Raw genomic sequence first — 288,358 nt, 5'->3', positions numbered from 1 at the left:
GGAGGGAGAGGGAGAGAGGGAGAGAGGGAGAGAAAGAGAGAGAGAGAGAGAGAGAGAGAGAGAGAGAGACAGAGAGACAGAGAGACAGAGAGAGAGAGAGACAGAGAGAGAGAGAGACAGAGAGAGAGAGAGACAGAGAGAGAGTTGTAACTTTCTCTAAACTAAATCATCATTCCTTTTATGGGCTTTGAAGTGGTGAGAGAAAGGGGATGGAGAGCTCTTTGCTGTTTCTCTGGTTTGGGATGGCATTGGCAGTGCTTCCTGCCAGACAGTTTAGCCCCTGAGCTTGTAAGTTCTTCCTAAGAGATCCCATGAGCTTCCACCTTAAGTAACTTCCTTTATGAGGAACCATTGATTTTCCCATCAGACAATAAACTGGTAGTGTACATAAAATGCCTATAAACTACCCACAATACTTTGTACCTGACCAAAGTGATAAGCACCATCTATCTATAAATACCACGAATCTTTCTTGTTCAAGGAGAAAGAGCATTTTTTTTTAATTTTGAAGACTATTTTTTTTAAGTAATGATAATAACATTTGTAGAGAGCTTTAAAGCTGAGTGGTGCTTTATGTAGGTTGTCTCAGCTAATGCTCCCCACAATTCTGTAAAGCAGGAGGTGTTATTACCACTGAGGTTCAGGCTCACACAGCTAGTAGGTGTCCAGGGTGGGATTCCATCTCAGGTCTTCCTGAATCCAAGTTCAGTTCTATCCATTTCACCACCAGCTGCCCATATGCTGCTGCTGATTCCCATGAGGATGATGATGATGACAGCTAACATTCATATAGTGTTTCCTGTATTCCAGGAACTGTGTTGAGTGTTATAACTATTATCTCATTTGATCATCACAAGAACCCTAGGACGAAGGTGCTATTACTATCTCCATTTTAGAGATGAGAAAACAGGCAGAAAGAAGTCAAGTGACTTGCCCAGGGTCACAAAGCTAATACATGTCAAAGGCTGGATTTAAACTCATGTTTTCCTGACACCAGGCCTAGTGCTGTGTCCACGGTACCACATAGCTACTCATATATGAAGGGTATGATCTGGGCAAGCAATCAGTGCAAATTAATGTGTGTTTGAATCCCATCTTCTTATCCACCAATTATGTCATCAAGAAGCATATTTGTTGAGCATCTGCAATGTGCCAGACATGTCTGAAATCTTACATCTGCCCTCCAGCCCAAGTTGTAAGTTCTTACACATAACAATCACTTCCTCCATTTATAGAAAATAAGCCCATTAAGGACAGGGATGCTTGCACTTTTGTCTTTATATCTTCAGAGTGTCACATGGTGCCTACCTCCCAGTAGTAACTTCAGAAATTAATGTATATTCATATATGTATATATTTTAATATATATACACCCATACCTACATATAAATATTTATGATATATATATATATACATATATATATATACATATGCATATGTATGTGGGATATAAGTTCCCTGAGAGTAGAGACAATTTTTCCTTTTGTATCTAGAATGCTGAACAGTTTCTTGCAATAGCAGATACTTAACAAAGGTTTGTTGGATTTACTGAACTTGATTTATCCGAAACTCTTTGCGTCTAAACAGTTGCTAGTTCACATATTGATCAATCAGTAAATAAACATTTATTAAGCACCTACTGTGTTCTAGGCACTATGCCAAGTCCAAGGGATAGAGAAAGAGGTGAAAGACAATCCCTGTCCACAAAGTGCTCACAATCTAGTGGAAGATACAATAAACAAACAAATGTCCACAAACCAATATCGACAAACAAACAAGCTATACACAGGATAAATAGGAGATGACTAACAGGGAGGACACACTAGAACAAGCAGGGGATGAGGAAAGCTTCCTGGACAAGAAGCGATATTCAATGGCATTTCAAGAAGCCAATGAAGGAAGTAGACAGAGATGGGAATGGAGAATGCTCCAGGCAAGGGGGACAGCCAGAATATATGGCCAGATGTGAGCAATGGGTGTTTGGTTTATGGATCAGCTAGGAAGCAGTGTCACTGTATCAAAGAATACATGATGTAGAATAGGGAGTAAGGAGATTGGACTGGTAGGAGAGGAACAGCTTATGAAGGATTTTGAAGGTCAAGCAGAAGAGTTTGTTTTTGACCCTGAAGGTGATAGGGAGCCACCAGAGTTTGTGAGGAAGGCAGGGGTAGGAGGAATAACGTGGGAGGACCTTTGTCCAGGAAAATCATTTTAGTGACTAAGTGGAAGATGGATTAGAGTGGGGAAAAATATGGAGCAGGCTGATCCCCCCAACAACTCTTACAATAGTCCAGGCATGAGATGATGAGCACCTGGTCCAAGGTAGGGACAGCATTAGAGGAGAGAAGGATAAGTATTTGAGAGACACTACAAAGGTAGAGTTGGCAGGAGTTGGCCACACTTTGGATATGAGGGGTGAGAGATAGTAAGGACCCCAGGATGACTCCTAGGTAGTGAGGCACTGACAGGATGGTGTTGCCCTCAACAGTAATAGGGAAGGTGGAAGGTGAGGGAGAACTTGAGGGAAAGATAATGAGCTCCATTTTGGATATAGTTGTTTTAAAATGCCTCCCCGACATCTAGTTTGATGTTTGAAAGGCAGTTGGAAATGTCAGATTGGATATCAGAAGAGACAGTGAGGCAGGATTGACAATTAAATCCATTAGAACTGATGAGATCACCAAGCTGAAGTCTTATAGAGGGAGAAGAGAAGAGAGCTCAGAATAGGACATAATGGTTTCAATGAGGATCCATCAAAGCAGATTGAGAAGGATAAGTCAGATAGGTAAGAAGAGGTCCAAGGAAGAGTGGTGTCCCAAAAACCTAGAGAGAAGAGAGTACCAAGGTATTCATGCATTATTTAAACCAATTTGGAAAAGAAGGCATCCTGTTGGGTAAATAGTAATCATTTATATTCTAGATTCCATACCTGAGTGGCTAGTGATGGAAAGGGTCAAGTGGATTCCAAAGACCCGTTTCACCCATACCCCACTTAACTATAGCTGACAACGAGCCATCTTTAACTCTTTTCCCTATGATGATTCTGTCCCTAAATCCCCATCTTGCCAGAGATGACTCTCGAGGTTAAATATCCAACCATAGTCACTTTCCTGAGCTCCAATCTGTTATTAACAAATCTCTGCTAGACATCTCCACCTAAATACCCTGTATCTATCTCAAATGCAATATTCTCAAAATGGAACTCATGCATTCTCTCCCTAAACCTGCTCTTTCTTCACAGTTTGCTGTTTCTCTTGAGGACCTCACCACCCCTCCCTGCTTCACAACATGGAATTATCCTTGATCTTTCCTCTGTCTCCCTCCCATAGCCAATCAATGGCTAAATCTTGTTAATTCTTCTTCCAAATCATCCACCAATCATTTCTCATATGATCTTATGTGACATGAACTGAGGTCATCATCCACCTATGTGGAATATGAATCAATGGATGAATGAAATAATTTGTTAAATGCTTACTATTTTCCAAATATCATGAGATGTGCTGCAAAAACAAGTAGAGAAGTGAGACAGTCCTTACAATCAAAGAGCTTACATTCTAATAAGGGACAGCATGCACATGAGCACACACACACACTTGTGTGCGCACGTATGCACACACATGCACGGATTCAGGGGCAGGACAGATGGGAAAGACACCCAGGTCTCGAGGGTGCATCAACAGAAAGGACAATTAAACATATTCAGGTCTTGGGAAAAGGACAGATGAGAACAAAGGTGATGGAATGGTCAGGAGATTTGTGGGACACAGTGGCAGAGCTGATGGCAAAACCCAGTGGTTCTTTAGATCATGACAAGTACCTCCTGCTTGTCTTACTTGCTCTTCTCTCTCCTCTTGAATCTAACCTGCACATACTGACAGAATTATGTTCCAAAAGCATCATTTCACCCCTCCTCACTAACTACTCAGTGACTCCCCTCTGGAATCAAGGATAAAAATGGAGATACAAGCCACATTAGCTAAAATTTAAGGTTCTTTCACAATCTAGACCTAACTTAATTTTCTCAATTTCTGTTACTTCTGTAACAAAAGAGCCACACTACTATACTTTGTACCTTTATGCCTTTGTCCAGATTGCTCCTCATTCCTAGAACAGAAGCCCTTATCATACGACAGTTAAAAAAAACATAACTCGGGTCCTTCTTCAGCAATAAACAGGTTGTGTGATTACCATCTCAGATCATTACAGAATTAATGAGACAATATATGAATAACATGCAAGCTACTGATATTCACCAGCAGTAGAGGTCACTGATTTGGTTGTTACAGTTCTCCAAAGTTACAAGACAGTCAAGTAAAGCCAGCCCTGAGCCACCAGAGGGCTTGCCTGGTCCTCACAAGCATTTTTATGATTGAATGAGAAGGCCCATTTGTCCAAATATTGGGCAAAACAGTCTCTAGAGGGGAGTTGGGAATTTCTTCACCTTTATGAAGGAAGAATAAGATGCTCAGTGTTTTGTTGTTCAACTTACCTCTAGTGTCTGACTTGTTCAATAAGAACATATCAGATGTGCTGTCTCTGGCAAAAAGTTTAATAAAGGAATAAATACATGTGTATTGCGTATGTATGTGTGTATTGTACATATATGTACATGTGTCTAGACTTGGACATCATCAATTGCCAGAAAGAAAGTACTTTGTTCTCTCCCATGAAAAGAGAGAGAGAAAGAGAGAGAGAGAGAAAGAGAGAGAGAGAGAGAGAGAGAGAGAGAGAGAGAGAGAAAGGAAGGAAGGAAGGAAGCAGGGAGGGAGAGAGGGAGGGAGGGAGGGAGAGAGAGAAAGAGAGAAAGAAAAAAAGGAAGAAAGAAAGACTGCCAAGTTGAACGTGTGCCTTGAGCTGTTCATTTGTTAATCATGTGCTAACACCCTGCAGGACCATTCTGTGACTAGGGATTCGAAGGATGTCACCATTGCCAGCATGCTAAATTATGTAGGAGCCAGTATCAAAGCGCCAAATTAAATTGCTTTGGTCTTATGTAAAATTCCTCTGATCTTTGGCAATCATCATTTATTTAGAGCTTCCATAAGTTCCCCCTTTTGTGAAAAAGGGAAAAAAAAATAAAAGACTGTAGCCATGATTAGGAGGAACAGTTATTGTACTTTCCCAGTAAATGCTACATCTCCATTAGGGAGAGAGAAACAAGGATGTACTGTGAGACTGAACAGCAGCACTTTTCTATGGGAAAAGCAGGTTATCTAAACAGTTTCTTCCCCCAAGAGAGAAAGACTCATAATATTTACTGTGAAATATAAATATTAGGGTTCTTGTCCTGTGTGAATGCTTCAAAGGTATAGTAAAGGCAATTCATATTCAAATAAAAGCAGTATAATAGCCACAACTCATGTTTACATTCATAGGAGGACACATGAAGAGAGTTCAGGAAAATGTTTGAAACTTTCCCGCAAAGAAAAGAAAAAAAGGTGTTTCTTCAGCTGGATTTGGGGAACTGGGCCTGTCGGTTTGGACTGAACACACAGACTAAATTTAGCCCAAGCTATGGCTCTCATCTTGAAAAAGAACGCGGTCTGCGGCCCCTGGATGTTGTCCTCAGCCCTGGGGGCTGGTGTTTCTTCAGTGAGGAGATTGATGCCACCTGTCCTGGTTCTCACATTGATCAGCAGTTAACGATTGGGACTGTGTTTAGATTTATCCACTCTCACCCTGGCAGACCTGGAGAGATGCCTGCAGGAGACAACTAGCAGGGAACCATATCGGTCAGACATACACAGAAGGCTTACACAAAATCTTTATTAGTGTGTGACAGCAATAGCAATGCTCACCGAGATGATGACCATCGTTTGGGACCATTGTTAGAGACAGGAGGAATGAAGTGACACCAGGGCATTAGCTGTCAGCCTCTGTGAATGTGACCTTGGTATCCCTTTCAGAACTCCGAGAGACCATTTATTTCAAGCCAGGCAAAGAGGAATTGATTAATGTGCTTTACTACTTTTAAAGAGTACAGAACACTTTCAGAAGAGATTTTTGTAGCAAGGAAAGTAAGTAACAACCTCTGCAGGGTCAAAGAAGAAGCCACGGGACGTAAGAACATACATGAGCAGCCCTTGTCTTTTTACTTCTCTTCTCTGGGTTATTTTTTTTTTCACATGAAATTACATTTCAAAGAGCTAAGACTCCATGCTCTTTAAGGAGGTACTGTCTTTTTTCTTTTTTCATCCTAAAGAACAGGCAGCAACAGACAGAGAAGGAAACAAGAGAACTGGAAGCAGGTCTGGCAAATGACTCTTTCAGATTAGCCAATCAGAGGCTTCTTACAATATCTTCCTGGAGTTGCATAGCTCTTAGGTCACCACTGGCCACCTCTAGCTCTGCCCTTCCTTCTCTGGTCCTGTTCTTCAACTCCGTGCCTGGCAGTAGCAGGTTCTCCTGGCTGTATGTAATCTCCTCAGGTGTTTTCACATCTAGAAAGTTACCTGGGGACATTGGGAGGGGAAAAGACTTTCTTGGGATCACACAGTCAGTCTATGTAGGGACATGACTTGAACCCAGGTCTTCTAGACAAAGGTCATCCATATATTATTCTGCATTTGCTGGAGATGCCAAAAGTATTAATATTGCTTAATCAATTTTATTAATTAATACTATTAATTGATAAATATTATTTTAAACTACTACAAAACTTACTTAAATTCTACAAACAGTTCATTCCACTAAAATGACATTACTATTGTGATGACCACTGCTTAGAGCAGAGCTTCGAAACTTAGCACCTCCATTAGTTCACCACCCTCATCCATGAGCCCTTACAGCTGACCTAACTTTCTGCTGGAACACTGGAAATGTGGCCCGAGCTTCTCCTCATCTCCGTGTCACAACCACCTCACCTTTGATGCCATCTGCTCCCTGTTCTTCCATGAAATCCCACTCATAGTTGTCTTTCTACCTTTATGACTGCTTTTTGCTTCTTTACTTGTCTGACTTCCTCCCCAGATTCTTTCCCTATCCATCATATCTTTTGTCTACACCACTTTCCTTGATGATCTTATCCATGTTCTTGGATGGAGATGATAGAAACTTCCCCTCCCAAACTCATAGGATGAAGCTCCGGGATAACCTCTCAGACTTGCTGCTCCACAACTCTCCCAGGAAGGTGAAAGTTCTTCCTTCAAGCTACATCTCAGGCACTACCTTCCGGATGAAGCCATTCCTGACCTTCCCCAATTTCTAGGTCTCTCCCTCCCTAATGACGTTATCCTTGCCTACCTTGCACTCATTCATTCTTTTCCTTATTTATTTATCCATCTGTTGGTCTATTTATCATCTATTCTCTTCATGTTTATGCTCATATTTTTTGACTATGCACACATCGTCTTACCCAATAGATTGGGAACTCCTTCAGAGGTTGTGCCATTTTGTATTAACACCTGAGGGTCAGAACAATGCCTGGCTCATAGTAAGCATTTAATAAACTTTCATGGCTCATGGTTTAGTGGTCTCATTAGCACCACTGACTCAGTATGCACCAAGTGCTGTCTTCTCCCCTAAACTTTCCACTCCTCTTAACTTCTCTGTTATTGTTAAAGCCGCACCATCTTCCTTTTTTTTGAAACTAAAAGTCATATATGACTTTCCCCATCCACTCCTCCTCATTTCTCATCATTTACTAAATCAGATAAAATAGCCCTGCATAACATATCACATCTGCTTGTTTCTTTCCTTGGCTGCTAAAAATGTCCTAATTCAGATTATCATCTCTTCTCACCTACGCTGTTAATAGCCCCCAAAATAGTTTTGTTATAGGCAGGTGATACCCATAATCTGAATCAGTCAGTCAACAAGCATTTATTTAATGCCAACCATGCAATGGGCACTTTGTTAACCATTGCACATACAAAGCCAAAAGTGATAGTTCCTGACCTCAAGGAGCTTAAATTCCAATGACAAGTAGATAAATGCATGCAAAATCCAACAGACTCCAGTCACAAAGTAACCTTGGGAAAGGAGTACTGACCACTGGAGGAACAAGGAAGATCTCATGCAGAAGGTGGTGCTTTGAGTGAGTCTTGAAAAAAACCAGCAGTTTCGAAAAGGGATTTCCAGTGGGCATCTTGAACTCCAAATGCCAAGTTGGAGCTCAGCCTATTTTTCCCCAAACCCCACCCTCTTCTAAACTCCCTTCTTACTAACAAAGTCTCCACTATCTCCACATCACTCAAGCCCACACCCTCAGTGTTAGCCCTGACTCCTCACTAGCACTCACCTCACAATCCAGTGTGTAGTCTAAACTTAGAATTAATTTCTACCTTCCCAACAACCTTTTCTCTTCATTCCTCATCTCAGTGTAGATTCTTGTTCCTTTACATCTGGATTACTGCAGTAGGCTTTTACCTGCTTCATATGTCCCCACCTTAATCCATCCTTTATCTGGCTGCAAAAGTCATTTTCCTAAAGTGTAGATCTTCCTATGCTGTGCACCTTTCCCTCCTTCACCTGTTCCTCAGTGAACTCCAGTGGCTCCCACTTACCTCAAATATAAAGTCCAACGGCTGGCACTGAAGAACCTTCCAGATCTGAGCCCTTCCTACCTTTCTAGTTTTCTTCCACCTTCATCCCCTCCACATACTCTTTAATCCAGTGGCCCTGGCCTCTCGTCCCTCACACACTGCACTCTATCTCTTGCCTCTGCCTTTGGATTGACTGTTCCTCGTGCCTCCAATGCCCTCCCTTTCCACCTTTGTTTCTTGACTTCCCTCAAGACTCAGCTCAAATCCTACCTTCTGTAGGCCGCACTCCTGCTAAGTTCTTCCTTTGACACCACCTTCTCCTCACCCTGCACAGATCTGCCACATCCATAATTGTTTTTATTAGCATGGTTAGAGATTGTGGTTACCGTCCTTGGTCCTTAGCAAACTTTTAATAAATGACTGTTGACAACTGATTAGCATAAAGATAGTTCTTTCATAGGGGGATCTGATACACTGGAAAATGTAACAATCAACCTTAAAGGTTCTTAATGACTGAGATTAACGTTGAGTACCACAGGAATCTATCTGAGGAACTCTTTTCACTTCTTCACACTTCTCAGGGTGGGGAGGCCAGAGACTCATGTGTTTAGCATAGGATTTATCAAAGCCAACATTTTTTTACAATTGTAATTCAGGTGAATTCTTTTAGTTTTTGACCGAGCAGTTTGATGGAGGAATTTGGCGTGTTCAAGGCAGGCAGCCAGGAAGAGCTGGGCTCTGTTAGCGCAGAGCAGGCGGATGCAAGGTGTGCATCTTTATTACTCTGATGATTTGTTTAAAGTACAGCACTTGCAAAGCTTCACTTGATTATTCCCAGAAACTCTGACTTGTGTATTAAAATGACACCTGTTTCTGAATAAAAATAAATTCACTTGTGATAAATATATTAAGATCTGCAATAACTTTGAAAGTTTATACTTAATTAGCAATAAATGTGGTGCCACTCAAAAATTTTTACCTACACACAGACACACAAACACACACACACACACACACACACACACACACAGATGTCACAAAGCTGCTGAAGTTCTCCAGAAGGTCAAGACTGAGCACAGATTGGCACAGCCAAGAGAAGTTCCATGGAGATCATCTCTTTTCCTTTGGATTCTACTTTCCTCCTGAACATAGAGCTACACAATCTAGGGGTGATCACTGAGGGCACTGTATTGTAATAAGGAAGTCAAATTACCTCCTTCTATGTATAATGGCAGTTCAGGTCAATGAGGACCCAGTCCTTAGAGCAAAAACAATACTCTCTGTCCAACAGGCAGAACACATTCTCTAGGGAGGCTTGATTGCTAGCTCACAGCAATGTAGGAGGAAGAGGCCTTTTCCTTTTGTCTTCAGGTATAATCTAACTCTTTCCTGGTAGCTTACTGTGGGCTTTAAAAAAAGATTTCTCTGGCTGCTGAGCTACAACTGGGTGTGCATACAGAAGGTTTGAATGGAGGATATCTCTCCCCCTCAGTCTTTTAGTTTCTGTATCTCTTTCCTTCTCTGGCTCCGTCTTTGGGTGTTTGTATGTCTGTCTCTGTCTTCTCCTCTTCTTCCTCCTAGGTAAATGTCCCTGAACATTCTCTGATTCTCTTAAATCATCAAGATCTATAGTTTTTCCCCCTCATCCTCCTGTTCCTTCTTATTCTCTCTCCCTCTCCTCCTCCCTCCCTCCCTGCCTCCCCCTTTTAAGTAAGGTCCAAGGTAGAAAAGGGAAAAGGAGGTCCATAGGTAGGTAGTCATAGGTTTGTGAATGAATAGCATCTTTACTTCTTTTGTCTCTATTTCTTCTTTTATGGTAGGCACTTAATCACTGTTTGATACCTTGAATTTCTTGATTTTAGGTAAATGAATATCAGAGATGCAGCTGATCAGGTTTTGGCCTTGGGCACTTTATAGAGTCAGGAAAGCCATCCAAGGTCCTATAACTGGAATCAGTAACAGAGTCCACTGTTAGCCATAGCCACTAAGTCCTGTGAGGCACTAGGGCACAAGAGTGATTCGTATGACTCAGACATTTGACAGTAAATCGTTCTGATAGCCAAAGTAATGTGTCCTACAAACAATAGGGCAACTGGTCCATTGGCCATGCCACATGCAGAAGGGAACTTGGCAAGAAGACTGTTTTGTGTTTTATGTCAACCAACTTAATTGTAAGAGATTCTCCATATAGACCAAGGTATGTAAAGGAGATGGTACTCCCAGCTTAGGAAGTTGTTTTCCTTTTATCCTTTCTGCATCTTCTTATCAAATATTCTTTTGTAATAGGGAATTGATTTATGTTGATTAATTGACTTTAGGAAGATGTTGACTGGTTAGAGGTTTGAGAGTAGGGGTGCACACATGATGGGGGCATGGCTGAGTCCCTCCAGATTGTTCCTAATACTATGAGAAGAGAAGTAATCAAGTTTGGGGTACCAGACTGCTAGCTCAAATGGGGCTGGGAGAGGGAACCCAGAGCCTACAGTCCATATTGATACGAGATTATTAGCATCTTTCCCATTCCATCACTAAAGCAGTCATATGGTTTTGAAACAAACAAACAAAAACTTTATAACATAAAGGGAGGTAAAGATGTAAGATGAAAACTCTGCATTATATCACAAAGAAAAGTTTGATTTAGTAGTAAAACTAGTGAAATGTTTGCTCTGAATAAAGAAGTTTTATATATGAAAATATGAAAACAAATACACACACACACTCATATCCATACGTATATCTACTTTGCCTAGCAATGTGTCATGAATCTCTGGTGCCTTTCAGTCTGAAGCCTACCAGGAAATTAACCTGATAACCACTGTCTACACAGGAATTGTTCTAGTAAAATTCACTCATATTAGGAAGGGTGACTAATAGAATAGCCACTTAACCATTTTGCAATTCATGAAGACTTTGAGAAAGGGATGAAGGAGTCTTCTTCACTCAATGGGAAGCCTCAGTGGAGTTTCTAGGAAAATCACTTGAACTTGGATAAACAAATGCCTGGCACAGCTGGACTGAGAAACTGCCTAAATAAATGTCCCTGAACATTCTCTGATTCTCTTAAATCATCAAGAACTATGGCTCATTTCAGATAAGGAGAACATTTCAAGGAGAGCATAGAATGAAACGCACAAAAGAAAACATGCTATTACAGCGTTGATTCCACAAATTCAATTCAATTCAAATCATTTCAAATGTAGGTGCTCAAAATTTGCTGAGCACCTACACAGTCCAAGGTTTAAGGAGACTGATGAGAGTTGGGGAAATGAGAATGAAAATATGCCTGTCACAAGCTTTGCCTGTTTCCTGGGGAATGGGTCCTCTCTCATCATATGCATTTAAAACCATAGGTTCACTTATGGTAAGACACACATAACTCCTGGAGAGAGGTTGGATTGGCCCAATGAAGCACCAGATATGAAAATAAACAGAATGGTGTTGTAAATTCTAGTAAGGTTTTCTTTTTAGCCAATGAAAGAAATTGAAACTCTGGGATTCCCCTCCACCCTTTAGATAATTGAACAACTATCTGCATCTGAAATATCATCTTCCAGTATGTCTTTCACTGTCATCAAGCCATGTTTCCCCACCTGCTCTGAAATTCAGATTTCAACTTTGATTCATCAGAATTAAAGAGCAGCTCCTTCCTTTCCATCTTTGCATGGGCTTACCTGGATGCCTGGAACCCAGCAGCACAGTTTCTTACCAGAGATTTTTCTGGACCCTCGAGGCACTGATGCTCACTGTCTTTAAATTCAACTATATGAATCCATCTGATGGTTGAAGAACTCATGATGACTGAAGAGATGTGGATGATTTATGCACTATACCCCTAGAAAGTTATCACATTTACTTTCCTACTCTGATAATAAGCATTCTTGTTACCCAGGTTCAACTCAACTTGTCTTATGGTTCAATTTTATCCTCAAATAAAAACTCAAATGGAAAATTTGATTGTTTTGTGTAGCCTGATCATGTCAACATTCTTTCCACAGAGCAATGCCAGTAATCCTAGCCCTAGTTTTTTGTTGTTTTTTTTTTTTCCCACAGACCCTTCCTAGTTAGGGGTTTGACTCCTTCACACAATGCTCATGAGATTTCATTCTAGTCAGATAATCTGTGGCCATGCTCCTTCTTTCCTGAGAATCTGTCCTGCTAAGATGTAGTAGATGATGAAGTTCCTAGCTTCTCCAACTTTGAAGGCCATAAACATATTTCTGCTGGGTTTGTCACTTAACAGCTCTGCACCTAAGAGAGCTTCTCTACATGACTTTGAGATTCCATGATTCCCCATGTTCATGATGATGAGGAACTTGCTCTGAGACACACTGATATGTTGGGTCACCACTACTCAAGACCTTCAAGGGGCAGCTTCTGAGATGATTTCTGTTGTTTTCACACCTCCTGAAAAGCTAAAGAGATCATATCATCCTTTCACTAGTTCAACATGCCATTCCCAAAATCTGTCTCTCCCCATATTCTCTCAACCAATTACTGCTTTCCCTATCCCATTTCCCTCCCCCAAATTATCCATCTAAGACTTACTTACTCAATATGCTAGAAATGGATATTAATTCAATGAATTAATTACGTTAATAGGTGTAAAGTATGTGAATATGTATGCATATAAGATATTAATTCTATCAATCTATGGTATGTGCATTAATGTATATTAATACATAATTATTATGCTCATGGTAGAACTGGGGCTTTGAATATGCAGTGAAACAGTGATTATGAGAGCAGTCGTGGCAGATCCAGGAAGAAGTTTACAACAGGCAGAGTCAAGATGGCAGAGTAGAAAGACGCGCATACACATAGCTCCGAACCCACAACCCATAGAACGACTACAGGGGAGTAACTCATGGCGAATTCTGCACCCAGAGGCCACGGAATATTGGAGCGAGGGAGATTTCTGTTCCAGAGGGACCTGCAAACCTCTCGCAAAAGGTCCGTCGCACTGCAGACGCGGAGCCCAGCCCAGCCCAGACCTGCTGCGGCCACAGCACCAAGAGAAACAGACCCGAGCAGGCTTCAGGGACGTGATGTCTAGCGGCAACACAAGTCCCTCCACCCACAGGTGACGGGGGATGGTGACACAGTCTCTTTAGCGGGTCGAGAGGGGAGTGGGGTGCCCCCATGATTCGGGCCCCCCCCCCCGGGAGGTAGAAGCTGAGAGGCGGCTGCAGACAGGGGCTCCCCAAGCAGTCAGGAGCCTGAATCCATTGTGGAAGGTCTGTGCATAAACCCCCTGAGGGAACTGAGCCTGAGAGGCAGCCCTGCCCTGACCTGACCACCTGAACATAATCTCATACTGAATAGCAGCCCTGCCCCCGCCAAAAGCCCTAAGGCTGGAAGCAGCATTTGAATCTCAGTCCCCAAACGCTGGCTGGGAGGATCCAGAGGTGAGGTGGGTGTGAGGAGAATATTCAGAGCTCAAGTCACTGGCTGGGAAAATGCCCAGAAAAGGGAAAAGAAATAAGACTATTGAAGGCTACTTTCTTGGAGAACAGGCATTTCCTCCCTTGCTTTCTGATGAGGAAGAACAATGCTTACCATCAGGCAAAGACACAGAAATCAAGGCTTCTGTGTCCCAGCCCACCCAATGGGCTCAGGCCATGGAAGAGATCAAAAAGAATTTTGAAAATCAAGTTAGAGAGGTGGAGGAAAAACTGGGAAGAGAAATGAGAGAGATGCAAGAATAGCATGAAAAGCAGGTCAACACCTTGCTAAAGGAGACCCAAAAAAATGTTGAAGAAATTGACACCTTGAAAAATAGGCTAACTCAATTGGCAAAAGAGGCTCAAAAAGCCAATGAGGAGAAGAATGCTTTCAAAAGCAGAATTAGCCAAATGAAAAAGGAGATTCAAAAGCTCACTGAAGAAAATAGTTCTTTCATAACTAGAATGGCACAGATGGAGGTGAAGGACTTTGTGAGAAAGCATGATATCACAGAACAAAGAGAGAAGAATGGAAAAATGGAAGATAATGTGAAATATCTCATTGGAAAAACAACTGACCTGGAAAATAGATTCAGGAGAGACAATTTAAATATTTTGGGACTACCTGAAAGCCAGGATCAAAAGAAGAGCCTAGACATCATCTTTCATGAAATTATCAAGGAAAACTGCCCTGAGATTTTAGAACCAGAGGGCAAAATAAATATTCAAGGAATCCACAGAACACCGCCTGAAAGAGATCCAAAAAGAGAAACTCCTAGGAGCATTGTGGCCAAATTCCAGAGTTCCCAGGTCAAGGAGAAAATATTGCAAGCAGCTAGAAAGAAACAATTCAAGTATTGTGGAAATACAATCAGGATAACACAAGATCTAGCAGCCTCTACATTAAGGGATCGAAGGGCATGGAATAGGATATTCCAGAAGTCAAAGGAACAAGGACTAAAACCAAGAATCACCTACCCAGCAAAACTGAGTATAATACTTCAGGGGAAAAATTGGTCTTTCAATGAAATAGAGGATTTTCAAGCATTCTTGATGAAAAGACCAGAGCTGAAAAGAAAATTTGACTTTCAAACACAAGAATGAAGAGAACCATGAAAAGGTGAACAGCAAAGAGAAGTCAAAAGGGACTTACTAAAGTTGAACTGTTTACATTCCTACATGGAAAGACAATATTTGTAACTCTTGAAACATTTCAGTATCTGGGTACTGGGTGGGATTACACACACACACACACATGCACACACGCACACATACATAGAGACAGAGTGCACAGAGTGAATTGAAGAGGATGGGATCATATCTTAAAAAAAATGAAATCAAGCAATGAGAGAGAAATATGTTGGGAGGAGAAAGGGAGAAATTGAATGGGGCAAATTATCTCTCATAAAAAAGGTAAACAAAAGACTCATTAGTGGAGGGATAAAGAGGGGAGGTGAGAGAAAAACATGAAGTCTATTCTCATCACATTCCACTAAAGGAAAGAATAAAATGCACACTCATTTTGGTAGGAAAACCTATCTCACAATACAGGAAAGTGGGGGACAAGGGGACAAGCAGGGTAGGGGGGATGATAGAAGGGAGGGCATGGGGAGGAGAATGCAATTTGAGGTCAACACTCATGGGGAGGGATAGGATCAAAAGAGAATAGAAGTAATGGGGGACAGGATAGCATGGAGGGAAATATAGTTAGTCTTATACAACACAACTATTATGGAAGTCATTTGCAAAACTACACAGATTTGGCCTATATTGAATTGCTTGCCTTCCAAAGGGAAGGGGTGGAGAGGGAGGGAGGTAAAGAAGTTGGAACTCAAAGTGTTAGGATCAAATGTAATGTTCTTACCACTAGAAAAGAAGAAATACAGGTAAAGGGGTATAGAAAGCTATCTGCCCCTACAGGATAAAAGAGAAGACGGAGGCAAGGGCAGAGAGGAATGATAGAAGAGAGAGCAGATTGGTCACAGGGGCAATTAGAATGCTTGGTGTTTGGGGTGGAGGGGATAAAAGGGGAGAAAATTTGTAACCCAAAAGTTTGTGAAAATGAATGTTAAAAGTTAAATAAATAAATAAAAGAAAAGGAAAATTGAACAAATGGCAAAGGAAGTAGAAAAATTAACTGGAGAAAATAACTCCCTAAAAGAAACAGTTGGTCAAATGGAAAAGGAAACACAAAACCTAGCTGGGAAAATTGGACAAATGGAAAAGGAAATACAAAAATTAACTGGAGAAAATAACTCCTTAAAAGGAAAAATTGGACAGATGGAAAAGGAGATGCAAAAGTTAACTGAAGAAAACAATTTGGTAAAGATTAGAATTGGGCAAGTATAAACTAATGACTCAATGAAACAGCAAAAATCAGTCAAACAAAATCTAAAGAATGAAAAGATAGAAGAAAATGTAAAATATCTAATTGGAAGAACAACTGACCTGGAAAATAGATCCAGGAGAGAAAATTTAAGAATTATTGGCCTGCCAGAAAGCCATGATGAAAAAAATCGTCTGGACAATATCTTCCAGGAAATCGTCAAGGAAAACTGCCCAGTCATGCTAGATTCAGAGGGCAAAATAGTCATCGAAAGACTCCACCATTCACCTCTCGAAAGGGATCCCAAACTGAAATCCACAAGAAATATCGTTGCCAAATTCAAGAACTATCAAGTGAAGGAGAAAATACTACAGGCAGCCAGAAAGAAATAATTCAAATATTGAGGAGCTACAATCAGGATCACACAGGACCTTGCACCTTCTACATTAAAAGATTGAAGGAATTGGAATCCAATATTCTGTAAAACAATGGAGTTGGGACCACAATCAAGAATCAACTACCCAGCAAAGTTCAGCATAACATTTCAGGCAAGGAGAACGTTATTCAATGAAGTAAGGGATTTCCAGACCTTCCTGACAAAACCTCCAGAACTTAATAGACAATTCGATCTTCAAATGCAAGTCTCAAGAGAATCATAGAAAGGTAAATGGGGGGAAAAAAACAAAACCTGTTACTCAATTTGGGCAAACTGTTTACCTCTCTATAAGGGAAGATGATACCTGCAAATTTTGAGAATTGTGCATGTATTATGAAATATAAAAAGGATATACATAGAGAGAACGGGTATAAAGTAAATGATGTCATGTGAAAAATATGATTTAAGTATGCAAAGGGATTGTAACAGGAGATGTAAAAAGGAGGAAGCAGAAAATAGTAAATTACATCACAGGAAGAAGTGTAAAATTATAGTAGAGGGAAAGAGGGGAGGGAGATGAGCATTGTTTGAGAGGTACTCTCATCTGATTTGTTTCAAGGAGGGAACAATAAACTTAAGTAGATAATCCTAACTAGCTCTATAGGCAGCAGGAGGGCAAGGGGGAAGAAAGGGGAGGGAAGCTAAAAGAGAGGGAAGAAGCAGTAAGGGTAAAGGGGAGTAAAAGGGAGTGGGGCTAAAAGAAGGAAGGGAAGGCTGCAGGAGGAGGTGGTGAAAAGTGAATACTATTGAGCAGGGGAAGAGAGATGGAAGATCTAAAAGTACAACCGGTGGGAAAGACGATGGAGGGAAATACATATATTGTAATTATAACTGTGAATGTGAATGGTATGAACTCTTCCATAAAACGGAGACGGATAGCAGAATGGATTAAAAGCCGTAATCCAACAATATGTTGTTTACAAGAAACACATTTGAAACGGGGGGATACACAGAGGATAAAGATCAAAGGTTGGAGCAGAATATATAGTGCTTCATCTGATGTAAGAAAAGCAGTAGTACTAATCCTAATCTTAGACAAAGTAAAAGCAGAAACAGATGTAATCAAAAGAGAAAAGTAAGGAAACTATATCCTGCTAAAAGGCACCATAGGCAATGAAGCAATATCATTACTAAACATGTATGCTCCAAATGGTAGAGCATTCAGATTCTTAGAGGAGAGGTTGGGGGAGTTGAAGGAAGAAATTGACAGCAAAACTATACTAGTGGGGGACCTCAACCTCCCCCTCTCTGAACCTGATAAATCTAACCTCAAAATAAACAAGAAAGAGGTTAAGAAAGTAAATAAAACTCTGGATAAGGTAGATATGGTAGATCTCTGGAGAAAATTGAATGGGGATAGAAAGGAATATACCTTTTTCTCAGTGGTATATGGCACATTTACAAAAATTGACCATGTACTGGGACATAAAAACCTCATTATCCAGTGCAGAAAGGCAGAGATAATCAGTGCATCCTTCTCAGATCATAATGCAATAAAAATTACATGTAATGAAAGGCCATGGAAAGATAAACCGCAAATCAATTGGAAACTAAATAATCTAATCCTAAAGAAGGAGTGGGTTAAAGAAGAAATCATAGAAACAATCAACAACTTCATTCAAGAGAATTACAATAATGAGACAACCTACCAAGTCTTATGGGATACTGCAAAAGCAGTTCTTAGTGATGCTTTATATCTTCTAATGCCTATATAAATAAAATAGAGAAAGAGAAGACAAATGACTTGGACATGCAGCTGAAAAAGCTAGAAAAAGAACAAATTGAAAATCCCCAAGTAAATACCAAATTAGAAATACTGAAAATCAAAGGAGAGATTACTAAAATTGAAATTAAGAAAACTATTGAATTAATAAATAAAACCAATAGTTGGTTTTATGAAAAAAAAATAAAATTGATAAACCTTTGGTCAATTTCATTAAAAAAAGAAAGAAGAAAATCAAATTATTAATATTAAAAATGAAAGGGGTGAACTCACCTGCAATGAGGAGGAAATTAAAACAATAATTAGAAATTACTTTGCCCAACTTTATGCCCACAAATTCGATAATCTAAATGAGATGGATGAGTATTTTAAAAAATAAAAATTGCCCAGATTAACAGAAGAGGAAGTTGAATACTTAAACAACCCCATCTCAGAAAAAAGAAATTGAACAAGCCATCAATGAACTCCCTAGGAAAAAATTTCCAGGGCCAGATTCACAAGTGAATTCTATCAAACATTTAAAGAACAGCTAATCCCAATACTACATAAACTATTTTTGAAAATTGGGGAAGAAGGAGTCCTCCCAAATTCTTTCTATGATACAAATATGGTTTTGATACCCAAACCAGGAAGAGACAAAACAGAGAAAGAAAATTATAGGCTAATTTCTCTAATGAATATAGATGCAAAAATTTTAAATAAGATTTTAGCAAAATGAATACAGCATCTTATCACTAGAATAATACATTATGTTCAGGTAGGATTCATACCAGGAATGCAGGGCTGGTTCAATATCAGGAAAACTATTAGAATTATCGATCATATCAACAATAAAACTAACAAAAACCACACGATTATCTCAATAGATGCAGAAAAAGCTTTCGACAAAATACAACACCCATTCCTATTAAAAACACTGGATAACATAGGAATGAAGGGAACTTTCCATAAAATAATAAGCAGTATCTACCTAAAACCTTCAGCAAGCATTATATGCAATGGGGATTAGCCAGATGCATTTCCAATAAAATCAGGGGTGAAACAAGGATGTTCATTATCACCACGATTATTTAATATGGTACTAGAAATGTTAGCTGTAGCAATTAGACAAGCTAAAGAAATTGAAGGAATAAGAATAGGCAAAGAAGAAATTAAGTTATCACTCTTTGCAGATGATATGATGATATACTTAGAGAATCCCAGAGACTCAAGTAAAAAACTACTTGAAATAATAAACAACTTTGGCAGAGTTGCAGGTTACAAAATCAACCCGCACAAATCCTCTGCATTCCTTTATATTAGCAACAAAGTCCAACAGCAAGAGATAGAAAGAGAAATCCCATTTCAAGCTAGGGTAGACACTATACAATACTTGTGAGTTTACCTGCCAAAACAAACCCAGGGACTATATGAACACAATTACAAGACATTTTTTGCACAAATAAAGTCAGATTTAAGTAAGTGGAAAACCATCAGTTGCTCATGGGTAGGTTGAACTAATATAATAAAAATGACAATTCTACCTAAATTAATTTACTTATTTAGTGCCATACAAATTAAACTATCAGATAATTATTTTCTAGAGCTGGATAAAATAATGTCAAAATTCATATGGAAGAACAAAAGGTCCAGAATATCAAAGGGACTAATGAAAAGAAATGCTAGGGAAGGTGGCCTAGCACTACCAGATCTCAAATTTTACTATAAAGCAGCAATTCTGAAAACTACTTGGTACTGGCTAAGAAACAGAAGGGTAGACAAGTGGAATAAACTTGGCGCTCAAGACACAGTAGGCAAGTAATATAGCAACCTCCTGTTGGATAAACCCAAGGACCTCAGCTTCTGGGATAAGAACTCACTGTTTGACAAAAATTGCTAGGAAAGCTGGATAACAGTGTGGCGGAAACTAGGCATAGACCCATGACTGACACTGTACACAAGAATAAAGTCCAAATGGGTACACGATCTAGGTATAAAGATTGATACCATGGACAAACTGGAGGAGCAAGGAATAGTGTATATATCAGATTTATGGAAAAGGGAAGAATTTTTTTACTAAAAAAGAGATAGAAAGCATTATGAAATGCAAGATGGATAACCTTGATTACATTAAACTGAAAAGTTTTTGCACAACCAAACCCAATGCAACCAAAATTCGGAGGGATGTAGTAAATTGGGAAAGAATTTTTACATCTTATCTCGGGGATAAAGGCCTCATTTCTGGAATATAGAGAGAACTTAGTCAAATGTACAACAATACAAGTCATTCCCCAATTGATAAATGGTCAAAGGATATGAATAAGCAATTTTCAGAGGAAGAAAATAAAGCTATCTATAATCATATAAAAAATGCTCTAAATCACTTTTGATTAGAGAGATGCAAATCAAATCAACTCTGAGGCACCACATCACACCTATCAGATTGGCAAACATGACAGAACAGGAAAATGATAAATGCTGGAGAGTATGTGGGAGAGTTGGAACACTAATTCGTTGTTGGTGGAGCTGTGAGCTCATCCAACCATTCTGGAGAGCAGTTTGGAACTATGCCCAAAGGGCTACGAAAATGTGCATACCCTTTGACTCCGCAATATCTCTACTAGGACTGTATCCCCAAGAGACCATAAAAATAGGAAAGGGTCTCACATGTAAAAAAATATTTATAGCGGCACTCTTTGTAATTGCCAAAAACTGGAAATCAAGGAGATGCCCATCAATTGGGAAATAGCTGAATAAATTTTGGTACATGAATGTAATGGAGCACTATTGCACCATAAGAAATGATGAACAAGAACACTTGAGAGAAGCCGGGAAGGACTTATATAATTTGATGCTGAGTGAAAGGAGCAGAACCAGGAGAACTTTGTGCACAGCAACGACCACAGTGTGCCAGAGTTTTTTCTGGAACTTCATAATAATGCAAGAACTTAAAAAAAAATCCCAATGGTTTTCTAAGGCAAAATGCCTTCCATACTCAGAGAAAGAACTATGGAATTCATTCGCAGAATGTAGAAGATCATGTTTGTGTGTGTGTGTGTGTGTGTGTGTGTGTGTGTGTGTCTGTGTGTGTGTATTATTTTTTGATTTGTTATGTGATTTCTTCCATTTATTTGAGTTCGTCTACATAGCATGACTATAGTGAAAATGTATTCAATAGGAAAGTTTATGTAGATCCTATATAGAATTGTAAGCTGTCTTGGGGAGGGAGGGGGGGTTGTAGGGGGTAGGTGTGGGGGTAAAAAAATCTAAGTTTTATGGTAGTGATTGTAGAACATTAAAAAAATAAATAAAATAATAATTGAAAAAAGAAATGATGCAAGAAAAAAGAAAAGAAAAGAAAAATAACTGACCTGGAAAATAGATCCAGGGGAGACAATTTAAAAATTATTGACTACCTGAAAGCTGTGATCAAAAAAAGAGCCTAGACATCATATTTCATGAAATTATCAAGGAAAACTTCCCTCATATTCTGGAACCAGATGGTAAAATAAATATTGAAAGAATCCACCAATCACTTCCTGAAAGAGACCCAAAAAGATAAACTTGTAGGAATATTGTAACCAAATTCCAGAGTTCCCAGGTCAAGGAAAAAATATTGAAAGCAGCCAGGAAAAAATAATTCGAGTATTATTGAAGTACAATCAGGATAGCACAGGATCTGGCAGCTTCTACATTAAGGGATCGAAGGGCTTGTAACATGGTCTTCCAGAAGTTAAAGAAATTAGAATTAAAACCAAGAATCACCTACCCAGCAAAACTGAATATAATACCTCAAATGAAAAAATGGTCATTAAATGAAATAGAGGACTTTCACACATTCTTGATGAAAAGACCAGAGCTGAATAGAAAATTTGACTTTCGAGCTCAAGAACCAAGAGAAGCATGAAAAGGTTAACAGAAAAGAGAAATCATAAGGCCCTTACTAAAGTTGAACTGTTTACATTCCTACATGGAAGGATAATATTTGTAACTCTGGAAAATTTTCTCAGTATTTGAGTAGTTGGAGGGATTATACATACATAGAATATATATATATATATATATATATATATATATATATATATATATATACATATATATATATATGATAGAGTGAGTTGAATAGGAAGGGATGATATCTAAAAAAATATAATTAAAGGGTGAGAGAATAATATATTGGGAGGAGAAAGGGAGAAATGGAATGGGGCAAATTATGTCCCATAAAAGATACAAGAAGTAGATTTTTCAATGGAGGGGAAAAGGGTGGAGGTGAGAGGGAAAAAGTGAAACTTAGTCTCATCACATTTGGCTTAAGGATGGAATAAGATGCACACTCAATTTGGTATGAAAATTTATCTTATACTGCAGGAAAGTAGGGGAAAAGGGGATAAATGAGGTATGGTGGTATGATAGAAGGGAAGGCAAATGAGAGGAGGGGGATAATTAGAAGTAAACACTTTTGGGGAGGGATAAGGTCAAAAGAGAGAATGGAATAAATGGCGAGGGCAGGATAGGATGGAGGGAAATATAGTTAGTCTTTCACAGCATGAATATTATGGAAATCTTTAGCAGAACTACACATATATAGCCTATATTGAATTCATTGCCTTCTCAGTGGGGGTGGGTGGGGAGAGAGGAAGGGAGAGAAGCTGGAATTCAAAGTTTCAGGAATGAATGTTGAGAACTGTTTATGCATGTAACTGGGAAATAAGAAATACAGATAACGGGGTATAGAAATCTATCTTGCCTAGAAGAAAAGAGAGAAGATGGCAATAAGGGAAGGGAGGGGTTTGATAGAAGGGAGGGTAGATTGGGGGAAGGGGTAATCAGAATGCATGGTGTTTTGGAGTGGGGGAAAGGAGAGATGGGGAGAAAATTTGAAACTCACAACCTTGTGGAAATGAATGTTGAAAACTAAAAATTAATAAATAAATTGAAAAAAGAGCTATGATCAGTGCATAAAATCTCAGTCTTTTATTTGAAATGTCCTGTGGAAGAATGTTTCCTTGTGCTTCATCACAGATGAATCTTTATGCTTTCTTTTTACATAAAATGAAAATATATACCACAGTGGTGATTTTCATTAGAAAATTTAGAAAGAATCTCAGTATCCATCTTATCTTCAATGTCTGGTAACATCTACCATACTCTTTTCCTTTTTCCTTTAGATACATTCTGTGGTACTTTAGCCTCATCTGAACTATTTTGTATTTTTAAAGGTTAGAAAAGCAGCTAAATCCTAAACATATGCTCACTCTTGGTCCCCAATTTCTGATTGCTCAATATACTAGAAAATCATGATGATGGTTGTGACTGACTATCTTGTTGTCAGGTTTGTTTGTTTGTTTTCTTTTTGGATGGGAGGGGTGGGTAAGGAGAGGAAATAAATAATTGTTAATTTAAAAATATAAAATTTGAAAATTAAAGGGAAATAACCTTAAGATTGGGTAACCTCCCACTCAGTGAGCATGGAGGGAATGCAGCTTTATCAACTTATTGCATTCAGAATCAAATGATAAAGTAGCTGACGTTATTTTAAATATTTTTATCACTGTAGAATTCCAGGTATCCTTGACAATTAAGATAATTCCAGGGATGTGCTTTGCAACTGGCAGTCATATTTGTCTAATATTACTAAATAAGCCATCATGTAGTTAGTTTATCAGGATAAAATCTAATTTCACTTGTATCCAAGTTGAACTTTGATCTTGTTATTTCAGTCTAACTTTTTGTGGTTTACTAATAACATCAAAACTGGAAATTATAAGAACAGGCATTTATGGTATCTTTCCCTTCTCCCTTTATTTTCAATGGAGTCTATTCCACTGCCACTACCTAAATGACAGTAATTGATTAAAATTGATTATAATCTTTTGGGGAAGAAATCTAGTCTCTCTTTGAAGGAGGGGATGGTAAAACTGTTTTGTCATGATGGCGGTTGGTACTAAAGACAATTCTCATTTGACTGCTTTACAGACAAATGGACCAATTAACCTTCAGTTGGTAGGCACATTCTTTTCCCCAATGTTGTTAATTGGTGTTAATAAAATTTTATTAATTTTCCCAATAATTGAACAAAATGACCCTTTTAACTAGGAGTTAATATAATTTGATGATTATAATGGATTAAAACAGAATTAGCAGTATCAGTTTAAATATTTTTGTCATATGCACATGATCACATATAGCTATAGGGATACCAGTGGTTTTGGTCATATTGAAGATAATATAGAATCACAGAATTTTGAGTTAAAAAGGACCTGTTCTTTCATTTGGGACTGCTGGCAGCTGTTATTCATAGAGACTGGCCTTGATCATTTTAATTATCTTAAAACTATGTCTAATTATTCTGAAATTATCACAAACCAGCAAAGAGCATCAGAGGGGAAAACGAGTCTGTAGAAAGCTTGGCATGAGAACCAACTAAGACAACTCATTCTGAAAGCAATTACAGAAGAAACTGGAAGGAGGCCAATAGAAATGTAGCGGATTTGCCAACATTTCAAAAACAATCTATTTTCATTGTAGATGACAGTGGAACCACCATATTTGGGCTCTTAGGACCTCAATCATGACATTCTATATGAGAAAATTGATATGATACTACCATGACAAAGAAGGAAAGAGCATTCATACATGATCAAGTACACAAGGAAGAAATTTGTGTTGGAGGTGACAATATTGTGAAGGCTCTGAGGGATAGTGTTCTGAGATATCTCAAAGAGAGAAGGACACCCAGAAATTAAATATATATATATATATGACTTATGAAATTAAATAATTATAGAATCATGTCAAATTTAATATTTCTGTTAACTTTGTGAAAATTACTTATATGAATATCGACTTTCCTTGGTGAAAATTTGAGTAGAGAATAAATATTCTCTGAAAAATATTATTTTAAAGCAGACCACATCTTCATACAATTGACTAAAATAGCCAATACAACAACTTCCTCCATTCATTGGTTATTCATTATTTTAAATGACATTTGATTTATAGAGTAAAATTCTGCTTTCTAGGTTCTCCGTCAGCAAAGGGTTATACATACATACATACATACATACATACATACATATATATATATATATATATATATATATATATGCTAAGGTCATATAAGATTTATTGATAAAAGCAACAAATGAATAGTTTAATTTAATACTATACCAGTTATCAGTATCAGAGGAAACACAAAACAGAGAGAAATATGCTCCTCAAAAGATTATAGCATTGTCATAATCCAGTGCAATGCCCTCTGAGGCGATTTTCCATCTCTAATCTTTCTTCCTATTCTTCTCCTTCTCCTTCTGCTTCCCCTTCCCCTTCCCTTTCCCCTTTTCTCTGTTTCTCTCTCTCTCTCTCTCTCTCTCTCTCTCTCTCTCTCTCTCTCTCTCTCTCTCTCTCTCTCTCTCTCTCTCTCTCTCTCTTTCTCTCTCTCCTTTTCTTTCCTCTCCTCTCCCTTTCCCCACTTTTCTTCCCATGCTCACTGATTGAAAAGCAAAAATAAAACCAATCCTTTGTAACAAATATACTGAGTCAAGTAAAACAAATCTCACTCTGTCTCTGCAAAAGTGTATATTCCATGTTGTATCTTCAATCCATCACCTCTCTGATAATGTGTTGCTAGTATGTTTCATTTTTATCCTCTACAATTGTGGTTGGTCATTATATTGAACAGAATTCTCAAAGCTTTCAAAGTTATGTTTTAATTTACAATATTGTTAATATTACATAAAATCTTCTCCTAGATCTTCTTACTTCACTCTGTGTAAGTTCATACAATTTCCCCCTATATTCCTCTGAAGCCATCTACTTTATCCATTCTTATAGAAAAATAGCGACTCATATATTCCTATCCCATATTTGTTGGGCCATTCACCAATAGATGGTCATTCCCTTGGTTTTCAGTTCTTTCTGTAATCAAAAAAACAAAGAAAAACACTATAAGTATTTTCACACATTTGGTCCTTTTCCCCTTTCTTCAATACCTTTGGGGTATAGACCTAATAGTCAACTTGCTGCATCTAAGGAAGCACAGTTTAATGACTTTATGAGTTTCAAATTATTTTTCAAAATGAATGGACTAATTCATAACCTGCATCACTTGTATTTGATCGAAAAGTCCTCCCTTATTCACAGATACAAAAGATAATTGTTTTCCTCACTGCTCTAATTTGTATATAGTCATTTTTTATGTTTGCCATGGATCCTCTTAGTTTTATTTGGTTTGAGATTCTGCCTTACACTTATTTTTTTTTCTCATTATGTCTTCTCTTCATTTCAGATAGATTCTACTTTTCATACTAATTAAAAGTCCATCTAATTCTGTGCTTCCTACAGTTTTAAAATCAAAATGGGTATTAATGCCTGGCCCAAAAGACTTTTGTGTTTTTAAATATTTCTGTTATTTATATGGCCTCTTATTGACATATTTTTCCTCATATTAAAGCAATAAGAAATCTGTGAAAATTCCACCTCGTCATTGTCTATATCTTTCAACACATTCTTATAAACTATTTATTTATATTTTATTTAATTTTTTGTCACTGTTCATTAGAGATAGCAGTATATCATTGTCTTTCTCTGCCTTGTGTCATAATGGTTTAGTTATTCAAAACATATTTGTGTCATGAAAAGAATTTGGGGGAATCCCTTCTTTTCCTCTTTTTGGAAAGAGTTTATGCAAAGCTAATTAATTTGGTCTCATTAATTGAAAACAATTGACAAATCATGAGGGATATAACTTAGAGTACTGTTGAGCTATAGTATTAGATAGAAAAATCTCAATCTTTCTGGATAACCTTGGAATTCTGAGAGGGTATGAATTACCTGTCCTATGGGGATGCGACCTGCTAGGTTGAGTGACTGTTTGAATAGCAACTCTACAAGATGAGTTAACACATAAATGGATATACAATTCATAAATTCATGTATACATGCACACACAAATATATGTAAACATACATGTACACACATAAACATGCATGGAGCATGATACATTACTACAAACATACGTAAATATGTACATGCATGCATACATATGTACGTACGTACTTATACGAGTTTTCCATAATATTTGCATGAGGTCAAACACATATAAATTATAGGAAACTTATGACTGTATAACACAAGATTTTGTCCCACCAAATCAAAAATTTCGTCATCAGATTATTTTGTCAAATTTTTTTAGGCATATCAGTCTTTGGGGATTTGGATGAAAAAGATTCACAAGGGATAAAGTGAGTAAGTGATTCTCGTAGAAAATGTACTCATTCTTTCTTTTCAAACTAAAGATAAACTTGTTTGGGAAACTGCTCAGTAAAACAAATTCATATTCTTGAGTGTATTTGAGTATATTCATGTTTTCTGAGGAAAATCATGCAGTTTGTTGTGTTCTGTTTTGTTTCTTTTTCCACCATGATGACTCTAGAAGATAAAGACTTTGTTCAAGTGTTTTTGTAACACAATTTTCCATTTACTTTAGCCCCAAATGCTACTTCAGGCTAAACTCAATGAGAGTGTTCCACTCATTGTCATTTTATGTTACTCTTGGGCCCCATAGAAAATGACTCAAGTTGCTTTTGTGCCAGATAATAAAATCATTAAATGACCCAATTTCAGTGTGTCCATCCAAAAAATGGAGTAGAAATTTGTCATCATCAATAAAGCACATACTCTACAAGGCAAATCATGTTCATCTTGTTGACACTGAAAGTCTATATCCCAGAACAGGACCTGGGTCTCCTTAGAGGCCATCTATGACTGCCCCATATCATGAAGATAAAGGTCTTGATTGATTGGATAAACTATCCCTAAAGTGGAGTAAGCACATGGTGGTGATGGGACGTGTCTAAGGGGAAATTGGTGAATTCTGATTTATTGAACCCTAGCCAGTTTTAAGTTATTGAACTTTTAGAACCTGAAGCATTTAAAATAACAGAAAGAAAAAACAACCAGCTTATACCTGTTACAATGCTTTGTACGGATTCAGTCCATGGAAGCAAGAGGAAGCATACCTGCCAGAAGAGAGATCACTAATGTGCAGAGGATTCCAACTCCTACTATAGTCTCACTACAGCCCTTAATTTCTTATAACATATGTTCACAATGAAGTTGTGTCTTAGAAAAGTTAGGAAGCAAATCCATCACTGGTGTGTCATTCACTTGGAAGGGAATATTCACTTAGGATAATTAGCTTGACTAGTGAGATTTTAATCATTCCATTTTTAACATCAATATTTGGCTAATGGATATGAAAGGTATTTATTTTCTCTACAGTTGGCTTTCCTTTGTAGGATTAGTATTGCATGACAGATGGCTGATGTCATCTTTGCTTGGAAGAACTCAGTTGGCAATATGAACATGGTACATTTCGGAGGATTTGTGATATGCCGTGAAATGGGGGGTGGGGGAGAAAGAGTCCAAAAGGGAATTCCTTGAAGAAAATATCTTCTTTTGGTTTTCACTGTGTTTTACTGATGCATCCCAGTCAGAAGGATGCCCTGTTAAATCTGTAGAAATTTTCATAAATATTGAGAACATAATTAATCAGACATTTGAAAATACAGGTAAGTTTCAGTAATGTAGGATTGTTAGAGGCTTCTTTCTCCCTTTTAGCTTGAGATACATCACTGAGTGTGTTTGCAGAGATCTCAAATTAATGCTTTTTAAAGGAACAAAGATTGAATTTTAATGAGTAACGTGCACCATGCAATCCTGTGAGTCCACATGTTGCAGACTAAGTGTACATCTGTATTGGTACAGGTGTATTCTCATTAAGAGTTTTTGATATCAATGAAATCACAGGTTGGATAAAAAAATCCCTTGCATCAAGCTTTGCACACAGAAGGTGCTTAATCAATGCATGCTGAGTTGAACTCAAACCCATATTCTGGATCTATTTCAGATTTGTTCCCCGTAGAAGTACGAATTTGGGTTAGGAAGTGGTCAGAAGGGCTGGATGTTGTTACTAGAGTTAGTCAGTCTAACTTGTACCCTGTCCTCAAGGGCCACAGAGTCACCTTTTTTTCTGAGCTGGAAAGCTAAAGAAAAAAAAAAGCCAGTAACCATTTTGGTTGCAATGCATTAGGTGAATTTCAAAGGATCTCAGAATTATTGAAGAAATCATCTTTCCCATACAGATGGTTACACAACCTATTGAATGGGCAATATTTGGAGAGAAGGAATGATGGAGAACGTTTTGAGGTCATGAGAAAACTACCTCTTCCATATCTTTGGGAAGTCTTTCTCAAGCTGGTGGAATGTCAGTAGCTATTTGAAAACTAGTACAGAGAAGCTTGGCAGAAGTATGAGATTTAGGATGACTCTTCTAAGCCAGGAATCGGTGTAGAAGGCAGGTAATGGTTTGTTTTGTTTTGTTTTATGTGAAGGAGGAAGTGAGTCTACCACTTGAATTGTGATGCAGAAATCGTGATATTTGATTTGACTTCCAGTATTATGGAGAGCCACTCTTCAGCAATGAGGGAAGTCACCTTGTCTAAAAGGAGAGGTGGGAAAAAATAGTTTAAAAAGTCTATGTTGAGGCCTGCTTGTGAAATGACATTTAGGTAGCTCATGGCAGGGGATGAATGCAATCACCCTCAAGGATATGACCAAGACCTGGGATAAAAGAATGATGATGATAGTGATGAGGACGATGAGGAGGAGGACAAGGAGATTTATAGAGTTCTTGCTATGTTTCAGATACTGTGATAAACACTTTATAATCATTATTTCATTTGATCTTCAGAACAATCACTGCAGGTGGATGCTATTAATATCCCCATGAGAAAACTGAAACAAATAGAAGTTAAGCGACTTGCCCAGGGTCACCCAGTTAGTAACTGTTTAAAACTGGATTTGAATTCAAATTTCCATGAGTCCAGGAAGTGTTCTACTCATTGTGCCACCTAGCTGCCTCACTCATCCTGTCTTATCATCTCATATTCATGCATCACTTTAAGGTCTAGAGAGCTATTTCTATTCTACATTCCCCATGTATAGGTAAAATATTATTCCACTGCCTCTGGTTTAAATAGGAGGAAACTTAGGCTCAGGATGCTTGAATTACTTGTTCGGGGTTTAAGCATTTGAAGGCAGATTTAATAATAATAGTCACCATTATTATTATTAATGTTCATTACATTCCAGACACTGTTCTAAGTGCTTTACAATTGATGCATCCTTTTTTCTTTGCAATAACCATTTTGAAGAAGTAAGAACTACAATTATCCTCATTTTACAAATGAGGAAACTGATGCAAACAGAGGTTAAATGACTTGCCCAAGGTCACACAGCTACTAAGTGTCTGAGGCTGAATTTGAACTCAGGTCTTCTTGACTCTAGGTTCAATGATCTATCCATCACACAACCTTGCTGCCCCAGTCATAAAGATGTATGATTGTAGGAAGGAAACCATTACAAGGCACAACATCAAACTGGATACCTGGAAATGTCACCTAGAGATGACAAGTCAATGATTGGCAATCCATGGTGGGGCATCTAATTAAAAGTTCTTCCACTGCTAATTGTGTCCATGCCTCTTGCAACACATAGGACAGAGACCCTGAGATAGGGAGTAGAACTCAGTGACATAGGGAGCACCCAGACAAGAGAATGCTCTCTACCAAAACATGCCTTCATCCTCTCTGTAACTTGTAGTCTTCAAACATTGCCTAGAACCCTGAGGAACAAAGGGACTTGCCTGGAGTCGCACAGACAGTCTGGGTCAGATGGAAGACTGAAACATAGGCCTTCTTGGCTGTGAAAGCAACTCTGAATCCACCCTTCATGTGCTTCTCTCTGCATATATTAGAAAATTTCAAAACTCATGGTCCAGTATCTTTGAATATATTCAAGAGACTAAACATTTAATGAGGCCAGAAATGCTTGAATACTAGCTAATATTGCTGTCATGAATATATTTGAAAAGCAATAGCCTGCTCTTTTCAATTGATCCATAAATAGACATTTATTAAGAATTTACTATGCACTAGGTACTGTATGAGGTAAAACAAAAAAGAAAGAAAAAAAATGAAGATGACAGAAGTTGGTCTCAAAGAGTGTCCCTTCTCCTGGAGTTGAAGTGAGTGGGATTGGATGTTTGCTGACCAATAAATCCAAGCTATGCACAAAGTTCCTATCCCCTCACACATTCTGTGATCCTGTGATACTGGTTTCCTGGCTGTTCCTGATGAGACACATCATTTCCAGAATACAGACATTTCACTGGCTGGTCTCCTTACCTGGAGGGCTCTTCCTCCTCATCCCAGCCTTTTGACTTCACTGATTTCCTTCCAGTCCCAGCTAAAATCCTACCTTCTTCAAGAAGTCTTTCCTTATCCCTTTATTTCTATTGCCTTCTCTCTGATGACTATTCCCAATTTATCTTGTTTATAGATTGTCTGCATGCACTTGTTTGCATGTGATCTCCCTGATTGGTCAGTAAGGTTCTTGAAAGTAGGGATATCTTTTATCTTCCCTTGTATCCACAGTGCTTACCACAATACTTGACACATAGTAGGAACTTAAAAAATGCTTATTTGGTGATTTATTGAATCAATCGAGAGAGAAAAAGTAGTACCAACTCACGAAATAAGAAATGGCATCTTGAAGGATGGGCCTCTTGAGCTGAATGGGAGGCACCATCAGGAGTCGAACAAAAAAAATAGGGACTCGTGATCTAGGTCAAAACTAGGTCGTCTCTCTAGTTCATACAGCTTACTGATATCTTGATTTCTCCAAGTTAATTCCCCTCTAATGACCAAGGTAAAGTCATCCACACGGTAGAGGTGTAAAAAGCAACACCTGAATACTAACTTTTTTCTTTGGAATTGCCGTCTTCTCCCCCTACAACTTTTCTGTTTTTAACTTTACAGAAAAAATTGCAAGGAACCAAATGTAAATACAATATTAAAGATGTTCTGACGTCTTCTTTAAAGACCTGATCATGTCATGGAGGTGGCCTGGGGTTTGTGAAGGCCATTCCGAGAGAGTTCAAGCTCTGAAAGATCTTACCAAATTAAAAGGGCTTTAAGAGCAATAGTTGTGTCTGTTGTCCAATGACAAACCAAGCTTATGCACTGGCAAAGTTATCAGCTGGTGATTGACGCTGATCCATCACTTGTGATTGGGAAGAGGTTTGTGGAGGAAGTTTGACTTCAGGGTTATGGATTCCTATTCCTAGGAAAAAACTGAATCACATGGAGGTTTGGAATACCAGAGTCGTCATGGAACGAATTCTTGTTCAGGCATGAATTGGACTGAATGCTCACTGAGATCCTTTCCAGCTCCAAAGTTTAATCATAATGAATATTTTGGCCACACTAGCTTTGGAATATGACATGCTAAGTTTGCAAAGAGGTTTTGATTTGTGGAAAATCATGATTTATTAAAGTATTGAAGACAGATTGAAAAATGCTAATCTTTGGGTCCTAGAAATCACCAGCATATGTCACCTTCATACTTTTTTTCTGATCTTCAGATAATAATTCATATTCTGTGTGACTATCATCTATCTATCTAATATCTATTTATACATCCACCTATCTATATATCTGCCTTCTATCAATCAATCATTCTTACCTTTATCTATCATTCTTTCTAGTATTTTATTGATTAGTCTATCATCTATATTTCTGTCTCTCTGTCATTTATATCTATCCATCTGTATCTATCAAAGTAGCTATCTTTTTTTTTGGTATAGAGCTCTGATTTCATTAGGATAGGGTGCACCAAGGATGGAAAGATTTTCCATTAATAGAGATGAGCGTATCATTAGGAATATAATCTGAGAGTTGCCAGGGGCATCACAAAGAGGTTAAGGAGTTTTCTCATTATCACATAGTAATTGTCAAAGGGAGGACTTGAACCCAGGTCTTCATGGTTTCAAGGCCAATCTCCACTTCACTATTTCACCTTGCTTCTTTCTAGCTCTTTATCTTTCTCAGACTTTCTCACATACACTCAAATATACATATAGATACAGATGTAGATGCAGATACAGATGCAGGTGTAGATATAGGTGTAGGCATAAATACATATGTATATGTGGACTGCACCTGTGATACTATTGGTAAAGGAATCTCCTCACCCATGGAAATTGGTGTTTAGTCGGCAGTGAATATGGATACGTACGTGTGAATGAATGTAGGTAAATAGGTACATAGGGAGATAGGCATTCCACACAGACACACAGAGTCTGTAACTGATGGCATTGTGGGAAAGAATTTAATGATTCAGAGTTGTATGATAAGCTAATGGCCTTCTTTTTAGACTTTATAATTCTAAATTATAATATCTCACTGGTACATTATAAAGAAGACCAAAAGCTTATGGCAAAGGTCTCACCTTTCCACATTCAGCTCTCGTCATAAACCTGAGAAAGGCCCTAATAAGATATGGCCATGACATTTACACAACAACGTTTTTATTCTTCTTCTGATTTTTATTAGAAAATTTTTTTAAAATGCCTGTTTGGGCCATCATTAAAAAAAAAACAACAACAACTCCATCCCACCCAATGGATGACAATTTACCCCCTCCCATTAGTGGTGATGCCACATTTGGCCATTTCATCAGTGAGACTGAAGAAAAGCGAATTCCATCATGGGTGTGCATCAACCTGCCCTGTTTGTCCTTAGTTCTGTCCCCTGGGCATCGGAGATGCTCTCACGCAAAGCATCAGAGGAAAGACAGCCTGCGGAGGGATAGACAACCCCCTCCTGTAACGAGGCTGTGGGTTTCTTCTCTACGTGTGATTAAATAATCATAAGAACTCCTCTCAGGGCAAATCTGCTAGGTTTTCCAGATTTTCACCTTGGGGACGTATTGTCCCTTGTCGCTGAAACCTCAGGGACAGAAGGGGACGCCACAGGGTGGCACAGTGGGAAGCTAAGGCACTGATGAACCAGGACTCCACTAATGAAGGCGCGGCCCGTGGCCGCTGCTGATCTACCATATGTTTGGAGGAATGCTAATGACTCCGACTCAAATACCTTTTTCATCTTAACTATATGTAAATAGGTTTATAAATGCTCGCTTATAAATATACTATCACATTTTTAAAAGCCAAGTGCTAATGTTGCTTTCAACATCCATAATACACAATAATTAAACCTTAAGCAATTCTGCTTAATTATACCTTATGGGAAACTGTACAGTCATTTATAGAAATTAAGCAGAGAAACAAAGATCAACAGAAATAACGCTGCAGTTGAGCAACTGAATAATAAACCATTCGGATCATTAATTCACGGTGGAAAAATCCTTCCAAGCCAAACTTCCACCCAGTTCTCCAACAGCTGACGTGTGGAGGAAAGATGCCGGCAAGACCTCAGGGCCTGAGTCCTGTAAGGGCAGCTGGGGCTGGGCATGGTAGGTGTGACTTGGGGTGCGGGGCTGCCCCCCCAACACCAAGTCAGGGTTTTCAGATGCCAACTTATTCACTGTCGAAACTCCCTTCCCCTCCTCCTGCTCCTTCCCTGACACCTTTTATCTTTTCTTTCTCCCAACACGGCAGGGGACCATTACCTAAACAACAGCTCTGCTAGAACTGCACAATTATCCTTTAGGTGAGACGACCAGTTGGGAAGAGGACCAGCTTGGGACCCCTTACACATTTTACTGTATGCATATCTGTTTCCCAGGAAGCACACTTGCATTTGCACCACAGAAACCCTGTGAGTTGAATGGGACTCCATGATAAGATAAGGTTGATTCCAACCCTCTCCTTACCAAATATTGTATCTAGTGACAAGAGGTTAAGTTTTTATATAGTGTTCTAAAGTAGCTAATGAAATGGATTTGAGGACAGTGACAAAATACACACGACCACGAATTCAAAGCAGGAACCCCGGAGCTGCATGATGCGAATCTCAACCATTTTCAGCTGACAGAGTAGTTATTGTTTTTTTTTTTTTCCATCTGTGCCTGTTCTAAATAATATTTGACTAAATTCATTTCCCTCTGTATCTGCCATTTTAACCTATTTAAATGATCATTTTGAATAGAAAAACTTCATATATATACATACATGCATATATGTATGTGTACATGTGTGTATGTGTGTATACATGTATACATACACATGCATGTATATGTGTATGTATGTATATACACATATGATATACTTTGTCTCTTTAATTTTTAAAAGCCTGGAACTGAGGAGAATTTCCAGAATGGAAAATCGTTCCTCAATTGTATACTTGCAAACTGGCGGGTAACGTGGACTCTTAAAGATGCTGTAAGGGCTCTGAAGGGTTTTATGCTTTGTCCTTTGCCACATCTCTAGGATGAGTCAGAGGCAGGATTCTGACTCCAACGCTGTCTCTCATTCTTCTCCTCCATGTTGCCTATTGTGCATAATGAATTTGAAAGCATATGAATATCTATCTCCTCCATTTCAGGGTGATTAGTGTGCTACAGTTTTGTTTCTACAGTAATAGCCTCTGTTTTTAAAACCATACTATTGATACATGTATGCATTTTATAGCCCCATATCCACATTGACTAACTAGGTAACTGTAGTGAGGTAAGTAAGTGCAGTCCACTTGGAGATGTGAAAAATGAGGCAGGAGAATGTTCAGGGAAATCTTGGGGATGGTATTTAATCTCTTTAAGACAGCATGTAAATGATAAAACCCAGAAAAAATAGTCTCCCTTAGAAGACTATTGGATAATTATAGTGGCAGTGGTTCTTCACAGACTCCAACAAGTCCAAAGGAAAAATGAAGCCTTCATTCCACCATCCAAATATTTGGTCTGTGAGATTTCAAACATGCAGATGTTTCCAAAACACTGATTTTGACAAAGCATTTGGATGAATAATTTTTCATCATTTGGGTGGTTAGGTGTAATACAAAAGAGAGGGAATAATTTTGGGGACTAGATAGAATGTAGACAGCCATAGGCTAACTCTCTAGTTCCCTAATTCCTTCAAAGGGTATCATGAATGGGGCAATAAGAGAAATCAGCCCTTCATAGCATCTACTTTCCCTGAGGTATTTCTGCCTCATTCTCTACTGAGAGACAACTTGGAAAGAGAAAAACATTCTAGGATGCCAAGCTGAATTTCCAGAAATCATTCACTATTTCCACTCTTCCAAAAACATCCTCCTGCCCTAAATTCTGTACTCTACTTCTAAAAGTGAAAATTACTACTCAGATACATGTCAAATTTTTGTCGGACAGGATGACCTCACCAACTCTGAACTAGGGTGTTTTTGAAACCTCAGAATTTTTCGCTTTTGCCTGTCATGAATTTGATCTTTTTAAAAGGTTCCCATTCCTTCCTATCTTCTTCAGTAGATTGGTCCCCCTACTATCTCAACAATCTTCAACCTCTCAGTCTACTGACTGCATTTCTTTTGTCTACAAACAAGCTCATGGCTCCCTCATACAAAACAAACAAATGAACAAAACACCTTTACTTGATTCATTCATCCCCAAGAAATTTTGTCCTGTATCTCTTCTCTCTTTTGTGGTTAAATTCCTTGAGAAGGCCATCTACAGTCTACAATCTACATTTCTTTTCCTCTCACTTTGTTCTTAAGTCTCCATTATTTGAAATCCAACCTTAGCATTTCAGAGGAACTTCTTCAAAATTGTCAGTGATCTCTTAATAGTCAAATCTAATGGTCTTCTTTCAATCACTACCCTTCTTGACCTCTCTGAGACTCTTTACAGAGTAAATCATCCTAGTCTCCATGATATTCTCTTCTCTCTAGCTTTTTTTGTGGGGGGGGGGGAGGAGTGGGGAAGAAGCTACTATTTCCTATTTTCCCTTCTAATTGTCTGACCACTTCTTGCATAGATTTCTTTGCTGGATCTTCAGCCAGCTCTCCCTCACTTACTATGGGTATTAAACAGAGTTCTGTTCTGGGTTTATTTAAATTGTAAACTCCTGGAGGTCTAGAATTGCCTTTGGCATCTTTGTATTCCCAGTGCTTAGCACAGTACTGGGCACATAGTAGGTGCTTAATAAATGTTTCTTGATTGCTTGATTTTTCTCTTCTCCCTCTATGCTATTTTTCTTTCTCATCACATAGATGGTCATGGAATTAATCAACATCTTTATGCAGATAATTTTCAAATTCATTTATGCATTCCTACCCTCTCTATTAACCTCTACTCTCACTTCCCTAACTGCTTGTTAGACATTTCAAAATCAATGTATGGTAGACATCTTAAACTCAACATGGCCAAAACTGAACTCATTATCTCTTTCCTCAAGTCTTCTCACCTTCTAAACTTCACTATTAAGATATTTTTATCTTCCCAAACACCTGAGCTCACAACCTAGGTGTGTCATCTTCAACTCTTTACTCCTTCTCACTTCCCATATCCAATCAGTTGACAAGACCTGTCAATGGTACCTTTATAATAACTCTTATATATGATTCCTTTACTCCTTTCACATAGTCAACACCCTGATGCAGTTCCTCATCATCTCTCATCTGAAGTACTGAACTACTTATTTGTTTTCCTGTGTCAAGATTTTTTCACTCCATTCCATCTTCCACCCAGTTGCTAAATTAATCATCGTAAAGTACGAGTCAGACAGACTCTCTCTCTCTCTCTCTCTCTCTCTCTCTCTCTCTCTCTCTCTCTCTCTCTCTCTCTCTCTCATACACACACACACACACACACACACACACACACACACACGCACACCACAGAATCAACTCCACTGGCTCCCTATTACCTCCATAATCAAATATTGAACCTTCTGTTTGGCACTCAGAGTCCTTCGTAATATGACCCTTTCCCACCTTACTCATCTTGCTACATCTTCCTCTCTTCCCTCAGTCAACATTCCTTGATTCAGTGACACTGACCTCCTTACTGCTACTCACACACAACTGTCCGTCTCCAACTCTAAATATCTTCACTGGTTGTCCTCCCTTCTCTCTCCCTCCCCATTATTTTTACCTTTCCTAGATACCTTCAAGTCTCAGCTTAATTTCCAGCTCTTTCAAGAAGATTTTCCAGTCTTCCTTAATCTTAGTACCTTCTCTCTGAGGTTTTCCTCAGTTTATCCTGCAAATGTTGTACATTGTTCTTTTTACGTTGTCTCTTCTATTAGACTTTGAATTCTGTTAAAACAAAAATTTGTTGTCCCTTTCTTTATATTCCAAGAGTTCAATCCAGGGTGTGGCAAGTAGTAATCATTTAAAAATCCTTCTTGACTTGATCCAAGTGGAAAGACTTGTGAATAGCATGTGTAAAATTAATAGACAAATGGCAGATGAAAACCTGGGGAAAATCAGGGAACTTTGTTTAAGTGATCTAAATGTACTTTCCAAATGGGTGTGATAATAAAAAAAAAAAATCCTAAGGTACCTTTTCAAAACAAATTAACACCTCTGTTTCTTCCTCTAGAAATCTGGGGACCCTTTTACATGTCCAAAGGAAAGTAGCTTTCATATCACTCCTCCTTAATTTTTACCTGCCATTCAAGAGAACTCAATTCCAGGCCTAGTTCTGACTATAATCCACATCGCTCCTTTTCTGTGAGAGTTAGTTTCTTCTGTAATACTCCATTGTCCAATGAATCTTCTGCAATTTCCAAACTATGGTACAAATGCGAAGTTGACTAACCAAGAATATGAAATGGCCAGCAATGGATCTGGACATTGCAGACTCTCAAAACCATAATGCTGGTAAATGATTTGCATACTATTTTACATAGATCTACATACATTATACATCAATATGCCCTACTCTCATGCATTTTGACTTAACGAATTGCATTAGCTTTTAGACATAGTTAAGCACTGTCTCTCTTTTTGCCTCTTTTCATTCCTGTCCCTCTTCATCACTGACCATCAATCTCTCTCTTCTCCTGTTTCTAAAAAGAAGTTAAAGTGATCCTCTGTGACTGAGGGCATTTGAAAGGAAGCTAATGATTACAAATGTAAGGAAATCAGTGAATGTAGAGCAAAGGTCCCTGAAAAGTTACACCTGAGTTCAAGGTACACTGGGATCAATAGTTTTTCAAAAGCATGGTTATAGAACCTCTTTGCAATGATTTAAAACAAAATCCAAATAAGAAGACAATGACTATAAGCAAAAGTATTCAATTAAACAGAATGTCAAGTAAGAGACAAGAGAAGATTCAACACTCCTGGTGGGATAAGGAACATGCACAGGAGAGGGAAATATGCATATGAAACCCTTGTAGTACAGGGAACGCACTTCCCTAGTGCTGACTTCTGCCACTGAGCAGCTACCTTCCTGCAGAACAGCTGATGTCTTTTTTCTTTTGGTTACTGATGTCATGTGCTGGGCTGCTGGCTGCACTCTGCTGCCATCTGCAGATTTTCCGTTGAACTACATCATCTATTGCATCTCAGCCAAATCACAACCTTCTCCACAGGTGAGGTGTCCCAGTGTTTCCACGAGATGTTCTCAGAGCTGTTGCAGCTCTTGAGGATCAGGCCCACCATGTGCATTCAATCAACACCACAAAAGTCTTTTAGATCAGTTTTTCTTCAAAGTCTTTTGTTTTTGTCTCAGCAGCTACTTCTCACTCCCTGCTGCTTGTGCTGGGAAAATAACCATGGTGTAACCAAGTTCTATGCAAATAACCCTGGCTTTTCACTAAACCTAGATGGAAGGGACAGAATGATTCTGGATGACCCTAACTTTTCATTCTTGCTACTGGACCTACATCACCACTTCCTCTCTGGGAGAGATGCGGATACTGAGGCCTCCCCATATTCCCTTAATGGAAATAACCATCTAGAAATTAAGTGGTGTTTTAGTTTTAAAAAATGGAATAGTTTGCACAACCAATAAATTGGGTTGGAAAATTAAAATACAGAAGTATAATACAAGAGAGGGATGGCGACATGACTCTTCTTTTGAGAAATATGAAGGTCTGGCTCCAAGGACAATATGAGTTGACAATCCCCCCCAAAAAAGCTAGTTTGATCAATTTTAAACTGCCTTAAAAGAGTTAGAGAGCCCAGAAATACGAAGGTGAAGGTTCTATTGTAATTTGGTCAGGCCAGAGATCACATTGGAGCACAATCTTTAGTTCTGGTTAAAATACTTTAGGAAGGAAATTGAAAAGCTAGAGAATATCAATAGTAGGGTGACCAGGATGGAGGGAAAACTGTGGAGCATATAGTATGAGAATTGTTTAAAATGACTGAAAGTGTTTACCCTAGAAAAGAAGGAAGAGAATGTGGTCGCTGTCATCTTAGCTGAGAAGTAAAATTAGGGTTAAAATTAATCCAGATTGTATTCCCAATACTAAACCTAATTTTGAAGTATGTTTCATCTGGTAGGGTCAGGGTAAAGTGTGTGTGTGTGTGTGTGTGTGTGTGTGTGTGTGTGTGTGTGTGTGAAAAAGGAGTGTAGGGAAGAGGTAAGTTGCAGAGAGGAATACTTAAACTCCATTTAAAGGGGAAAACAATCATAACCATTCCTACTATACCAAAAGAAATGAGATGCCTTAAGAGGTAGTGGGTTCTCCATCTCCAAAGTTCAGGGATGCTGTGTAAGGTATTAGGAGGTCAGTTATGGATTAAACTAAAGTCCTTCTGAGCTCCCTTTCAACTTTGAGATATTTTGTTATTGTTAAAATAATAAGTATTATTATTAATTTTTGGTACAAGACGAATACTCAGATGGGTGCATTTGACCATCGTCATAAATGTATGAAACAGTTTTGCTGTGTTACTGTTTCTGAACCTCTCATTTCATTTCACACAGTTATATCTAGTCTTGAAGTTATTTGTAACTGTGATGGAAATGGGGTTGAAAAAGATAATTGCATTTTAAAATGTAAAGATTGAAAGAAATGTATTGGTTTAAATTTAGGCCACAGCTAAAAATAAAATGTATTTGAAAAGAAGAATTATACATATACATTTTCCTTCCAAATAAATAAATATATGAATATATACATGCATAGTGAGACATATACATATATATGCATAACTCTCTGTGTCTACATAGATAGGTAGAAGTAGCTACATACACATATATACACAGAGAAAAATAACACTAATTAGAAGCTGCAATCTGCTCTTTCTTACATGAGATGGTAGCTCATATTTGGAGCACTAAACTATTGCTATCCTAGCATTTCTCTCTTAAAATAATACTTGCTGACACTGAAAAACACTTTGCATTTGCACAGTCCTTCACATGGATGATCTTATCTGATCCTCACAACAGCCCTGGGAATTCAGTATCAAAAGTGTTCACTCCTCATTTCCCAGATGAGAGAAATGAGGCCCAAAGGAACTAAGTCACTTGCTCATGGTCAAACACCTAGTAACTGGTAGATCGGAGGTTTGAACTCAGGTCTAGTGATCCTTTCATTACACTGTGCATTCTACGTTGGTTCGTAAGCGTTACCTTATTCCCAGGGACACTCTTGAGAAGTGAGAGATCTGAATGGAGAGGGAACCCATAGTTACGGATGTCTGCATCTGATTTAACCAAACACGACTTAGTGCATGGCATGGAGAAAGAGAGAAAGATCAACTTAGCGATGTTCTTGTCTCATTGCACCCCTTCCCCTGGCTTCTAGTGCCATCTGCTCTAAGGTTATGACTCACTTAGTCTATACCTACCTTGAATGTTCTGGTATGCATAGGTTGTTTCTCCATAAGAATTTAGGGCTGGAACTGTTTTTGTTTTCTTTTTAAATCCCCAGGGCTTAGCACAGTGTCTTGGTGCCCAATGGATACTTAAGAAATGCTTTCTGATGAATTGATTCATTGGTCCTAGACATTAGGTCTGAGGCCTCAACTTCCCATATAATAAAGTTGAGTTTTGATATCAAATCTTCCACACCATCTCTTCTTTCTAAATAGCACCTACTATTACTCAATGGTTAATCATACTGATCTGTCAAATGTGGAGCACCACTTTAACTCAGGACCTAGGGAATGGAAGCCCTGCTCATTTTCTTATGATTCTATCAAGGATTCATGCTTAGGATTCCCTGATTGGTGGTGACTTTTGCTTTGATCTGGTCTTTTTTTTTCCTGGAGGGTACCTTGAGTATGGATGAGTCTTGGAGACCCACTTCCTAAAAACTAGACTTTGATGGAACAAAATGTCATTATCTCAATAGTAGAAGGCTTGCATATCAGCCTGGAGCCAAGAGGCAGATGTATATGTGAAGTACAGGTATAAGGCATGGAATTCAATAGAGTCAACATGTGACTGGAAAGGGGGAACTGTGGGGATTCTAGATTTCTTTTTCAACACAGAGTATGTAGGTTGAATGTGTTATAGGTTCTAGTATATGTGGGGGGATCGGGGGATTAGATTGCTTTTGATAGCCACCAAGAGACTGAGATGATGCTTGACATGTTCCCCCATAAAGAGAACCACAGAATGTTACATCATGATATCCAAGAGATATGCTCATTGGCCTTGATCCTCACTCTTTCATAGGTTCTCCCTTGATCCAAAGAGTAGGCCAGTTCAATAGTTGCCATCAATTCCAAGAATCCTCTTGGCTGCCCAGCCAAGACTGCTAAGACTACATTATGTGTTGCTTCTATCTTTATGTCCCAGTACCTATCTGGTGCAATTGTTCTCAGATACTTCAATGTTTTAATGTGTCTGTGAACTCGTCATTGGGGTCACCCACTCTGTGTAACCTCTAGGTCACAAGTCATCCCAGTCAACTCAATTCATTGGATTCCTTTCTACATACTTCCATCAAAGATTCAAATAACATGCTAGAGGTCTTCCCTGGGTTTGGGGAAGTTTCAACAATACCACCAACACTACAGTAGGGTCGTCCATCTTTCTTTCTCTATCATGCTACATGATCCGTCCACCTCTATTTCTCGGTGTCTGTGTCATGGGGAATGCCTTTTATACTGACTTCTTGTAAGCTAGTCATTTCTGGAAGCCTACTGGAGCAGATATGACCACAATGCATTTTTTCATTGCTTCTTCAGTCATTTGACATTTTGATTCTTCAGAAATTCTGGCATTCCATGATTCACAGTAATAAAGCAGGGCAGAAAGAATATTAATATTTAAAATGTGGGCACTGCAGGCAAGAGGTAGCTCACTGCTACTTGTCAAAGACTATCTGGAAAAATTTGTCCTTTCTATTCACTTCTTGACCAATGCTGTTATCCATCTGATCAAGTAAACCTGTGCAAAGGACTTTTTGTAGTGAATCCTGATCCGGCCAATGTGCATTCTCCTTCCACTTCATTTATGTCCTTTATGGATTACAAGGCCAGTCTTTTAGGAGACCATGAGCATCATGGAGAAGGGTCCTAGGGTCGTGGCCATCAACATCATGCCATCCACCAACAGATGTAGCTAATTTTTGATAGCAAGAAATTCACATAAAATGCTATGAGAAACTAAAGGGACGAGAGATTCCTTTAACCATGGAGGATTCCTCAGTGTCAGTGGAGTGGAAGCTTGAAGAAAATAATATTCATCAACTAAAAATGGATAGAAAGAGGAGAATCCATTTCAGGAAGAAGGGGTGGCATAAACATAGATGTGGAGAAGTGAGAAAACTTAATAGGAACAGAGACCAGAAAATAATTTGCCTTGGATGAAAAAAAAAGGAACAGACTAAACAGAAAGAGTTAGGGTTGGGAAGGTAAGCTAGAATAAGACTGTGATAGAATGCTGGAGTATTAGAAATCCATATTTATTGCATAGACATTGAAGAGATAACAAATGGTGGCATCTGCAGAGTAGACTGCTCAGACAATTGCATCGTTGTTTGACTGAAAGCAGAAAGACCTATAATGAGTCTGTTACACTAGTTTAGTCAAGGTGAGACAATGGCATGAAATTAGGGAGCCTTCAATGGGGGGTGAATGTGAGAGATGTGGTGGTAGGATCATCAGGACTTGGCAAGTAATAGGATGTGTGGGATAGGAAGAGGGAGGTGTGGAAGATTATCAGTCTAATAAGTTGGTGCAATAAAAATAGAAATAGAGAAAATAGAGGATGGTCAGCTTTTAAAGAAAATAATGACTGCTTGAGACTTGTGGAATACGAAGGGTCAGTAGACCATCAAGGGGAAGATGTGAAATAGATGGGTCTGGTAAAGTGCAGTGCTCTCCCATTGGACACATAAACATTGGGGATGATATACCTTGATATAGTTTGAGAGCCAGTGTGGTCAACTGATTTTTACCACAGAGTACCATATTGAGATGACCCTTTTGTTTAAAACTGCACGTAATAATTTTGTAAAGACTCGCCAAAATTCTCCAATCTATGGATCTTTGTTTTTTTTTTTAATTTTAGAGCCTGAGATATTCGGTACTATTTATTTCTCGCTATCCACTCATTGTCAGATAACTTTTCAATTTAATGGTGTTTTCCTAGTTCTCACTCAATGCCTTTTCTCAAAGAGAATGAGCTCATTTTTAGGAATGTCATTTGTGGCCTCTTCTCCCGTAGAGCTTCCTCACACTCTATAACATGGATCCATCTCTCTGTCCAATGTTGTGACTGCTCCATCTTCCCAGCAAGGTGGTGATGATTTGATGTCATTGTAACCGAAGGCCATGCATAGTCAATGTCACCCAGTCACCTCATACATGGTCTTTTGAGACTGCATGAAAGCACAGAGTCCTGGGTTGCACTGAGGGTCACGAGTACAGAAGAGCTCTTGTTTATTTAGCTTTTTCCCAGTGTGCTCATCATTTCAAGCTAAAAGGTCCATCTGTGAGAACAGAGAAATCATTTGAGAAGCTAAAGGGAACTCCAGATCCTCCCAGCAGACAGAGAGGGAATTTTCAGTAATAGAACCTTTCCCTATTTGATCATACTACGTCATTTCTTACACTTCTTGGAAGTGGGGCTGTTGATTTTCCTTCTTATTGATAAAATAAGCTATTTTCAAAAAACAAATCCCCAAAAGAACTTAATGAAATTTGCAATGCATTTAAAAAAATAACTCACTGATTGATACATCCAGAAGGGTGATTTTTTTTTTTAATTGAAAATCCTCTTGGAATCTGTGAACCCACTTAAATAAAATGCAGGCAGTTGTCCCAGAAGTGGCCAGAGCCAATCTCTTCCATCCTCCTGTTTCTTCTTCAGAATGTGATTTCTCCAATTTAAAGTGAATTGTTGTGGTTCCTTTCAGACCAAAATCAAGCCTTAGGTTTCTGTGTTCACTTGTTTGTTATGGATTTGATTCACACTATTAAGTATGTTTTGCCATTAAGTGCAAATTTTCTTCCCCCTTTCAGTGTTGAAAGGGCATATGTGAAAATTGTCATCTCCTTGTAAACAGGAAGAATCCTAGGTCCGTAAGTCATTAACATGTCACTCCCTGACTGAGCCAAGCATCTTTCCTCTTAATGTGGATGCCAGAACTTTGTGGAGAAAAGAAGCCAGAGGCCCTGAATCAAGAGAACCAGCTGACCATAGCCTCTCTGCCTCTCATCAGCCTTAACACAGTATCACCATACTGGTCCAGGTCAGCTCTCAAAGCTGTGCTCCTTTCTGGTCCATCATTCTTGGCTGTGAGTGGACAGCCAATCTCTATACAGATATCCAAAGGCAACAAAAGTTTGAGGACTAAAGTTTCCCTTAGAAATCCAAGGACATCTTCCTCAAATTCTGATCTGATTCAGATATCAAAGAGTATTCAGTCTCTGGGGGACTTCGATCATTTGAAGTCAATGTCATTCCTCAAAGTCCTCAAGAAGAGACAGAAGATCAAACCCTCCCCCAACCTACCTTGGAGTCAGAGGATCTGGGTTTGAATCCCAGATCTTCCACTTGTTAGCCAGATGAGCACAGAAAAGACCCTTAGGTCCATGAGCCTTAGGTTCCTCATGTGTAAAACAAGATGACTTCAAAGGCCCTACCCAACTCTATATTTTGTCCTGTAATGATTCCTCCTTTTGTTCAAGGATCTGTGATCCTTAATATAGATGACAACTCCTCCCCTCTTTCATGACTCAGTGGATCATTTTCATCAGTGGCTATGGTCTTCAGCATTCTCAGTTTTCTCCACTGTAAAATTAAGCCTGAGTTCCCTTAAAGTTCTAAATCAATGTTCCCAGGATCCCCTCCTGGTCCAATGTTTTGTGACAATCAGACTCTGTGAGATTATTCCAGTCTGTTCCTGAAGCCAAGCCAGTCTGGGCAAGCTTAAGAGGGCTTGTACTTCCCAGGAATGGACTTGGAGAAAGAACTCAGAGTCTCATCCACACTTTCCTGAGGGACATGAGGATTTTAGTAGATTATCACCTGGGGAGGGGAAAAGAGTACTTCATTTAAAAGTTAGTGGTGCCTAAAACAAATGTGCACTACATAGGCCTCTCAATTCTTTCTTAAGTTGTGTTTCATGAGGTGGTTTGCTCAGAGAAATGCAGACCAAGATCTGCTCCTCCAGGACTTCATTTTTGGGGTACATTTGAGCAGCTCTGCTCCAAAGGCATTTCTTGCCATGTTCCTGGGAGGCATAACAAACCAGGGTTCACTTGACTGCAAAAACAGTCAGCTAATTATCTCCTGAGAACTTGTGATCATTTTAAGGGCTATGCAGAAGATGTTAACTAATCACACAGCTCCCAGATATTTGTAACATGCAGTGTGACTGTGAGGGTGCATTTCAATGAGGGCCAGGCCTGACTGCTGCCAGGCTATGCTGAAGGGCATCTATTCAAGGAGAAACTGCCTTGGTCTATGTCAGATCCACAAAACTGGCCATGTCTGTCCCACTGTCCTGCCTTGGCAACTAAGAAGATACCCCACACCATTGGTGTTTGGCACTTCACTGACTTTATTAAATAATGATCATTGCAAGTCCTGGAAGAGAAAAGAGTATCATCTCATTACCAGATGCAAATCCAATGCAAATGAATACAAGCAGCCGGAGTTCATATACATGTGTTAGGATAAAATCCTTTATTATCCAGTTTTTTAAAAATGGAACACAATTGACATCTGCTGGGGCTGTCATGCTTTAAGATCCCATCTATTGAATTTGGAAAGTTGTTTTACCCAGGTAAGAAATTGCTTCCAGGGTCCAAGATAAATTTTTGACCTTGTTGCTGCAAGCTGTCCACCGTCAGACTTCAATTTACCTTTCAAATCTAATTTGATACCAGTCCCCTTAATCGGAAAGGAAGGTATAATATAGATTAAGAGCTGGTCTTGAAGTGAGGAAGAACTGAATTTGATCTTACCTTTGAAACATACTAGCTGGGTGACCCTGCAAAAGTCATTTAACTGAACAAGGCCCTAGGTGACTCTGAGAGCATGAGTTAAGTACAAATATGCACTGGGCTGCACTGGTAGAAGAAGTTTGTTCATCCAGGAACTCCAATATCTGAAATAATGCAGAGGGAAGTGAGCGGAGCCAAGAGAACATTGTACACAGTCACAGCAATACTGTTTTAAGAACCAAGTTGAATGATGAAGTTATTCTGAGCATTATAAATATTCAAATCAACTACAAAGGACCTGTGAGGGAAGACACTGATAAAGAAAGAACTGACAAATAGAAGTATGTATGATACGGATTTACATAAATATATAAATTTGCGCCCAATGATAGTCTTCTCGGTAGGGAGGGAAGGAGAAAAAAAAGTGCACAGTAGAAAACAAAAGAAAACTTAGAAGGAAGGACAGAAAAACAGGTTAACTTTGAAAATGGTATGAAATTTCTTTTTTTTTAGAAAGTAAACAATATGAAATGGGAATTCATGGTTTTATACTGAATTTTCTTTTTATGTTGTGTTTTTACATGGAAATGTTTTCTTTTTTATCTTTTTGCATTTAAGCTCAAAGTAAACAGAAATTAAATTAAATTAAAGAAATTCCAATATCAATGAAATTGTCAGTTTAATCCCTCTCCCCCTTGACTTTCATAAATGATATTTTCCTGACAAATTGAACAACTTGTTACTCCCCAAAATGTTGAGGATGACTTGATCTGGTCCTGCAGTTTTTTATGTTCCTATTAAATTTCACAGGCTATCCTCCAGACATGGAATCCACTCCCTCCTCTCCATAGGGGCAAATGTTCCTCCTCCTTCACTGATCCATTCAAAGGCTATCTCTTCTATGAAGATTTTTCATTATCCTTCCCCCACCCTCCATCCCTATTCCAGATGAAAGGACTTCTGAAGCTCCGATGATTCCTCTACACTTGGGACCTTTGGATTTCCTCACACTCAGTATAGTATCATGCTTACCTATGACTGAGTCATTTTCCCCATTGGGTGGTGATGACAGGAACTGTAGAATGATATATCTTTGTGTTTATAATGCCTGGCACAATATCTTGCATAGAAACTTGCATAGAGTAGGTGTTTCAAGCATGCTTCTCCAACTCTGCTTCCTTCCCACTAGTTTGGATTCTAAGTCTGCATGTCATAGTGGTTCTACTGGATGATCCAGTCTTTGCATTGGGGGAAAGTGCTTCATAGTTCTGTATTCTACATAGTGCCAAGTGCATTGGAGGTTTGAAACAGTATCTGAGGAAAAGGAAAGAAGGAAGAAGGAAGGGAGAGAGGGACGAATGGAAGGAGGGAGGGGGGAAGAGAGGGAGGGATTAAAGAAAGAAGGGTGGGAGGGACTAAGGAAAAGAGGAAATTTAGTCATCATATCATTCAACTTACTTGCAGATACATACCTACTACTAGATATGTGGCTCAGGTCCAGTCATTTGACCTCTGTCATCATTTCCTCAATCATAAAATGAGAACAATACCACCTATCTATCATGACTATTGTGAGGATCGAAGTTCTTAGCATAGTGCTTGGCACACGGTAGAGGCTTAATAAATCGCTTCCTTCCTCCTTCCCTTCCCTTCAGCTATCACTCAGTAAAGTAAGCACTCCCCTATCGCAGGCTCTCCAGGACCTTCCCAAATACTGACTTTTTAGGAAGCATTCGCTTCCATGATTTTGGCTTCAGTTTGTAGGAGGTACCCCTTTCTAGGCTTCTTTCTGGGATTTGCCTAAGATGAATGATACAAAGTATCTTCAATTCAACATTTTTACCATGTTAGCTTTTGGTTTCAAAACATAATTTTTTTTTCATTCTAGAATGACAAGGTTTTACAGCCGATGAGCCAAGGAGAGAGCCCACTCTGCCTAGTCTCATTGCTGCATTTGCTCATTCTCTGCCTGGATGGAGGCAGGGAGCGAGTGCCTGCAAGTCAGACCCTGAAGGGAGTTAGGAAATGGAAGAGGATAATGTAAATGGAGCATTAAAATTGTTTATAAAAAGCACTGTTTAGTTCTTGGACAAGAATATGAATTTATAAGATAATCAAATATACATAATTTACAAGGATATATATATTTTAAATGAATAAACATTTATTCTGTGTCTTTGATCATCTCCATGTTTCCTTTCTCTTTCTTCTTTATGGAACAATCAGAATGGTATGTATGTATTAAGGCTAATCCGCTGTCTCCACTCTCAGTTAACATAATTCTCTGCACTTCCCTCTTGTTCTCACTTTTCATCTGATCAGGATTACAAACATGTGTACCCAAGAGGAAACTGGATCAGAAGAGTCCTTTCCAAAACTCATTAACTGTTCATTGATTATCCCAGCTCTCTTGGTTGTTCCATGAAAATGGCACCTTCATGGCAACATGGCAAACAATTCTTTCTGTCCAGCTGTTGTATGGGTACAACGTCCAGTCACTGGAATCACTAGTCATTCTCATTACTTCTATTGTTGCTGGGGAGAGGAGAATTCAGTGTTTGGAAAAAAAAAGATTCAAGCAGAAACAAATGCATATGACCTTCTGCTAACTCCAGAACCCTACTCAAATTCAGGCTAAGTTATCCTTGACAAGGTTCTGCCCCCACCCCAACACAAAAACGCTGTTCCTGCCCCATGCTCAGGTCTCGCCATTTTCTTGGACATCATAGGGATTGCTGGATGGGATAAAGGTCCTCTCTCTGGGATAACAATCAAGGTCACAAAAATGAATTCAGCTAGGCAAAGAAAAAACAACCTAGAATCAGAAGACTCAAGTTTAGGTTTTGTCTCTGATACTAATTAGCGATCTCATCTTAAGCAAATTACCTCATCTGTAACATACAAATAATAACCATAATCATAATCCTTGGGATCCTAGCACCCAGAAATCATCTAGTCCAACCCCCTAATTTTACAAATGAGGAAACTGAGGCCCCAATTGTTTGACTGACTTGGCTGAGCTGGGATGGTCATGAGAAGGGAGTTACGAAGTCATCTCATCCAACCGCATTTTACAGATGGAGAAACTGGAACCAAAGGAAATGAAGTGAGAATCATTTTTGTGGTCCTTTTCACCCTTCATCCTCGCCATAACCCTGGGAGGCAGGCAGGGGGAGTTTTCCCTGCCCCCATTTATACAGATGAGGAAACCAGGCTCAGCTGGGAAGTAACTGGTCCAAGGTCAACTGGTCACTGGTGCAGTGCTTGGATGGTGACTCTCCACCATGGGGAGCAGTGGCCTTTGACCAAGAAGGGCTTCTTATTCACTTTATGTATATTCACACATGAATTAACATGCACTTATATCAAGTACCTACTAAGTGCTAGGCTCTGTGCTGAGAGTCAGGACACAAAAAGACAGTTCCTGCCCTGAAAGAGTTTATAGTCTAAAGGAGGGACACATCACACAACAGGAAGCATGAAACCTGGGGAGGGGCAAGGGAGGAACCAGAGGTTATCTTGTTCTGCTGAGTTTAAACTAGATACAGCAGCAAAGGCAAAGTGGAATGTGTGCATATATATCTAGAAATATATCTATATCTCTAAACACAAGTTCATAGATAGAGCTATATATAAATATATCTAGATCATATACCGATATGCACACACATATATAGATAGATACAGTTATGTGTATATATATAGCTACATGTATCCATCTATGTACCAACAGACCTTTGTATCTATATCTATATATCTATCTGTACCATATCTAGATATACATCTTTTACATATTTATTTATACATAGATCTATCTACCTATCTATGTCTATATCTCTCTATATGTATATGTGTGCATGGGTCACTTGGTAGCACAGTAGAGAGAGGGTGAGTTCTGGAGTCACAAGACTCATCTTCCTGAGTTCAGATCTGACCTCAGACACTCACTGTGTGACCTTGGGCAAATCACTTCACCCTTTGTGCTCCAGTTTCCTCATCTGTAAAATGAGCTGGAGAAGGAAATGGCAAACTACTGCAGTATCTTTGTCAAGAAGACCCCAAATGCGGTCATGAAGAGTCAGGACTGAAAATGAGTGAACAAGTAATTGTGTACACATATATGCACGTGTGTAAGTATGTATGCACATTGTATATGTGTGTATGTATTGGGGGCGGGATATGCCCTTGAGTAGAATCTAAGCTCCATGAGAGCAGGTCTGGGGGGACTTCTTTTTGGAATAGATGCCTCAAGTGCCTGCCATAGTGATTAAACCAGGATGGGGATGAACATAAGAAGAATTAAGGATTCCTAGATGAGAAGAGTCACCTTTGACAATGCAAACTGTCACCTTCACTGCAATCTCTAGTCTGAGACTGTTGCCTTCAGCACCAAGAGGACAAATCACTTTCCCAGGATCTCATAGTCTCATGGGTCAGAGGAAGACTTGAGGTCAGGTCTATATGACTCCAGAGTCCTCTCTCTGCCCCCTCTACCACATCCCTCTTGCAGAAGCAGATTGTATCACCCCAAATGTGCCCAAACTTTCCTGAAATACATCACATACCCGATACGTGTTTATTGGATTAAGTTAAGCTTTATATGTATATAGGAGTACTTTTCTGCTTCCTCCTTTTTCTCTCCTATTATTTCCCTCATTTTCCTGAGTAGTGACCAGTAACTTTCACAGAAAACACATAATCGCTGCTTATTCTAACAGCTCAGGCTCTTCCCTGCTCCATCGCTCAACACCTCTATTATTTTTAATGGTTTCATTGAATTGGCCTTTCCAAGACTTCCTTTAGAATGTAGCTCTTCCCCATGGTCGATGGTTGGACTTGTGTTTCACTTGAGAATCGAGATCCAAAAGGAACTATGCTAAGCATGAATGACCCTGACTGCCTTTAAAGGGAGTCCTGCATGCTCCCCAAGGAATGAATTCAGGCCATGGGAAACACAGAAAAGACCTCTGGGATTATCTTTCACTCCTCCTGTCCCTTTTACATGTTTTTAAATCTTCTATGCATGTATTGATTGTGTGTGGTACAGTGTACATGCATGTGTGTGTTTTTCTTTCATTTCAGTAGTGGAGATATCAAGAAAGAAACATCAGGCCACTGAAGACAAGAATACATTTAAGTTGTTGTTGTGTTTGTCCTTCATTCTCAAAGAGGACCATGACATCAAGATGATACATGACTTGCACATGACTTTGATTTGAGTGAGGAAGGGCCATGCAAGGTCACCAACCTCACTTTCTGCTCCTGGGCCATCTGGGTCCAGTGGCCTGCTATTCATCAGCATGACTGGAAATGGCCCAGGATTCAGTGTGAGACCCTGGCCCTGTCAAGCTTAGGTCTTGTCCCAATCTTACTTTTAGTGAGATACACCCATTCAGTGAATAGGCTTTTTAAGTTACTCAAGGGATGGCCCCTTTAATAAAAAAAAAAATCAAACTGGGAGGGGAAGACCCTCAGGGTTCATGGGTTAAAGAGAAACAATTACTATTTAGTTACTACATCCACTCTGTGCTAGGTGGGTGGGGATTTGTCCAGTCTATGAGCTCCAGAGTGAATTGGGTTTAAGACTTGATCTTTGAGCAAGAAATGTAGCTGGGTCTCTGGTTGGCATTGTCCTTCGAGGGTCGTGGAGGCTGGAAGTCAGAAGGTGGGTTTGTAATCTTCATCAGCCCCAGCATGTTCAAGATGGTTATCTTTTCTCACTGTCAAACTTTGAGAGTCTTCCCCTCCCACACTAATATCTTTGTGAGGGCAAATTGGGCTGGCTTTTGTCTCAACTTTTACTGAACCCTTAGTCATTGAATGGGCGTGGCCTCAGACAAACTGAGACCTGAGAAAGACCTTAATTTAAAAGTCCAAGGTCATCCACTGCATCCAGGGTCATCACCAGGCATCTTGACTTTTGTCTTGAGGTTGGATTTTGATGACTCTGGAGGAGGGAGAGAGGCCGATGACTTTGTTTATCTCTACCCCACTTATATCCAGTTCATGAGGGAGTCAAGGCTTCACCTGGGTGATATCATAGGTCCTCGCAATAACAAAGGGTTCTCATTGTCCACTCCTTGGTTTCCATTTTGTGTTTTTCTACATGTTATGGACATTTACCAAAAAAAAAAATGTGGTCAATTTTATTCCACTACCCCAAAATACTCCAGTCAAGGTGTCAAAGAGACTTGGATGCTGGTTACACAACTGGGTCGCTGTCTCTATGGCTTCTGATCCACCCAGAATTGGGGACCCAATTTCAAATTTTGATTTAAGCTTCGAGGATCAAGTCCTAATCCCCTGTGAGATCCCAGAGCATGGACTTGTATTATCTTCATGGGATGCCGTGTCATTGCCTGATGCAATCTAAGTTCACATTTTACGCCCTGGAAAGAGTGCAGGATTTAGATTCAGATGACAGGGACTCAAGCCCATCTCTGCCACCAACTATCCAGGAGACAGTCAGCAAGTCCCCTCAGCTCTGCAGTCTCAGGGGCTTCATTTCTGGAAAAAAGGACTAGTAATTTTACCTCTAAACAGATGGTCCTTGAAAAAATGATGTGTTTACTGTATAGATAATGTGCATGTACGTTTATATAATGGTATATATGTGTATCCATGTGACAAATATGTACACAGAAAAATATACATGTACTACCTAAAATGTTTCCAGAAAATCTATTCCTTTTTAAATATATATTTGTATAGATTACACCATATATTTTATTATATAACCTCACTATAATATATAATCATTTAACATAATATGTACAAACATGTAAGTATATATTAAATGCACAAATATATGTATATATTCTCCATGATAAATGCTTCCATGTATTGTATATAAGATATAATATTTCTAGATTTGAATATGTGTGTGTGTGTGTGTATACATATATGTATATATATGTATATATACACATCACACAAAAGTCTTGGTTTTAAACTGTTAATGTTTTTGGGACACTGCATATAATCTATAAGATTTAAGAAAATAAAGATAGTTTGTGTAACATATACTTATACATATATTTATTCACTCATCTATTTCTCAATCTATAATTTTTATGCCACAAAGTCAAAGCTCTTGATACTTTATTTTTAAAAGAACAACTGTTTTGAAATTTTATTTAAATCACATTAAAAACCAGAAAGGTGAGAAAACAAGTGTTATCTTGTAACTTCCCTGATTTCGGAATACTGCACGAAAGGGGATGCTGAACCATCCTTGAAAATTGCCAGGTCTAATCAAACTCACTAAACCCAAATGAATGATCAGTTGGCACTTGTTCTCAGCTGAGGAACTGGTGAGAGAGTACTTAGCAGGTAGCTGGTATCTAACAAATGTTTTCTGACTTCACTAGAGTGAGCAAGAAGACATTTTATAACCAGGTCAAGTTAAGATTAATGAGTGTCTGGGCTTCTTGAAATCTGCTTTACTCATTATTTCTCCATTAGATTTAGCCTAAAGACCAAAACAAAGTTTGCTAAATCTGATTTTTGATAAGTTTGCACAGTATGTGTAGATTACTTTCCAATATGAATATCGTGGCCTGCCTGAAAAATAAAACAAAACTCTGGATTTAGAGAGAGGTGTCATGTGTGAATACCTTAGTTTTACCTCTTAGGTTCTAGGCAAGATTGTTTAAACTAGTCTAAGCCAATGGCTTAAACTCCATCAGTAAAATGAGATGAATAATGCCTGCAACATGCTTTATGTCTATAAAATGCCAATTAGATGTGAGCTACCATTATAACTGAGCATGGACAACTCATTCCCATTAAATCCCACCCAGACAACACTCATGACCTGCCTCCCCCAGGTAGAGGGCCTAGGTGAAATCCTTTCTTTCCCATTAACCTTAGAAAAGTCCCTCCTGGGACCTCCAGGTTGGGTTGAGCTAAAGGCTTGCTTCATTCTTGATGTCACATTTTCACAAGAGCATTGGCAAGCTGGTGGGTACCTGGAAGGTGAGCCAGCCTGGGGAGGGCCCAGGAGTCTAGGCCAGATGAGGATCGTGAGAAGGGAAGAGGTGGTGGTGACCCTGCCAGAGATCAGGTCTACTGGGAAAGTAAGAATCACCTTCAAGGAAACTGAAAGGTTCATCTGTGGAAAGTGGGGCATCAATGAGCCTCCACACAGAGGGTTCAGCTGTGCCTTGAGTTGAGATGTTTGTGATGTATAAGAGGCCAATTAGAATTTAGAGCTGAAAAGGGCCCTGGAGAGCCTCCATTCCACCTGCCTCCTTTTGTAGCGATGAGGCTTGGACAGGTGAAGAGATTCATGCCAGGGGACACCATCTGGATCACTCTTTCCACTGTTTCTTGGATCTGAAAAATGGAGATGCCTGGCTCACTGATCTGGGCATTGGTTTCATTTCTTAGTTTGGTTAAAATCTTTGAAACATAAAAATTCCATATTAATGACTAGAGCTGCCGTGTGCAGTGTCTGCACTGGCCTTGACCACAGATGATGACTGAAAAATGGTGCCTTTCACCTCAGCATGGCATGGTCTAAAGAACCCCGAACTGGAAATCAGGACACCCAAATTCAAAACCTGCTTCGGACACAAGCTTCCTGGCCAAGGGAAGTTACTTAAAATTTCTGCACCTCAGTTTGCCCATCACTAAATGGGGATGATTTTGTTCCCGCTGACCCTTCGCTGGCCTAAGGTGGTCTATGCCATTCCCCCCATTAGATTAGGAGCTGAGTTCGATTCCCTCCTACTTTCTCTGAAGGAATAGAAAAGCAGAGCTGGCTTACCTGAAAAGGACAAGAAAAAATATGCTAGACTAAGACTGTTGAGGATTGATTTTCTGAGGATTCTGAGGATCCTTAATGTGCTCTCCAAAAAATCTGCTAACATACAAAAGCTAAATCCTGCCTGCCTCCTCCATACTGTTTAAAACTCAGAGGGGAAAAGAGTCACAGTTTAAAGAAATTGACCCAAATTAAAATATCAGCTAAAAATGTGTTCATTTTTGGAACAGAAGCATACATATAAATGCACAAGTGCACACTCATATATGCATACACACATGTATAAATATAAGCAGAATTGCTGAGGAAAATGGGGAGGGGGTGAACCAGCGTGGGAAGATAATTAGAATCAACTGGGAAATTGCCTCACAAACTACATGGTTATTTTAACTAGCAGCAAGAGAGCAAACTACTAACACACTGCTCCAGTGGACATTTATTTTGACTTCTACATTGACTCCAGAAGTCAAAAAACTCCCTGGGCTTTTTCTCATTCCCTCCTCCTCACAAAAGCCTGGAGAATCATCCTAAAGGATGGTGGGATCTTGGCAACGATGTTCATCAGTTCAACTGAATTCACCCAACACTTATTAAGCACCAATTGGCTGAAATGAAAGCTGGCAGAGCCAGGCATGGTGAGTGGGTGGATGGTCTATGACTCAAGGATGGAGAACCTATGGTCAGGCTCCCTACCCCTTGGCTATGTGCTTAGTTGGTGATGAGTAGTAACCAGGGGAGCAATCAGGACAGGTTTCTAGGAAGCAGTTGCAACTTTTTAAACCTGGAAGGAAGATAATGATTATAATAAATAGATAATGAGAAGAGAGATCACTCCAGGAATGAAGGAGCACCATTAATACAAAGACAAAGAGATGGGAAATGGGATGCAGTTAAGGAAACAACTCCAAGGACCATTTGGCTGCAATGCAGAGTGTGTGCAAGGGATTAACAGATCAATCAGTCTGTAAAGGTAAATGAAAAGTAAATTAAAGCCAGCTTAAAAGAGGCTTTAAAACCTGGGCCAAAGAGTATTTATTTGATTACAGAAGGAGGTAGTTATGGAAGGCTTTTGAGAAGGGGAGTAATGATGAGAATCGGACTTTATTTTGGCAGCTTTTAGAGAACAGATTAGAAGAGAGAGTAAGAAAAAGAGGACAGAGAGCTCTTAGAGTTTTATAACTGTATGACTCAGAAATGCTTTTCCTTCAAGAGACTCAAGACCATGCTGGAAAGAACCTCGGAGACCCTTTAGTTCAACCTCCACTTCTTACATATGAGGAAACTGAGGATTAGAGAAGATTGCTCAGGTAGTAATCATCTGAGACAGGAGTTGAACTCAGGTGGTCTGACTCCAGGACAGCTAGGTGGTGCAGTGTATAGAGTGGACTAAATGGTTCAAAACTGGTCTCAGATATTTATAAGTTGCATGAGCCCAGGTAAGTCACTTTACCCTGTTTACCTCAGTTTCCTCATCTGCAAAATTAGCTGAAGAAGGAAATGGCTAACCACTCCAGTATCTTTGCCAAGAAAACCCCAAAAGGGGTCATGAGAAGTTGGACATGAGGGAACCACCACAATAAATCTCTGACTGTAGAGCCCATGCTCCTTTCTCATCATAAGTGTTAGGACGTAGAATGAAATTCTACCTGCCTCCCCCCCCACCCCTGATATCTCTGAGGTGAGTTTCAGATCACTTATTATGGAATACGGGGAGGAAGCTGGAGCACAAACAGGTACAAGGGAGGGTATTTTTTGCCCATCCCCATCAGGCATATTTTGGTTGTTGGAGATTCATTGTACAAGTAATGTGGAGCAGAGTGAACAGTACTCTAGGGAGATTTAGGAATATAAGCATTCCAATTTTTGTAGAATCCCCATTAACAGATTAGCAAAGAATTCATGAGGCAGTCACAGACCTCCTTTTACATTTTCTACTTCTTCTGTTCAGGGAAGTTTAACATCCCCTCAACTCTGCCACTGCTACCCCCCACCCCACAAACCTGAAACCTAGCAGCCCAATCACCCTCTCAAGTGCTAAGTACTTTGAAAAGAACTAGAAAAACCTTGTTCTTAAGTTTCCTGAGCTGTCCTCCATTCTTCTCCATTTTACCACCCTTTGAGTCTCCAATCATAAGAATGTGGCCTGGGGAAGACGCTAAATTCCCTCCTTTTTATACCACTTCTGAGAAAAGGCACCTAAATTGTTCTCCTGTCTCCTCCTGGGAGGTCAGTGCCTGGCTCACCATCTCCCTTTCTGCCACCAGCCTTGCGGTCCAGCTTAGAGACCTTAGTATAAACATAGTATAAACCCTGCCTCACTTAAATCCAATTCACTTGCAAGTTATGGAATCACCTTCCCAATGTCACAGTCCCCTTCAAGAATGAAAGACAAGTGACAATAAACATCAATATCCCTGAATAGACTTTGACCTCGATGTCATCATCTTCAAATGCAGAGACCCAAACTTAGCTTTCCCCTCCCCGCTGCAGTGACCCTTTAGGTTGCTTAGACCTTCCTCCCACCATCACCCATAAGAGTTCTGCTTCCATGATTCAGAAAAGAGAAATTCCTCTCTCAGAGCAAATGGATACTCCTTGTCCTTCTATCTTTCCTTGACTTCATTCTTCCTATTCTATGTTTGCATCTTTATTGTGATCTGCAGCTCCTATGGAAGACCTCCCCCTGCCAGACCATGACCCTTTTCAGTCTTTACAATTCAGTGAACCAGTTTAACACCATGCTTTAGAGTATCCTTTACCTTTGAATCTCTTTCTCTCTTGCTCTTTCACTGGTCATGAAATGCCAGACTCTACCTCAGGGTCCATCTCAAAGTGTTGCCTCTCAGTGCAAGACTCTGAATGATACTCTGAGGACTCCCATGAAAATGGGGAAAGCCTCCATTCCAGAGATATGTTACCTAGTCTGTTATCTGAGCAGCATCCTCACTGCTACACAGCAATTCTTAATTCTTCCTTAAATGATTCACTTCCCATGGACAAGAAGCTTGGACCAGTAGACAAACAGATGGCCTTAGTGTCAGGAAGACCTGAGTTCAAGGCTTGGCTGTGATCCATGATTCCTACAAGGCTCCAGACAACTTAATAGGTGAGGATGTGCATTGATACACACAGGAGAAAGAAAGCTTAGACAGAAATAGAGGAAAGGCAGACATTTCCTTCCTTCTGTTAGAGAAAGGATCCTTAACCTGCAGGCTGATACACTGTAAGATATGTTAGATAATTAATTGCATTATATGTAAACATAAAAGTATCAATAAAATGCTATGCACTTAATTATATATGATATATATCACCATTATATCATATCTGTAAGTCTACAATTTGTATGGGAAAATAATAAATACAAGTTTATTTTCACTGAACTCTAATTGACACTTAGCATTTCCTTCAAATGTAACATCAAAAAAGCTGAGAAGGACCCTTAGGGCTCGCCAGATTGCCAAACGGGTCCATGACATAAATAATGTTAGGAAACTCTGCCCTGGAGATACAGTAATGGCAGGGGCCCACCTCCGAGAATGTGCTGAACAAAACATGACCAGTGTTTTACCTGAGCGATTAATTTGGAAGCTTAGACACACTAAAGTGCAGGGAGGAATTCTCCCCAAGGATCCTGTTCCCTCATGTAAGTATTTTCCAAGATCCTGGAAAAGAACCTTAACATTGGATGGGGGCAGGTGGGTAGGAGGCCCTTTTTTGTTATCCTCGGTCTTCAGAGGGCAAAGTGCCATCAGAAACATGGAAGAAGGCACACCTTCCCAAGGCCTTGGATGAAGGAAGGGAAAGGAAGACAGTGACAAACACAGAAGACCAGTATCTTGGTGGACTTTGGGGTTGCAATGGCTATGAAGGAAGGTGGCCATCTTTAATCTTAAGGGTGCCCCAAGGGCTTTCCTCCCTGCCCTTTCTTCCCTTTTGCTCCCCTCCCCCACGGCAGCCTCCCAGTGATGGCTGCTGCAGGTCACCATATGTAGGTGCTGCCCAGCCATCCCTTCTCTGTCCCCTTTTCCTCTGACTACCGCTGAAGTCTTCATTTGTGCTGCACAAATTAGCTCGAGCCACAGGGAGGAAATAATCATCGAGGTGGAGCTGGAAATTGGTCTGTTTCCATTAAGTAGCAGGGAAGGCCAGGGGATGTGACATTTGTCCAGCCTGGGGAGGGAGGACCATTAGGGGAAGGGACAAAGGAAAGTACTGTGGAGCTGTTTTCTGGCAGAGAAGACAACATTCAAAGGAAAATCTGAGAAAGGCCACAGAGCACACTGGAAAGTCAACACCTTTCACCGGCCTCTTCTGATAGTAAGTGAATGGAAGACGAGTTCTGAGTCTGTGCCTCTCAAAGCAAGTTTCTTGTCTGCTTTTCTGCCTTCTTTTTCTTCCTTATCTTTCACTCTTTCTCTTTCCTTTCTGTAAAGGCTTCCGAGGAACCTTATATACCATTTCCTGGAGTCTAGAAGTACTGAAATATTTCAGTGAGCTTAATTTGGGGCTAAGCAGTTTGCAAAGTCACAAGGGGGCTTCTTTCAAGTCAGTGGGGGACAATTAGAGACGTCGAGTCTGTTTGGACAGTGTGAATGATTCCCCAGTCACTTGAACAGTAAGATCAGGTGCCATGTTCTGGCCTCTACTGCACAGAAGACAGATTTCCCAGAGACCTCTCCATGCTACAGCACTAGATGAGACCTCAGAGCTCATATAGTCCAATCGTCTCATTTTAAAGATGAGGAAACTGAGGCTCACACAGGTTCTGGATCTCTCCCAAGGTCACACAGAATGTAAACATCTGGGTAGAATTTTAATTCAGGTTGACTCCCAAGTTGGTGGCCCTTACTCTGTATCTCATTGCCACACACTCCAGTCTTATTTGAGAGGTCCTCAAAAAACTTGTGAAATTGGCTTTCTGTTGTTGGAAATGGCTCACAGGTAACTCATGGGGCTGAGTGGATGTTGGTGGCTCAGCTGTGCTGGGGACCTTTGAGTTCAAAAGAGCCTGGTGCCTCGCCACCAGAGGCAGGACCCAACACTAAGCTCTCTCTGGTGAGGAGAAGCAGCTGGTGGCTCAGAGAATGAAATGCCAGGCCTGGAGTTAAGAAGCTTCTCCTCTGGCACTTGCCAGCTGGGTGACTCTGGACAAGTCACTTAACCCAGGAGTCATCCTAGACTCTGAAAGATCTCTCACCCCCCATGTACAAATTGGGGCCAGTCAGTTGATTCTGCTTTTGTAACATATCCCCAATATACCCCCTTCTCGCCCCTGACACAGACCCTGCCCTGGTGCAGACCCTCAGCATCTCACACTTGGACAACAAGAGCTCCTGGGGGTCTGCCTGACTCTGCTTTCCCCACTTTAATCCATCCTCCACTCAGCCACTCAAGTCACCCCTCCCACCCCAAGCAATAACCTTGAGGCCTTCCCAGTACATCCAGACTCAAGTACAAAATCTTCTGTTTGCCATTGGAAGTTCTTCATAACTTAGTCCCCTCGTGCCTTTCCAGGCTTCTTACACCATACTCCCAATGCCTACTCTTGGATCCAGTAACCCCAGACCCCTGACTGTCCCACAAACCAGGCCTTCCATTTCTCAGTGCTTGGGCCCTCTCTCTAGCTGTCCCCCAGGCCTGGAACGGTCTCCCTCCTCTTTTTTGACAAAGTCCCAGCTAAATTAGTATGGGAAGCCTTCCCCAACCCCTCCTAATTCTAGTCCTTTCCTTCAGTTAATTGTTTCCAATTTGTCTTGTACAAAGCTTGATTGTATGTCTGTGTATACATATACGTACATGAGTGTGGATAGATATATATGAATGTATGGGTGTATGATCGTGTACATATATGTGTGCACATGTACACGTGTATACATATATGCATGTGCACATGCACTTGTGTGTTGTGTGTGCACACACACATACACACAGATATTCAAGTTGTCTCCCCCACTAGACGGCAAGCTTCTTGAAGTCAGGGACTATCTTTTTTTTTCTTTTTGTGTCCCCTGTGCCTGGAAGAATACTTGGCACATAGTGAGCATTAACAAATGCTCACTGACAACCTCAACACCTGTTTGCCTCAGTTTCCTCACCTATAAATTCAAGATAATAATGGCATCCATGTCTCAGGGGTATTGAGAGGACCTAATGAGGTTACTGGTAACAAGAGCCTGGTGCACAGTAGGATTTCTAGAAATGTTTGATCCCTTTGCTTCTCCTCTCGTGTTTGGAACTCTTGACTCTTTGACTCCAAAATGATCTTATTTCTTGTGCCAACAGATGCACACACCTATTATATTCCAGCCAGACAGGCATTCACTCTGCTTCCCATGCAAGACCATCTTTCTCCTGAGGTCTCCACACCCTCATAGGCTGATCCCCAGTCCGGAAATTCTCTATTTTCCTGTGCCCTTGACTTAAAAGTCATCAAGTTCAACCTGTAAGATCCCAGATCTGAATGTGAGAGGGAATACAGATGAGGAAACTGAGGCCCAGAGCCTTTTGCCTTCTTTAGGATCAGACCAAGGGTAACCTCTGGCCATCTGCCTCCTCCCGCACTGGTGAGCAGCCCCCCATACTTTGTATGCATTTTGTCTTTACGCACACAAGCCCTATTTCCTCCAACACAGTGTTCATTCACTGAGGGTGAGGATTGTTACTATTTTTTTCCAGTTTTTAAACTTTCCACCTTATCCCAGTGCCTGGCACACAGTACGAGCTTAATGAGTGCTTGTGGCATGAATGAATGCCACAAGAAATGCACACTTTCATTTATTTCGTTTCAGGATAACTTCCTTTCCTCAGGCTATGGAAGGGCTGACTCAGACCAGCAAAGGCCATCACAGGCCCCTGGGAGCAGAGCTTATGCCTTGACGTTCTTGGATTCTCCATGGAAGTGCATGCCTGTGCATGGAGCCCTGAGCTCTGAGTCCTGGAGGATGACAGACTTCATGTTGGGGCCCTCTGGTGGCTGAACACTGGAACTCAGGCTGATGAATGTCAGCAAAATTGGCATCTTGAGACAGAGTGCCCCAGGTCTGGACCTCACCTAGGGAAAGAGAGGAATTGCTCTTGACAAAGTCAAGTCTCCAAAATAGGTTTCAGAGACCTTTCTTAGAACAAACCACAGAAGTCATTGAATCTAACCCCCCTCCTTTTACAAAGGAAGAAACTAAGGCTCAGAGAGATTATATGACTGTGTGGGGTCACCCAGCCCTCAAGGGCCTGAAGCAGGATTTGAACTCAGGCCTTCCTGAGAGTTCTACTTTCCATATCACCCAGTAGCCTTCTATGTGTGCCCCCGAACTTCAGATGCTTGATATGGAGGCTCAGAACCACATGGGGAGTATCTTGTACCTCTGTTCTGATCAGCACATTTAAGATGGACAGAAGCCAAGTTTTCAGCAGACAGCCAACAGGCCACATGGTGTTGGAATGACTTCTGACTTCCTGATCATGCCCACTCCACGTCGTATCCCACAAAACTGAAGAATCTCAAATATGGAAGGGGTCTTGGAGGGTGTCTAGCCCAACTCCTTTCTGACAAAGAATTCCCCTCATTAGTAAACCCATGAAGGCTTCATTGCCCAGCTTATGCCATAAGACTTATGCTGAGGGTTCTTCCACTTACTCTAGAAAGAGCACATTCCATTTGAAATACCAAGGTCATTTCTTATATTGAGCTTTGATTGATCTCTTTGCTACCTAGAAGATTCTAGATTTGGCACTGGAAGGGAGTATTAGGGGTCACCTCATCCAAACCCTTCTTTTTACAGCAGAGAAAATCAATGTTCATGGAGGTCATGGGACTTGTCCAGCATCACATATGGAGCAGGTGGTAGACACGTCTAAACCTTCAGAGGCCAAACCCAAAGCTCATTCCAGAGAACCAGCCTACTTTCCCCAACTTGGACCCACTCATAATTCCTAGTTCTCTTCTCTAGCACTTTATGACAACCTTCTAATACCTGAACTTAACTACCATTCTCCTAAGTATCCTCTTCTCCAGGCTAAACGTTTCCAGTTCCTTCTACTAATCCTCACATGGCATCATCTGGAGGCCCTTTGCCATGCTAGGTGCCTTCCTCTGGACTCTCTCCAGCTTCTCCTTCCTAATGTCCTCTCTCCCTTGGGGTAATCCTGCCAACCCTGACCACTGAAAGCCTCTGAAAACAGCTTCCGATGACAGTGTCCCAAAGGCACCAGGTGAATATCCAGATGAGAACACACTCAGTTGTAACTGAATAATGAAGATAGTGGATGTTCATACTCTCCTCATGTCTATCTCATGGTTCCTTTTCCTCCAAAATAAATACAAAGGACTTTTTTTACCATATTGTTTTAAAAGTTCCTTGCTGTCACTATGTTTTAAAGGATCTTTCAACATCTCTGCCTTGTGTACATTAAACTCTGAACCTAAACCCCATTCCCTTATGCTCTTAAATGTTAAAGTGATTGTTGCTACAAATAAAAGAAGATTTATTTTCATTTTCAAAATGCATTTAAGGTCAATGTTGGACATTTTCCAGGGTGGTAGGAATAGATAAACAGAACCATGCCTAACGGATCATTACAATGGTGTTTCACAGTTTATAAAACCTTCACCTCCCTTAACTGACTTGACCTTTGAGACATCCCTGAGGTAAGCTGAGAAAAACACAGAGGAAAGAATGCTGATCTCCCAGTCAGAGGACCAGAGTGCAAACCTTGGCTCTTGTTGTTATTAGCTATGTGACCTTGAGTAAGTCACCTTAACTCTCTGGGCCTCAGAGGCATCATCTTGAAATGGGAGGGTGCTTGGGGTCTAAAGGCTTCCAATATCCTTCCTGGCTCCAAGTCTATGGACCAAAGCATGGATAAATCCACAGCAACATTGACAGGGACCTCAGAAAACAGCTACTCCAATCTACGTGTGAAGAATTCCTTTCATAATTTATCTGGTCCTGAGACGGTGCTAAAGAAGTGCCCATTTCAAAGATAAAGAAATTGAGGTTTATCCAAGTTACATAGTCACTTAGAGGAAAAGAGTCTACACCCTCCAAGGGCAAATCTGTGTTCTTCCCTATCTTTCCTCCTTATTAAGCACCCAGAAAGCCCTTGGCATCTTGTCAATGACTGGACTCACATTTTAGCCAACAGTGTGCCTGCAACATGAATTCAATGATTCTGTGTTAATTTGTCCAGTGTATCCAGCAGCAGGAAAGAAGCCACCTCATATCTCAAATCATTTTCTTTCTCGGTTCTAAATTGGTACCGTTGCTGTATGATGTCCCCATTATCACTTATGTATTTACTGTGATATTTATAGCCTCCCTTTCCTCCAAAGATTCCAGGTGCCTCACAGAGAGATTTTTAACACAGAAAATCTAACCTAATGAATTATACATCATGAGACTGACTTTGAAGGAAGTGTTCTTGATCTACGAGCTTTTCCCTGACCTCAACATCCCATGAACTGGTTCTTTTGCCTTGGCAATGACTGTCCACTTTCCCTGCCATGTACACCTTCCTTGCCTTTGGAGAGACAATGTTGTGTTGTGGATGGATTGCTGTACCTGTTGTTAAAGATCCATGTTTAAAATAGACGTTTGACCCTTATTAGCTGTGTGACTCTACACAAACCATTCCACGTCTCACAGCCTCAGATTCCTTATCTATAAAATGGGAATGATAAGTCAAGAACCAAACAAGATTATTTTGGTAAAGCATGTTGTAAACCTTAGAACTCTAGAAATGTCTGCTACTCTCCTTACAATCCCTACTTTCCTACCTGGCTCAGCTCATACTCTGTCTCCCATAAGAAGCCTTCAGAGAAAACTTGTGTTTGGTTTTTCTCTTTACCCAGAGTTTATTCTTGGTAGTTAATATAAGCTTATAGAGGGTAGGGGAGAAGTTGGTTTTTGTTGTTTTGTGGTTTGTTTCTGTCTTTATATCCCCAGCACCTTGCACAATGCATTGTACCTAGTAGGAGCTGAATAAATGCTTATTGTATTGCATCCCCTTGTACTGGGTAGGTAAGGAGATGGAACTTCAGCTGATTGTGCCCTAAGTCCTTTCCCCTGCCCTATGGCCAAGGTGGGACTGGGGGGGGGGGGGTGGTTATCTAGGAGGCCAGCCGTGGTCCACAAGTCCTGATAAGAAAGGAACTCTAGTCCTCCAGGTATTCTCCAGTCTTCTGAGGAGCGTCCCAGAACAATCAATCAGACAAGGAGCCCTACTATGATCCTGGCACTGTGTTCATTTTTAGACACTCACAAATGAAATGCCCACCCCCTTTCCTCAGGGAGCTCACATTGTATTGGAGAGCATGAATTTGGTGCAGAGAACCTGACTGAAGAGCTGGTCTGGGATCACAGTGACATATAAGCTACAAATGTGTCCACCACATCTCAACCCCTCAGGTCCTTCCAGGCATAATTTAGGGACCACTTACCACACCTTTCCTGATCTCCCAGCTATTAGCAGTTTCTCTCCCTTGAATACTTGTTATACATACATACATACATACATACATACATACATACACATATATTCACACACATATAAATATAAAATTCATATATATGTACATATATACATATACGTGTATATATATGTGTGTGTATATATATGTGTGTGTGTGTGTGTGTGTATATATATATACACACACATACATATTTCCTGTCTGTTCTATCTCTCCAATTGAATATAACCTCATCGAGGGGAGGGCCAGGTCTGGTAATTTTGTGTTCTTGTCTCCCCACAGCCTAGCACTCTTTGGGCACATAGCAAGGACTTGATAAAAGTGTGTGGAATGGAATTGAATTGAATGTCTCCTTTTCTGAGTTCCAACCTGACATAAAGGAATCTAAATTTCACACCCCCCCCCACTTCTTTTTCAATTACCAAAATCATTGCACTTCCATATGAATGGGATAGAATCAAGATCTGAGACAACTGGCTGAGAACACAAGGCCTCCACTGGGTAGACTTTCCTCCTTGAGGTTCACCTTCCTACAGAGAAGGACATCATTCTGTCATTTGGGGAAGTCGCTGGTATCTTTAGCAGAGTATATTTAAGCATACGTCAAAAAAGAACACAATCTTCTAGTTCTCATTCAAACAATAAATACAAGAAAAAAATAGATGCTCCCGAGTAAATGAATTAGGAATGCTGTAACAGAGAGGAACCCAGGGACGTGGTGCTCATCCTACCAAGTTTATTAGTATGTCTGCTTTCAGGCAATTTTATCAATTAAATGTAAACAGAAAACTCCAGTTACCTTTCACAGTCATCATTACCATTACATCTGTTTTCTGATTTGCCCATTTTCTATCATTTTGATCAGCACCTACATTGTCCTGTCTTTCCTCCTGGACATGTGGATGACTTGGAGGTACAGGACTCAGAGTAGGAAGAGAGCTGGTTAAGGCCTAGCAACCCTCCTCACCCAGAAGTTACCACATTCCCAGACTACCATGGCTGTTGTAAAACAAGTTACATGTGAAGAATCCCTTGTTTTCCTAGCTCTTTGGGTTGTCTTCTCCATTATGCAACTTTCTCAATAATGTGGTCAGAATCAACTTAGAGAAACAGAGTTTGCCATCTGAGGTCATTGCTTCTTAGGGGTTAAATAATAGAATGTAAAGGGGCCTTTTAAGTGATTGCTAATGCCATCTAACAGGAGCCGAATTTGAATTTGAAAATCTATTGTTGTGTTTCTTGAACATATGTAGGGTCTTGTGCTGTGGAAACATGGCCAAACTTATGAGAGAGGGAACAAGTTGGGTTCAATCATCATAATTTTACTGGACATGAGTTTCTTATTACTTTTGTTAAAAAAAATGTATAGCCATTCCATTGGCTCCTAGGTCTTAAAACTGGAGAGGGTCTTAGAATGCAAAACCAGGTGGTCCCTTAGGGAGCCTGAGTCCAACCAATTCCCCCACTTACCAGATGGGGGAGCTCTGTGTTAGATTCTAGAATTTTCTCAGGATCGTAAGTTCAGAGCTCTTTGGACTGGAGGAACTTCTAACTGAGGCATCATGAGTAGAAATATAGAATGACCTAGTGAATCCAGGATGGCTGATGTCCTTGGGTGCATTCCACGGGCTTTATAGGCAGCGGGACACAAGCGTTTGTTGACATGGAAATTGACATATGAAATATTCACCACCAGGTGGTGCTGGTAAGCAAGGCAGGTTGAGCTGTCGATCATTCTCTCTAAACCAGAGGACCCATCTGAGCATCCCTTGAACACACCCATTCTTTAGCATCACCAACTGCCTCTTAGGCAGCTTGATCAGGAGGTCCCACTGGAAAGTCAAATCAACATGTCCAAAATTCATTTCCTTATCTTTCTCCCCCCAAAACTTCCATGTTTCCAACTCCCCTATCACTGCCAAAAGCACCATCGCCCTCCCAGACACCCAGGCTTGCAAACTCAAGATCACAGCTGAGTTCCTTAAACTGTTGCCAAATCTTGTCTTCTCTCCATTCTCAACATCTCTTGTTTGTGTCCTTCTCTCCATTCACAAGGCTGCCACCCTAAACAGGACCTCATCACCTGAAGCCTATATTAGTGCAATAGACTCCTTGTGATCTCCCTGCCTCAAGTCTCTTTCTATTGCAATCCATCCTGAACTCGGCTGCCAAAGTGATCTTCCTAAAATGCATATCTGAGAGTATTATTCCCCTGCTTGATAAACTCCAGTAACTCCCTATTACCTTTAAGATAAAAAATAGCATCCTCCATTTGGGGTTTAAAGCCCTTCCCAAGCTGACCTCATCTGGTCTTTCCATTCCTCTGCTATTCCGTCACTCTGAATGTGACAATCCAGCAACAGTGGGCTACTTTCTGTTACCCAAGACATTCCATCTCCCAACTGCAGGCCTTAGTATGGCTTCCCGTCACACCTGGATGACTCTCTCACCTCTGTCTCCTACTTCCTCTGGCTTCAAATTCCAAATTCTAGAGGATGCGCTGCTCCTACCTACCCACTCCCTTTTTCCTCCTTCTTTCTAGGATCATCTTCCATTGATATTGTGTATCCTGTAGCCATATAATTATTGATATATGGATTTCCCCATTAGAATGTAAGCTCCTCAGCACTTACTGAAAACTTAGTACAGGAAGTGCTTAATATATGCTTGATGACTGACTGACTGACTGGTTGGATAGACAGCTTCCCTACCAGTTCACCCCCTTTCTTTTCAAGTAGGTGTGGTTTCTTTGAAAACCCATGCATTAACATGTCTGCCCTGCCATTTTGGCTCCCTTTGTCATTTATTGGCCTGGCTCTTACTAGGAGGTCTAGTCCTAAGATCTTTCCCAGGTATGCAAAGTATAACAAAGGCCCATTCCCTTTGCCCTCTTCACCCCTCCAATGGTTCTGAATTATTACTCCAATCCCACAGCCTAACTCATTTAGGCAAAATGTTGGTCATTTCTAGAAGGGTTAACACCCTTTCCCACACACACATCTGTGAGCAGTTACTATTTAGTTTAACATTGGCCAACAGTTTTATCACTTTTAGCTGCTTACAAAGGAGAGTTAGCATGCAGAACAAATGCTTGCCCAGAGAAAAATAGGGAGTCCAAAGTGCATAACATGACCTCTCTGGACACATGTCCTCTCTCTGGGGAAGGGAAGAGGGTGAGTCAGTGTTGGGTTTGTCTGGGACAAGGTTCACATGCACTCATTGTGACTCCTGGCCCTGAATCTGGACTCAAGAGATGGAGAAATGGGGTTGCCAGCCCTGGCAAAGGCTTCCTTAGCTCTGTATACACACTTCTTACTTGCAGAGGCCCCTGCTTCCCTCCACCTTGTACCCATTGGCCTCTTGGATTGTAGGCTGTGTGTGCTGGAGTATGAGCATTCACATTTCAGACAAAGCCAATGAGATGCGTTTATTGTGTCACTGATCAGCTACACTAAAGAGATGAAAAAAACATGTTAACAACATAGGCTAAACATAGAAGTGTGACTGCTGTATATCTTTTCCTCCAAAGTCAGTTATTAAATATTTACCAGCATCTCAGTAATTATAAGGGACAATGAAAACATCCCACTCCCCCTCGCAAAAGTCAGAAGGTGGAAAACCAGACTCTGTCCTGCTGTAGTTAAGTCCTCATGGGCAGAGCCCAAGAGATGAGCTACAGGATTATTTGCCTTTCCTCCAGATGCAACCCTTTGATGGCTGGACGTTATTTCCAGCACTTTCTTACCACTCCAAATTTACAGGCAAGTCTAGGCCTCCAGATGACATTTTCAAACAGTAAACCCTTCACTTCAATCACTTATAATTGAACTTGACATTAAAATAATAGTTCTTATGTATGACCTTTCCCTCGCAATTTCTTGAGAATTTTACAAATATCTGCTCATCACAGAATCACAGAATTTGATAATTTGAAGGGACCTCAGTAGCCACTTAATGCAATGGATACATGAAGGAGTCACCACCATAAGGTACTTGACAAGGGTCTCCTGCCCTCAACTGGAAAATTTCTAACAAAAGGAAATCCACCCATCCCACTTTGGAACAACTTGAATTGAGAAGATTTCTCTCTCCCCCCGAAATCAAGCCTCAGATTTCTTCCTTAAACCTTCCCTCCTTTCTCCTGGACCCACCTTCTGTGACCAGACAGACAAATGCTGATTCCACCTCCACAGGAGAGCCTTGAAGACAGTCATCATGGTCTCTGTCTTCTCTCCCCTAGAGCAAGCATTACCAGTGCCCTCAGTTGCTCTTCAGATGTCTCTTCACTCATCTGGCCGCCCTCTTCTATCCATTTTCCAGTTTAGCAATGGTGCCCAGGCCTGGACACCAGACTCTACAGGAGGTCACATCTGATGAGGGGGGCAATTATCTCCTGACTCGTGAATTTTATGTCCCTCTTAGTGTCATCTGACATTTCAATATCTTTCATGGTCTCCACATCATCCAGCTGCCTCAGACTAAACTTTCAGGCTTAGGTACAAAAGATCAACTTAATAGTCTAATATGGGGGAGACGGAGAATTATCACAATTGAGGTTTTAGTGCCACAACATGGCATCAGTGTGCCTCTTATCCCAAAGTCCTTCTAATAATGAATAGTCTTTTCCTTCATCATTTTTATCAATATGATGGACACAACACAAAATCTCAGAGTTTTTTTTCATTTCCATTTCTCTAATTATTAGCGATAGAGAGCATTTGTTCCTCCTCTAACTGTTTGGATTTCTTCCTTTGAAAATTGCCTGTTCATGTCCTTTGACCATTTTTCTTTTAGAAAATGGCTGTCATCCCAGATCCTACACAAAACAACTGCTGTCTATCCATACTTCCAGCTTATCTTTGTCAAGTGGATTTTTTATACCAGAGTGGAAGACTATTTATCATTTCATTGCCCATTTATTTTACACCACCTCCCTCCATTTGTGTTACTGATCATGATAATAAGTTCTTGTTTCTTTCAGTTGTCTGTTAAGTCCCCCCCAGTTATTTACCGTATTGACCAGCTCGGGGAGATCAGCAACACCCATTGACCAGAGAATCTGAATTCAGCTGATCCACAGCCTGTGACTCTAACATAATGAACTACCTTCCTCCAAGCAGTCCTGTGAGAGAGGGAGTTCCAGTAATAGTTTGTCCATTTAACAGGTGAAAAAATAAGCCAAAGTGAGTTATCTATGGTCACTCAGCTAGCAAAAGTCAGAGACCAGATTCCAGCCCCGCTCTCTCCTGACTCTGGGTCCAGTGTCTTGGCTCCCCTATACCTTGAGGGCTCTCTATATTTCAGAAGAAGAGTTATGGTTAAGAGTTTATGATGGAGATTGAAAGACCCAGGTGGTATTAGATTCAGAGCACAGTATCACTGAACACAAAGAAGCTGAGAGAGTAGTAGTGTCCAGCTTGGAATGGATGGGTCACCACTGTGGAACCAAGGGTAGAGAGTGTGCCAAGGAAGGGCCAGCATGTGCTAAGGAAGCCAGAGGGAGGGCTTTGGAACAACAGGGCATCATTTCACAAAGGAAGTCATACGCAGCTCTTGGAAACATGTGTCTAACTGATGCAGAGTAAAACAAGAGACAGAAATGGAAAAACCCAAGAGTGGAGAGTTTCATGTGAGGATTTGGGAGCAGGGGTTAGTGTGGGCACAAACAGACCTGAGGAAGTAATGACCATGAGAGCAGGCATCAAGAGTATATTTATGATTTGCCAAGTCCTTTGGAAAACATCCTCTAGGATGCTCCATTAAGCTTTGAAGTCCATGGCTAAGGTGTGGTTATATCCACTTTGCAAGTAAGGAAACCAAAGCTCCGAGGGATTGTTGAGGCAGTGAAGAGAGGAGGTAACTCCAAGCCTTGTGAATCTACAGCTGTCTGACAGTTCCCTGACTCACTTATGGATGGGAAGATAAATTGAAGACAAGTTTAGGAGGTGAGTGAAAGAGGTGACAGTCTGTATTCAAGTCTGCCACAATACCTGCTGATGACCTTACGAGGGTTTTAATATACCTCCTTTAAAAAACATCCTGAAGATTTAAAACATTCAACTGGAAATGCCTTTGGCCTGCCCAATCAGGGTGGAATTGCTAAATTAAACACTACTAAAATTCTTTTAGGGTTTTATTTGTTTTTGCTGTGTTTTGTTTTGGGAGGTGCTAGAATCTCAGACTCTTAGCTGGAAGTCAAATTAGTATATGCCCAGATGAGAAACCCCTCTCTGGAGTCCTTGGAAGGTGATCCATCAGCTTCGATTGGGAGGCCCCCAGTGAGGAGCAACTTCCATGCCTGAGACTGCCCATTCCACTTCTGAACAGTGTTCTGGGACAAGGGGGGCTTCTACAGGATGGATGGAGGAAATCATTGGAAAGGTGGTTGAATAAAAGTATCAAAAAATGATTTATTTAAGAAAAAAGACCATAATGGATGCACTCATTCTTTACACTTGTATTCACAAACACGTCCTTGGGTAAAGCCCAATAACGTTTGGCTGAAGGAAGGAAAAGAGAAATCTTGGGGGGACACGCTAGTGGGAAAGTAGAATATTCTTGTTCTGCCAAAGGGAAGAACTGGGAGGTGTGCGATAAAGTTACAAGGAGGCAGACTGAAGCTAGATGTCAGGGAAAAACAAACCACCTTCCTACAAATGAGAGTTGTTGCAGAGAACAAGGTGAAGACTTAGGAAGTGGTGGCTTCCTCTTCTTGGCAGTCTGCAAGTCTAGACCAAATGACCACTTAGTAGAGTTAAGAGAGAAGCAGCCCCAAAGCCAGAGGAGATGGAGTCCAATTCCCCAGTGATATCTATCACCTACATAATCTTAAGCAGCAAGGTGATGCAGTAGATAGAGGGCCAGATCTACAATCAAGAAGCTTTGAGCTCAACGCCAATCTGACACATTTACCAACTGTGTGACCCTGGGCAAGTCATTAGTCCTGCTTGCCTCATATAAATGAGTTTCCTCATCTATAAAATGAACTGGAGAAACAAATGTCACATCACTCCAGGATCTCTACCAAGAAAACCCCAAATGGGGTCACAGAGTCAAACACAACTGAAATGACTGAAAATAGACAAGAACATCATCGTGCCTTTTTGAGATTCAGTTTTCCCATCTATAAGATGGCAGGGTTAGAAAAGGTAACATCTCAAACTGAAATATACTCTGTACAAAACAGCAATGTTGTAATACATTCAGCAATATTGAACGACTTCGCTCTTCTCAGCAATACAACAATCCACGACAGCTCTGAAGGACTTAGGATGGAAAATGCTAACCATTCTAAGAGAAAGAACTGTGGTGGAATCAGATTGAAGCAGACTTTAAAAGAGTAGGTAGCCTCGAATGTCCCTCCTAGCTCTGAGATCCTGTGAAATATCCTGTCTACATATTTAAAAAACATTCAGATAGTCACAGATTTAAAGTTGGAAGGAACCTCAGAGGTTATCTCATTTGACAAATAAGGAAACTGAGGCTCAGGGGCATGGAGTGACTATCCATTAATGGGGTGGCAGCAGACGTGGGCAGGATTCAAACCCAGATTCTCTGACCCTGCGCCAGGCCTGTCTTTCTCTATTCTGTCGCATTACCTTCAGCCTCAGAATCCCTTCCACTCCAACTTTTTGAGAAAGAAAAGAAGCAAACAACTCCCTGGGAGCCCTGAGACATTGCCCCTTCCCTTTTCCTATGACTCCTTCAGTTCTGGAGACAGAGGAAAATGCAATTAGGAGCAGCCACTCAGGGCTTTCTTTGCCACCTGCCATTCTCTGAATGCCTGCTGATCCAAGTGACGCTTTAACTTGCAGATTTGTCTTGATAGACTGGAATTAAGAAAGTTTCCTTCTAAAGTGTGTGCTCCAAGCACCACATGGGGATCAATATAGAATCCATCAAATCAAAGTTTGGCAATATAGAAGTTTGAAAGGGGGGAGGCCTTCTTCTCTGCCCTAAAGAGTTATTATTTGCATAGAAATAAAGGCATAGTTTTCATTTTTTATAAATAAAAGTTGACTTTTATTTTGCCTCAGAAATGGAAAAGGAGAACAAATCAGATATCAGGCATGCCCTCAAAAACCAGAGGTCTTAGGCGTCAGTAGAGAAACCTGTGCCAAGGAAGGAAGCCTGTCATGGTATCAGTTTAGCAATCAATATGGAGCAGACAGTCTGGGAGGGGTGTGTGCTTGGGACCTTTGGGCCACTATGTACTTAGGGCTTTCAGGTGCCATCAAAATGTAGGTAGAGCTATTCTAAGATCCCATCAACTAGAAATCGTCATCCTCATCTCTTGGGTGCTCTGACCTTCTGTGGCATCAGCATGGTGGCAATAGTGGGATGTTACTAGGGTTGTGGTCCCCCATTCTCAAAGAGAACCCAAATGACATTACTATGTTGGGGTCATGGAACCTTGACCAAGTGTCTTACTGTAGCTGATCAGGCCACTATGAGCTTAGAAAGCCCTGTCACAGATTGGGCACAAACCCTCCATATGAGCATTTGGAGTAGAGATGGCTCCAGGGATGCACTGCATCCTTGGAAGAAGTTGCTGGAAATCAATTCACTTTAGTCCAACCTAATAAGCACTTGTGAAGTACCTGTGTTCAAGGCAAGTGATGGATGCAGTGCATCCAAAGACAATCATTTCCTCTTTTGCCAGGGGGCATCACCCATGAATGATTGTAATGGAAAAACTGAGCCGAGTCGATAGACAAGCTTTGAATAATAGATTGTACTGAATTTACCTCTTCTGCTGCAATAGCCCTGTGAGGTAAGAGATTCAAGTATGAATCTACCCATTTTCCAGATATGGAGACTGAGACTCAGATGGATTAAGTCATTTCACAAAAGTTTCAGGGGTAGAGTTTGAACCCAAGTCTCCTGAAATGAATTCCAACAATCTTGGTATATTCCATTCAGTTCAAGGCCATTCATGTAAACATGAAACTATTATCTGCTTACTACTTTCCATGATACTGTGCTGAGAGTTGGGGATGCAATGACAAAAAAGAAAGGGTTGAGGTCGAGGGAAGTAGTATCTGCCTTCAAGAAGGTTATGATCTATTGGGGAAGGGTAAACAACAGCTGTACAAATCAGGAAATGTGGAGTATATAAAATTGAATGCAAAGTCATTTGGAGAGAAAGGTGAGCAGACTGAGATTGATTGATTGATTAATTGTGTGTGTGTGTGTGTGTATGTGTGTGTAGGTGAGGTTGGTCAGAAAGGCATCCCGTAGACAGTAGCAATTGAACTGAGCTGTGAAGGGTGCCAGGGATTCCAAGAGGTTGGAAATAGAGAAGTAAAAGAGTCCAGGCATGATGCACAGCCTGTGCAAAGATACCAAGGGGGGAGATGAGATGCTGTATCTGAGAAACAATGAGCAGTCTAGCTAAAGAACAGAAGTCATTCTACATATATATATGCATGATATCATACATGTCTACACATAGGCTTATGTCTCTGTGTATGAAAGATTGATCATTGTTCTTGGCATTTCTTGTTATCATAATTGTGATTTCAGGCCTTCTTGATAAAGATGCTCTGGGTTGATTAGAGAAGAGAAAATTAAGTTCAGATGGCAAATTGACTACAGATTAAGTTATTTTCAGATGGAACCGGACCTAGTGACTCACAGTCCTGGGGGTCCTTGGCTACCAGCCCTGCCACTTACCAGAAGACGTGCCAGCTTCTTCACACAGATGATACAGCTGCATATAGTCTAACCCCTAACCCCTGGGTCGAGATTTTGGATCCCTGCCTTACTTTTAAAAAGTAGAGAATTGTTTGTTATTCCTTGAGTGTCTTCAGAAAAGTCCTGATAACAATTTGATTGGAGGAAGTTTTATTTTCATATTGTTTGAAACCAAGTATCCAATAATGCTCACCCAGAGAATAAGTTCGTGAGGGGCCAAGTCAACTCTCTTGGAATTATCCAGAGCGCCAGCAATGATATCCTTTCCCACAGAGTTGGAAATATTTCTTTTTTTAATTAAAAAGAAAGCATTCACAGAAGATGAGGAGAAAGAGAGACAGAAAGAGACAAGATGCAAAAACAGTGTTCTATCCATCAATCAATAAGCATTTATTTAAGCATCAGTAATGAGGGTCAACTATATGCAAAGTACTATATACAGAAATCAACTAAGGGAACAGTCTCTACTCCGACAGCATTTGTCTTTTAGCAGGAGATACAAGAAGGGCATGCAAAAGAAAGAGATACCATATGGTAGAGTAGTTGGGGGTCACCAATAATTCAAGGTCATGGTACAGTAATGCAAATCCACCAACCTTTTCTTCCAATTCAATTAGTCTGTGCACCTCTTCTAGATTTTATAACCAGGCAACATCACCAGTAACAAACAAAATAAAATAATATCCTAGGGACTCTTGCTAGAAATGTCCTTAAGAAGATCATAGCATTATGAAAAAGGGTAGAGGGCAAAGTTCTGAATCTCAAATGTCCTTCTGGTCTCTGTGTGACCTTGGCTTGGTCACTTCTCCCACTCTAGACTTCAGTTTCTGAATCTTTTAAATGGCCCTTCCCAGCTCTAGATCCTAATGATCTTGGGAACTGGAAACAGTCGAGGAATCCCTCTGTTCTTTTATTTCACCAAGTCTTGGAAAGAGGAGCTGAGTCTCTAACCCCAACTCTATAGTGTTTCATGGAACCACCTGCAGCAATGACCTTTGGGTCACACTTTCTGCTCCCTCAGACTATTTATCCAAACCCTGACTGCTTCATAAATATTAAATAAGCCTTTTTGACAATCACTTCATTATTGTTTTCCTAACAATGAAGAGAAAGTGATTGAAGAGCAAAAGGTCTTACTGAGGGTCACACTGCAGCCTGGGTTGAAATTGTGTGGATGCCCATTCCTGGCTCTGACCATTAGCCTATTGGGGGGTTAGGGAAGTTTGAAGAACTCATCAGGCACTCCTTTCCTTTCTATCTCCAAAGTTTTTCAATGCTCTTGACCTGGGGTTCTGCCTTTCCACAAATAGAAGAGTAAACCCTGAGCTGCCTCAGACATTAACAATCACTGATGAATAAAAGAGGAGGCTAAGAGGGGCAGTAAACAGAGCACTGAACTTGGAGTCAAGAAGGTCTGAGTTCAAATTTTGCCTTGGACACTTAGTTCTAACCATGTGATGCTGGGTAAATTATTTACCTTTCTCAGCCTCCATTTTTTTGTAGAAACACAAAGCGGGTATAAATAATAATAGCTCCTACTTCCGGGGTTTATTGCAAGGATCAAATGAAGTAGCATCTCTAAAGTGTCTTGCAAAGTTTAAGGTGCTTTACAAATATTTGTTGTAATTATTCAGTCATTTTGGTTGCGTCTGACTCTTCGTGACCCCTTTGGGAGTTTTCTTGACAAGGACCTGGAGTGGTCTCCGTTTCCTTCTTCAGCTCTTTTTACAGATGAAGAAACTGAGGCAAACAGGGTTAAGTGATTTGCCCAGGGTCACACAAAAGTGTCCAAGGCTGGATTTGAACTCCAGTCTCCCTTACTTTAGGGCTGGTACTCAAACCACTGTGTCACCTACTTCCCCTTAGAAATGCTGTCTAATGTTTTGTCTCCAAATTTTGAAATAGTTTTTCTTTTAAGTACATTCTTATATTTCACAGAATCACAGCATTTCAGAGGTGCCTCAAAGGCACCTCATCCAGTCCATGTCTGCAAAGGGATCCCCACCTGAACAAGCCAATCCAGGGTCTGCTTGGAGATGTCACTTCATTCTGCTGACAGACCTCTTCAGGCAGGCCTTTCCACAGTTAAACAGCTTGAATCTTGGGACATGGTTATTGGTTACTTCTTCTGGTTGTTGTCTTTGCCTCAGTATCAAACCTGAATTTTCCTCTTTGTCATTTTCATCCACTGTCCCTAGTTCTACCACTTGAGACCAAGAAGCACAAGGCACACTCCTCTTCCCTCCAGCCACAACTTCAGAGTCAGGGGACCAAAGTTCAAATACTGACTCGGTTGCTTATGGGACCTTAGCATTTTTAACAATCTCTCTGGGTCTCAGTTTTGTCATCTGTATAATGGAGGGTGTCGACTTAAATGACCTCTGAGATCGGGATCTTTTAGCCTCTAGGACTGTAGCCTTCAGTGCATTAGGAGTCCCTGTAATCAAATTCCTCAGTTTAGGAAGGACACCAGTGAGGACAGAAGGAGCAAGGAGCTTTCCAGAGGCTCCCTAAGGAGTTGATGACAAAGCAAGGTCTGGTCTCCAGATTTCCCCATACCCTTGCCCGCTTACCCCTTCCCCTGCATCATCAGCACATCCTTCTAATCACTGATAGTCTCAACAGCATCTCCACATAGAGAGATACGGGAGTGAGGAACAATTTGAGAGAGTTTGGGGGAAGTGGGGAGGATGCAATGAGGATTTTTTTTCAAACCTAAAAAAAATTATAAAAGTTTCTCGTCCTGATGAAAGAAGCTCTTTACATATAAATTATATTGTAATAACAGAGCTCCCGGGTGGGAAAGAGCTCCTTCTCCTGCTGGCAAAAATTAAAATAATCACAGATGGCTAATGATCAAAAATCCTGACTGACAGCTCTGGAGTGGGAGGCACAGAGCCGAGCCTCAGAGCTCCCTTAGATTTCCTTTCTGAGCTGGCTTGGAGGGCCCCCAACCCTGTGCTCAAGGGTACTCATCTCATCCAAGACCATCCAGGCCAGTGGAATGCTGAAAGGAAGAAACCAAATGTTCTTTATCTTCAAGGGTCTTGTGGGTTGTTAGAGGTCTCTGTGTGACCTTGGCTTGGTCACTTCTCCCACTCTAGACTTCAGTTTCTGAATCTTTTAAATGGCCCTTCCCAGCTCTAGATCCTAGTGATCTTGGGAACTGGAAACAGTTGAGGAATCCCTCTATTCTTTTATTTCACCAAGTCTTGGAAAGAGGAGCTGAGTCTCTAGCCCCAACTCTATAGTGTTTCATGGAACCACCTGCAGCAATGACCTTTGGGTCACACTTTCTGCTCCCTCAGACTATTTATCCAAACCCTGACTGCTTCATGAATATTAAATAAGCCTTTTTGACAATCACTTCATTATTGTTTTCCTAACAATGAAGAGAAAGTGTCTTGTGGGTTGTTAGACATGATTTCCCCAAGATGTATAGACACTATCCTGCACACATGGAGTGTGAGTAGTTTCTCCAAACTGAAAGACCTGAGTTTGGGCTAGTGAGTCATTTAGATTGTAGTCAGAATCTTATGGGTGGATAGAAGAAACCTCAGTGGTCCCCAGACCCCACTGGGCTCTGAACAATAATACTGACCATGTACCTTCCTCAGCTTACAGACCCCAACAAGGGGGATCCTTTCTGGTTAACTCTCTGATAGCTCACAAAGCTCAGTAAAGTTGTTCTTGACATCAAGCCTCCATTTGCCAATCCTGCACCATTGTTCCTGGTTCTTCCCTCTGTAGCCAAATCAAACAAGACGAATTCCCCTTCTCTATGACAATTTGAATTATTGGAAGGCATCTGTTGCTTCACTGTCTAAGTCTTCTTTCCACCATGGGAGAAATGATTATTAATAACCAAAGTTTTGGGGAGATCCAGAGCTCCCTTCTTCTAAAATCTTGATTTTTAGAAGTTCAGTCTCTTGAAGGACGTTGTAGATCATGAGATTGGACTAATTTTCTTGTTCAGACCCCACACAGGTGGAGAAGCCATTGTACTCTGCTCAGGTGTGGGTGTGGCATACATTTCCCAAGGCTGGGGTGCTCTGGGCACAGAGATGAGTCTCTCTAGCCAAGGGTGATGTGAAGTCACTCTCAGCCTCTCGTTGAACACCTACTCTTCGAAGGGTATATAAACTGTGAGTCTGCCACCATACTGGTCTTTGATCTAAGAGAAATGACTAAAAACATGTGGGCCTTATTAATAAAATGATTAAATTACCGAGAAACTATGTCTCTTGAACTTTTTTAATCATCACAATCAAGATAATCCTCCTCAGTTCCTTCAGTAATCCTCAAATGGCAGAGATCCGAGGTCCAGCCATATTACCCTTCTCTAGGTGCTATACATTTGATCAATGTCCTTCCTAGGCCCCTCCATGACAAAGTCTTTTAGCAGAATGGAGTAGGGATGAGAGATGGTGGTCATTTCCATAGGTATGAAGGTCATCTCTACAGGTGCACAAGCAACTTAATCTGAATCTCTGGCAAAGTCATAGGACAGAAACAGGTTCAGTTCCAAACATGCTAAAAACATGTTTAGCAACATGTTAGAACATGTTAAGAAGATGTTATAATTAGAAAGTCAGTAAGTCTGCCTCATATTAGCTTCTTAGGGTGAGAGTTAGTTGTCAGTAAAAGTCCCCAGTGAAAACATTGGTAGCTCTAGAAAGGCTGACATTTCAGATGTCTCAACTAAAACATTTATGAAATATTTAAGTGACAGATCATTTTTGAGGTGGGCTGGAAATAGGATTGAAAGGGTAGAAAGACATGCAAAATGCTGTCAGAGAACACCAGAGAAGGCTTCCCTCATGCGCCAGTCTATACCTTCACACATCATCCTGTTCACCAGGCACTAGCCACCCCTGGCAGCCCACATCAACAAGTAGGAGGTATTTCAGGAACACTAGGGTTAAACTCTGCTATAGGATCTCTAAGCATTTCCCTTTAAGGCTTCATTCATCACTTTCAGATCTGGTTTCACACACTGTGAGAAACTCCGAGGACAAATGCCTTTCTTTTCTGTATTTGAATGCATCCAAAGGGACAAAATTGTTGAGATGTGCTTTGGAGATCTGGGCTCCCTTGGAGCAAAGGTGCATTTATGGATCTCACAATTCCATTCAAAAGAGGAAAATGCAGTTCATCCATCCCTTTAAATCCATGGATTTTTGTCCATGTTTCTCCACAGATTCTCCCAAGTGACATCCTAGGTGCTCTGGATGTTTTCTTTTAGGACTTTTATTCTAACATCCACAGGCCCTGACATCACCCAATCCATCTCCTTGTTGTCTCTCAATCTTGCTGCATGATCAGCCTTCCTCTAGGACTCATTTCACAATATCTCATTGTTGTTTTCTATTCTGCTTCTGACATTTAATCCTGGACAACATTTAGCAAACTCAGTCCACATCCTATGACATTCATGGGCATGGACTCCTCTTTGGGGCTCACATAAGAGGCTGTGCTCCAGCTTTTGTTTGAAGACTGGGCCCAAGTCCTACCTTTGTGGTCCCTTTGTATGGCCTATGCCACTGAGCACAGTTCTAGGGACATTGTGTTCTTAGTTTTAAGAATTCACAGGGAAAATAATCTTCCCCTTTGATACTGCTCAAGGCTATGAAACAATGGAAAGCACAGCACTGAACACTGTGATTATAATGGGTAATATTGTCCCTAGGGAAGAGACAAGAAGAACATTGGGGAGTCCTTCCTTAGCTCATCTATCCAAATAGAGTTCATTCCCAATATACTCATCTAGTCTCCACATGATGCTGTGTCCTCGTTGGAAGAGGACCGGCAGACTTGCATGTGAATGGATTTAAGTGAGGCAGAGTCGTGCAGAGTTATCAGCCTCACTCTCTTACAGAGTCATCATGGTCTAGTGTCAGGATAAAAATCAATATGGGTGGTGATGGCCTGGGATGCACTGGATGACCAATCTCTAAGCATTCCATGGTTACTGCTTCAGCCACCTTCACAGCCATTGGAATAAATTGTTCTCATCCATCCATCCCACTGGGGGATGTTTGCACGTGCTTGGGATAGACAGACCTCAAACTCACCAACGGGTTTAAGACCTGCCCACTACAAGGCTTAAAGACTTCCAAGGGGGGAGGGTGCACCACTCTCCAAGTCAGGCTATTCTATATTTGAGGTGGGCTATTATTCAGGACTTTTTCTCAGGTTCCTTTGAGTGATCTTTGATGGTATCATCTCAAGGCCCCACATCTTACTGGTTGCCTTCTCTTTTAGACTCATCAGCTTATCAATAGCCTTCCTAATATATGTAGCCCAGGAGGAGTCAGACGAGGTCTAATCAGTACAGAGACAAGAGCAAGACTTTTACCTCTTATTCCTGGAAGTGCTGTCTTTCTTAACGTAATAGAAGATTTCTAGAGTTTTTTGGGTTTCTACATCACCCTATTCACTCATATTAATATTACTTGTTGACTAAGGAAACTTTATAAAATGTACTTATCAGTGGAGTGGCCTATTTCCTCCTCTCTAGCCATTAAAAGCTCCATTCAAGTCTATCACAGGTCTCCTGCATAAAAGACATTTTGGCAAAGAATTTTCAGAGAAACCTTAATGATCTCCCAACATTGCTTACCAAGAAGTGAGTTAGCAAAGAGGGAGTACGGGGAGGGGTGCTTTAGGAAGTGCTCACCGGAGAGTCCTTATAGCATGCTTCTCTCCTGCTACTGCCTCCTTGCTCACAAGTCAATCTCTGCTTTTTACTGAATGTCAATAAACTCAAATGAGATAAAAGTAGAAGAAGCCTGCCTGAGGCCGAAGAAACTTGGAGGTGAATTTCCATTTTTTCAAGAGCATTTGATGAATGATGTGACAAAAGAGCCCTAATTAAACTTGAGATCCTGAATGCTAAATAAATGAAAAGTGGCACTCTATCCATCTTCTGAAGTAGCGCACGACCTCTCTGCTTCCCCCTTTAACTCCTTTCTTGACTTAGGGGAAGCCTTTTCTTCAATGAGTTCTCCTGTTTTCTGCCTCTAAAACCAAAGCTGTGGCCTGCCTCTTGGAGACTTACTCCTTAGATTTGTGCTCCAGCCAAAAGAAGAGGATCAGCCCATAAGAGCTTTGCATTTTCCCACCCACTTTTCTCCATCAACGCAAACCTTTGGTTCTCTCTTTCAAAGACTTTCCTGATCTCTCTAGGTATGAGTGGTTTCCTTCTATCCTCCACCTCAACCCTACCCTCACTTTACCCCCAAGGAAACTCTTTGAATTGATTCTGTACACACATATGTAGGTGTACATATGTATACACATGTACATACACACATACATATACATGTGTGCATACATACATATATAGGTTTGTGTGTACATATGCATGTGTGTATATATAAACATGATGTGTGTGTTGTGTGTGTATATAATGTGTGTGTTTGCTTGTTTTGCTTCACCATTACCCTGTTTCACTCAATAGAATAGAAACTTCTGGAGGGTAAGGACTGTTTTATGACTTTCTTCATGAACCCTGCACCTAGAACAGTTCCTCACAAAGAGTAGGTGCTTAATCATTGCTTGCTGAATTTCGTTCAATTAAATTTCCATAATTGACAAATGCATAAAAAAGTGACTGGTTTCTTTACTTGTACAATTGTCACAGGGTGGTAAGTAGGCCCTCCTTTCTTGTAGTCAACAAAAATACAGTTACAATGGGTCCATGTCAAAAGAAACACTGACTCTGGACTATATTCTCCACAGTCCTGTGGGGACCACCAAGTGTTGAGTTTCACAGTCTAAAAGATGAGCATAGGAAACAGGATAAGCAATGTCCCCTTACCAGCAGAAAACAGAAAATCAAGCTGTTTATGGCCAGGCAGCAATATCAGCAATGGTGTTGGGGTGGCCTTCCCTCTTTGAGCCCTTCTGGCTCCCAGATGTGATCAGGACTTTTCTGGGTACAGTGTGGACCTGGCTAACACCCTAGTAGGAAGCCTGTGATACAGTAGGAAGGTGGTTTGAGGACTGCCAAGCAGTCAAACAACATTCATCAAGAGCTTGATACCCACAAAGTCGTAAGAGCTGAGTTCCAATTCCATCCACTTCCATCTCTGACATAATCAAAATGACCTTAAGCAAGACACTTATTTCCCAGGTTTCACTTTCCCCAAACTTTAAAATGAAAGGGTTGAAAATGAAAGGTCTCTAAAGGTCCAGCTCTCCATCAATGATTCTAGACTTGAGAAGACTTCTCGTTTTGACTGGGCTTGCGTCAAAGCTTTGGAGTTTGGACTCTGAGATTCTTAAACCCCAAGTGCCGTTGTTAGATATCCTATGTCCCTCTACAAATGACTGAGCTCCCTTTGCTTTCAAGGTTAGATGAGTAAGAGGGATCATTCTTGGGGAAGTACTACAATTAGTTAAATCATCTGCGTCACCCTCCCCTGTTGGAGATCGAGAAAGATGGAATTTGTTTTCTGTGGATATCAGTAATAGAGTATTCCACTTGTACTGAAGGTATGTTCTTATCATCTATTTTCCTTTGTTTTTTTTTTAATTTTCCAGGGAGTGATTAATTCATCTCAAACAGACAGCATTGAAATAGCTTTCCCCCCAAAGTTTCCCATGTAGTATCCAGTGCTGAGCTTACCAATAAATTTATTGCTATTGTGATTGTCCTGTGGCTTTGAGGGTTCAATTTATGAGACAACACAAGTATCTGAAATGGCCTCACCCAATTCTAAAGCACATCCCCAAGTATTTCCCATGTGATCCTCACAAGAACTCCGTGAAGCAAAGGGAGCTGGGAAAAAGAGGCGTAGGATGTCACTGTCACAAAGAAGGTTCATCACATCACGTTATCTCTGAAATTTCTGGCCTTAGCATGTTACCTGGGGCACTGACTTTCCATCAGTCACACAGCCAGCAGACGACAGAGGAGGGACTTGAACTCAGAGCTCAGAATGGTGGAGAGATTTTTATATCCTACGGCTGATGGAAAACCAAGCTAAGACCTCAGCCTCATTCCACTCTCACACATTTACATTTCTAAGCTGCTGACTCCCCTCACAGATTTCTCTGCCATTCTCACCAGGTCAGTGTGCTCTCCTTGTCTTTTCCGTGTCCAAGGCTTTTATCATTTTGTACCCTCATTCCTTCTCCTCTCTCAGCAGTAAGGACTTCACTGTGAGCATGTATGCACCACACACACACACACACACACACACACACACATACTCACACATGCATACACACCCATACACACACTCCCACACGTACACACTTACACACATCTACACATACAAACACACACTCACACATACATACACACACTCACATACACACACATACATGCACACTTATACACATACACATGTACACATTCACACATACACACACACACAAATACACACACAGGTATAGTATTTAACATGTGAGATGAATTGTATTTAAATCTTTTTTTTATGCTCACAACCTGGGTGATCCTGGGCAGGTCTGACTGAACCTCAGTTTCTTTCTCTGTCCAATGGGTATAATTATCCTTGTAGGAGCTGTGAGGCTCATAAGAGATAGCAGATGTAAAGTAGTTTGTTATCCTTCAAGTGCACTATGAGTTTTTATTATGATGATTTTCAAGGTTTAGGGGAAATAAAAAGCATCATCTCCTCCACGAAAGATTGGATTGGGGGGGGGGCAGGTCTGTGGGATAGGACCAAGGATTGGGATGTGAGAATTTGCTTCCAAAAAAGCACTCAGTTGCTGCCAATCACCTGTCACCCTGTATCCAATGACTGAGGAGCCCCATAAGTTCTTATTGCAGAAAGGCATGCCTGTGGTCGTGAATCATCCAAGAATAAGCTCTTGGGGTGAAGAACTGGCAATGATCCTGAAACTGCCTGAGAACATGTGCCTTCCAGCACCACGTAAGCCTTCAGACAGCCCAAGATTCCATTCATCTTTCCAACAAATATTTTGCACTGAGCTCAGTCATCTTCAGCAGCCTCACAATTAATAACTGACAACCTTAGAACTTAGGAGCTCTTAACCTTGGCTCTATCAACTTGATTCTTATATTGTTTTGTTGTCATAGCAATTTTAATATAACTGGTTTCCTTTGTCATCTTATATATTTTATTTTATTTATAAAAGTGTCAGATGAGATCTAAATGCTTCACCAAATTGCTGAAGGAAGACAAACCAAAAACTTAAGATCACGTGTTCTAGTTGGAGAGGATAATAACTTGCACTGCCCACTTCGGGTTCTGCTTAGTGTAATTGTGGTCCCCAAAGAGACAAACTGAAACGATTGAGGACTCCGATCTCTTTTATAACAACATCAACAATCAAATAGGAAAGGTGACAGTGAGTTCAAATCCAGCCTCAGATACTTAGCTGTGTGACCATAAGTAAGTCACTTAACTTCTATGGCAGTTTCCTCATCTGTAAAATGGGAATAATAATAGTACCTACCTCCCCAGGTTGTTGTGAGAATCAAATGAGAGTTTGTAAAGCATTTAGCACACAGTCTGGCACATAGTAAGAGCTATGTAAATATTAACTATTCACTTTTTTTATTATTGATCCAAAGTTGACAACCCTTGGGGGTAAAGGTGGGGCTGTCTTGGGGGTTGGGGGCATGAGAAGGGTCTCCACTGACTTTCAGACATTCCAAAGATTGAGGGAATTGAGAAAATGGGATTTTGCCCCATTTCTCAAGAAGAAAGCTGAGCAGCCCTGAATTGGAGCCCATGAGTTGGTTTGACCTTCAGAGGCAAAGCTTGAAGACGCTCATCTTCGGTGCTGGCTTTGACTTTCCTTCTCTCTTTGACTGATGGACATTTTGCACTTTGGTTTTGTTTCCTCTACTTTCTCTCTCTTCTTCAATTCAACTCCATAAAGATTTAAGTCCCTACTATTTTAAGGACTGGGAAGACAGTAACTAAAAAATATCTGGTCTAAAGTTTATTTTCTACTGGGGAGGGGAGAACGGGGAATGGGAAGCGTCAGTCTAGAAAACCAGATATGAGGAATTTACAGAATAATTTCAAGTTGGAGGAGTATTACAACTAAGAGGATCATGGCCATCCTAGCGTAGGAGATGGTGTCAGAGCCAAGTCTTTTTTTAATTATTAATTTATTTGTTTTCAGTTTTCTACAATCACTTCCATAAATCTTAGGTTTTCTCCCCTTCCCTCCCCCTCCCTCCTTGAGATGGCATGCAATCTTATATGGGTTCTACATATACATTCTTATTAACACATTTTCACATTAGTCATGTTTCATAAAAGAATTAAAATGAATGGGAGAAACCATGAGAAAATACCTAAACAAGGAAGAGCCAAAACAGAGAAAAAAATTATAGACCAATTTCTCTAATGAATACGGATGCAAAAATTTTAAATAAGATTTTAGCAGAGCCAAGTCTTGAAGGGAACCAGAAGTGAAAAAATGCATAAGTAAGGAGAGAATGAAGGGCCAAGGGACAGTCCATGCCAAAATTCAGAGGCAAGAAAAGGACTGTCCTGTACAGGGAAAAACTCATAAGTCACCCTTGCCCAAAAGAGAGTATCTGAAAAAGAATTGATGAGGAGAGAAGACAGGAAAGACAAGTGAGAGCCAGAGCATGGGAGGCTGTAAATGCCAGGCTATGAGTGTTGTATTTTAACTTAGAGGGAATGGGTAGTCAGTAAAGATCTATGTATCTGTCTGTCTGTCTGTCTGTCTGTCTATCTATCTATCTATCTATCTATCTATCTATCTCTGTCTACCTATCATCTATCTATCCATTCATCTATCTTTCTATCCATCTATCTATCTATCTCTATGATGTGTGGGGTGTTCAGGGAGGACTAGCACCTCTGGTGTGAGGGATGCTGAGCCTTCTTCAGGGTAACTTATCTACTCTTAGTATTCACCTGATTCATCTATCACCTGTGGCTTCAAGAAGCTGAAGCATGTGCAGTGGCCTGATAAAGAGTCTTGGCAGATGGGCTAAACCAGGTAGATGGTACCCAACAGTCCTCAAGCCTGTTGTGAGTTAGGGACATAAGAACGGTTTGTTCCAAAGCCACATAGGTGGCTGAAGCAGATATTGTGAAGTATTTAGAGCTTGGTCAGACATCAAAGAAGCCAAAGTCATCTACTGCATCCTGGGGCATCACCAGTTGTTTTGACTTTTGTCCTACCACTGGACTTTGATGACTCAGGAGGAGGCTGATAACTTTGCTGCTTCATTTAAATCCTATTTGTGCACAAATGAAGATATCATCCCATGATACCATTGGTGTTCTCTGAAAATGAAAGCTAAGCAATAGTATCTATTTATCTATCTCCTCTATTGACAAGTATATGTGTGTATGTATACATATGGTTATATATATATATATATATATGTATGTATGTATGTATGTACATCTATCTATATCTAATAGATGTGTATCTGTATAAATATATGTGTATAGAGGACTGGGACTCATAAAGGACTAGTTAGTCTCTCTGTTCCCTTTAAATGCTGTCATTCTATAGTGTTGTTATCTTATGGTGTGGCCAACATTATGTACAGTTATGGAGTGGAATCAGTACTCAGTGAGGTACAAACACAAGAATTTGATTCACCTCATACATTTTGTGTGTCTCACACTTTGAAACAAGGACACAGTCCCTATTGGAACAGAGGCATTGTTGGATGGGGCAAGCAAGTAAGCTTCCACAATCAATGCAATTATGTCTATCTGCTGTTGACTGCTAGCTTCCTTTGAGGTAGCTATGTTCTGGATTGCTGTGTAGACTGCAGGTGATGACGAGGAGATAATGGTTCATTTTTCCTTTCGTTCTAACCTAAGCTTCAAAAGAGGGGAGAGCATAGAGGGTCACAGGGGGAACATATCCCCTTGACATCCCAAAAGGCATATTTTTTTTTCTCCTGAGCCATTGTCTGCTACCGAGGGTTCGTTCCCATCACTTTAGATATTTTCAACTGCACACTAAACAGAATTGACTTCTGTCCCTTAATCTTTTTCCTCTTGGCACATATATTTCCCACCACATTCAGAAGTCATGCTCATTTATCAGTCAGTTTGAGGAGATGGGCTATTTAAATAATGTGTCTGTGATTGTACTCGGAGGAGGTAATCAGGAGCTATTAACCTTACCCATCGTAGCACATTATCACTATTTGGTTTCATGTCAACTCATTTGCAAAACAATACTGAAGAGCCTCCCAACACATTGGAATTCATTCCAAAGCTACTGGCACTGAATAAATACAGTGACCCTCACAGGGAGTACCAGGGACCCAAGGGGAAGACACCATGCATCACAGAGGAAGGATGAGTCAGAAGCACAAGAACATTGACCAGGCAGAGTTCCACATCAACACTGATCAAACTTGAAGACTAAGAGGGATCAAGGGTTGGACCCCCTTCAGACAGGATGGCTGAGTCCAGCTGGCAATCTTGCCTTCTCCAAACTTGCTCTTCAGAACATGAGCTCCTTGAGGGTAGGGGCTATTAGTGGTTTTCTTGCTATCCCCAGAACTCATCACAGTTCCTGGCACATAGTAAACTCTTTGTAAATGTTTGTTCTTGTGGACTTGTAGGGCTGAATCAATGCTTACAGAGAGAAATTAGCTCTAGCACTCAGATCCTTCCCTTGTCACTTATAGGAAAACTTACTAGAACACAAGACCTATCCTTCTGTGGTCAATTTCTTCTAACAAATAGTTGACTGACTCCTTTCAAGAGCAGAAGGAATTCTGGGACTAGGACATTACTAGTAAAAGTCATGGAATTTAGCCCATTAGTGGCTTATTATTTATCAAAAGTAAATTTGAGTTAAATTAGATGAAAATCACTGGGAAAAATATAAAATATTTAACTTGAGTTCTAAAAATTCATTTCATAAGTATGGAAGGGGGAGTCAAGGGAGACAAGAGTTTGAAACAAAAATGATCTTTAGTATCTACAAGGTAAAGATGAATCCTGCCTGATGTGACCAGCAAGAAAACTAATCAAATGGTCACAGCTTCCAGGAATAAGAAGGTGATGGTCTGAATGTATTCTACCCTGCTCATACTATGTCTGGAACAATGAGAACATTTTGGGGTATCCCACTTATGAACAAACACTAGCAAACTGGAGAGCATTGAGAGATGCGATGCTTTCTTACAGAAAATAAGCACTCGTTGCTGGAGCTAAAACAAAATCTTCATTTCACTCTCTTTAATCTCTTATTGTCATCATTACTCAGTCATGTCCAACTCTCTGTTTCCCCATTTTGCGTTTTCTTGGCAAAGATACTAGAGTGTTTTGCCATTTTGTTCTCCAGCTCATTTAACAGATGAGGAAATAGAAGCAAGCACAGTTAAACGACTTGCCTAGGGTCACATAGCTAGTAAGTGTCTGAGGCCAGATTTTAAGTCAGGAAGATGAGTCTTTCTGACTCTAGGCCCAGAGAGCTATCCACTGCACCATCCAGCTGCCCCAGCCTCCCTGCGTCTCAATCTCCTCATCTGTGAAGAGATTGGATTCCATGACCTCTTGGGTCCCTCCTAGCTCTACATCTATGCCTAAAAAGGCCTCCCATTACTTTTTCTAAGAGCAAGCATTAAAATTGAAAGTAAGAGGACTCTGGAAAAAGTTCAGGTATATTTGTAGAGAGAGAATTTATTTGGTGTTAATGCTATAATCACTATCAAATCCTCTGAAACCCTCTTTTGGTCCATAGACTACCAAGTCCTTTGAGGTCCAGGTGGGTCTTAAAGAGCTGACTCAAGGTGAGTTTATTTTGACTACCCTTTTCTTCTTTCCAAGATCAAAGCATCAGCTAGCATGTGTCACATCTATAGAAAGCAGAAGAAAATGACAAGAGAGCTCACTCTTTGATGAGGGTCAAAGGAAGGATGGAAGAAAGTTTTTTAGCCCTGGAGACTGGATGTTTCAGAACAGCAGCTCCCTAAAAGGCAATCAGAAGAATATTCTCTGTGGGTTTTAGCACTAACTTTTTTAAACCTTTAGCTATTCAAAGCTTTAGAAGAAAAGTTCAAAGTTGACTGACAATAGGAGTGTCAAATCATTTTGTAGTTGGCTTTTTGTCCACTGGGTACTGGACTAATTCATTTCATGTGGGACCTGGAACAATCATGAGATAGGATTTTCTGTTTTCAGCTTCAAGGCTGAACAGCATTAGAGATGACCATGAGTCATGTACCAGCAGTAACAGCTGTGGTTTTGTGATTTTCAAAGCACACTAGCCAAAGGCTCCTACATTCTTAACCTTTTCTACCAAAATATGTGTGCACTGATCTCTGGGACTTCGCAGTGATGGTTTGTCTGCCTTTATGAGGAGTCTACCTGTACTGTCTGTGTGTTTAAAGGGTGAATACTTTGGATCCTTCTCTCTCTTCTCTCCTTCCTTCCTTTCTCCCTCCCGCCCTCCCTCCCTCCCTCCCTCCCTCCCTCCCTCCCTCCATTATTATCTTCTTTCCTCTTTCCCTTTTCTCTCTCTGCTGTCTCTCTCTCTTGTCTCTCTCCCTCTTTCCTTTTCTGTCATTCTCCCTGTCTGTCTGTCTCTGTTTGCCTCTCTTTCTCTTCCCCTCTTTTGTTAATCTACTCTACTGCCTCATCCATTCACACATTCGCAATCTCCAACACCCACCAGTAACTGTTTCTTTTTACTAAGTTTGCATATCTTACTATGGAGTGAGAAGATAGAACTTCACCTTACCCACTGAGGAGGTGATAACTGAATTGTACTCTCTCAATACCTGTGACCAAGTACTAATGACTGTGTTTGATCCTCAGTGAGGAAAGAAGAGCCTGGAGTAGACAGAGTGCCATCTCCTCTGCTCTTAGTTCTAAGAATGGCCAGTCTCCTGTCTGAGAGTCTTTTCTGCTCAGCAAATAGTCACCTCCCCTACTTCAGCAACTTTCTCAAAATCTTGAAATTCAATGAGAACCCCAAACCGCCGCTTGAAATCCTACAGGGTTGTTCGTTTGCTTGCTTGTTTTGTTTTAACTCATCTTGCTGTCACGATGAAGCAACTGAAGATGAAGAAGAAATGAGGTATTTTCCAAGAGAATCTTCCTGGAAACCGTGCCCTGTGAGCCCTCTGACCTCTGGCCCCTGGAGGCTCACTCCCCTCTACTTGCCTCTGTTTGGCTTCCTGGAAAGACCTGATCTTGGAATTCAGGATGGAGCTTTCCCTGTTTCCAAGGCCAAAGAGTTTGTTCCTGAAACAAGGTTTTCAGTCCCGAGAGTTCCCTAAATCATCAGGAATTAGATGAGGAATAGAAGTTTCTGTTTCAGAAAATACAACTGGTGCGAGACAACAGAAAACAGATGCCAATTATTTGCCAATGGCTGCAGGAAAACAAAACATTTGATGACATTTACTTTGCCTTAGCAGAACTGCCAGTGATGCCAGAGACATACAAACAGGCCAAATTGCCAGACGGCTGGCTTAGAAACGCGGCACGTGAGAGGCCGGGGAGAGTGAGGCAGGCAGACAGGCGAGGTGGGGGGAGGCCTCTCTTGCAGGTCCCTTGTATGACATTATGTGACATTGCCCCTTCCCTGTAGAACGTGTCTGTATGTGCATTTGTGTGAGAATGTAGAGGCATGTGTGTGATGAATACATGTGTGTGTATGTGTGCATGTGCATGCTTTTATGTTTCTTTCCTGAGCACCGAGTCTCATTGAAAGGACAGAGACACAAGACTCCTTAAAGAAATTCATACAATTTGACATGGAGGTCACTTCAAAGCTCACCTCAGTCTCTCCTTTGTGCACTGGCCCTCCTGTGGTCTCCCCTCCATTAGTGCACATTCCCCCAGTCCAGAGTCTACTTTGTGCTTACCCATCACCCCTGCTCCTGATAGAGTACAGGGGAAGGGTGATGGCAGGGTTGGCTTCATCTTTCTCTTTCCCCAGGTCCTAACCCAGGACCTGACACATCACAGAATTTAGGATACGGGGGCTGAACTGAATTGAATTGGAGAAAGGATCTCTGGATAGCCAATGACTGATCTCCACATATGGAAGGGCTGGACACTTGGTTCTCATATTCATTGCCCTCTCCCAACTATGTTTAGAGCTTCTCTCCTCTGAGTATCCCAGATCAAGAGCTGGGATGAGCCTTGAAGGTGAACTCTAACCCCCCCTGAATATTAGAAGGGATGCATGCTCATCCTGGTATCACAGAGCCATCACATCTGGGGTGAGATTAGAACCCAATCTTCTTGAGTACAAATCTAGTACAATGTGCACTAAGGCCACACAGTCTCTCTATTTACCTCAAACTATTTCAGTCAGTCAGAAGCAATTATTAACTGCCTACTATGAACCAGATACTGGGCAAGTCAATTGGGAAACAAAGGCAAAAATGAAATGGGCTCTGCCCTCGAGGAACTTACTTTCGATCATCAACTCTCTCTATCACTCAACGATCTATGCACATCTGTGTATATGTACATCTATGCATGTGTTCATACCCACATATACATGCATCTATACTGTATGTTATACACTTATACTATACTATGTACATAGATTATGAATACACACACACAAGAAATCCAAGATAATTCTTTGGGAAGGTGGGATTTGACAAGATGCTGGGCAGGAGACACCGTCCTAGCCACGAGCTAGAAGGAGATGAACCCCTAGGACTAAGGAACAGGAAGGGGGTACTTTGCCAAGCCCCTCCAGTACAGCCTGGGCATGTTGTCTGATGCAGTAAGACAGAGGGAGAAGAGCTCTGAATGCCAATGAGAGAGGGCAACGGGGGCAGCCTCCACAGTTCATTGAGCAGGGGAGTGACAGGACAGTTGGGCTTTCGGAAGAGTCCTTCAGCAGCTTTGTAGAGGAGAAATGGGATCCGGGAGGGAGATGAGTCAGGGAGAGCCACCAGAGGGGTCTTTGAATGGCCAAAGAGTGAGAGGAGGAGACTGAATGGAGGGGGAGCAGAGGAAGGAAGCAGAGGACAGGCAACCTGGGGAGGGAAATTTCAATGCAAGCCCCATCCATGACACCTCTTTCCATGAGGCCAAATCTTCACATTCAATAGTTTTCTCACACTGAATCTGGCAGAACAATTCATTACCAAGGTAAAGTCCTTCACACAACTCGCACAGACTCAGGGATGGGCATTAGCAGCTTCTAAGGAAGTGGAATTCTCCCTCTGGTCTTAGTCATTGGTGTCCTCATCCTTTCAGACAAATTGGGGAAGGCAGCGCTTGGGCAGAATGCCTTGAGATCAGCACCAAGTCTGTCATGCCCAGGGCTCTTCATTGCCACCTTAGCACTCAAACCTCATCTCCAGGGGCTGAAAGGCCATTTGGAAGCACACACTTTTCTCTGGACAGTCCCTGGGATGGAGGTCAGGCAGAGAGCCAGGATGATGAAGACTGTATTTGTTAGATAGAAGTACCAGCAGCCTGACCCAGGTAGGGCATTCTGATTGCTGAGCATATCAACAATTGGAACAGAGAATCATGGGATTTAACTTGAAAAGGATCCTACAATCTCTTTTCATTTTCCAGATTTGGAAACTGAGGCCAGAGAGTTTAAAGATCAAGCCTGAGGTCACAGAACTGGTATCAGATGCTTCCTCAAAACAAGGCTTAAGCTCTCATGAGCTCAAGAAATGCATCCCACCTTAGTGACTGTCTCCATTCCTTTTTTAAAGGGTAACATTCTGGAAATGCTTGATAGATGGTATTATGATAATCTAAGTTGGCAAGTGCTTGAATTTTCGAAACGATCTTTTCCCACATCTGTGACTCTTGGAAGACAGAGTGCTAATAGGAGAACTTGTGAGGAAATCTGTGTGGGGGTATAATTCATTTTTTTAAACATCCATATTGCATGAGGCTACTTTGGAATCACCATATTTTTCTCTGGCATGCTGGTGTAAGTTCACAAGTGAAAGCTATCTTAATCACTGACATCAAGGCATCATTCCCATTTGGTTTTGAGAACATGGACAGATGTTAAATGGGGCAGAATAACCCCAGAAACCTTACATTACAGTTGCAGACCCAAACCTCTTGGTTCACACTAAGTTACAATAAGATCCTAGATTGGCACTTTTTGAGTCAATTTCTCCCTGCTTTGGCACTTTTTATTTCATCAAATTATATCCCACTAGACTGCATCTGGATGGGGTGAGCTTATTTTGGGGATCCTATAGTGGAAGATTTTTAGTAGTGGGGGAAAATTGCAATTTCTTTTTGAGAAAAAAAATGCGTTGGTTTTGTTTCTTTCATTCCAGAGATCATGGAACCAAAGCCCTCAGTAGACAATTAACTTCCTGGTGTTTCTCACTATCAAGAGCAAAGCTCTGCTCAATGGAAGTCAAGATTAAGGATGCAGTAGTCTCAGGAGGTTATTGGAGCACTAAGGCATTTGAAAGTGGGGGTCTCAGAGATTTCTAAAAGAACACCAAGCTGAGGCTAGTGGAAACAAAAACCATCTTTCTCAACTCATACATTTTGTTAAAAACTCATTGGGAAAAAAAATGTAACTCTGAGCCCTCTTCTACACCAGTGGCCTCTCACTTTCTCTGATCACACATTCCCCTCAGTGAGAAGATTTTGAGCATGTACCCCCAACATGTGTATATTTGCTTATCTGTTAATTATATATATGCATATATATGTACATATACATATATAATATATATATACATATATACATGCACATACATATACATAGAAATGCATATGTATGTGTATATACCACTATACTAATAATTTTATACCTTATACAATTTATACAAGAATTTTAGAAAAATGAGAGAAGTATGAAACAGGAGTCAAATTGATGCCCAGGCTTTGAACCTGGGTGACAGGAAGAATAGGAAGACTCTTAACAGAGAGTTTGGAAGAGGGGGAGCTTTATGGAAAGGACAAAGTAAAGACCCCCCTGTCTCCCATGATGGAGTAGCCTTACTCGTTACCAAAGCTAACACCTCTACCTGCACAAGTGACCCTAAATCATCCCACCATCTTCAATAGATTGCCCCCTTTGTCATCCTCATTCTTTCACTTATCTTCAATCTCACCCTCATCACTGGCTCATTCCTTAAAGCAAACATGCCCCTGTCTCCCCCATCTTGAAAAAACCCTCACTTGATCCTTCCATCCCCAACATCATCCTCTTTGTTTTCTGCCCTTCCTAGATAAACTCCTCCAAAAGTCTATCTACTAAGGGTGCCTTCACTTTCTCTCCTCACACTTTCTTCTTAACCCTTTATAATCTGCCTTCCAACCTAATCATTTTATCAAAACTGACCTCTCCAAAGCTATTAATGATCTCTTAGTTGCCAAACCCAATTCTCTTTTCTCCCTCCTAGTTTTCTTCCTAACTATCTGATGGTTCCTCTGACTCCTTGGCTAGATCCTCCTCCAGATTATGCCTTTAACTGTAGGTGACCCTTAGATTTTGTCCTAGCACTCCTTCTCTTCCCTACTGCTTCACTGGGTGATCATATTAGCTCCCATGGACTGAATTATCATGTCCCTATTTGTGATCTTTAAATCTACTTATCCTGTCCCAGTCTCTCTGATGAGCTCCAATTTTGCATCTCCAACTGCCTTCCAAATATCTCAAACTGGATGTATACTGGCCATCTTAAACTCAATATACACAAAAACAGAACTCGTGATCCTTTCCCCAACCACCTCCACTCCTATGTTCCATGTTGTTATAGAAGACAATATCCTTCTCCCAGTTTTTCAGACTCCCAACCTAGGAGTCATCCTGGACTCTTCAGTATCTCTCTCCCTGCCCCAGATCCAAGCTTGTGCCAATACCTGTCAATTTCTCCTTTGCAATATCTCTCATAAGCCCCCTTCTCTCCTCTGACACTACCCCTGCCCTGGTGCAAACCCTGATCCCCCATGCCTAGACTATTGCCATAGCTTGCTGGGCAAGGGGTGCTGCCTGCATCAAGTCTCCCCTCGCTCCAGCACTGTAGTATTACATCACAATCACATATCACAACTTGTTCAGCCATTCCCCAATTATCCCCTCAATTTCCAATTCTTTGCCACCACGTATGTGTGTGTATGCATGTGTGTGTGATGTTGTTTCACACTCACCATGTTCAATGCTTGGTGAAGTTCTTCTCAAACGAAGCATTCCTTACATAGTATGTCCCAAATCTCTAAGGGCAGCTTTCACTCACCAGCTTAAAACGGCTCTCTAATTCTTGGAAACTTCCAAATATGAAACAAAGTATTTATATATTCTAGGAGCCTTTGCCCTCTTTCAATCTCATGCACAAAGCTTTCAAGAAAATTGTCACTTCTTTCCACTGTGTACTTTTTTTTGCAATGCAGCCATGAGATAGGTAAGTGTACATTAATTTAATTTTGAAGTATATTCTGATATTGTTTATAGTTTGTCCATGGCTCCTTATCCTCTATAAATATGCTGGCACTAATGCTACAATTATCCTCCGGGGAGTGTTGTTGCAGATTCTTCTCATGAGCACAGCCTTTGGAAAATTCCATAAAATGATACTTCTTGTGAATTTTGTCTCCACAAGAAAAGAGTTTCCATGAACTGCAGAGGCAAGACTTCCTTTTGCCTTCACCTGTCATGACTTGCAAGAATCCCAAGATTTCCCTGATTTGCAGCAGGATGTCTTCTTGCCAGGCATCTGAGCAGGCATCTCCCATTTCAGACAGCCATAGTTAAGGTCTGGAGCTGATTTTCAACAAAACATACGTTTTAGTGGCCTTGCCACTTTCTCTGCTCTTTGGCCACCATCTCGACCTAAATAGAAAGGGGCTCTTAATACAGGACTGAACACGAATTTGTATTTTCCTTGCCTGATGGTTTCTCATCACCAAAGAATTCATCACGAAATAGCCAACTTCTCTATATTTAGCCAACCTGGTCTGTGGAAAGTAGACATAGTCTAATTCTAGTACTTACTCTGAGGCATTATGCCACTATGAGTTATTACTTGTAAGTTATTACTATTTTTATTATGGAAGACAAAAATCCGGTCTAGGGATGTATCACCTAATCTCATTCCCTCATTTTGTAAAGAGGGAAACTAAAACCCATATTATTGACTGACAACCAAGTAGGAAAATGACTAATAATATGAGGGCTAGAATTCGACTCAAGTCATCTAATTATAAATCCAGTGATTTATTTAAAAAAATACATGAGTTAGCTAAGAAAATGGCTAGCCCAGGTAGCTATAAGATTCACTAGCCTGGTAAACAGGAGCTGGTCTAGTTCATAGCTCCTTTCTGTTCGTCCCAGGATCTCATAGAAAATCATAGAAAGGGAGAGGATGAGTCCCCTAATGTACGGGCAATTATTCTCAACTAGTTTTTGGATCTGTAATTTTTTCCCCAAATTTATTTTGAAACTTAAGTTGTGCATAGGGCCCATTTAAAAACAGTTTGACTTTTATTGGAGAAAAAAATTCCAGGCACATTTGTGAAAATCTATAGAACAAAATCGATGTTACATGAATTCAAGGCAAACAATCTTACTCAAAGTTCAGACAAAGTGAGAAAAAACAATAATTGCATTAATTTATATTTGAACAATTTCTTATTCTGTTGAAATCCTCCATTCACTTGGTCACTCCAGATACTATCATAAAGAGGGAAAGAGCTAGAATTCTTAGCTCAAATAAAGAATCTCAGTTTTTGAAGGTGGTGGAGTAGAAGGACTGACCCTATAAAAGCTCCCCCCACAGACTCCATAAAATACCTGTAAAAAAGGACTCTAAACAAATTTTAGAGCATCAGAAGCCACAAAACGACAGAGTAAAAGAGATTTCTAGCCCAGACAGCCTGAAATGCCAACAGGAAAGATCTATTGCACTGGGTTCTGAGTGGAGTGCAGACCATCAAGGGCCAAGTGGCAGAAGCAGGACCAGAACAGACTTCAGTTCCAAGATTGTTCAACCACAAACACCAAAGAAAGCTTCAACGGTCGATGAGAAAGCTCTTTCACCTGGGTGAGAAGGGAATGCAGCATGGACCCACCAGCAGCAGCCACTGCAGCTGTAACATCCATTTTTGAAGCCCCTTACTTAAAGAACATGGGAGAATTGAGTGGCTGACTAATTTGGGTCTCAGCCCTGAATGGCAGCCCTGGGGCAAGGGGGAGTGCTGGCTAGGGTGGAGGGGATGGTGGTGACTTTGGAGAGGATCGTGAGCAGAAAAGCTTGTGGTAGCTCCCAGACCAGAGCACAGGCCAAGAGAGGAGTAAACTCCTCTCCCTTGATTGTGCCACCTTGGAGGAACTGAGAAGTTACAAGGCCCCAGAGTACACTGTCCTCTTGACAAAATACTCAAAAGTCAAGTAACTGGCTAGAAAAATGCCCAAAAAGGGGAAAAAATAAAACTATAGAAGGCTACTTTCTTAGTGAACAGATATTTTCTTCCATCCTTTCAGATGATGAAGAATAATGCATACCATCAGAGGAAGACCTAAAAGTCAAGGCTTCGGCATCCAAAATCTACAAAATAAATATGAAATTATCTCAGGCTATGGAAGAGCTCGAAAAGGATTTTGAAAATTAAGTAAGAGAGGAGGAAGAATAATTGGGAAGAGAAATGAGAATGATGCAAGAAAATCATGAAAAGTCAGATAACAGCTTGCTAAAGGAGACCCAAAAATTGCTGAAGAAAATAATACCTTTAAAAATAGGCTAACTCAATTGGCAAAATAAGTCCAAAAAGCCAATGAGGAGAAGAATGCTTTATAAAGCAGAATTAGCCAAATGGAAAAGAAGGTTCAAAAGCCCATTGAAGAAAATAGATCTTTGAAAGTTAGAATGGAGCAGATAGAAGCTAATGATTTCATGAGAAACCAAGAAATTACAAAACAAAACCAAAAGAATGAAAAAGTAGAAAAAAAATGTGAAATATCTCATTAGAAAAACAATTGACCTGGAGAATACATCTAGGAGAGACGATTTAAAAATTATTGGAGTACCTAAAAGCCATGATCAAAAAAGAGCCTAGACATCATGTTGTATGAAATTATCAGGGAAAACTGCCCTTGTGTTCTGGAACCAGAGGGTAAAATAAATATTGAAAGAATTCACAGATCACCTCCTGAAAGAGATTCAAAAATAGAAACGTCTAGGAATATTGAAGCCAAATTCCAAAGTTTCTAGGTCAAGGAGAAAATACTGCCAGCAGCTAGAAAGAAACAATTTGAGTATTGTGGAAATATAATCAGGATAACACAAGATCTAGCAGCTTCTATGTTAAGAGATCAAAGGGCTTGGAATAGGATATTTCAGAAGTCCAAGGAAATAGGATTAAAACCAAGAATCACCTACTGAGCAAAACTGAGTATAATACTTCAGAGGGAAAAAATAGTCATTCAATGAAATAGAGAACTTTCAAGAATTCTTGATGAAAAGACCAGAGCTGAATAGAAAATTTGACTTTCAAACTCAAGAATCAAGAGAAGCATGAATAGGTAAACAGGAAAGAGAAATCATAAAGGATTTCTAAAACTGAACTGTTTACATTTCTATATGGGAAGATAATAGTTGTAACTCTTAAGACTTTTCTCAGTATTTGGGTAGATGGAGGGATTACACACACACGCACACACACACACACAGAGTACAGGTTGAATTGAATCAGAAGAGATGATATGCATAAAAAATAAAATTAAATTTAGGGATGAGAGAGGAAAATATTGGGAGGAGAAAGTGAGACATGGAATGGGGCAGACTATTACTCATAAAAGAGATAAGAAAAATCTTGTTCAATGGAGTAGAAAAGGGAGGAGGTGAGAAGGGAAAGGTGAAGCTTACTCTCTTCACATATGGCTTAAGGAGGGAGTAACATGCTCACTAAATTTGGTATGAAAATCTATCTTACACTACAGGAAAATAGAGGAGAAGGGGACAAGTGGGGTGAGGGATATGATAGAAGGGAGGGCAAATGGGAGAAGGGAGTAACTAGAAGTAAACACTTTTGGGAAGGGACAAGGTTAAATGAGAGAATAGGAAATAAAAGGGAGGACAAGGTAGGATAGAGGGCAATGTAGTTAGTCTTATACAACATGACTATTATGGAAGTGTTTTGCAAAATGACACACATATAGCTTGTATTGAATTGCTTGCCTTCTCAATGGGGATGGGTGGGGAGAGAGGGAGGGAGGGAGAGAAGTTGGAATTCAAAATATTAGAAATGAATATTGAGAATTGTTATTACATATAACTGGAAAATAAGAAATACAGGTAATGGGGTATAGAAATTGATCTTACCCTGCAAGAAAAGAGAGAAGATGGGAACAAGGGAAGGGTGGGTTGTGATAGAATGGAGGGCACATTGAGGGAAGGGGTAATCAGAACGCAAGGTGTTATGGGTGGAGGGAGGGGAGAGATGGAGAGAATAATTGGAACTCAAAATTTTGTGGAAATGAATGTTGAAATCTAAAAATAAATAAATAAAACTATTTAAAAAATAAGGAACCTCAGTTTTTTAATACATGAGTACCAGCAAAGGATCCAAGAAACATGGTTCTCCTTCAAGTTACCTGCTGTGAGTTTGCTTTATGTGGGATAGAATTGGGGATGGAGAGAGATTCTAGTGAAGAGAAAATGATATACAACATCTCTGCTTTGGAAAGATTGGCATAAATGGTTCTGGAACTAGGAGAGGCCTCAGAGATAAGTAAGTTGAATAACCTCATATTGCAGATGAGTAAACTGAGGCTATATTTCTCTTTCTTTCTTTTCTCCCTCTTCACTTCTAGCCAAGTGCTTAAGTACAGAAGTATAGTAGCCCTCAACTTATACGGCATAGATTTTAAGTTAGAAGAATCTTCAGAGGACATCACTCCAATCTTCTCAACTTACAACTGAGGAAACTGAGGCAGAGGAAAGTTAAATTACTTGCCCAAGGTCACACAGATAGTATGGATCAAAGTGGGAATTGCACCTGAAACCCTTCCACTTTCTCCTGCACCATGCAGTTTGCCTCACTTGGTGAACTTACTGACTAGTCTTCCTTAGAAGCATTATAATCTAAGATGACTACCCCTCCTCTGAATCCCTGAAGCATTCATTAGCTAAATCATTTACTTAACAAGAATGAAGTAAATTTAGTGATATCTATTATATTGTATCAAGCTCTAACTTTTCGCTAAGCTGTAATTTATTCTCTGTAGGTGTCCCCTCTGGACCCTGTACCTGACTGTTCCACTCACCAGGTTCCTTAGGGCTCTCAGGGAGCACCCCTTCTGCTAGGTCCTAACAAGCCATGGAGAGCTGAGTGTAGCAGCTATCACCCGAGGAATCTTTTAAGTCAAAAAAAAAATATCTTGAAGACCATGGAACGGGTCTCAGAGGGGATGGCTGTGACTGTATAAATGGCAAATTCCCAAAATTAAAAAAAAAAAAGAGTAAGGTATCATTTGTGTGCTACAGCGCATCTTCTCAGGCTGACTAGGAATGCATGCCTGGAGGGTCTCCCTGCATCTCCAACCATGCCTAGAGTGGTACCTTGTACATTAGGAAGTGATCAATAAATATTTGTCAATGAATTCATTGATTAATTGCAGACAAAGAAGGATAACTGTCACCCTTCCCCTCAGGATCCTTTCATAGGGCTGACCCATCCAGTTGTGGAACAGGTGTGGAACAGCTTTTAGGGAAGTTTGGCGATGAAGGAGTGAACTTTACTCACAAGGAAGACAAAACTCGGGTTTCCTCTAAAGTTTTGACAAACTAGGACACTGCCACTCTTCGGAATGCTAAGTGCACTTTATGATGACGTCCCTGACAGTGAAGTCTGAGACAGATAGAGCTGGCACTTCACCTCACTGGCTCCAAGGTCAGGCTTCAATTTAGCCTAACAATGTGGCCTTGGGTTGGATTTTAAAGTATTCCCCACTGGGAGTAGGGAGGGGAGGACTGAAAGGGGGTGGTGGGATGGAGCCCAGCCCTACTGGACAGACGCACTGCCTTATACTGGGAGACAAACACAAAAGGGTTGAAAGACCTCTGCCCTCATAGGTCGCTTACCATGTCTTTGTCCTCACATCATATCCTCCTACCTCCTACCACAGACACCCCTTGGTGTCTGTGATTCGATTAAATTCCATTCATTTTCATTCAATTCAGTAAGGTTAAACAAATGTTGAGGTGCCTGCTATGCTGCTGCCCCTGTGATAGCTCCTGGCAGTACAAAGACAGAGATGAAGGTTCCTTGTCCTCTGCTAGGGGTGTGGTAGTGAGAAACAGAACAGGTGCAAAAAGAAATAGAAAATAATGAAAGGAAATTTAAGAAGGAGAGTGCTAATGATTGGGGAAATGTGGACCCAACAGTCAATCAACTCCTTTTATTAAGTTAGGACTCTGGACCAGATCTAAAGACACAGAAACAGCACCAACCACTGTCCTCAAGGACAGGACTGTGCATTCCATGGGAGCCCATCAGGATCACATGGAAGTACATACAGTATGCAAGGACCACATTCAAGGGGAATGGAGGGGTGGGGGAGCACAAGTGCCTGGGAGATGAGGACAAGGCCCATGTAGGATGGAGCGAAGCTGAACTTTGAAAGGGACTCAGGGCTCTGAGAGCCTCCCTGATGGGGTTAGCCACTTGTGCAAAGACCCAGAGTTGGGGGAATAATCTGCCATAGGTGGAAGGGAATGGAAGGAAGGAAGACTGGAAGCTCGTGGGAGACATTCTGGAGGGCCCTGCCAGGCAAGCATCAACTTCATTGCATTCCTGGCTAGACTTTCCAAGCTCCAAAGACCTAGGGATCATCTTGCCCAGTCCCTTCATTTTATAAATAAGAAAACTGAGGCCCAAAGAAGGGTAGACAGTTGCCTCCAGTCATAGAATGAGTCAGTAACACCAATGGATTTCCTAACTCCCACTCAGACCCTCTTCCTCCTGCAGCTTAGGGCTTCCCTGAGTTCAGCTGTTACTGCTCTCTGCCTTTGGTCATTTGGTTTTCCTCTCCAGTGCCTAGAGGACAATATGGAGGGGACAGGGCATGTGGCCAGTCATCCTTCTGCACCAAAGGGGGTAGGGCAGACATCTTTCTGTTTTCCTTTCAAGCTTTTGCAGCTCCTTACTGTGGGCTGGAAGTGCATCTGAGTCGTTAAACAGTACATTTAGCCCACAAGTGAGTATATAACCGTTGTAAATAATGCACACATACTTCAGCTATCTCTTAGCTTAGCCTGACTTTTCTTACAGAACCCAATTTATTAACACTTTTTTTTTATTGGCAATGGAAGTAAATCAATACCCAACGTTCTCTGGAAAGCATTCAGCTCCTCCTAGTGGCTGCTTGGTTACATCCCATTACTTAAAGAGAAATAAGACTTCCATGTTTTAAGCACATCCTGTTCATGAGAACCTCAAACTTAGCAACAGTTTAACAAATCCTCAAGAGCCGGGAGCTTAAAGTGTTTTCAAATACTGGAGAAAATGCAGCCAAAAGTAAATAGAAGAAGCTCATAAGGTAGAGAAAATTGGGGTAAGTTGTGAGAGTGGGAGGTGGTCACCTTAGTATTCAAACATGCTGCTATCTCTCCAAGAGGAGATTTTATAAACAGGAGTTTTTACCTGTTCCTCAGCATTTTTAGCTGCATTTTAACACTTCTGAACAAAAGTCAAAGGGGAAAAATGTCTCTTGGACAATGAGAACAAAAGCCTTTGAGTCCTCAATTGAGAACTCATCATAATCAATGAAAGGTTAAACCAACATGGTGTCTCTTTTCTGAATGGGGCAGTGATGAGCTTCCAGAGCATGAAGGAAGGCTGTGTATTCCTGGAGACAAACCACACAGGACACATGGTGACACTCAGCCATCTCCCTGGAGGAGACACGTGCTGCTGGAAGGGAAGAGCTGGGTCTGAATGTGCTCCGATGTGCGAGTGTGGGCATCTGCTCTGCTCGGGGCATGCCAAGATCTGCAGGTGTCTGAATGCCAGTTGTGCACTTAGCATGATGAGGCCTGATCGAGACAAATTAGCTTTTGGAAAGGACAAATGCTCTCAAACATCCTCAATCGGAGGTCCCTTCCAGCTCCCCCATTCTATGAGGCCAATGATCCTTTCACTCCCCCTCCCCTCTGTCTCTTGGCTTTTGTTATTGGAGGGAATGAATGAGAAGGGAAGGAGAAAGTAGACATGAAAACTGCCTTGTCTGCACAAACAGGATGAAGCAATCTAGCCCCAAAGAGGTGGAATCTTTGCCATGGCGGCTGCCATCTCTTAAACTCAAAGGAGGACGACTTGCTATCTTCATTTTCCTCATTAGCAGATTGAAAAGAAAACTCAGGCTGTTTAGAGGAAGCTGAACTTTCAATACTAAGACGGACCTTCCTCAAAAAGATTTCTCCAAATGGTGAGAGAAAACTGGGGCAATCTATTGTGTCCTCTCATGTGACTGTATGTGATTGTGGAGCCTCTCCATTCCCTGCCCCTCTACTCCAAGTCCACAGAATCCTGAAAAAATGCTAAGACCATCTGTACAGAGGAGAAATTTGAGTCAGCCTACATATATATGTTTTTATACATAGGTATGCCAGCAACATAAGATGTAGACTTCTGTATGTAAATGATTTTCTATTCTCTTCTTAAATAAATCATACCACAATAAGGTCAATGTTATGAAACTGTATCTTTCCTCCTATAATCCTCATTTCTACTGCCCTGGCTCCATAGTTGAGAGAACACTTGAAGCCAAACAAGTCAGCACTTAGTTGGAAAGTAAATATTTGAAGATATTGCTCAGATTCATATCTCTTTTCGTATAATTCAGGAACAGTTCTATTACCATAGGAGATTAAAATGAAAACTGTAGTCAGATCTATCACTTAGAGCAGAAAAAATATGAATTTAATGACACTCCAGTCTGTCTGGTTGCTACCTCTTCTTCACTGGCTTGGCCATCACTTTATTTGAGAATTCTATTGCCTCTAGACTCTTAAATGCTGTCTTAATCTCAACTCTCCTATTTAATTCATCCTTCAAAGTACGATTAAAATGACATTGCTAATGTACAAGGTGGATTATACTTACCCACTCAAAATAAGTCAGTGACTCACTGTTCCCTTTAAGTGGAAATCAAACTTCCTTAGATTTCTTTTTTAGAGTCCTGAAAACTCTTGTTCCCATCCAACACTGAAGCTTTATTTCACCTACTTACCACTTTACAACCTCGAAATTTTATCCACACTGGATAAAGAGATACCACAAAATGCTATCTCTCATCCCATTTGTACACATCCATCTTCAAGGACTAGTTCAGGACTTCCTTTCTTCTATGGCACCTTCTGTGATTTCCTCCTACTCCTCTTATCTGAGGATGTTCTCACACTCACACTCCTCAGATTTTTCCCATAGCCCCTTTGGCAGACTGTTCTTTTGCCCCACTTCACTCTACCTTGTATCAGATTAATTTGGGTAGATGTCCTACCCTGATCCTGCTTCTACTCAATTGTAAGCAGCCTGACTGAGGAGACTGGGTCAGTATTCATCTCTTTACCCATTACATGGGAATCCATCTGATGCAACACTGTGGAATGCAGGTGATGCTGGGCTCTCAGAGTCTCCTTTAGCAAGCTCTTGACTCATTTTTCATGATTTTTTTGCATTGCTCTCATTCATTTTCCCACTTTTTCCTCTACTTCTCTTACTTTATTTTCAAAATCAGACTGCTCTGATTTTTGCAGGGAGTCATGGTGTGAGTAGGGGAAAGACTGGTAACCATTTCAGGACTCCTCTAAATATTAGCTTAGCGAATGACACTCCAAATGTTAGAATTCCATTCTGTGTCCACTATGGATATACTCCAGAATGAAATGGATTGTACCAATTTGGACATCCTCATCATATACAAAACAAGACTAAGAATACTGGCAGTTCCAAATGGTACTTTCAAGTTCCTCCTTAGGGAGGGCAAAGATGGGCACAATTGAATTGGTTTTTGATTTGTCTGTAAGCAAATGGAGTATTGTTGAATGAAAGTCTGTTCATCTCATACTCCAGTCTGAATATTTGTGACTAAACTGGCACCAAGTATACCATAGCCCATGAGCCATTATTAGCTGCAGAAGACAGAAACACAGAGAAATTTGACTAAGACCATACGCATGAAATCTATAGCTTGTTTATCTACCAGATAAGGATATTGAACTAGCTGGCATCTGAAAGGGCTTTCCAACTCTAGCTCTGTGATGCTATGAATTCTTGACATTTTTTTAAAGTCAGCTTTGTAGAAGAGCAGCAATAGATATATTGAAAAGTTTGGTTCAGAATTAAGAAATTAAAGAAAATAGAGGGTTGTAGACTCCATAGAAGACTCTTATCAGTATACCTTAGTCAAGACAAAGCTTGGAAGATATTGTCTATATATAAAAGCAAGCATCCTGATGCATCTAGGGTGGCCCACTATCACAGGTTCTTTGATCTGCTTTTCTAAAAGGAAAGGAAACTTTTATGGGGTCAACAATCTTCTTTACATACCAGCAGAGAAAATACAAGCAGAGAAATAAAGACCAACTGACAGGACTTCCAACTGTCTGACCATTACATACATACATAGTTACCATATAAAGAAGCACCAACATCTGGGTTTTCAAAGCTGGGGGGGCTCCTTAAGGACTGTGCATAGTCTTGTCTGGCCAAACAAACATTTCCAAGAAGTAAGTCCCAAAATAAAACCTCACTTCAGAGTATTTATACACTTTTCAGAGTCAGAGAGCAAGACACTCTGACCCAGTGCCTCAGCAGATATTAACAAAAAGTATATAAATTAATTAATTTTGTTTTTAAAGAAAAGATACTGAGGCATATTAATGGGTGGGGAAGATCTTTAACTCTTCCCTCCACCCACTATTAACTTTCCATTAACATTAAACAAACAGAAAGTGAAATTGATTATATTTAATAGTCAGGAAATGGTTAGTTACCAATGTGTATCATTTTGAAATTAGTTTGATTACAGTCTAAAAACTGTTCCAGAAAAAAAAATGAAAATTAGAAAAAAAAATATGAGATGTGGAGTACTACTACCTGACATATTTAAACAAAATGTTAATGACAAAAAATAGGAAATAAATATAAGGACAAACACTGATACAAATTGGCACCTGTTCCTCAGAGATGTGACTTGCAACATTGTGGAGACAAAAACAGTCTAGAAACTACCTCAGCCAACAAACACTGAAGTTTCTTTCTAACTGTAGAAATATGGCAGCCAAGAGTAAGGATTTTTAAGGATGTAAATGCATTTGTAAATTCTTATGGAAGAAGACGCAAGGAGATCATTAACAATATCCCTGCATGAAAATGTTAAGCAAGCAGGTGAGAGGAATTTAAAGAATATTCTGTAAGAGATCCAAACGAGTTTCCCACTAGAATTTACTTACAGTGTGAGTAGAAAGAGAAGTAAGTGAAGCCTTGAGATGAAGAGTTGGTAGAAGGAGAAAGATGAAGAGAAGTAGGAGACAAATTGTGGGTGAATAGGATCCTACCTGAACTTAATATCCAGGAACTTCCAATGGAGACGATCCATAGAATTCTGAGCTCAAGTAGGAGCATTCAGCATTGGTAGTACTTCCTGTATTTTCTTTACACATCTCAGGTTTCCACAGGACATATAATGTAAAATTTTGTCAGGAGCTACAATTATGCAAAAGTAAAGTGAAGAAAAATCAATGAAAGTGATAAATTATAATAATACAAATACTAATAAAGTGAAATAAATAGTAATAAGCATTAAATAATAACAAACATTTCAACTCAAAAATGAGGCTTTCATGCTAAGGGATGGCATCCTGTCTGCCTCTTAGTCACATTGTCAGAGTTCCTGATACCATATTGACTGTTTCCCCCAATTCTATTATTTGTGAAATAGTTTTTTTTTTGTTTTTTGCAGCTTGAAACTTAGCTTCTTTGCATATCCAAAGTGGTACATGGGTGGGGGGAGGGTAGACATATTTCTTGTCTATGCCAGTAGACACCTGCATATGGATAGACTCTCACAGCTACATTAGACCCATAGCCTTTTGCTTGGAAGAGACCACTTTACATCAATCAAGCCACAAGCATTTTCCAGAATTACAGAATTGGAGAATTAGAATGGACCTCCACAGCTATCATGTCCAGCCCATATATAGAAAGCAACTGCATTGTGATATCCTTTTTGTGGTAAATAGCATTATTTTTCCAAAAGATAGTTTTCAACATTCATTTTTATAAGATGTTGGGCTCCAAATTTTTTCTTCCTCCCATCCTCCCTCCCCAAGACAGCAAGCAACCTGATATAGGTTATATAAGTGCAATCATGTGAACATATTTCCATATTAGTCATGTTACGAAAGAAGAAATAGAACAAATAGAAAAGCCACGAAAAGGGGAAAATAGTAAACTTCTATCTGCATTCAGACTTTATAGTTCTTTCTCTAAATGTGAATAGCATTTTCTGTCATGAGTCTCTTGGAACTGCCTTGGATCATTGTATTGCTGAAAAGAGCTAAGTCTATCAAAGCTGAGCATCATACAGTGTTGCTGCTTCTGTGTACAGTGTTCTCCTGTTTCTGCTCACTTCACTCAGCATCAATTCATGCAATTCTTTCCAGGGTTTTTTTTTTCTGAAATCTGCCTGCTCATCATTTCTTATAGGACAATAGTATTCTGTTACTTTCATATACCACAATGTGTTCAGCCATTCCCCAACAGATGGGCATTCCCTCAATTTCTAATTCTTAGCAACCTCAAAAAGAACTGCCATAAATATTTTTGTACATGTGGGTCCTTTTCCCATTTTTATGATCTCCTTGGGATACAGACTTAAAGTTTGAGCATCCTTTGAGCATAGTTCAAAATTGCCCTTTAGAATAGGTGCATCAGTTCACAACTCTACCAACAATATATTCCTACCATAATATCTTTGACAAACTGTCATACAGCATTTGCATGGAGCATCTAGATGATGCCATAATGCATGAAGTGCCAAGCCTAGAGTCAGGAAGACTCCATCTTGATGAATTCAAATCTGACCTCATCCACTGACTGCCTGGGCATGTTATTTGATCCCTATTTGCCTCGGTTTCTTCATCTATAAAATGACCTGGAGAGGGAAATGGGAAGCCACTCCAATATCTTTGCCAAGAAAACACCAAATGGGATCATGAAGAATCAGACATGACGGAAAGAACTGAATGATAACAACATTTGCTTGGTGGGAGAACCAATCTCCTTTATCTAAAGTGTCTCCCAAAAGACTGACTTTATGTTAACTTCTGATGACACAAAAAAATATGAAATAGTTTCTGCCCTCAAGCAACTTACTTTTTTTGAGGAGGCAATATTTACACACATAAGACTATTGATATATACGTACAGTAAATACACGTCAATGGATGGGGCACTAGCATCACTACCTTACAAAAGAAAAAATAAGGTCTTTCTGGGACCTTGTTCCAAATGTGTATTTCTAGTCATTCTGGGTGGAAACTCTAGGGACTGAAAGGGAAAGGGCAATTTTGTTTGCATTGAGCAACTTAGGACCACAAGGGGTTAATTGTGGTAACTGAGTGAACAACACTTGACTCCATCTTGTGAATCAATTCTGGAGCCAGACCAGTTCCCTTTCTATTCAATTATGGGTTTAGTCCAAATTCTGTCCTGTGAGAAAAGTTTATTCAATTGTGGGAATTGGAAGAAAACCTCATTGCATTGTTTGAACATAGCCCTGAGTGGCTGGGAAACTGGACCTCCCTTACTTGCTGCTTAGAGACTCTTAACTAAGGCCCTGGTTATGTTGAAAAGAAGCCCAGTCATACTTAAAGATTGAGGCAAGGAGTTTTCTCCCAACTGTACATCTCAAGCAACACTTATGTATTATCTGAAAACTGTCCCCCTACCAATCAATCAATTATTCTTTCCTTATTCATTTGATTGTTTACAGACACTTGGGGGGAGGGGGCACCTCTTTTTCTGAATACAGGAAATTGTATCTGTTTGCTATTTCCTCACAACCTGAAAAGTCCCTAATCTTTCATCCAATTAGAAATCAGATTAACTAATGTTTCCTTTTAATTGATTTGTCTTGAGTGATTATTTTTAATGTATAAAAATCTATTTCATCCTATATCTGAGGTCCAGACATAAGCTGAGGAGTTTCCGTACCAGTTTATTGGGCAATGACCACACATTGCTTAGTAAACTGATACACTCAGATCAAAGCTTTGTTTCCTCAGTCATTTCATCTTTCATCTACAACTTTTCACTTTGTCAGAATGAGTATAAGGTAAATAGGAAAGCAGGTGTTTTGTATTGTAGGAGGCCTTGGATGCCAGAAAGAATATCTTCCTTTTTGGTTAGTGGCAGAGAATGACCAATGAAACTGCCTTTGACTGCTCCAAGTCCTGCTCCCTGTGATCAAACAGAATAAGCCAAACCATTCCATGTGTGAGTTCTTCAAGTAATGATCATTGTAATTCATATTTCCAAAGACCCTTAGGTTTCACTAAGTACACACTACATCATAGGACGCTATGGAGGCAGTCAGCACTGGCCTTCTTCCCTTGTGATTCTCTTCTCAGAATGAACCATCTCCAGCTCCTTGAGATTTCCCCCACATCTCTTGAATTTGAGGCCCTTCCCCATGCTGATTTCCATCCCTTGAGCATTCTTCAGCTAATGAGTCTTCTCCCTCAAATGTGAATGTTCCCAAGAGAGGAGGGAGAGCCCCTGCTCCGATCCAGGCTAGATCACACCTCCATGAGTTGTGTGGATGCTCCTTTTCCCCATCAATTTCTGTACAACTTGAACGTCATAAATCTTCAGGGATTTTACAAGGAACGCACTTGCAGCCTCAAGTCTGATTTTTTTATCTGATTATTCACAGCTTGCTAATTTGTAATTGGACTTTTACAACTTGAAAACCTCCAGATTTCAGAAAAAAAACTAATTTATTTTTTTCATGGATTAATTGTGGTATTCACACCCAAAATAGTGGAAGGAGATGGTTTCTAGTGGGTTTGGTTCAGTGCTCTGGAACTAATAAAAACATATTATTGATTTCCTAATGAAAAGCCCCAGGCCCCAAAGTGCCCACCAGGTCTGGGCAAGGAGACAAAGCCCCTTCCCCTTCCACGGAGGAGATCCCCTGCCACTTGGCTTGGAGCTGGGCTGCTGCAGACCAAGTGGGCTTCTAAATTGGGTTAAGGTTACCCACTGGGCCAAGAACAAGGTGTCCTTATGCTTTCCCCTCCCTGCAGTGATCCCCATTGCTTCTAATTTAGCTTAAGATCATCAGAATTAATTATGATTGAGGGCTATTGGAGTTGAAACAAAGTCAAAGGTGAACACTGCCCCCACACACACACCCCTTGGACTCTTTGTCTGAACCCGGAGAGGAAGGGGCTCTGGCTCATCTCATCTTGGTCAGAGGTGAAACCAGGCAGCCAGAGGCATCTTGGCCTCCTGATGGGGATGGGGGAAAGAACCATAACATGACAGAGCTTAGCCGTCTTTTCCCCTTACTTTGCTAAGAAAGTAACAGCAACAACAATAACAGTTAAAATGTGGGGGTATTGTGGTATAATGAAGAGAGAGCAGGTTATGGAGTCAGAGGACACTGGGGTTCAAATTCTCCACCTAGTTATATGTGCTTCAGAGGCTTACTAGCTATGTGACCCTGAACAAAGCAGGTATTCTCCATAGGTCTTAGTTCTCTCATCTGTAAAATGGTGGTGATAATAGCTCCTACCTGCATGAGGACCAAACAAGGTCATCTTTGTCAACCCCTAGAGAAACATTAGCATTACTATTGGTATTATGAATTGATTTTCCAGAGTGGACTACTGCTCCAGTATGCCAACAAACCAGACTAATTACTGTTCCCCATTCCCTCATGGATGTCCTCAGAATATTTTCTAACAGAGCAGAAGAAAATAGGCTCATGGAGTGTGTGTTATGGAGCAAGCAGGAGCCACTCTTGATATCAAAGGATGCAGCCTTTGAAAGCTGAATGCCTGTTTTTGTTTCACTGGGACAGGGCTTAAGAGTTGTCCTAAGATTTGTTTGGAATAAGGAGCTCCTGCTACAAGTGAAAGGTGGCCCCTTCTCTTCAACAGAGAGCTGCCATGAGCACAGAGAGGTGAGTGACTTGCCCAGGGTCACATACCCAAGATGTTATAGAAGGAAGACTGCAGCCCAGATTTTTCTGATTTTATTCACTGTGCAACAATGGAGAAAATAAAGGTTCTTTTCTAGGTAGTCCAAGTAATAGAATGTCTCAATCAGGCCTAGAATCAGGAAGCCCTGAGTTCAAACCTTCCTCAGACACTTACTAGCTACATGGCCCTGGGTAAGTCGCTTAGCCACACTTTTCTCATCTGTGAAATGGGAACAATGATAACACCTACCTTTCAGGGTTGTGGTGAGGATCAAACGAAGTAAGTAATTGTAACGTCTTCTGTACAGCACTTGACTATACAGATGTTAGCTCTTATTACTGTTTTAAAATTGAACCTTCCTGGAATGACACAGATAGAAAATGTAACTGTCACTAATGAGCCACCACTGTTCTGTCGTCTGTGAAACATACACATTCCTTGGAGTGTTGGAGAGACTAGACCCAGAATGGTAGGTGTGGTGTTGGGAACACCAGAGCTGACACTACCTAGCCTGGTCCATGCATAAAGGATTGAGCTTTCACAGGCGTTTTCTACTTTGCTCAAGACACACTGAGTTCTGGGGAATGGAGAAAGCTCCTCCTCATCCCTCTCCCCCAAAGCACAACTCGTAGTGGTGGCCTGGCTGGCATTAGAGCCACAGTGGGATATTTTAGTGACTTGCAGACCTTTGTGGATCATAGGATTAGTTACTCCTTTGCGGGGTGGACTAGCTGTTTTCCGAGGGTACTCACAACTTACATTCTTTGAGTCTGGGCTAGCAAATCCAGGGTCAGCAAAGTATGGCCTGTGGAACAAATCCAGACCACTGTCCATTCTGTATGCTAAGAATAGTGTTTACATTTTAAATAGAACTTGAATTCAAAACCCATAAAAATCTTTAGCTCAAGGGCTGTCCGGAGTGGGTAGTGGGGTCACACCTAGACCTTGGACCAAGATAACCTGAATGTGACCCACTGACTGTCCTTGGGAAGCCAAATTTATAAGATGAACAACAACTTATATTTCAGCTAAGCATTTGAGTTGTTTTTAAATTAAGTATATCAGAGGGGTGCAGAGAAGAGGATGTGGGGGTTCATGTTGGCATATTTGGGCAAACTCCAACATATTGTTGGTTGTGACTGTGTTTTCCCTGAATATCCCCAGGCCAGTGTTCTTGTTTATTTTAACAAAAAAGGATTTTTTTTCTTCTGATGGATAGACAAGAATAAGTTTCACTTAATGAACATCAGTTGAAAAATACAGTTGTGAGGTGTGTGATTCCCATTGATTGTAAATGTTTCAGCTCTTCACCAGAGGCTACAGGTTCACACACACACCCCCTGACACGTGCATCTTAAAGAAATAGAAGAGAACAGATGAAAGGACCTTGCTTAATTATATTGGATGGAGAAAGCCAACTCCAGTCAACTCTGAATTATTCATTATCCCTTTTATGGAAAAAAGACTCTTCCTTCCCTCCATTTCCTCCTTTATATCTGCCCCAGAAGCTAAACAAGGAATGCTGGGAAAAACCAATGATGAGAGTTGGATGGAAAGGTAGAAATCAGCCAGTTACCCATGAAATGCCAGGGAATCTCAGGATTGGGACGGGCCTCAGTGACATCCAGTCCAACTCATACCCAGGGAATCTTCACTCAAGCACTTCCAACAAAGGTCATCTAGAATTTGTTCCAAGGCCACCAGTGAGGATGAGTTAACTACCTCCTGAGGCATGATGGGAGAGCTCTAATTTTTGAAAAATTTTTCCTTCATCTGCAAGTCTGAAATTTGACTGTTTCTTTCTAGTTCTACCCTTAGTGGCCAAAGGGAACAAAAATAATTCTTTTTTTCCCTATAGTAGTCCTTCAAATGCTTAAAGACAGTCACGATGTTCCCATTACCACCACCCTAGCCCCAGTTCTTTCATTCATGGGTAAATTCATGGTTATTAAGTGGACAATCATACCGTAGGAATATGAGGCCCTTCACCATACTGCACATTCTCTCCCTCTCATTTTACAGAAGAGACAACAGGAAACCAAAGATCTTCAGGGACTTTTCCAAGGTCATACTGGAAGGAATGGGTTGGATCAGTTATAGGATCCTTGACTGTAAGGTCCCTGAAGGAGATGTCTCAGGGTCTATGATACAAAATTAGGGTGGTTCATCATTCATTGTCTTGCAAAAATGAAACTCCTTCTCTTGGCACACCAAGGGTGTCCCCTTACTGCTCCAGTCCTCCTAAAAGGAGTCTAGGGACTCCATATATCCATGCTATCAATCTTGATTGTTCCCTGGCCTCTCTCCCAGAAGAGGCTCTTTATCTTCCTCACAAATAGACATAGATAAAGTGGGCTAGGAGGGTTTCCAGCATAGAGAGATCACCAATGATGGAGAATAGCAGGGGCCAGGCTTCTCAGACTCTGAATGGGAACTGTTCTTTTCTGCTGGGGGATAAAAGGACATAGATTACAGTAGCCTTAACGAACATCATGGCAAGGGGGAGAAGACATCAACTTCTGACTAAGGAGAAAGGGAAAATGGAAGACAAGATGACCAGCAGAGAGTGGTGTCTTGTGACCAGTGGGGTTCAAGGAGCTGTGGATGAGAGACACTGGGGGAGACACTAACTTTGAAACCGAAAGCTCTGTTATCAAATCCTTTTTTTGACTCTTAAAAACCTAGAACCTTCACTAAGTCTTTATTGCTCTCATTTGTAAAATCAGTAACGTCTTCAGATATTCGTGTATAGGTAAGATTCCTTCTTGTCAATCAGTCAACAAGCATTGGCATCATTAAGTGCCTCCCGCATTCTCCCCCTCCTCTCATTATTTGTGTCAAGGCTGTATCTCGGGGGACAGAGCCCAGATGGAGGAGTAGAAAGATGGACCTGCTCTAGGTCTCTCCCTGTAACCCATAAAATGCCTGTAAAAATGATTTTAAATAAATTCTAGAGCACTAGAAGCCATAAAATGACAGAATGCATGAGATTTCCAGCCCAAGACAGCTTGGAAAGCTGACAAGAAAGGTCTATCACACCAGGCTCAGAGTGGAGCACAGAGTGGAGCACAGCAGGGCCAGGACTAGAGAAGGCTTCAGGGCATGGAATCACAGGTAGCAGCTGAGGTTCCCAGATTTCTTAACCCACAAACACTAGACAGCTTCAAAGATCAGTGAGAAACCTTTTTCACCTGAATGAGAGGGGAGTGCAGTCTGGCCCCAGCCCCAGCCCAAGGGTAGCAGCAGCCTCTGTGGCAGCACTTTTGTAGCTCTCAGCCTAAAGACCCTGGGGTAGTTCAGTGACTGATCTGGGTCTCAGTCCTGAGTGGCAGTTCTGGGTTGAGGAGGAGCACTGGTGGAGCTATTGTGGCTGTGAAGAGGGAATCCTACTCTCAGATCCTGGGCAGGAAAGCTTGTGGTTGCTCCCAGATCAGACTGCAGGTCAAGGATAAAATATTACAAGTAGCCAGAAATAAACAATTCAAGTATTGTGTGAATACAATCAGGATATCACAGGATCTAGCAGCTTCTACCCTAAGGGATTGAAGAGCTTGGAATATGATAATCCAGAGGTCAAAGGAGATAGGATTAAAACCCAAAATCACCTCCCCAGCAAAACTGAGTATAACATTTCAGGGATAAAATAGAATATCAGTGAAAAAGAGGACTTCCAAGCATTCATGTTGAAAAGACCAGAGCTGAATAGAAAATTTGACTTTCAAATGCAAGAATCAAGAGAAACAGGAAAAGGTAAACAGGAAAGAGAAGCCTTAAAGAATTCATTAAAGTTGAGCTGTTTACATGCCTACATGGAAAGATATTATTTGTAACTCATGAGATCTTTTTCAGTATTAGGGTAGTTAGAGAGAATATATATATGTGTGTGTGTGTATGGGTATGCATGTATGTGTATATTACATATGTGTAGGTATGTATATGTACATGTCTGTATGTATGTGTCTATACACACACATGCAGACATAGAGAGCACAGGGTGAGCTGGATATTAAGGGAGAATGCTTAAAAAAATAAAATAAAATTTATTGTTGAATGGAATGTACTAGGAGTAAGAGAAAGGGAGAGGAAGAATGTAGCAAATCATCTCACATACAAGAGGGGAAAAAAGAGTTTCTACAATGGAGGAGAAGAGGGGGGAGATGAAAGGAAATAATTGACCCTTACTCTCATGGAATTTGGCTTAAGGAGGGAATAACGCACACTCAGCTGGATATAGGAATCTATTTTACCCTGCAAGAAGGCAAGGCAGAAGGGGCTAGGAAAGGGAAGGTAATAGAAGGGACAACAAATTGGGGAAAGGAATACTCAGAAACAAACACTATTGTGGGAGGACAGGTCAAGGGAGAGAATGGAATAAATGAAGGACAGGATAGAACAGAGAAAAATGTGGCTATTCTTTTACAACATAACTATTATGGAAGTGCTTTGCATTGTTACACATGTATGACCTTTATTGAATTGCTTGTTTTCTCAATGAGGGTGGGTGGGGAGGGAGGGAGAGAATATGGAACTCAAAACTTTAAGAATGAATGTTAAAAATTGTTTTAGCATGCAACTGGAAATTAAGCTATATATGCAATTGAGTATAGAAATCTATTTTGCCCTACAAGAAAAGAGAGGGGAAGGGGGATGGAAAAAGGGTGGGTAATAGAAGGGAGGACAGGCTGGAGGCAGGGGTGAATGGGGTGTATGCTGTGCTGGGGATGGGGGTGGGGAGAGATGGGGAGAAAACTTTGAATTCAAAATCTTGTGAAAATGAATGTTAAGAACTGAAAAATAATTAACATATATTAAAAAAATAAGGGCTGTATCTCCCAAAGTCCGCTGTCATTTCTGTGAGGTCAAAAACTCTTTTCTGTTCCTATTGTGAGATGGAATATTCCCAAGTGGACTGACAGGCTTGTCTTGAAGAAAGAACTTTGTAAAAAAAAAAAAATAGAAAAGTGAGTGATTAGTTATTCAACAGAAAGAAAGGAACAATTTCTAGATTTAATTAGTCATTTATCAAGGTTTTAACAGCAAAGGGATGGAGGAAAAGTCAGTCTGTCAACAGAATGGGTTAAACTCTTACAATGTGACAGGCACCTGGTAAGCTTTGAGGACATAAGGCAAACCCCAGGCACCTGCTTCGGGGAGTCCAGTCTAATGGGGGACATGACATACTCCAAACCAGGCGTGTGTGTATATGTGTGTGTTTATGCGTGTGTGTGAGTACGTGGTAAACAGAAGGCAGTCTTTGAGAGGATGGTACTAGAAGCCAGGGACACTAGGAAGGACCCCCTCTGCTACATGGTTACATGGGGGACTGAGCAGAGAGGATGTAAACCATGAAAGTGCTTATTTGGAGATTTTATTTGGACTCTTCCGCATTAGCGAAGAGAAAAGGTAAAGATTTCCCAGGCTCTCTGTATCATAACACTCTTGAATAGGGTGTTTTAGTTTCACAAAGTACTTATTATTGATAGCTCTATCTCTAGAATATCATTTCACCCTCACAATCAACTAATCACCAAGTATTAATTCTGCACAACCACTCTGGACAGTAGGTGCGGTGCTTATTGCCATGTTGCACATTGGCAAGCTAGAAACCTTAAGAAGCAGAAGCTGGAGCAGCAGCTGAAGTGATCAGAGTCACTGGCAAAGATTTTGCATACAGGCACACAATACACACTACACACAATACACAATACACAACACACAATACATACAAACAAAATGAAAAATAAAAAAACATTTTGTTGCCACAGGGAAGTTGCTTAACTTTTCTGAGTCTCAGTTTCATTGTCTGATTGTAGGTATCATATTCTTCTTAGAATGATGAAAACATTTTATGTCTTAAATAATTATAGAAAGGGAGCCATTATTATTGTCACTATTCTTCTTGTGCCCCTTTTAATTCCTGAGTTGAACTGCCTGGCTCACCCTAAGGACAATGGAACAAGGCAAGATGTACATGAAGAGGCTGCATTATATTACTGATGACAACTTGAATAGCAAAAAGGATCTATCCCTGTCATCAAAGTGGAGGGGACAAGACCCACAGTGAGGATGAGCTCTGTCAATTCTCACAAAATACCAAGACATCTAAGAAGGGGGACAAAAGCAGCACAGAGTGGACTCACCATGGAGAATCAACAGGATACCAAGAGCAAGTGTGACCCAAATAAGGAAGGGATGAGTGAACTGGGATCTGACCCCCAAGGCAGGAGAAGTTATACAGATTCATCAAAGGATGCCTTGTTATTCATAGGATATTATGAGATATAAGAAGAACAACACTTTAGGAACTGATATTTAAGGTACTATTTATTAAACTGAAATTGATCAAGGTAATTTAGGGGGCAAAATTACTTATTCAGAGTTGTATCTGACTCCTAGATTAAAGCTCAGATGAAGTGCTTCCCTCAAGCCCCAGGTTACAGACTTCTATTTGGGAAAAGTAAGATTTATATGTGGTAAATACAACCATCAGTTTGGAAATGTCACAGCCCAGATGATGCTTCACTCCTCAAAAAAAGGCACTGTGCTTTCTGGCCACATATTTACCCAAACTACAGTCATTTCCAAAGACTTTTGCTTAAAAAATATAAACTTGGAGTTCAGTAAATAAACCCCTTTCTCTTTGTAGTAAACATGCTCAAGTTTTTGTAACTAAATCTTGAATCAGTCCATTTTCTGTTAGGCTGTATAAAGGAGAGATTGGAAATCGATGTGCCTTTAAGCTTCCAAGAACAGACTAGTGGACAAAAACCCAGCTGTGAGCTGCCTTGAGTGGTTAGTCAGTCTCAACATGGCTGATTTACTTCATCCTGGTTCTCTCTCTCTCTCTCTCTCTCTCTCTCTCTCTCTCTCTCTCTCTCTCTCTCTCCCAACAGACAGATGCAAACATGGATACGTAGATACTTAGAAACATAGATACGTACATAGATAGATACATGAGAGACAAATAGATAGATGGTATAGATACACACACACACACACACACACATATATATATATATATATATAATCTAGATATATTCAATGTCAAGGAGAGCTTGAAAACATTGAAAAATGTGATGCAGTTTGCATACTTTGCATTCCATGCATGGGATGGACACAACCTGTACTAGATAGTTATAATCATGGATTAATTTAATAGACTCCCTGCCTATTGCTTACCACAGTTTGAATAGATATGTTTTCATCCACTTGGTCTTTTATGTGCATGATAAGTGAAAGTGAATTATGCTGATCTCCCTCTCTTTCAAATTTATTTTTTACTGTTATTAACTTGCCAACAAAAAATAAGCATCTTACAATAAGTCATTGATTTTGAGTCTCAGAGCAGGTGCATTATATCCTTGTGAAACTTGAGCACAATGTCCTAAGAAAATAACAGCATCTGAATGATCTTCCTAATCATAGCTCTTCCATTTAAACTCTGTGTTCAGGATCTGCATGGACAGAATTCGGGCTATAAGAATGGAGACCACCTTTCAAAAGTAAACATCTTTCTGTTTTATTCCTCAACTGATATAATAATCACTGAACAAAATTATTTCTGTGTCTGAATTTATACAAGAATCTTATATGATTTTGGCATATGTTTTGGAGACATCTTGTTGAAAAGGACGCTTTAGATAAGAGATTCTCGACTTTTTTTCTTTTCTTTCATGGGAAATCTGAAGACTTACTGTCTAATGAGATTCTTATTCTCAGACTAACCTTTGAATATATATAAAATAAAATGCAGATGATTATATGTATGAAATCAATTATATTGAAATGCAGTTATTAAATATATTTTCAAAAGTTTATGAACCTTGGGTTAAGAGATAGGAGTTACCAAAACACTTGCTTTAGTTACCACCTATAAATCTTGCTCTTCTCAACTAAATTGAACTGCTCATCTAAATCAAATACTTGGAAAGAAAGAAAGAGAGGGAAGGAAAGAGGGAAGGAAGGAGGGAAGGAAGGAAGGAAGGAAGGAACGAAGGAACGAAGGAAGGAAGGGAGGGAGGGAGGGAGGAAGGAAGGAAGGAAGGAAGGAAGGAAGGAAGGAAGGAAGGAAGGAAGGAAGGAAGGAAGGAAAGAAGAAAAGAACAGAACTTCAGCAGAATATTATTCTCACTCTAGCTTTAAGTCATTGAGGGCTACCCCATACCTGTAACTCTAAATGATGTAGCGACACGGTGCACCATGCCAAGATACCTGTATTGTATCTTTGACTGGGTCATAGAACCAACTGTCCAAGAGATGAATAATTGATATGAACAATTCCTAGATCCCTATAGAATCAACCTTTTATATCAGTTATATCAATGGATCCTGGGTCAGCCTTTTGAGAAAGGTAGAACTAGTATAAAGGAAAAGACCATAACTGAGTTCAAACCCTGACCCTCACTACATGGATGATTTTAGGTAAGGAACTTCTCCCCTCTGGGCCTCATTATCCTTATCTACAAAAAGAAGGAGCAATTTGGATGACCTCTTCACTACCTCTAAGGCTAAAAACATATAATCATCTGGGAGGTTGGCTAAGTAATTATCATCATTAGTTGTAGCATTAATATTAGTAGTGGTAGTGGTAGTAGTGGTGATGGTAGTGGTGGTGGTAGTAGTAATAGTTGTAGCAGTACTAGTATAAGCACTATTATTCCCACATAAACTCCTCATAATCTTTCGTCATTATTGTTCAGGCATTTCTATCATGTCCAACTCTTCATGACTCCATTTGGGGTTTTCTTGGCAAGATACTGGGGTAATTTACCATTTCTTTCATCAGCTCATTTTACAGATGAGGAAACTGAGGTAAACAAGGTGAGATCACTTCCCCACAGTCATGAAGTCTTAGTAAGTGTCTAAAGCCAGATTTGAACTCAGGAAGATGGGTCTTCCTGACTCCAAGCCCAGTGCTCTATGCATTAGGTTACTCTCTAGCTGCCCTGCTTATATAATTTAGTAAGACATAAAAAGGGTCATGGGGTCATAGGATAACAGAATTAGAGCTAGAGGGGATCAAGGAGGTCATTGAATCTTTCATTTTACAAATGAGGAAACTGAGACCCATAGAATTAAGTGATTCATCCAGAGCTAATCAGGTGGAAGTTGTCAGACTGGACTTTGAATCCAGGTCCTCAAACTCGAAATCTGGGGGTTTTGCTCCTGCACCAGACTGAGGAGTACAATTCAATCAGAAACCCTCAGGGTTTGTGTGTTTGAGCCATCACTCTAATCATGTCACACTACACATGAAGTTTTGGCTAAATGTTTGGTAACTGACCAATTTATTCATGTCCGTCCACGTCAGTGAGGAGTTCACGTGGACTCCCAAAGTAGGTCAGACGTCGCCAATAACTTAAATTATATAGTACTTTTCGTCTGACAAAGTCTATCCTTCTCTCTATCCCTGTGAGGTCAGGAGCACATATATTATCATTATTTAGATGGAAAATCTGAGAGGGTGTGATTTACTAACAAGCAGCTACTAAGTTGTGGAGCTGGGCCTAGAACCAAGGTGTTCTGATCCAGAGGCCAGGACTCTTTTCTCTAAAAAGCCCCCACAACGTCTCTCATGTCAGCACATCTTGCATTTCACAGCAGAGGAAAGAGTTTAGCCAAATACCTCATTGCTGATACATTCAAAGCAGACCATTTTATTTAATGACTAGAGGGTATCCCAAGCATTTTAGTGCGGTTTTAAGCTAGTTCCCCAAATTAGCAGCTGATTGTTTGCAAATCACATCTTCTTGGAGTTCTTATTTCCTCATTGATTTGAGATAGAGAGACAGACAGAGACTGAAGCAAGCAGAGATAGATGGAGAGATAGATAGAAAGAAAGATGGAGATGGATGGATGGATGGATGGATGGAGGGATGGATAGATAGATGGATAGGTGAATGAATGAATGAATTGATGGATAGATGGAAGGATGGAGAGATAAGGAATCTGAGTCTCAAAAGCAATGTGAGTTCCTCAAATTCATACAAGTCCAAGGCTCAGAGAATCTCAGTTCCAGCCTCAATTCTACTGTTTACTATTGTGGTGTCTTTACAAATCATGTCATCTGTAGAAGCCTCCAGTCTTGACGATTCTTGTGGTCCTTCCGCTCCACATCTCCATATGCTCCTGTACTGTGGCCGTTATCTTCCATTTCTCCTTAGCCTAGTGTGTGCACACACCTGTCCCCCAGGGACAGGCAGACATGCCTAGGAGTGCACCCTCTACACCCATGGCCACTTCCTACTTTTTCCCAGTTTTGAAACGACTTGGATTCTGAACCTTGTCTGACTTTATATTAATTCTCCTCCAATATTTTCTCCATGGATGAATAATAGGATAGCAAGTCGTCAAGCCTCAGGAAACCTAAAACAAGCTTCTAAATGAGAGAGAGAGAGAGATTTAAGAGCGATGATGTCAGTCCACTATATCATGCCTGCCAATGGAGGGAACAGAAATACAATAGGAACTAGGCATTATTTGAAGCATTTGTTAGCTATTTCCAGCTGCTGAAGCCTGAGCCAAACCTGTTAGATTGGAGTGCATTAAGAAAAGCTGCCCTAAAAGCTTCACAAAGAGTTCTGCTTCAACATAGGCAGCCAACTAACCTGGTACTCTCATGGAAGAGGAATGGCAGCCCAAGTGAATAAGGAGAAGAACACTGCCTCCCTGAGGCCAGATAGCATAGCTTTGTCTGACAAGAGTCCCCTGGTAGCAGCTGGAAATCCCCTATAGGACCAACTTCCAACAAAAGGGTAACCTGCTCAGAGGCTCACTGATCATACCCCCATCCAGCCCATTCACAGCGACTCATTTTGCTCCTTGGTGTTCCCTTTGGGCCCTCAGTTTAGGTGTTGTCCTTGACCAGAGCATGGTGCATAGATGTTATGTACATTACAGCATGGATAAGAGAAAGAAACAGATGGCCTGGGCACAGGCTGGATGAAAAAGTTTATTCCTGCCTCTGGCATGCCTGGGTTGGATAACTCTTGAAGAAAAGCAAACCTCTTAGAAGTGCTACTAGGCTTTAGCTTCCTCTATGTAACATTACTGGAAGGCCCCACCTCAGCTCAGCTCAGGAGGGGGAGGGGGAGGCATGGGGGAAGAGAAAGAGGCTGAAGTGGGGGCGGGAGAGATACTGAGAGACAGATGTGCAATTTCTGGCATCCCATCCTTCTCGTTGACAGGGAGCATATTTCCCATCATCTGTTCTGCCCCATTGACAGGGAATCTGGTCCCATAGCCTCAGTCTGGTGCCCCAGGTAAAGAAAGAAATACAAGTCAGAGGAAGAGAATAAAGAATATATAACTGAGCTATCTAGAGACATCACTATGCTTCAATCAATCGGTCATCAAGTATTTCTTATCCATTGGCTGTGTGCCATGCCCTGTGCTGAGGATACAAAAACAATCATGAAGCAGCCTCTGAATCAAAGGGGCTTACATTCTGCTAGAAGATCAGCAATGCGTGTTCATGACTAGATAGAAATTGAATCAGCCTCTGGGTCTCCAGGCTCCTAAGCAAAGCTACTCGTTGAAGTTGGTTTTGCTTGTTTCTGACCAGAGGTAAATGGAGGGGAATATAGCAAAGCAGAATTCTTAGGGGGTGGGGGCATTGCCTTCTCTTTTTTCTACAGACACTGAGCCCTCTTGCACCATGTTAGGATGAAGCCTAACATCTCACCTTTATCCGAGGACTAACTTGCCAAATACACTATTAGCTTTGAAAGAAAAAAATGAATTAGATGATGTATCATAAATTTCTAGAAGTGTAAATAAATTTGTTTTCCTCTAAGTCTTATTCTTGGCATAACACATGGAGCCCAACATGACAACATGTTTTATTTTTACTGTTCTAATCTTTTGATTGATGTCCAGTCTGAAGCAGCAGCCTTGGGGAGTGCCGAGTCCTGGGAACCAAGGTCTCCCATGTTCAAACCTCTGCTCAGACTCTTAGCTATGTGACTGAGGGCAAGTCATTTAAATTCTCAACAGGTCCCTCTGTTGAAGGAAGATGGAAAAACATGATACAATCCACAAGACTTCATAATGACATAGATTAAGAACTGCAAAAGACTTCAGTGGGCATCTAGTCCAAACTTGGGTGTTTAACAGATAAGGACATGGAGCCACAGGATAAAGCAGGGGTGGGGAACCTGTAGTCTTGAGGGTACATGTGGCCTTCTAGGTCCTAGGGTTTGACCTTTTGACTGAGTCCAAATTTTACAGAATAAATCCTTTTATTAAGGGAATTTGTTCTGTGAAGCTTGGATTCAGTCAAAAGGTTACGCTTGAGGACCTAGAAGGTTCCAAGTGGCTTTGAAGTCTCAGATGCCTCACCCCTGAGATAAAGTGACTTACTCAGGTATCTAATAGCCAAGATTCAAGTTCAGTTCCTCTAATCCCAAAGCCAACACTATTTTACCAGGCTAGAAAAGTGATTTTTTTAAATCTGTAGGGACAGCAGCTATGAAATTATTGAAACTGGTCCTCTGGCTAACCACCCATTAATATTTGACTCCCAAAGTTTATCAAAGTAATGGCCAAATGGAGTTAATGAAAATATGTAAATGGGTACAAAGGAGATTTGGAAGAGTAAGAGAAGTAAAACTTTTTGCTCTGGAAAGTTCATTTCACTCAGGAACTTTCAAATTCTATTTGGGTCACAATAGCTACCTTGCATTGGTTCCGTGTGCCTTGATTCAATCTTACTCCACCTAATCCATTGCAACTGACCTGATCATGAAGACATATTTCAATCCCAACCGTGTGATCGGCCTTTCAAGGGATCGGCAGCAAGTTGATGGGACATAAGCCCAGATATAGGACGCTATAAGCACAATGTTGCAATATGCTGAGGATGTAGTCTTGCCAGGTTCTGGCTGACTACACCGTGGGCCTCTTTCTGATGGACCTGGTTAACCAAGTTCCCAAGATTTCCCCTGAAGACTTCAAGACCATGCTGACCAGCAACATCAATGGCCTGTTGATGGTGACTTTCCTTGCCAATCTAACCCAGTCGCAAATTGCTCTCAACAAGAAACTTGTGAGCCTGTCAGGAAACCCAGCAATTCCACCTGATGTAAGTCCTCCCTTGACCTAATCCATAGGATAGATCACAAAAGTGGATTCTTCTTTAACCATCATCTTTAAGTTTTATGTTTATGTAGTCGAGCTGTTTATAACTCCAAATAAACCACAGACATCCCTTTTTCCGCTGGGTAAGGGATTGATTGTGACCTTTCCCTTGGGGGAGGGGTATACTAAATAAAAAATCCAGCCTTAGACACTTAGTAGCTGTGTGACCCTGGGCAAGTCACTTAAACCAGTTGGCCTCAGTTTCCTCATCTTTAAAATGAGTTGGAGAAGGAAATGGCAAACCACTCAATATCTTTGCCAAGGAAATCTCAAATATGGTCATGAAAAGTAAGATGTAACTAATTAACTAAGCAACAACAAAAACAGAGTGGGGAATGTTAGCATCTGGGGGGACTACAAAAGAACCCCTTCAAGAGGTCTTTAACACATCAGCCAGAGTTTCTAGGAGTCAGCAGTTAAAAAGCAGAACATTCCAGATGTGGGGGCAGCCAATGCAACGACATGGAAATGGGAAACGGCATGCCATGTAAAGGGAAGAAGAAGGTCAGTAGGGCTAGACCATGAAGAGCATGGAGGATGATAACATGTAAGAAGCCTGGGCAACCAGGAAAACGCCAGATTGGGAAGATCTGCCAAACAGAAGGGGTTAGAGACACTCAAGAGTCATTGAAGTAGGGAAGTGAAGTGGCCAGACTCACGCCCTAGGAAAGTCATGGTGGCAGTTCATTTAAGCAGGACTGGAGCAGGGGAAGAAGGGACAGAGATAGTGGTTAAAAAGCTATCGCAATAGTCCATATGAGAAGCTGTTGTTTTTCCTTCATTCTTGAAGAGAACCATCACAGAGGTGATGCTGTGACGTGCAAGTGAATTGAATTTGACTAGGAGGTCTCTGCAAGGTCACTAGCCTCACTCTCTCCTTCCGAGATATTTGGTACAGAGGCAAGACATAGATAAGGTGGACTGGAGATGACCTAGGACACAGTGGGAGACCTTGGCCTTTTTAAGCTAAGATCTTTTCCTCATCCACTCCTCTTCCAGATTTCCTTGCCACTGCCAATGGCACCTCCCTCCTTCTATGTGAGCTCTCTTCTCTCACCATGTATATGGTGCCTTCCATACATGTACAGAGTGACGGTCCTGGGGGCTTTGGCAAGTGCTAGGTGGGCTTTGGGGAGTGTGCAGCTCTCTTCCAGGCTGGCTTAAGGAGAGGCTCTAAGAACACAGATGATGTTTTGTTTTGTTTTTTTTTCCCTCCCACTAAGGGATGCTGATCACTCACTGCACTGGGTGGAACTGAGCTGAACCCATTGACCCGTTCATGCAGTATGAGTATGCGAGTGTTATCTGCAAGCCAACTGAAAGCAAACCAGGCAGTGGCCATACATGGTGCATGTGTAGTTAGAGCTGGTGTCTGCTCAAGCCCCAGTAATCCAATGAACTACTCTTACGGGACTCTGGACCAAATTTCCAGTGGGCACTTGCCTGGTTTTCTAAAGAATATCACTAAGATCTCTTTAAGTCTGGCCATGTTCAATTGACAGAATTTTGTGTCCAAACCACTGCTAATTCTTATGGCTACATATGTGGTTGAGTACACTCCACATTCATTTCTTTAACAGTGGAAGGCAAGAATGCAAGAAAATGGTTGGATTTTGATATGCTAGGGTTAGAAATGAAGATAGTGATGGACAATGGTGACAACAATAATAAGGCTAACAAACCATTTTAGAAATATCTCTTTCAATCCTCACAGCAACTTTGTAAAAACGATACTGTGATTCTTACCATTTTACAGATAAGAAAAGTGAAATAGCAGCTAAATGACTTGCCCAGGGTCACACTGCTAGTAAGAGTCTGAGGCAGGATTTGACCTCAGGTCCTCTTCACTGCAAGTCTGGAGCTTTTATCCACTGAAAAGCACCTCGACACTGCAGTTAAACAGGAATCCTCTCTACAAGTGAGACAATTGGTTCTCCAGGTTTTTCTTGAAGATATCTGGGAAGAGGGATCCACCTTATCTCCAGGAAGCCCATTCTCCAGTTGGAAAGCTCTGATTGTGCAGGAAGGTCTTAAATAGACTAAACTGGTCTCTTTGCCAGTTTCCACCCACACCCCCAACCTGCTCATAGTTCTGCCCAGTGGGGAAGAGGCAAATAAGTCTAATCACTCCTTCAATAATTTGAAATACTTGAAGATAATTACCATTATGCACTCTCCTAAACTTTCTTTTCTCCAGGCTAATTACTACATATCCTGTCATCCCAGTTTATAAGTCCCCTTCCTATAATATGAGGCTGAGAAACTAACACAAACTCCCAGGAGAATGGGTTGCCCAGGGCAAAAGACAGAAGACTAATTGAACTCTCTCTTTTTGAACACTGTAGACTTCCTACTATAGAATAAAAAGGGATTGGTCTATCAAATTGTGGACTCATATTGAGCAGGCAGTACACTAAGACCTTTGTTCAGATAGAATGTATTCTTTTTCTCCATCTCATACTTGCGAATTGGTGTCTTTTAACTCAATTTTAAAAATCAACCAACCTATAAAAATGTGCATACCCTTTGACCCAGCAATACTGTTTCTAGGACTGTATCTCAAAGAGATCATAAAAATTGGAAAAGGACTCACATGTACAAAAATATTTATAGTAGTTCTTTTTATAGTGGTCAAGAACTGGAAACTGAGGGGATGCCCATCAACTGGGGAATGGCTGAGCAAGTCGTGGTGTATGAATGTAAAGGAATACTATTGTGCTATAAGAAATGAGGAACAGGTTGACTTCAGAAAAACCTGGAAAGACTCATATGAACTGATGCTAAGTGAAGTGAGCAGAACCAGGAAAACATTGTACACAGTAACAGCCACAGTGTGCAAGGACTTTTTCCGATAGACTTAGTCCTTCACAGCAATGCAAGAACCTAAAACATTTCCAAAGGACTCATGATGCAAAATGCCATTCGCATCCAGAGAAAGGATGGTGGAGTCAGAACGTGGAACAAAGCACACTATTTTTCTCCTTTGTTATGTTTTGCTTTTTTTTTTCTTATGGCTTCCTCCATTCATTTTACTTCTTCTATGCAACTTGACTAATGTGAAAATGTGTTTATTAGGAATGTAAGTATAGAGCCTATATAAGATTGCATGCCATCTTTGGGAGGGATGAGGAGGGGGAGAAAATTTTAAAATTATGGAAGTTATTATTGAAAACTGAAAAAAATAAATTAGTAAATTTGGGGGAAAAAAATCAATCCACCAGCAAGCACTTATTATGAGCATGTTTCTCAGGCTCTGTACTAAATGCTAGAGATACAAAGAAAGGCAAAAACAGGATCCCTGTCCTCAGTGAACTTACATTCTAGTGGAGGAGATAATATATAAATCAGTATAAACAGGATCAGAAACATCATAGAGGGATGGTAACCTTAGAAGAGAAGGCACTAGAAGCTTGGGTGGGATAACAGAAGAGCAGGGAGACTTCCCAACCTTAAGACTATGCTTCTTATCCCTATTGAATTTCATCCAATTTAATGATGCCCTTGAGATATTATCTCACCAGTCAAAATGTTTTTGGCTCTTGAATGTCATCCAGCATGTTGACCATCCCTTGAAGTTTGGGTAACATGCCATTGATGATATTTCTTAAACAGTACAAGACTAGATCCAGAACCCTAGGGTATTCCAGTGAAGGCCTCCTGCCACATTCATACTTAATCATTAGTCAGCATATTGTTTGGAATCCACTTGGGCTAATTGTATTAGTCAAAGCTTTTGAAAGAATCACCTTCAAAAAGCTGGATAATATTGACTCACTCATAATGGTTAGGCAAACAAAAAAATAATCAATTTGTAAGGCCAGTCAAATTCTAGGGATTGATGACTGGCTAAGCTCAGCTACCCTTCTTTAACAAGGAAAACCGACAAAAACCTACACAGACATTGGATAATAATAATTCATGATTAAAGGTTTACAAACCATTTTAGATACATTATTTCACTCATGTCTTACCATAACTTGGTGAGGTTAGTGCCATCTACCCCTCCCTATCATATATATGAAGAAACAGGTACAGAGAAGTTGAACAATTTTTCTATCACCAGATGTCAGGAATGCAACACAGGTCTCCCAAATCTTAGCCCAAAACTCCTCCCACTAACATGATAGCTTCTGACATAGACTTCTATGTGCACAGACATGTCTCTGAATTCTCTGGCCTCATGATAGCCCAGAGACATTCTGTCAATGATGAGCTAATCAAGGGAGTGAGGTGCATGTATTATTAAGTGTTTACTGCATGCTAGTCACTATGCTAAGAGATTTACAAATATTATCTCAGGAATGAGGAAATAACAACAGATTGAACTATCTGGTCCCATGTTCCCCATAAAGCCACAGATTCACAATCTGTGGAAGTTGGAATGGATTCCAGTTGGATGGTATATGATTATGATGGAATTTTATTATGCTGTAAGAAATGATGAAGGGGATGGTTTCAGAAAATCCTGGGAAAACTATATATGAGCTAATACAGAATGAGTAAGAAGAACCAGGATAGCAATGTACACAGTAACCATAATGTTGTAAGGATAACCAACTCTGAAAGACTTGGCTACTCTGATCAATACAATGATCCAAGGTAATTTGAAAGGATATATTATGAAAAATGCTATTCACCTCCAGTGAAAGAATTGATGATGTAGATTGAAATCTATTTTTTCTTTATTGTTCTTGCTTATTTTATAACGTGGCTAATGTGGATATATGTTTTTCATTACTGAGCATATACAATTGGTATACTTCTTGCCTTTTCAATGGATGTGGAAGAGGGTGAAGGGCGGGGAGGGAAGTTTGAACTAAAAATCTTATTCAAGTTAATGTATAAAAAAGAGCCCTAGACATTGATAGGCCAAGAAGATATTCCAGCAGGCCAAACTAGTAGACACTTTCTAAATTGAAAATTGTCTACCTTGAAGAGACTGTGAAATTCAATTCAAAGTTCCCTTACATGATGTCAATAAAGCTGCCAAAGGCATTTGGTGCTGATCCACTCACAGGTGAACTTGAGTTAGACCAATTCACTTAGAAAAAATCACTTTGAGAAAGATTCAGAGGGAAGATCAAAGGACTCATTGGCCTTTGCAGTCTCTTTCAACTCTAAACATATGATGCTAAATTGTCTCTAAAAAAATTCCCAGCAACCACACCTAGGAGGTGAGAGAAATCAGAACTCAACCAGTTGATGTCCAAGGATTTTCTAAGGAAAATTAGGTGATGGATTTCCTGGAAATGAACTCGATTAGGACTTTACTTTTCAGTTCATTATCACTTGATTTCCTTGGAAATCGGTGTTTGAATTCCAGTATCTTCTAAGGGGAAGTTGTTTGTTACACTATGGCACGCAACGAATCAAGAGTCACCTCTTAAGTTCCAAGCCTTACTGCTGAGACCACAAAAGCATAAAAGGAAAAAGGTCTGGCCCTCCAGGAACTTCTGTTTCCAGACCTTTACAAAAGAGAAAATATAGACAAAATGCTTCATAAGTCTGAAAATGCCCAATAAATGTCAAGTATCATTGCCATCATCATCCTCATCATCCTCTTCATCCACTCCCATGGATCTCAGGGATATGGATACTCCTTCCAGTGTTACAGATGGTAGACCATCCACGACTGTCCATCTTGTATGATTCTTCTTCACGTCTTCTCCCAAAATCTCCCCAATGAGTTTCTCTCAGCACGCCGGGGGAGAGGGAAGGGAAATCAATCATTGTTTCCCCCTTTGTTTTCATCACTGTCACTATTTCTCCAGCAATTCCCAGCTATCTTGAAGGATACTCAAGCTTAATTTCACATGATATAGCCAAGACTGAGAATATATAGCGCAAACGAGAAAACAACAGGGATATGTTGGTGGGGAAAGAAAACAAGATGACATGGGAAGGCTTAAATCTAAAAGGAACAAATCCAGCCAAAAGTGCATAGAGGAATCTCCACCTAAGAGAAGGAACGTACTCAGCGTTATTGCAACCCTTTCTCACGATGCCTACGGGACCAGACTTCATCCCACCTATCGCAGAGCCATCCCCTTAGTGCCAACACGACTATCACAGCCTTTGGGTGGCAGATTTGGCATGTGAGGTTTCAGAGGCTGTTGGAAAAATATTGCCTTGTATGTGCATTAGATAAAGGGAATCAGAACAGGAAAACATTTGTTTTATGTCTCCAATCCCCCTGAGGCTTAGAAGCATTTGGTGCATTTATCGTCCTCATTACAAGCAGATTCTCTAACTCCTCAGAGCAGGTGGAGAAAAGATGGAGCCAGGGTAATTCCAATAAGGGCCATAAATCTGATGTGAGCATCAGCAGAGTGAGCAGAAGATGGCAGTTGGAGCTAATGTGGCTCCCTTTGTGGGATCATAGACTTACAGCTGGAAGAGACCTTGGCAACATTTAGTCCACACTCTCATGTGACAGATGAAGAAACTTAGACTCAGAAAGGGAAAGCGATTTACCCAAGATCTCACAGGTTTTAAATAGCAAAGTGAGGATTCAAACTGAACTCTCTACCACTAATCTTGAACTGAATGTTGTGTCCAATGCTAAGCCTAATACAGAACCACCAAAAAGGCTCTTGAGAAGAGGGGGAGTCCCAACCTACAAAGACTCAAACATGTTCAATAGAAGAAATAAATCCAAATGCTATGGTTATTGAGGGCTTCTCACCCTCCCCTTTCTCTTTCTTGCTTTCACTGCATTAGTATAGTAGGGCTAGCTGCTGACCTCTGTGTTGTATTTCAATTGCTTGTCCTGGAGAAGGGATGATGGTGAGTGACAGAGCATTGCCTCCCATATCCTGTGGGGTGATTGGAGACTCATTGGTTCCAATGGGAAGAGGCAGCATGAAACAAAGGGTAGGGAAGGAGTCAAGCCTTGATCTCAGACTCCAGCCCTTCTATTGTATGATCTTAGGTCCTTTCCTCTCACTGAGTCTAAGTTTCCTCAAAGTGTTGACCTTCTTGAACTGTTGACATTTCATAAGTCTAAAATTTCAATGTAGAGCTTCTAATGCTTTCTGACTTCATGAGCTGATATCTGCCTTAATGAAAATTCTTTGAGATGCTCTCATTCTACCATTATCTTTTATCATTCAATCTTTCCCTCTATCTTTGGGGTCCCTAATGCTCTTCTTTGTTTTCACTGCGATTTTGAGTCCCTCCACCCCTCAATTCATTCTTAGGCTATCATACATATATTACCAAACTCTACCCTTGGATTACTCCCATGGTCTGCTTCCTTAACTTCTATTCCTGTGAATGGAGCTGGAGAAATTCATGAAACCATGATTAGTTGTGTACTACACAATCTCTCTTGGGCCCTCATGGTAGCTGTCACTGTAATCTTTTATACCTCCCTAAATGATTTTCTATCCCACTCACCACCACACCTATTCCAAACATTTTTAACCCTCTCAATGGTACTGCTCTCACTCCCCTCTCAGCTAAAAATTTTGATCCATACCTCACAAAAAGAAAAATGAGGCTCTTCACCAAATGCTCCCCCTTTTCCTAATCTCACTTCATTCAGGCATTTTAGAACACATCTTCTCTTCATGAAATCTCACATGAAATGGTTCATTTTCCTTGCTCAGGCAAATGCCTCTACATGCACCCTCAGTGCATTTCCATCCCATCTTCTCCAACATATGATGCCCACTATCATCCCCAATATGGTTGTTATTCAGTCATTCAGTAGTATCTGATTCTCCATGACTCCTTATGGAACTTACTTGATAAAACTGTTGGAGTGGTTTGTCATTTCCCTCTCCAATGGATTAAACCTAACAGAGGTTAAATGACTTGTCCTGGGCCACACAGCTAATGCCTGTTTAAGGCTGGATTTGAATTCAAGTCTTCCTGACTCCAGACCCAGTTCTATCAACTGAGTTATCACCTGCCACTATCTTCCCAAATATTCAGTCTCTCCCTATCTATTAGCTCCTTCTCCACTGACTACAAAAATGCTCAAGCCTCCCTAAGCCTTAAAAACCCTTACTTTATTCTACCATATCTAGTATATATTGTCCCAGACCTCTCCTCCCCTTCTTGACTAACAAAGGCTTATTGATTGACTGTTATTTACAAAGCCCTTGTGATGTTCTATGAGGGACAGGAAACCTGCAGCATGGAGGGCACATGTGGTGTTCTAGGTCCTTAGGTGCAGCCTTTTGACTGAGTCCAATTTTTACAAAACAAATTCTTTTATTAAGGGGTTTGCTCTGTGTTTTGGTTTTGTCCAAACTTTAACCAAAGTTTGGATTCAGAGTCTGTGTTCTAGATACTATGGTTCTAGTTACTATGCAGGAATCCCAATCTTCTTCCAACGTCTTCATCACTAGTCTTTTCGTCATCACTGGTCTCTTCTCCAGTGCCCTCATCTACCATCATTCTTCCTCCCTTTATCCCCTCTGCTCGGCTAGGTGATCAAATTGCTCTAATTTTCAAGAAACAATTAGTTGAGTGATCTGGATTATTTCATCTAAAGATGAAATCTTTTCACCACTAAGATTCCTAAAGTAGCTCAGCAAGTCACAAAGTAACTTGGGAACCTAGATTTGAGTTTGATCCTTTCTGTGTTCGAGGCATCAAAACAAATGATCAGTTAGATCCATCAATCAAAAGTGATGCTGGATATGTTGGAAAGAAAGCCACAATTTGCTACAAGTAAGTGGACCTAGTGTATTTGTCTACCTTGTTGTTTAGGCTAGAGAGTCAGTCTAGATATCAGAAAGGACTGGAATTGAGTCCCATCCATTAAAGGTATGGACTGTGTGATGTAGGGCAAGCCCTTTAACTTCTGTGGGGTCCAGAAAATTCTCTTAGATTATTTTCCAAGTGGCTAATGTGTGAAAGTAGAAGCTACTCTTTACTTGGTACCTCCTATGCCAATGCAGTCATATGTTTAGACCAAAAGAAAACCATCTAAACCATATCCACCATTGTGGAATGGGGTTGTTTATGGAAAAATAAAAGGAATAAAATTATGTAAAAAGCTGCCCAGATTCAAGGATTTCTCATTGAAAGGAACTTTACACAACAGATAAATTTCTTCATTTCTTATAAATGAAGAAGTCTTTAAAGGTTAAATGACCTTGCCCAAGGGCACAGAAGAAATAAGTAGCCAGGATGGAAACTGAGTTCAGCTCCTGCAGCTCCATATTCAACACTCTTTTCACAACACCCTAGCCTTTTTAGTTCCGTTCTTTCTTTTTTAAAAAATAGTTATTAGTTTTAATTTTCTCCTATGGTATGTACCTAACCACCACCATCAAGATGCCTTTGGAGACAAGCTTATGCGTCTCTCTGAGTATATCAGAGCTTAAAAAAAGAGGTGTTTTCTCCCTGCCTCTCTATAAACCAACTACCCCATGCATGGCTGATCATAACAGTCCTAGAGAAATTTTAGAAGCATCAGTTTCAATCAATAAGTCCATCAGTTCAACCAACGTTATCAAGAGCATGTTAGCATGACCCTAGTTTCACTAATTTTTTTGTTAAAAAACATTAGCACTTAGGGTCACTGACTCTGATTTTTATTCGCTGAATGTTTCTTTGCCATCACACAGGCACAAGGAAATATTGAAGAACAGTCACAGACAGGCACATTCACATACCCCCTTTTGTCGTTTTGGGAATATTTGCTCCACCTCAACACAAGCCATTTTCTTCTCTCTTTTACCCTTAGACACTAGTGTGTTGGCCCAGAGGCCTGGCCATAGCTGTTAAGAATAATGTGAGCTAGAATAACAACGATTTGAATGGGAAATTAAAAGTGTACTTTATTGTGGGATTTTCGAATGACTTATTTTAATGAATCCTAATCTAATTTTCTGGCTTTGATCCTTGCTGCTGGGCTCTCCTTCAATATCCCAAGCATCCCCCAATGATACAGTACCCAAATACATATTGTCATTCAGTTGTTTTTCAGTCATGTCCAATTCTTGATGATAGCATTTAGAGTTTGCTTGGCAGAGATACTGGAGTGGTTTGTCATTTCCTTCTCCAGCTCATTTTACAGATGAGGAAACTGAGGCAAACATGGTTAAGTGACTTGCCCAGGGTCATGCAGTCTGAGACTGTATTTAACCTCAGGTCCTCCTGACTCCAGGTCTAGTGCTCTATCCACTGCATCTCCTAGCTGCCCTGGATAAACTTTTCAGTATATAAATGGGGAAACAGATACCCAGACAGGTAAAGAGAAGACCAAGATAAGCCCTGGCTCCCCACAACCAGGCAATATGAGTACACCTGAGACATGAACTTGACGCCATCATCTGTCCATTGTGACATACTTTTCATTATCCTGACTAGACATCTCCCCACACAGTTCTGTACTTTTAGCATATTGTCTGGTACATGTTCTTCAGTCATTTCAGTCAGGCCCAACTCTTCATGATCCCATCTGGAGATCTGGCATTTTCTTGGCAAAGATACTGCTTTGCCATTTCCTTCTCCATGGTAGATACATCGTAGGTGCTTACTAAATGTTTGTTGCTTAATTTCCCTAAGGTGAGACATCTTATTTCTAGGACAATGATTGATGAAGCCAAATCTAGAAACATAGGACCATAGGAACACACATCCAAGGCTGAAAGAAATCACAAAGGTCACCTAGCCCATTCTCCTACTCTTACAGATGAATACTGAGGCAAACAATCTCAAATAATTTGCCCAAGGTTGCGTCATTTTTAAGTGGCAGAGCTAGGATTTGTACCCAGGTACTGTGACTCTAAATCCAAAACTCAGCTAGCCATTACAGGCACAATGGGTTTCTCCTTCACTTGGCACCAGTAACCATGATTAGGCTACCATCAACTTCTGGAATTGCAATATGTTTTGTGACTTTTATAGTCATCACTTTCAGTTATTAGCCAGCTGGTCATATGAAATTTAGGACCAGTAAAGGGACTGGGAAGGCCAGAGTTTGAAAGTATGGCTTTTGCCTTTTGTGCCATCAGTGACTGGACAATATTCACACAGTTCACACAGAACACTATGACAGTTTCTCTGGTAACTGCTGCTATCCTATAATTTTAGCTCTAAATTAACTCCTTCCCATGATCAACTAACAGGTGGGGTGTGGGCATAATCATTGTTAAAGATCACATGATTCCTTTGCTTAGAAATAAACACAGATACATTTATAAGTTTTTTTAACTTAGGTTAAAAACAATAAATTTTCACAGTGAAGAAAACCAAGGCAAAATCAGACAGCATTAAGAGGTGAAGCTTTCAAGAACACCTGAGAAGGTAAGCTTCCTGGGCTCTGCCCTGGAGAAACTGCATCCAGGTTAGTGAATCCAGTTCCAGGTGCCATAGCTTAGGAATGACACAGACAAGCTGGAAATAATTCAAATGTGGGCAACTGGGATGGTGAAGGACTTTATGAAGGAGATGGACATGTTTATCCTGAAGGAAAGAAGACTCTTGGAGAACATGAGACCTGAATCCCAGTGTTTGAAGGGGTTATTGTTGTTGATTCCACCGACTGAACTAGAAGCAATGGATGAAAGTTGCCGACTCAAATTTTGGATTTATATGTAGAAAAACTTCTTCACAATTGGATTTAAACTGAAATGGAATAGTCTTCTAGAGGTAGAGGATCTCCACATAATGGAGGTTTTCCAATAAATGTTTCTTTTTCCTTTTTCAAGAATATTGAGAGGTTTCTCCTCTGCCTATCCCAGGCTACTGGGGTTCTTTCAACCTCTTAGATTCTCTAGGTATGAGAAATTAGATGACATGGAGGGTCAAAGTCACTGCCTGTAGAGATCGTAACTGGTGTTGACCAAGGTACCAGTAGGGAAAGACTGAATTATGTTTTTAAAAAAGAGTTATGCTGAAAATGAAGTGACTTCACTGGCATTTCATGCCATCCTTCAGTTCCTGCATGCTAGATCAATTTTATTTTCACCAGTTCAGCTATTCCAATATAACAAATTGGCCTCATCTCCATTGGTCAGCTCCTTCCTCTAATGCAGACAACTTAATGGATTTTATTTCTAAATACAGTATGGTTTGTTTCAGAGTAATTTCAACTGTAGGTTATTGTATAAATTATGCCTTCCCTGGAAATGGAAGCCTGTTGACCACTCAAACAGAGAAGTCTAATGGATGACCTAAACCAGCCAATTGTGCCTCACTGGCAAAGGTCAGTTGGCTTGAGTTTTCCATCCTTTCAGAGACACTGCACTGTTTCACAAATCGAGTTCTCCCCCTAATGGTCAGAAGGTTTACAGATACTGGGGTCTATGGTTAATAGGCCATCAAACTAAACTGGCAATGCTCCCCTCTGGCTGACTGTATTGGAATGGAGAGAGAGAGAAAAAGATATTTCAACACATTAAAATGGTGTTAATCAGAGGGTGTTCAAACAATGAAATATTGACACAAAACTGTCCCTGTTAAACAAACATTATCTGTCAAGTTCCCACCCAAGCAACTCCAGGAACATTGGCAATGTCATATAGGGACATTCATTTCCACTTCAATAACCCTATAAAAAAAAATCACTGGGCTTCCCTACCCTCTTTTCTTGGACAGCAAGGATCCAGCTATTAGGAAAATTTTGAAAAGAAATAGTGCTCATTTTGGATGGTTATTACCTCTAAACAATTATTGAATATTGAATTGTCTAATTAGAACAAATCTGCTTCATCTCTTACAACTGCCCTAGCCATTGTAGAAGTCACTGTTCTCAGAAGAGGCTCAGGTGGTGTTGACTCTATGGGTGATCTTGGGCACATAGTGTCCCCTTGTACTTATAAGGAAAGGAACTGTTCATGATTTAGTGGAGGATGATGAACACTACTGACATTTCTGTGCTGCTTTATAGTTTGCCAAACACTTTTCATAAGTTCTTGTATCTCAGGCTCAAATGACTCACTAATGGAGCCACTGCACTGGGCATACCGCCCCCACTTTGTAGGTGAAGAAACTCAGGCTCTGACAGGACACACATGACTTATCCAAGGTCATATAGCTGGTAAATGCCAAGGGAGGGATTGGAACTCTGGTGCTCCTGACTTCAAGTTTTATCTTGCTACATCAGAAGTCAGAATGACAAGAAGCTTCTACTTTTGTTGAACTTGCATTTGTGAAGCTCATGTTACTTTAGTGACAAATCAAATGTCAGGAGGATTAAGAGATAGACAGTGTGTTTTGATGGTTAAAGCACTGGATTTGACTGCACAGTAATAGGGGATGAATTCTGACCCTGCCTCTTATTACTTGCATGATTTGGGGGAGATTTAGGGTTCTCTGTGTCTCTGTCTCCCTCCCTGTCTTCAGTCTTCTTCATGTTTTATCATTTTAACAAGAAATACCTCAAGACTGAAGATTCTGCCTCTTCAAAAGTGCTTCTATTACCAATGAAACATGGCATTGCTTCTTTCCTAGTTCATTGATAATATTGGTGGAGATACTGAGTACTTTGTGACTATCTCAGCTTCCATCTCTTTCTACCAAATGATTCCTTCCCTGCTTCTCAGAAACACCCAGAGCTTTCACAGCCTTTAAAAACAAATAAACAATAATATTTCACAAGATTCTGCCATTCCTGAAAATTTTCATCCCATATCACTCTTCTCTTTCAATGCCAAACTTCTGGAGAGGATCCTGATTTCCTCTATTAGCTCTTCTCTCAATCACTTCCCAACCCATTGCTGTATGATTTCTACTGTTGCCAGTCAACTGAGATTACCCCCTTGCATCATAGGTGCTTAATAAATACTTGTTGTTGTGTTAAATTTGAAGTAGACAACAATATTTATGAAAAAAGAAATCCCTAAGCCCAGATATCTTAATTCAAATTCCTATGATCTCTGTACTTTTATCACACATGTGAGTGCATATTAAAAAAGACCAAATGTTTTAACAAATGCCATAGCTTCTTCATGCTGATGGATTTGCCCATTTGCTTCCCAAAGAACATCCTAAGCATGAGCTTATGTACAGGTAGAATTATTGAACAGCTCCAACTTAAAACAAAAGCCACATTTCTAGTCTAAGGGGTGCCCTGGGAACATGGATAGTCAATAGAACAATTAGCTAGGCATTTACTTTTCTGACACTATGTAAACCCCCTGAAAAGCTGAAATCATATCTTCTGTGCATTTTCCCAAATTCTCTGAAAGAGGCATTAAGCATTCTTTGTCTTCATGGGTGTGTATTGTCCCCTGTGTCAATTAGACACACCACAATGGGAAGTGAGTACCATAAGTGATGATTCTTCAAGAAATGTGGCCAATGTGGTAAAGCATTCTGGCCAATATGAGCTTCTATCAACACTCAGAGCACCTAATGTCCTCACCTATTTAGATTCACTGTCCACTTCTGCAGAACCAATCACTCATACTTTGCATCCTGAGACAATTTTACCTGTGTTTACTTGAAAACATCCTCCCTCAAATCTACCAAACTGAAAGGGTTTTCAACTCGTTCTTTTAATAGCTGGTAGCTACTAGTGCAATGATCTTTCCCTATTTTGTCCATGACTCTCAGGGCATGACTAGAACACATAGTTTCTGGTTCTAAAGATGTTTGATGAGGCCATCTATGCCACTTCTTTGGTGGGAATCATCATCATGTGGACTCACCTACAGTTTTGATTTTTTTAAAGTAACTGTATTTTATTACTTGCATCTACATAACCCCATCAGGAGAATGTAGGTGTCAAAAATGAGCTTTTTTTGTCACAGAGAAGCTTGGGTACCATGAAAGCAATAAAGAGAAGTTTCCAAAGACAATTCAATCAATTCCCTCCCTCCAGTTCAACTCTAGAGCCAGTATATTGACCAATTCAATGAGCTACCTGTCTAATATACTATTTTCTGGGGAGGGGGAGATGGTATGCTTCATCCACTTGGTTTTTTGTGTGAGAATTGTTAGGGCAAAATCTTTTGAGTGATCACTTTTCTGACCATGGTGGTTTATAGCATTACATGGTTCTATTCAAATAGCACTACCTCATCTACAATTAAGAGCATCTGGATACTCTATCTCCAGGGAATCCTGCTTTCTGGGCTGTGGGCAGGACATTCCCCATAGCACTGGCCAATGACTTTGCTGAACTAACATTCAAAGACAAAGTAATGACAACTGTCTCTGCCTTTGAGTTGTGACTTTAACTGTTCCTGGCCCTATGAGCTGTCACAGAACTTGAAATATGGGAGGTGTGATTCTGCCTCAAGTGGACCTGAGGAGCAGACATAGAGACCATAACAAGAAAACTAATTCTCCATCACCAAACTGTATGAGAAGCAGGGAGCAGGGCTTAAAAACATGCAGGCTTTAGTGTTTCATAGAAACACAGACATAGAACTGAACAGGATCTCTAAGGTTATCAAGCTCAATACCTCTCATGTAATGAATGAAGAAATTGGGATCAGAGAAGATGAAGTGACACACATGAGCAGACTGGGACTGAATGGAGGCTACTGAACCACAAACCCAATCTTCTCACCTCACTCTCTTCACTCTCATTTTTGGAGAGGAGAGCATCCAGTTTTGGGGGATTTTTGTTTTGTTTTGTTTTGTTTTCCCCTTCAATACTTCATCTTCTTTGAGGTCCTTTCCAGTTAAAGAAGTAAGCTGTATTGTCATATGTGTTTTCTTGTGTTTGTGTGTGCATTATTCTTGCCTTCTCTTTCTCTCTGTGTTTTTATCTTTCTCTCTGTCTTGCCTCACTGTCTCTGTGTCTCTCTCCAATAGCAGTTGGTATATCCATATGTCTTTTGTCAAGGAACTGTGGGCCCAACTGTGTGAAGGAGTGTTAACCTCAATCTGTCCTGTTGAAAGGAATTCTTGGTGTCTTATGTCTTTGACATTGCTGTTAGGAACACAGTGTTAACTGATAAGAATCAGTTCTGCTTGATTTCTGTGCAATAACCAGTCAATATAAACAGTAGATGTTGACATAACTCTCACGATGGTGGTTCATCATTTTCTCTCTGATCCATTTCACTTTTTTGTGACATTGAGTTCAAGACCCATCCAGTAACTTCAGACTTTTTTCTTAAGTTAATATATAAATAAATGAGTAAATCACACTGTTGAGACTTGGTGTTTCTGAGTCACTTACAAGTATTTTTATTTTTATTCTTTGCTAATCCCCAACCACTTTTTCTTGTTTTGCTCCCTTCGTTGTCATGGACTGTAATATCCACTATGGTGCTTCTTGCTTCTCCCTCTTCCAGACCAGCCCTTGGCTGCCAGGAGAAGCCTATGGCTAAGGTGGCCCTCAAAGCCTTGAGAAGCTGGCAGACCCTGACAGAGTTGGTACTTTCTAGCAAAGCCTCAAGGTGCCCTGAGTCACTGACATGTCCCTCATGAAGAGTCAGGGGTGGGGACAATTCTGTTTGTGGGTCCATAAGTGCACAATGCTTCTCCCTGTTCATTACCATATTTCTCAAAATCAGCTGAGCATTACCAGCTTGACCTGATTTGTGTACTGTCATATCAGAAGAATCAGGCTTCAGAGTACCATATATGGTTTCACTCTAGTGTTTACATTGTAAATGCCTCTTTTTATAGGGCATTTGCCCTTTCCCCATCTACCCAAGGAGCATCAAGCCTAGCTCAGCTGATAGATGGCCCAAGGATAAGAGAAGGCAGTTTTCTGAAAAAGACATCGATGTTATCAGCAGTCACATTAAAAAATGCCCTAAATCACTATTCATTAAAGAAACGTAAATTCGAACAACTACCTCACACGGATCAGACTGGCCGCCATGAGAGAAAAGGAACGTGACAAATACTTGGCAGGGGGGGTAGAAAATAAAGGACCCCAAAGCAGTGTTGGTGAAATTGCTGTCTGGTCTAACCATTCTAGAGAATAATTTAGAACTCCACCCAAAGAGTCCTAAAACTGTGCATACCCTTTGACCTCGCACACCACTACTAGGTCTATGTCCCAAACAGATCAAAGAAAAAGTGAAAGGACCCACATGTACAAAAATATTTACAACAGTTCTTTTTGTGGTAGCAAAGAACTCGAAATTGAGGGAATGCTCCTCAGTTGGGGAATGACTGAATAAGTTGTGATACATGATTTTGAGCAATCAATGTTTTACGATAAGGAAGAATGACAGGAATGATTTCAAAAGAATTGGAAGAAGACATGAAGTGAGGTCATGTGAAGTGAGCAGAACTAGGAGAACATTGTAAGTCCCGATAGCAGTATGTAACAATAATCAATTGTGAAGGCCTTAGCTATTCTGATCAATACAGTGAGCCATGATAATTTCAAAGGGCTTATGATGAAAAATACTATCTGCATTCAGAGAGGGACTTAATGCAATCTGGGTGGAGAATAAAATAGTTTTTTTTTCTTTCTAAAGTTTTTCTTGCTTTTTTTTTGCAATGTAGGTGACATGGATATATATTTTGCATGACTTTATATGTTTAATGGGTATCACGTTGCTTACCTTTTCAGTGGGTAGGGGAAAGGGTAGAGCGAGGGAAAGACTTTGGAACTGAAAATAAAAATTTAAAAAATGCATTATAGAGGTAAAGTTGTATCGAAAACGTCAATTTAGACATCTAAAGCCAGGACAAAAGAAAAAAATGACTCAGTCACATAGTACACTTAAGGGACAAACAGTGAATAATGTGTATATACCCTTGTTATTCATACAATACGCAGAAGATGCTGCAGAGGATGCTGGGAGGGCTCCACAGTACACTGATGGATAGGGAGTTCAGAGGCCTGCCTCCTAAACAGGGCTCCAATAATAAACAACTGGGCATCTGACTCGGGTGAAGCTGCTTCAATTCTCTCATCCTCATCTCTAACAAGCGAAACAAATCCAAGTCTCCAGTATGTTAAGTAGACCCCTTGGATGTAATTATAAGAGTACGTAGATCACAGTCATATAGGATAGGCAGGTAGGGAGAAGTTTTCATCTAAATTTTCAAGTCAATGAAATAATAAACCCATTAGCATATAAGAGGACTTGGAATAAATGTGTAAATAAATGAAACCAATGAAATCAATCTCAGTTTTATGGGTTGAGAGAAACAGAAGGAATTGCAATTCCCAATGTTAGCCTTACCCTTTACCCCACAAGCCCTAAAGTGATGGACAAAATGCTTCCATTCTCTTAATGAGATCTCCAACGAGCACAAGGTAGACCAAAGTGTGACTTTGAAGTCATGAGCTGGGGTTGCTGCTTGTTTGTTCTTATTCCCAACCCTTAACACAATGCCTGGCACACAGCAGGCACTTAACAAATGCTTATTGATGGATATGTTTTTAAATGAGAGAAATAAGATGTGGGCCCTTGGGAGCCATGCGCTGTGTGTGGGTCTTTCACTGGCAAGATTTGGGGGAAGCATTCTTCCAGACTCTCGCCCTATCCTCATAACTCCACTAGACAGTGTATCATCACCAGTCTCCAGATGAGGAGATCCCAGCTCAGAGATGGGGAGGCACACGGCCCATTTCACAGTCATAGAGCAGTAGAATCAGTAGGATTTGCCTCAGATCTCTCAGGACTATAGGGGTAAAGCAGGTATTCTTTACTTAGGGTCCAGAGACAGAGGTCTTGGGGGTCTATGGATAAATTTTAGGCATCCAGGAACTTGAACTGGAAAAGATCAACATTTTATTTTCACTCATCTGGAACCAAAATTGAATCTTTCCTTCAATTATTGAAAAGCATGATTCAGAGCCAGCCAGGGTGGGTAGGCTACTGCAGCCCAACTGCCAGTGGTCTGTGATGCCAAGGTGGAGACTCCATGCTCTAATCTAGAGCATCCTGCTCCTCATCATGGAATGTAGGCCATCTGAGAAATGTCTTTTTTTTTCTAGCAACAATTTTGCAGATTTTCCTTTAACTTGGGGAGGGAGTGGGAAGAGTTCGGAGACTGAGGAGAAAAAAGGATTTAAAGATAATAGCATCATGGGGGAGGGGGTGGGGAAGGACTTCACAAAGAAACAACATGGAGGAATATTATTCAGCATTACACTTTCAGCCCATGGTCTCAGTCTGATGGATAACTGGAACACCAGCCTCAGGTGCGGTCCTTTCACCTGGGCAAAAATGGGGTGTGGGGGGTGACAACAGAGGAAGCCAATGGCACAGCTCTACTATCTAGTTGGGAGTACAACAGAGTCATTGAATAATAGCTCATGCTGTGAACATCGTGTGTGACCTTTCCTTCCTTCCTTCCAGCTTCATGAAGGCAGGACCAAGGTCCCAGCCATTGCTGTTCCCTGGCCCTGCTAGTTGATCACTGGCCTGTCAGCAGATAGGACATCTTCAGGCAGTGTTGACTTTACCCCATCCCCCAGCACAGAGGAAGCTCAGAGAGAAGTCAGGCTTCCTGTGTAAGCAGCTGTGATTGGCAGTGGGGAATGGAACCACTGATGGCCAAGTCAAAGGGTCTGGCTGTTGATGACAGAAAGGTCAGGTAGCTCATTGTTTCTGAGAAAGTCTAGAATCATAGCTTGCAGCTCATTGGTACTTTGTAGCCTCTCACAAAAGCCCTGGCAAGTAAGCATGGGGAGCATTTTACCCATTTTAAAGATGAGGAAAGTAAGGATCAGAGAGATCAAGAGACTTGTCCAGGGTCACATAGCCAGTGTCCAGGGTGGGATTTGATTCGAATCCAGGTCTGCATCCTCCACAGGGAAGCATTCTGGAGGTGTCTTTCTCCCATAAGCCTCCTCTTTCTGACTAACAGAATCTCTGCTTTTGCCTCCATGTAGAGGGGATCCCATAGAGCAATGACTTTTTCTGATCTTCCCAACTATGCCAGCTCCTAGGAAGCAGTGGGATGAGGTAAAGTGAGTATTGAGCTTTTACCTGAAAATCTGAGCCAGAAATCCAGCTCAGAACCTTCTTTTGGAAGCTTGGGGAGATCAATCCCCTTCTCTGGGCCTCAGTTTTCTCATCTTTGAAACAATGTGTCAGAATAGATGGCCCCTAAGTCTCCTTCTTGGGATTCAAATTTAAAAAAAAGTGTTCATTTTAGCTGCTTGACCCAGACTGAGCAAACGAGAGAGGAAGAGGAGGAAGGACCCTGTCCTTAGCTTTCAGAAGCTTCCATCCTCCAAGCTTTGGGAGTAGTGGGTAGGGTCAGACACAAGGATGAAACAGGCAGAGAGGGAATGCCAGGGGTGAGACCAAGGCTTTTCCCTCCCAGAGAGTGGGAGCAGGGATAGAGTAATACATGAAGCTGGCTGAATCTGGGGAGGCTCCCCAGAGGAGGAGGCAGTGAATTTGAGCCTTACAAAAGGAGAAGCATCCTGAAAGACAGAGGTGAGGAAAGGAGTAGTGTGGGTCTGATGAAATCATGAACAGAAACAGGAGACCGCACAACAAATTTTGGGGAGAGTCGAGAAAAGAAAAGGACAGGAGGGCTAGGCCTGGTAACTGAACCTAGACTGCCAAGGGCCTGGGATACCCAGATAAAGGGAGTGAATTATATTCCTAGGGCTAGCAAATTGGATCCTAAAGCACAGATTGGACCATATCGCTCTTCTGATTCAAAAGCTGTGATGCCTTTCTTATTTCTAGGAAAACACACACACACACACACACACACACACACATGCACACTTTCTGGTGTTTCCTTTACATGACAACCTACTTTCCACCTCCAGGTCTTTGTATAGCCTGTCCTCCCATTCCTGAGCTGCTCTCATCTCTGACATTTGGACCTCATTGTTCTATGTAAATGTCATCTCCCCATGAAGTCTTGATCTTACAGGTGATTGGGTACAGGGCTAAAGCAGAAGAGAGACAGGGTCAGGGTCATAGGACCAGAATGTCAGAATCTTGGAGGTTACTTATCCCAGCCTCTTTGATTTGGAAACAGGATCAAGCTGGTGTCCATAAAGGAAAATCAACTTGCCCAAGGTCACACATGTATGGTGCCCACTAGTAGAGTCAAAATTTGAACCCAGGTCACCTGACCCATCCCACTGAGTCATCCTCCACTCTCCATGCCAGGGCATCCTCTGTCCCCTTCCTTGAGCAGACAGTGATGGAGAAGCTTGTGGGCACAAGGCCCTCAGGTGGATGAGGTTGCTGGACCCCAGCTGAGAGTGTTCCTCTCTCCCCTACCTCCACCTATGCAGAAAGGAATCTCAGGGTGGAGATGCTCGGCCCAAGGAGGGCACACAGGGTGGAGAGGATAGGGAATATGGGGGTGACAAGCTTGTCTTTGAGGGTCATGTCAGTCCCATCCATTAGCCAAGCTCGCCCCCTCGTGGCCATGATCTAGAAGCGCTGAGGTATCAGCCATGTGAATCGTCTTGGGTTTCAGGAAGAGTGAAATGGTTTCAAACATATAATATGCTAAGCCAGTATTTCCCAAATCTAGCCTCCATTCCTCTTGTCATTCAGCACTGGACAGCGAGAACAAGCCTGGCAGAACTGAGGATACATGTCAAAATTTCAGAGAAATAAAAAAAAGTCAACCCCGCGCTTCCAAACTGCCTGACCACTGACAGGCATACGTCTTTACCAGAGACGGAAGCATCAATAACTGGGTTTTCAAAATGCCAGAGTTGGGGGGAGCTGCTTTAGCAGGTTCCCGGAGTCTCAGACCTTCTTCCAAAAACTAAGCTCCCAAAGTAAAAGCTCACCCTCACAGTTTTTATACACTTTTTAGAGTCACAGGGCATAATAACCCTCTGACCTGGTGCCTAAATACAAAAAAACCCCAAAAAACAAAAACACACACACAAAAAAACAAAAAAAAAAAACCAAGGTACTTGAGACCCTCATACAAAACAACTCCCCTAATCAAGCTTCCCACAATGGGCAGGCCCATCAATGGGAGGGAAAGATCATCTCCAATCACATTATTCAATCGCAGTCACTTATAATAAAACAAAAACAGCAAAAGATCTAATTTGATTGCCATTACAGAAAGTCCAGTGGGTATCCTGCCTTGTTAGACCACACCTGAACTGCTGGCTTCAGCCCTGATCATCACAGCTGGGGAAGGACATAGATAAGCAGAGAACATCCAGAAAAGGGCAGACAGGGTGTCTCCAGGTCAAAAGTGGTGCAATTGAAGGGCCAGTCAAAGCATAGCCTCCCACATGTACCATTCATGTCCAGGTCTGCGCCTTGCTAAAGACTGACCTCCCTTTCCCTGCAGTTTCAGCTTCCCTGCTCCCAGTTTCCTCTTCCTGATTCTTCTTTCAAGGATCCTCTCTGGAATGCAGGTGGGAGGTGGCCATGGTCCTGAGAGCACAGGTAGTTCTTGAACAGTCTTCCCAGAAAGTTTAACTTCTAGAATATGAGAGGAAGAGGTAGAAGCTTGCTAGGTGAGTGTCACAGTGTCCCTCAATAGCCTTTATTTTATAAAGAAGGAAACAGAGGCCATGGGATGTACCCATGGTCACACAGCAAGTAAGGGCCAGAGCTCCATTGGGAAGGCAAGTACTCTGACTGTCATGCTGATCTCAGAGTCTGAGAATCAGACTGAAGCTGCTCGAATGGTTGAGAACCTCAGCTTGGCTACAGAATCTGACTCTGCCCTTAATCTCATTCCCCAGACACATCCAGTTACTCCTGTAGGAAAGTCAGGGCCACAGAATCCCTCATACACTACAAATGCAATGCTTCTTTGATGTCCCCAATGATATTCTTCTAAATACAGGGTTGAATTATCTAATGAAGGTATTTGGGGGAGGGGGACATCTGGACCTGTGATTTCATCACTGTGAGAATGGTCAGTGGGGAAACTCCCTGCATTGATACAGGTAAAATTTATCTATCTATCTATCCATCTATATCTATCTATGTCAATATCTCTATATATCTTTCTAGATAGATAGGTAGAGATAGATAAACAGATAGGTACATAGATATAGAGACAGAGACAGATAGGTATAGAGATAGATATAGACATACATAGACATAGACATAGACAGATATATGTATACATCTTTAGATTTTGATGTAGATATATCTGTAAACAGATAGCTAGAGACAGATAGAGATAGAGATATGTGTATATATGTGTGAATGTATATGTATATATGTGTGCGTGTATGTGTATTTATAAATGAATAAATATATACATGCGTATATGCATAAGTGTGTGTATACATGTGTGTATATGTATATTTGCATGTATTTGTTTCCATATGCGTGTATGTATTTGTATACATAATGGACAAAGCGCTCGTGCCTTCCCAGTCACCAGTGGAGTGAAACAGGGCTGTGTGCTTGCTCTCATGCTTTTTAGCATGATGTTTTTAGCCATGTTGACAAATGCTTTCAATAAGGATGAACACGGCATCTAAGTCAATGATAAGTTGCCCAATTTGAAAAGGTTACAATCCAAGACCAAAGTGGAAGGAGTGTTGGTGCATGATTTTCTGTTTGCAGATGATTGTGCACTCAATGCAGCCTCTGAAGCTGAGATGCAACAAAGATGCTGCAGAGATGGATCACTTCTCTGCTGCTTGTTCTAATTTGGCCTACACCAAAAAAACACAGTTGTTCCATCAGCCACCACCACACCATCCATATGCAGAATCAACAGTTACAACAAATGGAGAAGTTTTGAATGCTGTGGATAAGTTCACTTATCTTGGTAGTGTACTTTCCAGGGATGTACACATTGACAATGAGGTTGATGCACACATTACCAGAGCTAGCTCAGTGTTTGGGAGGCTCCAAAGAAAAGTTTGGGAGAGAAGAGGTATTAGACTTACTACCAAATTGAAGGTCTACAGAACTGTTGTGCTGATCTCATTGTTATATGCTTATGAAACATGGACAGTCTACCAGCACCATGCCAGGAAACTGAATCACTTCCATTTGAACTGTCTTAGGAAGATTCTGAGGATCACCTGGCAGGATAAGGTACCAGACACTGAAGTCCTTGCTCGAGCTGAACTGCCAGGTATTCAAACTATGCTTCAGGGAGTGCAACTCCTATGGGCTGGCCATGTTGTTCGAATGCAAAGTGTATGTTTGCCAAAAAGACTATCTTATGGAGAACTCACATGGGGCAGGCAATCACATGGTGGCCAGAAGCAACAATACAAGGACACTTTCAAGGTCTCTCTCAAGAACTTTGCATTTTTTTTTATTAATTTTTTTTATTTTTTTAATGTTTAACAATCACTGCCATACAATTGCGATTTTATCCCTCCCCACCCACCCCCCACTACCTCCCTCCCTCCCCACGACTGCATACAATTCTGTATAGATTCTACATATACTTTCCTATTGAGTATATTTTCACTATAGTCATGCTATGTAGTCAGACTAAGATAAATGAAAGAATCCGTATAACAAATCAGAACATGATACACAAACAGATACACATACACAAACATGATCTGCTACATTATGTGAGTGACTTCCATATTTCTCTCTCTGAGTGTGGAAGGCATTTTGCCTTGAGGTCCACCATTGGGATTTTTTTTTTTTTCAGAAGTTCTTGTGTTATTACAAAAATCTAAGTCTACCAGAAAAAACTCTCACACACTGTGGTTGTTGCTGTGCATAAAGTTCTCCTGGTTCTGCTCCTTTCACTCAGCATCAGGTCATATAAGTCCTTCCAGGCCTCTCTGAAGTCTTCTTGTTCATCATTTCTTATGGCACAATAGTACTCCATTACATTCATATACCATAATTTATTCAGCCATTCCCCAATTGATGGACATCCCCTTGACTTCCAGTTTTTGGCAACTACATAGAGTGCTGCTATAAATATTTTTGTACATGTGGGACCCTTTCCCATTATTATGATCTCTTGGGGATATAGTCCTAGTAGCGATATTGCTGGGTCAAAGGGTATGCACATTTTTGTAGCCCTTTGGGCATAGTTCCAAATTGCTCTCCAGAATGGTTGGATGCGCTCACAGCTCCACCAACAATGAATTAGTGTTCCAACTCTCCCACATCCTCTCCAGCATTTATCATTTTCTTGTTCTGTCATGTTTGCCAATCTTATAGGTGTGATGTGGTACCTCAGAGTTGTTTTGATTTGCATCTCTCTAACCAATAGTGATTTAGAGCATTTTTTCATATGATTATAGATAGCTTTAATTTCTTCCTCTGAAAATTGCCTGTTCATATCCTTTGACCATTTATCAATTGGGGAATGACTTGTATGATTATACATTTGGGTCAGTTCTCTATATATTCTAGAAATGAGGCCTTTATCCCCGAGCTTAGCTGTAAAAATTTTTTCCCAATTTACTACATCCCTCCGGATTTTGGTTGCATTGGGTTTGGTTGTGCAAAAACTTCTCAGTTTAATGTACTCAAAGTTATCCATTTTGCATTTCATAATGCATTCTATCTCTCCTTTAGTAAAGAATTCTTCCCTTCTCCATAGATCTGATAGATACACTATTCCTTGCTTCTCCAGTTTGTTCATGGTATCAATCTTTATACCTAAATCATGTACCCATTTGGACTTTATTCTTGTGTACGGTGTCAGGTATGGGTCTATGCCTAATTTCCGCCACACTGTTATCCAGTTTTCCCAGCAATTTTTGTCAAACAATGGGTTCTTATCCCAGAAGCTGGGGTCCTTGGGTTTATCAAACAGAAGGTTGCTATATTCCTTGCCTACTGCATCTTGAGTGCCAAGTCTATTCCACTTGTCTACCTCTCTGTTTCTTAGCCAATACCAAGTGGTTTTGATAATTGCTGCTTTATAGTACAGTTTAAGGTCTGGTAGCGCTAGGCCACCTTCCCAAGCATTTCTTTTCATTAGTCCCTTTGATATTCTGGACCTTTTGTTTTTCCAAATGAATTTTGATACTATTTTATCCAGCTCTAGAAAGTAATTGTCTGATAGTTTAATTGGTATGGCACTAAATAAGTATATTAATTTGGGTAGAATTGTCATTTTTATTATATTAGCACGGCCTACCCATGAGCAACTAATGTTTTTCCACTTACTTAAATCTGAGTTTATTTGTGCAAAAAGTGTCTTGTAATTGTGTTCATATAGTCCCTGGGTTTGTTTTGGCAGGTAGACTCCTAAGTATTTTATACTGTCTACCCTAACTTTAAATGGGATTTCTCTTTCTATCTCTTGCTGTTGAACTTTGTTGCTAATATATAGGAATGCAGAGGATTTGTGTGGGTTTATTTTGTACCCTGCAACTTTGCCAAAGTTGTTTATTAATTCAAGTAATTTTTTACTTGAATCTCTGGGATTCTCTAGGTAAATCATCATATCATCTGCAAAAAAGAGTGATAACTTAGTTTCTTCTTTGGCTATTCTAATTCCTTGAATATCTTTATCTTGTCTAATTGCTACAGCTAACATTTCTAGTACCATATTGAATAATAGTGGTGATAATGGACAACCTTGTTTCACCCCTGATCTTATTGGGAATGCATCTAGCTTATCCCCATTGCATATAATGCTTGCTGAAGGTTTTAGATAGATACTGCTTATTATTTTATGGAAAGTTCCCTTTATTCCTACGTTCTCCAATGTTTTTAGTAGGAATGGATGTTGTATTTTGTCAAAAGCTTTTTCTGCATCTATTGAGATAATCATGTGGTTTTTGTTAGCTTTGTTGTTGATGTGGTCGATAATGCTAATAGTTTTCCTAATATTGAACCAGCCTTGTAGTCCTGGTATGAATCCTACCTGATCATAATGTATTAATCTCGTGATAAGATGCTGTATTCGTTTTGCTAAAATCTTATTTAAAATTTTTGCATCTATATTCATTAGGGAAATTGGTCTATAATTTTCTTTCTCTGTTTTGTCTCTTCCTGGTTTGGGTATCAAAACCATATTTGTATCATAGAAAGAATTTGGGAGGACTCCTTCTTCCCCAATTTTCAAGAATAGTGTATGTAGTATTGGAATTAACTGTTCTTTAAATGTTTGATAGAATTCACTTGTGAATCCATCTGGCCCTGGAGATTTTTTCCTAGGGAGTTCATTGATGGCTTGTTCAATTTCTTTTTCTGAGATGGGGTTGTTTAAGTATTCAACTTCCTCTTCTGTTAATCTGGGCAATTTGTATTTTTTAAAATATTCCTCCATCTCGTTTAGATTGTCGAATTTGTGGGCATAAAGTTGGGCAAAGTAGTTTCTAATTATTGTTTTAATTTCCTCCTCATTGGAGGTGAGTTCACCCCTTTCATTTTTAATGTTAGTAATTTGGTTTTCTTCTTTCTTTTTTTTGATCAGATTAACCAAAGGTTTATCAATTTTATTAGTTTTTTCATAAAACCAACTATTGGTTTTATTTATTAATTCAATAGTTTTCTTTATTTCAATTTTATTAATCTCTCCTTTGGTTTTCAGTATTTCTAATTTGGTATTTACTTGGGGATTTTCAATTTGTTCTTTTTCTAGCTTTTTCAACTGCAAGCCTAAGTCATTGATCTCCTCTTTCTCTATTTTATTTATGTAAGCATTCAGAGATATAAAACTTCCCCTAATAACTGCTTTTGCAGTGTCCCATAAGTTTTGGTACGTTGTCTCACTATTGTCATTCTCTTGAATGAAGTTGTTGATTGTTTCTATGATTTCTTCTTTAACCCAATCCTTCTTTAGAATTAGATTATTTAGTTTCCAATTGATTTTTGGTTTCTCTTTCCATGGCCTTTTATTACATGTAATTTTTAATGCATTATGATCTGAAAAGGATGCATTGATTATCTCTACCTTTCTGCACTGGGTTGTGAGATTTTTATGTCCTAGTACATGGTCAATTTTTGTAAATGTTCCATGTACCGCTGAGAAAAAGGTATATTCCTTTCTATTCCCATTTAATTTTCTCCAAAGATCTATCATATCTACCTTATCCAGAGTTTTATTTACCTCCTTAACCTCTTTCTTGTTTATTTTAAGGTTGGATTTATCGAGTTCAGAGAGGGGGAGGTTGAGGTCCCCCACTAGTATAGTTTTGCTATCAATTTCTTCCTTCAACTCCCCCAACCTCTCCTCTAAGAATCAGGATGCTATACCACTTGGAGCATACATGTTTAGTAATGATATTGCTTCATTGTCTATGGTGCCTTTTAGCAGGATATAGTTTCCATCCTTATCCCTTTTGATTAGATCTATTTCTGCTTTTGCTTTGTCTGAGATTAGGATTGCTACTCCTGCCTTTCTTACATGAGCTGAAGCACAATATATTCTGCTCCATCCTTTGACCTTTATCCTATGTGTATCCCCCCGTTTCAAATGTGTTTCTTGTAAGCAGCATATTGTTGGATTATGGCTTTTAATCCATTCTGCTATCCGTCTCCGTTTTATGGGAGAGTTCATCCCATTCACATTCACAGTTATGATTACAATCTGTGTATTTCCCTCCACCCTCTTTCCCACCATTTGTGCTTTTAACTCTCCCTTCTCCCTTCCCCTCCTCAATAGTATTCACTTTTCTCCCCCTCCTCCTGCAGCCTTCCCCTCCTTCTTTTAGCCCCCCTCCCTTTTAGTCCCCTTTACTCTTATTGCTTCTTTCCTCTCTTTTAGCCACCCTCCCCTTTCTTCCCCCTTCCCCTCCTACTACCTATAGAGCTAGTTAGGATTATCTGCTTAAGGTTATTGTTCCCTCCTTTGAACAAATCAGATGAGAGTACCTCTCAAACAATGCTCATCTCCCTCCCCTCCTTCCCTCTAATATGGTTTTGTACTTCTTCCTGTGATATAATTTGCCATTTTCTGCTTCCCCCTTTCCACACCTCCTATTACATTCCCTTCTCATACTTAAATCATATTTTTGCCATGACATCATTTACTTTATGCCTGTTCCCTCTACATATATCCCTTTTATCATAATAGCTGCACAGTTCTCAAGATTAACAGGTATCATCTTCCCTTACAGGGAGGTAAACAGATTGCCCTAATTGAGTTGCAAGTTTTTGTTTTTGTTTTTTCCCCTCTGTTTACCTTTTTATGATTCTCTGGAGACCTGCATTTGAAGATCAAATTGTCTATTGAGTTCTGGTGTTTTGGTCAGGAAGCTCTGGAAATCCCTTATTTCGTTGAATGACTTTCTCCTTGCCTGAAATGTTATGCTGAACTTTGCTGGGTAGTTGATCCTCGGTTGGAGTCCCAACTCCTTTGCCTTACGAAATATTGGGTTCCAATTCTTTCGATCTTTTAATGTAGAAGCTGCAAGGTCCTGTGTGATCCTGACTGTGTGACCTTGATATTTAAATTGTTTCTTTCTGGCTGCTTGTAGTATTTTCTCCTTCACTTGATAGCTCTGGAATTTGGCAACTATATTTCTTGGGGTTTTGAGTTTGGGATCCCTTTCGGGAGGGGAATGGTGGATTCTTTTGATGACTATTTTGCCCTCTGAATCTAGTTCTTCCGGGCAGTTTTCCTTGATGATTTCCTGGAAGATATTGTCCAGACTCTTTTCTTCATCATGGGTTTCTGGCAGGCCAATAATTCTTAGATTTTCTCTCCTGGATCTATTTTCCTGGTCAGTTTTTTTTTCCAATTAAATATTTTAGATTTTCTTCTATCTTTTCATTCTTTAGATTTTGTTTGACTGATTCTTGTTGCCTCATTGAGTCATTAGTTTCTACTTGCCCAATTCTAATCTTGATCGTATTGTTTTCTTCAGTTAGCTTTCGCATCTCCTTTTCCATCTGGCCAGTTTTTCCCTTTAAGGAGCTATTTTCTCCATTTAATTTTTGTACTTCTTTTTCCATTCGACCAATTTTCCCAGTTAGGTTTTGGGTTTCCTTTTCCATCTGATCAATTTTCCCTATTAGGTTTTGAGTTTCCTTTTCCGTTTGATTAACTCTTCCTTTTAGGGAATTATTCTCTCCAGTTAATTTTTGAACTTCCTTTTCCATTTCTTCAATTTTCTTTTTCAGATTGATGTTCTCATCAGTGAATTCTTTTTTTATGGTTTTAAAATCATTGGCCAGTTTTTCTTTTATATCCTTCTTCAGACGTTCCAGGTAATCTAGTTGTGCTTGCGAGAAATTCATAGTCCCATCTGAGGTTTCAGATGGAAGTACAGTCTCAGCTCTGACCTCTTTGGTGTTTGTGTTTTGGTCCTTATCCCCATAGAAAGATTCTATGGTTTTTTCACTTTTCGTCTGCTTTTTCCGATTCATGATGTTGGCTGAGTGTTGTAGCTTTTGGTTCTTTCAGTCAGAAGATACAGATCTTTTAAGTTGAGTTGATGTTTGTCTAGGCTAAAAGCAGGCTTTTTTTTGTTGTTGTTGTTTCCCAGATCAACCCTGGGTTTAGCTTGATAGGTGTGTGGGAGGTGTGGTCTGGTCTCAGGATATCTCCTCAGCTGGCCTGAGGCAAAGGCAAGGTCCGGGGGGATGGTGATCCCAGCTTCCCTATTGTCTTCCCTTTTCCCCTGGAGGGCTGGGGCACGCCTAGAGGCTAATGCGTGTTCCCGCCCCTCCTAGGGCTCGTCTCCCGGGCTGCGGCTTGCTTGGGTCTCAGTGCGAATTTTTCTCTGCCCTGGGTCGTCTGTCCCTCCAGATAGCCTCCACCACGGTAGGAAGAATCCCCCTTTGCCACCTCTCCAGCCTCTGGTGTTATGAGACCACCCGCCCCCTTCTGCTGCTCCCACTGATCCAGGATCAATCTGGGGAAGAATTTTATGGTTCCCTCACGGTCATCGGGGGGGAGGGGAGAGCACTTACTGATCACTCCGGCATCCCAGCTCCTGGATGTTCAAGTAGTGACCCACTGAAGTCCCGTCTTTAGGCTGAAGATTTCAAAGGCTGTTGCGCTGATATCGTTGGCTCGGCCTGGCTTATCTCCTGCTCCGCTGGTCTCGCCCGCCACTCTCGGGCCCCTCGGGTCACCTCCGCCCTGCCGCGCCGACCGCGCTGCGCTGTGCGCCGGGGTCTTACCCCCGCGGAACAGATCCCTCCCGTGGACCTTCCAGTCCAGCCTGGGCTCCGAATCTGTCAAAGTCCGTCTCCCACTGGATTCTACACCTCCAAAGTCTGGTCAGACTCTCCCCCCAGATATATCCAGAGGAGTTTTTCCAGGAGCTTAGGTGAGTCGTTGCTTTCACTCCGCCATCTTGGCTCCGCCCCAAGAACTTTGCATTTGACTGTGCAACATGGGAGACACTGGCACAGGACCTCTCAGCCTGGTGTTCCCACATAAAAAAAGGTGCTGTGCTCTTTGAGCAAAGCAGAATTGAGACAGCACAAAGTAAATGTAGGATGCACAAATTTGGGATATCCACCCAAATATTCTCATGGACTTTCTGTGCCCAGAGTGTGGTAGAGCATTCCAAGCTCGTATTGGTCTGATCAGTCACAGTTGGACACACTGAAATTTCACTTTACAATGGTGATATCATTTTAGTCTGTTCGGCCTAGAGGCCAATGAGCTACCCGAGTCTTCTTACCTTTCGTCCAGGTCTTTGGTGGCCATCCGGATAAACATATTGAGAGAAGGGACTTTCCAGAGTCAAACAAGGGTTAGGCTTTATTCAGAGTCTTAGTTACATATCCATATGCAGGGTGAGTTCTTCCCTAGGAGAGAGGAATCCTCCTCCTCCCAAGGGGCAAGGATCATACAGAAAGAGGATGGGAGAGGAAGAGAGGAGGGACCCTCTTCCCTCTAAGGGCCCCGCAGCCAGAAGAGTGGGGAGGGACCCCCAAAGGGGACCCCGCAGCCAGAAGAGGGCCTTTAGGCTTTCCTGTCCTTACTTAAGCTCTCCCGCCACATAGTTTGCATGTGAATACCGTGTGTGCTCTCAGCCCCTAGCTAATTAACAACAGGTGTGCTCAGACCACAGACCGATCTCAAGGGTGGGATGCTCTCCCCAGCAAGTTTCCACTGAGAAGAGGTGGAAATACACAAGATAGCCTGTGTTGCCTGCCTTAATCCCCAGCTGTTCCCAGCCTCATGAGAACTCTGAGGTTTAGAAGTCCTCACTTTTACCTGCCCAAGACTGTCCACGTGAAAACTGAGCTTACACCCCCAACATTAGTCCTCTTCAAAGATGAAGGATAACAACAATGTGCACACATAGATAGGAACACATATACATACATGCATACATATATACTCATATACATATATATATACATACACACACATACACACACATCTTCCATTATTTGCATACACTTGACTATGTGTCAAAAATGATGCACACAAGTACAAAAGGAATGTCAGGTCCTGCTCTCCAGAAGATTACATTCTAAAGAGGTCAATACTCCATCTTGGAGAGTCATTTAGTGGTCAAAGAGAGGCCCTTTGAACGTGAAATTTGCAGAGACAGAAGTGAAAGCCCTAAATCAAGAGATTGTTGTTACCCTCCTATATACAGGAACAAACACTTCTGTGCTCATGTTCCATGGTTCCAGAAAGTAGGGAAATGGGGAGGAGGAAAGGTAGCTGTCCAGGAGGCTGGAGTATAGGAGGTAAATTTCTCTGTTAATTAGAGGCTTAGAAAATTTCAGTAAGCCTGACAGGTGAAGGGACTTTGCCCAGGAGTCACCTGGTTGGGTCTTCCTGACACCAACACAGACTGACCATTAGATCATATTGATTCTAAATGAATTTAGATCACAGATAAAACAATAAATATTAGTCTCATGGCTGTAAGAAATGAGATCATTTCATGTCTTTCCCCACTAGGTGTCAGGAGAGCTCTACTGAAATGATGCCTCCCTACCAAACATCTGTGATCTGGCGCAGACAGGATAAGATAGATACAGGGAGAGCCATGTATATGAGTGGGTCTGTCAATGGCACACCATAGGGTGGTAAGAGGGAACGCCAAGAATAGTGAACTTCAACAGAGGCTCCTCTACCATTCTCCAGGTGCCCATGCCGCATCCTTACCTCCCACACCTATCCCCATCCAGAGTCAGAGTCTGCTCTGTACTCCTGAGTCCCTGCCCCACCACAGGAGAGGTTATTATCCCCTAAAATAAAGAAGAGGTTTCCATCATTGTTTGAGGTGCAGTCAGGTCCTCAGCAAGCATTTATGAGGTGCCCCTGGAGGTCAGGTCCTGTACTAGACCCTGGGGACCAAAGGTAAACATGCAACAGTGAGTGTCCTCAAGGGACACAGCCTTCAGGGTAGAGTTAGGGTAAAAAGGCAGGAGTGGGGATGGAGCGGAGGACCAACTAGACTTTGGGTTGTTTGGGCTCTTGGCGCTAACAAACACATTCCTAAAGCTTGTGTGCTCATTTCAGGGACAGAATCAACAAAATGTGGGCCTAGAAGAGACCTCAGAGATCACTGAATCTGGTCTCCTCATTTTACCAACGAGGAAAGTGAAGATGAGTGTGAATGCTATCATGCATCCTCTCTCCTCTCTCACTCACTGAACACTACAACCAGACTGGGGTGACTGTTCCCTAACCTCATCAATCTATCTCCCACCTCTGGGTCTTTGTATAGTCTGTACTGCATAGCCAAAGACATCCTTTCCTCACCTATATTCCTAAGAGTCCTTTGCTTCTTCCAAGGCTCAGGGCATATGCCACCAGCTAGAAGACTAGATTGGTTAAATGAAGGCATCAAAAGTAGGTTGGAAGAGGGGGTGGAGCCAAGATGGTAGAGGGACTTGCTTGAGCTCTCCCCCAAATCCCTCCAAATACCTGTAAAAAATGATTCCAAACAAATTCAGGAACTACAGAACTCACAAAATAACAGAATAAATCAAATCTCCAGCCCAAGACTACCTGGAAGGTTGAAAGGAGAGGTCTATCACACCAGACTGGGAATGGAGTACAATCTGCCATGGGTCATGCTGACACAGGTAGAGCTGAAGCAGGCCTTTGGGGACTGAATCACTGGCACCTGTGGTAGTTACCAGACTTCTCAACCCACACACACCAAAGATAGGTGACCAAAGAAGGTCAGTAAAAAACTCTGTTGGACCTAAGTAGAGGAGGGGCACAATCCTGCTGTGGCTTAGCCCCAGAATAGCAGAGGTGGTGGAGGCAGCAGCAGTGGTGGCAGTGGCTACTTCTGAAGTTCTAGGCCCACAAACAGTAGGGGATCATATGACTGATACAAAACCCCTGAAACCTGGGACAGTACACCCACCCCACCCCCACCCCTGGACACAGAGTCCTACCTTGACAAAGACTTAGAAAGTCAAGGATTTGACTGTGAACATGAGAAAACAGTATTAAAAAAAATCTCAGACTATAGAATCTTACCTTGGTAACAAAGAAGATCAAAGCATACAACCAACCAGAAGAAGAAAACAAAGTCAAAGCTCCTCCATCCAAAGATTCCAAGAAAACTATGAATTGGTCTAAGGTCATGGGAGAGCTCAAAAAAGATTTTGAAAATCAAGTAAGAGAAGTAGAGGGAAAATTTGGAAGAGAATTGAGAGTGATAGAAGAAAATCACGAAAAACAAGTCAACAGCTTGCTAAAAGAAACCCCCCAAATATGGAAGAAAATAACACCTTAAAAATAGACTAACCCAAACGGCAAAAGAGATCCAAACAAAAAAGCCAATGAGGAGAAGAATGCCTTAAAAAACAGAACTGACCAAATGGAAAAGAAGGTTCAAAGTTCACTGAAGAAAATAATCCCTTAACAATTAGAATGGAACAGATAGAAACTAATGACTTACGAGAAATCAAGTACTTATAAAACAGAAGCAAAAGAATGCAAACAGAACACAACATGAAACATCTCACTGGGAAACCACTTACCTAGAAAAAAATCCAGAGAAGATCATTTAAAAATTATTAGACTACCTGAAAGCCAGGATGAAAAAAGAACCTACACATTATCTTTTAAGAAATCATCAGTATTCTGATATTCTAGAAACAGATGGTAAAATAAAAATTGAAAGAATCCATCCACTGATCACCTCTTGAAAGAGATCCCCAAAATGAAAATGCCTAGGAACATTGTAGCCAAATTTCAGAGTTCCCAGATCAAGGAGAAAATATTGCAAACAGCCAGAGAGAAACAATTAAAATATTGTGGAAATACAATCAGGATAACACAAGCTCTAGCAATTTCTATATTAAAGGATCATGGGGCTTGGAATATGATATTTCAGAGATCAGAGGAGCTAGGATTGAGACCAAGAATCACCTACCCAGCAAAACTGAGTATAATAATTCAGGGGGAAAATAGACATTCAAAGAAGTTGAGGACTTTCAAGCATTCTTGATAAAGAGACCAGACCTGAACAGAAAATTTGACTTTCAAATACAAGAATCAAGAGCAGCATGAAAAGGTAAACAGGAAAGAGAAATCATAAAGGACTTACTAAAATTGAACTGTTTACATTCCTACATGGAAAGATAACATTTATAATTCATAAGACCTTTCTCAGTATTAGCGTAGTTGGAGGAAAGATAGATAGATAGATAGATAGATAGATAGATAGATAGATAGATGGATGGATGGATGGATGGATGGATGGATGGATGGATGGATGGATGGATGGATGGATGGATAGATAGATAGATAGATAGATAGATAGATAGATAGATAGATAGATAGATAGATAGATAGATAGATAGATGGATGGATGGCACAGGGAGAGTTGAATATGAGGGATGATATCTAAAAAATAAAATTAAGGGGTGACAGAGAAATATATTGGGAGATGGAGAAAGGGAGAGTTAGAATGGAGTAAATTATCTCACATAAAACAGGCAAGGAAAAGGTTTCACAATGGAAGGGAAGGGGGAGCAGGTGAGAGGGAATGAGTGAACCTTACTCTCATTGGACTTGACTTAAGGAGAGAATAACATACACACTCAATTGGGTATGCCACCCTACAGAAAAGTAAAGGGGAAGGGAATATGGGGGGGGGGGATGATATAAGATAGGGCAGATTAGAGGAGGGGGTAGTCAGAAGCAAACACTCACAAAAATGGTCAGGGTCAAAGGAGAAAACAGAATAATTGGTGAGTGAAATAGGATGGAGGGAAATATAGTTAGTCTTTCACAACATGAGTATTATGGAAGTGTTTTGCATTTACACATATATAATCTATAACTAATTATTTGACTTCTCCATGGGGGTGAGTGGGGAGGGAAGAAGGGAGAGAATTTGGAAATCAAAGTTTTAAAAACAAATGTTTAAAATTGTTTTTACATGCAATTGGGAAATAAGATATACAAGCAATGGGGTATAGAAATCTATCTTGACCTACAAGAAAGTAAGAGGTAAGGGGAGAGGGAGGTAATAGAAGGGAGGGCAGACTGGAGAAAGGGGTTATCAGAATGCATGCCATCTCAGGGTGGGGTGGAGGGAAGAGATGAGAAAATTTGGAAATTAAAATCTTGTGGAAATGAATGTTGAATATTAAAAGTAATTTTTTAAAGAGTAGGCTGGGGCATCCCTCTTCAGACACCTTTCCCTTTCCCACGGAGTCCCCAGGTGATTTTGCCCCTTTAGATCACAGCCCTCATACTTATCCATATTCTGTTCTGAGAGTTAGGAGTATAATTGTGATGATTTCTTTCAACCATGTTAAAACTTGGTTTCTGTGAATTACTTAGAGTGTACCATGCTAAAAAAAAAAAAAGACTGTGTAAATGCTTGGGGTCAGGAATTTCTGGACATTGGTCTCCCAAGGGCTCCCTCCTTGGTTGGCAGAGGCTCCCACTGGCATTATTGTGTGGATGTCCTGATCATGTGGCAGGTGTGCTTGGCCATCACCTGGCAATGGTGCTCTCCATCCTGTTCCATGTCATCTTCTGGCTCAGTCTTCTCATCTACAGGGTAAATATGTTCATTTCTGTCAACCAATTCCAGTATGGGATATTTCCATATCTTATCACCTGTCCTGGTTGCTCTGCAACTTCCCAATGACCTCCACAAACTGCAACAGGCTGACAGAACTTTAGATAATGTCCAGATGGCCTCTGCCTAAGGCAGGAGTCAGCAGGACCAGAAGGATGCTGAAGACTCCTTCAACCTTCACATCCTTGGACTGTCCTCTAAACAGTCTTGAGCAGCATGCCTCTCCATGTAGCTGAAGATGGAATCAGCTTCCATATCATACTATTGACTCAAAACAACTCATTCTTTTCTTTATCCAGACCAGGTCTGATACTTCCTTTGCCAATCTGATTCAAATCTCTGAAATTTAGAGTCTTAGAGATTTGCCTGAGGCACTGAGCGATTGAGTGATTAAGTGATTACCCAGGGTTCCCCAGTCAAGACAGACCAGGGGTGGGGCTTAGATCTAGGTTTTCCTCATGCAAGACCATCTTTCTGCTCAGTGTGCCCCACTGCCTCTTACTGGGTGGCACTAGGGCTTTTTAAATACTTTTTTTATGACCAGGTAACATCACTTCAACTGCTGCTCTCTCTTTTCCCCAGTGACATACATGGAGAGCACTCCATTGCTGTTTTCATTACACTGAACCATTTGCCATGATTAAGCAGTGGGCAGGCAGGAAGACCTTGAATCCTCTGGCCCCAAACAGCCCTGACAACAAATACCTGGTTGCATGGAACGAGAAGCATCCCTTCTTTGAGGGGAGGCCCCAGACATGCTGGTGATCTCATGGTGGGGTTTACAGCATCGACCAGGATCCAAAGATGAGCTGGGAACTGCTTTTGCTCACAAAATAGCTCACAATCTCTTCATTTGTCAATGCCCTTTTCCTACATCTCTCTTCTGGTGAGTAACAAGTCTTTGGTATGACCTGCTGCTTAGTTCAGGATGTGACTTGGGGAGTTCCAGGCCTTACATGGAATTGTGAAAAGTGGTGATTCCCACCCCTTGCCCACCTTCCTGCTCCTCTCCCTCCTCTTGCCTTCCAGAAGTGCTCATTTTCATGCATGTTGGAGGCGAAGGCATTGACACAATGCTGACAGTTTGACAGATTAACGGGGATTAAATGACATGGTGTCAACTATGCATTTCTGATTACAAGGGAAATTTCATAGCTTATTTCTAAGAAATTAGGCCATCTTTCCCTGTCATACCTTGTCACTGCTATAGTTTGGAGTTTTTCACACAGTCCTGCTATTTATTTATTCATTTTGCCAGTATTGCCACTGCTGTTTGACATCCTCTAACTATTCATTTATTGCATATTCAGTCATAAGGAGGAAAGATACTGGCCAATGCATCATGGTCAGATTGGGGAAGAATGGGTTAGATTATTGACATTACTCTCATAAGAATTTTCATGTCACAGATTTAGAGTAAGAAGGGGTTAGAGAAGATACAAGTTCACCGAATTGTAGATGGAAGGTGGCTCAAAGGCCTCCTAACCTAGTCATATCATTTTCTAGAGAAGGAAATTGAGGCCCACGGTAATTAGGTGACTTCTCAAGGTCAGATACATAGTAATCATGAGAGACTGTCTTTGAACTCATGTCTAATACCAGGTCTTTCCAGGAGACAGTCCTCTCTCTTAGGACAAGTGTAGTGATGTGGTGACCTTGATGGAACTCTTCAACATCAAAGTGGTAAGGAAGAATCATAGTATTGTAAAACCCTTTAAGAAGAACTTTAAAGAGTCCTGAGAATAGCTCTTACAAGGATATGCTGTCAATGATTCTATGCCCACTAGCCCCATTTCTTTAATTATACATATTTTATTCAAGAATCCATAATGTTGTAGGAACTGATCTAGTTTGGGGGAGAAGAGGCAGACTATTATGGAGCAATGAGAGGCAAAAAAGTCTTCAGCATCATGTGTGAATGAGATGACCCCCCTCTCTTGCTCTGGGGTGTCCCTTTGCCTCTCAGATTCTGAGACTGGACAGTCTATGCTTACTTAGAGTGAGTCTTTACTCCCAACTGATCTCTCTGCAATCCTTATTCTTTTTTCACCTGCTACATTTTCACCTCGAAGGAAACTCTGCCCTGGAGTCCTTTGTTCCCTTGGTGACAAGCTCCCCAGACACACTTGATCTCACTCTCATCTTAAGTCTCTTTGAAATCCCTCACTTATCTTTTCTCTTAGCCTGTTTTGTTGCCCCTGGTATGAATATCTTTCTCTCCCTAGCCTTTATGCATCATCTTGCTTAAGGTCAGACAAGCAGGAAGGAGACTCCACCCTCCTGTCTGCAGAGGACCAGCTGCTCTGCTGGGATATGCAGGATGTCATAGCTCCAGGACTCTCTGAGAGCCTATTAAAGGAAGAAGTAATTGAATGAAAATTTAAATAGAGAAAAAGATGGATCCACTCAAAGCTATGAAAGGTAGAAGGAATTTTGAAGGATGACTGGGAAATAGGGAGAAGACAGAAGACTTTTCAGATGTTATTATTATATGAAATGAGAACATCTCAAAATGTTGGAGATCAACTTAGGAAGTCTCACAACTGTTTTGTCTAGGTATAACATAAAATCATGTTAGCCAGATCAATTGTAAGTCCACTGCAACAAGCTCTGAATTCCTCTTTAATGTTTACCTTATCTCACTCCCCATAGAAAGGTTTTCCAGACTGTCCCCTCCCTCTTCAAGCTACTCACCCTTCTTCTTCATCCTCTTGCTTGGTCAAGGGACCTTGGAATTATTGTCTAAGAAAGACTTAAAGAGAAGTAAAAACGGCACCAAAACAATCTACAATGAGCTAAATCACTGGATTGGAGCAAGTGGGTTTGGACACCAGAGATGGAGAAAAATGAATTGTGAAGGTATGGGGGGATTAATATATGAGGTACGTGAAGGAGGAGGCATAAAGGCCTTAGGAAAAACCCTATTTTTACCACATTCATGCTAAACACACACACACACACACACACACACACACAGAAACCATCAATAATATGATTACTTTCACATCCACAAATATGCAAGAATAATCTACACACAAATGAAGGCCATCTTCAAGAGGATATTGGTAGGGAAGGGATAGATTTTTCAAAAGAAATATTCAAGAATGGAATATCTTCACACTTTAAGATTTTACCACCTTTACATCTAAATGAAGGATGTGAATAATATAAGATCCTGTTAAACTTATTTTGCTGATTATGGAAAAAACAAAGCATTTGATCAGGTAGACCGAAATGCCAACATACAGGCTGTTTTTTACAAGAAGGTTCCCCTCAACCATGCGTCAAAATCATCCCAGATCCCTGGAAGATGTAACACAAACGACTCTGTTTAGCTCTCTCCCTTTCTGTCCTCTCACATACTGGCTGATATACTGATTACTAATTGATTCCCTAGTCCAAACTCTTAATTTTACATATAAGGAAACTGAGGCCCAGTGAGGAGCAGTGACATGTCATGCAGGTAGTAGGTAGCAGAGGAAAGATTTGAACCCATGTCTCCTAAGAGTCAATTGATCTTTCAATAATACCACACTGCCTTTCATGGAACTTAGACATTTTTCTTTTAAAAAATTCCTCTACACTTCCCTATGTATAGATAGCAATGACACAGCACTGGAGCTAGAATCAAGAAGGTCTGGTTTCTCCTCCTTCCGCTAACATTTGTTTCTGTACCCTATCTGGACCAAATCACGGGTTCCTCCACTCTCAGTGCAGGTTTCCTTGGAGTCCACTGTAGCAAATGCTTGCTAAAACAAGGAAGGGCAGCCCTCACTTCCAAAGGACTCTGCATTCTATGTGGAAGCTGAATACAGGCAAAATGGCACATTATTCTCCAAAAAGGAAATTTGTATTGGGGAAAATACAGTTCCAACACAGGCACTGGTGGCAGCTAATCACCTAAAGGAGAATGTTCCAGAAGAACATCTAGTGGAAAAGAAACTGGTTTTGGGGGTACAGCAGAGTCATTTGTCAAGACAGCAAGGAAAAAATGGTTTAAAATTTTGATTCTGTGGTGCTTAGGAGCTCATTAAAGATAACAAGCAGTAGTATCCCAGTATTCTCTTTGTGAATCCCAGCTCTGTGATGATTATCGAACATTCGAGGCTATTCATTCTCTATAGGAACTTAGTGGTGTATCCAAATGAGATTAAATTATTCCTGCCTTTACTCTTTTGTACATGAGTTTGATGGCTTGGACAAAGGGGATGAGCACATACATTGTGTGAATTTGATGTGCTGCCAACATCCAGCATTTACTTGTTCAATAAACAACCTACAAGATCGGACAAGCCCGTGTCCACAAGTGAATGGAGAATGGTCAGTACTTTGCACATATTTTCATACCCGTATGTACGGTCCAACATTGCTCATTCAATGTTATTTCCATTTTGCCCTGGAACAAAGTCATGCTACCATATACTGACATCAAAACCTGGCCTTTCTGTAGGAACAAAGTTGACTCACTTGAAGAGGACCCTTTGACAATACGGGATGTGGGTTCTCCTCCCACCAAAGCTTGATGCTCATCAGAATGGACAGGCTGCCACAGGAGAGGGGGGACGTTGCAAAAATGAAGACATTATCAGTGTCTAGAGCCTTTGTTCTTCTCTGACATGTCTGCTACGCATAAATGGGCATTTCTTTTGTATTCCCAGGACCCCAAAATGTGATTCCTCTCCTGAAGGTGCATCAGCTGGGGAGTATGGAGTAGTGGCTAGAGGAGGACCAGGAATTCCAACCCAACAGAGTCAAGAACTTCAAGCCATCCCATCTCCCATGAGTGTCATCACTAATTTTTAGTCTACATGTCCCAAAGATATTTTTAAAAAAGGAATTATTTGTACAGAAATATTTATAACAGCAATTTGTGGTGTGGTGGCAAAGAAATGAAAAATGAGAGGATGTCCTCATCAGTGGGGGAATTGGGAGATGGCTGAACAAGTTGTGGTATATGATTATGATGGAATACTATTGTGCTAGAAGAAATGGCAAGCAGGATACTTTCAGAAAGAAACCCGGAAAGACTTACATGAACTGATGTAGAATGAAGTGAGCTGAAGCAAAGAACATTGTACACAATAAGAGTATTATTGAATGATTAACTGTGAATGGTGTGATTGTCCTCAACAGCACAATGATCCAAGACAATTCTGAAAGTCTGGGTAAAGATTAAAGCACACCATTTTTCACTTTATTTTTCCATGTTTTTTTTTGGGGGGGGGGCTGTTTTTTTCCCAATGACCAATATGAAAATATGCTTTGAATGACTGTACATGTATAATCTACAACAAATTTCTGGTCATATCAGTGGGGACAATGAGGGAGAGAGAGAATTTGGAAGTCAATTGAAAAAAAATATTAAAAGTTGATTTTGCATGTAATTGGAAAAATAAAATATTATTCTCAATGGTGTGCAGAATTCCTCCCATGGTACAGGCCTCTCCTAGGCCACAGATATCCCTCTTACATCCAGGGGTCCTTCCCTTGGTCAGTTGACATTGTGAGATGTCAGACTGGATTTGAATTCAGGCCTTTCTGATTCCAAGACCAGTGGCCTATCTACTGTCCTCTTGTCAACACAGCTTCTTCCACCCTTCCTCATTCAGTGCAGCATAGATTTTGTAAGTAGACAAGTTATGCAGTTTTCAATGAGAGACACCTGTGTGGTTTGCCCCATAACTGACTTGTTATCTCCAAACTTAGGCCGAAAAGCATTGTCCTGTGATCTGTCATTCTTCCTTTTCCACCTCTCTCTCTCTCTCTCCCTCTCTCTCTCTCTCTCTCTTTCTCTCTCCCTCTCTCTCTCTCTCTCTCTTTCTCTCTCTCTCTCTCTCTCTCTCTCTCTCTCTCTCTCTCTCTCTCTCTCTCTCTCTCTCTCTCTCTCTCTCAAACTCCCATTACACTGTCTCATTGGCAAATTGCTGAATAAAGGATTAGCCCAAATGAGAGGGAGTGTGCCTTGTTTATCTTTAATGAGCTGTCCCCTATAAATATTTAATTTAGTCCTAATAAAGCCTTCTCTCCCACCCTAGAATTACATGGCAATCCAGAATCAATGCCTGCGCGAAGGTGATTTCAATTTAGCCAATCCTTCTAATTGGTCTATTCATCAAAGCTCCAGGAGCAGGCAGTGAATAGCTAACTGTTTTTATTCATTTATTGCATTAATAAAAAACAGTCAGGAAGCTCCCTGACTTTTTGAAAGGTAACTAGACCATGATAATTAGATCCCAATAAATTACCCAGTGACACTGAGGCATTGAAGATACCAGCCTCTTCACTTAGCTAGTATCGAATTTGTGAGCGTTCTCTTCCAGAGAAGTCATAGCAGTTAGTCAATGGCATGCATTTCCAAATGTCTCCATCACCACCACCAGCACCACCACCCCACTCCTGAAACATCTTTAGGAAATACAGATCATATTCTTGGTAAGAGAGGCTGACTCTTTTCTGGGCACCATGACAAACGATCAGACAGTGACCTATCAGTCTGGAGGAAAGGCATCAAGGTATATAAAGAGGGAGGAACATGGAGTTGAAGGTGCTAACTTCAAATTCTAGCTCTGCAAACTACGTGACTCAGGTGACCGTAGGCAAGTCTATTTTCTATCTGGGCTTCACTGTCTTCTTCCATAAGATGAGATAAGTTGGATGAGGTGAGCTCTAAGGTTTCTTCCAGCTTGAGGGTCATAGTCTAAGGATGCTAACACTCTCATATCAGCTTCTTCATTTCCTATATCCTAGTTATAATCATGGGAATAAAGAATGTTTGCAAATGTCTGAGTTAATCGTTAGCTCCAAGCTATTGTAGATAGCTGAATGTGTAGAGGGGCCAGGTAGGAACTTCTTTCGGAGGGTCTAGTCACAAAAAGTCTCAAAGGGATTTAGAAAGGTAGCCATTCAGCACAGAGTAGACTCCTTGACTTCCTAGGAACAGCACCATTTTCATCATCTGGAAAGAGTATGATCTGTTATTGTATCTCCTCCTACAGACCTCTGAACAGTTGAATTCACCAGTCAAATACCAAGTAAAAAAAATCCATTGTTAGAGGAACATGATCAAAAGGATTTTTGGATTTTGTAGGCTTGGAGAAATCAATCAATTAATCCATTAACCAATCAATAATCGAGTGTTTATTAAGTGGTTACTATGTCCTCAGCACTGAGCTTGGTCCTGGGGATACAATTACAGAAAAGATAAACCAGCTAAACCAAGAACTGATGTCTTAGTTGTAAAGTACCATGGTTCAAGACCTGCCTTTTTTTCAGTCTTCAGTGAAACGTAGTTCTTTCCTTTGACCAAGCAGCAGCAGCAGCAACAACAACTTACCACTTCCTGACTGATTCTTCCTCACTTCTTGAGGACTTTTCTACAGCACCAAGATTGTCGTAGGAGTGTGGACCCTTGCAGCAGATTCATGAAGGAGCAGCTCTAGTTTCATGAAAGCCCCAAAGGACAGACTTTAAAATATTTATGTGAATACATTCTGAATGGTGTTCTACTAAAGGATGAGGTGGGTTCGTCCTTCTAAGAGATCTTTAAGCAGAGGCTAGAGGACCATTCTTAGGGTATATCATAGTGGGGGTTTCTTGACATTCCTGCTAACCTTCAAATTGTGTGATTCTATAAAGTCATCCTCCATCCTATTAGCCTACAGGCCATAATTTGGGAACCACTACATTGTATCCCTTATTTTTATTATTTTCTCAATTACATGTAAAAACAATTTTAACATTTAAAAAAAATTTGAATTTTAAATTCTCTCTCTCTCTCTCTCTCTCTCTCTCTCTCTCTCTCTCTCTCTCTCTCTCTCTCTCTCTCTCCCCCACCCCTTCCTTAAGAAATCAATTTGTGAAACATATTTCTATGTTAGCCATGTTGCAAAAGAAAATGGACACCCTCAAAAAAAAGAAAGTTAAAAAAAATATGCTTTGATCCTCATTCAGATTTCATTGATTCTTTCTCTGAAGGTAGACAGCATTTTTTTCATCATGAGTCCTTCAGAATTATCTTGCATCATTGTATTGCTGAGAATAGCTAAGTCATTCAGAGTTGTTCATCATTGCAATATTGGGGTTACTGTATATGGTGTGTCCCTGCTTCTGCTCACTTCACTCTGCATCAGTATTTGTAAATCTTCCCATATTTTTCTGAAAGCCTCCTGCTTGTCATTTCTTACAGCACAAAATTATTCCATTATTCAGCCATTCCCCAACTGATAGGCATGTCCTCCATTTCCAATTCTTGGCCACCACAAAAAGAGGAAATAATTATCTTTTGTACATATAAGTGTTTTTCCTTTTTCTTTGATCTCTTTGGAATACAGCCCTAGTCATTTCATTGCTGTGTCACAGGATATATACAGTTTTATAGCCCTTTAGGCATGGTTACAACTTACTCACTAGAATGGTTGGATCAGTTCACAACTTCACTAACAGCAGTGCACTGTATCCTTCCTACATTGTCCACATGGTAGAAGAGAGCAGGGGGCAGAGCCAAGATGGCAGAGTAGAAAGACACACATACGCTAGCTCCGAACCCACAGTCCATAAAATATCTGTAAAGAAGAACTCCCAACAAATTCTGGAGCAGCAGAAGCCACAGAACAATGGAGCAGACGAGATTTCTGTTCCAGAGAGCCCTGAAAACCTCTCGCAAAAGGTCCGTCGTGCTGCGGACCCAGAGCCGAGCCCAGCCCTGACTTGGCTGTGCGGCACCGAGAGGAGCGGACCCGAGCAGGCTTCAGGGACAGAATCTCCAGTGGCCATGCGGGTCCCTCCACCCACGGGCCACAAAGGTTGGTGAGAGGGTCTTCTCGGCTTGCTGAGAGGGGAGTGGGGTGTCCCCATAACTCAGGCCCCCTCAGGAGGCAGCAGTGGAGGCGGGAGCAGACCGGGGCTCCCCAAGCAGGCAGGAGCCTGAATCCATTGTTGAAAGTCTCCACATAAACCCCCTGAGGGAACTGAGCCCCATGAGGTGGCCCTGCCCCCGCCAAAAGCCCTGACGCTGGGAAGTAGCATCTGAATCTCAGACCCCAAGCACTGGCTGGGCGGATCTGGAGGCAAAGTGTATGTGAAGAGAATACTCAGAAGTCCAGTCACTGGCTGGGAAAATGCCCAGAAAAGGGAAAAAAAAATAAGACTATAGAGGTTACTTTCTTGGTGAACAGATATTTCCTCCCTTCCTTTCTGATGAGGAAGAACAATGCTTACCATCAGGGAAAGACACAGAAGTCAAGCCTTCTGTATTCCAGCCTACCCAATGGGCTCAAGTCATGGAAGAGCTCAAAAAGGATTTTGAAAATCAAGTTAGAGAGGTGGAGGAAAAACTGGGAAGAGAAATGAGAGAGATGAAAGAAAAGCATGAAAAGCAGGTCCACACCCTGCTAAAGGAGACCCCAAAAAAGGCTGAAGAAAATAACACCTTGAAAAATAGGCTAACTCAACTGGCAAAAGAGGTTCAAAAAGCCAATGAGGAGAAGAATGCTTTAAAAAGCAGAATTAGCCAAATGGAAAAGGAGGTTCAAAAGCTCACTGAAGAAAATAGTTCTTTCAAAATTAGAATGGAACAGATGGAGGCCAATGACTTTATGAGAAACCAAGAAATCACAAAACAAAACCAAAAGAATGAAAAAATGGAAGATCATGTGAAATATCTCATTGAAAAAACAACTGACCTGGAAAATAGATCCAGGAGAGACAATTTAAAAATTATGGGCCTACCTGAAAGCCATGATCAAAAAAAAGAGCCTAGACATCATCTTTCATGAAATTATCAAGGAAAACTGCCCTGAGATTTTAGAACCAGAGGGCAAAATAAGTATTCAAGGAATCCACAGATCACCTCCTGAAAGAGATCCAAAAAGAGAAACTCCTAGGAACATTGTGGCCAAATTCCAGAGTTCCCAGGTCAAGGAGAAAATATTGCAAGCAGCTAGAAAGAAACAATTCAAGTATTGTGGAAATACAATCAGGATAACACAAGATCTAGCAGCTTCTACATTAAGGGATCAAAGGGCGTGGAATATCATATTTCAGAAGTCAAAGGAACTAGGACTAAAACCAAGAATCACCTACCCAGCAAAACTGAGTATAATACTTCAGGGGAAAAATTGGTCTTTCAATGAAATAGAGGACTTTCAAGCATTCTTGATGAAAAGACCAGAGCTGAAAAGAAAATTTGACTTTCAAACACAAGAATGAAGAGAAGCATGAAAAGATAAACAGCAAAGAGAAGTCATAAGGGACTTACTAAAGTTGAACTGTTTACATTCCTATGTGGAAAGACAATATTTGTAACTCTTGAAACTTTTCAGTATCTGGGTAGTGAGTGGGATTACACACACACACACACACACACACACACACACACACACACACACACATAGAGACAGAGTGCACAGAGTGAATTGAAGAGGATGGGCTCATATCTTAAAAAAATAAAATCAAGCAGTGAGAGAAAAATATATTGGGAGGAGAAAGGGAGAAATGGAATGGGGCAAATTATCTCTTATAAAAGAGGCAATCAAAAAACTTTTTAGCGGAGGGAAAAAGAGGGGAGGTGAGAGAAAAAGATGAAGTTTACTCTCATCACATTCCACTAAAGGAAGGAATAAAATGCACACTCATTTTGGTATGAAAACCTATCTTACAATACAGGAAAGTGAGGGATAAGGGGATAAGCAGGGTGGGGGGGACGATGGAAGGGAGGGCATGGGGAGAAGGGAGCAATTTGAGGTCAACACTCATGGGGAGGGTCAGGATCAAAAGAGAGAACAGAAGTAATGGGGGACAGGATAGGATGGAGGGAAATATAGTTAGTCTTATACAACATGACTATTATGGAAGTCATTTGCAAAACTACACAGATATGGCCTAAATTGAATTGCTTGCCTTCCAAAGGGAAGGGGTGGGGAGGGAGGGAGGAAGAGAAGTTGGAACTCAAAGTTTTAGGAACAACTGTCGAGTACTGCTCTTGCTACTAGGAAACAAGAAATACAGGTAAACAGGTATAGAAAGTTATTTGGCCCCACAGGACAAAAGAGAAGATGGAGACAAGGGCAGAGAGGTATGATAGAAGAGAGGGCAGACTGGTGATAGGGGCAATTAGAATGCTTGGTGTTTTGGGGTGGGGGGAGGGGACAAAAGGGGAGAAAATTTGGAACCCAAAATTTTATGAAATTGAATGTTCAAAGTTAAATAAAAAATAAATAAATTATTTAAAAAAAAAAAGAAGAGAGCAGCTTGGGTATGGGAGGGCTATCTCTTCTTGCCAGGGCTGTGCTAGGGTCTTGAAGAAAAGACAGCAAAGCAAAGGTGGCTGGTAGATTTTGACAAAGCTGCTTAGCTTTTACTTCCTCTCTCTCACTCCCTTTCCTTTGCTCCCCTCTCCTCTTCCTCCTTCTCCCTCCCCTTTCTATTCCTTTCACTGCTAGTTTGTAGCCAAACTCTCTGGGCATCCCCCATGGCAGCGCAATCCTTCAAACACAGTACAACCTTAATAATTTAATATGGAGTTGAATTGAGGTCTGAGCAAGGCCAATATTCAGGTGAGGCTCAGCAGTCCACTAGAGCTCTGATAGGAATCACAATTACATGCTCTGTGATCCTGGAAGCTGTGTCTGTGCTATACAGATGTAAAGACAAAAGCTTATCTGGTCCAACACCTTCACTTTACAGGAGAAGCAACCAAAGCTCAGAGCAGGTGAATGACTTGTCAAGTATCACACAGAAAGCAAGAAGGCAAGACTCTTCTCACATCTCATTTCTCTCACTCCTTTTTGCAAACTTCCGATGGTATAAACTAATTTAGAAACTAGGGGAAGTGGTCAGTATTCATTCTCTGCAGACTCTAGGAAACTGTGCAGATTTTGGTCCTGGATGCCATCTGACTTAGTCATTCCTGACCAGAAATCCTTTCATTTCTTAATCAGTCATTTGATTTCTAAGGACATTTTCTAGTTCTTCTGCCTTTTTTTATGGGGCAGGAGTACACTAGATGTGAGCTCCAATTCACTAAACATCGATGAAGCAAATGCTATACGTCAGGCACTGTTAGGACCCGCAAATAGAAAATTGAAATAAATAATCAATCCCTGCTCTCACGGACTTTACATTTTACAAAAGGAAGTGATATGTAGTTAGTTATACAAGGTAAAATTAAAGTAAAATATAAATGGAATCTGAATATAATAGAAAAATTCCTAATAACTTTCTTGGTCTTATAGAAGAAAGAAATCTGTGAAATTCTCACTGTATGAAACACCAGTGAATATTTGGGAGCCATCCCCACAGGGATTATCCTTTGCTTTTTTGCAATTGCACATTTTATTTAGTCAGAAAATCTCCAAATCCCAAATGTGCTGCCATTGTTTTCTCCTCTCCTTTTGAGTAGTAGGAAGCATTGACCACTCTTTCCAGGGCAGTCACACTAATCAACCTAATGGTTTCTCTTGTCTAAATGTAGACCAGGGGGTCTTGACAAACAGTGAAAAGTGATCGTGCCCAGTAAGAGTGGGGCTTGATAGCCCCTAAGGTCCCTATACTCCTATAATAATGACAATCCAGGTTTACATAGAGGTGGGCTCCGAGGAGCATGAGAACCAGAGCTGGAAGAGACCTTCTATATCACCCAGTCCTAACATGGTAACTAGCATGAGGTGAGAAGCTCTTTGGCCTAGGGCACTGATATATAAGGGAGCATGCCTTCTCTCTCAGCAGTTTCATCCTACAGATATACCCTTTAACTTGAATCTTGCCCAAGATCTTCTCCATGAAGATGACAGGAACTTTTCACAAACTTAGTTTCCCTCCTTTATGCCCCTCTTCATATGAGCCAACAAGTTTCTCACTGTGGGTCTAGCTTTCAAGGAGCCTTAAATAATCATAGGCTACTCTAAATGCAGCTTGAAAAGACTAACTCCCTCATTATTTTGCAGCTGAAGAGACAGAAGCCCATTAAGATTAATGACTTATTGATGGTCACTGACACTGGACCATCAGAGACCATGCCTAGGAGGGGCTAAGCTGAACAGTAATGTCTCAAGCAAGTTTAATCAAGGTAGACTGAGGTACAGACTCTGAGCAAGATCAGTGTAAGCGTAACATAACTGTTAACAAAGTGGGTCACACTGGCAACCTCAGCAAAGCCAGTGACACCCCCCCAAAGAAAGGACCCTCTTTATTAACATACAGCAAGGAAGGAGATCTTGGTAGGTGTGGACAAAAGGTGATAGGCTGTAGGCTTGAGACAGAAACATTAAAACTGATTATACTGGGAAAGAAAGCAGCCAGCTGGCAACTCAGTGGATAGAACACTGGACCTGGAGTCAAGGAGACCCTGGTTCAACTCTGGCCTCAGACACTTACTAGCCATGTGACCCTGTGTAAGTCACCTAATCTTTGTTTACTTTAAACCACTGGAGAAGGAAATGGCAAACCATTTCAGTATCTTTGCCAAGAAAACACCATGACCAGTATGGTCCATGGGGTCATACATAAAGAGCTGGAAACGGCATACTGAGAAAGGTGGGTGGGTATTCAGGTGAGGCTAATCATGCCCTTCTCTAACAATTAAAGGATGTTGATTGCTTTATGAGATCCATCTGTAGCTTGGACTTTTTGCCAGAATATTACAACTAGAAAACTTGCTATTTCCTCAGAACAGATTAAAAAAAAAAACCCTTAGCTATACAAAGACAGGAAAGGACACATGCCATATCTTTTGGGAATGGTATGTTTGTGGAGCTAAACAAACTTATTTCCATGAAATATTCTAGGGGATACCAGTATGAGAGAAAGTAACCTTCCTTTTACACTAACTTTGAGTTAACTCAACTGGATTCCTGAGCTCAACTCAAGCCAGGTGGATAGAGACCCATAAGATTAATACAGCATAAAATCAGTTGCAGTGTAGAATCAATGAAGTAGAAATCAATACAGAGAAACCTTGAGATAATATTAATTTTGATATTTTCAGTAATCAAATGAACTCTACCATTACTCCTAAAAAGGGTGTGACAAAGGATTGAATTATTGTTCCTTTCACCATTTTGTGATGTTAAGACCCAATGGAAAGCTTTCATCACCCTAGGCTGACCTCTGTGGCACACTTTTGGGGGAATGAGAACAAGACATGCAAAAGATGGGCTGGCATAAATAAGTCATGGCTGTCTTGGTAGAAGGAATCTCTATTCACAATTATAGGATACCTAGTCCTTTGGGCTATTGAAGTCTAGAGATCTGTTGGGCCTCCACTGTCTGCTGAACAAGGTGAGCCCTTTGGCTACTTGGAGGGTAGACCTCAATTCTGAAGCCTCTCTTTGGGACCTCCCCCCGGGTAAGGGTGTGATTTGGCAAGTGAATAGTGGGCAAATCTTTCCAATACGTGTCCCTCTATTCATTTGGCATTTTTCACTGTGGGAATGGTTGACATTTTTAGTAAGACCTCCATCCGGTTGAAGATTGGCAACAGATTTGCTAAACAGATGCCAAATTGAGATCTTCTGATTCTCCATTTCAAATCTCCAAAGGAATCTTCACTACAAAATACCCAAGGACCAGATCTCCAGTCATTCCTGAAAGACTTCCAGCATGGCAGAGTTCATTTTTATTTTGGTTTAGCTCAAATTGTTAGGGAGTTGTTGGGTTTTTTTTATGACATTGAGCCTAAATAAATCAAAAAGCACTAATTCATCATGTCCTATATGCCAACCATTACACTAAGCAGTAAAGATATAATGAATGAACAATCTTGTTCTCAAAGAGAGACAAGATCTGCGTATGTGAGGAAAGATAGAGAGAGAGGCATACAAATATATTTATGTGTACATATGTATATATAATATACATTCACAACTAAAAGAACTAACATTTATGTAATGTATTGAAGGTTTGTAAATTACATATACATTGTCAAATACATACAAGATAACATGAGATGTTGGAGGGACCAGGAAAGACTTCCTTCAGAACATGGTGCTTGAAAATGTTTTGTGTAAAGAGAGGAGGAAGGGGAGGGGCAGAGATAAGCACAGTGAATTCTGGACTTGGGGGATGGCCAGCACAAAGCCATACAGACGGCCCATGAGGGGTCTTTTGTGAGGAGTAGAGAGGAACCTTTGGCTGCATTATAATAAAGGAAAGGGAATAACATAGAATGTAGGTGAAAAGGCAGGTTGTGAAGAATATTAAAAGTCAAATGGAGAAACACGTATTTTATCCTACAGATAACAGGGAGTCATGGGAGCTGACCAAATTGGAAGTGATATAATCAGATCTGTCTGTAGAGAAAATGACTTTTGTTGGCTACATGGATGATAAGTTGGAATGAATTAGGAGGGAAAAAGGAAGAAAGGAAGGATGGAGGAAGAAGAAAAGGAAGGAGAGGAAGAGAGAGAGGAGGAAGAGGAATGTGTGGCTCCCTCTATCAAGTTATTCATTATGAACAAATCTTAATTCACAGCCTTGAAAATCATTCTGTCTCCCATTTGTCAGCAAGACAAGACCCAGGCTTAAACTTTCCCAGTAAATCATATGTGTGCTATTCAAAGAGACTGTGGACAGGAGACGTTGATGGAGCTGAGCTGATGAATGGGAGTCCATCTTCCATCATTCTCTGCAGGCATTGCTTGTAGTAATAACTCTACTGCCAACAGAACCATTGACTATAGAATACAGGGAGCAGTGGTGCTTAGAAGGGATACATTCATCAGGCTTGGCAGGCATCAGGGGAAGCCTTAGGGTCCCAGATATATGATGCTGTTCTCCACAAGCAGCTTGAATGGTAATGACTCAATACCTTGTGAAATGGAACATAGTTTCAGCTTGCTTTGAGGTCTTCCTCCAAACTACTGATCTCAAATCTCTGCCTGCTGGGATATGTTACACAGTTTCATCCTGCCCTGAGGGGCATTGTCCACCCCAAAAGGAAGATGCCCAGGGGGATCTTTCAAAAGACTAGAGGAAAGCTGAAATCTCTTGCACAGCTCCTAAAGCCCAGGGCTTCATTGACAGCATCATACAGATTCTATACAAGAGGAAGGAGAGAAAAAGCAGGCATTCCTTGGATGCCCTATCAGCTTTAGAAATGAAGTAAAGGAAAGTGGAGGCTCTCAAGGAAAATGTCTCCTTCCTCAGGCACCCAGTTCTGAAGTCTTCCTCAACTCCCACATTCAAATCCAATCGAGACCATTTCTATGACTCTAAGCAAAAAGGGTCTTAATCTCCATTACCTGAAGTTTGTAGGACTAAGGGTAACCTCAAAGGGAAGCATGGTGGAGCATGTGGTTTAAGGTCCGAGGGCCTGCCACTTATTACCTGTGTGACCTTAAGTGCATTCCTTTCTCCCTGGACTTCAATTTTCTTATCTACAGAATGAGGGGTCTGGGCTAGCCAGCCTTTGAGCTCCCTTCCCACTCTAGAGCTTGAATCCTGGGAACTCTCAGCATCTTCATGCTCTGAACTTTATGATCATGCAACTTTGACTATCTCAGTCCCAGATGGCAATGGGGGATGGGCCCTGCTGAGGCTAGTAGTGGGGGGACACCAAGGTAGGAATCAATCCATTAAACATTAGCTATGTCCTGGGCATTGTGCTAGGTACCATTCAGTGCTACAGAGGGAAATATAGCCAGTCCATATTCTAGTCTAGATCCTGGTTCTTAGAATTCAAGGTACTCTCAACCTAGTTGTAGAATCAAATCAAGCTCTCAGAAAATATGTAAGACAATCCCCACCCCTATACCGCCCCAGTCAAGGGAACCAATGAAACATGGCTATCAACAATAGAATTCTGCCGTTGAGGTCTGCTGCTTTCTAGTCTGGCTTAGACCCTAACCTGTGATCAAGCCTTGAGACAGCTGGTTCTGAGTCTCTTCTCCTGCCTGAGGGATGCTTCCTCTGCCCATTTTTTTCAGGAAGCAGAGAGCCAGTGCAGACAAAACCTTCCAGGAGGCTGAGCTGAGACATACCCAATGGGTTGATGCTTAGAAATATCTGGGAATGACCCTGTGGCTATACCTGGTCAGATATCCCACTATTTCCATGCCCCCTTTCCTGGCTTGATTCCTAATAGAATCACCATAGCTCTATATGGGAGGCAGAAAGAACAGCCCAAAGACAATGTAGAGCCTTCTTCCTGCAACCACATCCTTCCTGTGTCCTGCAAACTCTCTGCTGACACTGGGGTGATTTTGTCTTCTCCCCTTAGAATTCTCTAATGATTAATGTGAACTACACAGGTTTATAATGGCTCTCATTGTCTGAGGAATTGAAAATGTCAGTGGTCCAATGGGCCGAGCAGAGACCCACAGTCAAGCTGAGAGCATATCTCCCATTATAAAGATCCTGAAAGACCTAGATTCACTTCTAGTCTTGGATAATGACTAGCTGCATGACCCTGGGCAAGTCACTCTGAGTATCCACCTCACAGGGTTAGTGATAGTTTGAGATGAGCTCATAGATGGAAAGGGTTTTGCTAAGCTTTAACTGCTATGTTAACACAAGTGATGAGGAAGATGGAACGACAGCCAGAATTTCTATGGAAGCGCTGCTTTGTTTATCGTCCAATATCTGATGAGCATGTTTTTCTTTAAGTTTATGTTGCTACCAATCATAACCTTCAATAGGTCAGCCTGTGTTCTTTAAAGTCTGCATTCACCTCGGAGTGTCAGGGTGGTTTAATGGATGGAGAAGTTGTTATTAAATCCCCTCTCAACTGAAAAAAAAAGGGGGATAAGATATTGATTTACTGTAAGACTGTCCTGTGTGTGACTGCCCTGCTCGTCACCTGCATTTGGTCTTCTAGCAGTGAAACCTGGAGAAGTTACCATTGTAGATGCACTAATAAACTTGGGGTGGAGAACCTTTCCAAAGAGAAATATGCAAATATTATAATGTTACCAAAATGTCCTGCTGAATCAGATTGACTTTGGAAATAGTAAATCCTTTTAGATGAATCACATTCCCTCTCTACACATAGTAATGTCAGGTCACAGAAGGGATATTTCTGGATTTCAACATGGATCCCAATTCATTTTTTTAACTTTAGTAAAATAGACTGAATTTTGATTACATATATCCTCAGTTCATAGCTGGTTTGACGATTATAATTATAAAACAGCTATCACCAACATTACCAGGGGAGACATAAAGAGACATCCTGCCCCTAGAATGTTTCCAGAAATGACTTTCTAACAGGTATGTGTGTAGGAGCTCTCTTTACCCTATGTAAAGGGAATGTAGGTTATTCTTGGCTGTTAGAAATGACATTAGATGAGTCTCCAGAAGAAGAAAACACTTCCTACCTCATAGTCCACTCTTCTTTTCTCACAATAGGCTATTTCTCCAGCCAAGAAAGAAAATTCCTTTACCCAGGCAAAAGCAAAGCCACCTCCTCAAAAAGACTGTCAAGTGACTTCTTTGGAGTTTCCATGGGGAAAGGAATGAAATGAAAAACAACACACAGTCCCAAGTAATAACTAATCATGTCCTTCCTTGGCATAGCCTTTATCACGAATATTGTCTGTGACCATAATCAATATGATTGCTAGCTGAGATGGCCTCATTTGTTGGTTCCAGTCTAGGAGCACATTTTACAGTCATCGAGGCCTTCATCATTTTCATAGCAGTCTTGGGGAGGAAAAAAGCCTCCAGAGTAGTGATATTATATTTGTATTTGGCCAAACAACTTTACAAAAAAATAAAAATAAAAGTGTCCCCGCTGGCAATTGCATGAATGCTTTTGAGATGCATCATAAGAGATGTGCTTATCCATGTCAATACTGAATAAACCTTAGTTAGATGTTAAGTGCTTCAAAGTAAATAGTGTAGATGAAACCCAAGAGAGGGAAACTGATCATCTCTCAGCATTAAATCAGAGTCTCAGAACTAATCTGATTGGCCATAAAAACAAGTGATGAAAAGCCGAAGCATAAAAATACCAAGTACCATCCCATGGATTAACCCTCCCTTGACAAGGTCATGTGCTATAGATCAATGGTCCAGACTATAATTAAAATATTCTGATGATCCTGCCTCCAAATATTATACCTTGATTTGCTTGTGTCCCTGATGTCTAACAACACAGATATCACACCCCCTTTGCACTCACTCTACCAACTTCCACTCATATAGGTGAACTGGGTACCCATAGGGTAAATAATTACTTCTCTCCCCTTAGAATTATGGGGAGAAATCTTAAAGGATTATGGCTTCTAATACTATTCCTCAAAAGCCCCCACCCAAAATTCTCCTTTTTAAGTTGATATGAATTAGCTTTTATCAAGAGTATTTATTGAGTAGGAATAGTGTCAATTTAAACCCAACCCCCTCCCCCTGCCAAATCAAGGATGCACTCTTTTCTTGCATCCACAATGTCTCTGAGAATAGGAGACTCAAGTGTGAAATACAACAGTATTCAGGAACAGGTATAGGGGAAGCCTACAGGCCCTGGGATGAGGGGAATTTCGTGACTCCAGAACCTTGGCATCCTTTTATACTTTCACAGAGTCCCGATCAAGTTGACTTTGGGGCATTACTTTAGATTTAAATGAGTCACTCAAGTAAGCTAGTTTCTTACTGGGTACAGTGTTAGTTAATGGGTCAAACCACTGCTGACTTGGTCAAGAAAGTCATTCTGCATATTCCCTGACACCTCACCATGACTTTCATTGATAAGGGGACATCTCATGATTCTTCAGATCTTTTAAAGCTCAAAATCTAGTCAATTCCATTACTGGATGCTCACTCACCTTCAAATCAGGAAAGAATACACACAAAAGGAAAGACAGCCCTCAAGTTATCTCCAATCCTTCTTTCGTGCAGGCTAAACATTCTCAGCTCCTTCAACCAATCTTCATATGTCCAGATCTCAGAGACCCTACCTTCACTGAGACATCCTGTAGGCTATTAATATCTTTCCTAAAGAGTATCCCAGAACTGGACAATGCTCCAGATATATTGTGATCTAAGCAGAGTAGAACAAGATCATCCCTTCCTTTGTCTTTAACATTCTTCCTGTCTTAGTGAAGACTAGTACTATATGGTCATAATGGTTATAATTCCATGCTGTGGACTCATATGAAGAGCATAGTCCAGTAAAACCTTTATCTCGAAAAATGCTATCAAATCACCAATTCTTCAGCTTGAATTAGGAACTTGAATTTTTGCCCTGAAGTAGAAGTCTTTACATTAGGAAAAATGAACCTTGAAACTTGGTTTGTCATTCATGTGAGAAAAGGTAGTCTTCCTCAGTTTGAAGGTTGAATACATTGTCTTGTCTTTGCCATTTGTACATTTTCAAAATTAAAAAAAAAACAAACCCCAGACTCTGCACGTACATACCCACAGTTGCCATAGCCAGTGAAACTTGGCCTAGAACTTAATGGAAGCCAACAAATTCTTCAAATCCCATGCTTATTTCTAGGGAGCATACATTTATAGGATAAATAGATAGATTTGAAAGGGACATCAGTGAACATCTAGTACAACCTCTGCATTGAACTGAAGGAAAAGCTGAGGCCCAGGGAAGTTAAATGACTTTCCAAAGATCATAAAGGTAGAAATCATCCAAGGAATTACATGACATGATTGGTCGCCTCCCCATTACTGGAAATTCTTTCTCCATTTTCACTATTCTAACAAAGTTTATTGGCTATTGTTGTCAGTTGGGCCCCAAAGTTTCTCAAATCTCTGAGCTTGTGCTCCACAGAAACACAGTGAAGGAAATGGCAAAATAAACCTTTAATAATCCCAAGTGCAGCAGAACTATTACCTACAGTCAAAGGGAGAAATGCTTCCTGAGAAATAAGAGTTTTTTATTACCGTGTTTCCCATTGCTGGCCTGGAATCTCTGGTCAATTTTACTTTTTCCTTGATTAGAGATTAAAAACAACAATAAATCCATTTACTTTGCAGCATAATTGACTGAATCATTTGGTGGGGGTTTTGTCAACAAGTGGTTGCATGAAATTGAAGTAGAAAGACCCCAGTATTAAATAGGAAATAAAAACTGCTTGAGATCATTACCAAAAACCAGAGAAGAAAATCATCCAAATCTGTACATAATGGAAGCAGGCAAAATGAGCCTCCAGTTACCAAAATTGCATGAGTTTATCATCTCTTTCAATGTTCCAGGCATTTATTTGGATTTGGTTTGCGTATGTTAGAAGAATATTTAAATTTGGATAGGCTCAATATATTCCTTGTTTGTGGTGGGGCAACTTTATTTAGGGGACCAGGGGGACATTAAATTTGTCCTGCAAAATCCCTGACAAAAAATGATACAAAAGTAGGACAATAAATGAGAATGACATAAGAGAACCAAAGGGAATCCTGGGATGAGGAAGATTTACAATGAAAAGACAGAAAACAAAAGATATCTACAGGCCACTAATTACATGGAAGACTCACAGGGTCATAGGTTTAAATGGTCCTTAGACATCATCTGGCCTGACACTTTGATTTGATGCATGAAGAAACTGAGGCCCCAAGAAGAGAAGTTGAGACCTATGGTCATCCAGGCAGGAAGTTTAGGACAGGATATGAACCTAAGTCCTCTGGTGACAACATCTAGTGGGATTCTGAAACAGGATAACTGAAAGTGATCTTCCCACGAGAGTCGGCTTCCCTTTGCTTCAAAATAATTTAATTGCAAGATAATGCAGATTCTCTTAAAGAGCTTTTTAATACAATGTGACCTGAATGCTGAGTGAACACGCCTGCAGTCTGCTTTTGCTTTCTGATTTAGTTGGGCACCTTCCAAAAAGAGAAGACCTAGAATGAACTTGGAAAGAGCTATTGGTCAGCCTCAGCCAGCATTTCATCCATAAACATGTTGGCCCTGCTCCTCTTCTTACAGTTAAAAAAGAAAAAGAAAATGACAATCCCATATCTATGTTTGTTTTGAAGACACATCCCCCTCCCCCTAGCTATGGACAGTGGTAAGCAACATTGATCAAAGTTCTGAATTGATGTTGGCAGCAGTGGCGGGGAGGATGAAAAGAATGGGATCGCTAGTGGTGAGGATGAAGAGGACAGGATTGATAGTGGTGATGATGATGATGATGGCAGCAATAGTGGTAATGAGAGGAGGAGTGGGGCAAACTGATTCCATAGAATTTTGCCTTTTATTGATTTTGCCTTTTGGTAATGATGGCTATACTTGCCCACTAGGTGCCAACTAGCTCTGGGCTTTTCAGTCTGATGTTATGACATATTTTTTAGACACTATTTTTGTCTAATGGTAATGGATGGATGAAGTCATTAATGCCAACTTTATCTTAGTCATGCTCTCCTCGAATTTTTTAGTGAGCTAAATTAAACAGCCGTTTTTGAAGCCAACAACCCCGTTTTGGAATTATTGTCCAATACTGAAGTCCAAGGCTTTCAGTAAGAAAACAAGAGTTCCTTTGTCCGCACTACAATGGGTAGAATTCAATGATTCATCCTGGTCTCGTTAAAAGAAAAGTTTGTTTCTGTAATTAATAGCACCAGTGAATCATTACATTGGCATTGAGTATGTGAAAAGAATTTTTAAAATAGTTGAATATATTTGCCTTGGAAGAATGATGTCATCTGTACTTTTTTATATCTAGCTAAAATCTTCCCAAATCTTTTTTCAAAGATAAGGATTTTGGTTTTTGTTTACTTACTGTCCTTTATTCTCCCTTCCTCCTTGTCATACCCTGCATATTCCTTGTCCTGCCTAATGCACGTACTTCCTGCTAACCTTCACCTCTTAGGCCTGCTTGTTTCCTTTTCAGGCTCAAATGAAAGCCTTCTACATGACTTTTCCTGATGGCCTAAGTCTATTTCCTGAAATCACCTTGTGCTTATTTGCATGCATTCATGTCTATCAGTCAACAAGTATTTATTAAGCACTTACTCTGTGTCAGACAACAATGAAGAGCTAAGAAAAACTCCAAATAGCCTTGCCTTTGGAAGGTAACTCTTTACAACCTGGTACCTTCTCTACCTTTCCTGTCTCTTTACAATCCCCCCACACCCTTATACTTGATGATCCAGGAATACTGGGCTACTTGATGTACTTTGACAGTGACATTTCATCTCCTAGGTCAGTGCCTGGACTGCTCTCACTCTCACCTTCTATGGAGAATTCCTGGCTTCCCTAGTGATTCACCTACCTCCTTCAGGAGCTTTCCCTGGACACCCCAGCTGCTAATGCCATCCCCTCCAAGGTTACCCATTATCTTCTCTAAATCTGTCCTGTTTCTTCTCATTCATGTTCCTTCTGTTGTGTGTTAGAATGTAACCTTCCCAAGGCAAGGCTATTTGGCTATTTTCTTAGCTCTTCATTGTTGTCTGACACATAGTTATCCAAAGCACTCAATGGCTACCTGTGAGGGAGGCAGAGGCCCATGAGGGTTTCAAGATGAGGCTTGGAAGATGACTTTTCGGGAATGATGAGGATTCTCATCGAGGTATGGGTTGGACCAGGTGGCTCCTGAAGCCTTTCCCAAATCTGAATATCTGTGACCATCTTCCCAGAGTATCTCCACCATTTTCTCAATACAATGTAAGCAATGGTAGAGATACCATTGGACATATGGGCATCTCCTCAATCCTTCAGAAAGGAGTCAATGATTCCCTCACATGGTCCTTATTGACATGCTCATAATAAAGGATTTTTAAGACCCATACATGTGTTTACCTACTTTTCCAGGTCTGTATTTGGTAGTGGGTTTCCTGACATGGAGTGTAGTCATGAGAGAGGGTCTTGCTGGCTAATTTGGTCAACCAACAAGAATTTATTAGCTACTTACTATGTTCCAGGGGCCAAGGCATTGTGCTAAGTATTGGGGATACAGAGCGAGCCAAAAATTAGTCTCTGTTCTCAAGGAGAAAGGACAGCTAAGTGGCTAAGTGGACAGAATGTTGAGTGTGGAGTCAGGAAGACTTGGGTTCAAATCCAACCTAAAACACTTATTAACTGTGTGACCCTGGGCAAGTCATTCAACCTGTTTGTCTCAGTCTCCTCATCTGTAACATGAGCTGGAGAAGGTAACAAAATAACACTTGGGTATCTCTGCCAAGAAAACCCAAACAGTGTCATGAAGAGTTGGAAACTACTGACACAAAACTAAATCACAAATTTCAAGGACAACATATTCTAATCGGAAAGACAACATGTAAATAAGTAGATGAGATATGCACAAAGCAGATAGAAGGTCACTTGAAAGGGGAAGGCACATCGACAAGAGGTGGGGAGGTATTGTGGAGAAGGGGATCTGAGTTGGTTCTTGAAGGATTCCCAGAGGCAGAGCTTTCCCCAAACAGAGGGCTGCCATTAAAATGTCATGGAGTCAGGAGATGAAGTATGGCATGTAAGGGAAAGGAAGGAGGCCAACGTAGTCCTATTGGAGAGTACATGTAGGAGAGGGCAAAAAGTAAGTGGACTACAGGAAGGGTTCAGGTTTGGAAGTGCTTTAAACACCAGAGGATGGCACCAGGGATGCACAAGGTTGGGAGAAGAAGTGGTATGAATTGAAACAGACAACCAACAAATCCCTTCCAAGACTAACACTCCAGAAGTCAAGGATTTTATGTTAATAGGTGCTAATGTAGTCACATATTACCCTGCCTAGATAATGTATGTGCATTTTAACACGGATGTTGTCTTAAGAAAAAACTATCATGAAGGAGTGACTTGAATTTCAGGCAGGCTAATGTTTTCAGTTGGGTTAAGTGGCACCACCACCACCACCACCATCACCACCACCACCACCATGACCCCCAGTCACACACATATATACTCACACACTCAAATCACACTACCCATTGCCTAATCAGTATCTCCTCATCTAACCACTAATGTTCCAATCTCACCCTGACCAGGGCTCAGATTAAATAAAACTTTCCCTGATAGCCTCAACTGGAAACAATCATGTCTTCCCTTTTCCCAGAGCCATATTTTACTTAGGGCAGTTTGGTGACATATGATTCCTGCACTATGTTAGATGTCAGTTGTTCCCACTCCACTTCCATCGATAACTCTACAGTCAATATGACTCAAAGTATCACCGAGGTGATAGACCGTAGTTGTTCCAAAGTACATATGGATCCCTCTTGTGAAAATTTGTCTTCTAACTTTCAGTCTTGCACGATCATATAATCCCAGGATCCTCTCCCAGTCCAGCTAAAGCTAAGCATCTCTCTCTTCTCCCAACAGTGCTTACTGTGGTTCCAAATCCATTGCTTTTGGCACGTTTTCAGGTTCTGAATCCCTTTCCCTACCCTCTTCTGGTGCTGACCTTTAAGGGTATTTGATTTTCTGTAGATTCTATGAGGTTGCCCAGGCCAGTCTCCTATAAAATCAGAGACTGGAAATAGATGTGTGTTAGAGAGAAATGGCTATGTGTTAGATATACATGTATCAGGTACCAATTCAGGGCAACATTTAGTCAGTCAATTAGTCAATAAGCCTTTATTAAGCACCTACAATGTGTCAGACATTGCTTTAAGAGCTGAGGAAATAAAGAAAAGCAAAAGATATTCCTGCCCCAAGGAAGCTCACAATCTCATTCTCCCATGTAAGAAAGGAGAAGATGCTGAGTGGTGACCACTTCACCAGTTTACTCATCTCAATTCTAGACGGAGTTTGTGCAGATCAGTTATGAATAGAATGACTCAAAAGGGAGAAGCTTAGTGCTTTTTACCCCCACCCTCCAAAACATTTTCTTACTCCTGAAGGAGCTCAATTTCACCTCCATTCCCAGAGGATCATGGGACCATAGGAAGCTAGCTTTTCAAGGGCTCTTCTAGATTGTTGAGCCCAGCACTTGACTTTACCAGCAGAGATACTGAGACCCAGAGCAAAATGGAAGCAAGTCCTGACCCCAACAAAGAAATACCAGTCATCAGAATGACAGAAAACTAAACATGATGGTTCAATTAAGGTTCAATTTTCTTCTTGTTGTAGGAATTAATGAGGATTTTTATTGAGAAGGAAAAAGAAAAAGAAAAGAAATTACATGCTCTCCTTCCTCTTCTCACTGGGTGGCATTTTCCAAGACTTTTGTTTTGTTTTTTTTTTTTTAAATGTGGCGCCTACAGGAATTCTTAAGTACTGGAACTAATCTTAAAGAATGATAAACAATAGAATTTGAAAGGGCACTTTTTTGTCCACTCCAACCTTGGAATAGAAAACCAGCAATTTGCTGAGCATTCAAAAAAGAAGACAGGGCAGTGTGTGGTCTTTATTTTCAGCATCAAATGAAAATCAAACTTGTCCCCATCAGTATATAGAGATTCAAGGACTTGGGAAGGAGATCTGCCTTGGACACTGTGGGAGAAACTTTTGAGAGGAAGTGGTCATCATTTTAAACAGAAGCTCTGAGAATCTTCTAATATTCAGAGAATAAATGCTGAACTCACACTCAGTAAAGGAGGGGTTCCAGGCTCAGCTTTGCCTGAAACTACTGATGTGAGTGACAACAAATGTCCCCTCTCTAAGCCTCAGTTTCTTTATATGTAGAGATATAGGACTAGGAGGTGCTAAGGTCCAATATTTTCATCTGTGTCATTGGTACGTGACACAGGCTGACACCCAGACCAGCATTCTACTCAGGACCTTCATTGACACAACCAGAGGGACACTTAGCTCTCTTTCAGGGGACATATTGCCTTTGACAATTCCACTCCACAAACCAGCTCCTGATGGAAAATCTTGTCCTCTCATTAGCCCTCATTATGTGCAGGGAGCAAACTCAATTATGCTTCACCAATTGCAGAAAATAGAAACAGAAAATTTAATTTCTAAAAACCATAAGCCACCAACAGCAAACCCTCATCTCATGAGATTCCTTGTATATAGGCTTTAGAACAAAGAGAAAAGTTAATAAAAGGATTTTGAAATCCACTGGCTGGGGAAAATAATAGGATTATCAGAAGATGTTTTTAAAATCAATAGTTGCTTTGCATGTCCAGTTATTAGTGATCTGGAACAATATTTAATATGGCTATTAACAGCTTATCCATTTACCATCATCTATTGGGAAGTTAATTTTGATCATAAATTTTTGCTAAATGTCTACATATTTTGGACATCTGACCTTCATCAGAGATATGTGTTAACTCAGACTTGTTTTTTCCTATTTGTTGTTTTCCTTCTTATCCCAGTCATAGTTTTTACTCTGTGTAAAATCTTTTCAGTTTTATTGAATTAAAATTATAATTTATCTTTTGGGAATCTTCTCCATCCTTTGTCTGGTCAAGAATCCACCTTATAACTGGGCTGTGAGAGCTCCTAGGTCCAGTCATTGCTGTCTCATTCCCCTGCCCCGCCCCCCCCCCCCCCCTCTCTCTCAGTGGTATGAACTTTAATATTCAGGTTGCATTTCCATTTTGAGTTTATTGGGTATTGGCTTCAGGGTAAGATAAGATTTTGTGCTAAACCTAATTTTTACCAAATTGCTTTCCAGTTTTTCAAACTTTTTTTTGTCAAATAGAGGGAGTTTTCCCTCTAAGTAATTTATGTTTTCAGATTTATTAGATCTTGGATTATTGAGTTTGCTCATCTCTAAGTCTTTTTGGCTGGTCTTTTCCACTAATCTCCTTCTCCTTTTATTCATTCCTATGCTCCATAAACATGTCCTTATATCTTCCCAGTGAATTTCAAACATTCTGTTTGTATTGGCCTTATGTCTTCTGCTCTTTTCTCCCTACTTGATCATAAGTTTCTTGAAGGAAAAACTCTATTCAGTCCTCTCATCCTTAGTTCTTAGGCCTGTGCCTTTCTTGATCCACAATGTCAGTAAAATCATCCGGTAGGGAAATTAGAATCACAGAATTTCAGACAGAGCTGGACCCAAACAAGAGACACAACTCACCATTGGTTTCTTAGCCTTTGACTGAAGTTTTTCAATGAAGGGAAGCCCACTGTCTTTCAAGGCAACCAATACCCCTTTAGGAAATCTAAAGAGACTCTGTAAAGAGACTCTTCCTGACCCCACATCTAATTTTTTCTCGCTGGGGGAGGATCCCTTGGGGAAAGAAGGTCCTCAAATCTGGTGAATACACAGGAATCATCATGGAACAGTAGAAAGAGTAGTAGTTTAGAACCCAGCAGGCAGGAGCTTTAATCGCCCCTCTGCTACTAACTCTGTCATGCTGAGCAGTCTCCCCAGGCCTCAGTTTCTTCATATGTACAATGAAGAGGATGGACTACATAATTTCTGAGATGCTGTTCAGTTCTAAGCTTCCTTTAATGTAGAGCCTGGAAAGGAGAAGATTTTGAGGGAAAATAATGGCTTTCTAAGTATCTGAAAGACAGATATATGGACAGAAGATTCATCTAGTTCTATTCTTCTCCAGAAGGCAGGTCATGGATCAATAAATGGAACTTACAAAATGATAGCTCTAAACTCACCTTCCCAAGAGTTATAACGTTGGACAGTGGTATGGGCTACTTCAGGTGGTAGTGAGGTTTCTGTTGCCAAGCAGATTACAGCCAATGCTGGATAGATAATCATTTTTCAGGAATCAAGGTTACAGAATCATAAATTTGGAGTTAGAAGACATCTTATGAACAAGAAGACTTCAGAGAGGCCTGGAAGGACTTATATGACCTGATGCTGAGTGAAAGGAGCAGAACCAGGAGAACTTTATGCATAGCAACAACCACAGTGTGTGAGAGTTTTTTTCTGGTAGACTTAGATTTTTGTAATAACACAAGAACTTCTTACCAAAAAAAAAAAAAAAATCCCAATGGAGGATCTCAAGGCAAAATGCCTGCCACACTCAGAGAGAGAAATATGGAAGTCACTCACATATTGTAGCAGATCAGGTTTGTGTATGTGTATGTGTTTGTGTATCATGTTCTGATTTGTTATACTATTTCTTTCATTTATCTTAGTCTGACTACATAGCATGACTATAGTGAAAATATACTCAATAGGAAAGTATATGTAGAATCTATACAGAATTGTATGCAGTCGTGGGGAGGGAGGGGGGTAGTGGGGAGTAGGTGGGGAGGGATAAAATCGCAATTGTATGGCAGTGATTGTTAAACATTACAAAATAAAAAAAAAAAAAAGAAGACATCTTAGATGTCATCTGCTGATGACTAGAGGGGTTAAAGGATTTCCACAAGATTTCAAGATCCAAGGAATCTGTCCCAGGTCCTGACAGACATTTCCCAGGTGTGCAATTCTGGTTCAGATACAGGAAGGACACAGTGGATTCTGAGGCACCTCCCAACTTGAAAGTTCTATAACGTTGGGATTTGGGTCCAGAAACACCACTAAATTCATTCATTCCTGGGGAAATTTAATGAGAAAAAAATGATTTTGATTTCCTTTTCCTTCACAGGCATGTAATTTAAATGTCTATAGGCAGTTCCTTTTCTCTAGATTTCCAAAGCTCACCAAGCTTCTATGGTACATACAATGTGGTTTTTATGACTGAGTGTTAGAGAAGCTGGAGTTATATTTAGAATTATGTAGGATGCTCATTTTAACCCACCTGTTTCTAATCACAGCTGGGGGAAAATCTGCTTGAATTGGTTGATCTTGGCTCTCAAAATGCCTATTCTATTTATCCACTGGGTATTTTGAAATATTAACCATTTCTTCCTTCCTCCCCCCCTCCATTTTCAGAACATGGAGCCCTCTTCCCAAGCAATTTCATTTCCTTGCTGGCTGAGAAGATACTGTGTGAAAATGTTCCTTGAGAAAATGGATCTTACTCAAATTTCTGAAAAGATTAACATGTTGATCCTTTAGGAATGAAGGCAAAAACTACAATTATTTCCAAGTCCGATACTTAGAAGCTCCTAGGTATGGAACTCCTGCTCTCTGAGAGACAGCTGGGTGACACAGTGAATGGAGCACCATGTCTGGGCATTTACAAGTTGTGTGACCCTGAAGAAACCATCTAACCTCTGCCTCAATTTCCTAAAGTATAAAATAGGGATACAGAGTAGCATCTACCTCACAGCGCTGTTATAAGAATCAAATAGGATCATATTACTCATGAATGAGGTTATTTCCAGAAATAGATATTTTCATGTCTCACTAAATCAGTCGATATGAAAGATTAGTCAAGCTAATCAAGAAGAAAGCTAGCTCCAGCCTGGCTTCCAGTCCTTTATCTGACATCATCTGATTATGTGACTTTGTGAAATATGCTAAAGCATTCCATAGTCTGTTTTCTAATCTGCACAATCAAGATGTAATTATCTGCCTGGAGAGACTTATATGATCTGATGCTGAGTGAAAGGAGCAGAACCAGGAGAACTTTGTGCACAGCAACGACCACAGTGTACAAGAGTTTTTTCTGGTAGACTTGGATCTTCATAGCACTGCAAGGACTTAAAAAAAAATTCCCAATGGTCTTCTAAGGCAAAATGCTTTCCACATTCAGAGAAAGAACTATGGAATTCAATCGCAGAATGTAGCAGATCGTGTATGTGTGTGTGTGTTTAATGTTTTGGTTTGTTATATGATTTCTCCCATTTATTTTAGTTCTACACGCATGACTATAGTGAAAATGTATTCAACAGGAATGTATGTGTAGATCCTATATAGAATTGTATGTCGCCTTGGGGAGGGAGGGGAGTGGTGGGGGGTAGGTAGAGGGAAAAAAATCTAAGTTTGATGGTAGTGACTGTAGAATATTAAAAATAAATAAAATGAATATATTTAAAAAGATGTAATTATGTGTCTTTTTCCTAAAATTCAGTATGAATTAGATATTGTTTTTAACATTTTTTCTGCTCATCAGAAATATCATAAAACATCATTTCTATATAATTTCTCTGAGCCTTCAGTCAGTCAATAAACGTAATAAAAGCACCTACTCTGTGCTAAGCACTGGACATACAAAGAAGGTTAAAGATAGTCCCTGCCCTCAAAGAACTCAAAGTCTAAAGGGGGAGACGAAACGTAAGCAACTGTTTACAAACAAGCCACCGACAAGAGAAGTTGGAAAGTCAATAGAGAGAAGGTGCCAGAATGAAGATGGATTGGGAAAGGCTCCCTGTAGAACCTGGGAATTTAGCTGGGGCTTAAAGGAAGCCAGGAAAGCCAGGAGGTGGAAATGAGGAAGGAGAATATTCCAGGGATGGGGCACATCCAGGGAAAATGTCTGCAGATGGGAGATGGAGTTTCTTGTTTGAAGAACAGCCAGCAGGCAGGGCCACTGGATCACAAAGTACATGGGGGAGGAGAGCATTATGCGTAAGGCTGTGGCAAGGGTGGGAATTGGTTATGAAGGCTTTGAATGCCAGAGGATTTATGCTTGATCCTGGAGCGCATAAAGTAACAAAGGAGTTTATGAAGTACAAGGGGTGATGTGATCAGACTTGTGCTTGAGGAAAATCCCTTTAGTAACTGAAATGCTGGAATGGAGCAGAGAGAGACTTGAGTCAGGCAGACCACTACACACATACACACACACACACACACACACACACACACTCACACTCACATACACACACAGACACTGCAGCAGTCCAGGTGTGAGGTGATGAGGGCAGATCTGCACCAGGTTGGGGGTAGCGTCAGAGGAGAGAAGGGTACCTGTGGGAGACATTATTACAGTACTTCTACAGCTCACAGGACCCCAACCCATTTCAGCGGGTTAAGGTTTGTATAATGGACTGAGCTCCATGAGAAGATACTGCCCAGCCTGCTGCATAGTAGAGATACCAGAATTTCTTGGATTTTGTTTTTGTCTTTTTTTTATTTTTAAAAGAAAGCTATCACCAAATGCAAACATTTCATGCATAAAGAACACAAAAGGGGGATTACATATGAAACCATAAATTTTGGTTGTATATAGATTGTTTTTAAGTGTTTATTAAACATAATAAGGTAGTAGCAACATTGCTCTGTTGATGTCTTCCTTGATTTGTCTCCTTCTCTCTGTCTCCCCTGCCTCCCTTCCCCTCTGCTCTCCCTTTCCCTTCCCTTACACCCCCTTTCTCTCACCCCCATCTCTATTTAGCTTAAGGGACAAAAAATAGAAGTCCTCCTTCTTCAAGAACATTTCTTCTTTGTATTGGCCTGGTCTAAAGAGGTATGACTCATTCTGCACTTCCAGGCCACCCTCTCTCTGACAGACATTGTAAAATAGATAGACAGGTAGGTCAGATTTGTAAGATTTTGGAGTTTTAATCACTTACTGCAAGTCTCTGTTAATTATGGAAATTGCTATACTTTTGATCTCCATGGTGACGAATGCAAGTCACTTCAACTTTCTAAGGTACCCTCTGAACCATCCCAACCTCATCTGCTTAGTGCATTTGTAATTTCAGAGTGTATCGTTCATGGTGGATTGTAAGAGAGTCTCCTCTCTTTTTCCAAGTCATACGAGCTGGAATAGATCTTAGAAATCTTCTAGTCCCCATTTTAGAGATTAGAAAGTTGAGACTGACCTATGAGGTTGTGTTGCCCAAGGCTGCCTAAGATCATCCAGGTCTAAGTGAAAGCTTAGATAGCTATCAAACTCAGGATAGAGGATCCTAGATCTGGAACAAAAGGAGATTCTATGCAGAAACCAATGTTTCTGTTTTTACAGATGAGGAAACTAAGGCCCCAAGATGTTATATGACTTGCCCAAGGTCATATAGCCAATTTCAGAGACAGGATTTGAATTCAGAATCACTGACTTCAGAACCAATATTCTTTCTACTGCATATTCTGTTTCCATGCTTTTCTGTACAAATAATTTTTTGGAGAGTTAAGGATTTAATACTTTAATTTTAAACTGAATCCCCTTGCTCACCTCACCCTCAACCCATGGACATACTTTAAAAGCAAATATTCTTCAATTTTTGTTGTTGTTTCGTGGACCCCTTTGGCAGTCTACTAAAGCTCATGGACTCCTTGGAATCGGGTTTTTAAATAACTAAAGGAAATACTAGATTTCAGCTAGAGGTGAATGAAAATAAATGTGAATCCCCACCCCAAGCTCAGGGACTCCCTGAAATCCATCAGCTTCTTTGAGATCCATGGACCCCAAATTAAGATCCCCTATTCTAGGGAGATATTTCTCTGCCATCTTAAACAGAACGTCTTCATTAATAATATTGATGATAACATAATAATGATAATGGTATTCACAAAGCCATAGTACATTTACAAAACACTTCCCACTGATCCTCCATCCTCCATCTTATCGGAACTCATTCTCTTGGGAATGGGTTTGGTGTTTGTGGAAAGAAGCAGTAAGGCTCTGTTCAGAGGATCTGGGCTCCAGTCCAGGTCCTGTCCCTTCCTGCCAGTGTTACCTTGGCTGTGTCCCTTAGCCCATGGAGATGTCATGTACTCAGATCCTCCATGGAAGGACACTCCAGTGGGTGACAAGAACATTCTAATTTCCTTTGAGTTTTAGCTCTAATAAACTGTGTCTAGTGAAAGAAAAACAGGGGAAGGCAAAAGAAAGATAATGCAGGGTAATATATCAATGGGGGTGAAGACATTCTGGATTTCAGTAGAGTCCTCTGGAATGTGTCCATGCCAACATACACAGAGAGTTGACTTGTCAATGATCCTTAACTGATTCTCCATGTACATCTCTCAGCATATGTTTCAACCTTGATTACCTGAACATCACCAAACTATTTCTTCACTAAAGTGGCAGCTTATACTCAGTGAGGGGAAAAAATACTTAAATTAATCCCTGAGAAATGCTTCAGTTCTGTTCTCCCCATATATGAGGTCAACAAAAAGGGTGCATGTCACACACCTTCAGAGGAACATCTACATCAGGCTTCTATGCTAGCTTCCTTCAAAGCACACTACACAGGCCACCTCCTCCAGGAAGCCCCTCTGGATTCAACCTGCCCTCAACAACTAGGGCGTCCCCCTCCTATATCCTACAGTGCATCGTCTTGTACGTTTTTATGCATATCCGTGTTTCCTCAGATAGCCCTGGCTCCTTGAGGTCAGTGACGGCTTTTCTTGATGAAGTAATTGATTGTGGGGGTGGGAGCTAGATGGCAGCACACTGGCCAGGAGCCCCATGTATGGGAGAACAAGGAAAGGAGAGAGAAGGAAGGAAGGAGAAGGAAGGAAGGATAACACCCAGGAGGAATTTTCCCACTTGCAGGAAAGTTCATTTAAGGGTCAAAACTTCAAGTGTAACCTCTTCCCCTCCTCATGAGGGTTCCTCACTACTCCCTGCCTAAGCCCAGGAGGGACAATAAAGTTCTTTGTATATCCAATATAAATCAATGAACAATGTTCTCACCATGTCTTAATACAGCTGGAGGTAGGAACCAAGTGCCTCAGTGTCCAGTGAGAAGCATCCTGACAGGGCTGAGGGAGCACTGAGCAGTCAGAAAAACCTGAGTGTAAATCCTGCCTACAACACTTAGTAATTGTGGGATCCTGGACAAGTCCTAAGCCTTTAGTGCCCCCAGGCAATCATCTAAGACCAGAAGATGGGACAGAGCTGGTTATTTGCCAACTGGCCTCGGTGGGAGCTATTTTCACTATGATCTCATGAAATTACAGGTCATAGAGCCTCTAATCTCTCAGTACTTACCTCATGAGCAGGACATGGTATATGCCTTTGCTATATATTGAGAATTCACATTTACATGGGTACATGGTAGATTTATATAAATTATTTTGCCCATTTTGTAGATGGGGAAGTAGAGGCTCAGAAAGGGACTTGCCCAGGGTCACAGAGCTATAAAATACCTAGGGCTGAATTCAAACCCAGGTCTTCCTGACACAAAGAGTGGGGCTTTTCCTGACACAAAGAGTGAGGCTTTCTGGACCATAGCATGTTACCCTTGGTAGCTTCCAGGTGTTGGGGAGGAGCCGTGTGCTGAGGCAGATGCAAAAGCATGTGAGCTAGCTGCCTCCACCTTCTGTTTGGCTTTCTCTCACCTTCCAATGCTGTCAGTAATTAATTATCTTCACCATACCCAAATCAGGCAATTAAAAATCTCTCTTCATTTTTTTTTCCATAATGAAAGGTCACTAGGCAGCATCTGCTATCCTAAATATGAAAATTAGTTTCCCTTAGCATTTAAATAATGTCTGCAGGAAAAATTTAATTATAAACAAGGAATAAATACCGAACAATCTGTTGATGAAAGCAGTGATGCAAACAGAGACGATCTTTGCAACTATTATGTGAGAGCACAAGCCTGCTCAGCGCTCACATAGAAGGGGCAGGTGAATGGGCCATGCGTCGAGGCAACCCCTCCCTGCCTGGTCGTGGATGGACACTTCAGATGAACAAGGTTCTGGGTCCACAGTGGAGTGGGGGAATGTGAAAACTTACCTTGGCCTTTCAAAGATCCCAAGATCCTCTTAAGGTCAATGTCTCCCAGTGACTTTTTGTTTTCTGTGAACTGTCAAAGTCCACGAACTCCAAAGAATCAAGATGGTGAGGCAAAGAAGGTGTCCAGGGAGATGAGAATGAGGAGCATAGAAGACACCCCCCAGATAATGTCAAATTGGGTCAGGAGATGGGGAGAGCACGTAGCCAGAACTTGGGATGACAATTGGGCAATTCGTGAACTGCATTGGCACCTAAGGATCTCGAAAGACCTGGAGGATGTCCCTCAGTGTGGAGAGGACTCATGGAAGAACATGGGCAGCATTGTATGGACTGAAAAGACATTCATGAGCTGTGACGTGGCAGGAGGGAGAAAAAAAAATGCTCACCACTGGACTGTGTTGAAGCAGATGCCCAGCAAGAGGAGATCCCACATGCCCTAAAGCATTGAAAGAGGAACTCCCTGCTCAGGGGGCAACCTTATTGAGTTCAAGCTTTCAGGGAATCAGTATTCCAACTTCACTCACTCATTCCATCGATTAGCCTTTTCACCATTTTATACTGAATTCTGCAAACATCGAATTTGTGCTTAGACTTAACATAGTCCTGTGCTTAGTTCTGAAGCCATAAGAACCACATACAAATAACCCCTGACCTCTAGGGACGTACACTGTCCTGGAAGGAGGGAATGTTTTTGATGAAGTCAATAGCACCACTCCTCTTTCAGGTGTGTCCTTGAAATAGTTCCAGTTTTATCAGAAAGAATGGAGGTTCTAGGGTAGCAAAAAGTACATTGTGCTGATTGGATTGGTGCCGAGCTCTGCTGCTCACTACCTGTGTGACCTATAGCACAACCTCATGGACTCCCTGAAATCAATCCATCAGCTCCTTCAGGGTCCATGGACCCCAAGTTAAGATCCCCTGTTTTAGAGAGACACACTCTGCCATCTTAAATAGAACATGCTCATTAATAATATTGATGATGATGAGGGCATAATAATAAAAATGGCATTCACAAAGCCATTGTACATTTACAAATCACTTTCCACTGATCCTCCATCCTCCATCTTACCTGAACTCATTCACTTGGGAGTGGGCTCTACTCAGAACAACTGGGCTCCAGACCAGGACCTGCCTCTTCCTGCCATTGTCCCTGAACCCATGGAGGTATCATGTCCTCAGATCCTCCACGGAACGATACTCCAGTGAATGATAAGAACATCCTTGGAATTGGACTTTTCAGTTCAAGTCACTACTTCTTATCTCCTTGCAGGCCCTATTCATTACCTGCTCTTGTGTGACTACTCACCACATCATCCTCTGTGATGACATCTTTGAATAAAATAGTTTCCACTGGACAGAATCCTGCCTCCACTAAGAAAGAGCAGCTATAAGGAGGAGGGCACATCTCCATGTCCTTTCCTCACTTGAGAGTCCCTCAGCAGGAAGCAGAAGAAAATCAAGGTTCCCTTTCTTAGAAAGACATTGAGAGGAACAGGCCCCAAGGTCATGCACTTGCTCCAGCTCTCCAGGGCTGTCTGTCCCTTCACTGACCATTCAACATGACCCATTGAGAACTTTGGTTATTCCATGTGCTGTGCCCCCAGCTGTTTGTTGAAATATCAGAAAGAAAGAAAGAAGAAAAAACAGCTAATCAACTGGCAATTTTCTCCTCTGACTTACTGGGGAACTTTCTCCATGTACTTTACCTGGTTTAGGAAAAAGGGCACATCTCGCTACCTTGTGTGTGTTTCCACTTTTGGTGCCCCCCAAACTTCATCCATGGTTTTGATGCCCCCAGTCCTACACAGTATATGAACTCAGCCTGCCCTTATCAGCATCTCTCCAGCATCTAAACTCATGTGAAGGAGATGGTATCTGAGAATAGGATTTGAATTTGAGGACCACATCTTAAAATTTGGTGATGGCAGCTTCATGACCAGAGAGAGTATGTCCAGTAAGGGCCAGTAGAAGCACATGAGTCAACAAGAGATGTGTACATTGTGAATGAAGGGAGAGGAAGAAAGCTATCTCAGAATATCAAAGCTCAATGTAGAAAAATGGCTGCAAAGCCATGAGATCTATAGGAAAACAATGCAAGAAGGAGAGGCTAAGAAAATAAACCCATGGTGCTGGAGAGTTATGTACGAATGCACACAGTATAGGTACTAAGCAAGGCAAAGTAGAGCTCTTAATGCCAAGAGGCAAACTTGGCCTTGTGGAAATCCCTAGGACTTCGTGTCTGAAACATGGTTTGGCAAGAGTGTAATGAGTCTAAAAGGAAAAGAGTAGGTAAGGAGTGAAGGAAGGGGGTGGGGAGGATTGCTAGATCACAAGTTGTAGGTGGGGAAAACACGTGCAAGGCTGAAGACCAAAGGAATCGGAAAGGAGAGCAGCATGTTCATTGGTGTGCACTACAGACCACCAGGACAGAAAGAGGGAATAGATGAGGAATGTGCAAAGCATGTTACCACCTTGCCCCAGAGGTAGATGGAGGAAAGGTGAGGACTTTGAAGCATTCTAAGGGTACAGAAGCTTATCTCCTACAGGATTCACAAAGCTCCTTTCACACTTGTGCTTGCTGTATGTATATGGACCAAAGACTGGCTTCCCTAGAGGAAAAACTGTAAGATTAAAGCTTCTGCATATGACACAAGCTTAGGAAAAAAGTAGAGAGGGTGATTATTGAGTATGAGGTGAATGGCCATGGTGCAAACAGCACATCTGCCTAGCTTAAGCTCCCCGGTCCTCTTTTCTTGCATCAGGCTCCAGCCTACCTTTGACGTATCCTAGCTCTTCTCCGAGTGAGTTATGGCTGCTCCTGCCTCTGACTTTCCCTGCCTTTCTCGTGTGCCTTTAATAAACATTCTCATGTGCCTTTAATCAACATTCTCATGTTCACTTTTTAGAATTTAATATTATTACTATAATAACTCTCCATTTATACTTCTGATCCTCATGTTGGAGAAAGCAAATCCAATCTGAATCCATAACCTGAGAAATTGAATGCCATAAGTGACCATATGTATCTGGTGTGCAGAGTTGGATGGGTTTTTTTTTTTGTCTTTTTTCCCCAAGGAACGGATTTTTCAGGTTTGTGACTGAATCTCCAGGGGATATAAGGAAAGTCTGTCCCGACGTTCTGATCACTGATCCATAGCTTGGGGAATGGCTGGAGGAGCGAATGAGAAACCCTCTCTTCTCACAGGAAGGCACAGTGAGGAGACCAGGAAAAATAATGGGGAAAGTAAAGGCTGTTTCTGGTCCCAGACTTTGTAGGACAATTACCTTGTGTAATTGCTCTTCCTCAGCAGCTTAGCCTGGGAGGAAGAAGTGAAAATAGAAGTTGCTTTCATTGTAAGAGTATAGAACCACACAGAAAACTAGGAGAGAAACCAATTATTCATCGCTATAAAGTAGGGCAGCGTAGAAGGTAAGAAGGTGACGTCAAACCAAGGAAACTGTTCCTAATCCCACTTTGCCATGGGCTGAATGTTAGCTACGGTGAGGCTTTTGAAGGGCTGAGAATCTGTGATTCTTTTTCAACATTTTCATTAACACAGAACTCATCCGTAGTGTGGGCTTTCTATAATCAGGCTGAGGGGAAACCTAGCATTTTCTGTAATGAGACTGAATAAAAATAAATCAATCCTGCAGAATAGATTTAAATTCTGCTCTGAGGAAAAGACTGCAAAGATGCTCTTAGAGGACCCACCCAACCAGTCTCTCACATTTGCCTCAGTCCATGAGCTTCCCACTATGCTTTGGGGCTGTATGGGCAACTGAGAAGCCAAACAGCCAAGTAAGCCCTGGGGCCTCTGCATCCTAGGGTCCTTGAAGCTCCCTCTGATTCCAAGGGCAGTTTGCAATAAAGAGAGAAGACGAGAGAGTGGGATTCCTTTACAATGTGAAGCTAAAACCAAGTAAGATGTCAAGCCCAGAGTCCCTAACCCATTAATGCCATTTTATAGTAGAAACAGTCTTAAGAGTCTGAGTATTTGGAGTAACTCCCAGCTCCGCTCTTGACTCTGTGTGACCTTGAGCATTTGATTTCTCAGGCTATGGATTCAGATTCAATTTGCTTTCTCCAACATGAGAACCAGAAGTATAAATGTGACCCTGGAACTTCTCTGAGCCTTAATTATCTCGGCTCTGAGTGGCTGTCCAGGGTTCTTCCAGCTCCAAAATAGATAAGACAAAACCGTGACATTCAGTGAGGTCAGGGAGCAGGAGTTCAAAACCCACCTCTGGCCCTTCCTACATGTTGAACCTGCAGAAAGTCCCTTAAAGCATCCAGGCCTCAGTGTCCTCAAATATAGTTGGGAGGATGGGGTTGAATTAGGTGATCTCTAAGAGCCCTTTCATGGTTAAATGGATGTTCACCGAGTGCCTTGCAAACCCTAAAGCACAATACAGATGCTAGCTGCCACTGTGTCTGCGGCCCTGTTGAGTAGAGGTAGTGTCAGCGCGTTCCCTAGAGCAAAGGAATCCCAGATCTGACCCTATCCTTAGCTTGGAGAGAATCCATCCCTTTATGGTCACTCATGCACTGACTAATTCACATCTCCTTGGGCCCACCAGGGGGCGCCAAATTGCCTTGTTTACTTATTGGAAACTGCCTTTGGTCCAGGACTGGATTGTCTTCCCTGCGTTGTTTAGCCCAGTGGGAAAAGGGGACCAGAGTCATTCCCTCAGCATGTCGCGGACCACAGTATGAGGCGGGCAGCTGCTGGCCCCAGGACCAGCCTTGCTGGGCTCTTCCCCGGGCCGTGCCCAAGAGATAGCCAGAGAACTGCCCACTTCCCAGGCCCAGGTGGAGCCTCATTCAGCTCAAGTTCAATGGATTTGGGTTTCTGCCCAGTATCGTGAATCAACCCACAATGGTCCAGTCATTCCACTCTCCCTGAATAGCCTTCTCAAAATCCCCCTTCCCCTACCCCTGCTCCATCCAGTGAGAGCCCTCAGGGCAAGGCACACTACTTTCCAGGCAGCCCCTGAGAGGAAAATAGAGGAATGGAAGAGTTCTTCATTTTCAAGTAATCATAATAGGAGTGAAGTGGTCCCTCCTTAGGCTGTCACACTACTCTGGGTTCCCTTCCCCTATTTCACAGCATCTTTACGCTGGAAGGGACGTAAGTAGTCAACCCCTACCATGCTCCAGCACACACACAGATAATAATCCCCATTCCCTAACTTGAGCCCCTTCCCCTATTTCACAGCATCCCTGAGCTGGAAGGGACTGAAGTAGTCAACCACCACCAACCTCCAACACACACACACACACACACACACACACACACACACACACACACACGGATAAGAAGCTCCCTGTTCTTGACAAGTGGCCATCCATCCTCTGCTTGCATTCCTCCAGAGAGTGGTAGCCCTGGCTCTGTTTTCTCCCTCATCCTTCTCTTGGAGCATCTGTCCATGAGGAAAGACGTAGGTCTTGCCCAACAGAGGACCTTGCCCACCATGGATGTCAGTTAGTCAACAAGCATTCATTTAGTGCTTGCTCTGGTCCAGGTTCTGTACCAACCACGGGCAACACAAAGACAAAAGCATGGTCCCTGTCTTCAGGGAGCTCACGTTCTAGTGAAAGAAAGACCATGTAAACAGTAATGTCTCTAAAATGTCTGTAATGTAATTGCAGAGTAACCTTCAAAGGGGAGGCGGTACACTGTGAGGAGGGGGCTGGGGTGAGGGCCAGAGCAGTCAAGGGCATTTACAGAGCATAGGCACTGAACTGAGTCCTGAAGAGGCCTGGGGATCCTTGCTTAAGCCAGTTCTGTCTGGGCTCTCTCTCCTGCTCTGCCTCGGCTCTGGGACTTCAGGTGAAGGGCTGTAAAAACAAACAGAAAGATGGAGATGCAGAAGAGCAACATTCACTATGCTGCCCATTTGGACAAACCCGGTGTGAAAGACTGACATCCTTTCCCAGTGTTCGGAGCAGTCAGCCCAGCCTGACACCCGTCAGAATGCAGGCATAAAGCCAGGAGATGGGGGAGGCCCTGGGCTAGAACCACAGCATCTTGTGCTTGAGAGCCACATGTCTACCAGGGGTTTTACCTCTATTTAATGTAATAAATAACTGGCATTCTAGAGCTTTACAGCTGCACAATGATTGCTAGCCATTATCCCAGCCTATTATCCCAGGGAAGTGTAAATCAATGTCCTTGTGATGGGGATGATGGAGATGATGAGGTCCCTGGTTCACCCAGCCTAAAAATGCACACGGTATATGGGGAATGGGATGGAAGCTACAAGGTCAGGGCCTCCTGCCCAGTATAACGGAAGGTCACAGCATCAGGAGAGGCCACTCCAAACTCTATCCCACAGAGCGCAAGGTCACCTTGTCATCTGTCCATTTTTCTAGAAAGTCCAACCAACGGGACTTTTGCTTGGACTCAGGATCTAAGCAAAATCCAAAGGATACTGCATTCCCCACAGCCAGAATGCAGTAAGTAAACCCCACAACCAATTTGGATTTTCCTTCTGTTCCAACTCTATCTCAAATCATCTGAACATCTGCAAACCCCTAGCCCACTTCTGTCTTCTTCATGTTCCTCGGACCATCTAGGGTTCCATTTCCCATCTCCACACCTTGCCCCAGTGATCCCTGATGCCTGGCATATCTTCCTTCCTCCCTCTCCCCTAAGAATCCTCCATTTCCTTCCAAACTTGCCTTATTCTCCACCTTCTGCACGACATTTCTCCTGACTCCAGAACTTCTGGTCTTATCACTCCCTGCTTCCAGCCAAAGTCATTTAATATCTTTTTAGTCACATGTGTATGCATATACATGTGTGTTGTCTACACGTACGGCGGTTCCTCCAGATGACTAAAAGATTCTAAAGGGTAAAAGTGGTCTCATTTTTGTCATTCTATCCAGTGCCTAGCACTGTACCTTGCATACATTAGATGCTCAATTAACGCTTTTTAAATTAAAGGTGATCACAGACTGTGAGTCATTGATTTTTGACAGATGACAAGTAAATCCTGAATATGGGCCAGGAAGGGAGGAAGGGGGACAAATAAAGTGAAAAATAATAATCACAATTCCTTTGATACTGAGTCATATTCCTTCAAAATCTGCTGCTTAAAAACCTTCCAGCTGTGAGACACAGACAGACAGAGTCATTTGCAGGCTTGACTTGCTCAGGCACGGCCTGCCCTCTGTAAACGTTTATTGATTGGTTGTGAGGAAGAATAGGAAACAATTCTATTACTGCTTAGAATTCAAAGCCAGTGATCTCCAGGGTTTATAGGTCATAATATGCAAAAAAAAATGAAATTTACAGTTGTCTGCATTCTCTGGCAGATTATCATTTTCCCCCAAAGAGACACATTTTTAAGTCATGTTGTTTGAAGCCCAGAAGATGAAATGCAGCTGGGGTGGCTTCTAGGTGCTAATGATGATAGTAATAAAAAAAAAGGGCGGGGGGCTGACTTATCAAAGTTCTCTACAATGCAGAAAAAAGATCACTGTGCTGGAGTGGGGACTCAGTTGGAATCCAGCGTGGCCCCTTTGGAGCTGGGCATCCATAGGGAAGCCCCTTCAGTCTTCTGACCCTTGGCTCCCTCCTCTCTAAGATGGTGGGTAGGGCATGAAGGCTCCCTGATGCCCCTATAATCTCTCTATTGAGGATCTACTTTCTCCCCAATACATTTGTTGAAAGAAATAGGATGGGTCATCGAGTAAAGGGCTCAATACCAGCAGGAAAAAAAACCAGCATGGAAATTTGCAGGGAGAAAAAGACCCAACACTGGAATAGAAGAAACGGCTGGTGATCAAGGGGAAAATGGAGAGAAAGAAATCCCTTTGACATGTTGACATCTTGAATGCCATTAAGATGAATGAATGTGAATAAAATGCTCTCAGCATCAGGGCTGATATTTGGACCATGGCTAGACAAGAGGTCCCTCTGAGTCACTGAAGATGAGCCTGTTGATCCTGCGGAAGCTCTTGGAGGGCAGGAGCTGTGTCTGATTCTTAGGTGCCCTGGAGGGGGCAAGAAGGTCTCGGATGTGCCAGCACTATTAGGGTCACCTAATATTGTCCTTTCTTCCTTCAGACAGAAGCAAAGTCCTAATTAGGAATCACTGCTCTAATACCAAATTCAATTGGAAGGGAGGGCAGAGATCATCTACTTCAGGAGCACATATGATTGTCACCCAGGGAGCCTGAGTTCACTCCCACCCAGCACCTCAACTGATGGAGCCTGATGCCCTAGCCTGAGAGAGGTGGAGGGAAAGAAGGCAGGCCATGCTAGGAAGGCTGGCCCTAAACAAGAGATGTCAGAGCCATAGGAGTCAGGAGGTGGAAACGTGGAGGGTGAGGGAGCAGCAGTAGGGTCTTCCATGTGAGGCAGAGATAGTAGAATGATCAATGAAGTATGCCTTCCATATCACTGTCATGGGGCAAATATTCAGTCACTCCATCCTTGTTACAGCCCTTGGTAGTTGTGTGTGTGTGTGTGTGTGTATGCATAAACAACATGTGTACCTATCCATCAAGGTAATTGTTTTCAAAGATTGAAAGGAAAGACTTTGAACTCATGGGCCCAACAAATGTTCTGAGTCCTTAGCCTGCCTAAGGCTCTGGGCTGCCTTGCTTTGAACCCCATTAAATTAAACAACTCATTATAAGGCATAGATAAGATAGTTTTTCTGCGCTTGGGATAAGGATGATTTTATGCAGTGGAACAAAGCTTCTTTGGTTGCATCCAATCCCATCCACCTCAACCCAATCTAAACTACCTTAACTCAAGAAGTGTTGACTATGGATCTATTGTGCACTAGGTAGTGAGGATGCAAAGGTAGCCACGCCTATGCTCAGGAAACCTGTGTTCTGCTGGCAGAGGGTCTGTCTTGTGCATATGACTGTCTCTGTTGCTGTGCATGAAGTGGGGGAGGGGGCAGACACTGAAAACAGGACTGGAGGTGCCGGAGACCCCGGTCCCTGAAGTGACCACCTGCTCCTTCTCTCAGGCTCCCTACTTCTCATCTCATTTACTTGGCAAGTGCGATTTCTCTTCTCCTCATCCTCTGGCACCAGTGGCTCTGAATGCTGATGAGGTAATAATGCAATCACATCGCAGACAAGCAGAGCAAGCATCAGAGAGGGCCCAGCTCCCTCTCCAGGGATCCGCCCATGCTGATAACAGACATGTTCTATTTGACCACCAAGCCCGTCACGGCCTGGTGAAACGGCCCAAGTGAACTGGCCAGAGCTTAGGCACAGTCCTCTCGTGCCAGGAAAAACAGGAATGCTGCTGTGCAAATGACTTCAGGGCTTCTTGCTTCCTTCCTTCCTTCCGGATCTGCTGGGCACACCAGACGTAGCCTGAGTCATTTGGTCCTCTCTCCAGGGTATAAACGTTAAGTTCATAAGGCAGAACCAACAAGGCTTGTTTTAATTTGAAGTGAGCAGCGTTGCTATAAGTTGGCCACAGATACAGGGCTAGCTACAGTTTATAAATATTCATTGGAAGCAGAAGGGAAAGAAGAATAGAGGGGAATACATGGTTCACATGAGGCTGTTTCACCAGAGAAGACTTACTGATTTTAAAGCGGCCCATGGGCAGCAGAACACTGACAAGCCTTGTGAAGACCTCATGATACTCACTGGGTAGTGGCTGCTCTGCTATTTGGGGGAAGGAGCCCTGGCCCACAGGAATCTACTCTGGACCACCTGTACCTCACCAAGGAACCCGATTCTATGACCTCTACTATCCTCATTTGTAACTTGGAAAGTTGCAGGCCTTCCAAAGACTCAGGAGATTAAAAATAAATACATTTCCTCAAGTTTTCCCAGAAACCTGCTTCCATTGCTGCCTCACCTGCAGAAATTACACTTACTTTCCAGGATGCAGAGGCTGCCATCTCCAGCACAAGCTTTAAGAAATATTGTGACATTTACTTTTTAGCTAAGACCCTACTTACGGGACTACTTTACCTAGCACAGTATGAGAAGAATTAGCTACTTTCACAGCAAAAGTCCCAGGGAATGTGGACCTCAGCCACGTGTAAACTAGTAACATGTAAGCTAGTAACATGGAGAAAAGTATTTTCTTATTTGATCCAAACTACCAAGGGCTGTGTCACACACACACACACACACACACACACACACACACGCACACACATGCACGCACGCACGCACACATTTAACCATTTTCAAGACAGAGTTTTATGACTGAAAATGGCAGTTTAAGTTACTACCATCCTGATTTTTGTCTAGGACAAGGCAGGTAGACCTTGTAAGAGTCTCCTCCTCACCCCCAATTAAATAATTCAGAAAATGTGAGCTTTGGAGCAGGAGAGGACCTCGGCTGAGATCTCGTACCAACCCTTCATTTCACCTGCAGCCCCATTCTTTCTCTTCCTGATCCACTTCCTTTGCACAGAGACGCTAAACATTCATTAGCTCATAGGTTTCGGTTTAGAGTTTTCTTTTTGTTGTGATTTCGCTTTGTTTGGGGTGGTTGTTGCTGGAAGGAGACAAAAGTCTATCTGGAAATTGCTCAAGTAGAAGAAGACATGGCAGCCAAGGGAGAAGGACTGAGGACTCAAGTATACATGGACACAAAGGAAAACCATCAGAACCTGGAACCAAAGGGCTCAAGGTCATGGATGCCAGGGTTCCAAGGGTGGTGCCCCCCTGTTAAGTCCACTCCTTGTCTTCTTAAAGTAATGAGCCAACCTTGGTGAGAGGCTGTAGGAAACCCCTGCCAGTGACAGAGATACAAAAGTACTGGCTGTCAGAGGAGTCCAGAAAGCCCCCACCTCACCTCATCGGAAGGGCTAGGAAAGGGAAGGGAAGAAATTAAGCATTTATTAGGCAGTCACTAAGACTGTGTTGGCTAGAAGCAGGTATCATACTCCATTTGGAGTCTGACCAGGGTTCCTATGATCATTTGCCCTCTTGCAAGCAAGCCAAATTGTCTCTTCCTTCCTTAGAATTATGGAGTTCAGCTTATATGATGTCTGAGAGATGCCTATAGTTAGAAGAACCTGTGAGCAAAAGGCCATGCAGGAGATTTGGTTTTTGTCCATTTCTTGTGATTTCAGTGGTGCAAGGAACTCCCATTAGGGAAAATCCCTCCAACACTGCAGACTGGCACCTTTGACACAGTTTAAAGACTTGAGGAGATGCCCAGAGAACTGAGAAATTGTGGGACCTGCCCAGGTCGCACAGGCTCAGGACTTCAAGTAAAGTCGATAGGCATTTGTAAAGTGGCAGGCACTGTGCTGGGGAGGCAAAGAAGGGCAGACACTCCTCCCCCAGCTTTCCATCCACAACATCTCATGACCTCCTCAGGTGTGGGTGGCTTTGTTTGCTCTTTGCAATGTCCAAGGGCCTGTGCACAGATTTGAACCCATCTGTGGAGAGTTTGCTCCATTACAAATGACAAGGGCAGAGGACACATGGGGCTGTTCAGGGGGATCAGGGCTCAGAAGGTGGTTTTGATGGGAAAATCCACATGGACAAGAGCCTGTAGACCAACGGCAACAGTGATTTTCACAGCACTTTAAGGTGTGCAAAGCACTTTACAAATACCATCTCATTTGGTCCACATACTCCAGGGAGACAGGTGCTATTATTATCCTCATTTTACAGATGAGGAAATCTTATAAGAAGGAGCAGGAGTCTAGTGACTGTAGTTAACAGGAAACCCAACTATGGACAATCCAAACAGGATCTGACCCGTTTATCGCTTCTTGGTTCTGGCTTGCTTTAATGTTCCCCTAAACAGCCTTGCTTTTCACACACCATGTGCATGTGCTGTATAGAATGGTGTGCCCTTTTATTAACCAGCATTTATTAAACACCTATCATGTGCCAGGTGCCAGGCTAAGCACTCTCCAAATATTCAGTTTTCACAACAAACCTGAGAGTCGAGTGCTATTTATATCCTCCTGTTACAGTTGAAGAAGCTGAGGCAAACATGTTAAGCTACGTGCCCAGGGTCTCACAGCTAACCAATGTCTGAGGTTAAATTTGAACTCAGTTCTTTCTGATTCCTGGTCCAGCACTTTCTCCGCTGCCCCACATCAGTCCTTCTGTGCCACCTAGCTCTTCAGGTGGCAGGTATAGAATCATACACCAACAGACTGTTAAAAATAGAACATTAGACTGTGAGTTTCTTGAGGACAGGGATTGTTTTTGCCAGTACCAAATATCATTAGCCCCATTTTATGGATGAGAAAAATGAGGCTCAAGGCTGTGAAATGGGCTAGGGTCAACAGAGTCAGTTAGCACCAGAGCTGGAACTCCTGACTCCCAGTCAGACCATGTAACAACATATTTATCACATGCTCTCTCCTGCTTGGGGAAGTTATAGCATCACTGATAATTTTCCAGTGTGGATGTCCCAACTCCCACCTCCATATTTGTTCATAAAAGTACCGTTACTTTTCAGGACTAAGCAATAAGCAACACTAGCTGACTATTAACATTGTGCCTCAAGCACAGCTTTTGGTGCAATGATCCAAGAAATGTTTTACCCAAATGGAGACAGTGAAAACACCACATCTCCCTTACACAACAAATGTGAAGCTACAAATATGTTTGCAAAGTGGAAGATCTTCCACAAAGTGAAGCAGCTGGAAACAAAATAAGCAACATTCAGAGAAGCAGGAGGAAAATGAGCAGTCCATTAGAAAGGGGTTTGTTGTGCTCCATGGGTTCTGCCTTTGCAGCCATTCTACAAGCATCTGTTTGTCACACAGAGGACTCTGTTGGGTGCTTGGGATGGAGTGGGGTGGGGAAGAGAGATAAGAAGCAGTCTCTGTCCTCCAGGGGCTTCCAATCACAGAAGGGCCAGCAGGGTTGGACAGATCCAAAATATTTCTAATCTGTGACAGAGTGGGATGTGACAAAGGTGAGGTGCAGACAGATTGCTTTAGAAGAGAATGCATTCAGGTCAGGGAGTTGCAGAAATCTTCAAGGAGACCATGTATCTATGGTAAGTCTTAAAATAAGAGGAGAACTGATTATTTGCAAAGTGTAAGTTCCTGAGTCAGGAACAAGTGTGTAGGCTTTCTTTGTATCCAAGGCTACAAGCCAAGACTAAAGTGGAAGGAGAGCTGGTGAGTGACTTTTTGTTCACAAACAATTGCCCACTCAATGGAGTCCCTGAGTCTGAGATGCAATAGAACATGGATTGAGTCTTTGCTGCTTGTGCTAATTTTGAACTGACAACAAGAAAACAGTGGTTCTCCACCAAGCAGTACTATACCACCCACACATGGAGCCATTAATTACAGCAAATGGAGAAATTTTGGATGCTGTGGATAAGTTCACTTACCTTGGCAATGTACTTTCCAGAGAAGTATTCACAGATGATGAGATTGACACTAGGAGACTCAAAAGAAAAGTGAGGGAGAGAAGAGGTGTTAGAGTGACTACAGGACTGATGGTCTACAGAGCCATTGTGCTGACCTCATTGTTGTATGCCTGTGAAACCTGGGCAGTCTACCAGCACCATGCCAGGAAATTGAATCACTTTCATCTGAATTGTTCTAGGAAGATTCTGAAAATCACCTGGCAGGATAAGATACCAGACACTTTCTTGAGTTGAATTGCCAAACTTTTAAACTGTACTAGAGAGAGTGAAACTGATGGGCTGACCACATTGTTAGATGCCAAATTTAAGTGTACCTAAAAGGCTATTTTATGGAGAACTCATAGAAATGGTCATATGGTGGCCAGAAGAAGAGATAGAAGGACACTCTCAAGGTCTCTCTGAAGAACTTTGGAATCAATTCTGATCCATGGGAGATGGTGGCATAGAATTATCCAGTGTGATGGGCCTGCATCAAAGAAGCCACTGCATTCTATGAGCAAATCAGAATTGCAATAGCTCAAAAGAAACATGAGATATGAAAATTTAGAGCCATCTCCTCTCCACATGTTCATGTAAACTATTTGTGACTAACCTGTGGGAGAGCCTTCTGAGCTGGTATCAGTCTGATCAGCCACAGCTGGACACACTGTACACTGGCCTCAACATAGTGATGTCATCTTCCTACCCCAATGTCTGCCACATAATAAATGTTTCTTGACTGGACTTGACTCAGAAAGAAAGAACTCCAGGGTCAGTACAGCCTGGGAGCCTACGGAGTCGATGCTGACTCACATGATTCAATACATACTTTCTACCTGGCCAGATAGACACTTATTAATTTCAAGGAAATTCAAGACTTCCCTAGAACCTGGATTGGGTGGATACTCCAGGGTCTCTGATCCTAAGACTCTCAGAGGAAACGATTTCTCGTCACAAATACATCAGACACGTCCCTTTCCCCAGCACACAGGGATGTAGGTGTCCTGGTTGGTAGCCATTGACTAGTCAAAAAGGAAAGATCCTAAGAGAGTCAGCCAGGTGGCACAATGGACCCATCACTGCATCTGCAGCCAGGAAAACCTGAGTTCAAATGTAGCTTCAGACACTAGTTGTGTGATCCTGACAAGTCACGACTTCTCTCAACCTTAGTTTCCTCAACTGCAAAATAGGTACAATAAAAGTGCCTTCTTCCCAGGGTTTTTGTAGAGACAAAAAATGAGGCAAAAAGTGTAAAGTGCGATGCAAATGTGCATTATTTGTGTTGCTGCTATGAATAGCAGTAGTAGTTACAGAATCATAGGATGACGTAGCTGCAAGGGAACTCAGAGACTTTGCTTTGGAACAGCCCATCCCTGAATGGAAATCTCCTCTGCCCCAGCAAGGGCTGCTCTGCCTGAAGTCAGGGTAGCCTGCTGCATGCCAAGGCTGCCCAAATCATACATGGATAGATGAGGACGCTGAGGTCTGGTGGGTCAGGAAATCTCTCAAAGGTACACTGCAAGTTTGTGAAAAAGCAAGGTCTAGAACCCAGGAAGGCCTTTCTGCCTCAATCTCTGTTCTTGCTTTTCTTATCTATTTTTACATCATCTTCATTTTCAATTATATCCCCCACCTCCCTCCTCATCTGCAGAGGGATAGGATACCAAACACTGAGGTCCTTTCTCAAGGTAAACTGCCAAGTATTCAAACTCTGCCTCAGAGACCACAACTCCAATGGACTGGCCATGTTGTTCAAATCCCAAAGGTGTTCCCATGGAGCTCAGAAGAAGCAATACAAGGACACGATCAAAGTTTCTCTAAGAAGCTTTGGAACTGATTGGGTTACATGGGTAACACTGGCACAGGAGCGCTCAGCATGGCGTGCCCATAGCAGGAGGGGTGCTGTGTTCTATGAGCAAAGCAGAATTGAAACAGCTCAAAGGAAACACAGTATGTGCAAATTTAGAGAATGCACCTCAAATGTTCATGTGGACTATTTGTGCTGGACCTGTGGTAGAACATTCTGAGTTCTTATTGGCCTGATCAGCCACAGCTGGACACCCCATACCTTGACCCCAACATAATGACATCATTTTGATCCTCTTCAGGAATGAAGGACAACAACCAACCATCCCTCATAACGGAATCAAAAAGGAGAGGGATGGGAAAAGATTAAAAACAGCTCAGGTAGGGACACATCAATGAAATCTAAACGTACCTTAAGCTTTCCACATTAGTAGACCCTACTTCTGCAAAGGAAGCAGAGAGATCCATTTTCTCCTCTTCTTTGTGACCAAACTTGATCATTTAATTAGCGAGCACGACGTCTCTTCTTCTGTGACGGCCGTTCCTGCACTCTCATTGGTGGAGTCCTTGTGGGTGCTGTTTTCCTGGTTCTGTATCATTTCATCAGAGTAGTGCCTTTCAGATGAGGGTGTGAGCTACTCCTTGCTATGATAATGTATGTGCTCACTACAACGAATTCGTTTGCTAAATAATAGTGACTGACACTGTATGGTGCTTTGCAACCTGCAAAGCAATGTCTACGTGTACATGCATGTATGTCTACATATGTATGTTATATATACACACATGTACATATACACACATATATAGATACCTATATAGCAATTACATATACATATATAAAATTATTATTCATAATGTCTATGTGCCAAGCATATAAGTTTTTCATAAATATTACCTCATTTGATCCTCACCACACCCTGAGAGGCAGGTGCTGCTATTATGTCCATTTTATGGATGAGGAAACTGAAGCAGAGGTTAAGTGACTTGCCCAAGGTCACACAGCTAGTGCATGGCTGAAGTTGGATTTGAAGTCAGGTCCTCCTAACTCCAGGGCCACCCTTCTATTCATTGTACCACCTAGCATTTGATCCTCACTGCAAGCCTGGGAGGTAGGTGTTAGATATTATGCCCATTTTACAGATGAAGAAACTGAGGTTTGGAGAGTTTGACTTCTCAGGGGTCACAGAGCCAGGAAGCGTCTAAGGTAGGATTGGAAGCCAGGACTCTCACCACTATAACACAGTGACCCCAGCGTTTAGTAGGGTCCTTAGAAAAAGGAGTCCATCAATGTTGATTTTTTTAGCACCTGAAGATCATTTAGTCATGAAATGACTGTGCAGACTTTTAGAGGCAAAGAGGAAAAATGGGGTGCCCATTCCTGCCTGCGTCTGAGGTCCAGGGAGTGCACTGATTCAGCAAGTTAGCATATTTTAATATGCAAAGAGTGTCCAAAAAGTCTAAGAGAACAATTTCAAGCTCATTGAAATCCTGAGAGGAAACCCTGGAAAAGTGGCCACTTCTTGTACATCCAGCAAGAACATCGGACAAGATTTAATTGGCATCAGAGGCTTAAAACAAGAACGGATGAGCAGTGTGGTGAATAGATTATATGGCAGCTAGCCAAGGAGGAGCCCGGTCTCTGAAGACTTAATGACCAACCTAGTATTGTCACGCTGGGAACTTGTTTGCTTCTGGCCACACTCCTCAGGTATTAAGATTAATTTAAAATGTATTACACACATAAGCCAATTGACATGGAAGAAATTAGACTGAGCATTGTTCTAAATTTAGCAGATTGGAATAAAGAAACTTTTTTTCTTTTTTTTTAAAATGGAGAATTCAAGGCAAAATGATGGCTTCCCTGTTCTCTTAATCAGTGGGTATTTCACCAGACACTCTTCTAGTCAGTCGGTCAGTGAACAATGAGCAAGCATCTATGTGCCCGACACAGCGCTAAGAACGGAATACAAAAGAAGACAAAGTCCCCACCCCCCGGAGCCTGCTCCACACGGATGATTTCTCAAAGGGACATAACCAGGCTAAGCTAGACCCCAAGTCAATTTAGGCTGCCATTTGTAGAACTGACCCATATAGTAGGAGATTCTCATACCACTGTCCCAACATTTAAAGACATTCCCTGGAGGAGTGGGCCATCTGCCTCTCCTAGACCATTTTTCTATAGACAAAGTAGAGAAATCTTGTAAATACTGGGATGAGGGTCAAGAGTGAACCTGGGAACTCCCAGAGGAGAAAAGTCCCTTCACTGATCAATAACTTATTTCGGCGGCTACCTAGAACACTGAGAGATTGAAGGGTCTGTCTTGGGATCATGCAGTGAGTATGTTGGAGGAGAGATTGGAGCCCAGGTCTCCTGACTCAAAGCCTGGCTTTTTAACCATTCCATCTTACCATCTCTCCAAGCACAAAAACACTCTTGAAATTATGACTCATGAATAACAAAATTAACACTGATTTCTTCTTCAAAGCCTCTTCTCTACATCAAACATTAGGCCTTATTTCCATTCCATGGTGTCTCATAATCGGTTGTACTTCCTTCAAAATATAACTATCACTCAACTATAAGGAATCCTAACCATTTTCTGTCAATCCTCCCCCACTCCCCCCCCCCAAAAGGCTTCTGGATCTCAAGGGCTGTTACAAATTTTTCAGAACAAAATTATTCTTAATTTACTTAAATTGAAAGAGAAAGACCAAAAGACAGAAATAGAGATAGAAGCAGAGAAAATATCCTAAACAATTTTTAAAGAGGGATTGATAGGCATCATAAAGACAGTTAAACATGAGCTGGATATAAAGGAGCTGGGAACCACCCTCTATTCATATTATAGGAATGGGGTCATGGATCAAGAGCTGAAGGGACCTCCACGGGCATCTGGGCTAAGAGAGAATTCTTCATTTTAACAATGAGGAAACTTAAGACTGAGGGAGGTTAGGTGATTTGCCCCCCCTCCCAGAAACCCAGGCCTTTCTTTACACAGGGGGATTCCTGCTCCTGTACACACATGTTTGGACAGGCCAATCTCTGAGCACCACACAGGGCACATGCTTCTCAATGCATCTGCCAGCAGGTGAGCTTGATTTCCTGATGAATCAAAGAGGATCATCTGAGAGCTCAAATATTTAATTTCAGTGTAAATCACATCCAGCCCCTCCATCTTCCCCATTTGAATGTATCTCTCTTTCTATCTCTTTTCTGATTTTTTTTTAACTAGTAGAACGTTTTACTTGTCTTTTCTCACTCTCGTGTCTCTTAGCACAACATAAGAAATAACTGTTCCCACCCTCAGGCCAGAGCCCATGCAGGCCTCCCAAGGGTGTGGAGTCAGTAAATTGTTGGCAGCCTGAAAGCTTGTTTTTCCTCAGCACAGCAAAGTGGAACCTTTGCTGAATTTCAGAGGCCCAAATTTCAGCCCCCACGTTTGTGACCCTGGGTGACCCTGAATCTCTCTGTAGAGGGATGACCTAAAACAATGCTTGCTGACTAGCTGACATCTGTAGCTCTATTCAGGATTCCTCCTTCCCTGGATCTGTCCGGCTTCAAACCCACCTCAGTGGTGAGATTCTAAAGAAGTTCAAGGTATGAGGTTTCTGACCCCCTCCGTGGCCACCAGCCCAGCAGCAGAATGGCTTTCTATGCCCAGAGAAGTATGTCACCAGAGCTGACTTCTCAAGGTTCCAGTGTCAATCATGAGAAAGTACTAATACCACGTTCCTATGATGTTGTCCATATGTAGGGGGAGAAAAGTTCCTAAAAGTCTAAAGTCATATTTCAACAACTTCCTATGATCCTTGGACACATAGTGTGGCCGTGTCTCTACCAATGCAGATCTAGACCCCTTAGTGGATAGTCTGAGAACTGTTGTGCCCCCAAACCCTGGCACTTGGTCATCACCCTCTAGAATTTAATTAGGCTGATCATTAGACATACATACATGGTCTTATTGTGAAGGCCCTGGTCAAAGTCATTCTAGCTTTCCAGGGCTTGGCATGGTGTCTCGAACACAGTAGACACTAACTTAATGTTTGTTGAATATCTTTGATAGGGTCTGTCAGAGTCTGCTACCCACCAGCAAAGCTTTCAATGTCAAAAGTCATCCAAAGTTATACTAAGACTCCAGAAGAGGCCTTTGGTGGAGGACAGGCATTGAAGTGGTCTAGCAGATAAGGCCCTTGGTCTGCAGTCAAGAAGACCTGAGTTCGAATCCAGCCTCAGACATTTACTAGCTGTGGGACATGGGTAAGGAGCGTAACCTCAGTTTCCTCAATTGGAAAATGAGAGTGCTCTTGGATTTACTATAAAGATTTAACATAATATTTGCAAAGCACTTAGCTCAGTGCAGAGCACAAGGTAGGGGCTTAATAAACAGTTGTTACAAAAAGGGCAGCATCTATGCAGCAGTATTTGACATGCATGTGGTGTAAAGGATAAGGCTGTTTAGGGGAACATTAAAGCAAACCAGAACCAAGGACCTGTAAAAGGGTCAGATCCTATTAAAATTGCTCGCTGTTGGGTTTCCTATCAACTAAAATCACTGATTTTTGTTCCTTTTTAGAAGGTTTACAATTGGGGAAAAAAACCCTGCATGGACCATTTTGAGAAATTCCATATTAAACAAAGAAACCTTATCTAAAAAAATGTCTACAGCGCCCGCCAGCAGCGACCCGTCAGTCCTTGGGTTGTAGCATCTCACACTGTTCAATTAGATTGTCAAGACTCAGGAGAGGCATCACGGTGCTCAGGGGATCTTGCATTAAGACAGGCCCCGGAGATTTGCTTTTCCTTTGAGTTATATAAGCGGATGCTAAAAAGAGAGAGAGAGAGAGAAAGAGAGGGAGGGGAAGAGAGAGAGAGACAGTCAGAGAGAGTGAGTGAGAGTGAGTGAGAGTGAGAGTGAGAGAGAGAGAGAGAGAGAGAGAGAGAGAGAGAGAGAGAGAGAGAGAGAGAGAGACCAGAAGAAGTGTTGAATTAAGATATTCAGAGAAATCAATAGTAGGTTTAAAAACTGCCTCTATTCATCTTTCTTTACCATTTTGATAAAAATAGAACCCAATGTCCTATTTACAGCCAGGGTGACCAAAATTAGAAAAATAAAATGTGCGCTGACTTGTCCCACTCTCTCGGGCTCCTGTTGTTTTGGGTTTTTTTTTTCATCTCTGCGTGTTATTTTCTGGGATGAAGCATCAGATCTTTGTCCACCCTCCCCGCAACCTGCCCCTTTTCCCCTTTGTCCTTCTTGGTGAGTGAGCTGCTCCAGGTGGAATCTGGAAGGTTCTTTAGGAGAGACCAATTTACTAAACGATGCTTCGTCAATAGAGTACTTCTCATCTTCTGATTAACATGCAAACAATGATGTCATCCTATACTTAAGTTTAGAAATTTAAGTAACTCTATCATAAAATTTCTCTTTCTGTTGAAGGCATCATCCTCTTCCTCCTCCCTCTGGCTCACAACCTAGGAGTCCTCTTGGACATCCCATTGTCTCTCACCATCTATCTCCAAGCCATTGCTGAGGCCTGTCAATTTTGTCTTTGTAACATCTCTCTAATACACTCCCTTCTCTTGTCTGACTCTGTCCCCCTCCTCCCGCATGGTACAGAGCTCATCACCTCACACCTGGACTATGGCAATAGCCTTTGGATAAGTCTGCCTGCCTCCAACCTCTCCCCACCCCAGTCCAGCCTCCATTCATATATGAAGACCATTCTTTTCTTCCTTCCTTTCTCTCCAGACTAAGAGTCCTTCTCTTTCCCAGGCTGGAAGTCTAGGGACAGTTATTCACAAGACAGATCTAGTCTGATTAGTTCAAGAGATTGACTTGCTCTGTTTCCAATTCTGGCATCCTTGGGATTGCCTTTTACTCTTCCTTCTCTCTTTTTCTTGACTGTCATATTCACTCAGTTATCAGGGTTATGTCCATAATCATGCTCTCACCCTTCCCTTCTCATATATACGTTCTTTTGTCCGACATAATTCCTTTCTGTTTTCTCAGGCACTTACGAAGGCCTTTTGAACTTCCACTTTTTCTTGGAATCCACTCTTTAAAACACTGCCAAAATAATATTCCTTGTGCCCAGATCCGTGTCACTGCCCTCTCCCAATTCCTTCAAAGGCTCTCTATTGCCCACCAAGTTCAAACTTCTTTTTCTGGAATTTGTTATTTTCCATAAACAAGCCTGACCATTCCTTGCCCATATTATACCCCTTTTTGTATATTATTTTCCTGCCAAATCACTCCGGGTTTCCCCGGGAAGCAGTTGCAGAAGGAGAAGAAGAAAGGGAGGATATGCACTGAATAGAAAGAAGGAAGGAAGCTATGTTGGTGGTCTGGAGGCTTTAAACTGGTGAAGAGATAGTTTGGTCAGGAAAATGCAGGAGAAACTGAGGAAAATTTGAAGGAGAACAATGTTGAAGGCCAGATTCTGCTGAAGTCAAAGAACAGGATGAGGAAAAATTAGCAGGATTAAGGTGGAGGAAACTACAAATAAGGGTTCAAGAAGAAGGGAAAGAAGACATCAGTCAACAGGGCAAAGTGAATAAGAAAAGGTAAGTCAAGCATGCTGGCCAGTGCAGCAGATCAGTCAAATGGATTGGTGGGAGGAGCCAGGAAAGGTGATGGGGGCACTTGAGGAATTGTGGTCAAGGCTAAATAAGGGAAATTGAGTGTGGCCACCAGGTGACCAAAAGGTGATCATACGTGGACAGAAGGTGAAGGGAATCATCCTTCATGTCCTGCTCTTCCAGGTGGAGCATGAACATCACCAGTCACCTTCTATGGTCTTAGGCAAGATCAGCAGCTCAGAACAAAGAATCCACTCTGAGCTCAGAGGAGATCACTAGTGATCCTGACTATTGGGGCACAAAATCCTTATCCCCCATCCCAGGAAGGACAGCCTCCAAGTCATCGGTCCATGAAGCTCTCAAAGGATTCAGTCAGCCATTGGCAGAGATGAGGGAGAGACAGCTGCTATGCACACTGGGGTATGAATGCACTCACTTTCATCATTCAGAAACGCAGATTTCAGAATCTTCTGTTGTTCAACCTGATAATTCTAAGGATTATCAGAATGGAGTGGGTGACCTAGGTTAGTCTGATCATTCTGGGAAGATGCATCTTTGATCCCTTGGCCACGAAACCATTCTTTAAAAGAAAAAATAGAATTTCATGGCAGGGCAACTAAGCAGGCTTCATTATGGACATATCTAAGTCACTTGTCTTCCACAGGAGAATTCAAGAAAGCTCAATACCTTATTAGTATATCTTTCATCCTTTGGATTCTTCTTTGTGTCTGCTGCTCTGATTGGTTTCAACTCCTAAGTCCCAGGATAAGCTCCTCACTCTAAACTCACTACCATGATTGACACCACCTCCCTCAGTTTCCTCTTCCCTCTGCTAGGAGGGCTGAAGGTAGTTGGGGTGGGGGTCCCAAACTCTTCCCAATATCTTCCTCTATAGAGGATAGAAATTAGATTCTTTGATCACTCCACTTCACATCTGCTGCCCCTCCTGGTTTCAACTCCATGGAACAAGATGAACCCTGGTGTCCTCTCCCTACCTGTTTGCTTTCCTGCCTCCTTTTTTGGGCTGTCTCTCATTTTAGATTATAAAGTCCTTGAGGGCAGGGACTGCCTTTTTATTCATTGGACCCCCAGAATTTAGCATAGTGCTTAGCACATAGTAGGTGCTCAATATTTATTGTACTGTATTGAATACAGGCCACATTGATGTTCATATTCCCTTCAATAATGTATATTCCAGCCCATTGCTACTTGTTCATAAGGTTGCCACCAATGTGTTAGAAACCTGGCTTCTGTTCTCTTGAAATCTCAAAGATAGCAACGGAATCCCTAAACTCGCTTCCTGACTGGCCAGTCCTCTTTCTCCATCATCTATCTGTTCAATAGCATCCTTCATCTTTCCACTCTGGCATGACTCTGCACTTCGGAGAGGTTGTAGCTCCTTCAGACGTTTCCAGTGCTCCTGGGGCGACACTTGGAAATCAAGCACCTCATACTTAGTTCTGTGTAGGAAAAGGAAATAGCTTCCAATTGCCTCTTTAGATGTAAACGTATGTGTATTTGTGTATGTATATATGTGTGTATATGTATATCTACATACATGTGTGTATATCTATATACACACATGTATGTATATGTATATATATACATATGCATGTGTGCGTGTATTACCGCTGAAGGGATGGCAGAAGCAGGGTATACTGTACCTAAATGGGGATGCTGCCCCAGATGGGAATGTCTCATTGATATTTGCCAGCTGAAGCATTTTGCCTCTTGAATTTTCTGTTTAAATAAAAAAGATCTTCACTTTGCAGAGCTTTTCATTGTTTGGGTCATCCTTTGCCGGTGATTGTGGCAGCTATGGAGACTGGACTGGGGAACAGAGAAGCCCCTCCCCCCCATTCACTAGCTATCTCCCACAAGGCACTGAGCAAGGCTTTGCCATAGCAACCCTTGGGTGGGCTGTTGCATTCAATGGGTCTTTTACTTCCATTTTCATATCAGATAAAAAGGGTGGCAAGATTTCTGAACATGGTATGGCTGCTACTGAACAGCAAAAAGGAGATACAAAAAATATCCCTCCCATACATGTGGGAATAGCATTCCCTGTCACATATTCCCTTAAATTTATCATTTTACAGTGACTTTGACCACTGGGAACAAATGGGCCTGATAAGGGTGTTTAGCCACTGAAAGTCTGCTGGTCTGAGGCCTCCCTTGGATTCCTCATGCTCTGTTCCATTAAATGGGGAAAAAAGGAATGAAAAATGAATCACATGGCATTGAAACTTCTGATAATATATGTCTCTACACACTACAGATATATAGCTCCAAATTAAACTCTTCCATGTCGGAGATAATCTTTAAGCAAAAAAAGAAAAAACTCGTATTAATTCCAATCAAATCTATTAACCATTACTCAAAATCCCCTACAAGCTTTTGAGAGAACAGATATTCTGAAGGCTCAGGTTTATTAACCACTGCTTAAGTAGCATTCTGGCCTACAGAGACCTTCTTCAGGTTGAACCTCAAGAGCCAGGCAGTTCTCACACACCCCATTAATTCCAAGAGGTAAAATCAGAGTGGTGCATCGTGAATGTGGATTTATGCCTGGTATGTATGTGTAGGTGTGTGTAAATTTGTGTACAAATGTGTGTGTGAGTGTGTGTGTGTGAGTGTGTGTGTGTGTGTGTGTGTGTGTGTGTGTGTGTTGTGTGTGTGGAAAGTGTGTTCTGGCCTTTCTCATTTTTGAAAATGATGGCAACGAACATGGGAGCTGTCAATGGCAATAGATGAGGTCAAAAATTTCCCTTTGTGACCATCAGGTTTTCCCATGAAATGGACATAAAAGGAAACTCTGAGTTGGTCTTGTGGTGCTGTTGGTAGAATCTGTTTCAAAAGATCACTTTGCATTGTTGAACTGGGTTCTTCTGAGTCTCTTTCTCCCAAAGAAACAATCTCATTTATTTCTTTACTTCCTTCCTTATTTGTTCATCCATTCATTCATGGTGGGATGCTCATAGTACCCAGGCATTGGTTTCTTACTTTGTAAGTCACAGTAGTCATAGGAATCAGAGAGAGCAGAATGGAAGATATTGGAGGGCAAGAAATGCTTGGAGCTTTTCTTTGAATCACTGGTACCTAGCACAGGGGAGGCACTTCATAAATATTTGTCGAATGCAGCAGAATTTCTTCAGGTTCTAGATCTTGGAATCCAATTCCTTCTAGCTTTTGAGGAAACTGAATCCCAAGGAAGTTAAGAGCCATACTGAAATTCCCATTGTAGAACCAGGACAAAACTTAGGGCTCCAAACCCTTTGAGTCTTTGATCCCATAATCCCAAATTGCTTCCCTTTTAGAATGAGTCAAACTTTAAAGTCAGGCAAAAAAAAAAAAAAAAGAGTGAACATTCCCTTTACCTCTCTTTCAGAAATGGACTTTTTCACCCTCCTGTAAATGCACAGATGACATATCCATCTTTAAAACAGCCTTTTCTTAGCTCAAGAGAAATGGGGGGACTTCATAAGCCATGATTAAACCTCAGGGAGATGACAAAAAGCCTGCATTTGGAGTTGGGACAACTGAGTTTGAGCCTGCTCCTTGCTGTTTGCTGGCTGGGCAATTTTAGGCTCTCTTACCCTCTGTTTTCTCCTTTGTCAAATGAGGATCATGTCTAGGGGTCCTTTCTAAGAGTGTGAGACAATGATTCGCAAATATAACTCAAATTAGAAGTGCAGAGACAAACTCTTGCAGGCTCATGGTGGTATTCCAGAGGGGAAGGTTTCCTTTCCCAAGCACAACTGCTTACGAGATATTTCTTTTTAAAGCAAGAGTTTCTAACAACTTTGAAAATTGTGACTTTTAAATACCAGGAGCTGCTGTTGCCTCCATTCAGTTCCTATATCCAAGAGAGAGCAATTCTCTGGAGCTTTCTATGAATAAGGCACAAACTGTCTCTCCAGCCCAGGCTGGGGTTTGGGGCGGAGCATTCTTTTAGCAACACACCCTCTGAGTCATCTGGAGTGAGTTCCCAGCCCAGCCCAGCCTGGAGCCATATTTGGCAAGGGCCAAGGTCTCCTCTAAAGCAAAGTTTATCAAAGGAAGCATGTGAATTAGTCTAAGAGAACAGTTTGTGAGGGTTCTGGTTTTCTAGCCTCCACGGTTCAACGATGACATCAGTGAGTGAGCTGGCATTTCTCTACATCTACAAGGCAGAAGAAATGCAGGAGGGTGCTCAGGGGGAAATCTAAAGAGTAGACACAACCAAAGCTTTCTGGGAAGATGAAGCCTAAGACAAACACAAAACCAGGAGAGCAATCACTTGTGTTTTTGTACTTAGATCTGTGATTTCATTGGAATAGGGAACTCCTAGTGTGAAAACTCCCTCTTCAGAAACTGGTCTCTCACTTATTGGGCACAGAGAGATGAAGGAACTTGTCCAGGACCCCACAACCAGTACATGGCAGTTGCCAGGGCTTCCCGATTCCAAGGTTGGATCTGCAGGGACCATCCCACCTTGACTCCCAAGCTATCAACCTCAATAACTTCAAATAAACAAGGAAATCATAAGAGAAACAAGTGCAGTAGAGTCTTAAGGACCTGTAGGATAGAGGGTAGGTGGAAGGATACAGACAATCTGAAAAAGCTGGCTGAGGAATGTGGGCCTGAAGATGTAAATAAAAGAGGAGTTAGACAAGAGCTCATTCAGTATATCCTGGATTTCTGTGTAGATACTCTGCCAGTTTAGCAATGCTCCCCATCTGTGGGACATAGAGAGTTCCAGACCTGGACGGAAACTCAGAGGTCATCAAATCCTACCTTCTCATTTTACAGGTGGGGAAACTGAGGCTGAGGGAGGTTAAGGAGCCTACCTGGCATCACACAGCCCTAAGTGCCTGAGATAGAATTCAGGGGCAGGTCTTCCTGACTCCAGGTGAAGCACTCCACTCAGAACCTCATTGCCTCTTCCCTGTAGAAGGGGAGGGATGTCTTATGACCATTGCCCACCCACCCCCAGGTCTCTTCCCAGATCCAGTGATATCAGAACCAATGCACCATATGGTTTAGAGATAATTTTCCTTGAATAATCTTGTGAGGCAGGGAAGATACAGAGTCTTATGTCCCCCATTTTACAGATGAGGGAGTCAGGGCTGTCAGAAGTTTACTGACTTGCTCAAAATGTTATAGATATGCCAACTGTTATCACTGTCATGATACTGGCTCAGATAGAAGCATGGATGCCAGACTTGTCCAAGGTACACCTGACACAAAAGTTAGAGAGGGCAGTGACCCACTGAAGGGCAGAGTTAGATCTGGGCAGCTGAGAGTAATGGGACTGGACCTAACAGGATCAAATTTAGCAGCAAGAAATGAGAAGTCCCCAAACTTGGTGTGTCAAAATGTATCACCTTCCTGAGGACAAGGCAGGGAGGCATTGCCAGGTAACACTTCACAGGAAATGGCTGTAAGGAGTTTGGTGGACTGAGTTGGCCAAATTATAGTGACTTTTGGATGCTTCAGTCAGAGTTATGGGATTCTGGAATTTTGTTTCTTCTTTTAAGAGAAGTAGTTGCCTAGCTGGAATTGCCATGACAACTCTCCACCTTTAGCTATGGGCAATTCCCTGTGGCCTCCCAGGACTCTTCCCAGGCTCTTTCTTCTGGTTTTCCCCCATCTCTCTCACTCCTCCCCCACATATCACTGCTCCTGGATGCTTCCTTAAGGATTCAAGTCTGAAATCCTCTTTAAAGAAACAAAAATATCAGATGTCTACTCTAATACCTCCACTTCTCATGCTGCAGGCAGCTAAGGGGGCACAGTGAATAGAGTTCTGGGCCTGGAGCCAGGAAGACCTGAGTTCAAATCTAGCCACAGACACTCACTAGCTGTGTGACCCTGGGCACCTCTGTCTGCCTCAGTTTCCTCAACTATAAAAATGGGTGTAATACAACCTTCCCTCTAAGAGTTGTAGAGAAGATCGAATGAGGTAATGTTTGTAGAACGCATAGCTGAATGTCTGGCATATAGTAGGCACTTAATAAATGTTTGTTGACTGACTCATGTCAGGATGAATACTTCCCTATATTTCTATGAACCAATGTTGACTCCTTCTGTGGGTTCCAACCTCCTATAGGACAAAAGGCACAGTTCAATTTTGCTAGATTCCCAATACTAACATCATTCCATTCAAAGAACAGTTAATATTCTTAACTCACCTTATCAATGTTAGTAAATTCCCTAGCTATTCGAATCACCATTCACCTGCTCCCTTGTCCTGTGTGACTATGGTCTACACCTTCTCATCAGTCCTTCAGAGGGAGTCCACCCAGCTTAGGGGACCTGTCACTACTGCCTCTGATAGTGATTGGGCATAATGGAACCAGAGTGCACTGAATGGTTCTCCCTTAGGTTTGCCCCCTAACTGGACAATTCACCTTCTCTTCCCTTCAGACATATCACTACGGCCCTCATCTATACTGCTTTTCTCTTATAATTCTTGGTTGTTTGTTTGTATGCACAATTGACTCTCTGTTGCCTTGCTGTGGCAAGAAAAGACCTAAGAAATAAGCCATTTTCCCCCATGGCTGAGATTCCATCCCACTTAGGAAGAAAGAGTTTTCTATTTCCATCAAATTCAGCTTTAAATTCGGTGTAGATCACACTGACAAGTGAATTACCAACCAAATCATTGTTTCCTTTTCTTGTTTAATCTCTAATTTACATGAGATACCAACTTCAATAAGTTATAGGATGCTATTCCTCCCACTTAGGCAGTTTCCTTGTAAGGACAAATGGCACCAAGTCTCTTAGATAATGAGAAAGCACAACTCTGATTATTTTTTTTAAATACAGTCATCTCAGCAGAGTTTAAAGGAAAATCTCATAACTTCTTTGAATGTTCATCTCCTTGCCTGGAGTATTAAGCTCAACTTTGCTGGATAATTGATCCTTGGTTGTAGTCCCAGCTCCTTTGCCTTACGGAATATCATATTCCAATTCCTTTGATCTTTTAATCTAAGGTCCTGTGTGATTCTGACTGTAGCTCCTCAACATTTGAATGGTTTCTTTCTGACTGCCTGTAGTATTTTCTCCTTCACTTGATAGTTCTGGACTTTGGCAACAATATTCTTTGGTGTTTTTAGTTTGGTATCCCTTTCAGGAGATGAACAGTGGATTCTTTCCACGATGATTTCACCCTCTGGATCTAGGACTTCTGGGTAGTTTTCCTTGATGACTTCTTGGAAGATATTGTCCAGGCTCTTTTTCTCATCATGGCTTTCTGGTAGGCCAATAATTCTTAGATTTTCTCTCCTGGATCTATTTTCCAGGTCAGTTGTTTTTCCAACCAGATATTTTATATTTTCTTCTATCTTTTCATTCTTTAGATTTTGTTTGACTGATTCTTGATGTCCCATAGAGTCATTAGCTTCTCCTTGCCCAATTCTAATTTTTATCAAATTGTTTTCTTCAGTTAATTTTTGCATCTCCTTTTCCATCTGTCCAACTATCCCTTTTAAAGACCTATTTTCTCCAGTTAGTTTTTGTACTTCCTTTTCAATTTGTCCAATTTTCCCAGTTAGGTTTTGCACTTCCTTTTCAATTTGTCCAGTTCTCCTTTTTAAGGAGCTGTTCTCTTCAGTGAATTCTTTTTTCATACTTTTAAAATCATTGGCCAGTTTTTCTTCTGTTTTTCTAATTTGACTCTTAAAATTCATCTTCAACTCTTCCAAGAGTGCTGTTTGTGCTTGAGAACAGCTCATAGTCCCTTCTGAAGTTTCAGATGGGAGTACAGTCTCAATGCCGGCCTCTTTGGTATTTGTGTTTTGGTCCTTGTCCCCATAGAAAGATTCTATGATCTTTTCTTTACTGCTTTGCTTCTTACTCATGATGATGATAATTGCCCTTTCCTTAGTTTTTAAAGTAGATCTCTGCTTCTAGGGCACAGGTGTCTGTCCCACAGTTCTTGTACCTTGAACATGAGGCTTTGTGTGTTGTGGCCTCTGGTTCTTTCAGGTAGAAGCTAAAGTGCTGCAGTTTACCTGGTGGTAAGCTGGTTGTAAGCTGGTAAGCTGTGAGGTGGTAAGCTGGTAAGCTGTGAGAAACCAGAGGCCAGGTGAAGTCTTTTTTGTGTTTCCCCAGATTTACCCTGGAGCTAGCTTGTTAAGTGTAGGGAAGGGGTGGTTTGGCTAGAGGAGGTCTCCTCTGCTGAGCTAGAGCATAGGCAAGCTCAGTAGTTGGTGATTCGGGCTGCCCTAGTGTCTTCCTTATTCCCCTGGAATGCTGAGGCACACCTGGGGTCCTGGGGTCCATGGTAACAGGGCTCCACTCCCCAGGGCTCTGGATCTCCTCCTGGTTTGTGAGCAGGGATGTCTGGGACAGCTCCAGTCCTGCACTTATCCCCTTCAACCACAGCAAGAAGGACTCTCCTTAGCGATTTTCCTAGTTTCACATGCTATGAGACTGTTTGCCCTTTCTGCTGATCCCACTGTTCCAGGATTTTTCTGGGGAAATATTTTACAGATCTTTCAAGGTCAACAAGGGGAGGTGGAGAGAACACTTATCAATCACCCCATTTTGGATCCTAAAAGTTCAAGTAGGTGTCTTACAGACATTTAATGTGTGGGCTGATAATCTCAGGAGCAGCCACTGCAGATACTTGGGACTCTACAACTCTCACTTCCTCAGTTCCACTGGACTCCCATCCTGGGCTGATATACCTGAGATTCTGCAGTGCAGTTCCTGCCTCAGACCTCCCAGGGCTTCAATCTCACACCTTTCATCACAAGCAGAAGAGAGTTGGAATTTTTAGTGACTTCAAAGTTTTTTGAAGAAGGTTTCTCTATGCTGCACACTTTGATAAAACTGCTTGGGAAAAAGCTGGTACTCACATATAATGGTCAGTGAAAGTACCTAAAAAATGCATACAGCCTGAAAGAAAAGTAGACTGAGGCATTTATCTTAATTTGTAACAATTCTAAACTTCCTTTCTGAATCCCAATTATATTTTAGTGGCAGTGTATCATAGGGGAGAGAGTGCTCCCAGGAACCCTGTGATTAAGTGACCATCTTCCAAGATGAAAATTCCCCTCCCATGCTACATCTCCTTGATCACGTTTCCCTCAATATCCTACCTCAAACCCTTTCTACTTCTGGTGTCCCTTTCCACTATGGCCTAAGGAATTTCCCTTCAATCAGGAAGAACTATTTCTTTTCATATTCCTTTACTAACACTTGCTAGCTATGTGACCATGAGTATGTCACCTGAACCTCAATTTCCTCATCTGTAAAATGAAGATACTGATACCACAGTACTTACCTCAAGGGGACTGATTCATTTTTATTTATGAACCATTGTTGCTTGACATGGTACCTGGTACAGAGTTGTCTCTCAATAAGGGGTTGTTGATTAAGTAAACAGAGCATACCAGATGTTGGCCTTTTTCAGTATGAGGACCCAGGATTTCACTAATGCATTACAGGCAGACCTTCATCAAGGTCCATCACAACCTCTCTGTGCCCTGGTGGAGCTTAGTAAATGATTAAGCCTGCAAACAACATCCTCCTGTGGCCAATCAGGTAATGAAACTCTCCAAGCTCAGCTTGGAGGTCCCTAAACAGCAGATGCCCAGCCCCTCTTCCCCTCCTCCCCACCCCTAGACATCTGTCCAGACTCTTTCTATGAGACTCATTAATCAGCTCAGCTTTTTAGTCAGGTCTAAAAGGTAGAAGCAAAGACAAGTCCCTAGAGATGCATATGTAAGTGTGGCAGGCCAAAGGAAGGAAGCCAGGAAAACTAACACATACCATAAGCTAAAGCTTTAGATAAATGCTAAAGACAATGAAAAAGACCTGAAGGTCTCTGAGTGACACAAAGGTCAGAGGAGGGATTAGAAGGAGATGGGGGATAGGACTGGACTTCTTAATCTCTGTGTGCTTCTGCCTTGTCTACCAAGGAGACTGCACGGTAGATGCCAAAGCATAGAACTGAGCATTGTTAACAGAAAATTGAAAGCAATGGTACAATGGTAAGAGAAGAGATGGCTGAAAAGTGCTCTTAGCTGCACTCTGAGTTTGAGTCCACACACTACATCCAGAGTTACAGAATTCAACCTAAATAACCTTGTAGGAGTGGTGGGAGCCCAGGGAAGAGACAGGAAGTGCTCAATGTGCCTGCTGGGGCAGATAGCCCAGCCCTACTGCCCCACAGACCCATAGACCCAGCCCAGGATCTTGTACTCAAGAATTCCAGGGGTATATGTGTTTCCCAAGCCACCAGCCTTGTTCTCCCAATCTATTTCCTTAGCCTTTATCTAGGGGAACACCTGACCCAACATTAGCCTCTAAAGGTACTGAGCCCTGACCTCTTCAGCAGCACCATCTAATGGAACAATGTCACAAATGGATGTACTTTTAACAATGGAAATAGCTCCAAAGTAGATCCATTTCCATTGGATCTGACATTTTGGGTTCTGACAGCTGCCCTAGCACTGAGCCCTCCACACATGCCATCCTCTTCTCTTAGATCTCCCAAAGAGCAAAGACTGTCTTTATTTCTGTTCTCAACCCTTAGCAGAGTGCTCAGCCCATCCTAAGCACATCATATGTGCTTTTCAGTCATTTGTTTATTCATTCCCTCATTGCTAAGCTACTATCGATGAGCTTTGAAAAACATGTTCAAAGAGAGAGTTATTGTAGGCGTAGAGAAGGATCAATGTTTTCAACATATTAGAAATAAAAAGATACATTTATTCAAGTCAGCAAACACTAAAGAGGTAGCAGCAGCAGTGTGCCCATACCGAAGAGGGCTTTCAAGTTGCCCATTACTATCTCTTGGGCACCAAAGGTGTGTCTGGGCAATCTCTTGATGCTGCAATTGGTGCAGGAGGCATGTTAGCAAGTCAACCACTTCTGTTTAGAAAGAGTGAGTTAAGACTGATTGTCAGGAAGCAGAGAATGAAGAGCTAGTATTTGGACCAAGAGGTTCAGGAAGGTCATGTTGAGTTAGGAATTTCTAACGGGGCTTGGGTTATTCCCTTTGACTGAGGGGGAAAGGAGGAAGTGAGAATTAAGATATTGTATGGAGTTAGTGATCCCAGCTTGGGTAGCTGCAAAATGAAGGATTCAAGGTCCTGCCAAGCTATAGTTTGGTGGATTTGGAGAATGTTTTCAAAGTTATAAAGAAGTCAATATTGGCTTGATGTCAGGAAGAACATTCTAAGCAAGAAAGCTGTCCAAGAATGGAATGAGTAACCTCCAGAACTAGTCAGTTACCATTCCCAGAGTTCTTCAAGCAGCCACTGAAAGAACAAATGCTGTGTATGGTGTTGAGCGATCCAGATCCAGAGTGAGCTGCACAGACATGGAGGTGCCTCCTAGCTCTGAAATTCCACCTTATTAAATTGAGTGAATGGAAGTTTTGCAGTCTAAGGTAAAAGTCATAATTTGTCATTTTTGTATGAGCATCCTGTTTGAGCTAAATGCAATGAAAATGGACTGTGTGAGTAGTTAGGGAAATACTTGGTTCTGTGATCACTATCTGGATATTTCTGGCACATGAGCAGAACAATACCTGTCAAGGGCAGTCTGCCACTTACCTACCAAGGCACTGTGTGGTTCACGTTACACAAACAACATAAGCCACAAGTGGGATAGAACAGTGAGCAAGGATTGATGTCCACAGAGATTTTCTCTGGAATAAGAAATACCAGACCCTCAAGCAAACACCTTGTGTCATCCCAGGCAGGAAGTTCTAGATACCCAAGTGAATTCCTAGATGACAAGGACCCCAGACACCAAGTCTAAAAAAAGATTTAGTGTGTTTAGAATGCATAAGATATATTCTTAGTGTGCCTCATTCTCTGTAATCTTGAGATAAAACTACAGAGTGGATGCCATGTTTAGATTCAGACTAGTGACTAAGAATTCTAATGCCTAGCTGACCTCTTCACCATTGTCGCCATCAGCTCCCTGGTGTTTGGAGAGGAAACATTGAAACTTCACACCAGGCCCTCATTATAGGACCATAAACCCTAAAAGCCCTGTCTTAACCAATTCCCATTGTTTGGCGAGCAAAATGGTTCCTCCTGCTCCCAGGAATCCTGTGATTAAGTGACCATCTTCCAAGATGAAAATTCCCCTTCCATGCTACATCTCCTTGATCACGTTCCCCTCAATATCCTACCTCAAACCCTTTCTACTTCTGGTGTCCCTTTCCACTATGGCCTAAGGAATTTCCCCTCAATCACTAGCCAACATTCCCAAATCTTGCTGGTAAGTGATACTACAGATGAGAATGGTTCTAATTTAATCAATCAATTAAGGACTTTAGGACTAAATGCATAAGATCCTTGATCATTGGACCAACTAAATGACACTCTAGAAGAAGAGGGTTCAAGTTAGTTCAGGAGACTCAATCATGACCTGGGGGTTTGTATAAAACCTGAAGTTAGTTTGGAATTGGGATCCAAATGTCTGGCAATGAAGAGAGAAGCCAAACCCCTAAGAAGGAATAATGGGGGGAAAGGGAGGCCTCAACCTTGGCCTCCCCTCCCTTCCATTCCCAGAGAATGACATGTGAATTTTGGAAGCTGGGAGATTCATACTTGGGCAGCTAGGGGGTGCAGTGGGTAGAGAGCTAGACCTGGTGTCTGGAAGACTCGTCTTCCTGAGTTCAAAGCTGGCCTCAGATACTTGCTAGCTGTGTGACCCTGGGAAAATCCCTTAGCCATATTTGCCTCAGTTTCCTCATCTATAAAATGAGCTAAAGCAGGAAATGGCAAACTTCTCCAGGATCTTTGCCAAGAAAACCCCAAAGGGGTCACCAAGAGTCAGAAATGACTGAACAAAGAACAATAATGTTTGTCCTTTTTATCATGTCCCAAGTTCATCCCTGGGCCTAAAGAGAGCCAGCTTTGTGGCTGTACAAAGACTCCAGCAAAGAAGCTAAAGCATGCTGATGGAGAACCTCAGGGTGTCCAACAAATAGGAGAAAAGAACTTCCTCCAACTTGAATATATGTGGGGTGAGTGAGAAACTGAGGATTCCCAGGTCACAAGCCTGAGTGACTGGGGTTGGGGGCACCCTTGTCAGTGATGGGGAGGTTGGGGAGAAGGAGACTTTGGAGGAAAGATAATGAGCTCTGTCTCAGGCATGCTGAGTTTGAGATGTCTATCGGACATCCAGTGTGAGATGAAAAATAAGCAGGTGGAGACGCAAAACTGCAGACCAGGAGAGAGATTAAAGCAGAATAAATAGATCAGAGAATTGTCTGCAAAGAGATGATCATTAAACCCCTGGGAGCTGCCTAGAAGCACGAAGTGAAATAGAGGGAGAAGAGAGAGCACAGGACAGAGACTTGGGGAGCACTCAGGTTAGCAGGCATGACCTTGAGGAAGATCCTGGAAAGGAGACTGAGAAGGAAGGGTCAGACAGGTAGGAGGAGAACCAGAGGGGAGAGTGTCATGAAAATCCAGAGAGAAGAGAGTGTCCAGAAGAAGGGGTCAACCCTGAGGCAAAGAGGAATGAGAATGAAGAAAATGCCATTAAACTGAGCAATTTAGAGATCCTTGGTAACTTTGGAGAGAGCCTTCCCAATGACATAATGAAATCAGAAGCCCATCTGGCCACCTGCAAGTAACTTACCCTGATAGACCCTCAATTTCCTCATCTTAAAAATGGGAATAAGAGCATTTCTTTCAAAGACCTGATGAGGCTGAAATGAGATAATGAGAGAATGTAAAGTGCTTTACAAACTCTGAAGCATTTATATAAACGTCAATTTTAACCAGACCCCAGAAAATAATAATAAACTTTATGAAATGAGATTTCCACCCCAGCAAGCTCTTTTCCTCTCACTAACATAAAAAAAGACAGGCCTGGATCCCTGATCACTTTTAACATCCCTTTGAAATACAGCCCCTTCTCTTTCCCTTTCCCAAGTCCCACTACCTCTGGTTTTCAAACATTTGCAAAGAGCTAAATATTCAGGCTTGTCAGAGAGATCAAATAGAGACAAACAAGGCTTCAAGGCTGGCAACCTGTTCGCAGTTAGCCAGCCCTGAGGGGCCCCATTCAGAATAATGCTACTTTCATAACAGCTCAATCATTCCCCAGCTGAGTGTGCTTTCTGTGTGGGTGGGGCCTTTCATCTCTCCATGGGTCCAGATTTGTGGAAAGTTAATGCCATGGGGATGAAATCACCCTTTGCTGATGACCAGGCCCCTTTTTTTCACCATACCTGCTCCATAAACCCCTTTACAATCAACGACATGAGTCATCATCGGCAGGAAGAGGCCTGGGAGGGAGCTGTCCAGCCCACGGAGTCACTCAGCTTGCACCTGTCAGTGTCAAACATGGCGGCTCACTAGGCTGTTGGAAAGGAACCCAGATTCTACTGCAGGGTGTTTCCTAAATATGGATTGACTCCCAGCTTTCATTCTTCCCCCTTTTCAGGTTTCTTTCTGAACTTGCTGCCCAAGCCATGTCCTAGGTTGACAAGCCTAAATATCAATCAGGATATTTTCACATCCAGTCAAGGGCTATGAGGAACTGAAAGGGGAGGGGAAGGAGGATGGACAGGAATGCCCACAGATTCCTCCATAGACCTTGGGCCTAGAATGTATGTGTGAATTCTAGTTAACACTTAATACCTTATCACCGTGAGCAAGACACTCTGCTCTCTGAGTCTCCCTTGTGGTGGTTGTTGTTCCATCCATCCATGTCCTGTCCCTGACACTTCAAAACCCAATTGTCCATGGGGTTTTGTTGAAAAAGATGCTGGAGCAGTCTGTCATTTTCTTCTCCAGCTCATTTTACAGATGAGGAAACTGAGGTAAATGGAGGTAAAATGACTTGTCCAGGATCACATGACTAGTGTCTGAGGCCAGATTTGAACTTACATTGAACTCCAGGCCCAGTGCATTATCCACTGAGCCACCTACCTGCTCAGAGTCTCAGTTTATCCATATGTAAAATGAGGGTGTTGGACTACAGGATCTCTAAGGTCCCTTCTGGGTCTACATCTTATGATCTTTTGAAATCCACAGAGAATGGTCTGCTCCTCTTCTTTAGCCTCAACAACACTCTTCCAATGGTGAGGGAGGAAAGGTCAGTTGGAATTGGCACATCCAGACCATGAGGCTGACCATAAAGTAGTAAAGATAAGTGAATTCCAAAACAGATAGATAGTTCCCTATTATTAAGGAACACGTCACCCAGTACCCTGAATCAGGGTTTGGATATGCAAATATATTTGTATACCCTTTGTCAGAATAGTAAAAGGCTCTTTCTTCTTGAAGCCTCTGTCCAATCCGTCCCCCATGACTGATATTTAGTTCCTCCTCATCTCTACCTCTCAGGCCCAATAGCTTCCTTCAAATGTCACAGCCTCCCTAAGGCACCCCCTTAGTCATCATCTCTCCCCAAAGTATTTATTTTGTACATAGCTTGTATGTCCTTATATGTGTATATGTTGTTCTTCCAACAGAATGTAAACCTTTTGAGATGAACTATCTCATTGTCTTTGTATGCCCCATGTTTAGCACCATACCTTCTGCATAATGAACATTTAATAAATGAGTGTGGCTTGATTGACATGAAAGGTCCAGGGACAATGCTTCAGTTTGACTTATTTCCCCAATTCAGATAGTTTGAAAACTTTACTATCTAAAACCACCCAGAGTGTTGCCACCAGCTCCCCTTGCAAGCACAGGGTTCACAAGTCTCAAAATCTGAACAGCTTTATTTCTAGATCACAGAAAATAACAGATTAAGGAAAATGACAATGGCTACCTATGAACTACTCTCCCTCAAAGAAATGTGTAGCCTCCATGGCTACATTGGCTCCGGTGGACTCCAGGAAGTGTCAACTCTATTTCCTCAATTTTTGTCTCCTTAGAGACTCGGCAGCATAATTTATGGTCACTCCACATCGCTATTCCCACCCATCATTACTTTTACATTCTGCACTCATTTTGTCTTAAGTTTTACGCAACTTTCAACAGATGTGTATGCATGTGTGAGTGTATGTGGTGTGTATATGTGTGTGTGTGTGCACATGGGGGGAATGAGTATGTATGTATGTCTGAATATGTGAGTGTGGGAGGGTGTGAGTGTAGGTGTGAATGTGTGTATCTGTGTGTCTTTTCTTCTCAGATCAGGACAATACTTCAGCTTCTTGTGCTAGTTTACAGTAAATAAATATATTCTTTATACTTTTCAGATTATGCAAATAAAATTGCTTTGAGAATTTTTGTAAAGTCTTCTTAAGACTGCACACTGCTTCTTCTTCTCCACCTACCTTAGGACAGCTCTAGTTATCCATCAGGACTTCATCTAGAGTGCCTGAATACTTTGTTTTAGTATTTGCATAACCACATTTCAATATAATTTGTTTCCTTGGTAATACACTTAAAAATATGATTCTCAGGAGGAGGTCCAGAGGCTTCCCCCAAAACTGACTCCTCCAGGGACCTTGGAAATACAAAAGGAGATCTCCTCTATTAATACTCCCAGTGGTCCAACATATCCACAGACTGAAATGGGGTGTTCATGACTCACAGTAAAGCCATAGTTAATGGATTTTATTTTGTGAGTATCATGGTGTCTTCTAAAACCTGTTATTCTTCTGAACCAAATCAGAGAATCACAAAATTAGGACCAACCTATTTGAAAGCAGGATATGACTGTGGAAAGAGCATTGCCACTGGGCTCTGCATTTCCAGGATCTGTGACCTCAGGTGAGTCTCTTCCCCTCTCCTGGCCTCAATTTCCCCACCTATGATTGGAGGGAAGGATGAACTAGACAATCTCCAAGGTCTGTTCTAACTTTAAATATTACAATCAGTGACCCAAAGGGGAGTTGGGAGAATGTACAGAAAAGCTCACCCAATTCTCCAAAGAACCACTAGTTGGCAAGATCAATGAGGGGTTTGTCCAGGGACATGACTCTCCTCCCAAGCTGAATACTGGGGGCCTGGCCTCCCTCAAGCTATAACTGTTTCCTTCTCTGTAGCTCATGTTCCTATGATATCACTAGGAGAGGCAAGGACCAGAGCCTGCCAACTTCTACAATACTACTGGGATTCTTTCTAACACAGATCCCAGGAGCTAGAACTAAGAGGGGGAAAAAAAGTATGGGAAAGAAAAGCTGAGGATGCTGAGCTGTTTTGAGGGTCACTACCTAATTTCCATTAGGACTCCCTTAAGGGATCTCCCCCATGCTCACTTCATGGAGTTTGCTGGCACATAAACCAGTGCTAATTAAAACCAGAAGAGGCTGATTTTTTCTTGTCACTATAATGTGTCTGGTTCAGATCAGGAAGCATCAGAGGACAAATGTTTATTAAAATGTATTCCTCTCTTCCAAACTCACCTCTGTGTCATCCACACAACAGCTGTAGCTTCACAGGGAGCCAGGATTTGGCCACAGTGAACAAAAGAGATCCAGCAAAATAGGGAGTTACCAACTGGAAGAATATCAAATCCAATCTAAAAGTTCCCTATTTCAGAAACCGGTTTTCCTCTGTCTGCCTCACTCACTAGTTTGGACAAACCCATCCATGTCACTAATGGAAGGTGACTTGCTTTATCATTTGGGGCCTCAAGTGTAGACCTGGTAATGACCCTGGTGGGGGAAGGTGAGGGAGAGTGAGAAGCCCAGTCAAGGTCAGACACGGGTCACAAGGTTAGAATTTGGGGGACTGCAGGCCCTCACAAAGCCCAACTCTGATGATGCTGTGATACTTGCTAACAAGGGAAATTTCCAGTCCACTGAAATCATGGCACCTTGAAACTTCCAGGCGTGGGGTTGAGTGTGAACTGTACAAAATCAGTAGGTAGAGCATCAATTCCCAAATGAATTAACTCCTTGCTATTACTTTCCTTTCCTAAAAAGATATTCATATGATTTAGAAAAAAAAAAGTGAAAAAAACCCAACCTTCTCTTCAACAACTAAGGCATAATCTGTTGGTTAAGACCTTCTCGTTAATGAGCTAAAGCCATCAGGAACCACTTAGCACACAGCATGGGATCCCATTATCAGTCTGTGGCCTGGGTCTGGAAATGGGGCATTTGAATAACTTTCCTTGAATTATTCAAAAGCAGTTTCTCTAATAAAAATATTAAAAGCATCCAATGAAATGAAGTCATTTGCGCTCTATGCGTGCTGCCCCTGGGTTCTCTGAGGATTTGACCTTGTTTGCTCCTCATCCCAATCCCCTTTTCTTATACTCTTAGATATCTTACATTGACTTTCCAGAGGGTGTCCTCTACGTATTGGTGGATTTGAAACATTAATACCTGAAAATTATGCTTTAAAAGTAAGTGCTAGTAGCTTAAAATAGCATTTTGGAGATGTCCTGTATGAGTTTGCCTTGTGACTTGAACACCAGCCTCTCCTTTTGTAAAACAAGATAAGCAATGTTTTTTTTTTCTTTTAGTTAGTCCTGGCATTTAAAGGGCATTTCATGTTTGATCTGAATGGGGCAACAAGCATATAGAGGGGGGTGCTGTGAAAGACCACTGACTCTGGACTCAGAACACCAGGGTCTGAATTCTAGTTCTGCCATATACCTCTTTTGTGGCATTGGGTAGGCTGCTGAAGTTCTCTGGGCATCAGTTTCCCTATCTGTAAAATGAGTGGATTGGATGAGGTGCTCTCTAGGGTCCTTCCAGCTCTAGAATGTTAATCCTTGGGTCCCATGACTTTCTTCATTTCAGAAATGAGACTAATAAGCTCGCCCAACCCTTTAGAGGAGGCTCTGCTTTTTCCATGGTAAAAACCACTAGGAAGCAGAAAATGGTACCAATTCCAGAGATGGAAAGGAATTTTATAGGTGAGGAGAAAGCCCAACCTTGGGATCTACTTGTAGATCCATGAGAAATGCCAAGGACAGGCTCTGAGGAGGATTTCAATAAAGAACATTTGATCGTGTTTATACAAAAAAGTACACATACCTAACCTTCCACCTAACATCAAAGACTAGGGGGAGAGGGAGCATGGGTAATGGACAGAGAGCTGCCACAATCTCTGACAGTAATGGCTGTGTGATACCTCATCCCTCAGTGTCCCCAGTGCCTCAGTCTCTGAAGAGCTCTGGGTATAGGTTCATTGAGGGAATCAACTCACCAGCAGCAACCTAAAGTGAAATCCTAGGAGTCCAACCAAACCTCCAGAAAATATGGCAATAAGTAAAGATTAAAGACAAGTTGATCATCTCACCCTAACTACATAGTTTCTGGGTATATATCAAGAGCTCAATAAATGCTTGTTGACCACTGGATGACCAGGTAAGATCCTAGCATCACTCACAAACTTCAACGATGACAAAACACATAAATAAACATTTGATGCCTCAGCTTTATGGCACATAAGAAATTGTAATACAAGGAATTTAAATATTAAGTAATTCAGTGAAAAAAAGGACTGAATTTACAGTTAGGAAGTCCTGGGTTCAAATCCTGTCTCCCATACTTCCTAGTTAGAAGACCAGCAGGAATATTTCCTGAGACCAGTCAAGTAATTTTTCTCAGGTACCATAACGAAGCCTTACACTTCCAAACTCTGTGACCCAGCCCATCACTTTGCTTCTCAAATTCATGTTCATTGGTTAAACAGGCACAAAAAGCAGCCCTGCCATTCAGAGGGGTTGTGGGATCAAATGGGACATCTGGAAGGTGCTCTGCAAAACTGAAGATGCAATATAAATATTATTGTTATTATCTTAATGAAGTTCTGTTAGACACAAGATTGATTCTAAAGAGTCAAGGAAGAAAGCCAAGTCCTGCCCTGGTGTGTTTGTAAACTGAATATATTGACTTGTTAGAACTTTGTGCTCTGAACTGTGCAGTGCTGAGCCAGGCCTGTCCGACTGGCTTGTCCTCACCCTTCAAATTCCATCACGTCTGCATTGATTGATAGAAACAAGCCATATCCTTCAGTGCAAGGATCAGGTTATACATTCTGATCATGGCCGTTCTTGAAATTCCCTACAGGATTAATTAAGGGATTATTAAATCTGTTCTTGGGCTTTTTTCATATTTTCTCACTCAAAGCAATGTCCACATTGCCTAATCACCACAGCAGTCTGGAGATTAGGCCTCATGTCAAGGTCTTTCAGCATCTTTATTCAAATATTCATTATCATCTGTTTCAGCAGAAACCTTTGTGTTCCGTCTTCCCCAGTGACAGTCCTCGGGCATGTTTTTGACTTTAAATGAATTTCCTTATGCCGCTGAAATCCCAGCACCGTAGGATGACTCTCAGCTTTTGTGTAAATATTGATAACACAAAGGGAAATGGGCACATAGTTGGCCGTACTTCATTCCCTCTTTGATGTACTGGTCTTAGGGATGGAGCAGTCTGCATGAGCAGAGTCTGCTAGGTGATAAATAAAAGGAACAGTTTATATCAGATACCAATTTTCTAAAAATTGAAAACATTGGAATGAGAATTCTGGAGATTCCAGTGAAGGAAGCATGGGGTGGCCATGGGTAGAAAGGTAGCCTCTGAATAAAGACCTGAGTTCAAGTCCTGCCACGATAACATAAGATGAACAGTGGAACCCTGGGCAACTGGATCTTTTCCTCTCTGAGGTGACCCCATAAGACTTTAAGTAATAGATTGAGCGCTGATCTGCATTGGTGAGTGAACTCTTTACAGGAGCTCACATTAGCCATGAAATCACAGGTCCAGCTTTTCAAAAATCATGAAACCTATTGAGTATAATCTTCCTTGAATGATCTTAAGCCTTGTGGAACACTCTGCTTTGCTTCTGTTGAATGACTTTTTACCCTGTATTATTTTATGTTCTATCCACTGACTTCTGGGAATCTGAAATCTGGAGGTAAGGACTTTAAAGATCATGGATCTAAAGCCTTCATTTTGCAGCTGGGGAAACTGGTGCCTAATAAAGTTAAATAACATTCAAGGTCACAATAAACAGATCCAGGATTTGAATCAAAGTTCTCTCTCTTCAAACCCAGGGCCAAATATTTAACTCTATTTTTTTTAAATATAAAATTAACCCAGCTACAAAAAAATAGATACAACATAGCCCATGTGTCTCGTCTCATATGAGAGGTTTCATCTCCAGACTAATGAACCAATAAAAGAGTGCCCAGTATCCTCCTGAGGCATGGTTTCTTTGAGAAAAATCTGCCCTAATTCTGTACACAAAGTTGGACCAAGCCAGTGATTAAGAGGCCTTGGATGACAAGGAGTCACAGAATTCAGTAAGACTGAGTCTAATTCCTCTTCATAATCATTTTGCAAATGAGAATTCTGAGAATGAGAGAAATGAAGTGAATAGCCAAGTACACTAAGCTGGACAGACATGGCAGAGGAGGAGACCATAGCCCAGGAGCTGCTCAATTTCAACATGGGGAGGTTCATAGACCTGGCTCTATAACAGGCTTCCAGTCATTGGGCTACAGTGTGAAATGCTTCTGGGAGATAAAGCCTGGGAGAGCAGAGCTCCTCCAGATAACACACATGACCTCCTACTCTACTGTTATGGAAGCAGGGGTGGGAAGAAGGCAGATTCAGTGGGTCTAGAATGGTGAGTAGTAAATTCAGAGGGAATACAACCAATGGTAAGTCCTTAGTGATTTGTGAAAATGAAGCACAAGTCTTTCTAGGTAAAATCAGAGGAAGCAGTGAAGGTGAAGAGATTTTCACAAAGGAGAGTGATGTTCACGTACACTCCTCAGTAAGTGATCCAGTCTTTATCAGCAATGTGTATTGTCAGTGAGAGAGAGAAAGAGAGAGAGACAGAGGTGAGAGAGATGAGAGAGAGAGATGAGAGAGGTGAAATAGAGGTGAGAGAGGTGAGAGAGATATTTGTCTCCTGCAAAAGGTGAAGGGTACCTCAACCCTTCAGTCCAAGCACTGAGTAGGAACTTAGAAAAGATCTTAGCCAGTTCCCCATTATATTGATGAGGAAACTGAGTCTTCAAGAGGTAAGATTTGCCTAAGGCCATGCAGCTAGTTAATGAGGAAACCAAAACTTGAGTTCCCAGCTCCTTAACACAAAGCTAAGCTTGTAGATAACTCCAGCACACTGCATATGGTAGTTTCTATTATACTTGTGAATAACCATGCCATGCTTAAATACACCATCTCAATGGAAATCCCTCTTCCCCACTCGGGGTTCTTCTCCTCAGTAGCACTACACTCTTGAATTGGCCCCCCTGCCCCAGCTCCCCAAAGGGCAGCTGCAATTCAAAGGTTCTTGGACAATCTGTACCTTTGTACTCCCAAGCCCCTGTCAATGTTCTTGTCTTTAGTAACCAACCAATAGACACAATTCATTCAAAGGAAAGCAATTTACTAAAATGGCATACCAAGAATGATAGGTATAAAGTATAGCCCCCAGTAGACCTGAAGCACCCTCTCACAAACTGCATACAACATTTATTCCCAGAGTAGCTACAAACCAAGAGTGATGTAAGGAATATGCACGCACAGTAACTGTGCCGACAGAATGTACAGGTCTCAAGGCTTTTTCTCTTCTCATGATATCCTCATGAAACTCAAAGACTGAAGGGGAGGAGCCAAGATGGTAGAGTAGAAAGACACACATACACTAGCTCCAAACCCACAGCCCATAAATATCTGTAAAGAAGAACTCCCAACAAATTCTGAAGCAGCAGAAGCCACAGAATAATGGAGCAGAGGAGATTTCTGTTCCAGAGAGCCCAGAAAACCTGACGCGAAAGGTCCATCATGCACCAGACCCAGAGCAGAGCCCAGCCCTGCCTTGGCTACATGGCACCAAGAGAAGCAGATCCGAGCAGGCTTCGGGGACAGAATATCCAGTGGCCACGCAGGTCCCTCCACCCACAGGTGACAAGGGTCAGTGAGAGAGTCTCTTTGGCTGGTCAAGAGGGGAGTGGGGTGTCCCCATAACTTGGGACCCCTCGGGAGGCATCAGTGGGGGCAGCAGGGGAGAGGGGCTCCCAAAGCAGGCAGGAGATTGGATCCATTGTTGAAGGTCTTCACATAAACCCCCGGAGGGAACTGAGTCCTGTGAGGCAGCCCTGCCCCCACCTGAGCATCTGAACTTAATCTCACACTGAATAGCAGCCCTGCCCCCACCAAAAGCCCTGAGGCTGGGAAGCAGCATTTGAATCTCAGACCGCAAGTCCTGGCTGGTGGATCTGGAGGCATGGTGGGTGTGGAAAGAAAACTCAGAAGTCAAGTCACTGGCTGGGAAAATACCCAGAAAAGGGAAAAAAAATAAGACTATAGAAAGTTATTTTCTTGGTGAACAGATAATTCCTCCCTTCCTTTCTGATAAGGAGGAACAATGCTTACCATCAGGGAAAGACACAGAAGTCAAGGTTTCTGTATCCCACACATCCAAAAGAAATATACCATGGCCTCAGGCCATGGAAGAGCTCAAAAAGGATTTTGAAAATCAAGTAAGATAGGTGGAGGAAAAACTGGGAAGAGAAATGAGAGAGATGAAAGAAAAGTATGAGAAGCAGGTCAACACCTTGCTAAAGGAGACCCAAAAAAATGCTGAAGAAAGTAACACCTTGAAAAATAGGCTAACTCAACTGGCAAAAGAGGTTCAAAAAGCCAATGAGGAGAAGAATGCTTTCAAAAGCAGAATTAGCCAAATGGAAAAGGAGGTTCAAAAGCTCACTGAACAAAGTAGTTCTTTCAAAATTAGAATGGAACAGATGGAGGCTAATGACTTTGTGAGAAACCAAGAAATCACAAAACAAAACCAAAAGAATGAAAAAAATGGAAGATAATGTGAAATATCTCATTGGAAAAACAACTGACCTGGAGAATAGATCCAGGAAAGACAATTTAAAAATTATGGGACTACCTGAAAGCCATGATGAGAAAAAGAGCCTAGATATCATCTTTCATGAAATTATCAAGGAAAACTGATATTCTAGATATTCTAGAACCAGAGGGCAAAATAAGTATTCAAGGAATCCACAGATCACCACCTGAAAAAGATCCAAAAAGAGAAACTCCTAGGAACATTGTGGCCAAATTCCAGAGTTCCCTGGTCAAGGAGAAAATATTGCAAGCAGCTAGAAAGAAACAATTCAAGTATTATGGAAATACAATCAGGATAACACAAGATCTAGCAGCTTCTACATTAAGGGATCAAAGGGCGTGGAATAGCATATTCCAGAAGTCAAAGGAACTAGGACTAAAACCAAGAATCACCTACCCAGTAAAACTGAGTATAATACTTCGGGGGAAAAAATGGTCTTTCAACAAAATTGGGGGCTTTCAAGCATTCTTGATGAAAAGACCAGAGCTGAAAATAAAATTTGACTTTCACACACAAGAATGAAGAAAAGTATGAAAAGGTAAACAGCAAAGAGAACTCATAAGGGACTTACTAAAGCTGAACTGTTTACATTCCTACATGGAAAGAAAATAATTGTAACTCTTGAAACTTTTCAGTATCTGGGTAGTTGGTGGGATTACACACACACACATGCACACACACACACACACGAGACAGAGAGCACAGAGTGAATTTAATAGGATGGGATCATATCTTTAAGAAATGAAATTAAGCAGTGAGGGAGAAATATATCGGGAGGAGAAAGGGAGAAATGGAATGGGGCAAATTATCTCTCATAAAAGAGGCAAGCAAAAGACTTTTTAGTGGAGGGAAAAAGAGGGGAGGTGAGAGAAAAACATGAAGTTTACTCTCATCACATTCCACTAAAGGAAGGAATAAAATGCACACTCATTTTGGTATGAAAACCTATCTTACAATACATGAAAGTGGGGGAGAAGGGGATGAGCAGGGTGGGGGGGGATGAGGGAAGGGAGGGCAATGGGAGGAGGGAGCAATTTGAACTCTTGGGGAGGGATAGGATCAAAAGAGAGAATAGAAGCAATGGGGGACAGGATAGGATGGAGGGAAATATAGTTAGTCTTATACAACATGACTATTATGGAAGTCATTTGCAGAACTACACAGATATGGCCTATATTGAATTGCTTGCCTTCCAAAAGGAATGGGTGGGGAGGGAGGGATGAAGAGAAGTTGGAACTCAAAATTTTAGAATCAACTGTTGAGTACTGTTCTCTCTACTAGGACATAAGAATACAGGTAAAGGGGTATAGAAAGTTATCTGGCCCTGCAGGACAAAAGAGAAGATGGGGACAAGGGAAGGGAGGAATGATAGAAGAGAGGACAGATTGGTGATAGGGGCAATTAGAATGCTCGGTGTTTTGGGGTAGGGGGAGGGGACAAATGGGGAGAAAATTTGGAATCCAAAACTTTGTGAAAATGAATGTTAAAAGTTAAATAAATTTATAAAAATTAAAAATAAATAAAAATAAAAATAAAAATAAAAAGAAACTCAAAGACCTTTTTGCTATGAGAATGAGTTAGTCAAAAAAGTCTCACATATTTTTCCAAGATGCACATCAGCCTGGTTTGACAGAATGATCCACTCAAATCCGATAAGGGTCCCCCTTTCTAGGGAGCAAATGTAGACTGGAAAGGATATGTCTGTAAAGGGTTACACATCATTGTCTGTTATCTGCCCCTTACAATTTGAAAATTTACCTTGCTCTGATGATGGCACAAATTCTTTGTGCACAAAAAGTTTGGGGATGAAGGAACCTCATAGCTCAGCTAGCACCACATCAAAATGTTACAAATGAAGAGTAGAAGTCTAGGTGAAAATGAATGATTGGTTGATGGTCATGCATAGTGGAAGTGACTTAGCTTGATCCATGCTCTGATAAAGTTTTGTCCTGGGAAGTAGGGTGAATAACTGTTATCATCCCCATTTAAGAAACTGAGGCTCCAAAAGATTATGCCATGTACTCATAAGCACACAGCTAGTATCTAAGACAGTATTCGAACCCAGTTCTTCTTACAAGCCTTTAGTTTCATTGTATGTGGCAAAGTTTATATCAAACCATATACTTTGGCTCAAAGTCCAATACTCTTTTTCACTACACCCTGGAATATGCCCCCCCCCATTTTTTCTAAGAATGATAATATGACAATATCGGGCGTTGTACGAAACAAATGAAGACACAAGCTTATTTCATAACTTTACATTTCAATGGACTAAATAATTACATGAGAGCGGTAATAATGGACAAGAAGACCAAATCCCACAATCTTTGGTTTAACAGAATTATGTTTAAAAAGCAAAGATCTATACAGATTTAGAATGAAGTTGGAATAAAGGTTACTATGAACATGATGAAAAGTTCTTGAAGTGTACCAAAAATGCAAAAATTGCAAATATGCCTATCAAAGCAAAAGATAAATAAAAATTCCCACTGTAATTAGAAATAAACAAGGAAATTACATTACGGCCAAACAAAGTTATGTTAAAATTAAGCACATGCACCAAATGAAATAACATCGAAATTGATAAAGGAAATTTTTAACTGAATTCCAAAGACAGAAACACAACAGTAGCAGAAGTTTTCATGTTCCTGTAAGTATAAGACAAATTTATCTTAAAATTAAAAAATTAAAAATAGTGAGCAGAATAAAGTAATAGATCATTTTAAACTGGAAGATGTTGGCATCTTACACATGGAGACATTAGAGAATACGCATATTTCTCAGGACCACATAGAACCTTTGTCAAAATAAATCATGATCAATGACATTAAGGAATTACAGGGGAGCAAAAGCACAAAGTAAACACATTCTTGAAAGAATAAAACAGAAGACAAAAAAGTAACCAGTATAAGACTAGGGCAAAAGATGAATCTAATTGGGGACAATAATGAAAGCTTAAATAATGAGTGGGTCAAAGAACAAACTATAGAAACAATAATTATGTGAAAGAAAATAATAATGAGACAACATACCAAAGTATCTGAGACACAGTAATCACAAGAAAAAGAAAAACTGAATTCCTAAAAACAAACCTTAATAAAATGGGGAGGGAAAGACTATTGATGCATCAAATAGCCAATTAAACATTAGGGATCCAAACAAACCCTAAATGAATGGTTAGTAAGAAATCTTAAACATTGGAGAAACAATAATAGATGAATTGGAAACAATGAGTAAAGACATAATAAAAGAAATTAAATCTGGTTATTTGAAAGAATCAAAAATTGATTAAGTAAGAGGGAAAATCAAAATACAAAATTTTTTAAAGTGAAATCACAAAAAAGAAATAAAAATTATCAGAACCTATTGTTCACAGTCATATATCAAAAAACCCTGAGAAATCAAAAGAAATAGTTTATTTACAAAATGATTAATACCTAAATTTATGGAACACTAAATAGTTATATTTAATCTAATTTCATAAAACATTAAAAAAAACATAAAAACAAATTGAAATAGGTATAAAGTGACTAGCAAAGGAAAAATAAATTGGCCAAAATGGAATTATTAGAGAATTTTAACATACTTTTAAAGAACAATTGATATGCGCATTACAAAAATTATTCTCAAGAATTTAGAAGAAAAACAACCAAAATGCTTTTGTTAGAAAAATATAGTCATTTAATCTCAACCAGGCAAGAATAAAACAAAGAAAGATAACTGTAACCTAAAAGCATTGATGGAAATTAATTTTAAAATTCTCAGTGAAATTCTGGCAAAATGACTATAGTAATTTATTGTTAAGACATTCATTATGATCAAGATGGGTTTAAACATGGGCACAAGGGTGGGTCAATATTAGGAAAACAATAAACATAATTGGTCATACCAAAAACAAAAGCATCCTAAACCATACCATCAAATTAGTAGATCCAGAAAAAGTCGGACAAAGTACCCTTTTCATCTATGATAAAAAAAAAAAAACCCTAGATAGACATAGGAGGAACTTATAACATGATTTTTTTTAATTGCTTAAATCTAAAACCAAAATCTAGCATTTTATCCAATGGAGAAATAGTAAAAACTTTCCCAACAGATAAGTAAAACAAGTATTACCTCTTTCATCTAGTATTCAGCATAGTTCTAGAAATGCTGATGAGAGAGAGAGAGAAATTAAAGACATAAAGATGGCCCAAGGACACAAAATCTCCCTATTTGCTGATGACATGATACTTACTTAGGAAATCCAAAGGAATCACCCAAGAAACTAAATGAGACATTACATTTCAGCAATGTAGAAGGTTACAAAATAAACCCCCAAAATTAAGATCATTTCTAGATAACAATACGATATCCAAAAGGGAATAATAAATATAAAAATCACTTTAAATTATATAATAATAATAATAATGTAATCATCATTTTCAAATATATAAAATAAATGAGAGTCCATCTACTAGGAGATACCTAATACCTGTATAGATATAATTACAATGTTTTCCTTATGGAAATGAAATACAGCCACTGGAGGGATAATCAGTGCTCACGGCTGACTTCCAATGTAGTAGAAATGACCATGCTGTCTAAAATTATTTAGAGATTCCATGCTGCAACAAAATACTAAGGGGATACTTGATAGAGCTAGGCAAAATGGAGAAATTCATTTTGGAAGAAGAAAAAATGTAGACTCTAAGGGAATACTGGTGAAGATTCTTTCCCCTTCCTTTTTATCCTTTGTTATAAGGGAGTGCTAATTGGAGGACAGAGGGATACACTGGGAAGCACCGGTGATGTAAAAAAATAAGGGGAAAAAAAGACAACCCCAAAAGGTTTACTTTAAATACTTGCTTCTGATATCTCTGGCACCTTGAACAAGAACGCCCATGACATTCCATGTCATGATCACAGACAACACTCCTCCCATCTAGAGGAAAAGACTGAGAAATAAAAAGTGGAAATGAAGTCCCCATGACAACTCCAATCAGGACCCTCATCTCCAAGAGCCTCCATGCCAGGCAGACAACAATTCCTGGAAAACACAGCTAAGTGGCCTTTTCCTTCTGGGTTACAACAGGTGTGATAATAGAGAAACAAACTCTATTTTCACTCCTCTGAACATTCCTCTTCCTCTCAAAGGAACCAAAGAGTAAACAAACCCACATCCATTTAGGCACCAAGCATCCTCTAGGCACATTCTCAACAGAAACAGAGGCTTATTTCATCTCCTTTCCAGTGACAAAGAAGACAGCCCATGAGTGAAACATACGTTGAGTTTGTAGGACATGGAACACCAAGAGGACTCCTGCTCCACTGAATGGAGCACTGGAGGCTGTCAAGAATGGAGAGTCTTTTCAATGACTTCTGGTTGCCAACTGGGTCTAGAGGTAAAAAGACAAGATAGACCTTCATTGGGGGAAGTCAATGAACTCTTTCAGGCTGGAGGATGCTTTGGAGAGCACAGGGAAGTTGAAGTAAGAACCAGGGGAACTTGGGTTCTAACACTTTGCAATGCTCACTACCTCTGTCTTTACCTCTCCTTCTTTGCCTCTAAAGGAAGGAGTTATACTAGCTAGGCAGTCTCTGAGGGCCTTTCCAACTTTGAGATTCTGGATGCTGCAAACATCATCCAAGCTTCCTTGTCCTTGGTCCTGTTCCAGTAGATCCCAAGTTCTTCTACCTGAGTTCTCTAATCTTGCTCTTGTAGCTGAGTACTAAATCACGAAATCTCCTAATTTGCAGTAATGTGCTAGTGCTTGCAAAGGAACAATGGTGCTTTTGAAGTTAAGGTCTAACTAGGGGCCCAAAAATACACCCTTTTCTGAGCTCCGGAAGATTTATATCTGAAGAACACACTTGGAACAAATGACTTCTTCCATGAATTGTTATGAACTTGTCATATATATACTGCCACACCAATTTCATGCTCAGGTTCTAGAGGGTAGGATCCCCATTGGTTCCTACTTGCTAGGCCCACTGCTTTTGCGAATCTTCGAAGTCAAAAGGAGTGTCTTACAAACACTCAGAGAAATAGATGAGAGTATTATTAAGCAAATCAGCTTCCTGATTTCTCCTACTTACAACTTAGAAAACAGTGGAAATGGACTCCGCCCTTGAAGGCTGGTGTTTGGAATGAGACTTGCCAAAGAAGGAATGATTCACTTGTAGTACAAGCCCTTACAGCTCTGCTCTTCACTCTGCTTTCATTTAATCCAATTAAATGGTTTCTTTAGCCATTGCCACTGAGAAAGTGATTGAAGCCAAAAGCTAATTCCAGCTTTTCTGCAGGTCCATGAGAAAGAGAGCCTGGAAGACACAGTCCTGGATGTAGAACTTAACATGTCATGGCAAAGGGTGACAGACAGAATCCCTCCATGTAGGGTCAATCTCTTATAATGCCTGAAGCACTTAGTGAACAAATTTATGAACATCAAAGAAAGATCCATGGCTGACATGACAAGTTTACTATACAATGATTTCACAACTCCCCCCCCCACCCAAAAAAGAAACAGTGAGTATGTGATATCTAGAAAGATGGTGATCTGGAAAATATGTCAGTACTTGAAGTATCATCTATTTTAGGCCATTCAATGAGTGAAAAATTACTTTATTTCAGAATTTTTCTTGTATTTACAGTATTAATGAGCAATTAAAATTATCAGGCAAATAAATTATCTGAGGCAACTAGGTGGTTGAATGGATAAAATGCTAATTTTGGAGTCAGGAAGACCTCAGTTCAGAGCATGTTTCTAATGCTTATTAACCATACGACAATATTCTTGCCCAGAGTCCCACTGCTACTAGGTACCTGAAGAAGGATTTGACTGATTCCAGCATTCTACGCACCATGGCACCACCTAGCTGCCTGCTAGACCTCTCTGTAGTTAATAGCCCTTCTTCACTGGGTTCTTTCCAGATGTCCACAGCACACACAGGGGATAAAGTCCTACATGGAATAAAATGTTGTTTCCTTCCACTTTGAGAAGGTCCCATTTCTGTCTCCCTAAGGCTTTTACACCCTTTTGTAATTTTAGTGTGACTTTTGTGCCCCCCCACACACACACACACTTTTCTGCTAGAACTGCAGAATAGGCTCCTCCAAATAGCTGCTTTCACAAAAATGCCATCAGAGAAAGGGTGGGCTACGACCTGGGTGGTCTGGGGATTCTCGTGTTTGTTTTCTCTTTTATGTTGATTCTAATTCCCTGACCCCATCACCACTGAGAAACCCGTTCACCTGCTGAGCAGCCTAGCCTGCCTCCCCTAACACCCCAAAGGCAGAAACATCGCGGAGGCAAGGCTCTAAGACAAGCAAGAAAAGTGGGAGAGGAAAGTGACTTCAGTAACGTGGGAGGGTTGGGAGGATGGGGATGATTCCATCAGCCGTCTGGCCCTGCTAAAGAGAGGCCTCTGATTTCTGAACTGAATCCCAATGTGACATGCATTACAACACATGTCGGTTAGGATGTGCACGGGTAAAACCTAGAGGTGCCCTAGAGACTCATCCATTTAAGGGGAAAATCTTTTCTATGGGAATCTTCCTTTGTCTGTTTTTTCTGTTTTCCTTGACTTTGAGGAAGGAGGGCCAAAGACAGATGCAAATGATGTCCTTATTGCAAAGAATGTTCTTCACAGCAACCCAGTGGGTCATAGTGCACATTCTTCCTATTTTGCAGGTGAGAAAACTGAGGTCTGGAGAGGTTATGTTCGATAGCCAATAAGTGTCAGAGGTGGGTCTCTGGATTCCTAGATTGACACCATTTCCACTACGTCTATGGCGATCAAAGATGAAGAATATTATCCTTTTCCTAAAGCCTGGGCATCAGCATAATTTTGTGAGTCATCTCTGGAGAATGTCCATCCTCAAGTCAAGAAAGAGGCAGCTCTGGCCTGAATCGTGCGGTCCTGCTCAGGTGCACCAGCACCGGGGCATAGTGGGGTTCATTTTCACTGCGATTTCCCAGTGAAATGTTTAAATGGTAAATAAGCACCACAATAAAGTGCTAACACGCATAGCATGCTGAACCCTAATGGCCTCTGCACTGGCAGGGCACCTGCTGTAAACGACCAAAGAAAAGGGCTGGCCCCAGGTGTGCCCTTGGCTGCTTTTCTCCAAGGTCCCAAGCATGAAGTCCCAGAAGTAATGTCGAAGCCAGAATCCTCTTGAGGGGTCAGCCCATGTGATGACGCCCTGGGCTGCAGTTCACAGAATGGACAAATGTCAAGGAAAGCTCAAAAAAGATCTTCTATCACGTTTGTATTCCAAAGAGAGCTCTCCTTGGGGGCCAATGGCGACTTTCTTTCTGAGACATATCGATCTGTTATTGCTGCAATTTCTGTCTTTATGGGACACTCAGGCTGCCTGTGTCACAGACTGAATCTGAGATTTTTTGTTTTTGTTTTTGTTTTTTTGCTAAAGGAACAGTTTGTTTGTTTACATTATACATTTTCCCTTCCAGAGAAAATTGGCCCTTTGTGAAGATCCATCAACATTTTCAGGCATTATGTGCTTCCTAACCCAAATGAGCCCCCAGCGCTCCACAGAAACAAGCCTGCCGAGTGGAGGGACTTTGTTGGGAGCAGGGAAGGACATAGGGCTTAACCAGTGCTTTTCAGTTTTACGCCCAATGCAAGATTTGGCATGATGGGAATGGAAATCAGGGAAAAGAAATTTTCTGAACCAGAATCCAGGCACTAAATCAGGGTCAGAGAGCAAAGCAGTTAAAAAAAATAGACTTTTTTGCCTAAGATCTCTTCTAACCAGCCAGGGGCTGTCTGAATCACAAAGGGCTGCAGTAGCCCCTGAGACTCTGAACTAACAGCACTAGGAAGGTTCCTCTTATGAGGAAAAGGCCTCGCAATCCTAGACTCCATTTCCAACTCTAACCCTGATTCTGACCTGAAAACCAGTTAGTGGCAACAGAGACCAAGGTCAAGAGAGAAGCCTGGTCTCAGAGGATCAGCATATGGCAGAAAGGAGCAAAGGAGAGCACAGCAGGGCATCATGGTGGCTCAGAGCTGCAACTTGTAGATGAGTTTCATAATCCAATTAACAGCTGACTGAAGAATCTGTTCAGGGCAACATCATGTGTCAATGTTGGGGATGCAGAAGGGTTCCATCTGGGACACAGTTTCCTTTTCTACATGTGTTCCCCATTCATCCACTCTCTCCCACCCATGTTTCCTGGGCAAACAGCCATCACATGTGTACTTTGGTCAGTAGTATGGTAAACAATTAGAGAGTAAGCCCTGATGTAATGAAGGTGAGGAGAAATCTTCCTTGTCATCTAATTTGTTAAGCTATTTTCTGTAACATCTTTAGTTTTGATCTAATCTTCTCTGAAATAGACTGGGGGAAGTTTCACCCATCATAGGGACTCCTGAGTTGTGGTTGTGAGTGGATGCTAAGCCACTGTGAGCCATGAACCTGGGATAGCTTTGGAGGGAACAGATTTAAGGAAGAAGGGGAAGGATGTGAAATATGAAGCATCCTAAGAAAATACTGAGGTATGGAGTCAAGAAGACAAGACTCCAGCCAATCCAAAGCAGGTGACACTTATCTCCTGATACTTGTACAGCAGGATGATTTTGCCAAATTCTTAAGATATGCCACAAAATTCAGAGGAAGAAGGGATCTCAAAGACCCTCTAGCACACTCACATGGAAAAATTGAGGGCTGGGCATATCAGCCCCATAGAAGGAAGAGAGCTTGGCCTCCTCCTGGGGAAGTGGCAGCACTCAGTCAAACCCAGGCCCTCTGTTGGCAAATCCAAATCCTCTACTAAATTCATTCATTACTTCTCAAGCATAATGCTAATAACCATGTATCTTGTATCTCCCTGCTTCCTCAGTACCTGTCTCTTCCCTTATATCTTGAAACACTTGGACTCATGCAGCCAGAGGTTCTCAGCCTCCAGAAAGGGATCGAGCACCTTTTCTCCTCCTCATCTCTCTAGACTTCTGTGCTGCATTTGACACAGTGAGTCATCCTGTCCTGTGGAGCACTCTCTCTTCTCTCAGTTTTTGGGATACTGTTTTCTCCTGGTTTGCCTCATCTCCCTTCATCCATTCTTTCTCAGTCTCCTTTATGGGTTCAGCATCCATATCATACCCATTAACTCCAAGTTCTGCGCTAGACCCTTTTTTCATTCTTTCTCTCCATTTTCCCTTAGTAATCTAATCAACTCTCACAGGTTTAATGAACAGCCTTAAGCAGCCTTAGACCTAGAGATCCAGCCCCCATCTCTCTCTGGTTTCATGACACCAGCTCGCCACCGGCTTTTTCCAGACTGGACATGCTGGAGGCATCTTCATCTCAAACATGTAGACCTAGAAATAGCCCAACCTGAGTTCATTATCTCTGAAGACTTACCTCTTCCAAACTGCCCTCTGTCTGTGGAAGACCCCAGTGTCCATCCAGAGTCACAGGGTCACTACCTTGGCCTCATCCAAGTCTGCTCACACTCCCTCACCCCATGTGAACTGAGAATGATTGCTGACAATCAGCTGACAGATCTGCCATTTCTGCCTTCGAAGCCTCCACTGCCTTCCAGCCTCTCACCCACATACTCTCTTGGCTGAGGCCCCCATTCCTTCTTGCCCAAACTGTTGAAAGTCTTATTGGCCTCCCTCCTTCAAGTCTCTTTGCACAGCAGGCCTAGGACCTTCCAGAAGCACAGATCTGACCTTAGGACCCCTCTACCGATTCATCAGGGTGCTTCCTGTGACTTTCAAATCAAATGGAAACTCCTCTGTTTAGCTTTTAAAGCCCCATACAACCAGAGCCCCATCTTTCTTTCCAAGTTCATTGAGCATTAAATCTTCTACACTCTAGAGCCCAGTCAATCTGGCTTCTCCAGGACTCACTTCTAACTCTCCATCTCCTATCTCCATGTCTTTGTAATGGCCATACCCTATTCCACCTAAGTCTCATGGAGGCTTCTTCTTCCTTTAAGATATGGTTTAAGTACCATCTTCTGCAGGAAGCTGCTCTTGATCCCCACATGCAAATCATATCTACATCTATACACATTTATACATACACACATATGTATATGTACATGTGTATATGTGCATACACATACATATATGTACATATGTGTGTATAGTTCTAAGTTCAGATATCTACTATAAATGAGAAATCCTTTGCAGAATATTAAAGTCAATTATCCTAACAACCCACGTCTTGTATATTGTATGTACATATATTATTTGTATAGTTAATACAGTTTAACTATATACATATATATGTACATATACACACACATACATGTATGTATTTTTCTCTTCTCTATTAGCTGGCAAACTCTTTGCAGATAGGAATTGCTTCCTTCCTTCTGTTCCTACCTCCAGTACCTAACATAATGCCTAGCACATAATAAACCCTTATTAAGTATCTGTTGGCTGATTGATGGGGGGGCACATATCACAGTCCAATTAATTGAATGGAAAAGGATACATTTCAGAAGCTGTTTTCCCACCATCTCTATGGGGATGTGTGGAGACTTTGGCTTTCTGGGCATTTTCTAGAGCCCTTGCCATGGTATAAAATAACAGATGAGAAAATCTTGACTAGCTTTAACAGGCAGGAGGGTGAATAAGTGCAACAGAAGGGAAAGCATTGGCTGGGATTCAGGAAACACGAACTAAGATTTTTTTTGTTTTTAGGGAAGTCACTTAAACCTTTTCGGGTCTCAGTCTCCCCAAGTGGAAAATGAGGGAGTTGGATCACTAAGCTCCCTCCCAATTCTAATGACCGATGAGACCAGGATGCCACTTCTACAAGATGACTGATTCCTTCCCACCCTTCATCCAGTGCACTAGCACAGGATGTAGCATCCGTTCCAGGCTGGGAGACCTTAGAAAAGCCAAAGAAACACACACCTGGTCTTGAATAGAAAGGGTCTGGGTCAGTCAAGAGTATATCTGCCAGTGCACAGGATAAATAGAAAGGCTTCTGCCTGTGACTCTACAATGATGGTAAAACCTTTCCTCCTAGCCTCACTCTCTCAATGCTTTGGCTCCTTTTAAAGCATGGTCCAGGGTCCCATCACTGATATTCCACCAGAAAGTACCCAGCTCATTATAAATGCAGAAATCCTTTGTGAAATATTAAAGCCATCAATTCCCCTAAAAACCCACATGGCATAAAAGAGAAGGGTTCAAATAGTCCCTCTCCACAAACTATTTAAATGAAGAGACAGGCCATGATGTTCCACGTGAATGGAGCTGCTTGTTTTACTTCAGCTAGTAGCTCTCAGACCAATGAGACTTGCTTATGTAATCCCCAGGAGTCTAGAGTAAGAGAGAGACATCGCTTCATTAAAACACTGGGTCTCGATGGGACACACCATAAATGCGCCTGATCAGAACCAGTCCCAGACAAACCCAGGACTCTGGCAGTGCTGCCTCCTCTCCCAAAGATTCCAGCCCTTATTTCCCGCTGGGACAGAGTCTTCCTTCTGTTGTTTCCCATGTCTTTTGCTATTTGTCCTTCATTTTTGAAGAGAACTCAGTGGCAGCACAGCATTGGTGTCAGAGGATGGTGTGTTTGGCTGTAGCCATTCCATGAAACATGAGTTCAAAGGCTTTGCCACAATTTAAGCATAGTCAATAAGGACATTCAGGATGGAGATGGCTTTGGATTCTCCCAGTTCCCATGTTCTTTGTGCTACTGTGATGCTGTTTTGCTCATGGAGTGTGGCGCCTTCTTTGATGTAGCATGCCATGCTGGCTGGTCCTGGGCCAGAGTCCCCAATGTCTCAGAATCAATACTAATGTTCTTAAGAGTGCCCTTGTGTCATTTATTCTGACCTCTGTATGAGTGGTTTTTCTTGTGTGAGTTCTCCATAAAAGGTAATACAGGTGGCATTTGGGCTACACAGGCAGTCCATCCCAGTTGTTCTCTCTGCAGTAGAGTTTCAATACTTGGCAGTTCAGCTCTAAAAAGGACCTCGGTGTCTGGTATCTTATCCTGCTGGGAGATCTTCAGAATCTTCCTGAGACAATTCCAATGGAAGTGACTCAGTTTTCTGACGTGAGCTGATAGACTGGTCAGGTTTCACAGGCACACAACAATGAGGTCAGCACAAGGGCTCTGTAAACCTTCAGTTTTGGTAGTCCATCTAATATCTCTTCTCTTCCTCACTTTTCTGAGCCTCCCAAACACTGAGCTAGCTCCAACAATGCATTTGTAAGTCTCATTATCTATGTGTACATTCCTGGAAAGTATACTGCCAAGGTAAGTGAAGTTATCTGCAGGGTTCAAAACTTCTCCATTCATTGTAAGCAGTGGTTCCACATATACATGTTGTTATATATAATATGTATGTATATGTGTTACATGGGTGCGTATGTGTGCATATAGTGCATACTCATGCATGTGCATATGCACATATAGATGTGTGTGTATGTGTGTGTCCATACATATACGTATACTGCTTTTAATACATGCATATACATACTTTTGTCCCAGAGAAAACACTATTTGGCATATGCCCCAAAGAGGTTAAAGACAAAAAGAAAGCTTGCATAAACACCAAAATGTTGACAGCAGCACTTTTCATAACAGCAAAGAACCAGAAACAAAGCCAGAGCTCATTGATAGGAAAATGTCAAAACTGTGGCACCTGCATGTAATGGGGTATTACCATGATGTTAAAAAAAAATGATGAATACAGAGAAGCATTGGAAAGTACATGAACTGCTACAGAGTACAGTAAGCAGAACTAAGAAATCTATTTATATAATGACCATCACAATATGTAAAAAGAATGACTAAAAAGAATATTTGAAACTGAAATTTCAGAAATAAAGAAGCCCGACAAACACCATGTTCATGAAGAAGAGATGAAGTTGTCTTGCCTTCCCTTTTGACAGGTCTGGAGAACTATGGACCTGGAACATTAGCTCTATTATTGGAACTGGTTGATGTGCTGGGTTTTTCCTCATCATCTGTGATTACAGGGATGGATAGCTCTGAGAGTGGGGAATGGGGGATGCATTTGTAAATAAAAGCATTGTTTAAAAAATAAAGTAAAAAGTGCACAGGAAGCAAAGAAAAACTGGGTAGCTTGGAAAACAATGTGTAGTATTATATAGGTTTTCTTGAAATGGACATTTACTGTTTTATATTGAATCTGCTCATGTTATGCTGTGTACATGTCAATGTTCTTTTTTTCTTTTCTCCTTTTATATTTAAGTTTGAAATCAATGATAAACTTACAAAAATGGAAATAAAGGCATTGTGAAAGCAAAAACTATCCATAAAAATAAAGAATAAACAGACAGAGATTTGGCCTATCACCTCTCTAAAGGAGCTACTGAAGCTCTCAAAGCAGACAAACCCCCTCCAGGAAATGATTGTGGAGGAACCATTACCCAAGGCTCAAGACCAGGTGAGTGGGAGCGTCTGGAGGAAATAATGAAAGGTCTGAGGAGGGGCTGACCAGTCCAAGGACCAAGGACAAGCCAAGTACAAAGTTCAGATGAAGATTGGAAAGAGACGGCACTGAATGGAGACAGAAATAACAATGAACATCTTCAGCTGAAATTGTAAAGCAGCAACTCTTAACTTGAAGCTTGCAGGCTCCCAGGGGTCTGAATTTGAATGGAGAATAAAAAATTACACTTTATTTTCCTTAACCTTTGGTTTTCTTTGGAAGCCCACACATTTATTTTCAACATTTAAAAACATGATTTATGGAAGGGATTTATAGGTTTCACTGGGCTGCTGGCTAAAGGGCTGCATGATACCAAGAGGTTCAGATCCCTAGCCAGAAATTTAACTTTCTGGGCAGTCAAGTTAAATATGTCAGAAGGCAAGCAGGACTATTATTTTCTGATATAGAAACTCAATTAAAAATGAATTCCTGAATAATAACCTTTGATTCCCCTGGAGGTTACAATATACAATGGGGCTATGGCTACGTTTGCAGTCAGGGAGACCTGGACTCAGATCCCACTCAAGATGTAGGTGTACACAGATCCTAGACCAGGAGAATCCTTATAATCTTGATTGAGAAAGCACAATGACTCAAAGACTTAGCCCAGGTCGGGCTGGTTCACTCAGGATGCTCATGCATGCCTATGCCTAAGGCACATATTAACTATGTGAACTTGAATGAGTCCCTTAACCTCAATGTAGTCCAGTAGCTCCCTGTGACTTAACTACTAAGTCATGGAGGGGCAGAGATCCAAACTGAACATGTCCATGACGCCATCCATCTGTTGGATCCAGGATTCCTACCATGTGCAAGTCTCTATACCAAATTATCTATAAAAACAATGCACAAAAATGATAATGTCCGTTATGTTGAAACATTTTTTTTTCACAAATATATGATAGATTCAGAGTATAAACTCCCAGTCTACCAGAGGTAGGAGGCTCCTTAGAGGCCACCCAATTTATTCTTCATTTTACAGATGAGGAAACAGAAACCCAAAGTGGGGAAGTCTCATTAACTTAGTACATTAGTGGCACACCAGAAGCTGGGACCCAGATCTCCAGATCCCCAGACCTGTACTTTCCATGAATGGAAGCAAAAATGGACAAATAGAAATGCTTTCAAATGAAAGAACTGTTATTGTTCTACAGTCATTTCAGTTGTGTCTGACTCTCTGTGACCCCATCTGGAGTTTTTTTGACAGTAGTTGTCATTTCCTTCTCCAGCTCATTTTACAGATGAGAAAATTGAGGCATAGAGAGTGAAGTGACTTGCCTGGGGTCACACAATAAGTATCTGAGACCAGATTTGAAATCAGGAGGAGGAGTCTTCCTGGTTTCAAGCCCAGTTCTCTATCCACTTAGATGTCCTTTAAAACAAAAGCTAGCTTGTTGTATCAATGTTTTCTTCCTAAATTTTCTTTGTTTCCTACTGTTGGCAGTTTGGCTTCCCTAGAAGAGGCCAGGCTCCAGTGACTTGTCTTAATCCTCTGTCCAGATCATTGGCCATACAATCTATGGGAGACTCAACTGTTCTACCCACTCAGTTTGCCTTGCAATCCCTAGTGTTTCCAGCCCATGGATCAGCTTCGGCTGTTTGTTCACTTGGGGCTCTCATTTCTTTACGCCCCCCCCCTCCCCAGAGCTCTTTGCATTGATCCCTATCATTAGCCATCTTTCTTTCTCCTGATATTTGGTGCAAAGTCTCTCAAATATCAGCCCAGGAAAGGCAGAGGGTAAATTGCAATTGCAGCCTCATATTTATGATACAAAAATTTTATAAATCCTAAAAACAGCAAAACTTCTGCCAAAAAAAAAGAAAAAAAAAACCTTAGGCAAATGTCTTGTGCAACTTCCCAGTTTAAAAAATCATCCTTGACTAATGAATGCCAATAAATTCATCAACTTAAATGAAATAAAAGAATATTTACAGAAATATCCACTGCCTAGATTAGCAGAAGAGGAAACAGAATCTCGAAATAGATCTATTTTAGAAAAAGAAATTGAGCAGGTCATAAATGAGCTTCCCAAGAAAAAAACACTAGGACCAGACAGATTTACGTGTAAATTCTATCAAACATGTAAAGACCAACGAATTCAAATATGAAATAAATTATTTGGAACACTGGGCAAAGAAGGGTCCTACCAAACTCCTTTTATGAGATAAATAAATGGCACTGATACCACAACCAAGAAAAGTGAAAACAGAAAAAGACAATCAATATGAATTTCACTAATGAATATGGATGGAAAAGCCCTAAATCAAATACTAGTTAAAAAGTCGCAACACATTACAAACATTATACATTCTGACCAAACAGGCTTCATGCCAGCATTAATGCAGGGAAAGTTTAACAGAAGGAGGATTATTCACATAATTGATTATATCAATAATAAAATTAACAAAAATCATACGATAAAACCAATAGATGTAGACAAAAGCATTTGATAAAGTCCGATACTCGTTTCTATTTTGAAAGTAGAGGCATAAATGGACCTTCCCTGAAACTGATAAACAGCAATGACCTAAAGCAATTAGTAAGCATTATTTGTAATGAAGACAACTAGAAGCCTTTCCAGGAAGACCAGATGTGAAACACGGATGCCCACTTTCACCAATAGTTATTCCATATTATATTGGAAATTCTAGCAATAAGAGAAGATAAAGAAATAAAAGAAATCAGAATAGGGAATGAGGTAATAAAACTATCACTTTTTGCAGATTATATGATGATATGCTTGGAAAATCCCAAAGACTCAACTAAAATGTTAATTGAAATAATTAAATTTCATCAAAGTAGCAGGATATAAAGTAAACCCACATAACTCATCAGTATTCTTACATATCACCAATAGGATCCTGCAGAAAGGGATAGCTAGAGACACCCTAGCTAAAATAACTCTAAACAGTATGAAATACCTGGGAATACACCTACCAAAATGAACCCAGGAGCTATATGATCAAAAGCATAAGAGACCTTATACGCAAATAAAATCATATTTAAATAAATGGAGAAATATTAATTGTTCACGGATAGGCAGGGCCAATATGATAAAAATGACAATTTCACCAAAATTAATCAATGCTGTCTCAAATTATCAAAGAAAAACCTATTTTATAAAGCTAGAAAAAGTAATAAAGTTCATTTGGAAGAATAAAAGATCAAGAATGGCAAAGGAAGTGATGGAAAACATGTAAATGAAGGAGGTTTTATCAGTAGCAGATCTTAAACTCTAAGGCAGTAATTATCTAAAGCATCTGGCTAAGAAATAGAAAGGTAAATCAATGGAACAGAGTAGACATACAATGTACTGAAGCAAATGAATATAATAGCCCAGTATAGTAACTTGACAAATATAAAGACTTAAGTTTTGGGGATAAGAATCCATTATTTGGTTAAAAAATTGAGGAGAAAACTGGAAAGCAGTCTAGAAGAAATTGGGCATCGACTAATATCTTACACAGCTTATCAACATAAGATCAAAAAGGATCCATGACCTAGATATAAAGGGAGATATTATAAGAAAATGTAAAGAACGTGGAACATTTTCCTATCAGACTTATGGATAGGTGAATTATTTATGAACAAGAAATATAATGTTGTAAGCTATAAAATGGATAATGTTGATTACATTAAATTTTAAATGTTTTTTTAAAAATAAAACAAATGTAGCCAGGATCAGAAGGAAAGTAGAAAACTGAGAGGAGTGGGGAATTTGTAGGCAGTTCCTCAGATAAAGGTCTCATATCTCAAATATATAAAGAACTTTGACGAATCTATAATAAGAACCATTCTCCAATTGATAAATGGTCAAGGTATATGATCAAACAGTTTTCTGATGAAGAAATCAAAGCAGTTTATCATCATATGCAAAAAAGGCTCTAAATCATTATTTACTAGAGAAATGAAAATTATAACAACCTTGAGATACTATTTTACACCTACCAGATTGGCCAAAATGATGGATAGGAAAAGTGACAAATATTGGAGGAGATGTGGAAAAAAATGGGACCTTATTCATTGTTGGTGGATCTGGGAGCTGATCCAACCATTTTGGAGAGAGATTTGAAATTATGCCCAAAGAGTTATTAAACTGTCTATATCCTTTGTCCCAGTGATACCACTATTAGGTGTGTTTCCCAAGATGATTAGAGAAAATGAAAAAGAACCTATGTGTTCTAAAATATTTCTAGCAGCTCTCTTTGTGATGGCAAAAAACTGAAAATCATAGGGATACCCATCAGTTGAGGAGTGGCTAAACAAGTTGTGTTATATGTTCATGACGGAATATTACTCTGATATAAGAAACGAGAAGTTCAATGGTTTTAGGAAAGCATGGAGAGACCTCCACGAAATAATGAAGAGTAAAATTAGCAGAACCAAGAGAACACTGTATACAAAAACAGCAGAACTGTTTTAAGAACAACTTTGAGCACCCAAGTCATTCTATTATAAATATCTGATTTAACTGCAGAGATTCTATGAAGGAAGATTCTGTTTGAATCCAAAGAAAGAACTACATATGTGTATGTATGCGTGCATGTACATACACACATACAAATTTGTGTCTAATGATAGCCATCTCAAAGTTTGAGGGGGAGGGAAATTTAAAAAAAGAAAGTCACATGATAACTTTGTTGTACATTTGAAGATACTAACAAGTTGTATGTAATGCATCTGCAATTTCGGATGTAATCTTCTGATTCTATCTCACTTTGTTATTTCTTAAGAATAAAATTTATATAATATATAACAAAATATATATCTATACATATGAAATATTTCTTCAGAATAAAATAAATAAATTCAAAAAGAAAGAAAATCCTCCTTTTTCCTAAGAAGTGAAGGGCATTGCTGAAAGCTAGCCAACTTGTCCTTAGCCTTACCCTGGCCCTGAGTTTCTGCATCAGCGAAATGAGGAAATGGGAGGATTTGCCATTTAGCCAGAGGTCTGTGATCTTGTGATCTCATCCATTTCTTTGATCTTATCCATTTTCTTTAAGCCAATGTTCTCACTTTTTTTTTCCCCTAGGAAAGAGAAAAATAATTGTGGCTTTGAAATGCTGAGTCTCTTTCTACTTGGACATCTCTGTGTGCAGGCTAACAGGATCTCCTATCCCAAAAGGGAGGCAGATTTAGGCTCTATGTCAGAGAAAAACGAAACGTTAAATTTCAGAAGTAAAGTAAAACTCCCTCGAGACAGAGTGGAAACCCCCCTGATTTCTTATTGGGGCACTACAAAGCAGAACCTTGTTGGGTGGGCAGTAAGGGGGAGTTCTTTTGCAGCTACAAGTTAGACCAGAGACTCTCAAAGACCCTTCCTTCTCCTTTGAAGATTTTGCGATTGTTACTTTTTCTTACTTTTAAAAAGTTTCCATGGAAATGGATTCCACCACTCGGGCTCCTCTCCAATTGTATTTATCTTTTCTTTAGCTTATCATTACTGAAACCTTGTTGGTAAGTAAAACAATATGGTTTCTTTGAGTCAGCTCAAACCCTGGTGTGTGACCTGGTAGGGAGTGTAGGTACTTGGTGAAAGTAGTTGGAGCCTGTGTACTGTGCTAACTGATGTCAGACGGGAGTATAGCGTCCCTTCATGCACACCCCCCACAAAGAAAGAGCTAAACACTTGGAGTTTACTAGATGCCATGTCTGTGGTTGTTCTCATGTTTTGTTCTTCAAATCGACTATTGATCCTCCCTTCTTCATGGAAATCGTGGTAATTGGCCCAAAGCGGGTTACTCCGATGGATTTGGAGTTATTGGCCAACCATGAAGCCTTTCCATTTAAGGAAAGTCTTGGCTATTGGTTTTCATACAGAGAGATCTTGATAAGACCTAGGAATGAAGGAATTTTTAAGTAGGAAAGAACAGAAACTTTTGAGAAATTCAAATTCAAATTCTACCTGGAATCCTAGAATCCCAATATGCTGATCAGCACCTGCAAAGAAATCTACCTGACAACATCTGGGACGAGGGAGTCAAGTCCCCAGCAGCCCCTGCAGCCATGGAATTGTCCAATGCACTTCCTTTCCATTCACTAAACATTTCTTAGCCCCAGATTATATGCCAAGCCCAGTGCCAGGCTCTGGGCAGACCAAGAGCAACCAAATGGCAGAGGTCCCGTCTTCTAGGAGCTTTGAGCAACCAAGAAACCAACACTTCAGCCTCAAGTCTCTGTAACACAATGTGGGGAAGGCCTAATGGGAACCAAAGGAGAACAGCACACACAGTGCTCTAGGAGAAACTGAGGCAGAAAGGAATGCTTGTACCTGGAGAGCTTCTTGGAAAAGGTGCTGAGACCCAAGCATTCAGAATGGAGTCAGGGCAAACTTACAGTAAACAGTCCGATTATCACCTGACTTTTGCCAATTATCACCTGACTTTTGGCCTCCTACTTAGAACAATAAACTGGCAAAGTCAAAGGGAAGAAATAAATTTGACTATGGGAGGGGGTCCAAGGGCAAGTGACATCCTCACCATCAGGTGCAGGATTCTGAAATCTGGTCCTCCTTCCTCAGATAATTGCAAAGTAACCCTTCTTAGGACTGAGAAAGTCCTTGGTTTGGGTCTTGCTTTGACATATCTTGAGTCAACATGACAGACAGAAAAAGAGTTGGAATTGGAATCAAAGGTCCTGGGCTCTAATCCAGACTCTACCAATCTCTACCTAAGTGTCCCTGGGCATGTGTAAGCCTCAGTTTCCTTATCGGTAAAATGAGGCTGGCCCCAAGGACCTTTCTAGCTCTCAGTCTCTGATGTAGGAAGTATTCTCACCCAGCTTGGGGTTCTCTTTTACCAGTGTCCAGCTGACTCCCTCCTCTGTGCTTTCCTCAAACGTTGGCAGCATTTCTGCCAACAGATCAGACCCGCATCCTAACCTGATCCCAATAGAGGCTGGAAGGGACAATAAGTAGGGCTTCAGGGTCATAAACAATGCTGTGTGAACGCTGGGCCTATGGATTCAATTAACACACATCCAGCCTTCCCCAACAGGGAGAAACTAAGGAAAGTAAAGCTCCCACCCAGCTTCCATGGAAAGGCCTGGGCAGACCTGTCCCCAACCCTTCAACCTGAGCTTTTGGCTCCATTAAGCCCATTATGTGTCCGGAGCTCCAGGGATGGCTCTGCATGGGAAAGAGAATCCCTCCTCAGAGCAGGGGACAATGGCCATTGAGGGGGGGCTCAAAGTAGGGTGTCCTTCAGGGTCCCCCTCTCCAAGCCCTTAGCAGGAGGATCAAAGGTCTCCACCGGAGCAAACTCTCTTCCCATTGTGTTTGCTTGCAGCTAATGCCCCTCCAGAAAGCCTGCTGGAAGGCCCTTAAGTTGGGCAGGGCTACAAAGGGGTTTAGAATCCCTGCTGTGGGTATTTGCATAGTAGAAAGATGCCTGGTGCCCTCTCTGTGCTCTCATCCTGCTGTCCAGGGGAGGGAAACAGGGTTTCCTCACATTCTGGAAGGAAGACACCGCCAGCTGCCTCTTATCCTTCCCCTCCTGCCCATCCCCCCCAGCCAGGCCTCCCACTTTCCCAGAGCCAGTTTAGGCTTTGTTTCCAGCCCACAGTCACTGGGAGCTAAAGAAGGTATGAGGACGCAAGGCTGGACCTACCCCTCTGGAATCATTCTGGCCCTCTCTTCCCACCCCGCCCCCAGCTCCATCAGACGTGGGATTCCAAATCCCTCTGGACCAGTACCATCTTTGCATGTATACCTTCAGTGTATCGAAGGGACGGGGAAAGTCCTGGCTATTGGGTAAGGGACCAGGGTGGTTTGGAATGTGCTGCTGTCCCTTAGCTGGGTGACTTTGGGAAAGTCACTTAACCTCTGATTCTCAGCTCTTTCCACCATAAAGGAGGAGTTGATGATGTCCAAGTTCCTTTCCCGCTCATAGAAGCTCTATTAAAAATGTTGTAGGTAAGGAAACTGAGGCTGATATGGCAGTTCATTGGGTCTATAGGGTGAGTGAGAGACAAGTTGATAAAAATAAAACTGTCCCTGCCCTCAGAGAGATTACCTTCAACTTTTGGGAAACATGCCATGCACAGTTAAGTCTAACACAAGGCAAGAGGGAATGGGAGACAAAGGAGGTATTCAGAGAAAGAGCTAGAAGAAAAGTTTGGGAAGAGAGAGAATGCCCTAGTTGAAAATAGAGGTGGAGGAATTGAAGCACGCTCCATGGGGAGAGAGGTTCGAGCTGAGCCTTGAAGGAAGCAAAGGAAGACAAGGAAGGAGAGATCTAGCCATGGAAGACTTTCTGTGTTGATGCACCCAAATGCATTAGAAGGACTTCTATTGAACAGTCCTTTTCATTTACAATGTCTCCATTTCTGTAGATGGTGTTACCCTGGTTTTACTACTTGACGCTGCATCTCTCATTTAAGTCAAGACTAAGAATCCTCTACAACTTCATTAAGGAGCAATGGAAGATGGCCCAACCATTCCCAAAAGCCATTTAGAATTTTTCTAAGAAAGTTCCTGAATTGCCTGTACCCTTGGACCCAGAGGGTCTCCTGCTAAGCATATAAATGAAGGAGAAAAGCAGATTGGAAGAAAAGGAGGGTCATCGTGGGGTACGCTGCAATATTCATATCAGCACAATTTTGTAGTAGCAAAGAACTGGAAGCCAAATTGATATCTATTGACCAGGGAATAGCTAAGTGAATTGTAGTCTATGAAAAATATGCAATATATTCCTGCAAATGTGAGGAAATTAGAGAAACTTACGAAGACAAACGGATGAGAGTCAAGTAGTACAACCAGGAAAAGATACAGAATGCCCAGGACATTGTAAATGAAAAGGACAATTAAAATAGGATTTACACACTCTAATTGCAGCGATCAAGCTTTGCCCTGGAGAAAAAGGTGATGGAATGCATCTCAGCCCCTTCTTTGCAGAGACGTGGATGCCTGCTCAGCGAGAGGCATTCATGAAATAGCTGCTAGGTGCCAGGCATGGATCAGGGCAGGCATGAGACACACAAGCACAAAGGGTGGGTAGGATGACCTCCGTCGTCAGATGGTAGAAATCTTGGTTGGTCTTGTTAAAGTATTCCATTCCCTTTCCTCCTAAAAAGATTTCTGTAACAAGAAATGAATCCCTGGCTAGGGAAGGAGGAAGGAAATATGTGGAAATGAAAATAATATATAGATAGAAGATTTCAATACTTATACCTGCAAAGACAAAACATGAACTGATACAAATTAAAGTGAGTAGAACCCAGAGAACATTGTACACAGCAACAGAAATACTGTAAAATGATCAACTGTGAATTACTTAGCTGTTCTCAGAAGTACAATTACTCTAGACAGTCCCAAAGGACTCACGATGAAAAATGCTGTCTGCCTCCAGAGAAAGGACTGATGGAGTCTGAATGCAAAACAAAGCATAACATTTTTCTCTTCCTTCCTTCCAAGTTTTCTTGTACAAAATGACTAATATGGAAATGTTCTACATGACTGCACACAGATAATGTATATCAGATTGTTTAACCTCTTGGGGAGTGGGAAGAGAAGGGAAGGAGAGGTAGATTTTGGAACTCAAAACTCTAAAAAAAAAATGAATGTTAAAAATTATTTTTACATGTCATTGGGGAAAATAAAAAATATATTTCTAAAATAAAAGATCAAATGAAAAACATTGCATCTCCACTGCATCTGGTATCTGGTACAGATGAGGCCCTGCAGGGATCACACCAGTATCCCCACCCTCCAGGAGCTTATTCACAATATCTACAAACCACCCCTAGGACAGAAGCTCTCAGTGTCCCTGGAATGGTATAGACACACAGTATTGCAAGGGCTCAGCACAGGAGCCCTAGTCCTCCTGGCCCAGAAACACAGTTAGGCTCCCACGGACAGAGAGTGAAGGACATCACAACTGGAGGGAGCCACAAATTTTTAAGTGGACCATACCTTTAGCTATAAGGAAAGGCCAGCTGTGTTCAGACAAGGGTATGTGAACGGCCCAATCAAGGAATGAGCAGGAAGTCTTACTTCTAGGGGTTCTGAGCTTTCCCAGGGCTCCTTCCTTCAGCAGGCAGGGAAGGTCACTAAATTCTTCACCCACATTTAGAAAACTTTAACGTACCATGAAATGTCTGGAGTGTTCTGTCAATCCCTACATTTATAGACAAGGAAACTGAGGCCTAAAGGTTTTAAATAGCTCGGTCAAGGTCACACAGGAAGTGAGAATATAGCCAGGACTGGGAGCCTCTACCACCTCCTCCCAAGTTCTAGCTCCATGTTGCCCCTTGCTGTGACCAGTGACAAAGACAAGAGCCTGGGCTTCCCACACCAAAGAGACTCAGAGATCACCAAGGCAGAGGAAAATGGAAAATGGAAAGATCAGCATTTCACTGAGGTGGCCTTGGAGACATGAAGACCTGAGTGCCAGTCCCAGATCTGAGGCGTGCTAGCTATGACCCTGGGCAAGTCACTTAACCTCTTTAGAGTACTCTAAATGGCTTCCTAAGGCAACAACTGACAGAGAAGGTGCAGACATGTACTGGAGAAGTGAGTGACCTTACCTGAGACTTCCCTATACCAGTGAAATCACAAATCCAGTCCCTGTTACTACTCAGGTTCCTTTATAATGGACTCATTATATCATTCAATGCCATGTTACCACAATTTTGCAGCTCTTTCCCCTCCCTGGTTCTTAGAGCAGCAACTTTCAGTGGCTCCATATCAATTAAAACCTTCTTCAGCTGTCACTGAAGAGGCTCCTAACCCAGCTAGGGCATCAACCAGGCCTGTTAGCTTTCATAGTATATAATGAAATGACCACAAGTTAACACAGAATAGACTGGATTAGGGTCAAGGCGAGGAGAAAAAGCAAGAGGAGAATGAAGAGGGGAGGGTGAAAACAGGTCACAGCAAGAAGGAAAAAGAAGAAAGGGAGACTTTTCCCCATGCCTGGCTCTCCCTCCTCACTTTCCCCTTGTGAAATCTCGAGCTTCCTACAGAACTCACCTGGAGAGGCTACCTCTAACTTTGGAGTGGCTAAGCTCTAGACTAAACCGTAGAACCTAGACTGCCAGCTTGCAGTGCTAGCTCCTAGACATATTCTGGGTTCAACACATTCCTCAACCCACTTACAAAAATCAAATCACTCTGTTTTATGGGAAAATTTGGGTGCAATGAACTTCCTTTGGAAGCCTGACCATTTGTACACCAGAATATGTCCTATTTCAAAGACTCCATTTCTCTCTTGGTGGCCAACAAAACCTGAATTAAGAAAAATAAATGGAGGTAACCAGATAGAATTCACCCTTCCTCTTCTCTGACTCTGTCATCCCTCTAAGAAAGGCCCCCATAACCTGGACCATTGCAGTAGTGACTGGGGATGTGGGGGGTGGGGGGGAAGGGTGCAGAGGGAGTCTGCTTCCAGTCTTTCCCTGCTCCAGACTATCCTCCAACCAGCTGCCAAACTCATTTCCCTAAAAGGCTAGTTGACCACGTCACCCCCCATCCCCATTCAGTATACTCCAGGCTCCCTATTAGCAGCAGAATCAAACATCACATTCTCTGTTTGGTGTGCAAAGCTCTTCATAACCTAGTGACCCCCTTCTCTCTCTCTCTCTCTCTCTCTCTCTCTCTCTCTCTCTCTCTCTCTCTCTCTCTCTCTCTCTCTCTCTCTCTCTCTCTCTCTCTCTCTCTCTCTCTCTCTCTCTCTCTCTCTCTCTCTCTCTCTCTCTCTCTCATTTACTCACTCACTCATACACATCCCTTTCCATGCTGTTATACTCACCATCTACTTGGAGATACAGACACCATCCTCCCTACTGTTCCTCAAACAAGCTTCTGTCTCCTGACTCTAGGATCTTCCTTTGTCTCCCCTGTTAGACTGGGATCTCCTAAAGGGCAAGGACAGACACACCTTTCTTTGTGTCTCCACTGCTTAGCACAGCACCCTGAGCATGGTAGGGACTTAATCAATGTGAGTAATTGCCTTTTTTTTTTTTTTTGGCTTTGTGTTTCTGCGACTGTCACACAGGGTTTTAGGGAAGGGCCATCCTCTCTGTCATTACTCAGAGAAATCAAGGCACCAAGACTCCAGGATATCCCCTCCACCGTGGCAATCTGACTCTTTGCCTCCATTTTCTTTCTTGCAGAAAGGACTCTGTATCAGCTGATGCCTCTTTCTCTTGGCATTCGTGGTGCTGGATTTTCTTGGTCTCCATCATGTACTACCCCCTCTGCTAGTGAGATTGGCTCCAACCCTGAAGCTCCTGGAGAGTCTGTGAGTCAGCCCACCACCATCTGAATCCTTGAGCACAGGTCACAGGTTATCGTGACTTGGGCCTTCTTGGTGGTGCCTTTAAAGAGAAGGTTGCTAGTTCCTCCCTTCCCCTACACAAATTCTGTCCTGGGTCTAGCATGTCCTCACATATCTGGGGCTTCTTGGATGCTTGAGGATTGGTTCTCCCTGAAGGCTCAGAGGTCTTTTGGCGTCTGGAAATGCTGACCCTTTCCTTCCCAGAGGAAGATACACCTGATTGCCCCCTCAGTCTCCTATCCTGAGGCTATGTTAACCTCAGAGAAATAGGGCAGAATCCTGCGTGCCCTGTATTTAAGATAGGATACGCTGTGTGGGAAGGGGGTGGGGAGGAAGAGCTACAAGACCCCCTCCCGTCATGGCCTCTTCTCCTCCTAATTGTTTGAGAATAAGGGCCAGCTGCTAGTTAACTGAAATACTGATGGCAGCTGGCACGTGTTGGCAGAGAGCGCATCGCCTTGCTCACACTGTAGCTGGCTCTCCTTCAGTGAGTGAGAGACTTGAAGGTTAGTTCAACAAAAGCTGCGTCCCAGGGGTCAGAGCCAACCCACTGAGTTGGGAGTGTCCCAGGGAATCGCTGAGGGGTAGGAGGCTCTCCTGAAGAGATCCTGGATTTCTCTCTAGCCATTTGCCCATTGGTATGCCTGGTGCGGGCCCCACGATTCCTGGGGGGCCCCTTTCAGGAGCTTCTCACTAAGCGACAAAGAGAAGGAGGAGGCTGGACTGCTGGGGAAACGCAGAGAGACAGACCAGGGCGTTGTTTTCTAGGAATGACTTCAGGGCTCAGTAGTGTGTACGGAGGGGGCTCCTTCTGACCTCCAGACACCGAGCCAAAGGAGCGGTGCTGAATCACCAAGCCGGGTGGGTATGGAGGCAGGGGATGTCTGTGATGCGGCGCGGGGGCTGGGAACAGCCGGGTCCAAGGGCACGGTGGATGGGTTGTAAGCACCGGCAGACCTGTCTTTAAGGTTCATCTATCAAATCGCTGGTCACTGCTCGGGGCAGACAAGGCTCTTTCTTTGGGAGATACGGGTTTCCTTTTCCTTCAGTCAGAGAAGGGGCTCAGTTCTGCTCTTTGTACTCCGTCCCAATAGAGCGCAGGGGGTTCTTTCCAGGGGGGCATCGGAGAAGAAGGAGGGGGCCAGGTTAAAGGACGGGCATGCTCTCGCACATTGGCTGCTAATATGTTTAAACACAGGAGGGCTCCCAGTGATGGCTATGTGGGCGCGCAGCCTCCCCGATGCCCATGTCACCTCTCTGCTCGCCAACACACAAACGCAATTCTTAACAAATGAACTCAACTGAGAGCAATGGCGATCATTTCTCTAGAGCTTTAAAGTGATAGAACACTTTTCTCCCAACCACCTGGGAGGTGAGTGTGCTCCTGTTAATCCCATTTCACATCCAAAGGAAACTGAGCCTCCTAGAGGCTGAGGAAACTGTCCAGGGTCACAGTCCCTGCTTTTCCAAATACAAGGATGGCACTAGAACGTGCTCTGACTAAGGACCCACTATCTGTTGCCAGGGGAATATCACCTAGGAACTACCACCGTTCTGCACCTCCTTCTATTGAATTGACACTGTTTCCCACCTTGTTTCTCAGAGCAACAAATTTCAGTGGCTCCCTATTACCTAAAATATAAACTCCTTAGCATGTCTTTTAAGGGTCTCCTTAGCCATTTAAGACTAAGGATAGATACTGGGCCTGTTCTTTACTGATATAGAGAACTCTCTGACGAGGAAACTCCCTCCAGTGCAGGTAACCATCATCTCTCAGAGAGTGACCTGGAGCAGAGGTGTCAGAAAACGCCTGAGCCCATCAGGAACCAGATAAAGATGCAATTCAGAAATGTTTCCAAAAACAAATAAAACAGCATCAAATAAAACAACACACCTGCAGCAGTGATCCTCTTGTGGACTGGTGATTCTCATTTCTATTTGAGTTTGATAGCACTGACCTAGGTCCCTAAGTGGTGGTCACCTACCCAGGGTCTTCCAGCCAGTATGTGTCACAGACAGAATTTGAATCGGGCTCTTCAACCATTGTTTGTACCAGGTGGTTTCTCTTTCCCTGCCCACCTTCAATCCATACACGGGAATCAAACCAGATGTTAAGCAGGATCCCATCTCCCATTCCTGTGTCTTTACACAATCCCTCCTCCACACCTGGAATGCCTTCCCTTCTTAGGTTCATCTCCCATGATTCTGAGCTTTGTCCAAGATTCAGCTCGGGCTTCACCTCCTTTCATCTTTTCCACCCCCATCCAGACCCCAGCTCCCCAGTTTCCATCTTCAAAATTCCCTAGAGCACTTTGGGTTGTCTGTCTCTTGGACCCTTCATTCCTTCCCTTGAGTTACACTTGGCTGTGTACATGGTGTATCTCCCAGGAGAACATAAGCTCTTGGAGAAGGGCACCTTCTTGTTTTTATCTGTTTTATCCTAGATGCTTTGCACCTAACAGATATTTACTAAAGCTTTGGTGGCTGACACCTGCTCTCCTGCATCTTGTCATCAGGAATAGCAGTCTTGCCCTCTCTCCTTAGCTCCTTCCCTCTCTAATGGCAGAGTCAGTGAATTCTAATCAACTTGTTTTTTTCTTCCCTCCTTCAGAGTGGTTGGGAACACTTGACTCACCAACCTGGCTTTCAGAACCACCCCATTTGAAAATCAAAAATAAACTAAACAAGTTAACTCCAAGCATGTGATGGCTAAAAGTCAATCAAAAGAGATATCTGAGAGTATTTTGTGGCATGAGAGAAGCAGAGGGAAAGGATTTGGGTTCAGGGTTAGTGAAAAGAAAGAAAATGGGAAGGAAGGGAGGGAGGGAGAGACATTGAATACTCTGGTCTGGGTCACGTGGGGCAAGTGGTGCTGTCACTGGCTCTAATGTGGGCAGATGTATAAATGGAACATAATTCATCTCTCATGAAAATCAGTTCTGTGTCAGACTTGAGGTTTCGAAATCACGTGTGTGTGTGTGTGTGTGTTTTCTAGTGATGCAGGATGACATGATTGGTAAAGAAATGAAGGACCACAAATGTTGGCTTGATCGAAAACAATCCCCTCCGGGCTGTTGATCGCAACTCACTTATCTGATTGTGGTCCTTTCTTTACCTCCTCCTGCCTCTTCTCAAACCACAAGAGTCTATCTAGAAGCCTGCTGGTTTTTTTCAGCTTACTGCCTCACCTCATGCAAATCAGAGCTAAAAAGAATACAAGCCCTTCTTTACTGCCAAGCCTCTGTCCATCTGGTTTGAGAAGATCAAGCCTTGCTCCTCTCTTCCTTCTGAGATCGTTACCCAATTTTGTTCTGAGGGATGATGCCTCACCCTCTGTTTTCTAAATTCTGTCAGTCTGATGTGGAGCAAGGATCAGGTGATGCCTGAGAAGCCCCTTACTGCTTTTCTTGTGCTCTGAGCTGGAGGGGAGCCTCCGCTCCATCCTCCAGTGCTGTCAAAAATCAAAGGAAAAACAAGAAGGTTAAAATGTTAGGTGAGGGAAGAGAACCTAAAATAACTAAATGTCTTTACAGAGTGACTTACTGAAATGGTAGCTATAACACAAAGGGATTGCTCCACAAAATTCAATGATTAAATATGATGATGCCTAATAAAGCCTCTTAGAGCCCCCATCTCTTTTCAAGTGGATACTATGGTTTGGGAGCAGCTTTTTGAATTTTCTCAAGTTCTTAGGACAGACCTGGAGCCATAAAGGACCTTTGAGGAGACCTAGACAAATCCCTTGTTTGAGAGGTGAGCAAACAGAAGCCCAGAGAAATAAAAGCCACTTGTCCAGATGTTCCAAATAAGAGCACTAGGTTTTGAACAAAGACCTTGAGACACTGAGTCCAATCCTCTATCCACTGCACTACCCTGCCCCCTCCTTTGGAGTCTGCCCATTTGAACTGGGCCTAGGTGGAAAGTGTCCTTTCCTGCCCCTTCACTGACTTTGGGAATGGAGCTTAATCTGTGCCTTGTGGGTGGAGCTGGAAGGGATGGGATCAGCCTTTTCCTTCATTCAGAACCAGAAGCAGAGTTAGGAGCTTTGAAATAGCAGAAGGAAGGAAATGTCACAAAGAAACAATTAGAGCATTTCTGACCAGGAGCACAATTCAACTGAGCATTAATTCCAGGGCAGAGGGAGGGAGGCTTGTCAAGGATCTAGCCCAGATATTTTACTAGGAAAAAACACAACCCACTTGAGACACCTGCCTCTTTTGGGCTGCCGTGCTTAAGAAATTAGGATACAATTGATGGCTTCCTCCCAGAATACCCCACTATCCTATTATGTATTAGTTGATGTATGTACTTCTTTAGAATTGGGTAAAACATTGTTAACCCTCCTACACAGAAAGAGCACACACTCTGAAGAACTCAGGAAAGCTGACTTTTAATTTAAGCTTTACCTCGCCTACCCAATGCCTCCATGAAATAAATACAAGAAAAATGTATGAATTACATTTTTCCGAAAAACCTCAAAAGGCAAATAGCAACCTTCCTTGATGAAATAATATCACAGAATCATAGATTTAGATCTGAAAGAGACCTTAGAATTGATCTAATCCAAATCCCCTAATTTTATATTCAAGAAAACCAGTTACAAAGCCTACAGTTACAAAATTAGCATCAGAGTGGATATGAACCCAGGTCTTCCTGATTTCAACACTATTCGAAACACCATGTTGCCTCATCCATACATCCATTTATCCACTTCTTCAGCAAATTCATTCGAGATACATGTTTTCATTTACTAAGGGTCGGTTGTGTATATTGATCACAGCTTTTGTTGAATCTGAAAGAAGAAAAGTCCACTGGGAAAGGGCCCTGGGTCAAGAGTTTGAAGACCTGAGGTCCACTTCCAGTTCTGCCACTAATTATGTGAGAAACTTTGAGAAAATTACTCAACTTCTCAGACAGTTTTCTTTTAGGGTCAGTGTAAGGATAAAATAATAGCTGTGAAAGTATTTGAAATGCAAAGGTTTAATATTGACAATGTCAGAGAATTTTACAGAATTTGAGAGTTGAAAGAGACCTCATCCAACCCATCTCTGAGGTAAATCTCCACTCTAACATGCTGCTAGACATTGTGAAACTACCCAGTGTGTGATATAATACTGTGTGGAAGAAGAGTCTGGTGGAGCCAATTCACCACTGTAGGACAATGTTTGCACTGGGATATTCCTTTGGAAGTGCTTTGAGTTCTGTTAAGTAATACTTGGGTATTGTGATGGCTCTGTAATCTCATCCTTCCATGGAGGAGATCCCATGGTTGCAGATCCCAACTCATCCATGCACTTCTGCAGCAACTCCAAATAATCCTCTATAGGAAGTTCACTCAAGAGGCTGGGCACTTTTTCTAGATGTCTTAACATTGATTGGACCCAGTTCTCACAGCTTGACTAACCAGTCTTCCCCTACCTTCCACCCTAAGTACATGTGCCTCTGATGACATCTTCCACTTCCTCATTCATAAAGTCTAATAGCCATTCCTGCCCACTGTGAGCCTCTGTGTTCTCCACTGGGGGTCCCTCAATTTTACTTCCTTGGAGACCATAGCATCCCATGAGTCCCAGCCATACAACATCAGAGAAAAAGCATGATTTTTTTAATATAGTACCTTCATTTCAGCGGAAAAGATTGGGGTAATTAAAGGGTATGGATATGGCAACTCATCCTTAAAGTAATATGCTTTAGAAACCTGAAGTCTATGCAGGCTACATGTGAATCATGCCCCAGAGCATGTGGCCACAGATGTTGTAAGACAAACCCACCACTAGAGGCCATCAACAAACCTCTTTAAATAAATTGAGTACAGGAGACCCTGGAAACCTCCTGGTTGCTAGAGGACAAGAGCAGAGCTGCCTCCCACCACCATGAACCAATGTGAGAAAAGATCCCCAGGCTCCAAAGCGAGATCATGCAGGATCTCTACCTACTATTGGCCATCAATCAGTTAGTCAATCAACATTTCATTAGTTGGAGGAAACTGAGGCAAACAGTGTAAGTGACTCACCCAGGGTCACACAGCTAGTAAGTGTCTGAGACCAGATTTGAACTTAGGAAGATGAGTCTTTCTGACTCTAGACCCAGGGCTTTGACCAATTCAGTCAGTAAGTACCTATTATGTGCTGTGCGCTGTTCTAAGGCTCTGGAAAATCCCTTCTAAGCATTCCATAGAAAAGTGCAAAAACCTGATGACCATCATTCCTAGTTATGCATTGTAAGTGTCCTATAGGTGACATAATCACTTGTTCCTACAAACCACAAAAATAAACACCCCTCGTGAATTCCTTTAGAGTGAATTTTTTATTTAGCATTTATTTATAGTTTTAATCTCTATTCACTTTTATGTAATACTTATATTTAACAATAACCTGATCTGAGGACCAGTCTGGGTAATGCCATGTTAATGACCAGATGGTTGGTGATGACATGATGACACATGTTGCTTAAATAGCCCACAGAACAGACAAAAAGGCAAAACAGTCCCCAGTAGCAGAAGGCCAGGTAGTCACAAGAACATCAAACTCCCAAGATATCAAGAATCCAGAGGCCCTTAGGCCAATCCAGCCCTGAAGGAGAATACTATCTACATTTTTCCTTGGAGACTTCCATGGGGAAAGCCTCTCACCTCCTAAAGCCATTGATTCTACCTTTAGAAAGCTCTGATTCCCAGCATGTGCTTCCTGACATTGTGCCTAAGCTTGTGTCCTTGCAGCTTCTCATTCCCCCTTCCATGGTCAAGCAGACCAAGGCTGCTGCATCATCCTCCAGGTGACAGCCTCCAAATGCCTGAAGGCAGTGAGAAAGTCCACTCTGAGTTTTCTTTGTCAATTTAAAACTATTTATTATGACCGATGGTCATATGGTGTGAACTTGAAGTCCTTCATCATCTTGGGTGCCCTTTACTGGCTGCCCCCCAGAGTAGATCCTTCCTAAAATAGATCACTCAAACTGAACACTGTATTGCAGATGCGATCTGACTGGGGAGTGTACAGAGGAACAGAATTCCACTTCCCTAAGAGTTTCTGGAAATCATACCTCTGAATATAGCCATGAGTCCATGAGCTTTTTGGCTGCCGTATTGTACAGGGTACTGTGTCATGAAGAATGTCCCATCCAGAGTTCAAATAAAAAAAAGTCTGCCATCTTAATAGAGGAGGGGGTCCTTCAGTGTCCTCTCTCTGTGGAAGGTAGACCTAGAGTGGATTGCACTGACACCATGAAGCATCTTCCACGAAATCCACTGCTTATCCCAGTAACTGGCACAGAATAGGTACTTTAAAATGCTAATTGACTAACATACATGATTATTCAAAATGTTCCTCTCTCCATCCATGTCAAAACACACATGCATATGCACAATCAAATAGACTAAGTATACAGTTTTTCAGATGATGACTTTCAGTTGAAAATCTTACACACAGTTTTACTAGAACTTATTCCATTTAGGACACACTCTGCATTCAATATAATGGGCCCAGAACTCAAAATTGAGAGGAGGAAGAAAAGGAGGAGGATGAAGAAAAGGAAAAGAAGGAGTAGAAGGAAGGAGGGAGGGAAACAAGATGATCACATTTGAAAAATGTTTAGAGCTTTGAAGTTATCAAGGAGTAGTAGTAGATGGAGTCCTGGATTTCAAGTCAGGAACACTTTCTAATCCTCCCTTAGACACATAAGCTGTGAAACTCTGAGCAAGCCACTCCTCTTCCTAGTGCCTCAGTTTTCCCCTCTGTGAAAGGAAAGGTCCCATGGCACATAAGACCCCTTCAAGTTGTCGGCATAGGATCTATTACCCCAAGGAGCTCATCATTGGAAAATCCTATCTCTTAGTGCAGATGTTCCATCGTTGCTCTGTAGCAACAAGCTATAGAATCCCATGACCTCAGGAAGAGTCAAATCAAAGGTCACCAAGAGTACAAGTGTCCACAAACTGCAGAGTAATGTCCATGGTTCCTGGTATGTAAGAAGTGTCACAAAAGATACCATCAAGGTACATATATGACCAAAAATGGGTGGGGGATGAGGTCATAGGGAAAAAGTGAGTCAGCTAATGGATGGACAGGTCAAGTGCTACACCAGTATCTCCAAAGTATCCAAAGGACCAGAACAAAGCCAGCAACAGATTGGGTGGCTATCTCCTCAGTGGAAAATTTACAGAAGAGCAAGGTTATGAATCTCACAGGATAGAGAGGCATGGTCAGGATGAGGAGTGTTCACATCACCAAAATCACGAATCCGTTGATATATAGAAACATTGCACTCTGCTGTAGCCAAAGAAATCAGGTGAATAAGCCACACACCCAGAGGTCATTTTCAACCATTATGCATCCCATGGTCATGACCTCCATCTCTGTGTAAATTTCTGATCCAAAGTAAACCTTGCTTGCTCATGAGATCATCCCTCTAGAACTCAGGTGTGAGACAACCATAGGACCATACTGATTCTGAGAACAGAAAGTCAGCACTGCTCCCCCCCCCCAATCCTTCCAGCTCATAGCTTTGAACCAAAGTTCTGTGCAAGGCTAAGTTTACCCACATTGATTCCCTCAGATTTTAGTCTCCTCCTCCCCACCTGGGTCTCCAGGTTCTTCTCAGATTTCCTCTTGCAAGGATACTGGCAAATGTAGAATCATGATCATGAGATGAAATTGAGAAGTTAGTCAGGTAATATCAGTGTGTCACTGAAAAAGATACCCATATGTTGGCTCTCTCCCTGGGTGTGTTGGATGTCCAGGTGTGGACCCAGGGAAAAGTGACTGCTCTTCACACGTCATACCTCTTTCCTATATCTCTAACCCCAAAGAGCAAAAATAATAGACAGTGACAGAGCAGAGGTTTACATGCTAAAAAGCAAAGCTGATCATTTTCAGGGACTCAGACCACATAAGGGAAAATGGAAGACTTCTTGAAATAAGGTCTCAGTCAAATAGAAGCTTCCAAACAGAATGGCTGCCATTTTGTTTCTCTCCAATCAGCTTGGAATCCAGGGCCTTGTACATAGATGCTTGTGAGGACAATGACCACTTTTATTTGACTTAAACCTGATCCCATGATCCCCTAGGGCTTGTGAGGTAGTGGAAAGGCCCCTGGCCTAGGGTTCAGGAGACCATGACTCTAGAACCAACTGTGCCACCAGCTCCTCCTTTGACCTGGAGTGAGGCCCACATTAATTTCTCTGTACCTTGGTTCCTTTATGAGCTAAATGAAGGCTCCAGTCTATGACCTCTTACATCCTAAGAGTCTCTGTGCTGAAGACTGACATCAGTTGTCTATTACAGGGTATATAGCACCATCCAGCTCTGGGGCTGACAGCTGCTAATTAGTCCTAAATTATGAGGTTATCCTTTGGTAGAGGGCACCCATTCTTAACCTATGGGAGTGATTACTTCTTGAGAGAGAAGCACAGAGAATGACAGCAGCAATGGGAGTCCCTTGGAAGTGTTTTCCCAGATATCAGTCATCTGCAGAAGAAGATTCTTAGCCTTCCCTTGTGTCATGGAGGCTTCTGGCAGTCCAGTGAAGCTAACTTTCAGAATCAAGCTTGCAAATGTATCAAAGTGCATAAGACTGCAAGGGAAATCATTATTGTTTTTAAAAACACAAACAGAATCCTAGAATTCCCCATTGGATGGGCTCTCACTGACCATCTAGGAGACCCATATCCCAGAAGGCTCTCCACTTCCATGCGACCAATAGATGATGAGCTAGTGGGCTCTGCATAAAGGCATCTCTGGAGAAGGGACCTCTTCCCTCCTCAGGGAGTGCCTTCCACTTGGGACAGGGCTCATTGCTAGAAAGCTTCTCCTAAATAAAAAAATTTAATTTAAAAAATAAAAGCTATTTAATTTTGTCTCTTTGCTATTTCTACACCCCTCTCCCACATCTGCCCATTGGGGCCAAGCAGAAGAAATCCAATCCTTCTCCCACATGACAGTCATTCAAATACTTGAAGCTGGAGCTCCATTTATCTCCCCCCATAAGCCCATCTTCTCTCCTCCAAGCTCAGCACCCCCAGTACTTTCAGCTCCTTCTCTCCATGGTACACCCCACAAAATGGATTCCCTTGTATCAGTAGCATGTGAATCCCAAGGAGGAGGCTCGAGATCATCAGTTTTTCTAACTATCCAGCCTGCCTCCACTTCCTAATGCCTCAATGCATTTAGCAGTTCCTGATTCTTTCCTTTGGGGCCTTTGCTCCTTTCCTCTGGATTGCCTGCTTCAGATTTCTGCTGATGCTTGACTGACTGTAGCCAAATATTTTCAGTATGTCCCTCTCTGAACTGTTGATTTTGAAATTTCAGAGGGTTCAAAGGGTGAGTAAGGCTGTTTGGAAACAAAGGATATTTTGAAATGGAAATAAAACTTAGTTCCAGAAGTTTAGAGAGAGTATCTCTCCACAAGTTTTACAAGTAAATATTCCTTTACTGGAAAGAATTAAAAAAAAAATTTGGTAATTACATTTTTCAAGTCTGAAATGACTTTGACTTATTATCAAGTCATATTTCTGTCTGAGTCATGAATCCTGGAAATATGTGTTGATGGGAAGTGGTCCTGGTGGTCTGCATTCTCTTGGCAATGCACCAGTGATCAGTTTTAGGCATCTGAATAATAAAGCACAGGGTTGGACTTGCTGTAATCCTCTTCCTCGCACTTTGTGACTTCTATGAAACCACAGATGGAGTTCCTCCTTCTATTGATTCTTGGAGTCAACCCTTGACTTAGTTGGCAGGACCTCATGAGTTACTATGAACAAAATAGTCCAACATCTGTTGATTAGTCTTCTGAAGTCAGGCCTGTCGGAATTTAGCCAGACTCATTAGAGATAATTTCACATAGTCCATCATGAGCCCCTTTCTCAGGTCATTCTAGGCTTGCTAGACCTTGCCTTTTTACTCCACTGACAAAACCTTGGAGAACCCAGGGCCACCTCCATACCAGGCAACCAGGATAATGCAGGGCCTCCAATGCCAGTCCTCTGAGGACTAGCTGAAAGTATTAGAGAGGTTTATTCCAATGAAGAGATAAGTCAAGACAAAGTGAATAGTTGTCTTCAAGTATTTAAAAAGTAATCACTTGGAAGGGGATTTTTTTACTCTGACTTGGCCCCAAAGAGCTGAGGTAGAAAAAATGAACAAACTCTACAAAGAGAGAAATTTAGACTTGATGTCAGGAGAAAAATAATCCTAACAATAGCCAAAGGGCAATAGGTTGCCCAAGGAAGTTATAGGTTCCTCCTCATTAGAGCTTTTCAAGCAGAAGTTAGATGACCACCCTGCGGGTATGGTGCAGCAGCAGGTGGAGCAGTGGGTAGAGCAAGAGACTGGGCATCTGACATGAGGGTGCCCAGAGAGGTCACTTAAATCTCTGTTTGCCTGTTTCCCTGCTTGTAAAATAGAGATCTAATTGCACCTACCTTGCATGAGGTTGTGAGGGTTAAATGAGATACTTATAAAGGGCTTTGAAAATTTTAAGCCACTATATAATTCTAGTTACCATCATTTGTGGTTACATCTGGATGGTCTTGACTGACCAGGGAATTCTCCCCTAGAGGGCAGCAGGATGGTTCCTTGCAACACCTGATATAAAGTACTGGAGGAAAACATAATGCAAAATCAGCATGGTTCTCGGCTCCCTGTCCAGGTGCCAATTTATGCAGGAACAAAGAATTCCAAGTGGCTTCTGTCCTTTCCCCATCATTACCCCCTTAGCTGATTAGTGTCACATCAGTCTCCTTTTTAGAAACACATTGGTATGCCACAAATCATGTTCATTCTTTAGCTGTAAGGTCAGGCTACTCTGATCATTTCTCAGCATTTGTCCCAATAAGAGCTCATATTTCATCTCTAAAATGGAGTAGAGGTTAGCCATGAATCTCCCTGCCTGTCTTCATTCATGCCATCAAGACTGCTCAAAATTCTGCACTCTTCTCAAAGAATATGGTCACCTTACCTAAAGGGGAATCCAGGGAACTTCCCTATTGATTACTATTTTAACCCTGATCCTTCCTGGGGATACTTGTAGAAAGGTTTGAGGCTTTATGAAAATGAAGCAGTTCATTTGACTTTGTAGTTATAAAATCCTGGGTCTGGCAACATCTGTCCCTTCCCCTTGAGTGGGGCTACGTTTATGTAAGGATAGCTAAGACTGGACATTCCAAATAGCAATAATCACAATTAATAATAACTAGCAAAAATATATAGTGTTTTAAAGCTGGCAAAGTGCTTTACATGTGTTAACTCATTTGAGCCTCACAATAAACCTATCCATTATACAAATGAGAAACTGAGATTTAGTGACTTGCCCAGGGTCACACAGCAAGTGTCTGAGGCAGGATTTGAACTTAGTTCTTCGTGACTTCATTCTTGTGCTCCATCCACTGTGCAATCAAGCTACCTAAAATCCCCTTCTGGAGCTCTCGTCAGGACAAAAATGAAAGAGTATAAGAAAAAAAGCACTGAATTTATAATAAAGAGGGCTGAGATTCAAATCCAGTCTCAGCTAATAACTAGTCATGCAAATCTGGACAAGAAGGAAATGGGACTATGAGCTCCCAGAACCCTTCCGATCCTCCCAAATGATTGGTATGCCATCAGTTAGCCTTCAAGGAGAATAAGGTTGCCTTGAACAGAACTGGGAGATGGCCAAATGGGAGCACAACTGATTGGGGAAATTTAGTTTGAGGAGAGCATCAGGGCTCATGTGTGGATTGACAAGAGACAAAGACTATGGAGAAATAGCCTGCCCCAGGGCAGGGAGGGCAAGGGATTGGGAACACTGGTGGTCCATTGGGCTCTGACTGGAGAAAAAATGAGGTTTGGGAGTCATCCAGGTAATGACCTTGTGGTTACCACAAGCCTATCTCATCCCCAACCACCACTGGGCACCCAGCACAGTTCCAGCAGTGACCTTGTGGTTACCACAAGCTTATCTCATTCCCAGCCATCACCAGGCACCCAGCACAGTGCCAGCAGTGAGGAAAAGCTCAACTTTGTTCCCATGCAATGTTTGACTCCTGGATGTTTGTGTTCTTCTTGGTCTCTACTTTGGAAAGAGGTTGTGGAACACAGAATTACTTAGGGTCATGGGCCATCATGATGGAGAACAGGAAGGAAATGGATGTCTATGCATTGGGCAGACAGTTATCATGAGGAAATTCCAAGGATGGACATTGTGGAGGAAAGAAGAAGGGGAAGCATCATCAGAAGGTGTATGGAACTTATCAGAGTATTGCCTTGAGATCAAGAGCCGGACGCAGAATATGATCTAGATAATAGATAACTGGCCATATGTATCAGGAATTGGGCTATAAGATCAGATATAAGAAAAGGGACCTTATCCCTGGGTTGAGAAATCAGGGGTGGGTGAAAAGAAGTTAACTGTCATGGCCAATGACAGAAAAATGGGGGGAAACCAGGGGTAAGCAACAAGAAGGACTTAGTGCTATTTTACTTACCAGAGCTATGGATGCTCCTACTTGGTACACTAGTGTCTAAGTATTTAATATATCTGGCAAGTATTCACATACAAGGAACTGAGATGTGAGAAGAAAATCTTTCATTCAACATTAGTGAACCTACAGGAATCAGGATCTGAAGATGAGCATGAAAAAATCCCTATTATCTTTGCTAAAAAAAATCCCATTATTTTATAATAGATCCCCATCCTCTGGCTATGGGATTTCTTAAATGCAAGACAAAGATAAAGGGTCTCTGTGTAGGGTGCCAACTATGCCCCTCCTACCAGGTTTCATAATCAAGTTTATTCTCTATCTCAAGCTCTCTTGAAAGATCATTTGAATCATTTGAGACCATCACCAGTCAATACCCCTTTACCCGCTTTTTTTTATGCTCATGTGGCTCATCATCTATGTTCGATGAAAATAATCTTAGGTCATATTCAGCTACACATTCTGGCACCACCTTCAGACTATGTCTGGCAGGAAAATAACATGGATTTTTTTTTCTTTCAAGTTCTAAACTTAATATCTCTGGTGTGGTTCCAAATGTACCCTGATTTCCTTCTCTCCTTGATGAAGATTGAACCTTCACTTCAAAAGGGGTGACTGACCAGTAAATGTCCTTCAAGCCACTGTCAAGGATCCGGTGCCACCTACACCAGCAGGAAGAAGGGTTGGGACTTGCTTTTCCCACTGCTGATGGTTTCACTCAACCCTGGACTTACTCAGATCGTGAAGCAGCTTCCCAAATGGGGGAGGGATTGCTGAGAGGATCCATTCTTTTCACTGTTCCCAAAGAGCACCAGGAGGGGTCGGTCTATTTCCTGGAGCAGGTCCGAGAAGTGGAATCCACCCGGTTACCCTCCCTATCCCTGCCCTGTCTGACTAAAGATGTTTTCTAAATGGGGAAAAAAAAAAAAAACACTCACCAAAAATACCCACAACGGAGGGAGGGGGAAGGATGCGGCGGGAACCGCATACACAAAAGTCCCTGGGTTCAGCACCAATCAGTAGCTTCAAGAATCTGAGTCTAGAATGAATCTCTTACAGGGTCCTCGCTAGCATGCCTTCTTTTGAAAAACAAACAAGCAACGAACCAGAAAACCAACCTCATGCTAACCAGTTTTCTGACAAAACACGATTCCTCCAGATTAGCTACCATTTAAACGATCCGGAGGGAATCTGGGAGCTCTGGTGGGCCTTGTCTCGCTCGGGGAGGGTGGGGGTGCACAAAGAACTGTTGTCATTATAGCAAACAAACCAACTTTTAATTTCTCTTCAGCTTGGTTTGGTTGTACACGCACTCGCTGGGCCACGGCCAGAAGCGTGGTACCCGCCAGGAGGGATGCTCAGAGCAGCGCGCACCTGCGGTGCTTCCGAGGCATCGGAGGCTCCAAGGCGGTCAGTATGGCCTCATCAAACACGTTCTTGAGGCCTTTCTGGGTGAGCGCTGAACATTCCACGTATCTGGCAGCCTTCAAGTCTCGGCTCATCTTTTCCGCCATCTCGGGGGTGATGGGCTTCTGCTTTCTCCGGGCCAGTTTGGCCAGCATAGAAGGCTCGTCTCTCAGATCAGACTGGGTCCCGACCAGCAAGTACGGAGCCTTGGGACAGTGGTGCACGATCTCCGGGACCCACTTGTGTTTCACATTTTCGAAGGAGCTTGGCCTCACCACGGAGAAGCAGACGAGGAATACGTCGGTCTGGGGGTAGCTGAGGGGCCGCAGGCGGTCGTAATCTTCCTGCCCCGCCGTGTCAAAGAGCCCCAGCGTGTGGGGCTCGGAGCCCACCAGCACCGTGACCGCGTAGTTGTCGAAGACGGTGGGCGTGTACTCCGAGGGGAATTTGTTGGTCGTGTAGGAGATGAGCAGACACGTCTTCCCCACGGAGCCATCGCCCACCAAGACGCACTTAATCGTGTTCAGCAGCGTATTCATCCTGCCCGGCCCGCTCAGGTTCAAGGGGATCTGCTGGTTGGAGATGATAATTCTGCCACTTGGCAAGGGCTAGGCCGATTCCTGCTTCAAGGAGTTGGGGCGGAAACCACGAAATGGACGCTTTCTGACTAGAGCGGCGAGACTAACCTACGGTCTCTGCTGGGGTGGGTGTCGGCAGCCTCACCGAGCGTTGGGGTCTCCTTGGCTCCCAATGGGGACAGAAGCGGCACGGGGTGTGGGGGGTGCAACGGTCCCCAACGACCCTTCTCGGAAGGAGGAGGAGACGAAAAGGAGGGGACTAAGCTCCAAAATAGCCTTCCACCCCACTCCACCCCATCCTCATATACCACTAGCAGTAAGGACCTCACCGCCCCCCACACACAAACACAGCTCTCTTCCCAGGCGCATAAAAGAGGGTGGGGGGATAAATATAAAACTATCGACACACGTAATAAAAAGCGTTTATGATGTGTGTGTGTGTTTGTGTGTGTGTGTGTGAGAGAGACAGAGACAGAGACAGAGACAGACAGACAGAGACAGAGACAGACAGACAGAGACAGAGACAGAGAGACAGAGACAGAGACAGAGAAAGAGAGAGAGACAGAGAGAGAGAGGAATGAGGATGGCTATTAAAAGTATGGAGAAGCGCACCATTGTGGCCAAATGGGTATGTAAACCACCATCACCACCACCCACCACCGTTTACTTCAAAATTTCCAAGGCCAGGGACAATGTCCTATTCAAATTTCATATCCAACAAATATGTATCAAGCACCTCTATACAATAGTAATCATAACTCCAACTCCCATGAGAAAATTCAAGTTCAAAACCCCCGGGCTGATCCTGAGACCACAGTAAGTCAGCCCAACGCTCTCCTCACAGACCCCTGAAAGGAAAGCAGCCTGGAAATCTTTGGGGGCACGAAAATCAAAACTGATCGTTAGGTACTTAATATGTTTTGTTTGGTTTGGTTTTTCAGTCATGTCCAACACTTAGTCACCCCATTTGGGGTTTTCTTGGTGGAGATGCTAGAGGAATTTGCCATATCACTCTCCACCTCATTTTACAGATGAGGAAACTGAGGCAAACAGAGTGAAGTGACTTGCCCAGGGGTACACAGCTAGGAAGTGTCTGAGAACAGATTTGAACTCAGGGGTATGAGTCTTTCTGACTCCAAGCCTGGCACTCTATCCACAGAGGGACCTAACTCAGCCCCAATCTCTGGAACATGTATTCCTCCTTCTTTAAGACAACAAGCTCGTCAAGGCCAGAGGTTCTGGCTGGTGATTCTTTATACTGAACATAACCTCCAGAACAGTGTTTTGAACATAGAGAGTGCTCCATAAACCCACATTTCTGGATATTCTCTCTCTGTCTCTGTCTCTGTCTGTCTCTCCTCTCTCTCCTTCTCTCTCCCTCTCTCTCTTTCTCTCTCTCTCCCTCTCTCTCTCTTTCTCTCTCTCTCCCCTCTCTCTCTCTCCCTCTCTCTTTCTCTCTCGCTCTCTCTCTCTCCCTCTCTCTTTCTCTCTCTCTCTCTCGCTCTCTTTCTCTCTCTCTCTCTCGCTCTCTTTCTCTCTCCTCTCTCTCTCTCTCTCTCTCTCTCTCTCTCTCTCTCTCTCTCTCTCTCTCTCTCTCCCCTTCCCTCATTTTCTATCTCTCCTTTCATCCTCTCTTCATTTCAGGAGACTTTTGTTCATCCTTCATACTAGGAGAGGACAAGCGATGTCTCGGTGTTGTAGTCAATGGACACAATGTCCAGCTGTGGCTGATCACATAAGTATGATCTCGGAATGTTCTACCGTAGCTGGGCACAAATAGTGCACGTGAATGTTTGGGGTGAAGATGGCTCTAAATTTGTGCATCTCACATTTCTTTTGAATTCCGGCGATTCTAGTTCACTCATAAAGCATAGCACCCCCTTTGGTGTGGGCATGTCATGCTGGGCAGTGCTGTTTCAGAGTCTCCATGTCTCACATTCAATCCCAAACCTCTTCAGAGAGATCTTGAGAGTGTCCTTGTATCACTTCTTCTGACTTTTGTGTGAGTGCCTGCCCTGTGTGAATTCTTTGTAAAATAGTCTTTAGGTAA

The 288,358-nt window shown here is 41.5% G+C and overlaps 1 long non-coding RNA gene and 1 pseudogene across 2 annotated transcripts; both read right to left on the bottom strand.

The window, feature by feature from the left end:
- Positions 1–63,034: 63,034 nt before the first annotated feature.
- LOC140532386 (uncharacterized) lies at positions 63,035–183,378 on the bottom strand. Of its 2 annotated transcripts, XR_011976488.1 has the most exons (5): positions 183,175–183,378; positions 148,866–149,015; positions 113,860–113,969; positions 108,958–109,105; positions 63,035–63,359 (listed from the first exon to the last, which is right to left on the bottom strand). It is a non-coding gene; the product is annotated as an uncharacterized lncRNA (long non-coding RNA). The 2 variants fall into 2 exon arrangements; XR_011976489.1 differs by lacking the exon at positions 148,866–149,015.
- Positions 183,379–285,578: 102,200 nt separating this feature from the next.
- On the bottom strand, positions 285,579–286,662 carry LOC140532385 (cell division control protein 42 homolog pseudogene; annotated as a pseudogene).
- Between the last annotated feature and the right edge of the window lie 1,696 nt (positions 286,663–288,358).

Source organism: Notamacropus eugenii, chromosome 3, assembly GCF_028372415.1.
Source record: "Notamacropus eugenii isolate mMacEug1 chromosome 3, mMacEug1.pri_v2, whole genome shotgun sequence".
Classification (NCBI taxonomy): domain Eukaryota; kingdom Metazoa; phylum Chordata; class Mammalia; order Diprotodontia; family Macropodidae; genus Notamacropus; species Notamacropus eugenii.
This window is presented reverse-complemented; position numbering and strand designations above follow the sequence as displayed.